Source organism: Misgurnus anguillicaudatus, chromosome 3 (genome assembly GCF_027580225.2).
Source record: "Misgurnus anguillicaudatus chromosome 3, ASM2758022v2, whole genome shotgun sequence".
Lineage (NCBI taxonomy): Eukaryota > Metazoa > Chordata > Actinopteri > Cypriniformes > Cobitidae > Misgurnus > Misgurnus anguillicaudatus.
This window is the reverse complement of record NC_073339.2, coordinates 3,824,979-4,113,336: the sequence shown is the minus strand read 5'-3', so window position 1 is coordinate 4,113,336 and position 288,358 is coordinate 3,824,979. Positions and strand designations below refer to the sequence as shown.

The following is a 288,358-nucleotide window of genomic DNA, read 5'->3' as shown; positions in this document are numbered from 1 at the left end:
CAGGAATTGTATTGATTTATTTTAATTCTTTCAGAAATTATTATTTCCAGTAGATTAGAAGGAGTCTGATATTACCGCAAAATAAGTATGTCATGATATGTACACACTGGTGTTTTGATGTTGAATGGAGCAGGTAGCACATTCACCAGGACTCTCAGATTTATGTCTATCACCTGCCTTAGCAAGTTGCATGATCGTGACTAAAGTAACTATTTTTATGATCGGAGCAAGCATGGGGCGGCCAGACATAAAAATATTAGTTTACCCGGCAACCTCTGACTAAGATCAGAACTGGCAATTTTGTGTCCGTGAGATGTACGCAAACGGCCGGCGTATATCCTGTGCGATATCGGGTCCCTAATGAACGAATAATTAAGACTATGGGAATATATAAATAATCAAACATCTAAATTATGATCAACAGATAATTGGAATAATGCACAAAATTCTTAATATATTAAATTGGAGTCAGATTATAATTTAAACACAGAGATCAAAGAAATTAATTTAATCATGATATGGAATTATTCTTCTAGAAGCGCTGAGGAAGGAACGAACACGAGTCCCCTTCACCCACTCCACTTGCATCCGTCGTTGGGCTTGTGGGTGGTACCTTACAAGGAAGAAACGTGTACGTTTTAAATAAATAATCGTTTGTTGTAAAAGTTTAAATCAAACTTTTAGATCATGAAACTTTAGCCTTGAGTTTACAGACAGGGTATCACAACACATATTGTGAACTCTCATTTGGTCTGTGTAAGTTACAGACATGTTTGTCTTTTTGAAAAGGTTTTGATGATGCCCACTTAAATCACAGTTTTGGCTTTTTTCAACAGACTCTGATGGATAAAAGATGGATATTTTTTCTTGGAGAAGCTAAAACAATGTAACTTTGAGGTTCTGATACCAGCTTTTACAACGTTATTTACAGGTAACATGAAAATGCACTTGTTTTTTATTATTTAAAGTTGTGATGTATGTATTTAATGTTCCAGTGCACTAGGAGGCGCTGTAGGTCTCCCCCGTATGTATGTGATGTTGTCAATGAAGAAGAGAGTTCAGATTTTCTCAGTAAACAGAAAGTGAGTTGACACAGCAATCGTCTCAGTGTGTGATTAATGTTATATAAAGACAAGATATAACATATTGGCGACGAGGATTGGCGAACGCCTGAGCTGTCTGGCTGCTGCACTGTTAGATTGGACATACTGAACTTGTGGAAACAACACCTGACGTAATGGCTGTGTTTATCGGTCATATGGATGCCTTCGAAGAGGCAGCTGAACAGTGGACTACCTACATAGAAAGGTTTGAACACTTTGTGACTGCAAATGATATTGCAGATGAGAAACGCGTCGCGGTGTTGCTGAGTGTCATAGGTTCATCTACATACGGCCTGTTGCGGAGTTTAACCGCACCAGATAAGCCGGGTGCAAAGTCATATGATGACATTGTGACTGTTTTAAAAAACCATTTCTCACCGAAACCGATCGTGATTGCAGAGAGATTTAGGTTTCATAACCGCAGTCAGCACGAAACAGAGACAGTAGCACAGTATGTCGCAGTTCTGAAAAAGCTGAGTGAACACTGTGAATTTGGGACGCATTTGCAAGACGCGCTGCGCGATCGCTTTGTGTGTGGTCTGAAAACGGAGTCCATACAGAAGCGGCTATTGACGGAAGCAGCTCTCACTTTTCAAAAAGCAGTGGAGATTGCAGTGTCTATGGAAACGGCCACGAGGGAATCTCATCAGTTAAGTAACTCTTTAAAAGTGAATGCTCTGTCCTTAAAAGAAAAAGGAGGAAATAAGTGTTACCGTTGTGGAAAAACAAACCATAACGAAAAAGACTGTTATTTCAAAGAGCAACAGTGCCACAATTGTGGTAAAAAAGGTCACATTTCCAGAGTTTGTAGAATTAAAGGGAAACACATGACTGAAGATAACAAGGCCAAGTTAAAGAGGATGAAAAAGGTCCAGCAGAAAAAGAAAGTGCATCAAATGGATGTAAAGGACTCCTCTAGTGACGACACTACAGATACTGAACTGGCGCTGCATGTGATGACTAAAAAGGAGGAATTGTCACACATTTGTCTTAAACCAAAGGTAGAAGGAGAAATTATGGAAATGGAGCTAGACACTGGAGCGGCTGTCTCTCTAATTTCAAGAGAACTTTACAATGCACAATTGGCTCATAAACCACTGCACACAACTGATGTGATCTTGAAAACATATACAGGAGAAGTGGTGTCTCCAGTAGGGGTCATTGAAGTGAAAGTAAAAATGAACAAACAAAAAGCTACATTACCACTTTATGTTGTGGAAGGAAGTGCCCCACCTCTATTTGGCAGAGAGTGGCTCAAGAAAATCAGGTTGAACTGGCGTGAAATTAAGAGTGTGAAAAAGGATGCACTTGAGACAGTGCTATCAAAACACAAAAATGTTTTCAGGAAAGGATTAGGCTTGTTAAAAGGTATCGAAGCCACAGTGTCACTCAAGCCACAGTCTCAGCCACGATTTTGCCAAACACGCAATGTCCCCTATGCTTTGAAGCCAAAGGTTGAGGCTGAGATAAATCGCCTCTTGGAGTTGGGGGTCATCTCCCCTGTGACATGCAGCGATTGGGCCACACCGATTGTGCCAGTTGTAAAAAGGAACGGGGATGTGAGGATTTGTGGAGATTTTAAGGTAACAGTGAATCCTGCCCTTTGTGTTGAGCGTTATCCAATCCCTCGCATAGAGGATCTATTTGCATCATTAGCAGGGGGCAAGCGCTTCACTAAATTAGACCTTTCAAATGCATACCTACAAGTTCCAGTGTCTGAAAGCTCACGTAAGTGCCTTACAATCACCACATCAAAAGGGCTGTTCTGTTATAATCGTTTACCTTTTGGAATTGCTTCGGCACCTGCCATTTTCCAAAGGGCAATGGATCAGATTTTGCAAGGCCTCCCAAATGTTCACTGTTATCTAGATGATATATTAGTGACTGGGTCAGATGATGAGCAACATCTCAAAAATGTGGATGCAGTCCTCAGTCGTTTGGATGAATTTGGGCTATGTGTCCAGCGTGAGAAGTGTGAGTTCTTTAAAGATTCGCTGGAGTACTTGGGGCATAGCATTGATGCTCAGGGCCTACATAAGTCACCTGAAAAGGTCAGGGCAATTATGGATGCACCTGCACCAAAGAACGTCACACAACTTCGTTCATTTCTGGGACTTTTAAACTATTACAGTCGATTTATCCCTAATCTGGCGTCAGTGCTAGCCCCTCTAAATGCTCTACTGTGCAAAGGTAAACAGTGGCTGTGGTCTCAGGAGTGTGAAGATGCATTCGTCAAGGCGAAAAAAGAGTTACTGTCACAAAGTGTGTTGGTGCACTACGACCCACAGCTACCAATTCGACTGGCCTGTGACGCTTCACCATATGGTGTGGGCGCGGTCATCTCACACGTCCTTCCTGATGGACAAGAAAAACCAATTGCCTTTGCATCAAGGACATTAAGTAGGGCAGAGCAAAATTATGCCCAAATTGAAAGAGAGGCACTTGGTATTGTTTTTGGAGTACGAAAATTCTACCAATATCTGTATGGGCGGAAGTTTACATTGTTTACAGATCACCGTCCATTGACAACCATCTTCAGTCCAACAAAAGCCATTCCATCTATGGCTGCAGCTCGTTTACAACGTTGGGCTTTGTTGTTGGCAGCCTATGATTATGACATCCAGTACAAAGATGGTGCACACCACTGCAATGCGGATGGGTTATCACGTTTACCCCTGCCAACTGCATCTCAAGTTAAGTCGGACACAGTGGAGTTACTTCAAGTAAAACAGCTGGAGGCTCTACCTGTACTGTGTGCAGACATTTGTAAAGAGACTAGGGCAGACCCAATTCTGTCTCAGGTTATGGAGATGGTAACAACTGGGCATTTTCCAAATGTCATGGATGCAAATAAGGAGCTTGCACCATATATGCACAGGAAGGATGAGTTAACTACTCAGCAAGGTTGCCTCATGTGGGGTTGGAGGGTTGTCATCCCTCCTAAGCTGAGATCCAGGGTACTGACAGAATTACATACTGGACATCCAGGGGTCGTAAGAATGAAGGCGGTTGCACGTAGTTATGTCTGGTGGCCTGGAATTGACATTCAAGTTGAACAGTTGGTAAAAACCTGTCAGACATGCCTGCAGACACAAAAAGCACCTGGACCCTCACCCTTACACCCATGGAAATGGCCAGAATCACCGTGGCAACGCATACATGTGGACTTTGCAGGTCCATTTGAAGGACACATGTATCTTATAGTGGTGGATGCTCACTCTAAATGGCCTGAGGTGTGTGTGATGAATTCAACTACATCTATTAAGACCATCGAGGTTCTGAGGACACTGTTTAGTCGTTATGGACTCCCAGAAGTACTGGTTAGTGATAATGGACCTCAGTTCACCTCTGAGGAGTTTCAGACATTTCTCAAGGCCAATGGAGTGACACACACACGTTCTGCACCTTTTCACCCAGCTACGAATGGCTTGGCAGAACGCATGGTTCAGACAGTAAAGCGGGCTTTACGATGTTCAAAAGGATCAACTTCCATTCAACAAAGGTTGGACACCTTTCTACTGGCGTACCGAAACACCCCCCACGCCACTACAAAAGAATCACCTGCTTTGTTGTTTTTGAATCGGAGGTTGCGATCTCGTTTTGATCTACTGAAGCCAAATCTTGCCTCTGTGGTCGAAAAAGCCCAAAGCAAATCGTGCCAGCGTCGTCAAGTTCATGCGAAAGAAAGAACATTTGCTGTGGGTGACAGGGTATGTGTTCGTGATTATCGGCGAGGAAAGAAGTGGATGCCTGGTGTGATATCGGCAAAAACAGGACCAGTATCATACACTGTTGATGTGGGACTTTCAGTTCAGTGGAGGCGTCACGTTGATCAGATTCTGGCACGTCAGGATGATGGTGGCCATGGAAATGAGATTGGTCCAGAGACCATTGAAGTCCCTGAGGGGAATCTGTTGGATCAGTGTGAATATCCTATCTCAGGAGAAACATCACATCCTAGTTTTGACCAAATTCCAACTGGATTAGCACAATCTGAAGATTCAGCCATTGGGGACAATGAGGTGGTATTACACACTCCACACAAAGAGACTAAGCGTTATCCTGAACGTACCATCAAACCTCCAGTACGGTTTAGCCCTTAAGGCTTACCGTGATGGTATAAACCAATTCTATTGTGTGCATGTTAACAGTCATGGTGCTGAGTTTAATTTAAAAGAATAAGCACAACACAGTTCATTGAATATTTCTACAGTTAAGATTCTAATGTTTAATCAAGTTCAATATTTTGATGTTACTAAAGTGTTTCATTATACAAGTGAATCTTAGTGCATTTATACCCATGTACATGTGGACATGTAAAAGGAAATGAAAGAAACTATCTTTGTCTATGTCAAGTATATGTAACATTAATACTGGAATGATTACAACAACGCTAAGTGGGGAGGAAAATGTGATGTATGTATTTAATGTTCCAGTGCACTAGGAGGCGCTGTAGGTCTCCCCCGTATGTATGTGATGTTGTCAATGAAGAAGAGAGTTCAGATTTTCTCAGTAAACAGAAAGTGAGTTGACACAGCAATCGTCTCAGTGTGTGATTAATGTTATATAAGACAAGATATAACAAAAGTGATATGTTGATATTACAATGAGGCATATCAAAGCATTTCTTTATTAAGAATCCCTGCTTATTTTGCTGTGAGTATGTCATTTTCAAAAGTGGTATGTAAGGTTGCACGATTAAAGGAATAGTTCACCCAAAAATTATATTAAACTCATGATTTACTCACCCCCAAGCCATTCGAGATGCATATGTCCATCATTTTTTAGACTAACACATTTTGAGATATTATAGATTATATTACAGGGTCCACTCCTTCACGTCCAAAAAATGTGCATTCATCCTTCACAAAAGAAATCCAAATGGCTCCACGATGATAAACAAAGGTCTTCTGAGCGTAATCCACACCGTTTTGTTTGACTTGAAGGAGTGGACCCCATAACTTTACATTTGATTAACTGAAAGATCTAAAACATTTTCTAAAATAACTGAAAATGTGTTAGTCTGAAAAATGATGGACATATGCATCTTGGACGGCTTGGAGGTGAGTAATTCATGGGTTTAATATCCCAATATACATTTTTGGCCCAACTATCTCTTTAATTGTATAAAATTGTCAAACTTGTGAAACTTGGGCACTGCATTTTACAGACAGAATCCTGCAACTTCCCAGCCAAGAACCAGGAGCATCAACAAATCACCTCCAGGTACACTTGGGAATACAATAGTTGTGAGTATTATGACAGTAAAGTTACTCATTTACACTAAACATTAGTCTCTACAGAACCCCATGATGATATTCCAACTCCTGTCTACAAAAGTGGGAAGAAAATCTTAAGTGTACATGTAAGTATTGCACACTTTGCTTTGCAAGCAACCTAAAACATTTAATATTTTGTTGGTGAACTAGCAAGAAGACATGTTTACAAGTAGGAATAGAGTTAAAACGCGGACAAGTAAAATTGTCTTTCACTCGCAACTCTAAAACATTAACTTTAGTGACAAACGTTAAAGGAATAGTCTACTCATTTTCAATATTAAACTAGGAAGCCCAATTTTTTAGATTTTGCAACAACCTGCATACTTGCCCTTATTACTTAATATAGCCAACACTTTATTAGCATATATTATGTAATGAATGAATACAGGGCTGGACATTAACGTCTGTCCCTAAAGTTAATGTTTTAGAGTTGCGAGTGAAAGACAATTTTTCTTGTCCGAGTTTTAACTCTATTCCTACTTGTAAACATGTCTTCTTGCCAGAGGTGTCAAATCCATGTGCCAGGAGTAAAAGTCCTCTCCAGTATTTTGTTCCAATCACCTGGATTTAATTAGCAGTTTTTCAGCAGGAGCTGACCTCCTGACTCGTTGGTGTTTTAAGCCCTCAACGAAGCCTTCAAGGCAGCGCTGCCTGGGGGGCGCTCCCTGTGCCCCGGGCGTTTCAGCCAATCACAGCACTTGTGCTAGATATTGAGCCTTCCGCCAGCTTCAGTAGCGCAGATATGCTAAGATAGGAATGTGACTGTGTTTGAGTCCGGCTCGAACTGTTTCGAGCGTTTGGGTGACGTGTTTTTGCGTTGTCGCATGTCTATGGCACAAGTTTTTTTGTGGCAGTTTCACGTATTGGTTGCTAAATTCTTTTTCCTATTTGCTTGCCATTGTTGCTTGTGATTGGGGTTAGAACAACTTTCTGTTACATAAAATGACATCCTCACCTTAACCCCAACTCCTGGGTTATTCTGTTAAATAAACATATAAACCAATGCTTAAAATGACATCCGCATTTATGCCAAACGCAACTTTATCCTCGCATGAAAACATTCTAAAAATTAGACGAAAGCCACAAATCTAAGCCCCAAGCAACAATGGTAAAAGAGTGGGAAAAACAATTGCGCAACCAATGCATGAAAATGGCACGAAAAAATTGTGCTATGGACATGTAGAAGCGCGGTAACACGTCCCTTGGGCGCTCGAAACATTTCGAGCTGAACTCAAATACAGTCACATTCCTATCTTACCATATCTGCGCTACTCACCTGACCAACGGTGAGCTCATACTGCCAGAAGCTGGCGGAAGGCTCAATATCTAGCACAAGTGCTGTGATTGGCTGAAACGCTCGGGGCACAGGGAGTGCCTTCCAGGCAGCGCTGCCTTGAAGGCTTCGTTGAGGGCTTAAAACACCAACGAGTCAGGAGGTCAGCTCCTGCTGAAAAACTGCTAATTAAATCCAGGTGATTGGAACAAAACACTGGAGAGGACTTTTACTCCTGGCACATGGATTTGACACCTCTGGTGAACTCAAAGTTGACTATAGAAGTCATCGTCACACAAAGTGGCTATTTGATTTTTGAGATAATGCCTCTAGTAATGGAGTTATGAACAGTGTGACAACTTACACAATTACACACAATACAAATAATTATATACAACATATAGTACTGGCATTCAGGCTGTTGGTTAAAAGTCAATTGCCAGTGTGTCTAAATCATCTTCTATAAAGCAGCTCAACTAGTTCTTGCTCCGTTTTTGTGCATGACATAGGGGGCATGATTAATAAAATAAGAGGCATAATGAAATAAAAATAACATTTCCCCTTTCAGTTAACTTTGAGCTTTATAACTTTGCAGATCTTTTTAACATCAAACACACCAAGTATAGTTGAAAAGTGAGAAGAGAAAACATAACATGACTCATTAACATTTGATGTGTTTCTGTAAAACAGGATTGGCTTCTGTAGCTTTCATGAGCTTCAGCACAATGCAGGACCTACTGAAACCAGACTTCTTCAACACATCGGAAGACACAACTAAAACCATGATGTCCACTGTCATCTCAGCTACTCTTCCTAAAACCCCCAACACAACCCTAACCAAGCCAGTCAACTTCACCCTCAAACACATTGGAGTGAGTTACTCTCATTAGCTGTGTTACCATTATAGAGTTGTGCATACCTTTAGCATTATTTTCCCATTGTCGACCAAACCATATTATTGTGAAATGAAGGTGTTTCCATTAAAGAGGCATTTCATAAGACTTTTTATGTTGTAAAATAAATCCTTGGGGTCCCCAGAGTACATATAGATAATTTATTATAGGATGTTAAAATTGCCAGCAAAAATTTGCTGTTTTGAGTGTTTCATTTAAAATGCAAATGAGCTGATGAAATGCAAACACTGATCACCATAATGGTGGTTTGTTAAAATTGAAACTCGATTATTTTTTCTCTCTCTCTCCTTCTCTCTGCACTAAACGACAGTGCCGTGGTTGAATTGTGCAGATTAAAGGGCGGTATTTTTATAATAAGATATCATGACGACATCATAAACGGTGCCAAATTTCAATTACTTCAATTATACATTTTTTATGTGCTTGCAAAGAATGGTTTACAGAAACAAAGTTACTGGGGACCCAATTATACCACTTAAAAGGAATGTTGTGTTCTCGTGAGAAGTTCGTCATGTAGATAACATCAAAATACAGCGAGAGTGACTCGAAAGCATACAGAGCAGTGGACTCCCAAATCATTCTTGGGATTTTGTTGTCATGTGCTTGACGGTTCTTGTGATGCCACACGAGGTCGAACACACATCTTCTGTCTTATCCACCAATCAAACACACCACACCACATTTATGAATGATCATCTGACTTTTACACATGTCACTTTTACACATGACCTGTTAATGCAAAAAAAAAAAATGTTATCATTGAAGTTTTGCAATATATTCCTTTTTCATTTGCCTGAAAAACCACTGCACTCGTGCATTTATTTATTTATTTTTGCAATATATGGGAGTTTATAAGAACAGAGCCTTGTAGAGGTCCAGTGCAGCGTTACTGTAAAATATGACATTGTCTTAACGTTTAAAAATGGTATAATGTAACATTTCTCTAACGTTCAGACAACACAAAAATGTTCTTAGAACGTCAAGAAAACTGGACACTATTTACGTTGGCAAAACATTTTTGGGAACGTTGGGAACTTTCAGGGAATGTTCTTAGAACTTTTTTTCTGGGAGCAATTTACCAATTCGGGACAAATTTACAAAATACTTCTAATGGTAATGTATAGAAATATGTTTGACCATACCCTGTATTATGACAACTTGTTCAATCATTTTGCATGTAAAGACTTATACTATGAACTAATCCCTAAATGTTGTGGGGGGTGAGACTATTTAACAGAGACCCATTATAATAAATTTTTAACAACATGACATAAGCAGAGAATTGCACATAATCATTTGCATGGATGTAACAAAGCATTTGCAACTTGTTCAAAGAATTGAGGAACTGCTTCTTTGATGTGAACAAGTGATACAATGATGTGAGAATTAAACAAATTCTGATCTGAGAAATGTACCAAAGCGACTGAGAAACACTGTAATTGCATTATCAGTTAACTTGTTGGCTCTGTATACAAAAGATGTTGATCCAGGGTAGGAGGACGAGCCGTTGGACTGTAGTCGTTAAGGCTGCTGATGATAGCCCTGACATAGCCCTGACAGTTGCCCTCAATTTTATGTTTGTAGGCTGCTTTTTTCCCCCCTTTATCCAATGTAGGTGCTGATTAATGATTAATAGTGATATCTGTTTTCCATAATTGTCAAAATATTTTTGTTTTTGTGAAGAAATTTGAATCTGAAGGAAATCTTTCCTGTGTGTACTGGAACATCAGTGAGTGGATTGTAGATGGTTGTTCTATTGTACAGACCAACAGCAGCCACACTGTGTGTTTGTGTGTTCATCTGTCAACATTCGCTGTCATCATGCAAACCAGCAGAAGACCAACAAAGGCAAGATAATTTAACATAGGTGGATTTTACCATGTGATGCTCAAGTGTTGTGAAGTGCTTGATTAAGCTTAAAATCCCTCCCCCCAGGATAGGTTGCCTGAGACTTACAGTATATAAATTCTTGTAAAAAAGGGGCATAATAAGTCACTTTACTTATTACTTTACTAGAGTCACTTGAATCACAAGAAAGGTCAGAGTTCTTAAACTTTGAAGCTGTATGTCCATCATGTTGTGAAATACCACAGCGTTATACAAATTTAATCTGACCCAATGCACAGGGGCAAAAGGAAAGCTTATAAAACTGTACAAATGTGGTTGTACGAATTAATTTGATTCAACCACCATGTAAAATACGTACAAATTTCCATGAGATAGCATTGAAAGAAACCTTTTAATGCCTTTAATATAGATAGAGTATAATAGTTAAAGTACTTTTTGTAGCTCAGCATAATTTAAAATGTCTTATATCTGAAGGCCAATCAGACCAATCCAACAAGCTTTTGAAATAAATGCTTTTGTTTGCATTGGATTAATGTGAGCTGGCCTTAAAAGTGTGGAAGTGTTACATTTGGTGACTGTGATCGTGAGGCGTTCAATATTTACTGAAAGTAGAAATGTGCTGATTTACCATTGATGCAAATATAATAAATTATATCTGTACTGAGAAATGTCACAAAGTTTGACTGTTCAATGTGACATATTTTCTCAGGATGATCCTCTGATGGAGTTGTTGAATTTGGTGCTTGTGATCGTGGGTCTGGTGTTTACTAGTTTGGCTCTGTTGACTTTTGCTTTCTGTCGATGGAAACCTGGAGTGAACAATGTAGCTCGAATCAACCTCTGCATCAGTCTGCTGTCTGCTCATCTTCTGTTCTTACTCACACAACAATTCATCAATCTCATAAAACCTCATAAGGTCATATTTTTAAACCACTTTAATTACAGTATACTTACAAACAATACAGTACACTAACATAATAACTCTCTCTTCAGGAGTTGTGTGCTGTGATATCAGGAGCTCTTCACTTCTTCTTTCTCTCCTGCTTTGTGTGGATGTTCATTGAAGCTGTGCTGCTCTTCATCTGTGTGAAGAACCTATCACAGATCAGCTCCAAACAGAGGGCGGTGCTTAACAGTGGATTCTTGATTGTGATTGGATATGTTATTGCTTTTGTTATAGTGGGTGTGTCTGTTGGACTGGTTCCTGAAGGTTATGGCAGTAAACAGTAAGTTTGAAGAGGATTGTTTCTGATGTATGAGCATACAGATGTATGCATCATGTTAATATACTAGTCAACATTTGAAAGTGATCAAAAACGTTTATCAAATTTGTCCCAAGACCAGAATGGGTATAGGGTATTGGTTTTGAGAAACTTTTAGAAAAAGTTTTGATCAACTTCAAATGTTGACTAGTGTTGAATCGTGAACATCTGAAATAGTATTTTTGAACTTCATTGATTGTTTTCCTGTAAACAGATGCTGGATTAATGTGGATAAAGGCTTCATCTGGAGTTTTCTGGGACCTGTTTGCTTCATTCTTGCAGTATGTTTTAGATTATTTTTTAAGACTTGTTCTACAACTAAAAAAGTGATTGTTTCTTTTACTGTGTTTTTTCTACAGATAAACATGATTCTCTTCATCAGTATCATCACCAGTCTGAACTCAGCTCTTAAAAAGCTCAATGCTAAAGTTTCACGGACGAAACAAACCAAGTAACAATCATTGTGTTTAAAACATTTTCAAGAGAGACACATGGAGAGTAAAATATTTCTCTCTCTCTCTTTCTTTCTCTCTCTCTCTCTCTCTCTCTCTCTCTTTCTCTGTGTGTGTGTGTGTGTGTGTGTGTGTAGGATTATGGTTTTTAAAACTCTGGCCCAATCTGTGATTCTTGGTTGTCCCTGGATTCTTGGTTTCTTCACGGATATGAATAAGATGATGGAGATTCTGTTTCTGATCTTAAACTCACAGCAAGGAACCTTCATCTTCCTCATACACTGTGTCCTCAATGATGAGGTGAATTATAACAGACTCATGCTACCATCATATTTTATATCAAGTTCATTTGACTGCAGACACATTGTAAAGAGGATAAACATTAATACTTTTGTTTACAACATAATTTTTCTCATTTGATTTTTATTTAGGTCAGACAGCAGTATGTAAAGTGGATGGGTGTTCTCTCTCCTGGACTCACACCCAGAACCATTAAAAATGCCTCACAGAAAACATTGAGGAGCAGTCTGTCCATATCCAATTAATTAATAGCACATTCTAAATTATTAACTATTAAAAAGGACAGTAAAAGGCCATTGAAGCATAATCAAAGTTTAAAGGAACAGTATGTAGGATTGTGGCCAAAACTGGTATTGCATTTAGAAAACTTGTGGCTAAAACTGGTACTGCAATCACACAACTGGTGGCCAATACACAAAATGACAACATAAACATCAGTTGAGGGCTGCAACTCCACTTTTTAAATTACAATATCTTGACCAGACCACTGTTGATATAAATTTCATACTGTTCCTTTAAGTTTTTGCATGCTATTGCACATTATAATCTCTTTAAATGTTAGTAATGCACGTTATTTTGTTTTAAGCTGTCTTCATATATTTTACATTTATTTAAGAAGTTTCAGTCTTTTTAATATAAATCTTACTTCTATTTTTCTATTACTATTACTATTACTATTACAAAATATATAAACTTGTTTTTTAGTGTTATTATTATTGAGGAGTAAATACAAAACTCAAAGTTCTTTGAATGATAAAGTTGTTTTTTGATTACTTTAGATTTGAATAAATGTTAACTAATAAAAACCTTGTTGAACAGTTTTCAATGAATTTACAAAGCAGAGGCGATTCTAGAGTTAGAGCTTTAGGGGTGCTGAGCACCCAATGAGCTTCGCTGCCACCATTCACATTTTCACACAAACCCCCCAAATATGTCCATTGTAAAATTTTAACATTTTAACGTTGGTTCAACTAAATCCAAAATGAAGGTTTTTTGGAGATCTTTCAGGCATGAAAACGGGTCAGGAGTGAAAAAGGTGAAAAGGATATTACCCCTCTAGGGGGGTCTGGGGGCATGGTCCCCCGTAAGAAAATTTGTAAAATTACATATTTTAAAGCATCAATCTGATTAATTTTGAGATGCATTTTTGCCAAACTTTTTACTTCTGCTTAATGGCGAGCTAGCACTTTTTTGCCATTAATTCCATATTGAAGTCTCAGGACAAAAGGGCTACAGCAGCAGTGCAGGTATGGTTTTATGTAAATATACAGTTTATTGTTTTAAGCCTTTGTTAAAATGACACATCTTCTAATTTATATCTTTTATGCATACAACATATGGTAGGTTTATTAATATATTTTAATTTACAGCTTTTCTTTTAACAGTCCTTTAATTTAACCATTACCTTTACTATATGTCTAAAACAAAACACTTGTGACTCCTGCACTAAGGGTTAAAAACGTTATCCCCTTCATATTACTCTATGTGTGACAAAAAAAATGTATTGTCTAGTTTGATAGTCAGACACAACTGAAAATAACATATATATAAATCTAGGAATGAATAACAATTAATTTAAAAAGCAACAGTTAGTGATTTCACACATAACTTACCGGTACTCGTGGTATACAGTAATATGTTGTTTGTTTTCACTCTGGTCTGGTCCAAACGGCATGTTTCCATGCCGACTGACCAGAAAAGACGCACTTGACGTCGTGTTTACATGACTCCTGATTGTTAAAATGAGTGAGTCTCAAATTAACGATAAACTTTAACAACAGAGACACATGTACTCAACTACACACTGGGGCGCAGTTTATGTTTCACGCTCTAGCGGTTAATAAACAGAACAGCATGCGTCTTGCGGAAGAACATTGTAACCGGTGCTATTTCTCCCAGGCACTGTGCTACTCCGCAGCGCGCGGGTACCCGCCGGACTAAAATACTCCGAAAATAAACACTTATTATAGGTGTACCATGGTGATTCAGTATAAGATAAAAACACAGCTTGAAAGATTGATTCATGATGTACTCGCTCATTATAAACATAACGTAAACATTTTGTAAGATTTGAAAAAACACTATAATGGTTTCTCACCCTGCATGTGTTTTGCGCTGGATGACGGCGATGCAGGAAGAGGATGACACCATTTGCTAAGCAGGGAGGTTTTCTTTTTCATCCTTAACATATACATTTTAAACCACAAACTACGGAGTATGTTTTGTATAATATTTAACCTTATCAAAGACGAACAATTTTTTTTAAAATAAAAAATACTCCAAGTTTTAGGGGTGCTGAGCCCCTTTTTACAAAAAAAACAACAAATATGTCTGAAATTAAATTAAAAAGACATTCGAAAGAGATTAAATGATTAAATGTAGGCATGGTTAAGTGAATGTTAGAGAAATGTTACATTCTGTCATTTTCAAATGTTTTAAATGGCCCATTTCACAAGACTTTTTAAAGATGTAAAATAAATCTTTGGTGTCCTCAGAGTACATACTGTATATGAAAGTTTAGCTCAAAATACCCCACAGATCATTTATGACGACATCTTAAAATTGCCACATTGCAAGCATAAATGTGTCATTTTGGGTGTGTCCTTAAAAATGTAAATGAGTTGATAAAATGCAAACACTGATCGCAATGATGGTGCACGGTTTGTTGGATTTGAAACTCAAATGTTGCAATTATCTTTTCTTTCTCTCTGCACTAAATGCACTAAATGTTTTTTATAATGCTTTTATGTTTTTAAGTTTATTTTTTTAAATGCTTTTGTGAAAATCATGAAAAATCCTGCCGCTGGCTGGCAAATATAAAAACTCTGGTGGGGAAAGGGTTAATATAATTAAAGAGAACCAGTTAAGTCTCAATGGTTTTACTGTAAACTGGATATGTGTGTAAATAAGTTTTAGTTATAATTAAATAAGTAAATAAGTTCAGTTACTGAATGTGAATGTGACGTCAAGCAGAGAGAAAAAAACTGTGTAAGGGTTTAAATTTCCTTATCAGATAACAGCTCTATAACCACACAAACATTTACTTGTATTCGACTGTGTCAGGAGAAGTTCAACTTGCAAGATCATATTTACATGAATACTTCAATTTTATTTATATAGTGCTTTTCACAATTAACATTAAAAAGCAGGAGAAAACAGAAAAAAATCTAGGTTCTAGATTAAGCCAATGTCAGCTGACTCCCTGCCCAGCTAACAGAGAAAAGTTCTAAGAACATTCCCTGAACGTTCCCAACGTTCCCAAAGGTGTCCAATTTTCTTGATGTTCTAAGAACGTTTCTTGTGGTGGTACAGTGGCTCAGTGGGAAGCATTGTTGCCTCACAGCAAGAAGGTTCCCAGTTTGAGCCCTGGCTAGGGCAGGTGGCCTTTCTGTGTGGAGTTTCTGCATGTTCTCCCTGTGTCAGTGTGGGTTTACTCCGGGTACTCTGGTTTCCTCCCACAGGCCAAAAACATGCAAATTAGAGATACCAAATTGTCCCTCCCCAACTTGTGTATGGATTGTCTGTATAAAAAACTTGTGTATGGATTATCTAGTTATTGCTGTGAATATAGCCGTAGATGCTGGAATGGTGTTAAGGAAAAAGAAGAAGGTGGTTTCCTGGTTGCCTGAACGTTAGAGGAATGTTACATTCTACCATTTTCAAAGGTTATGACAATGTCATGTTTATTTCTGAATGTTGGGTAAAAATATTGCTATTGAAAACACAATTTACTGATTGGGGTGGTTTCCTGAACAGGGAATAGCTTAAGCCATGATTAGGCCTTAGTTTCAGATTATGAATATATAAACGGGAAGTGGTCAGTGGCCGCTGGGCAGACATCTGCTGGGCATCACATTGAAGGGAAAGGCCCGTATCAGTGGTGTAATGACCTGTATGGCAGCAGGATCTGGGTCTGTTAGTCTCGGTATCCTCGGGGACCATAGCGGTCGTTCGCATGTAATGCAAGTGTCATACAGTGGTTGAATATCTGCCCAGTTTCGGACATGCTAACTATTGCAGTGTTAGTATATTACCCAGACGAGTTATGTGAATGCTTTGTTCCGGACAAGCTAACTATTGCGGCATAAGAATATTTACTAGACAAATTATGTGAATGCTTTATTAAAGAGATATGTTTTTAGTTTAGACTCAAATTAATCGTCTGTGTCTGATTCTCGAACATTGTTTGGTAAATCATTCCAAATCTTAGGGGCTGAGTAGAAAAAGGATCTATCACCTTTAGACACTTTTGATATTCTCAAAATCATCCAAACAATTGTTTAAACCTTAAGCTATTGCTAGTGCACGCCCAAACACACACACACACACGTCACAAGTAGGGGTGGACCCAGATGTAAATAAGGTCACGCCCCTTTCTCCACCTCGAGGAGATTCCCAAAGCCACCCCAATGACCAGACACACAAGGTAGCATAATTTAAAATGTACTTTATTTAATTTACTTAAAAGAAATAACTAGGGAAGGGAAAAAGGGGGACTTAAAATAACGGCCACTCTAGGCTCTCCTCCTTCACCACCAACTGGGTCTTCACACAGTTCATTCTCTTAGCGTTCATTACTGCTCTCCTTTTCTCCACAGGCAGCCGCTGGACACAAAGACACTGTTAGTTCGGACTTTGAATACCTCTCACCAACTCTGCTGTTTACAGCTCTGGGCACGTATGACTGTCCACAGTTCGTTCTTCTGACGTTCACTTTCGTTCTCTCTTTCTCCACAGGCAGCTGGACACAACAACACGGTTAATTCAGCTTGGATACTTCTCACCTCTCCGCTGTTTACAGCTCTGGGTACGTATGACTGTCCACAGTTCGTTCTCCTGACGTTCACTTTCGTTCTTTCTTTCTCCGCAGGCAGCTTGGATACAACAACACGGTTAATTCAACTTGGATGTTCCTCACCTCTCCGCTGTACGGTGTTCTGATCGTCACTGTACGGGGGCGGGCTTACGACGGCTGACCTGCACAGAAGGGCAAACGGCGATGATTTCCCCAGAAGGCGCCGGGGGCAAAACCCTCTCGGCGAGTTCGCTGGTCAGCAGGGGGGCGAACTGTCACACCGTCTCACCGGGCCGAGCGCTGCCCTATCCTCAAGGCCCGTAGGGCAATCGAATACCGGACAGGGGCGCCCTTTTGTAGAGACCACGGGGCGGCGGGACTCCTTCGCCTCTCACTCTGCCACAAGGGAGAACACACAGGTAAGGTAGCAATACACAGGCCCGTAGTTTTACTCACACACACACTGCCAGCTTTCAAGTCTTCACCGCCACACTCCGAAACTGTCGACACACAGACGGGGGCGGCTTCCAGAGGCCCACACTGTCACTTCATACTCAAACCGCACACAGCGTATAATAGATGATGTTACGACCGTCAGCCTCTCCGACTCTTCCTTAATACAAATGGATGATGCGGGGTACGTCTGACAAGACACACAGCACTTGCACAGCAACCCACAGCAAATACACAGCACCACTTCAACGTGAAAGGTTTTCAATTTACATGGACTCACCCACCAATCTACAGGTGTACACAAAGACACCCGACGTCCTCCACTTCGCTGAGGTCAGATGGGGGCGATGATGATACGGCCGAGGTGTTTAATTCTGCTGCTGTGGCTGCCGAGTCCCAAATATTCCCGCGGCTCTCCCACCACGCTCGATCAGGGGTAGGGCCGCCCTCCTCTTCCTGGAGGTATTCGGTAAATGCACAGGTTAGTGGTTGTACTTCGTTTTAATCTAGAAGTTAATACTCACAGCGGTCCTCTTGGTTAATGTTTTACAAAACTGTTGCGTTTCCTTCTTCCTTGGTTTCTCTAAATGTGTCACGTATGCCGATGTCTTTTTATCCGTAAGATTTTCCTTTAACTCCAGCGTCTTCACCGTAGACTGCAAACGAATGAGAGAGAAATGTAGACAACCACCAATGTCTATCACGAGCACAGCTCCGTTCCTCAGCGCACACTAAACTTGACAACACACTGCTCTCTTCGGGGTGCTCCTTTTTCTCTATCCACGTATCGCCTTCCTTTCGCCCCAGGCAACTCCTGTCTTCTCTCCGCGCGCTCCACGCGCAGCCCGGATCAACAGAGCCTGCCGGCTCTTCAAAAGGTGCGTATCTGCTTTTCTGCCCTAGGCAGAGGAGCTTTCCCCGCGTCGCTGCCTTCTCGTGCCCCACCACCTCTTTGGGTTTCAGCAGACCTATTTATTTCATACGGCCTCCAATTATATTGCGCTGGCTTAATCCCTCTCACCTGCGGCTCGTCAAGCCCTGATTCCGTCATCCTGGAAACCAGGAAGTGAGAAGGTCCGTCCTCGTATGTGGTCCGGTGGGGAAACTTTCCGGGCGGAACCAAAACTTCCCGAACGTTGGTTCCGCCCTTAAAAAAAAGATCGTCACCTTGTGACACACACACACACACACACACACACACACACACACACACACACATTATATACACATACATGGCAGTGATCATCTGTTCCTCTTCCCCCAAATGGTACATTATTTGTGGGCTACTTCAAGCTCCCACCCAGATGAGCTGGTGCTTACTGTGCCATAGCTTTGCCAAAACTGGCCCTAACGGGTCTTAATACAGCTGGGCCACATTTGCTAAATTATATGTGGGCAACTTCAGACACACCCACATGAGACAATGCTTACTGTGCCATATCTTCGCCAAAACTGGCCCAGATATATTTTTAAAGAACTGCCCCACATTTGGTTTATTCCAAGATTAGACAGTGTCTGTTGTGCAGGATTTTTGCAGAAGGTGGCCCATATTTGTTGTTTGATATTTGGGCCATATTTCTGCACGTATTTCTTGGAAGGGACACCTTTGGTTCATATTCAGATGACATATTGCAATGAGCACCGCATCTTTGGCTAAAAAGGCTCACATTTGAGTTGATATATTTGGCCCATTTTTACATGTGAGCCACTTTAGGTTCACATCCATTTTATTCGGGCTATACGAAGGCCAGCAAAGCTGCATCTTTGCCTGAAGTGGCCCACATGCACTTGCTATCTGGGTCTTATAACAAGGTTTGGGGTTATACAAATTATAGGAAAAACAGGAGTTTTATCGGGTATGTGTGCATGTGTGCATTTGAATTTGAAGAGGAAAGAGAGAGAATGTGGGTTTAAATTTCCTCATCAGGTTGATGAACAGATAACTGTGCTTTTTACTTTTGACATAAATGTTTACTCAGTTTATTTAGCTGTTGGTGTTCCTTGAAGACCACCACATGTAAAACTCAGGTAAGATCTTGTTTCTTCTGATAATAAATCTATTAGTGAACTGTCAGCAGCATTAATTTAACATTTTTGTGTATTTACTGGATATTTTTTTCCGTTTCTTTTTTTTTCTGAGAAATTCTTTTTTAACAATATAATGGATAGTCAATGATTGTGATATGCTTTTGAATAATATGAGTAAATCAAACAGTAGTATTAAGAAATGTATAATTGATGACATGCCACTAATTAGTAGTAAATTAATATATATATATATATATATATATATATATATATATATATATATATATATATATATATATATTTCTGTTATGTAAGATAACTAGCGATGAAGAACTTTAATGTGGCCAACAGATTTAGATGTGCATTATTCCTGATAAATTATGCACACATTAGAAATTTTGCCATCCAATTAGAATTCTGCATTCCTGTTGTAGTAGATGTACTGTAAAAGTAAACTTATAACATCAATGTTTCACTAAATCCACTGCCTAAATAGAAGTTCCATTTACAAAAAAATATATTTTTTACCCAATTACTATTTTAATAATAATACAATTTAAGGAGATTTCTCTTATCTCAGTTTATTTTATTTTATCTTTTTGCTGTTTCTTACAGTATTCAGATTGTTTTTGTATCTGTGTCTTCACTCTTGCTGCTGGACTTAAGCACAATGTTTTAGTTTTATTGCTCCGTATGTGTTTAAAAATACCTTATGGATAAGGGCTCTTTCTGTGCAAGAGTTGTCTTTTGTCTCTGAAGAAACTCGACTACTGACTTTGGATGAAATATAAAGATACTGACCTGTCAAAAATGTCATCAACCCCTTTAAAAAGTAAGTGTATTTTATATTTACAGTGGCAAGAAAAATTATGTAAACAAAACTAATAAACCTGGAAGTAACTCTGTGTATGTGTACAGTAAGAACTCTGTGTATGTTTTGAGGATCACTCTGAATCTGATCTCTATCAAAAGTCCTTCACAAAAATGCAATAACCTCAGCTTTTTGCTCAAAAAAATTATATTTTTGAAGAAACCTAACCATATTTGAGAGGTGATAAAAAAATGAAGGTAGGATGAAATGTTTTTTTTTTTTTTTTTGCTTTTAAAGCAGAGGGTCTGTTCTTTCATTTGAAATGTTGTATGTTTATACATAAGAAGACATTTTTTTGGAAGACATTAAAACTTTTGTGAAAATCATAAAATATGCCGGGTGTTTGTAAAAGAGCAAACCCCACTGCTACTGGAAAAATATTTTATGCACTGATGAAACAAAAGTTTAATTGTTCGGAAAGAATACTATGGTGCAAAAAGGGCTTAGCTTACCAACATCAAAAGATTATACCAACAGTGAATTATGGTGGATGGAACATCATGATTTGGGCATGCTTTCCCAGCTAGAAATAAAAAGTTCTAAGAACGTTCCCTGAAAGTTCCCGAATGTTCCCAGAAACATTCTGCCGGCGTTGAAAGCGGCTGGTTTTTTTTGGGTTCTGGGAGCGTTTCTGTTGTCTGGACGTTGGAGTGATGTTGCATTTTGCCATTTTTGGGCGTTGTGACGGTGTCATGTTTTGGTGTTCACGCGGTGTTTGGAACGGCGGCTGTTTGTTGTATTGACTTGTTTGGTTGTTGTGTAGATGATGGAGAATGATTGCATTTTGTTGTTTTGGAAAACATTGTTTCTGAATGTTCAGTAAATATATTGCTGTAGAAAACTCAATTCACGTACTAGGTTTGGATGTTGATGTTTCGTTTTGGGTCACCCTTATTGTGATTCGTGTTTGTTTTAGTTGGTCTCTTGACACTTGACTTTTTGCCTACTAGTTTTTTCCTGGTTGTGTTAACTTTGTGGTAATGCACCACATTTGTTATGAAAAGTTATTAGTGTGTTTCTGTGGTTGTTGGTACATAATGGTAAAGATCATCACATAGTTCATTTACTAATCAAAAGTTTATTTTCTGCCGATAGTGTGTGTTGGATCCAACTCTTTCGCAGCGGTTTGTCATTAAGGAGTTTTAGAAACTTTGGACAAAAAATATCCGCTGTATAGTTGGGATGCCCAAACATCAAGAATCAGACTATGAATCTCAACCATGGTGACAATTAAAATTGTTAAAAAAATCCTTATTTATCCATGCTGCAGTGCATGCTGGGAGTCCTGAATGAGGTTTGTAATTTGTTAATACCCAGCATGCATTGCAGCATGAAGTTTTTCATTTAATTGTCACCATGATTGAGATTCATAGTCTGATTCTTGATGTTTGTGCATCCCAGTTATACAGCAGATATTTTTTGTCCAAAGTTTCTAAAACTCCTTAATGACAAAATGCTGTGAAAGTGCTGGATCTCATTTACATTTTTGACAGAAAATAAAGTTTTGATTAGTAAATGAATTAGGTGATGATCTTTACCATTATGTACCAACAACCACAGAATAACACTATTAACTTGGCAAGTTCATAACAAATGTGGTGCATTAACACAAAGTTAACACAACCAGGAAAAAACTAGCAAGCAAAAAGTCAAGTGTCAAGAGACCAACTAAAACAAACACTAATCACAATAAGGGTGACTTAAAATGAAACATCAACATCTAAACCTAGTACGTGAATTGAGTTTTCTACAGCAATATATTTACTGAACATTCAGAAATAATGTTTTCTAAAATAATAAAATGCAATGTTTCTCTATCATTTATATAACAATCAAACAAGTCAATATAATAAACAGCTGTTGTTTTAAACATTGTGTTAACATTAAAACATGACATTGTCATAACGTTTAAAAATGGTAAAATGTAACATTACTCTAACGTTCAGACAACAGAAACGTTCCTAGAACTTAAAAAAAACTAGCCACTTTTAACGTTGGCAGAATGTTTTTGGGAACATTCGGGAACTTTCAGGGAACGTTCTTAGAACTTTTTATTTCTAGCTGGGTTGCTGCCCTGGACCAATTGCCATAATCAAGCACAGGAAAATCCCCAGTGTTAAATTAACTCTATCAGTGTTAAATCAACACTATTTGGTGTTTATATAATCCACACCAAGATTGGTGTTAAAAAAGACTGGTGTTAAAAATATAACTCTGAATCAGTGTTAAAGTTAATGAGATAATGAAGTGATGATGAAGACATTAATGGTGAACACCTGCTGGTCATTTAAATCAATTACATTTTGGACATTTTCCTGTCTCTAAATTTTTATTTTGATGACTCGTTTTCTGGAGAAAATACTAAAATAATAAAGAAAGACAAATTATTAAATGCAATAGATGAATACTGTTGGGTGTATGCCTCCAAAAGCTTTCACGTTTGCCTCTCTATCAGCATCTCTGTTTGAAAATAAAAAGATAACTTGCAGAGTTATTTTCTAATTGGATAAGTTTAACTTCTAAACAGCTGTCAGAACAAAATACAAGTGCTCAACTATTCCAGCATCCACACACGTGATTTAGTAGACAAATCTTCTTTCTGACGCGATGTCTCACAAGTCAAATAGACATTTATCACAAAATGTAGCACATTAAATCTTAAGTTTGTGTTTGTTATGAGTTCATTTGAAGTCACCATTACTGTGATTAGTGTTTCCTTTAGTTGGGCATTTGTCCCTGGACCTACACTGATCTAACTCTCCTCTTTAAGCAATAGCAACAATGTTTTAGTAAAACCACTTGTTCATTGCTTCACGTAAGGGGAAAACCTTCCAGACATTCTCAGTTTATTTTTATTATATTCTACTCTACAAATCATTGAAACATTTGATCACAAATTAATTATAGAAAAGCTCTATGCAAATGACATTGTATTGAATGAGACTGCCGTAATGCTTTAGTGTTTTTTTTGTTGTTGTTTGTTGTTTTTTGCTTAAGAGAGACTTCATGATTTCTGATACAAATCTCAACAATGGTGACAGTTAATGGTAAGAAAGTTGCTAAATTTTTGTCATGTTGCAATGCATGATGGGATTTATGAATGAGTTTTCTACAATCCTGGTACCCAGCATGCATTGCGGCATGCAGCTTTGTTGTTGATTGTCACCATGATTGTGTTTTATAGGCTGATTGTTGATGTCTCAGTGTGTCTGACTTACACCACAGATTAGATTTGGGTAAACATTATTTAACTCTTCAGGGTATGTGGACTTTTTACAGCACTGTTGGATTTCATGGGAGCCTCACAGGGTTGGCAGAACATAAATTAAACACTTATATTTAGTGATTACTTTATGATATCATTGAATCCCAAGACTTGTACTTTCATACTAATTAACATAGTATGAGTTATAGACTTCATTACTCTCATCTTCATCTGCTTTAACAGATGTGTTTTATAAACACACTGCCACAATTAGCAGAAGAAAACTTACACCAAACCTCAAGACCCAAGTACCCAACTAAAGGAAACACTAATCGGAGCAATGGTGACTTACTTTATTAACCAGATTTACAGCAGTTCTTCAGAAGTTCAACCTATCATCCATGTAACTCTGCAAACAAGTTGTAATTTTAGTTTTCAAACAGAGATGATGATAGTGTTCATTTAACTATGGTGATTTCATCTATTGCATTTAATAATTTGGCTTTCTTCCTCATTTTAGTATTACTTTCTCCAGAAAAAGAGTCAACAAAATAAAAATTTTAAGACAGGAACAATTCCAAAATTTAGTTGACACGGAATGACCAGCAGGTGTTCACCTTTAATGACTCAATCACTTCATTATCTTATTAACTTTAACACTGATTTAGTGTTTTTTTAACACCAATCTTGGTGTGGATTATATAAACACCGAGCAGTGTTAATTTAACACTGGGGATTTTACTGTGAGGGAAAAATGAATTCCCAAGTTTAACAAAATATCCTACAGGATAACAGTTAAAGATAATTGTCATCCTTATTATGCTGCTTATGGCCATCTGCCAAATAGGGGGTCGTAACCTAAATTGGGGTCTTGTCCCATGATAGTTTAACTTTATTCGAGAAAAATGTTCTAAATGATCTCCAGTTCGAGTAAACCAACGGAGTGACTAACATATAGTTTAATTATTTATTATTTTATTTTCCATTTTAAGTTTGATGTTTAAGGTATTCGGGGGTTGAATCTCATTTGGTAACTTTCAAGGTCTTAGTTAGGTCTCATTTAGATAGATCCAGAATTGCTTGCAATTGGTTGCCTTTACATTTCTTTACTTTACATGAATAAATTATTGATTAATGTATTATTAATTGTGTGTTCGTATTTTATTTCAGATGTTATTAAGGCACTGTTGACCATTATCTCGGTTATGCCATGTAAGTGTATATATATATGAGTCTATCTTACAGAGTTTTAAAAAGTTACACTGAAGCAGAGTAAAAAAGCTGCCATCTTTAACTTTTGCCTCTCTATCATTATCTCTGTTTGAAACTTAAAGGGGACATATTATGAGATTTTTTTTAGGATGAAAACTAAGTCTAAAATAGGTCTGAGCAAAAGTGTGCCGTTTTGGGTGTGTCATTTAAAATGCAAATGAGCGGATGAAGTGCAACCACTGATCACAATGATGGTGGTTTGTTGCAATTGAAACTCAATTGTGCTATGAAATATTTTATCTCTCTCTTTCTCTCCCTACTAAATGGTTGTGCTGTGGTTGGATAGTGCAGATAAAGGGGGCGGTATTACCTTATTCTGATATCACAATAAGGGCCAAATTACAATTACCTATTTTTCACATGCTTGCAGAAAATGGTTTACCAAAACCAGAGGTGTCAAATCCATGTGCCAGGAGTAAAAGTCCTCTCCAGTATTTTGTTCCAATCACCTGGATTTAATTAGCAGTTTTTCAGCAGGAGCTGACCTCCTGACTCGTTGGTGTTTTAAGCCCTCAACGAAGCCTTCAAGGCAGCGCTGCCTGGAAGGCACTCCCTGTGCCCCGAGCGTTTCAGCCAATCACAGCACTGGTGCTAGATATTGAGCCTTCCGCCAGCTTCTGGCAGTATGAGCTCACCATTGGTCAGGTGAGTAGCGCAGATATGGTAAGATAGGAATGTGACTGTATTTGAGTTCAGCTCGAAATGTTTTGAGCGTTTAAGGGATGTGTTACTGCGTTTTCACATGTCCATAGCACAATTTTTTCATGCCAGTTTCATGTATTGGTTGCGCAATTGTTTTTCCTATTTGCTTACCATTGTTGCTTGGGGCTTTCGTCTAATTTTTAGAATGTTTTCATGCGAGGATAAAGTTGTGTTTGGCATAAATGCGGATGTCATTTTAAGCATCGGTTTATATGTTTATTTAACAGAATAACCCAGGAGTTGAGGTTAATGTGATGATGTCATTTTATGTAACACAAAATTGTTCTAACCCCAATCACAAGCAACAATGGCAAGCAAATCGGAAAAAGAATTTAGCAACCAATACGTGAAACTGCCACAAAAAAAACTTGTGCCATAGACATGCGACAACGCAATCACACGTCACCTAAACACTCGAAACATTTCGAGCTGGATTCAAACACAGTCACATTCCTATCTTAGCATATCTGCGCTACTCACCTGACCAACGGTGAGCTCATACTGCCAGAAGCTGGCGGAAGGCTCAATATCTAGCACCAGTGCTGTGATTGGCTGAAACGCTCGGGGCACAGGGAGTGCCTTCCAGGCAGCGCTGCCTTGAAGGCTTCGTTGAGGGCTTAAAACACCAACGAGTCAGGAGGTCAGCTCCTGCTGAAAAACTGCTAATTAAATCCAGGTGATTGGAACAAAATACTGGAGAGGACTTTTACTCCTGGCACATGGATTTGACACCTCTGACCAAAACTAAGTTATTGGGTTGATCTTTTTAACATTTTCTAGGTTGATAGAAGCACTGGGGACACAATTATAGCACTTAAACATGGAAAAAGTCTGATTTTCATAATATGTCCCCTTTAAAATTACAACTTGCTTGTAGAGTTACATGGATGATAAGTTTAATCTCTATATAAGAACAGCTGTAATTCTGGTTAATAAAGTGAGTCACCATTGTGCCGATTAGTGTTTCCATTAGTTGGGCACTTGGGTCTTGAAGATTAGAGTTGGCCTGCTTTGGTTCATTGTGTTTATTAAACACATTTGTTGGTCCTCTCCAGTATTTTGTTCCAATTACCTGGATTTGCTAATTAGCACAGTTTTTCAGCAGGAGGTGAGCTCCTGACCTGGGGTGTTTTAAGCCCTCAACTAAGCCTTCAAGGCAGCGCTGCCTGAAAGGCACTCCATGTGCTCCGAGTGTTTCAGCCAATCACAGCAATGGTGCTAGATATCGAGCCTTCTGACAGCTTTTGGCAGTTTGAGCTCACCGTTGGTCAGGTGAGTAGCACAGATATGGTAAGATAGGAATGTGACTGAAATTGAATTTAGTTCAAAATGTTTCGAGCGTTTAAGTGATGTGTTTCCACATGTCTGTGGCACGACTTTCTTTTTCGTGCCAGTTTCACGTATTGGTTACTCAACTGTTTTTCCTATTTTCTTACCATTGTCGATTGGGATTAGGGTTAGAACAACTTTCTCTTACAGAATATTACATTCTCACCCAACTCTAAACCCAACCACAACCGAAAACAGTTTAAAATTCTGACAAATAAACATATAAACCAATGCATAAAATGACATCCACATTTATGCCAAACTCAACTTTATCCTCGTGCGAAAACAGCCGAAAAAAATTAGAGGAAAACCACAAATCTAACCCCAATCCTTAGCGACAATGGATTGAAAAAATGAAAAATGATTGTATAACCATTACGTGAAACTGGCACAAAAAAAAAGTCGTGCCACTGACATATGAAGCCGTGAAAACACGTCACTCAAACACTTGAAAATTTTTGAGCTGAGTTTAAAAACAGTCACATTCCTATCTTACCATATCTGCGCTACTCACCTGACCAACGGTGACTTCTTACTGCCAGAAGCTGGCGGAAGGCTCGATATCTAGCACCAGTGCTGTGATTGGCTGAAACGCCCGGGGCACGTGGAGTGCCTTCCAGGCAGCACTGCCTTGAAGGCTTCATTGGCCCTGTCCCAAATGGCGCACTTCATGTGGACTTTCGGTCTCGTGGTCTTAAATTGCGCGTGCTCGCTTAGTCCACGAGTCCGTAGGGTGTCCCATCTGTCATTTTTACGCTTTGAAGTGTGCTCATCAGCGCCTCCTTTGCCCCCTTGATGCGGTCTTCAGCGAAGCCCGCACTGCAGCAGGCTTCGCACTCTTTACCAACCCAGAAGTCCTTGCGAAAGAGCAATCAGACCAATCAGACGACGGAAGGGAGGAGCTCACACTGACGGGCAACTTCTCTACCTATTTCCGGTGTGACGCTCGAGTCTGTCCCAAAATACGACTCCGTTGCACCCACGTGGACTCGCATTAAGGGTCCCTAAAGTCTGGACTACGTGATGTCATCAAAGTGTGGACTCTGAGGAGGACTACAAGTCCGGAGTGTGCCATTTGGGACAGGACCATTGAGGGCTTAAAACACCAACGAGCCAGGAGCTCACCTCCTGCTGAAAAACTGTGCTAATTAGCAAATCTAGGTGATTGGAACAAAATACTGGAGAGGACTTTTACTCATGGCACATGGATTGTCCGCCTCTGGTTTGGACTCAGGAACGAGTCCGGCTCTATCGTTTTGCGGATGCGGTCCTGTTCCTTACAGCATCCAGTGGCTATCAGGGACTGTTCATGACTCAAAATTTGATATTTGTGACCCGCTCTGGCGAAATGAGTCGGAAGTCGCAACGTTCCGTTTTAAGATATGAGCCGATAATGTGGAAAAACAATGAAATTATCAAAAAAAAATATTTTTAGCTAATATCAAAGAACAGACATTAAAAAATAATCTCCCAAAGTTTCGTAGTCCAAATAATTGAGTAAAGGTGTTTAAATGACTATTAAAGTTGAAACAGTTTTACTAAATTCGCTGGAAATGAACATTGCTTCTCTCAAATCCTCTCCTCACCTCCGAGCATTTCGGGGGATCCCCTGGCCCTGAAACGTCACTCTCTCTCCAAATATGGTGTTACACGTTGTTTTAGAGCCAATCAGAAATCTTCATAAAGGCTGATCATTTGTCAATGGGAAACCCCGGGGCACGCGATTGGTCCAGCCATCCTCCTGTCATACTCACATCACTCTCCTCTCCTATTTAACTCCTTTTTGAATTGGTTACAGTGTTATTGTCAACTAACCTACACAAAGATATGATTACATAGGCAAGCATTATTGTTTTCTTTTTGCTTGTCTCTCTGCCTCTCAATTTCTCTCACACGCGAACGCGCGCGCGCACACACGCGAACACACACACACGTGCGCGGACACACACACACACACACACACACATTGTTTTGTGGGGACATTCCATAGACGTAATGTTCTATTCCCTTCCCCTAACTGAAACCCCAACCATCACAGAAACCTTTCTGTTACTTCACATTTTCAATAAACATCATTCTGTTTGATTTATAAGCTAGTTTCCTGGTTTACTGTAATGGCATTTATATTAATGTCTTTGGTCAAATTAAGCTGTAAAATAAATAGTTTATCCCTTTAAAAATGCTATGGATTTTGAAAGATATCTACAAAAAACGGGCAAAAACTTTAAAGGCGTTTTTCTCAGGTTTTTAGTTAGAAAAAGAGGACAGACAACCTTAATTCAAATGTCTATATCTTTAAAACCATTCAAGGTATGCCTTTGACTGGGATATCATTTGAAAGCTTATGGTCTTCTCTTTTCACTGATACCAAAATCTCAATTTTGAAATTTGGGTCACTGTGACTCATTTTGCTGGATCAGGTCACATTTGTTATAAGATATTTGTGTCTTTGTTTATTAACTACACTTTATCAAACTTTTCAGATGTTAACTCCATCAATACAACAATCACTTTAACAGGTAATGTATCTGAAAGTGTTGTGTTGTCTATGATGGTGTGTAAGGGTTACTGTGAGTTTAATGACTAAGTGCACTCTGAACACGGCTTAACATGATCTTTTTGGCTTATTGCTCACCAGCTACTGTGGTTTGTGGTTTTCTAAAGTTACTATTGTCATGCACACTATAGTCAACTTTTTCACTATTATGTTGCTGTAAAATTATGTTTTATATGATAAACACTAACTAAACTAAAAAAAATAAAGATGTGTTTGACTTGTAGTGCTGTGCAGACAGACAGTACCACGAGAGTGATTTGAGAGCACACAAAGCAGTCTGCAATAATTATCAGACTTGTCAATTTCAACATGCCTTCACGAGTTCACACTTACAAATAAGTTGGTAAGATTAAATTAGTAAACGTATTTGGCGTGCTGTCCGGGGAGAGGGCTCTGAGCTCGGAAATGGGCCCGAACGCAGAGTATCCCCCCCCCCCAGTTTAGGAATTAACCTGGTGAGTGAGAGGTGATGGGGTGGTGGAGGGATTCTGAAGACTGCAGAGGATCTTTGCAGAGTCAAACTGTGACTTATATATGGCTTGCCTTTGTCCTGATTGGGTAGATATGATGATTACTGATTGAGGACATCTGGTGGTACTAGAGTATCTGTTGATTACTGATTATAGACAGCTGAAAGTACTTAAGTGGTTTATTTGACGTGCTCCTCCCGAACTACGTTAATAAAACATCATTTCACGAGTTCACACTTACAAATAAGTTGGTAAGATTAAATTAGTAAACGTATTTGGCGTGCTGTCCGGGGAGAGGGCTCTGAGCTCGGAAATGGGCCCGAACGCAGAGTATCCCCCCAAAAAGCAAAATTAACTTATTCGGACAGCAGCCGGGAACTGTACCCCCCAAAAATAGAAATGATGAGGCTGATGTTGGCTGTGTTTGCTATGCATCCGTTGGGAGTTCAATACTCGCTGCGATTGGAACCGTCTGACGGAAGTTCAATACTCACTGTGATTGTACAGGAAAGCCTCGGTTGAAAATTATGTGGACGGTTTATATTTGGAGGGCTTTTTACGGCCTCCGACGGGAGTTCAATACTCGCTGAAATCAGAGACATCCGACGGGAGTTCAATACTCGCTGCGATCGAACGAGTAAGCCCTCACTGATGATGGGGTGAATGAATTATATTGGGAGGGTCTTGCAGCATCCGACGGGAGTTCAATACTCACTGTGATCGGAACCCGTCCGACGGGAGTTCAATACTCGCTGCGATCGGACGAGTAAGCCCTCACTGATGATAAGGTAGGCAATTTATATCAGGAGGGCTTTGCGGCATCCGACGGGAGTTCAATACTCGCTGCGATCGGAACTCGTCCGACGGGAGTTCAATACTCACTGCGATTGGACGAGTAAGCCCTCACTGATGATGGGGTGAATGAATTATACTGGGAAGGTCTTGCAGCATCCGACGGGAGTTCAATACTCACTGTGATCGGAACCCATCCGACGGTAGTTCAATACTCGCTGCGATCGGACGAGTAAGCACCTCACTGATGATAAGGTAGACAATTTAAATCAGGAGGGCTTTGCGGCATCTGACGGGAGTTCAATACTCGCTGCGATCAGAACCCGTCCGACGGGAGTTCAATACTCGCTGCGATCGGACGGGTGAGACCCCGTTTGCCGATGACGTGGACGATTTGTATTAGAAAGGCTTTGCGGCATCCGACGGGAGTTCAATACTCACTGTGATCGGAACCCATCCGACGGGAGTTCAATACTCACTGCGATCGGATGGGTAAGCCCTCCATTGGCGATGAGGTGGACAATTTATTTGGGAGGGCTTTGCGGCATCCGACGGGAGTTCAATACTCGCTGTGATCGGAACCCGTCCGACGGGAGTTCAATACTCGCTGCGATCGGACAGGTAAGCCATCGCTGATGACGAGGTGTATGTTTGATTATTTTCGATTTGGTGGACTTTGCGGCGTCTGGCAGGACTTCAGTACTCAATGTGATCAGGCGTTTAAGCCCCTGCTGACTATAAGGTGTACATTTAGTACATTTGAAGGCCTAGATGTAGGCCGAAACATGTTGGTGGTATTTTTAGGTTCTATTATGAACTAGCACCTTTATTAAAGCGGTTTTATAATTAAGAAGAGTGCCTTGGTGTCCTTTTGTTATTTTTTGATACATTTGGTTATTTTAGATTTGGAGGGCTTTGCGGCGTCCGACGGGAGTTCAATACTCACTGCGATCGGATGGGTAAGCCCTCCATTGGCGATGAGGTGGACAATTTATTTGGGAGGGCTTTGCGGCATCCGACGGGAGTTCAATACTCGCTGCGATCGGAACCCGTCCGACGGGAGTTCAATACTCGCTGCGATCGGACGGGTAAGCCATCGCTGATGACGAGGTGGATGTTTGGTTATTTTTGATTTGGTGGACTTTTGCGGCGTCTGTCAGGACTTCAGTACTCAATGTGATCAGGCGGTTAAGCCCCTGCTGACTATAAGGTGTACATTTGGTACATTTGAAGGCCTGGATGTAGGCCGAAACATGTTGGTGGTATTTTTAAGTTCCATTATGAACTAGCATCTTTATTAAAGCGGTTTTATAATTAAGAAGAGTGCCTTGGTGTCCTTTTGTTATTTTTGATACATTTGGTTATTTTAGATTTGGAGGGCTTTGCGGCATCCAACGGGAGTTCAATACTCACTGCGATCGGACGGGTAAGCCCTCGCTGATGACAAGATGGATGTTTGGTTATTTTAGATTTGGAGGACTTTTATGGCATTTGACGGGACTTCAGTACTCACTGTGATCGGATGGGTAAGCCCCCGCTGTCGATGAGATGTACATTTGGTTATTTTAGATTTGGAGGGCTTTGCGGCGTCCGACGGGAGTTCGATACACACTGCGATTAGATGGTAAGTCCTTGCTGACAACGAGGTGAATGTTTGGTTATTTTAGATTGGGAGGGCTTTGCGGCGTCCAACGGGAGTTCAATACTCGCTGGGATTGGACGGGTAAGCCCCTGTTGATGTAGACTTGAATACGTTAAGTTATTACCAATTGGGAGGGCTCTAGCACCATTCTAAGAGAGTTCAATACTCCCTGCGATCGTATGGCTAAGCCCCTCCGACAATCGAACGGGTTAGAGTTGGTTTGCTGATAAGAGTTTGGTGCGCTTTTTTGATGTGGAAGCGGTTAGAGCAAGCATCACTACCGCAGCAGTGGAAAAAACTGACCCTCCGTTAGAGCATAGGAAACATCACTGCGGCGGTTGAAAACTAAACTTCTGCGGGAGCAGGGAAAACATAATTGTTGCAGCAGGAAATTTATTGAGTATACAATATAGCTGGCTGTGTGTAAATTTAGTTGCTTTAAGAAATCCTCGTACCTACGTCGATCAGACTTTTGAATTGATGTTGGTTAATAATAATGATAATAATGATATTTATAAATTATAAATGTTTTGTGTACTTGTATAGTTTGTATTGTATGGTATATTGTATTATGTTTTATGGTCAGTGCATGTGGACTAGGGGTGAGCAGCGGAGTTTGTATTTGTATTCGTAACGATCTCAAAATTGTTTGAATCTGAACACAGCAAAATCACCAGCGTCAAATCCACTCCGCCAGCGCACACACGGGCACCACTACTAGGTCTGGTGGCACTCTTATAAACACCAGCAGCATACATCCAACACTGGCGATTCCACTGCGTAATTTTTTTTTTTTTTTTTTTTTTTTTGAAAATGAAATGCAGGACTTGCTTAATGTTAAAAGGGGTTATTAAGAGATAAAGTTTGGAACTTGAGTGGTGTTAAAAAGTTAATAAGATAGATGAAACTTGAAAACGATCTTCCAGGCGCTGAATGAGAGATTCAAAGCATGCATGGACGAGCAAGTGCGCGACCTCAATATATACACACACGCAAGGTTGATAATTGTATATTGTTTTTAAAAGCTATCATGTCCGGTTCTGCTGTAAATCATGGATGGATGAATTTGTGGCTGCAGGTTAAGCATCAAGCCAATGCAGTCTGGGATCGAGATGTTTAATAAATCATCTAAAAGGTAAACGACGTAGGAATTGCAAAGTTGTTAAGGAGAACCCATCAAATGCTTCTAGAAGCATATAAAAAATCTCTGGTATCTTTGCAGGCAAGTAAAAATTCTCTATCCCATGAATCCAGATGACTGAGCATCACTTTTAAATGCACAGGTGATACCTACTTTGCCAGCCGAGCACCAAGACTGATGTTTTTGATCAGGGTTACAACTTGATCAATGTTATAATAGTGAAGAGAAAATCTTGGATAGCGTTTATCAAAAGCCGTGTTTAAGTAACTAAAATATAATCTTTATATGACAGTAAGTTGAATGCGTGTACGTATGACGTTTCCCAGACAGGTACGTTTGCAAGATGTCTGTTAAAGATCTGGAGATCTGGAACACATCTGGTGTGTAAAACATCTTACAAAGGTTTAAGAATGAGCTGCTTTATATGCATTCTAAATTAAAAAACGTCTTGCAGGCATCTTCAACATGTCAACATGACATCCCTCAGGAAACGTCTCAGAGACACGTTGCAAATGAGCAAAAAATCTAAATACGTCTTGCAGATGTAAACGCAGACATCAAATAGACGTCTTCGAGGTGTACCTGCGCCACTAGGGTTAACACCTTGTTACATGTTTTAATGAAAACCCTGTTTAATATAACAGACCACTGGCTGATATTGTGTGATTTTTTTTTTGATTTTTTTTATACATTTTATGTTAATGTTAAATAAACTTACATTTTGCCCGTCAGTCATCTCCTCAGTTTATGCAAAATGGTATCAGCATGGAAGCGTACTGATGTTGAACATTTACTATTCGTTACATGCATGCCCAAGATGTATGGTGGATACAGATTATGAACGGGAATATTGTCTTATTTCAAGTCGGGGTGGCTGTTGAGCAGGTCTGAAAGTGAGTAACTTCTGGATCGTTGCTGTTTGGAGACACAAATGTTTAAAATTATTCAGTCCGAATTGGGGAACGGTTTTAACTTGTTTGCCTTAAAGGGGACATATTATGAAAATCTGACTTTTTCCATGTTTAAGTGCTATAATTGTGTCCCCAGTGCTTCTATCAACCTAGAAAATATTAAAAAGATCAACCCAATAACTTAGTTTTGGTAAACCATTTTCTGCAAGCATGTGAAAAATAGATCATTGTAATTTGGCCCTTATTGTGATGTCAGAATAAGGTAATACCGCCCCCTTTATCTGCACTATCCAACCACAGCACAACCATTTAGTATGGAGAGAAGGAGAGAGATAAAATATTTCACAGCACAATTGAGTTTCGGTTGCGGCGGGCCGCCGTCGTTGTGGTCGGTGGTTGCACTTCGTCCGCTCATTTGCATTTTGGATGACACACCCAAAACGGCACACTTTTGTTCAGACCTATTTTAGACTTAGTTTTCATCTTTAAAAAAATCTCATAATATGTCCCCTTTAAAGAACCAGTTCAAGATAATGATTCGTTCACAAACTAAACAGACATCATTAGTCGTCACAAATAGTATTTTGGGACGGGAGGCTTTCAACGTAGCCGGGTTTAAACTGTGCTCGAGGCCGGGCAATGAATACTGATGGTAAAGCGAAGCTTCGAATCTAATTGCTTCAACAATGATTCACTATTTCTAAGCACTAGAAAAGCCTAGATATGGCACCACCTGCTGGTGAAAACGTCCTACACACTTTTTACAAATTCCACCAAGCAGAGGTAGGCTTTCGCTTGGGGGGCAGGAGAATAGAAGAAGGGAGCTGTGGAAGAGAAGAATATATGGCGTTCGGGCCCTTACCGGTAGCGGAGGCAGCCTCACGCTACAGTGTTCAGTCAGGCCACAGCCAGAGGACAGGATTAGAAGGAGAAACCTGTTCCACTAGCGGAGACAAGCTCACGCTTAGGAATGGCGAATAATGGAAGGAAGCTGAGGAAGGGAAGAATATAGGGCGTCTGGGCCTGTACCGGTAGCGGAGGCAGCCTCACGCTACAGTGTTCGGTTAGGCCACAGCCAGAGTACAGGATTAGAAGGAGAAGCCTGTTCCACTAGCGGAGACATGCTCACGCTTAGGAATGGCGAATAATGGAAGGAGGAAGCTGAGGAAGAGAAGAATATAGGTGGTCCGAGCCTGTACCGGTAGCGGAGGCAGCCTCACGCTACAGTGTTCGGTTAGGCCACAGCCAGAGTACAGGATTAGAAGGAGAAGCCTGTTCCACTAGCGGAGACATGCTCACGCTTTGAAATGGCGAATAATGGAAGAAGGAAGCAAATAGGGTGTCCGGGCCTGTGCCGGTAGCGAAGGCAGCCTCGCTCTACAGTTTCCAGTCGGAACATGATTAGAATGAGAAGGATCCTGGGTCTGAGCCGCTAGCGGAGCCATGCTCACGCTGCGAGGTTGCCATGCGTTGCCGATGGCTGTTGCTGATGATCCATAGCATGATCTGGCCGTGCTGGAGACTGCAACATCTACTCTAGAGCAAGGGTCTAAGCACATTCTATTAATAGACTATTGTAATATTTATTTATTACATATTTTCTATATTAGCTTGGATTGGTTTATGTATGTTAACATTTTAAACAATACTAAAACATATTAACAAGTAAAACAAACATTTTTGAGTAGACTATATCAAAAAGTTGCCCTCCAGATTATTTTATCCATTGTGGTAGCCCTTGCTAACAAAAAGTTTGGAGACCCATGGTCTAGAGCTTCTGAAGACTGCAGAGGATCTTTGCAGAGTCAAACTGTGACTTATATATGGCTTGCCTTTGTCCTGATTGGGTAGATATGATGATTACTGATTGAGGACATCTGGTGGTACTAGAGTATCTGTTGATTACTGATTATAGACAGCTGGAAGTACTTAAGTGGTTTATTTGACGTGCTCCTCCCGAACTACGTTAATAAAACATCATAAAGTGTTTAAGTGTTTAACTGTGTTAGATGTCAACGCTGAAATCCACTTGCATTGGGCAAGTTAGCTAGTGTTTATGTCAAGCCATGATTGTGAATGCTTTACTTCAAGGCTTCCAGCCAGTTTATCATGTAGAACAGGGGTGGGCATCGAGGGCCACAGTCCTGCAGAGTTTAGCTTCAACCTTGATCGAACACACCTGAATTTCATTTCCAAACAGTCCTGAAGACTTCAATTAGATTTTTCAGCTGTGTTTGATTAGGGTTGGAGCTAAACTCTGCAGAGCTGTGGCCCTCAGGACCAAGAGTTGCCCACCCCTGATGTAGAAGAAACCCAGATAGCACAGGTACGTCTGCAAGATGTCTGGTAAAGATCTGGAGGTCTGGAATACATCTGGTGTGTAAAAACATCTTATAAAGGTCTTAGAAAGAGCTGCTTTACATACATTCTAAATCAAAAACGTCTTGCAGACGTCTTCAATATGTCTATATGACATCTTTTAGGAAACGTCTCAGAGACGTATTGCAGATGAGCAAACAATCTAAATAATATGTCTTGCAGATGTAAAAGCAGACATCTAATAGACGTCTTCGAGATGTATGTGTGCTATCAGGGAAGCATATGTTTATATGCCTTAAATCAGAGGTTCTCAACCCTGGCCCCCGAGATCCACCCCCCTGCAGAGCCCAGCTCCAACCCTGACCAAACCCACCTGCTTGCAATTTTCTGGTATTCCTGACCCTGCAAGTAAGCTTACGATGGGCCTGTATGGGCATAGCCCAAGGGCCCCGCACAGGTTCGCCCACCGGCGAAACGTTGGCCCCCCAGCGCCGGCCCTGCATGGGCAGCCCTCACTTAGCCCCCAGGAAGCCCTCACATAGAGAAATCCCCAGAGTTAAATGAACACTGCTGGATGTATATATTGTCCCAATCTTACAGAGTGTTAAAAAGTAACAATGAAGCAGAATTAAAACAGCTGTTATCCCCTTTCTCACCACCTCTGTCTGAAATCTAAAATTGCATTTTGCATCTTATTTGTAGAGTCATTTTCTTACTTTAGGTTTAGATTTTGTTTCATTTAGAGTCACCCTTATTGTGATCGGTGTTTGATTTAGTTGAACTTGACTCTTGACTCTTGCCTTGTTCAGTCTTTTGATTGCTATAACTTTGTGTGTTTAAAACATGTTTGTTATAGCAGCATGCGATCCTTTGGTGGTGGTCAGTTCAGTAAATAAAGTCTGAACATCATCATATAAAAACTTATGTATTAATTTATTGTTTGCACGCTTAACAGAAGGATCTTTCTCTGACAATGTGATACTATAGTGTGAGATTGAGCTCTCTCTTGGCAGTTTGTCTTTCTGAAGAATTTTGAAACACTGACACTTAAAATTGGCTGCTCCACAATGTGGATGCGCAGATATCAAGAATCAGAGTGTGAATCACAATGATGGTGACAATAAAACGAAAAGCTTCATGCTGCAATGCATGCTGGGTATCAACAAATTACAAATCTCATCCAGAACTCCCAGAATGCACTGCGGCATGAATAAATAATGACCTTTTTTTTACCATTTTCTTTGTCACCATTGTTGAGATTCATACTCTGATTCTTGATGTCTGTGCATCTACATTGTGCAATGGTTAATGTTTGTGTGCAAACTATCAAAATCCTTCAGAAAGATAAACTGCTATGAGAGTTCTGGACCTTACACTGTAGTATTTCATTATTAACAGAAAAGGATGCTTCTGATGAGGGGGGAAAACTATATTAATAAATCTGTTCATTAAATGATTATGTTTGACAACGTTTATGTATCAACCATCAATATTCAACTACAATTGCCTTTTCTTTGCTATAACAAAGAAACACACTTAGATATAGCAGTTAGAAAACACTAACAAGCCAACGGTCAAGAGTCAAAGTCCGATTGAAGCAACCACTGATCACAGTAATGGTGACTTTGAATGAAACAGCCAACATCTTAACATAGGTTAGGAAGGTGACTCTACAGGTAAGATGTAGGGTGCAGTTTTATATTTCAGACGGAGATGTTGAGAAAAAGGATAACGGAGCTTTTGGTTCTGCTTCGTTGTTGCTTTTTGGCACTCTGTGGGATGGGACAATGTATACATCCAGCGGTGTTTATTTGACTCTGGGGATTTTTCTGTATGAGGGCTTCCTGGGGGCTAAGTGAGGGCTGCCTGCGCAGGGCCAGCGCTAAAGGGCCAACGTTTTGCCAATGAGCAAACCTGCGCGGGGCCCTTAGACTAGCCCTAAGTGGGCCCATAAAGGGCCATTGTAGGCTTACTTGCAGGGGAAGAACTTGATTACCTTGCTCAGGTGTGTTTGATCAGGGCTGGAGCTAAACTCTGCAGGAAAGTGGATCTCAAGGGCCAGAGTTGAGAACCTCTGCCTTAAATGAAAAAGAAATGCAATGTTTAGTTTAAAAAGCTGTTAATGTACTCCTGTGAAATAAATTAAAGAAGATCATAAATAAAAAAAAACTGTAAATGAAGTGATTCTAAAGTAATGAAGAAAAATGAAGTATTGAGCAAAGACGCCAAAACGTGAAGCGCAAAGAAAATTGAAACGCAAATGGAAACAGCATCGCAAAAACACAGTTGATTGAAACACAGAGTTGTTATAACAGAGTTGCAAATGAAATATTTGGTTTGCGAAATCATTGTTGAATTGCAGAGTGAATTTTGTTTAACAGCAGTCATTGATTGTTGCATTCATTTATATTTTTATTTTTGCTCTGCTTTATTTTTATTTGTGAAATTTAATTTTCCTTTGCAATACTGTATTTATTCTTTCAATGCTTTATTTTCTTTTGCGATTCTTAATCTTAATTGACTCCATAGAAAACAGTGTTTTTATAAAAGTTTATCTCTCTGCAGAACCTTGCAACAACTACACTGTGCTGAACGATTCCAGGAGATCCACCAACTATTATTCTTCCTCCTTCATGTGTGACAACTCTGTCAGTTGGGTCGGCTGGTATCGCCTTTATCTTAATGGCCAGAGCACTCAAATGCCAGAATATTGTGTTGCAGTGAATAGATGTGGTACTCAAATCCCACTGTGGCTAAATGGTGGACACCCAAAACCAGAGGATGGAGAAGTCACCAGAGATGTTTGTGGTCAGGCAGGTAGTTACTGCTGCTATTATGAGTCAAATCCCATTCGAGTCAAAGCCTGCACAGGTGGTTTTTATGTCTATGAGTTTGTTACACCAACTTACAACTGCTCTGCATACTGCGCAGGTAATTCAACTTTATTAAACCCAAAAGTCACAGACCCATCTATGAATGAATGAGCTGATCTTTAGTGTTGAATAGATAATATGAGAGCATTTATATCTGTTTATGAAGTAAAATGATAAAACGGTGTTTAAAATGTATAGTTATACAAGTAGTTCTTGTAGAAAACATGTTCTACTAATAAATGTAAAATCAAAGAAACAGATCATAACAACAAATGAAACATGTAAATGTAGTCTTTAAATCTATTAAAATGCTGAAATCTACTAGACGAGCTGTGTTTTATGCTGTATATGTGCTGCTTGTTAATCAGTACAGCTTTTCTTAGTTATGACTCACAGCGAAGAGAAAAAAAGCTTTAAACTTTTTAAGAAAACAATGTTTTTATTAAACAGATGATATCTCTGCTGACCCCTGCAACAACTACACTGTGTTGAAAGATTTAAGAAGATCCAGCAACTATAAATCCTCCTCTATATGTGACAGAAATGTCAACTGGGTCGGGTGGTATCGGCTTTACCTTAATGGTCAGAACATTCGAATGTCAGAAACATGTGTTGAAAAATATATGTGTGGTAGGCCTACTAACATCCCACTGTGGCTAAGAGGTGGACACCCAAAACCTGAGGATGGATTGGTCACAAGAGATGTCTGTGGTAATTGGGGCAATTACTGCTGCTATTATGAGTCATTTCCCATTCGAGTCAAAGCCTGCACAGGTGGTTATTATGTCTATGAGTTTGTTAAGCCAACTAGATGTGCTGCTTACTGTGCAGGTAATTTCTTTGTCTGTGATTCTTGTGTTTCATTTGTGATTGTTGTGTTTCTGTTCATTTATTGCATTTAATCAAACAATTTCAGATGTTGACAGCGTAAACAAAACCTACATACATATTATACCAGCAATCAACAAACCTGGTAAGATTAATAGTTGTTTGTTGTTTTACATTTTATTTTTCACCATGCAAACTGTGCAATGCATCTTACACCATGGAAGTTTATAATATACAGAACTGAGATTATGCTCATCTTCAAAATTCTGTATATTATTGATTTGTTACATGGCTGTAATTTTTATTGTGTTTATGATTTGTTTCAGGTTTAAATATAACACAGCTTACAAATTGCACAGTAAGTTGGGAGATTTTCTTTACTAGCTAACAACTAGATTATGTAAATTTAAAGAGCAGCATAATTCAGCAATCATGAAGGTGATATGCTTAAAACATCACTGGAATATTCTTTTGTTAAATATGTCAGTTAAAAAGTTTGGTTAAAAGATAAATTCATTTCGCAATAAAGTTGCATGCCAATTTTGCTAATAGTTTAAGTGACAGACATTGTGTTTCATTTATTTTTTCTGACAGTACAATGTTAAAATATTTTTATTGACAAGATGATTAAAGATAATTGAAATATTTGTTATACACAACCTCTCTCCCTAATAAAATTAACTTTACAGGGGCCATGTCACAAGCAGAGGTGTAAAATCCATGTGCCAGGAGTAAAGGTCCTCTCCATTGTTTTGTTCCGATCACCTGGATTTGCTAATTGGCGCAGTTTTTCAGCAGGAGGTGACCTCCTGCCTCGTTGGTGTTTTAAACCCTCAACAAAGCCTTCAAGGCAGCTCTGCCTGGAAGGCATTCCCCGTCCCCCGAGCGTTTCAGCCAATCACAGCACTGGTGCTAGATATCGAGCCTTCCACCAGCTTCTGGCAGTTTGAGCTCACCGTTGGTCAGGTGAGTAGTGCAGATATATCGTAAGATAAGAATGTGACTGTTTTTTAATTCCGCTCGAAATATTTCGAGCGTTTAAATGCGGTGTTACTGCGTTTTCACGTGTCCGTAGCACGAATTTTTTCGTGCTAGTGTAATGTATTGGTTGCGCAATTGTTTTTCATATTTTCTTGCCATTGTCGATTGGGGCTTACATTTGTGGCTTTCGTCTGATTTTTAAAATGTTTTGAGCGAGGATGAAGTTGCGTTTGCCATAAATGCGGAGTCATTTTAAGCATTGGTTTATATGTTTATTTGTCAGAATAACCCAGAAGGTGGGGTTAAGGTGAGGATGTCATTTTATGTAACAGAAAGTTGTTCTAACCCCAATCACAAGCAACAGCGGTAAGAAAATAGAAAAAACAATCGAGCAACCAATACATGAAACTGACACAAAACATTTGTGCCACGGTTACATGAAATCAAGGTAACACGTCCCTTAAACGCTCAAAACACTCCGAGCTGAATTCAAACACAGTCACATTCCTATCTTAGCATATCTGCGCTACTCACCTGACCAACGGTGAGCTCAAACTGCCAGAAGCTGGTGGAAGGCTCAATATCTAGCACCAGTGCTGTGATTGGCTGAAACGCTCCGGGCACAGGGAGTGCCTTCCAGGCAGCGCTGCCTTGAAGGCTTCGTTGAGGGCTTAAAACACCAACGAGTCAGGAGGTCACCTCCTGCTGAAAAAACGGTGCTAATTAGCAAATCCAGGTGATTGGAACAAAATACTGGGGAGGACTTTTACTCCTGGCACATGGATTTTACACCATAAAAATACCATATAGAACAGGGGTGGGCATCGAGGGCCACAGTCCTGCAGAGTTTAGCTTAAACCTTGATCGAACACACCTGAATTTCATTTCCAAACAGTCCTGAAGACTCAATTAGATTTTTCAGCTGTGTTTGATTATGGTTGGAGCTAAACTCTGCAGGGCTGTGGCCCTCAGGACCAGGAGTTGCCCACCTCTGATATAGATAATCTATTATAACATGTTAAAATTGCCACTTTGTAGGTGTGAGCAAAAATGTGTCGCTTTGGGTGTGTTCTTTAAAATGCAATTGAGCTGATGAAATTCAAACACTGATCACAATGATGGTGGTTTGTTGAAACTGAAACTCAATTATTTTCTTTCTCTCTCTTTCTCTCTGCACTAAATGGCTGTGCCGTGGATAGATAGTGTAGATAAAGGGGGTGGTATTATTATAATATGATCTCATTATGACATCATAAGGAGAGCAACATTTCAATGGCCTAATTTTTCACGTGCTTGCAGAGAATGGTTTATCAAAACTAAGTTACTGGGATGATCTTTTTCACATTTTCTAGGTTGATAGAATCACTGGGAACCCAAGTATAGCACTTAAACATGGAAAAATTCATATTTTCATGCCATTGCCCCTTTAAGTGTGTATAATAGAACCTTACCGTGAGTTCACACAAGCCACGTTTGAGGGGTCAAATTTGCGTTGCGAGACCTCCAGCCGCGCATCAACGCATCTTTACATTGACTTAACATTGAAATCACTCGCGCTTGATGCCTTTACCGTGGCTGGTCTGAACTCAGCATTATGGGAACGGAACAAAAAACAGTCCCGTGCAGACCTCTAGTATAAAGTTTTCTGTTCATTTACTTTCACTGATTTTCTAAGACTACGTTTACACGTGGGCAACTATTTTCATAAATGGACATTTCAACCTCTCCGGTTTCAAAAATAACTTTGTGCACACATGTCAGTTCTCAGAAAAGTGTTTATTGACACGTACCCATCTATATAATCCAGGGGTGGGCATCGAGGGCCACAGTCCTGCAGAGTTTAGCTTCAACCTTAATCGAACACACCTGAATGTCATTTCCAAACAGTCCTGAAGACTTCAATTAGATTTTTCAGCTGTGTTTGATTAGGGTTGGAGCTAAACTCTGCAGGGCTGTGGCCCTCAGGACCAGGAGTTTCCCACCCCTGATATAAGCCATCAAGTAGACCTGTTTGTGTCGTGACTCATTCGGATCTTTCACCCGGATCTTTAAATTAACTCATGAGTCGCGAGTCTCTAGTATCATTAACCCGGATCAGTTGAGTCCTACTACAATTCAATGTAAAACCATAGCGCCACCACACACACAAACCTCTTTCAACATTATTAATAAGACTTTGCTCGCTCTACAGATCCACTCATAACCGGCTGATCTGCGCGAGAACTGACCCGAGATTATCACTCAGAGCCGGGAAACATTGCAAACTCGAGAGACCTGCTGATCCGCGCGAGCCGCGAACTGACCTGAGATTCTCACTCGGAGCCGGAAACAATGCGGACTCGAGAGACATGCGGATCTGCTCTGACTCGAGAATCTCTCAACTCGTAACCAGCTGATCCGTAACCGCTGATCCGCGCGAACTGTCTCTCGAATAAGAGCCGGAAGCACTGCAGATTCGCAGATCTGCTGGAAACATTACAGACTCGAGACTCTCCGGCTCGGGGGCTACATAATCAGGACACAGTTTTTTTCTATATTTTCTCTATATTATTTTGCTATTATTATTAGGCTTATTTTTTAAATGGTCAACCATTCATACAAAACCTAAAACCTATAAGCATGTTTTTCAGAAGTGAAAGGCTTTTGTTGTGGATTTGCTTTTGAGGAAACTTCAGTCGCTCTATAGATGCACTGACCGGCTGATTCGCGCAGATCAGCCGGAGCCGGTTAGTGGATCTGTAGAGGGAGTGAAGTCTCATGAGTCCCATGGTCTGCGAGTCTGCATGTTTCTGGCTCTGAGAATCTCGAGTCGCGTGGATCAGCCGGTTACAAGTGGGTGTGTACCGAGTTTTCCTGCAGATTTAGCAATACTGAGTCAAATGATTCAAGTGACTCACACAACCCGGATCATTTTAGTGAGTGACTCACAGTAACCCGGATCCTTAAAAGGAATCGAGTTTGCCAGGCCTACCTTCAAGAGCATGCCAAACCTCTAGGTGGCATGTAACAAGAAGCTCAAGCCCACGTAAGTCAATCAGAATCCTGAAAACAGCAACAAATCACTTCCTGTATCTATTTTTGAACATGGTCGCACTTTTGGCGTAGGTGCGAGCTCTGGCGCATACTGTGACGTTGGCTGGCTAAACACCCGTTTTTCTTAGTTTACATACAACCGTGTAAACGAAGATTTTCCCAATCTCCACTCTTGCCGGAGTTTTTTAGAAAGAATCTGATTCAGAGGCGAGTTCTCCGTGTAAACGAAGGGCGCAAACGAAGGGAAATGTCTCAGTTTTTCAAAATAACCATGTACGTGTAAACAGGGCCTCACTGTCAAAGTCTGGACTTCTTTTCATCATTGAATTATTATATAATCATCATCACCTGTTCACCATTTGTTGAATTGTCAACACCTGTTACTTGTAATCTTCCCTATGTATTTAAAGGGGTCATATTATGAGATTTTTTAAGATGTAAGATAAATCTTTGGTGTCCCCAGAGTGCGTAAGTGAGGTTTTAGCTCAACATATCCCACAAATAATTAAAGGGGCCATTGCATGAAAATGTTAGCATTGCCACTTTGTAGGTGTGAGCAAAAATAGGTCATTGAAATTTGGCTTTCCTTATGATGTTATAAGGATATCTTATTAGAATAATACCGCCCCCTTAATCTGCACTATCCAACCACTGCACTGCCATTTAGTGCAGCAAGAAAGAAAGAGAAAAGAAGGACTTGACAGCACAATTGAGTTTGAATTACAACAAACCACTATCATTGTGATCAGTGTTTGCACTTCATCCGCTCATTTGCATTTTAAAAAACACACCCAAAACGACACATTGTTGCTCAAACCTACAAAGTGGCAATGCTAACATTTTCATGCTATGACCCCTTTAATTACAGCATGTTAAAATTGCAAATTTGTAGGCCTGAGCAAAATTGAGCCATTTTTGGGTGTGACATTTAAAATGCAAATGAGCGGATGAAGTCCAAATACTGATCACAATGATGGTGATTTGTTGTAACTGAAACTCAATTGTGCTGTCAAGTGCTTCTTTTCTCCCTCTTTCTCGCTGCACTAAATGGCAGTGCAGTGGTTGGATAGTGCAGATTAAGGGGGCGGTATTATTCTAATAAGACATCCTTAAGGGCGATTTATAGTCGTGCGTAGGTCCCACGGCGCAGCAGCGACGGCGCAGGTTCCGCGTCGGTTTTCATTTATACATGTGCGTCGCCGTCCGCGTCGACGTGCAAACACACGCGAAACCGCTGGATGGCAGTAATCACGCGTGTAACCACAGTAGCAGCAGAAGTCGTCACAGAAGAAGAAGCTAAGCAAGTAAACCCACAAACGAAGAAGAAATAGCAACTTGTTGTGTATAATTTGAGAAGACCAGCAATGATGGAAGTAAATAAACAGCGACTTATGTTTCAGTTTGAGTTTAATCACTCCTCAACTTGGCTCATCTTTGTTTTCACCGTCTCAAACGGAAATACCTATGACGCAGTTTTTTTACCTGACGGGAGGGGTTCTGGTGGACCAATCACAGCGCTTACGGTCCGCGTAGAGCCGACGCGCTGTTAGAAATTTTGTGAGGTGCGCGTCAGGCTACGCAGAGCTACGCACAGGCTACGGATAGCATACGCCGTAGCTACGCCGTAGGACCTACGCACGACTATAAATCGCCCTTTATGACATCGTAATGAAAGCCAAATTTCAATGACCTATTTTTGCTCACACCTACAAAGTGGCAATGCGTGGTTGAATAGTGCAGATAAAGGGGGTGGTATTATTATAATTCGCCTTGCTACCTATCTCACAAAACAGGCGAAATCTGAACGACCTAATTTTTCACATGCTTGCACTAAATGGCTTACCCAAACAAAGTTACTGGGTTGATCTTTATTACATTTTCTAGGTTGATAGAAGCACTGGGGACCCAATTATAGCACTTAAACATGGAAAAAGTCTGATTTTAATGCTATGTCCCCTGTGTTTTCACTTTGCCTCTGTCTGATCTCGTCTATGTTACATGTGAGTTTTGCCAGTGTGCCTGTTCCTTTGTTGTGTTATATTATAAAAATGTATAGTTTATTCTAATCCTTGTCTCCATCATCCTTCTCCAGTCACAGTTTCTCTGTATAAACGTGGCTTTATGAATAGGGTTATATCACCGCCTGCTGGTGTGGCATGCTCTTGACAGCACGTGATCACGTGTTTTTGCGTGTTCATGTAGGCAGAGATTTCTTTTAAACTGAGCATGTGTGGAGGTTTTTTTTTTAAACCGTAGGAGGAAAAACTCTGGTTATAGGGATCCCCGTGTCCGTGTGGACTAGGCCTTGGTCAACTGTTATGTTCTTGTCCACAGGGGACTTCGTGTGTACAGAATCTCCTGGACCAGATAGAGAATATTACAGTTCTCAATTTAACAGTAAGTCTATCGAAGACAAAATATATTTTTTTATTGATGCAACAAATATTTGAAGAGTTTCGTTGCAAAACGAAATAATTATTATTATGTTATCATGTTATTATTTTGTTTTATGGTGCTACTTAGCTGTATTTTTTAAGTTATGAAGGTTTAAATCAAAACAAACCAACTGCAGTTGCATTGAAATTAATTGGAATGCACAACCAAAAAACGAGATTTCTGAACAATTAAAAATCAGTGGTTATCTCGTTTTGCAACGAAACTCTTGTTAATGGCATCTTTTTGCAACCTTAGCCCTTTCCCACTAAACATGAGACGTCCGCTCGACGTGCAGAATATGTCTATATTAGGTCGGTTGGTCCAGGCCCTTATCTGTACGTCTATACAACGTGCAGATCTGGTACAGTATCTGGACGTCTGACTATGACCCCTCTTGGATGTCAGGTAGACGTCCAAAAGGGGTTCGGGAAATCAATACAAAAATATTTTATACAAATGTGGTAAATGAGTTCTGAGTCAAAAAACATAAACATCACGTGTATTTTTGTAGAAAAATTTTGTTAAGCTGATAAAATAATGTAATCTTTATATATGAATGTGTGTTCAAAAACATAGCACCGCTCATAGATAAAGTTCCACCTTAAATGCTGTCTCTCTCTCTCTCTCTCTCTCTCTCTCTCTCTCTCTCTCTTTAATTAACAGAGATGTATATGCTGACGTTTTATTGAAAATCCCCTGTCACCATAATGACGATCAGTGACTCCTTTAGCTGGGCAGCTTGACTCTTTGAGTTTTCATAGTAGTGTTTGGTCGTTGTAAGAGTGTTTGCTAAAGCATGTTAATTGCTGCAAAGAAAATTTGTTATGAACAAAACTCACATGTGGATCTTACAACTTCATTCAAAGTTTACCAAGAGTAATACCACATATGTAAAGTCTGTAAATTCATTTTGTAAACCATGAAGTATTGTCTCAATTTCTCAATTGATTTGAGGTGTCACATCCAACTTATTATTGAGGTTCATACCACCACTGGGAAGCGCTTATATACAATTAAAAGTCCAGATTTCGTTGTCACATATGCAGACATCAAGAATCAGCCCATGAATCACAACAGTGGTGACACTCTCTGGACTCATGAGTTTTATAATATGCTGGTGCAATGCATTGCAACATTTAGAAATCTCACCATCGTTGTGATTCATGAGCTGATTCTTGATGTCTGCATCTGTGTCAAAAAAATCTAGACTTTAGATTTTTGATTACAGCCACGAGGTTTCATTTTCAGTTACAGTAGGCAGCAGTATGCACCGAAGTATGTTGATTGCAGCTCCAAACAAAACTGAGACAGAGGTTTACTTCTAAACTAAATTTATGATGCCTTATCTGTGTTGTTAGTTCAGTTATGTTATATTATATCATCACTTCTGACCATCAATGTAATTAATGTGAAGCTACAAGTAAGTTGCATTGGTAACAAACACTCGGTGTAATAATAATGTGTTTTAAAACACACCATCATCAAGCACACACACTATAATAAAAAAACAAAGAGTCAAACTACCCAACTAAAGGAAACACTGATCACCATGATGGTGACAAAACATGTTCAATAAAACATCAGAATCTTGTAAATTCTCAAAAACGAGCAGGTAGAAATGACAAAAAATAGAGTGAATTTGGTTTGTTTAGTCAGTATGGTCCTACTTCAAAACAATGCTTTGTTAAAACAACTTTTTGTAATGGTGATGACATTGTTTTAGAGAATGTACATGTAACAATTATCCAGTGAGAGCAAGTGTGGGAGGAAGAGTGAAGTTCACATCACTTCACTTCAATTATTGAATGATAGAGCGAGAGAGAGAGAGAGAGAGAGAGAGAGAGAGAGAGAGAAAGAGAGAGAGATAGAGAGAGCGCAAGAGAGAGAGAGAGAGAGAGAGAGAGAGAGAGAGAGAGAGAGAGAGAGAGAGAGAGAGAGAGAGAGAGAGAGAGAGAGAGAGAGAGAGCAAGATTGCAGACGCAGATATTTGAGGTGGAACTGGTATATTTGGGAATTATCTATAAGCAAAAAATTTTAACATTTATTCATATATAAAGATTATATATACACATATAATGTTTAAAAAGGCCACATTTTAAATAGTTTTACTTTGCGTGGATGTTCAGAACAGGTCATAAAAAGACGTCATAAAAACTTTCATTCTGGCTCCTCATGGGACGTCGAAATGACGTCTTTTTATGACGCTTTGCTCAGTGGGTTCCTTATTTACCGAATTAGGATGTAACCAAACTTTTGGACATGGTCTTCATTACTTCAGAGAAGATAAACTCATCATCCAGTGACCCAAAGAAACAAGCTTCAGATGTGTTAAAAGTCAGTGAGAAGCTCGTGTCAATGTTGGTGAAGCCAACAAACACCTATGACAATGTCAGTTTCACTTGTGATACTGTAGGTAAGAAAGACACAACTATTACTGAAACAATATATAATCTAACTGAAGTAATGTGCTCATGAAATAACCTTTGATGTTTTTGATGAAATACAAATCAGTGTGTTTCTTTAAAAATCAGAGGCACAAGTCTTTATGGTTGGACCGCATGTCACCTTAAATAAAATCCCTCAGCTCAACACAACAAATGCTTCTATAGACATTGATCTCATTGGGATCTCCAAGAACAACCTTAATACAGGTATGCAAAAAATCTAGTTGTCATTTAAAAAATCTGTACACAGCCAATAACTATTATTACATCACATTGTCAGAAAGCAGATGCATATGGTTTCAGTTCATCTGTAAAAATAAAATTAGTTAATTGTATTCATAAGAGCTGTAAAAGGGATAGTTCACCCAAAAATAAAAATAACTCAGTACTTTAGCCTCGCAAATAATTGCTAAAAGGCACAGGAAACTTGACCAGTGAGTGCCATGACTTCCCTAAACACTCTAAATTCTGCTGGGTTATTTTCAACCCAATGCTCATCATCATCATCATTTAGTTTATTTGAGCATCTAATTACATAAAAATCGACATAATAACAAATTTTATTACAATACAAGTAAGAAAAAAAGAAGGAACAAAAAAGGGAGAGAAAAAAATAGGAATGATGCTCAAAAAGGGTAGGTAGAAGCTTAAGCTTATTAACACCTACCCCCTTTTATACCATTCAGTCGCAATTGCATATATTAACCGATAAAACAGTCACCACATGTTTATGCTATCCTGTTCCAGTGACTGTACAATCAACAATATTTGCACACAACCCTTCTATTAAGACAGAAAAAAAATCTTCAATAAGTACAAGAAAGAAAAACTTACTGGGTAAATATTTGGACAGAACACATGTTGGGTTATAAATAAACCTATGCTGTGTTTAATTATTAACCCAACATGTGTTCTGTCCAATATTACCCAGCATTGGGTTAAAAATAACCCAGCAGAATAAGTATTTGATACACTGCCAATGTTCAAGTTTTCCTACTTACAGAGAATGGAGAGATCTGCAATTTTCATCGTAGGTACACCTCAACTGTGAGACAGAATCTATAAAAAAATTCCAGAAAATCACATTGCATGGTTTTTAATAATGACTTTCCATTTTATTGCATACAATAAGTATTTGATCACCTATCATGAATTGGGTGCGCAAGCGCTTGGGCAGAAGTTTGATACCGCGACTCCGCCTCTGGCTTCACGGACAATTCCTTCTGCGCATGCCTTGGCTCCAAACTGACGTTTTTACGTAACGTGCTGGCGGCGAACATGGTCGGACATATTTGGCTGCAATTCATTCCAATGGAGGGAGGCGACGTTGTGTCGTCCATCTTTTTTTACAGTCTATAAGCAGCCATCAGCAGAAACATTATTCAGCACCTCCTGTATATGTCTGGAATGTAGTGGGGTGGGGGTGTCTGTCTATCCCGCATTTCACTCTGTGAAATATGTTTACAATACACCTGCAATGTTTAGACTCACTTTGCAATAAAAACATCAAAGAAATGGGGTTATCTTTCTGTGTCTCTGTAACACAGAATCAGCTGCTGTGGCTTTCATGAGCTACAACACAATGGAGGACCTACTGAAACCAGACTTCTTCATCACATCAGATAACACAAATAAAACAATGATGTCCACTGTCATCTCAGCTACTCTTCCTAAAACCACCAACACAACCCTCACTAAACCAGTTAACTTCACCCTCAAACACACCAAAGTGAGTTACTCTTACACAGGAAAATCTCCAGTGTTAAACAGGCATGAAAACGGGTCAGGGGTGAAAAAGGTGAGAAGGGCGCTCGAGGGGCGATGTGGCCTCTGATGGGGCCGCGAGGTGGGAGGACCCCCCCAGAATAAATATTATGGGCTCATTAGGGAACATGCTGTAACTTAACTTATTTTTTCTTCAGGCATGTGAATGGCCAAGGACAAAAAAGAAGGAAGGAACTCAACATCCCTCCACGTGCGCAGAAACAAAATTCCCACCATTACATACATGACCATTATTTCAATTATTTAATTCTGACGGACAATTTAGATTTAAAATGTAAACATTTGACTAGTAACACAAACCATATTTAATTAAATGGGTTGATAAATGTGGAAAGCTGTAACAAGTAAAATTCCCTTACTATTTTACATCTGCAATAATTTAATTTGCCATAATCAGACCATCAGTCACAAGGCCATACAATTTTAAGTTGGTTTTGCAATAGGGTGGACCTGAAGGCCTACATGTAATTTAAAAATACCTAATTTTACAACATAGTACTGGTTAAATGAATTACATTATGTTTTTTGAGTCATGGGTTGAATAATTTTCAGATCAGCAAAAAAGTGATGTGGGAAAATAAAATAACAACAAATCAATACATTACAAGCATATAAAATAGAAAAGAACAAAGTTACAAATAAAGTAAGATCCAATAATTATTGATTAGGTAGAAAAACAGTATCAAATTAACATAACACCGTTTTCATACTTTAAATTAAATATAATTCATCTTTTTAAAGCTATAGAAGTGATTTTCTTTTTGTCTTATGTAGATTGATTAACAGTGACACAAACATAAGCATTTCTTATGAGACGAACTGTCCCTTTAACAACGGAGAAGCGATCTATACATTGACACATGATCAACTTCTCACTTATAATAAACGACTGTTTTTATGAGAATACTTGCAGAGACTGTGGTATTACAATAAAGATTGTGCGTATATCTCCTGTCAAGCCCAAAAAAATATGCGTTTGCGTGATTTTTGAGTTTGTGCGCGTATGCGCACTGAAAACAGTTCACTTTAGCATCTTTGTCGCTCAAATAGTCTAAAATCGCTTAAATGTTACTTTAAACGGTAAACTTTCTTATTAACTGTATTAGTAACAGTATGTTCTTATTACAACAGTTCATGCAATATTTTGCAGTTTCACCATATTTACATTTAAGTACTTACAGCCGTAGACCAATGTGACTTACCAGCGAGGAGTACGTCCCTAATTCGTTCCAATCCATTCCAACAAAAATATTTTAAGTCACTTTGCAGTGTCAGTCTGTGTAGATATGTTGTTTTAATTGATTGACGCATTAGTTTTACAGCGTTTGGTGTTGACTTTACGTCCGGAAGGCAGTCGCTCTACGCATCTTCAACAAGCCTGTATGACGAAGAACACAGAAATGCGGATGACATCACAGTAGCGCGAGAGCCGTTCGAAAGCAGACTTCCTTATGGCTTCTCGGTTCACTCTCGTGATACTTTTATGTCACCTGCCTGCCTGTCGGCTTTTGCAGCGCAGCATGAACTCAAACATATCTAATGTCTGGGATACATGTTTGGATGACGGCGAAGGGCGCGTCTTCAAACAACGCGCGCATACCCCCCCTCCTCCCCAAAAAATGTTTTCTCATCGAATCTACATGATTCACGTGGGTCACCTTTTTTGGATTCAAAACGGCGAATTTCGCCGAAAGGTGAGGGATTTTCATGCCTGGTTAAATTAACTCTACCAGTGTTAAATCAACACTATTTGGTGTTTATACAATCCACACCAAGATCAGTGTTAAAGGGCCCATGGCATACAAAGGTTAGAATTGCTACTTTGTACAAATGTGTCGTTTTGGGTGTGTCCTTTAAAATACAAATGAGCGGATGAAATGCAAACACTGATCGCAATGATGGTGGTTTGTTGTAATTGAAACTCAATTGTGCTGTCAAGTCCTTCTTTTCTCTCTCTTTCTCTGCACTAAATGGCTGTGCTGTGGTTGGATAGTGCAAATTAAGGGGGCGGTGTTATTATAATAAGAGCTCCTTATGACATCATAAAGAGGGCCAAATTTCAATGACCTATTTTTTGCTCGCACCTACAAAGTAGCAATGCTAACCTCTGTATGCCATGGGCCCTTTAAAAAAGACTGGTGTTAAAAATATAGCTCTGAATCAGTGTTAAAGTTAATGAGATAATGAAGTGATAATTAAGACATTAATGGTGAACACCTGCTGGTCATTCAAATCAATTATATTTTGGACATTTTCCTGTCTCTGAATTTTTATTTTGATGACTCGTTTTCTGGAAAAAATACTAAAACAATAAAGAAAGACAAATTATTAAATGCAATAGATGAATACTGTTGGGTGTATGCCTCCAAAAGCTGCAATCTTTCACGTTTGCCTCTCTATCAGCATCTCTGTTTGAAAAATAAAATGAAAACTTGCAGAGTTATTTTCTAAATGAAGAAGTTTAACTTCTAAACAGCTGTCAGAACAAAATACAAGTGCTCAACTATTCCAGCATCCACACGCGTGATTTAGTAGACAAATCTTCTTTCTGACATGATGTCTCACAAGTCAAATAGACATTTATCACAAAATTTAGCACATTTAATCTTAAGTTTGTGTTTGTTATGAGTTAATTTGAAGTCACCATTACTGTGATTAGTGTTTCCTTTAGTTAGGCACTTGTCCCTTGACCTTCACAGTTCTAACTCTCCTCTTTTAACAATAGCAACAGTGTTTTAGTAAGACCATGAGTTCATTGCATCATGTAGAGGAAAACCCTTCCAGACCAGAATGTTTAATGTTATTATATTCTACTCTACAAATCATTGAAACATTTGATCACAAGTTAATTATGAATAAACAGGCATATAAAAAAGCTCTATGCAAATGACAATGTAATGAATGAAACTGCCGTAATTCTTTAGTGTTTTTTTTTTTTGTTGTTGTTTTTGGCTTAAGAGAGACTTCATGATTTCTGATACAAATCTCAACGATGGTGACAGTTAATGGTAAGAAAGTTGTTAAAATTTTGTCATGTTGCAATGCATGATGGGAGTTATGAATGACATTTCTACAATCCTGGTACCCAGCATGCATTGCGGCATGAAGCTTTGTTGTTGATTGTCACCATGATTGTGTTTTATAGGCTGATTGTTGATGTCTCAGTGTGTCTGACTTGCACTACAGATTAGATTTGGGTAAACAATATTTAACTCTTCAGGGTATGTGGACTTTTACAGCACTGTTGGATTTAATGGGAGCCTCATGGGGTTGGTAGAGCATAAGTTAAACACTTATATTCAGTGATTACTTTCTTATGATATCGTTGATTCCCAGGACTTATACTTTCATAATAATTAACATAGTAACCGTTATAGACTTCATTTCTCTTATATTCCTCTGCTTTAAGAGATGTGTTTTATAAACACACTGCCACAATTAGCAGAAGAAAACTAACACTACATTTCAAGACCCAAGTACCCAACTAAAGGAAACACTAATCGGAGCAATGGTGACTTACTTTATTAACCAGATTTACATCAGTTCTTTAGAGGTTAAACCTATCATCCATGTAACTCTGCAAGCAATTTGTAATTTTAGTTTTCAAACAGAGATGATGATAGTGTTCATTTAACTATGGGGATTTCATCTATTGCATTTAATAATTTGGCTTTCTTCCTCATTTTAGTATAACTTTCTCCAGAAAAAGAGTCAACAAAATAAAAATTTTAAGACAGGAACAATTCCAAAATTTAGTTGACACGGAATGACCAGCAGGTGTTCACCTTTAATGACTCAATCACTTCATTATCTTATTAACTTTAACACTGATTTAGTGTTTTTTTAACACCAATCTTGGTGTGGATTATATAAACACCGAGCAGTGTTAATTTAACACTGGGGATTTTACTGTGTAAATGTCTCTTTATTTCCAATATAAGCACTGATAAATAACTTTGAATAACTTGAATTTTTTTTATTTTATGAAGGAGTTTCTATCTGGAGGAAATCTTTTCTGTGTGTACTGGAACATCAGTGAGTGGATTGTAGATGGTTGCTCTGTTGTAAAGACCAACAGCAGCCACACTGTGTGTTCATGTCGTCATCTGTCAACATTTGCTCTTATCATGGAAACCAGCGGCAGCACATCAGAGGAAAGACCACTTGTGAGATTTATTTTTAACGTCTAACTAATATTATAATACTGCACAAACTGCTCTCCAACTCTGTTTGTTTGTGCACCAGTTAGACAGTCTTTAAAAAAACAGAAAAGGCCAATAAAGAGAGAGAAAAAGAAACGCCAGTCCATGCAAATAAAAAATACATATTTTATTTTTAATGTCTCTCAGGATGATGTTCCTCTGATGGAGTTGTTGAATGTGGTGTTTGTGATCGTGGGTCTGGTGTTTACTAGTTTGGCTGTGTTGACTTTTTCTTTCTGTCGATGGAAACCTGGAGTGAACAATGTAGCTCGAATCAACCTCTGCATCAGTCTGCTGTGTGCTCATCTTCTGTTCTTACTCACACAACAATTCATCAATCTCATAAAACCTCAAAGGGTGAGAATTATTCATATTCATGACATCCAGCATCTTTAAATGTGAGCTGTAGCTGACTGCAGTCTCTCTGTGTAATGATGTGTTTACACCAACCGCGGTAGAGGAGTGAAGTGCAAGTGATTTCAATGTTAAGTCAATGTGAAGACGCGTTGACGCGCGTCAGGAGGTCCCGCGGCGCGGAAGAGGCGTTTTTCGCCTCATTCGCTTTTTGTGCATTTTGCGGTTCACGCGAATTTGCGGCTGACGCCCGAGTTGAAAATTTGAACTTTGGCGGAATTTCGCACCGTGTTAACCAATCAGGAGCCTGCTTGCTGCTGTCGTGGCAGCCCCGCCAAGAGTCACTCACTCAACCAACGCTTGATATTATCCGTAAGCAGTCACCCGAAGCTATACGACACAAGTTCTTATTTCTATAGAGCAGACAGCAATTAAAAGGACCTCGCTTGGAAGAGTGTCAGTGACGACATTGGGCAACCTGGTAAGTTGTAATACACACTTCACTTTTGAGTCACGTGACGTTTATCGACCATCCCAGCTAGAAATAAAAAGTTCTAAGAACGTTCCCTGAAAGTTCCCGAATGTTCCCAAAAACATTCTGCCAACGTTAAAAGCGGCTAGTTTTTTTTAAGTTCTAGGAACGTTTCTGTTGTCTGAACGTTAGAGTAATGTTACATTTTACCATTTTAAAAGTTATGACAATGTCATGTTTTAATGTTTACACAATGTTTAAAACAACAACTGTTTATTATATTGATTTGTTTAATTGTTATGTAAATGATAGAGAAACATTGCATTTTATTATTTTATAAAACATTATTTCTGTATGCAGCAAATACATTGCTGCAGAAAACTCAATTCACTTACTAGGTTTAGATGTTGATGTTTGTTTCATTTTAAGTCACCCTTATTGTGATTAGTGTTTGTTTTAGTTGGTCTCTTGACACTTGACTTTTTGCTTGCTAGTTTTTTCCTGGTTGTGTTAACTTTGTGTTAATGCACCACATTTGTTATGAACATGCCAAGTTAATAGTGTTATTCTGTGGTTGTTGGTACATAATGGTTAAGATCATCACCTAATTCATTTACTAATCAAAACTTTATTTTCTGTCAAAAATGTAAATGAGATCCAGTACCTTCACAGCATTTTGTCATTAAGGAGTTTTAGAAACTTTGGACAACAAATATCTGCTGTCTAACTGGGATGCACAAACATCAAGAATCAGACTATGAATCTCAATCATGGTGACAACCAAATGAAAAACTTCATGCTGCAATGAATGCTGGGTATTAACAAATTACAAACCTCATTCAGGACTCCCAGCATGCACCGCAGCATGGATAAATAAGGATTTTTTTTAACAATTTTAATTGTCACCATGGTTGAGATTCATAGTCTGATTCTTGATGTTTGGGCATCCCAATTATACAGCAGATATTTTTGTCCAAAGTTTCTAAAACTCCTTAATGACAAACTGCTGTGAAAGAGTTGGATCTACTATACATTATTGGCAGAAAATAAACTTTTGATTAGTAAATGAACAAGGTGATGATCTTTACCATTATGTACCAACAACCACAGAAATACACTTATAACTTTTCATAACAAATGTGGTGCATTACCACAAAGTTAACACAACCAGGAAAAAACTAGTAGGCAAAAAGTCAAGTGTCAAGAGACCAACTAAAACAAGCACGAATCACAATAAGGGTGACTTAAAATGAAACATTAACATCTAAACCTAGTAAGTGAATTGAGTTTTCTACAGCAATATATTTATTGAACATTCAGAAATAATGTTTTATAAAATAATAAAATGCAATGTTTCTCTATCATTTATATAACAATTAAACAAGTCAATATAATAAACAGTTGTTGTTTTAAACATTGTGTGAACATTAAAACATGACATTGTCATAACGTTTAAAAATGGTAAAATGTAACATTACTCTAACGTTCAGACAACAGAAACGTTCCTAGAACTTAAAAAACTAGCCGCTTTTAACGTTGGCAGAATGTTTTTGGGGGCATTCGGGGGCTTTCGGGGAGCGTTCTTGGAGCTTTTTATTTCTGGCTGGGATCGTCGTTTATTTTCCCCCTATAGTAAGGTTACCAAATACAAGCTGTTAACTCTCGATAAATGCACAATCAACATCAGTCATCTTGCAAACAGACAACCGCATAGCACTTGCCCCTCCCACAAGAAGCAGATTTTGCCTCTGACGCGCGTCAAATGCTTACTTTTTCCACGCGTCTACTCCGCTCTACAAGCGCAAATGCATTCAAACTGTTCAAATGGCAAACTAGGCGCTGTAAACAAGATTTTGACGCCTGAAACGCGGTTGGTGTAAACTCAGCATTAGAATGATTTGTTATTTAATAATCTGTCAATCTCTTCAGGTGTGGTGTGCTGTGATATCAGGAGCTCTTCACTTCTTCTTTCTCTCCTGCTTTGTGTGGATGTTCATTGAAGCTGCGCTGCTCTTCATCTGTGTGAAGAACCTATCACAGATCAGCTTCAAACTTAAGGCGGTGCTTAGCCGCAGACTCTTGATTGTGATTGGATATGTGATTGCTTTTGTTATAGTGGGCGTGTCTGTGGCATTTGTTCCTGAAGGCTATGGCAGTGAAAAGTAAGTTTGAAAATGTATAATATACAGTGTAAGTGTCCTTAGTGACCTATATATAACCCCTACCCCCTATATTATCTAAGAGTAGAATTAAACTGGTGTAACAAGGGAGGGGTTTCTGGGGACTCTTAAGGTTCTTTCAAGAATAAGAAACGATGAAGAAATTATATAAATTATAAATGTATTGAAAAATACTTAAAATAAAACATGTGGGGACGGTTTCCCGGACCAGGATTGGGTTGATCCAGGACTAGGCCTTAGTTTAACTAGCAAATATAACTAGTTTTAACAAACATGCCTTACTAAAAACATTACCCGAGTGCATTTTCAGGTAAAACAAAGGGCACTGATGTATTTTAAAGGGGTCATATGATGAAAATGTTGGCATTGCCGCTTTGTAGGTGTGAGCAAAAACAGGTCATTGAAATTTGGCTTTCATTATGATGTCATAAGGATATCTTATTAGAATAATACCGCCTCCTTAATCTGAACTCTGAAAGAGAGAGAAAAGAAGGACTTGACAGCACAATTGAGTTTGAATTACAACAAACCACCATCATTGTGATCAGTGTTTGCACTTTATCCGCTCATTTGCATTTTAAAAAACACACCCAAAACGACACATTTTTGGACTTGACAGCACAATAGAGTTTCAATTACAATAAACCCCCATCATTGTGATCAGTGTTTGCACTTCATCCGCTCATTTGCATTTTAAAAAACACACCCAAAACGACACATTTTTGCTCAAACCTACAAAGTGGCAATGCTAACATTTTCATCATATGACCCCTTTAAGATATGTAAGTGCAAGTTGTTTTCAGTTTGGAGAGCTCTTAAAAGTGTTTAAGTCTAGCAGTAGTCTAATCCGTGTCCGGGAAACCGCCCAATAACATTCAGTAGTGTTGTAGTCGAGCCCAAGCCGAGATCGACTCGAGTCCGGGTCAATCACGCTGTGTTAATTGAATTAATTGATTTCACCTGCAGTGTGTTAAAGTAACATTGAAGCAGTGTTAGAGTCAATTGGATACTAAAGTGAACATTTAAGTGATGATTTTTTAATTATTGAAGACACCTGATAATGAGCAGAATCCTGAAGGAAAGAGAAACACAAGAACTAAAACTGACGTCCACACACTGCCTTTGATAAAATCAACTCAAAAGACATTAAATCTCTCTTATTACCAAACAAGCTGTTCTTATTTCTGTCAGCTGTCTAAATTTGTCAGATTTTTTTTAAATTAGAGTTTAAGATGTTGATGTTTTATTGAAAATGTTTGGTCACCCTAATTGTGATCAGCGTTTCCTTTAGTTGGACAGTTTGACTCTTTGTTCTTGGATGCTGTCTTTGTAATAACACACATATCTTTGTAAAGAAAGTTAGAAATAAAAATACTATCATAGCGTGTAAAAGAAAAATCTGTTAATTTGTTAATTGTGTCTCTTATTAAAAGGCTTTATTGGGTTATAGTTGTTACAATAAGAAAAAAATCCTCAAAATCAATTTAAAAAATCAGGTGTTTATAAATTTCATTTTTTAAGAAATTGGGGGATTTTATTTCAACGCACATCCAGATATCAAGAATCCGCACATAAATCACAATCATGGTGACATAATTCATGTTGCAGTGCCTTCTGGGACCCACTCCAATATAAACTCATGACTCCCATCATGCATTGCAACATGAATTATGTCACCATGATTGTGATTCATGTGCCGATTCTTGATATCTGGCTGTGTGTTAGAAATAATACCCAATATATAAAAAAAGAAATTTTAAAAAACCTGATTTTTTTCATTCTGATGATTTTTATTTGTTCTAATAGACAAACTAAAACAAATACATGCTTTAAATAAAAGCCAAAATGAACAAAGAATTTTTCTCTTACATAAGCTATGATAGCTTTTGTTTCTAACTTTTTTGCAACAATTGATAGTGATGGGAGAAATGAAGCTTTTCGAAGCTTCGAAGCAATTGGTTCAATTTGCAATTGGCAAAATTGATTCAGTTTCAGCAGTTCGAAACACCACACACGCTGGCGACCCCTACTGGTCAAAATAGTGTAAAAGCAGATATGTCCAAACATTTTACACGTTTTTAACAAAATAATAGCAAGATTTGTATTAAAGTATGTTGAAAAAATTATTTAACTTAATTAAGACATAAAAAAAGCCTTCAAGGAAGTGCTGCCTGGAAGGCACTCTACGCCCCCGAGCGTTTCAGCCAATCACAGCACTGGTGCTTGATATCGAGCCTTCCGCCAGCTTCTGGAAGTTCGAGCTCACCGTTGGTCAGGTGAGTAGTGCAGATATTGTAAGATAGGAATGTGACTGTATTTGAAGTCAGCTCAAAATGTTTCCAGTCTTTAAGTGACGTGTTTCCGCGTTTTCCGTGTCTGTGACACAACTGTCTTTTTTGTGCCAGTTTCACGTATTGGTTGCTCAATTGTTTTTTCTTTATTTTAAACCCTTGTTGCTTGGGATTGGCATAAATGCAAATGTCATTTTAAGCTTTGATTTATGTTTTTGTTGAATATAAATACAGTCACATTCCTATCTTAATTCAATTCAATTCAATTCAATTTATTTATATAGCGCTTTTCACAATACTCAATTGTTTCAAAGCAGCTTTACATTAATAGAAGCAGTAAAAGCACAGAAAAATGACAGATAGCACAACATAATACACAATAGCATAAGCTGTTAAATTTGCTGAGGCTATGACTCGACATTATGAACGAGCGTATTACTAATGTAACGTCTAGGAGAAGAAGCTAAATTAAGCCCAAGCAGGCTACCTCCCCGGGGTAAAAAACCCCCTAGGAGAAAAAAAACAAAAACCCCGGGTTGTTGAGCCGAGGAAAAAAAAATAAAAAGTCCTAGGAGGGAAAAACCCTTGGGAGATATATATGTATATAAACACATATAAACGGATAAGGAGATTAAGCGGAGATTAAGCGGAGATTAAGCGGGGTTTAAGCGGGTTCTGCCGGTGGTCGTTGGTCAGGCATCAGCTGGGCATCACAGTGATGGACGACCAGTAGATCATAGGTGAGTCGACTTTCACATCTACCGGAACTGGGTCTGTTTGTCCCATTGTCCTCAGGGTCGAGGACAGGACAGGGAGAGAAAAACAAAATCATATTAGCGTAGGGGCCGTTCACATGTAATGCAAGTGTCACACAGTGATGTGGTTTAATCAGCTTAGTTTCAGACAGACTAACTATTGCGGCATAATTATATTATCCACAGTTGAGGATTTTGCAAATTGGGGGCCCACTGCGACGGTATATATGGTAACTAAGGGTCACCTTCTGATTTTTAAGAGAAAGAGAAAATGAAACCTGTCGACCCGTTTGACTAAGGCCTGTAACCCCACTGTCGTCGTTAATGCAGGTTCAGTGGCAAACGGGTCTATATTGCATGCTATTTACAAGATCATGAGAAAACGCCAACATCGCAACCTGACCATACGTGCCAACCCGTTTGACTAAGGCTGGAGGCCCCACTGTCGTCGTTAATGCAGGTTCAGTGGCAAACGGGTCTGTATGGCATACTATTCACAAGACACAAAAAAGCGCCAAAATCGCAACCCGACCATACGTGCCAACCCGTTTGACTAAGGCTGGAAGCCCCACTGTCGTCGTTAATGCAGGTTCAGTGGCAAACGGGTCTGTATGGCATAGTATTCGCAATATAAAGAAAGCGCCAAAAGCCCAACCCAACCGTACGTGCCAACCCGTTTGACTAAGGCCGGATGCCCCACTGTCGTCGTTAATGCAGGTTCAGTGGCAAACGGGTTTGTATGGCATACTATTCACAAGAACACGAAAGTTCCAAAATCGCAATCCGACTATACGTTAAGATAAGGTTTTTATTTATTTATTTGGTTGGTCTGTTTTATGACCGCGAGTGCTTTGTTCGGTACAAATAACTATTTCGAGTTAAGTACTTTTACTAGACAAATTATGCGAATGCTTTGTTGAAGAGAAAAGTTTTAAGTCTAGATTTAAAATTATCGACTGTGTCTGATTCTCGGACATCGGTTGGTAAATCATTCCAGAGCTTAGGGGCTAAGTAGGAAAATGACCTTCCACTTTTAGACACTTTTGATAGTCTAGGGATAATCAAGAGACCAGAATTTTGTGACCGTAGTGTGCGTGATGGATTGTATTCTGATAGTAATTCTCTAAGGTATGAGGGTGCTAGGCCATTTAAAGCTTTGTAGGTGAGTAGTGATATTTTAAATTGTATGCGATATTTAACTGGTAGCCAGTGTAAAGATGCCAGAATTGGGCTTATGTGGTCGTACTTTTTAGATCGAGTAAGTACCCTTGCGGAAGCGTTTTGAACTAGCTGAAGCTTGTTTACTTGATTTGCATGGCATCCCCCGAGTAGCGAGTTACAATAGTCTATTCTAGAGGTCATAAAAGCATGGATAAGCTTCTCTGCGTCAGATGTAGACAGTATATGGCGTATTTTCGAGATATTTCTAAGGTGGAAGAAAGCTGTACGGCAGACGTTGGCGATATGACTATCGAAGGATAAGTTGCTGTCGAACATCACACCTAAGTTCCTTACCGTGGAAGATGGCACCACAGTGCAGCCATCTATGTGCAACGTGTGATCTGACATATTATGTTTGTAGCGATTCGGTTCAATAATAAGTATCTCTGTCTTATTGGAGTTCAGCTTAAGAAAGTTATGTGCCATCCAGTCACTAACATCGCTAAGGCAGTCTGTTAGCTTAGAAAACGTGTGTGTTTCGCTGGGATGTGAGGAGATGTAAAGCTGGGTATCATCCGCATAGCAGTGAAAACTTATGTTATGTTTCCTGATAATGTCTCCTAGAGGTAACATGTATAACGAGAACAGGATAGGACCTAAAACCGATCCCTGCGGTACACCGTATTTAACCAGGGAGTGATATGACTCTTCCTCGTTTACATAAACAAAGTGATAGCGATTGGTTAGATACGACCTAAACCATGCTAGCGCCTGACCACTGATACCAACATAGTTTTCTAGTCTATTGAGTAAGATTGTATGATCTATTGTGTCAAAGGCTGCACTAAGGTCTAATAATATAAGAATTGAGATTTCACCACGATCGGATGTTAATAGGAGGTCATTTGTAACTCTAAGCAACGCTGTCTCTGTGCTATGGTGGGGCCTGAATCCTGATTGGAACTTTTCATATGTACTATTATTTGTCAAAAATGTGCGTAACTGGCTTGCCACTACCTTTTCTAATATTTTCGAAAGAAAAGGGAGATTTGAGATTGGTCTAAAGTTATTAAGCTCTCCCTGATCAAGCTGTGGTTTTTTAATCAGCGGTTTAATAACTGCTAGTTTGAAAGATGTTGGAACGTATCCTATTTCTAGCGATGAGTTAAAGATATTTAGAACCGGGGTTGACACTACAGGAAATACCTCTTTAAGTAGTTTTGTGGGAACGGGGTCTAATATACAGGACGATGATTTGGATGACGTTACTAGTTTAGAGAGCTCTTCTATTGTAGTAGGTTTAAATGAATCAAGATGTTCGTGTGGTAGTCTAGTGTTAAGTGAACTAACGGGTAGAGTGGTGGCTGCCTGTGTAGCTACGATGTTTTCCCTTATAGCCGTAATTTTGTTAGAATAGAAGTTCATGAAGTCGTTACTATTGTGTTGGAGTTTACTATTGGTTTCTGTTTGTTCTTTGTTTCTAGTCAGTTTTGCAACGGTGCTAAAGAGGAAACGAGGGTTATTATGATTCTCATTTATAAGCTTGCTAAGATAGGTAGATCTGGCGGTTTTAATAGCCTGTCTGTAGTGTTTAACACTATCTTTCCATGCTGCACGCCATACTTCTAATTTTGTGCTTCTATAATTTCTTTCCATTTTCCTAGTTGCCTTTTTAAGAGCTGCGGTGTGATGATCATACCATGGAGCTGGCGGCTTTTCTTTGATTCTCTTTTTTCGAATGGGAGCAACGGCATCCAATGTGTTAGAACAGACATTGTTTAGGTTTTCTATTACAATATCTAGATCATCACAGTTATCTGCATGTTTAATTTGGGACAGGTCTGGAAGAGTGCTAATAAAGCTATCTTTAGTGGTGGAAATTATTGTTCTGGCTAATCTGTAGCATGTTGTGGATTGAGTGATCCTATCTAGAAGTACAGTGTATGACACAAGGTAATGGTCAGAAACTGCATCACTCTGAGGTGATATTTTGATGTCATTAATATTAAGCCCGAGTGACAGAATTAAGTCTAATGTGTGCTTACGAGTATGCGTTGGCCCTGTCACATTTTGTCTAATATTGAGAGAATTTAGAACATCCATAAACGCACGTCCTAATGCATCTTTATGGTTATCCACATGAATATTAAAATCACCAACGATAAGAGCTTTATCTACAGTGACTACAAGCTCAGACAGAAAATCTGCTATTTCTTTAAGGAAATCTGCATGGTGGCCCGGAGGTCTATAGATTGTAGCTAAGGCAAAAGAGAGCTGTTTGTGGTTACGATCAGTTATTTCCATATTTAACAACATTAGTTCAAATGATTTAAATTTTAGTTCAGATTTTTGGTTTACTTTAAAAATTTTGTTGTATATTGTAGCTACACCACCCCCTCTCCCCTTTAACCTAGGTTCGTGTTTATAATAATAGTCTTGTGGGGTGGATTCGTTTAAACTAATGTAGTCGTCTGCTTTAAGCCAGGTTTCTGTTAAACAGAGTGCATCTAAGTTTTGGTCATTAATTATTTAATTAACAATAGGTTCTTTATTGGTAAGCGATCTAATGTTAAGAAGGCCGAATTTTAACATTCGAGGTTCATCTTGTAATGTATTGTTTTCTAATTTTATGTTGGTCAAATTTGTACGTGATGTGGCAAGCGGTGCTCTGTATTTGCTTGTTCGGGGAACAGATACAGTTGAAATGTGTTGATATTCTGGTAAGATCGACTCGAAGTTCTGGGATATATGTGATCTAGACATATCATGCCAGCTAACAGACGGACAGTTAAGCTGATCCGTCTGTTTCCTGACCTGGGCCCTGGATAGTCATACTATATCAGAATTAAGAATATTAATCAGATTTCTGGTGAGTATAGCACTTCCTTCTGATGTCGGATGAAGGCCATCTCGGGTTAGGAGAAATGGTCTACCCCAGAAATGCTTCCAATTGTCTATAAACCCTACATTATGCTGAGGGCACCACTTTGACATCCAGCCATTGAGAGACACTAATCTACTATGTGTTTCATCTCCCCGGTAGGCGGGGAGGGGACCAGAGCATATTACATTGTCTGACATTGTTTTTGCAATTTCACACATCTCCTTAATATTATCTTTGGTGATTTCCGACTGTCGGAGTCTGGTGTCATTTGTTCCGGCGTGAATAACAATCTTAGAAAACTTCCGTTTAGCATTAGCCAGCACTTTAAGTTTGGATCTAATGTCAGACGTTCTGGCTCCCGGTATACAGTCGACTAGGGTGTTTGGTGCCTCAATGTTAGTGTTCCTGAGTATAGAATCTCCAATGACCAGGGCACTTTTAACAGGTGTTTCAGCTAGTGTATTCCTTAGGGGATCGAATCTGTTAGAAAGTACCGTAACGTTATGGGTCTTAGATGGACGCCGTATATGACTATGCCGCCTGACAGTCACCCAGTTAGACCGCCGACTTGACTCTGATGTCGGAACCGAGCCATGTGTATTATGATAAACACTATGCGCGCTCGATACAGTATTTATAATGTTTACATTAGCATCTGATGTCGGAACACTATGTGCGCTCGATACATTGTTTGTAATGTTTACATTAGCATCTGATGTCGGAACCGAGCCATTAGTCTTTTCGCTCGATACAGTATTTACAACAGTAACATTAGCGGTTTTGCTATCCTCAACTAGCGTTCGGATGCGCGATTCTAGTTCAGCAACCTTCTCAGTTAATCTTAATACTTCAATACACTTAGTGCATGTAAACCCATCTATGCTAACGGCAGAAGCTAAACTATACATGTAGCAAGTAGTACATGTTACAATAACAAGCGGAGTCTTACCGCTTTCATGCTGGGCGATGGCGTCTTTGTTTACCCGAACGCGCTCCGCGGAGCTGCATCGCGTTGGGGGTTTGGTTGTGGTACGCCTCAGTCGCCTGCGAACGTCTGGGTCCAGGGTGATGTTGGGCATGCTGAATCTGCGAAGGCCGGGCAGCGGCTCCTCCACAGCTTCCCGATCGCTTTCATGTTGGGCAATGGCGTCTCCGTTCACTCGCTTACGGTCCGTAAAGCTGCATCGCGTGGAGCACTCGTTTGTCGCATTCCTCGGTCGCTTGTGGACGTCCGGAGACATGGTGAAGTGGGCGCTGTAGCTCGCGTTGGATCTGCTCAAACCGATCAACTCCTTCGCAGCTTCCCGCTCAGGCGAGGACAGGTCAGAAAAGCATATATCAGATGAATCCGCCATTAGATCGGAAAATGCTAGCTTCAGTCGGCAGCGTTTGTGGAAGCTAGCGGGCTATATGCTAACACTGTGGGTGTTTATTAGTGATAAATAGTTTCACGTGGTAGTACTGCTCAATAATCCTCACGGTAAAGTATTCCTAGGTAAAACTTACCATATCTGCGCTACTCACTGGACCAATGGTGAGCTCAAACTGCCAGAAGCAGGCAGAAGGTTCGATATCTAGCACCAGTGCTGTGATTGGCTGAAACGCTCGGGGCACAGGGAGTGTCTTCCAGGCAGTGCTGCCTAGAATGCTTCATTGAGGGCTTAAAACACCAATAAGTCAGGAGGTCACCTCCTGCTGAAAAACTGTGCTAATTAGCAAATCCAGGTGATTGGAACAAAATACTGGAGAGGACTTTTACTCATGGCACATGGATTACCCACCTATGGTAAAAAGGATATGTATTTACCAGAGGCGGACAATCCATGTGTCTCTGTGACTTTGTAGGTTTGAGCAAAAATGTGTCGTTTTGTGTGTGTCTTTTAAAATGCAAATGAGCTGATGAAGTGCAAACACTGATCACAATGATGGTGGTTTGATGCAATTCAAACTCAATTGTGCTGTGAATTATTTTTTCTCTCTTTCTTTCTCTTTGCACTAAATGGCAGTGCTGTGGTTGGATAGTGTACATTAAGGGGGCGGTATTATTCTAATAAGACATCATAAGGAAAGCCAAATTTCAATGACCTATTTTTGCTCACACCTACAGAGTGGCAATGCTAACATTTTCACGACATGACCCCTTTAAGAGAAGTCCCGCACACTAACAACTTCCAAATAAATACAATGAGTTTTATTGCAACGTTTTGATCATTTGATCTTCTTCAGGCATCAAACCATATAAAAACTCCATTGTATTTAAACTATACACATGACCAATCATAGAATAAAAGTATACACATTTAAATATTTCACAAAAGTAATAATAAGCCATAAGTCTCAAGTAGTTGTGATCCAAATGTCAAGTTAAAATCACAAAAAAATGAGGTTTGTGTTGAAAATATACAATTAATATGCAATAGGGGTTATGTAACAAAAAACTTTCTATCACCAGATGACCTTGAAATATGAAAACTAGATTCTGAAAGCTTTCCAGTGATATATATAGTTTATCAGGATGTTTTGGGTTTAGAGTAAAGGTTTAGTGTTATAAATATGTAAAAACAAATTGGGCCTATGTGTGGGCCCGTGACCTTTTAGAAACTGACTCTCACTACGTCATTTTTTTTCCCAAAATGGTGATGATATATGAAAACTACATTCTTTTCCCAATACAGAGCTTTCCATTGATATGTAGTTTTTCATGATAAGATAAAAATGCACATGCAAAACACTCAAGTAAACAGAGGCGTCTGGCTGGCGGGACATTGAAATTTAGCAGGATATAAATGTTTTGCAGCACACTCTCTTCATAAATGAATCAATTACTCACCCTACATAATTTATTTTATAAAACACTGTTGAAATGTCTATTCTAGAGGCTTAGACCTTTCCAACAATATATAGTTTGTCATGATAGATTAATGGGGACATGTCAGAATATTTTTTTAAGATGTAAAGTAAATCTTTGGTTTTCCCAAAGCACATATGTGAAGCTTTAGCTCAAAATACCACATAGGTAATTTATTATAGCATGTTAAAATTGTTACTCTGTAGATGTGTGCAAAAATGTGCTGTTTTGGGTGTGTCCTTTGAATTTCATCATTTACATTTTAAATACTGATCACAATGATGGTGGTTTGTTGAAATTGATAATCAGTTGTGCTGTTAATTATTTTCTCTCTCTTTTTCTTTCTGCACTAAATGGCAGTGCTGTGGTTGAATAGTGCAGATTAAGGAGAGCCTAATTTCAATGACCTAATTTTTCACGTGCTTGCAAAGAATGGTTAACTATAACTAAGTTACTGGGTTGATCTATTTCACATTTTCTAGTTTGATAGAAACACTGGGGACAGAGTTTAGAAAATGTGAAAAATATCAACCCAGTAACTTTGTTTGGGTAAACTATTTACTGCAAGCATGTGAAAAATTTGGTTGTTTAGAATTGTCCTGCTTTGTGAGGTAAGTAGCAAAGCGAATTACAATAATACCACCCCCTTTATCTAACCACAGCACTGCCATTTTAGCAGAGGTGTCAAATCCATGTGCCAGGAGTAAAAGTCCTCTCCAGTATTTTGTTCCAATCACCTGGATTTAATTAGCAGTTTTTCAGCAGGAGCTGACCTCCTGACTCGTTGGTGTTTTAAGCCCTCAACGAAGCCTTCAAGGCAGCGCTGTCTGGAAGGCACTCCCTGTGCCCTGAGCGTTTCGGCCAATCACGGCACTGGTGCTGGATGTTGGGCCTTCGACCAGCTTCTGGCGGTTTGGGCTCGCCGTTGGTCGGGTGAGTGGCGCAGATATGGTGGGATGGGAATGTGACTGTGTTTGAATTTAGCTCGAAATGTTTCGAGCGTTTAAGTGACGTGTTTCTGCGTTGTCACATGTCTATGGCACAAGTTTTTTGTGGCAGTTTCACGTATTGGTTGCTAAATTATTTTTCCTATTTGCTTGCCATTGTTGTTTGTGATTGGGGTTAGAACAACTTTCTGTTACATAAAAATGACATCCTCACCTTAACCCCAACTCCAACACATAAACCAATGCTTAAAATGACATCCGCATTTATGCCAAACGCAACTTTATCCTCGCATGAAAACATTCTAAAAATTAGACGAAAGCAACAAATCTAAGCCCCAAGCAACAATGGTAAATAAATAGGAAAAACAATTGCGCAACCAATACATGAAACTGGCACGAAAAAAATTGTGCTATGGACATGTGAAAACGCAGTAACACATCCCTTAAACGCTCAAAACATTTCGAGCTGAACTCAAATACAGTCACATTCCTATCTTAGCATATCTGCGCTACTCACCTGACCAACGGTGAGCTCAAACTGCCAGTAGCTGGCGGAAGGCTCAATATCTAGCACCAGTGCTGTGATTGGCTGAAACGCTCAGGGGACGGGGAGTGCCTTCCAGGCAGCGCTGCCTTGAAGGCTTCGTTGACGGCTTAAAACACCAACGAGTCAGGAGGTCACCTCCTGCTGAAAAACTGCTAATTAAATCCAGGTGATTGGAACAAAATACTGGAGAGGACTTTTACTCCTGGCACATGGATTTGACACCTCTGCATTTTAGTGCAGAGAGAAAGAAAAAATAATTGACAGCACAATTGAGTTTCAAGTGCAACAAACCACCATTATTGTGATCTGTGTTTGCATTTCATCCGCTCATTTGCATTTTCAATGACACACCCAAAAACGGCACACTTTTGCTCAGGCCTACAAAGTGGCAATTTTACCATGCTTTAATAAATTATCTGTGGGGTATTTTGAGCTAAAACTTAATTTACGCACTCTGGGGAAACCAAATATTTATTTTACATCTTAAAAAAATCTCTTAATATGACCCTTTTAAACATTGAAAAAGTCAGATTTTCATGCCATGGCCCCTTTAAAATTTACATCAACAATTCCCACATAGCAATTTTGTTCCGGCCCAGCTCCAGCCCACACAACCAGTTTTCCTCGGCCCACATACAACGAAGAATGATGGGCCTACAATGGCCCAGTTCTGGATTACAGACAATAGCCCATAACTGGCCCAGACCTGGTCCAGAACAGGCCCTACAAACCAGCCTACGATGGCCCTTGCATGGGCAGCCCTCACTTAGCCCCCAGGAAGCCCTCATGCAGTAAAATCCCCAGAGCTAAATAAACACTGCTGGATGTATATATTGTCCCAATCTTACAGAGTGTTAAAAAGTAACACTGAAGCAGAATTAAAAGCTCTGTTATCCTCTCTCTCACTATCTCTGTCTGAAACCTAAAATTACATTTTACATCTTACTTCTAGAGTCATTTTCATACTTTAGGTTTAGATTTTGTTCCATTTAAAGTCACCCTTATTGTGATCAGTGTTTGTTTATTAGGCTCGTTCATTGGCTACACTGCTGTCTGGTAGCAACAGCAGATTTTAGCTGCAATTCCAATCGAACACAGGAGCAGGGTTGGAGACACTTGGTTTAGCCAATAATTTATTCACTGAAATGTAATGATTTTTATATTAATTATATTTTTGATGGTGCAATTTCAACAGGAAACACCTGAAATAGTATTTTAATATTTCATTTGGTGTTTTTTTGTAAACAGATGCTGGATTAAACGGGAGAAAGACTTCATCTGGAGTTTTCTGGGACCTGTTTGCTTCATTATTGGAGTAGGTTTAATTTTCCAGATTTTATCTACTACTGTTAAAGAAAGTGATAATTTGTTTGCTATGTTTTCTGCAGGTAAACACGATTCTCTTCATCAGTATCATCATCAGTCTGATGTTAACTCTCACAAAGCTGAAAGCTGAAGTTTCATGGATGAAACAAACCAAGTAACAATCATTGTGTTTAAAACATTTTAAAGAGAGAACCACATGAACATAAAAGAAATACATGGATATTATCTCTCTCTCTCTCTCTCTTTCTCTCTTTCTCTCTCTCTCTCTCTCTCTCTCTCTCTCTCTCTCTCTCTCTCTCTCTCTCTCTCTCTCTCTCTCTCTCACTGCAGGATTACCTTTTTTAAAACTCTGGCCCAGTTTGTGATTTTTGGTTGTCCATGGATTCTAGGATTTTTCATTAACAACAATCAGATGATGGAGATTATCTTCCTGATCCTGAACTCACAGCAAGGAACCTTCATCTTCATCATCCACTGTGTGCTCAATCATGAGGTAAATCTACTTTCATAGCACATTAAATTTATTCAAAGAGCATAAGAGCATTTGTGAATTTGTTTTCAACATCATTCTGCTCTTTGTTCAGGTCAGACAGCAGTATGTGAAGTGGATGACAGCTGCTTTCCCTGACACTAAAACCCATAAGGATAGATTTTTTAGATTTTTTTAGTCTAATTTCTGTAAATATTACAGCTAAAGATGTTATATAGTCTTTATAGGTGTTAGTACTTTAGATTCAAATCTAATATTTATCTCTGTTTAACTATTGAAATGTTTAGTTTCAGCAAGATTTTCTTTATAAATTGTTTTGTAAATTAGAAGCACATATCAAAGTGTCAAAATTATTACAGTAAGATACCACTAAAGCATGAATCAATGTTTTAGATTTTTTTGGCAATATACTAGCCTGGGTGCCAGCCGATCTTAGCCCCGCCCACCACGATTTGAAATACGGGGAAGAATTGAGTATGACAACGTCAGGCAATATACAGTAACATAACTTAAAATGTTAGTGATGAATATGTTATATTTTCAAAGATTTCATTAATATATTGTAGTTTTATTTCACAACTGTCAATCATTTTAATATAAATCATACTTTTATTTATTTGTTACTATTTGATATAGAATAATAATGATTTTGTAAAGGGTTAAAAGGTAATTCTAAATGTTACATTTGGTTTTGGAAATAAGTGCATAAATTGAAATAAATAAAGTTATTAAACTGCACAATATTTTTGCCAGAATCACAAAATGTACCACTGTAAGGGATCTCAGGTTTCGGAAGGAGAATAAAACTGCAATCATTCCCGGGTTTCGGACACAATATGTCTGAGAGCGTTGCTAGAGTACGAATATATTGTATTGCAATATGGAGCGATTAAGTATTAACCATAAATCAAAACTAAACAACAGATTTGTAAATGAAAAGGTTTAATTACAGTACTGACTTAAAGTTACAGTTGAAATGGTTACACTATAAATGCATGAAATGGTAAATAATACAAACAATTAACTGTTTACAATGTATGTGAGCTATTACCTGATAAGATAGAGAACAGAGAAAGAAAGTTTAGAAGAAAGAGATTCACACTTGAGAACTGAAATCTAGGCCTAATGGCCCGAACCCCAGAACTTAGGTGAAGAAAGAAAGGAAAGGGGAAAAGGCAAATGCAAAGGCAAAAGCTAAAATGCAAAAGCAAAAAGCCCAAATGCAAAAGCCCAGAGCTCATAAAAACATTGACCTTTATCTTCTATCTCTTGACCATGTGACTAAACCTAACTTGATACTTTCAAATTGACCAATCAGAAGATCACCTTTAACCCCCACTGTACTTGACCAAACCCAACATAATACATTCAAACTGACCAATCCGAAGACCACCTTTAACCCCCACTGTAACGTCTGTGACAATAGTCTTTGATCACTATCAGCACAGGAGGTTTTGACAAGTTGTAACCAAGTATTAAATTCCTATATTTTTAATCTTACACCACTTTAAGGCAATGAGGAAGACTTACTGATTATTACTGGAGTGCCATTATTATAAAAGTGATATTATTCATTACAGTCAGAGGTGTCAAATCCATGTGCCAGGAGTAAAAGTCCTCTCCAGTATTTTGTTCCAATCACCTGGATTTAATTAGCAGTTTTTCAGCAGGAGCTGACCTCCTGACTCGTTGGTGTTTTAAGCCCTCAACGAAGCCTTCAAGGCAGCGCTGCCTGGAAGGCACTCCCTGTGCCCCGAGCGTTTCAGCCAATCACATCACTGGTGCTAGATATTGAGCCTTCCGCCAGCTTCTGGCAGTATGAGCTCACCGTTGGTCAGGTGAGTAGCGCAGATATGCTAAGATAGGAATGTGACTGTGTTTGAATCCAGCTCGAACTGTTTCGAGCGTTTAAGTGACGTGTTTTTGCGTTGTCACATGTCTATGGCACAAGTTTTTTGTGGCAGTTTCACGTAAAAAAAATTGTGCTATGGATATGTGAAAACGCAGTAACACATCCCTTAAACACTCAAAACATTTAGAGCTGAACTCAAATACAGTCACATTCCTATCTTACCATATCTGCGCTACTCACCTGACCAACGGTGAGCTCATACTGCCAGAAGCTGGCGGAAGGCTCAATATCTAGCACCAGTGCTGTGATTGGCTGAAACGCTCGGGGCACAGGGAGTGCCTTCCAGGCAGCGCTGCCGTGAAGACTTCGTTGAGGGCTTAAAACACCAACGAGTCAGGAGGTCAGCTCCTGCTGAAAAACTGCTAATTAAAGGGGACATATTATGAGATTTTTTTTAAGATGTAAACTAAGTCTTAAACTAGGTCTGAGCAAAAGTGTGCCGTTTTGGGTGTGTCATTTAAAATGCAAATGAGCGGATGAAGTGCAAACACTGATCACAATGATGGTGGTTTGTTGCAATTGAAACTCAATTGTGCTGTGAAATATTTTATCTCTCTCTTTCTCTCCATACTAAATGGTTGTGCTGTGGTTGGATAGTGCAGATAAAGGGGGCGGTATTACCTTATTCTGACATCACAATAAGGGCAAATTACAATGACCTATTTTTTCACATGCTTGCAGAAAATGGTTTACCAAAACTAAGTTATTGGGTTCATCTTTTTAACATTTTCTAGGTTGATAGAAGCACTGGGGACACAATTATAGCACTTAAACATGGAAAAAGTCAGATTTTCATAATATGTCCCCTTTAAATCCAGGTGATTGGAACAAAATACTGGAGAGGACTTTTATTCCTGGCACATGGATTTGACACCTCTGTTCTTTTCTCCCTCTTACTCTGCACTAAATGGCAGTGCTGTGGTTGGATAGTGCAGATAAAGGGGCGGTAATATTGTAATTCGCCTTGCTACCTACCTCACAAAACAGGCGAATTCTGAACAACCTAATTTTTCACATTCTTTGCAGAAAATGGCTTACCCAAACAAAGTTACTGGGTAGATCTTTATCAAATTTTCTAGATTGATAGAAGCACTGGGAACCCAATTATAGCACTTAAAACTGGAAAAAGTCTGATTTTCACGCTATGACCCCTTTAAAGTTTATTAAGTGTGCTTGCAAAAAGCCCAATTATTGTTCTTCATAAGTTTTCTTATTATTATAATTATTCCGCCCGAATTTCTGGCCAGCTCCTGCGACTAGGACGTTTGACACAGAGACCCGTTCGGGCAGTGCCGGTGTTAGTTGCTTGAGGAGATGACGTCACGGATCCATGTCGTTCTTTCCAGGCCCGGATTGGCTATAGGGAGAACCGGAAGGATTCCCGGTGGGCCGGTCTGGTTTTTTTTTTGGCCACGAGGGCAGGTGTTGTCATGCCACCGGGATGATGACACGTATTTGCGGGTGAGAGATGTCCCCGCCGCTTTCTGCACATGTTGATTGTGTCCCGAGTCCCGACCACTTATTGGAAGAATTCTTGCATTAGGGTTCATTGACATCTAAAACGCATGGGAAACGCAGGACGTGCCGCTGTCTTCTGGTTTTCAAAGCGCTTACTTGAACACGAGTTTTGTTTCAGACGCGTCTATATTGAGTGCGCTTGCGGGCCGCGCGTCTATATTTAAAATAAACTTGAGCGTGTCTTAATACAAACGGGCTGGCCTCTAAAAGGAAAAGAAATTACAAAACGTACTTTTTTATCCAAGTCATAGATGAATTCTTTATGAATAGTCATTATTCATCGTTTATTGCAAGAGGAACAAAAATCTATTTGATGCAAAACTCATTAGTTTATTTGAAAAAAGTAGTTTCAAAAGTATATCCATGATGTTTTCTTTTTTTTAACACAATGTAGGCCTACGTTATTTAGCAACAGACATGATCTAAGTACTAAAAAAAAGATACAGATTTTTTCCATTTGTTTCCAATGCATACTTGATAAATCTTGCTTGTGTATTGTATATCAGGGGTTTCCAAACGTTATCAACCCAACAGTTAATCTCAAGACTCACACATTTTTAGAAATAGAAATATAGAGGAAAACACAAACACGTTTGTTTCCTTTAGTTTTTTAAATAAGTTTACTTAAAGGGGACATATTATGAGATTTTTTTTAAGATGAAAACTAAGTCTAAACTAGGTCTGAGCAAAAGTGTGCCGTTTTGGGTGTGTCATTTAAAATGCAAATGAGCGGATGAAGTGCAACCACTGATCACAATGATGGTGGTTTGTTGCAATTGAAACTCAATTGTGTTGTGAAATATTTTATCTCTCTCTTTCTCTCCCTACTAAATGTTTGTGCTGTGGTTGGATAGTGCAGATAAAGGGGGCGGTATTACCTTATTCTGACATCACAATAAGGGCCAAATTACAATGACCTATTTTTCACATGCTTGCAGAAAATGGTTTACCAAAACTAAGTTATTGGGTTGATCTTTTTAACATTTTCTAGGTTGATAGAAGCACTGGGGACACAATTATAGCACTTAAACATGGAAAAAGTCAGATTTTCATAATATGTCCCCTTTAAGTAATATTATGGTCTTATGGTAGGGCTGCATGATTATGGCAAAAATTATAATTGTTTACTGCATTTGCACGGAATATGAAATTATATATTTGAAAAATACAGTGAATTGCAAGGCTGCAGAGAACAGTGCACTACTGCAGACTTATACTACTGAGGGTTTAAAGATATTATTTTAATAGTCAGTCGTGAACTAAAGTGGGCCGGTCTAAGGCATGAAACTCCAGGGCTGAAAATGAGTCCCACTCCGGCCTGGTTCTTCCGCCATTTTGGATTGAACAGAAAACCCAAAAAAAAGATTCACGGGTCACAAATTTTGTCCGAACTTCACAAAATTGGACGTACATGATCCTTGGACCAAGCCTCAAACAGCCTAAATCCTTTAAACTTGGGTCTCCAATGTGAGGATGCACAACATCAAAAGAAAAAAATCATTCTGAAGTTGTTTATATCTCAGGAACGCTTTCACTTATAGAAACCAAACTTTGTACATGAACATGGGACTCCAATGTGAGGATGCCAACATCAAAAAATAAATAAAAATACAGTCTAAAATTTTTACGCCACCAAACAGGAAGTTCTTCATATCTCAGGAACGTTTTCACGTATTGAAACCAAACTGTGTACATGAACTTGGCACTCCAATGTGCACAAGATAAAAAAACAAATTCGGCAGCACCAGAGCAAGCACACTTTCGCAGTTCCTCCCGAAATGCATTTTCTAGTTCAACAAGCAAAATAAACAACACATTGATTACATAGGAAACCAAAACTTTTGTTATTTTCGATTAGGTATTTGTTCAAGAGTTCAGTTTCAGCAACTAGTCAGACCATTAAACAAACAGAAACTGGAAGGAAAGTTCTGACCAAGCGTGTAATCGCGTCACTGCACGTGCATCCGATGAAACCGTCTATACATCATGGCAACATTGTATAGTTTTCTGTTATATTTGTGTTACAGAACAATGTCACACGCATGTTAATGAGACAGAGCAATTTTAAGAGTAGAATGAAGTTCCTCAATTCAGGGGTTGTGTATAGGACAAATAACAGACGTTGTGCATAAGATATAATGCAAGTTTTGAAGGAAGTTTTGTCTGTAACATGGGTCTCATCATTAATGCTCTGCATGTTTGTTAAAAAAGTTTGTAAAAAGTCCTCAAGAGCTCATATATTAAGGTACTGAATTTATACTTTAGTCATAGTCACAAACAGTTCATCTGTACAATGCTCCTGTAGAGAGGAAATGTCATGGAAAACTCATGGAAACAGTGAGTTGATTGATAAAACAGGTTCCTTATCAGATATCTCGCCTGCCTGTTCCTTCTTGGGTTTGTTGGAAACCTGTGTTGTATTTCTTCATTTGAATATTCAAAACTAGATTCTTGGGAACTTGTATAGACACTGAACTCATCAAGAGCTTTTGCAAAATAAATAAAAACAAAAGAGAGTAGTGCTGAATGCATCTTTACATTCATAACATTGTATTTTTTCGTAGATACATCATGCATTTATTCATTAAGCAGACACTCCAAATGAGGAACATCATAAGCAATTTTTCAAAACAGCAAGTTTTGTTGCACAAACTCTAAAAATGCTGGATTAATGCTGAAAAAACAGTTTGCATAATGTGATGCAGGCGCAATATAAGACGCTTTTGTAAGAAGATGAATGCGGAGGTTGTGCTCATGCATTAAACGCATAACTTCTCTCCAGATCTTGGAAGTGTATATTTATTTTATTTCATAAGAAAATCTTTTTATTTTATTTAAGTTGAATAGTATTTTTTGGACTTCCTGCTTCGCTACTGTTCGGACGCTTTTGCTTACTGCTCCGCGCTTTGCTCTATCGCTTTTTATATTTTATCTTATAATTTTAACTTCAGCAAATCAGCAAATCAGCATAGTGCTCAAACAACAAAGCTTGGCATCAACGTTAAACTTTCGGGACTGGAGGATTACAAAAAAGTGGCATTTTTCATCTGTCTAGCCTCCCACCGCCATCAGCTTACATTCCAGAAGGAAAAACACAGCTGCCTTCATTCAAAAGGATAAGAAAAAGGAATGCCTCATCAACAATCTACTTGCTGCACAAACTGCCACAGACTTTTACAAAGGATTGCTGTTCTTGAAACAAAGTTACTTACAGGACTACAAAACCAGACGGAACACACAACAGAGCTTCGTCATCATGGACGCCCTCAGCATACAGCCGGTGAGTCCCATGAATCTAATGATCAACACACCAATCAATGGTACAAACAGGGAGCAAGACCCAAAATCACTAGAGAAATCAGACTGTCACGAGCATCACATTTTGCTGCAGTAGCTTCCTCTACCCCAGATACAGCTATGACAAGGATTGCAAACACTGACTTTCTACCACCACCTATACATCTTGAGAACAGATTTGAAATATTAATGAATATGAGTGAGGAATCCCCAAATGTGATAAATGTGATTGAACACCGATCTAATCAGCCAGCAGCTGATGCTAACCGCCGCTCAAGATCGAGCACACAGCGGCACTCAGCGCAGAGCGCATCCGAGCCCAGAACTCTGATATTGGGCGACTCACTTATCAGAAACATTAACAACAGGGACTCAACTACATGCTGCCTTCCACAAGCAACTGTTTCTGATGTAAACAATGAACTTCAGAACATTCTGATGAAACATAAGACTGTAAATCGAGTTGTCATTCATGTGGGGAAGAATGATATTCACAAAGAGCAATCTGAACTCCTTAAGAGGGTTTTCAACAAACTTTTTGAAACACTCAGAACAGTGAAAGTTCAGCCGTTCATCAGTGGACCACTTCCAGCAAGAGGAACAAATAGGTTTTCACGGTTGCTTGGACTTAATACATGGCTGCAAAAAACCTGCAACATAAAGGGACTGAACTTTATCAACAACTTCAATCTTTTCTGGAGTCAGAGACAACTATTTAAACAGGATGGCATCCACCCAAACAGACTGGGTGCAAGAGTGCTAAAGGACAATATCTATTTCTCCCTTCATCATCCTTCAGCAGTGTGTGCCAATCCACTCAACCTGAATGGCACACACACACCTGGACAGAGTATGAATGACCTCAGGTCTTCTCTTCAGCACCTAAATGGACATGACGTCGACATATCCCACAAGGACAGAGATAACACCACGCAGCCACAACAACCACTGCTCATGGACACAATCTCAGCTGAGTCATGCCCACAGAGCTCACCACAGTCAGACTGTGTCAGATTAGAACTGCTCCAAGATTCAGCACCCAAGGACGACTTTCTGGAAAAAACCAGGGAAACCAGGACTACATATCACAGCCTCCGGTCACATCAGAGAAACAGGACTCCTCCTCACTAGATATGTCATTCCTCTCTCCAGCATCCCCGCTTTTGACCTTCTCCGGAAAAATGGAGGAACTGGTTTATGCTGGAACTAAACTATCCCACTCTATTGCTGCGAGCCCCCAGCTTTCGACCAGAAAACGACAAGCCCCACAACCACCAAAACCAGTGGGCCCAGCTCCCCCTCCTCGTCCTGTGAGAGCTCTTCGGTCTCAGACACAACGCCAAGACACACACCCTCCTCCATCTGCTGTAGGTGAACCAAAAACAACTGATAACGGCTCTCAGTGATGTGTGTCGAGTTTCTGCTATGAAAATACTAATACTTTCAATTGTATACATAAAAAGCAGGAACTCAGTGTACCTATATCTTTCTCTATTTCTGTTCTAGTACATGATAGAAAGCCTAAGGCTGTATCAAACCGTGTGGCAAATCAATCTAATCTGCTGCCTGTGATATATCAAACTAAGATCTCTGTTAGGGAAAAAATTAGTACTGTTAAGTTAGCACTTTTAAACATCTGTTCACTTAAAAATAAATCACTTCTAGTCAGCGACTTAATAACCACAAACAACCTGGATTTTATGTTTCTAAATGAAACATGGCTAGAAGAAAGCTACAGTGCAACAGTCCTTAATGAAACAGCCCCTCCTAACTTTACTTATATGAATGTCTGCAGAAATGCTAGGCGAGGGGGAGGTGTAGCTTCTCTTTTTAAAGATGTCTATCAATGTAAGCAAGTGTCATTTGGGAATTACCCGTCTTTTGAATATCTAGGTATTGTGTTGAAAGGTACCCCACGCATTCTACTGATCATTATTTACAGGCCCCCAAAATACTCTCCAGCATTTGTTGAGGACTTTACAGAACTGTTATCAATGATTTCCTCAGAGTTTGACTGTTTTGCTCTTGCTGGAGATTTTAACATTCACATAGATAAGCCAGACAGTATTATGGCAAAAGATGTCACAGCTGTTTTAAATACTTTTGATCTGACTCAACATGTACATGGACCCACACACAATTGTGGACACACTCTAGATTTAATTATCAGTAAGGGTTTAAACATCTCATCAATTGTTATTAAGGATGTAGCACTGTCTGATCATTTCTGTATTTTCTTTGATATATTAATCTCTCCTACTATTAAAACTAAATCTGTGTCTGTCAAAAAGAGATGCTTAAATGAGAACACCAGTGTGCTATTTATGAAGGCTATATCTTTAACACCAAGCATATCTGCAGACTCTGTTGATTTTCTCCTTGATTCCTTTAATTCTAAAGTTAAGAGTGCAATCGATGATATTGCTCCTGTGAAAGTCAGGAAGAAGAATGGCAGGCAAAAATCACCTTGGAGAAACTCAACAGAGGTGCAGAATATGAAGAGACAATGCAGAAAAGCTGAGCGCATGTGGCGGAAGACAAAACTTGTAGTCCATTATCATATCTATAAAGACAGCCTTCGTGCTTTCAGTGTGGAACTAGGCAAAGCTAGACAGACTTTCTTTTCAAATATTATAAACAACAACATAAATAACACACGCACTCTTTTTGCTACTATAGAGAGACTAACAACCCCCCCAAGTCACATTCCAAGTGAAATGCTCTCAGACAGCAAATGTAGTGAGTTTGCTAACTTCTTCTCTGAGAAAATCAATAATATCAGAAAGGTGATCAGTACATCCTTGAGCTGCGCAGGGGTCGGACAAGTCAGATCACAACATCAGAAAGAAACAGTACAGCATCTTAAAACATCAACCTGCGCCCTTGACACAATCCCAACATCTTTTTTCAAAAGTGTCTTTAACTGTTTAGAACCAGATCTCCTAGAAGTGGTAAATTCATCACTTATCTCTGGGACTTTTCCAAAGTCCCTTAAAACTGCAGTTGTTAAGCCCCTCCTGAAAAAGAGCAACCTAGATAACACTGTATTGAGCAACTACAGACCAATCTCAAATCTTCCTTTCATAGGCAAGATCATTGAAAAAGTTGTTTTCAATCAGCTGAACAAATTCTTAATTTCTAATGGTTACTTTGACATTTTTCAATCTGGTTTCAGACCACACCACAGTACAGAGACAGCGCTCATAAAGATAATAAATGATATTCGCCTCAATACAGACACAGGCAAACTATCAGTGCTGGTGCTACTCGACCTCAGTGCTGCTTTTGACACTGTCGATCACAACATACTTCTTGACAGGCTGGAAAACTGGGTCGGGCTTTCTGGGATGGTCCTAAAATGGTTCAGGTCATACTTAGAAGGGAGAGGTTATTATGTAAGTATAGGTGGCCATAAATCTGAGTGGACATCCATGACATGCGGAGTCCCGCAAGGCTCAATTCTAGCGCCACTCCTGTTCAACCTGTATATGCTCCCACTAAGCCAAATAATGAGAGATAACCAAATTGCCTATCACAGTTATGCAGATGACACTCAGATCTACTTAGCTCTATCCCCTAATGACTATAGCCCCATTGACTCCCTGTGCAAATGCATTGATGAAGTTAACAGTTGGATGTGCCAAAACTTTCTTCAGTTAAACAAAGAGAAAACTGAAGTCTTTGCGTTTGTAAACAAAGATGAAGTTCTCAAGTTGAATGAATACCTTGACGCTAGGGGTCAAACAACTAAAAATCAAGTCAGGAATCTTGGTGTGATTCTGGAGTCTGACCTTAGTTTCAGTAGTCATGTCAAAGCAATAACTAAATCAGCATACTATCATCTCAAAAATATCGCAAGAATTAGATGCTTTGTTTCCAGACAAGACTTAGAGAAACTTGTGCATGCTTTTATCACCAGCAGGGTGGATTATTGTAATGGCCTCCTCACTGGCCTTCCCAAAAAGACCATTAGACAGCTCCAGCTCATTCAGAACGCTGCTGCCAGGATTCTGAGCAGAACCAGAAAATATGAACATATCACACCAGTCCTCAGGTCTCTACACTGGCTACCAGTTACATTTAGGATTGATTTTAAAGTATTATTAATGGTATATAAATCACTCAATGGACTAGGACCTCAATACATTGTTGATATGCTCATTGAATATAAACCCAACAGGTCACTCAGATCATTAGGATCACATCAGCTAGAAATACCAAGGGTTCACTCAAAGCAAGGAGAGTCAGCTTTTAGCTATTATGCCAGTCGCAGCTGGAACCAGCTTCCAGAAGAGATCAGATGTGCTCCAACAGTAGTCACATTCAAATCCAGACTCAAAACACATCTGTTTAGCTATGCATTTACTGAATGAGCACTATGCTGCGTCCGAACTTTATATGCACTATTTTAATTATTTTTATTTCTCTTGTTTTTATTCTTATTTTTATTTTTAAAAGTTTTAAACTTGTATTCCTGCTTTATTCTTTTTCATACATTTAAACAGTTTTTATTAAAATCACATTTATTTTCTTTTAATTGATATTTAAAATTCATGTATATTTGATTTTTGGTTTTCTCATTTCTATGTAAAGCACTTTGAATGACCTCTGTGTATGAAATGTGCTATACAAATAAACTTGCCTTGCCTTGCCTTGCCTTGCCTATTTATTTTTTATTTATTTTCTCTAAAATGTGTATGTTACAGTTGTGTTTGTTGCACTTATTTTTTTTTTTTTTTTTCTAAATTATTATTAAACACCTTTTCTCAAAGTTTAATGTGGTTTGTAATGTATTTATTGACTGTGTGTTTTGCCAACAATGAAAATCGCCTAGGGGGTTAAATGGCAGGAAACAGATAGCATGCAAACCATTGAAACAATGTTAAAACAGTTGATTTGTCAACGTTTACTGCATTGAATCAATATCAGGTTTGCACCCTCCATTAATATTAAAAAAATATTGAGATTTCAACAAATCACCATTATTAAGATCAGTGTTTGCTTTAGTTGGGTCCTTGACTCTTGTTATTCACTAAGTTAAATCTTTCTTTTCTTGTTTTTAGTGTTTGTATCTGTTTATGTAGAAACACATGTGCAAGAGAATATAAAGATGTGTTTCAAAGTTAAGTTGAAACTGGTTGCTTTTTGTGAAGAAGTCAAGATTATATAAAATTAAGCTGCTTTACATGATTATGTTGATCCATTTTTGAAATGTATAATTGTTTTGGTTTGTAAATACACTGTGACAAGACAAACAGAAAAATTGCTGACACATTCAGACATCATTACTCATCCTACAAATCTCAACATTGGTGACAATCATCAAACAAATTCATATAAAACGATCAACTGCAATGCGTGCTGGGAGTTATAAATTAGTTTAGTACTACGATGATACCCAGCATGCATTGCAGCATGAACCTTTTTTTTGTTGATCGTCACCATTGATGAGATTCATAGACCGATTCATGATGTCAGAGATAGATTCGGTAGTTTAACTTTTTAAATGTGTTTTTGTAATCCCCAATATAACAGACCTGACACTGTTTCCAACTAGTACTGTAAAATATTTTTTTGCATAACCTTAACAGTGTTTCAGTAATATCATTTAGGGATATCTACAAGATTTAAACTACTTGATATCATTAGATCTTTGCTTTCTTTGCAATAGCAGATGTATTTTAAAACACTGCTTCAGCAGCCAAAGAAAACTTATCATTAAAACACAAGAGTAAAGGGCCCAACTAAAGCAAACACTAATCACGATAATGGTGATTTGTTGAAATTTCAATATTTTTTCAATATTAATGGAGGGTGCAAACCTGATTTTGATTAATTGGTATTAACATTGAGAAATCAACGATTTTTAACATTGTTTCAATGGTTGCATGCTATCTGGGAGTGTACATGTGTGCCTTTGAGTATGAAGAGAACAGAATGTGGGTGTAAATTTCCTCATCATGTTTTGATACACAGATAACTGTACTGTAAACACTCTTGACACAACAAATATTTACTCATTTTTTGTCCGATTAATGTTGGGTGAAGACCACCAGATTTAAACTCAGGTAAGATTTTGTTTCTCCTGATAATAAATGTAATGATGAACTACCTGCAGCATTTACACACTGAAAAAAACAAACTTTTTGGTGTAGAAAAATAAAATAGATTAACCCTCATTTTCTACATTAATATTAACATTTATTGAGAACTAGATTTTCCTAAGTAAAATGCTAATAAATATGCATTTATTTTATGTACAAAATTAACTATGTGGGAATAGTAAATTTAAATCATATTTAAGTGTAGAAGTTTTTATTAAGTGCAACATATTAAGCAATGTTGTTAAAGTGAAACAGCTGTAGTGCAACAGAACTACAGTACTGTATGTATCAATACAAATATCATGGATATTAATACAAAATAATTATTATAGGGTGTTCAGTATTCTGTATACTGTTTTTGACCCTAATATAGTATATTTTCAGTATCTAAGAATTTTACTATACAGTTGACTGCAGTAAATTATATAGTAAATTAGTCTTTTTTCAGGTGGGTTAATTTAGAAAGGGGTTTTTTTTTTAATTAGCATAGGAATTAAACAATGTAAAGCAGAAAGTATCTTTGCCTTGTCATTGCTTTTCTTTCTCTGCTTTTCTCTTTTTCTTTTCAGCTTCTAAAAGGTATCGTTTTGATGCTATAGTTTGCCAAAGCCTATCACCGCAACCTAACTAAAATAAGTATTGTTTTTATCATTATTGAAAGATGTAACGTAAACATTGTTTTGTTATACGATACTACATTACCCATAATCCAAAACGTTTCATTTCCAAGCATGCACAATGAGACACACCTCCGCAAGCAGCATCACGTCATTAACATTATGCAAATTAGCCCACTCTGTTCTTATTTTGTAATGTTTTATGTCTTTACTTACACTAAGGTTTTGTATTTATTATCATTTTAATAATTTTTTGGGGGGGAATTCACCCTGTTGTGCGTGCTGCCTGCTGATTGTGTTCGTGAGATTTGTGCAATGACAAAATTATTTTTATGCATGGAGGACCCTTGTTTTGTCATGAGGCCCCAGGCAATCACCTATTGCCTGTTGGATGGGCCAGCCCTTCACTGGGGCGTAAGGTTCCTTGCTCTATGTATAGCCCCCATTTGTCCATTTTAGTTTTCTACATGATAAATAGATAATAGTGATGGGAAGTCCGACTCTTTTTTTGTGAATCAGTTCTTTTGGACAGTTTGTTTCAAAGAACTGGTTCAAAAAACTGATTCACCAGTTCTTTAACGTACTTTACGTAATGACGTCATTCACATCTAATTCTGGAGGGTTAAATACATTAAAAAAATGTTCAAGTAAAGTCGTGTATGGTTGATTATTATTTTTTAGTTGTCAAACTAAAGCACATTCAAAAACTTTTAACATAAATCATGATCAAGCTCATAACAACTTAAAATATAATCTGCACATACACACCCACCTAAAAAATACATTTTAGTCAAAACGCTGTTTAATATAATTAGCTGTACCATGCATATTTCCCGTAAGTTTTATAGTAATATTAAATAAACTTACTTTATGTCTGTCAATCATTTCAGTTAATGTAGGCTATAGTATAAGAACAGCAACTCACTGATGTCCGTACTGTTTGGCTCACACATGCTCAGTATCCACAGTGCTTTGATTAATTCTTCAGACGCGTCTGATAGAAACTGTTTTCAAATCAGTGAACTGGTGACTCCATGAATGCATCAACCTGTTCCTGACTCAAAATTCGCGGTATCGTGCTTTTCAGTAACACAACGGCTCATCAAGTCGGACGCGTCCGATAGAAACCATTCTTGATTCGTGTATTCAGTGTGACTCTGGAATACCAGTATGTTTGCTGCGCATGCTCAGTATCAACAAAGTTCACCATGTCTCAGTTCAGTCAGTGATACTGTTGGGGAGAGCTTCTACGAGTTTAGATACAGATTACTCTCTCATTTAGAATCGGAATGACTGTCGAGCACATCTGAAAATGAGTAACTTGTGGATCATTGCTGTCTTGAGACACAAACTTTTTAAACGATTCAGTCCGATTAGGTGTACTGATTCAACTCATTCACTGAAAAGAACCGCTTCAAAAGAACGATTCTTTCACGAACTGGACATCACTATAGATAACTTTTAAAGGGGTCATAGCGTGAAAATGCAACTTTTTTCATGTTTAAGTGCTATAATTGGGTTCCCAGTGCTTCTATCAATCTGGAAAATGTGATAAAGATCAACTCAGTAACTTTGTTTGGGTAAGCCATTTTCTGCAAGCACGTGAAAAATTAGGTCCTTCAGATTTCGCCTGTTTTGTGAGGTAGGTAGCAAGGCGAATTACTCATTTTCAGATGTGCTCGATAGTTTAGCAAAACTTAGTTACTGGGTTGATCTTTTTCACATTTTCTAGGTTGATAGAAGCAGTGGGGACCCAACTATAGCACTTAAACATGGAAGTCAGTATTTTAAATGGCTCTAATGCTACGTTTTTTTTTCTTTTGTCTCTAAAGAAACTCAACCCCTAATTTTGGATAAAATATAAAGATACTGGTCTGTCTAAAATGTCATCCACCTTCATTAAAAGTAAGTTTATTTTTTTCTGTCATAATCTGCAATCTTTAAAAGTAGTCAGTCAACTTATACTAATCAAAAAATATGCAGCACGAAGTTAAAACAACTTGGTATTGCAAGTCAATTCAACCTATTTTAAGTTTTGGCTTAAAAAGTTGACATAATTTATAAATTCAAGTTACAATTGTTTAACTTATTTTTATAAATTAAAGTAACATAAAAATATGTGTTGATTTGACAAAAATGCTGCAAATTCTTCATTGTGTAACTTGTTACAAAATAAATCTTACCTCTTTACACACTACACCCCTGAATTTATTCTCTACATTATATGAACATGGGGTTAAATTTTCCCCAATGCGGGGCCAAGGCCAGCAATAGCAAAAAGCCAAACCTAGCAAATTGATGGAAATAATAAGCCATCGTTTTAGAGTGCGTTTATCATTACTAATTACATTTTAATAATTTTTTATCATAATCAAAATCGCAATACAACTAATTTATATGTATTCCCAGATAGCATGCAACCATTGAAACAATGTTAAAAATCGTTGATTTGTCAATGTTAATATCATTGAATCAATATCACGTTTGCACCCATCATTAATATTGAAAAATATTGAAATTTTAACAAATCACCATTATTAGTGTTTTGCAGTTGATCGTTTTATCTGAATTTGTTTGATGATTGTCACCATTGTTGAGATTTGTAGGATGAGTAAGGATGTCTGAATGTGTCAGCATGTTTTCTGCTGATCTCTGTGTATTTATAAACAAGAACAATTTTAAGGGTCAAAAATGGATTAACATAATCATGTAACACAGCTTAATTTTATATCATCTTGATATCTTCACAAAAAGCAATCATTTTCAATTTAACTTTGGAACACATCTTTATTTTCCAATGCACATGCACTTCTACGTGGGGTGGTGAGAGAGACCTGTGTTCGAATCCACTGTGACACACCATTGCAAGTCACTTAACCCTAGTTGCAATTGTAAGTTGCTTTGGATAAAAGCATCAGCTAAATGAATAAATATAATTATGAAAAAATATACATAAACACATACAAAGACTAACAAAAGAAAGATTTAACTTAGTCAATGACCAAACTAAATCAAACACTGATCACAATAATTGTGGTTTGTTGAAATTTCTATATTTTTTCAATATTAATTGAGGGTGCAAACCTGATATTGATTCAATGCAGTTAACATTGACAAATCAACTGTTTTAACATGGTCAATGGTTGCTTGCTATCTGGGTTGAGACTCAATGCATTTTTCAAATTATTTTTATATAATTATTGATTACAAAAAAGCATTAATTTGATATAAATCAATTCTTAATTTACATGTATATATTATTAATGTTTGTTTGTATTTAATTTCAGATGTTTTTAAAGCTCTGTTGACCATCGTCTCTGTTATGCCATGTAAGTGAAACCAGATTTTGATTGTTTTAGTCTAGAGACACTTTTGTTATAATATAAAGAGAAACACAATAAAGTCAATGCTATCACATATACAGTAATCAGTAAACATTACTCTATATCTCATTTTAGTTTTTATTATGGTACAGTTAAGTATGGAATAATTATTGCATAAAACAATCAGGTAGACATTAAAATATATGTATAAAGAAAACTACCATCTTTACTTATCACAAACCAGTTAACTTTAATATGTCTCCAAAGGCATTTGCTGAGAATTAACAGAGCTTTAGCTTTAGTTATATTACATCTAAAAGTTATGTTAAGTACTCACTACAGTTTTCAGTCTTGTAGAATTCAGCCAATCAGATGAAGTGTTTCCAGTTCTTTTGTGCTTTATGCATCAGACATTCAGCCTGTGCATGGGCATGGCTGAGAGAATAACTACCTCATAATAATAAATGACCAACCAAACTGTCTTTTTTCGGTGAACCATGACAAACTCAGCACTAGTACGTCATGGAGTAACCTGCTATCTCCACTAAAAAAGTCTAGTGTGACCGCGCCTTGAGCTGTGGATTGCAATTCGCAATCTCAACGTTAGATTCTACTAAAAATCTCACACGGGACCTTTAAATGGATAGTTCACTTAAAAATTCTGCCATCATTTACTAAACCTCAGGATGTTACAAACCTGTATAAATGTATGTGTTTTGCTGAACACAATGAAAGATATTTATAATCAAGCATGAAACCACCATTGATTTCCATATGAGGAAAGAAAAATACTTTTTTGCACACGTCAGAACAAAGAAATGTATATAGGTTGGTAACAACATGAGGGTGAGTAAATGATGACAGAATTTTTCAATCCCTTTTTATTACTATAAATACTTTTTAACAGTGTTTTAATGTACAGTAACAAAAGTAGTTCAAACCACCTGATACCTGTATTGTCAGAATAACAACAACATGACTCGCATGAATGTTTTAAATCTATAACAGTTTTTTTATTCACTTTGGTGCTATTTTCACAAGTAAGGTGACTCTTAGTACAAAAATCAAAACTAATCACACTTGTAAAGCAGCTATTCATTCTTTCAAAACCTGATGTAATGCTTTCAGTAAGTTGCACGTTTTCACTCCACATAATCATTATTTCAAACACAAGATTATTGTAATATGTAATGAGAACATTTGGTTTAATCACTGAAACACAACAGTATGATCCCAGCTAGCAGAAAAAAGTTCTAAGAACGTTCCCTGAAAGTTCCCAAGGTTCCCAAAAACATTCTGCCAATGTTAAAAGTGTCCAGTTTTCTTTAACTTCTAAGAACGTTTCTGGGTTGTCTGAACGTTAGAGGAATGTTACATTTTACCATTATTAAACGCTATGACAATGTCATGTTTTAAAGGGGACATATTATGAAAATCTGTCTTTTTCCATGTTTAAGTGCTATAATTGTGTCCCCAGTGCTTTTATCAACCTAGAAAATGTGAAAAAGATCAACCCAGTAACTTAGTTTTGGTAAACCATTCTCTGCAAGCATGTGAAAAAATAGGTAATTGTAATTTGGCTCCTATTGTGATGTCAGAATAAGGTAATACCGCCCCCTTTATCTGCACTATCCAACCACAGCACAACCATTTAGTGCAAAGAGAAAGAGAGAAAATAATTCACAGCACAATTGAGTTTCAATTGCAACAAACCACCATCATTGTGATCAATGTTTGCACTTCATCCGCTCATTTGCATTTTAAATGACACACCCAAAACGGCACACTTTTGCTCAGACCTAGATTAAGACTTAGTTTACATCTTAAAAAAAATCTCATTATATGTCCCCTTTAATGTTCACACAATGTTTAAAACAACAACTGTTTATTATATTGACTTGTTTAATTGTTATAAATGATAGAGAAACATTGCATTTTATTATTTTATAAAACATTATTTCTGAATGTTCAGTAAATATATTGCTGTAGAAAACACAATTCACTTGTTATGTTTAGATGTTGATGTTTGTTTCATTTATAGGCACCATTATTGTGATTAGTGTTTGTTTTATTTGGACTCTTTACCCTTGACTTTTTGCTTGCTAGTTTTTATTCTGGTTAGACAATACACTTACATTACCCAACATTTACATGATCTATAATTTCCAAAATATCCATCCTATGTGTGATTAAGTGAAGGATCAATGAAGACATCCTTTACAATCATTTGGGCAAATTAGTTTTTATTTTTCAGAAATAATTGTATACTTTCTATAATGTAACTAAATGAGAACAAAACATAACATTTACTGCACACATTACATTAATTTGGATCAAGCCTGTCTTAAGCATTTGTCTGTAGATTTTCGTCCACCTCTTTGACCTCTCTGTTGGTGCCCATGCCCACCTCTCTGACGGATCCCTTGGCCATAAGCTCTTCTTATTCATATCTGTCCTGCTTCATGTTGAAAGAAATTTGGTGTTTACACCCCCACTTTTACAGTATATCTACTGTAATGACCAGTTGTGGTTACCACTATGTAAAATCAATTAGCAATAAAGAGTATTTATCATGTGTTGGTATCAAAATGTATAAGTTCGTACAAACACACATTTTATTTCTGTAGTTCTCAAAATCCATATACTGTATATTGCTGAAATGAAAATATATAGGTTTACCAAATGGTTCAGTGATTAACCATTAAGATCAGTTGGATTTAGTGCTGGTATTTACGCAAATCAGATGACAAGCACATCAAAAGAATTGTGAGCATTGCATTGTGAAAGACAATTACTTCATATGAAAGGTATTTCTTTGATGACACAATGATTAAGTGTGGTGAAAAAGTGAATGTATAATTTTGTGTGTTGTGCTAAGTCAATTGAACATGTGATTACATGTTTGGAAAAAACTGACTTTTTGATTATCTGCTTTGAGTTTTGTACTAACAGTTGTGAGGTTTTACAACATAATTGTGAAAATAGAAAAAAAACTGTAAAACACCTCCATCCACTAGAGGAGCTCTTTTGTTTTAACTTTTCATGACAGATAATATCTCTGCTGACCCCTGCTACAACTACACTGCGCTGGATGAACTAAGAAGATCCACCAACTATTACTCTTACCCCCCAATATGTGACACCTCTGTCAGTTGGGTCGGCTGGTATCGGCTTTTCCATCATAGTTTGAACGTTCGAATGCCAGAATCATGTGTTACGATACATAGGTGTGATGCTGACATCCCACTGTGGCTAAGTGGTGGACACCCAACCCAAGTCGATGGAGTGGTCACCAGAGATGCTTGTGGTCACTGGAACAATACCTGCTGCTATAACCGGTCACCCATTAGAGTCAAAGCCTGCACGGGGGGTTATTATGTCTATGAGTTTGTTACTCCAACTGTATGCAATAGCGCATACTGTACAGGTAAATAAATTAAATAAATTTGATTTAAAACTGTCTGTTTGTACATTTGATATTTGTGTTTTTGTTAATTAACTACAATTTATCAAATCTTGCAGATGTTACGAGTGTAAACTCCACCAACACAACTGTCCTGTCAGCGATCAGCCCAACTGGTAAAGTATAGTGTTATCTATGGTGTTGTGTGAGTGTTACAGGCAGATGAATGAATAAATGCTTTCTGGATATTTTTTATGTTAGGAATACAAAAAATACAAAAATACAAAAAAAAGAGAGATTTAATGTCTTTTGAGTTGATTTTATCAGGTGTCTTCAATAATCAAAAAAATCACCACTTAAATTATCACTTAAGTATCCAATTGACGCTTTTTACACCTGGTCACTTCATGCCTTTTCTCTGATAGCTATCCAATCGTAAAAAGAACAGGTGTAAATGCCCTCCGAAACGTTTTCGAGACGGATTTAAATCCAATCGCTCAACGTCATAAACGTCATCTTAAGTTTTTTAAGGCGGAGTAATAAATAGTGTATTTGCATTTTTGGCAGGGGTAAAAGATCAGATTCATATCCGTTTTGCCAAGACGCATTTATGTGGCCAAACGTAAATGGAACAGTTTAAACAAATCAGATACCTATCCGATCAGAGAAAACACATGAAGTGACCAGGTGTAAAAAGGCCCAAACACTGCTAAAATGTTACTTGAGTCGGACTCGGCTTAGACTCGACTACAACCCTGGTTATGTTTTTTTTCAACAGATAGTCTCTTTGCTGATCCCTGCGACAACTACACTGTGTTGGATGATCCAAGAAGATCCATCAATTATTTCCCCTCCATGTGTGACCTAAATGTCAACTGGGTTGGCTGGTATCGGCTTTTCTATTATAACCAGAGCTTTCAAATGCCAGAAACATGTGTTGCAACGGATAGATGTGGCACTCAAATCCCACTGTGGTTAAGTGGTGGACACCCAAAACCTGAGGATGGAGTTGTCCTCAGAGATGTTTGTGGTTACTGGAACAATAACTGCTGCTATTATCAGTCTTATCCCATTAGAGTCAAAGCCTGCACAGGCGGTTATTATGTCTATGAGTTTGTTACAACCAAATACAACTGTTCTGCATACTGTGCAGGTAACTATATTACATCCATGTTGGCTGTACGCTGCAAGCACAATACAAAACATAATACACAGCAGTGAGTACGTTTACGTGCACAGAATAAGCAGATAACTATCAAAAATTTGCTTATTATAAAAAACTGTTTTCATGCGTTTACATGCAAATCAATAAACCACCTATGCAGACAATTGCGTTTAAATGGGACTTGGAGATTGTCAGGTTTCTCGCAGGTAGTGACGTCATAGCATAATAGTCTATTAAAAAGCTAACGGCATATCTGTCTTAAGCTATATTGTTTTATCTTTTTCCTGTCTCCGGAACCTGTAAATATAAAATCAGTTCTTATTTTCGCAGTTTCTCTACCAACTGCTTTAGTAGAGCAGAGACTTTTATGCGTTACTTTGTGCATACTTCTGCGTCTGACGTTTAGCTTTCACATGAGGAGACATGCGCACATGGACAAAACCGTGAGAAAGCCGGTTAAGGTGTTTACAGGCCACTCGAAATCAGGGTAATGAGCAAAAAACTACCTCTGCCGATTGTTTTTTGCTTACGCCGTTTATGTAAACTGTAGACTGTGCATGTAAATGCACTCACTGACAATTGCCCGTGGTGGCCATCATATAAATTTGCTCATGTACCTTAATATTCATGATTTGTCATAAGTGTGAATAAAATGTATTATTGTGTTCATAGCTTCAGGTTTAAATCAAACACTGCTTGAAAATTACAGGGTAAGTTCACAAAATGTTCTCCTAGCTAACTGTAGGTTTAGTTCTTTAAATATAATGTGCTTGAAAGCAACAACTAAAGGAATAAGCCCCGCGAAGCAGTGGGTTACCAGTGCATTTTATAACAGCTAAGGGGTGTTGTTAAAACCCCCTTAGCTGTTATAAAATGCACTGTAACACCACTGCTTCACGGAGCTTATTGCTTTGATAAAAAGGTTACTACATATGCATAGCAGGATTTAATATAATAAAACACAAAAAAGTTGTAATTGTAATAGTACAAATATTACTCTTCCGCCAAACAAAGTAGTTCCTCAGAATCAAGTGTAGCTGCAACAGAGCGCAGTTCCCAACCAACTCAGACGCAGCAAAGACACAATGAAAATATGATTAAAGACTGTGGTGTTTATTTTCATAAATCAACATTCATCTAATATTAATATTATATATTAACATTTATATTGTGCAACTTTTGAAATGATGATCAAATATGCTTGGAAGCATGCTTAACTCTTTACCTGTCAGCGGTAAAAAGTTGCCACCCAGTTTTAGTTTAATGCCTTACAGAAAAATTATCTTCTTTAAATAAACATAAAATATCAAATGAAAGAACAGACCCTCTGCTAAAAAACAGTTTTATCCTACCTTAATTTGTTCTCTTATCACCTCTCAAATTTTCAGCAGAGATAATTCCATTTTGGTGAAGAACTTTTGTAAGAGATCAGATTCAGAGCCTGATCAAAACTTACACGGTGTTTTTAGTGTTGAGTGAATGCGTCAGTGGTTAAGTTGGGTAAGATCGCCACCCAGTGGATAATAGCAGAAATATGAATTTGAGGTAGAAACTCCTCAGGGAACGTTTTCTCTTTATTGACGAGATGACTAAACAATATGTTTTGCCATTTGCCATCTGGATATCACCATTAATTGTGCAATTGTAGACAAATTAAAAATATGATTAATGACTTTATTTTTGTTTATTTTCATAAATCACTATGCAGCCACAGTGGCGCAGTGATACTTATGTAATGTGGTCTGAACCGTGGAGTTACCGGGGTATTTTATCACGGATTAGAACGCATTTCAACCAATCAAAATGAAGAACCAGAACTGCCTGTTTTATTAAATACATTTTACAATGTCTTTGAGAAACATTACAAGAAAAATGCTAACCCTGTTCAACAAATACTGTCCTCACATTAGTGCCACAACCATATAGACTGTGATGATAATGTCTGTGCTACACAACCAAAATCCATTAATATGCTGTTATATTCTTATCCACAGGGAACTTCATTGTTACAGAATCTTCTTGACCAAATACAGAATATTACAGTTCTCCCTTTACCAGTAAGTCTACATGAGAAACACGACTAAATTAAATAATTAAATTCTTTTGGAAATATTGCCATTTGTTTATTTTTTCTTACTGCATTAGGATGTGATAGCACTTTTGGACTTGGTGTTTAATACTTCAGAGAAGATGACCTCATCCTTAGGTGACCAGAAGGAACTGGCGTCATATGTTATAAAAGCCAGCGAGAAGCTTGTCTCCATGTTATTGACTCCAACAAACACCTATGACAATATCAGTTTTACTATTGAGTCTTTAGGTAAGAGAGACAGATATGATTCAGACTATATATAATTTCACTAAAATTTTGAGAATGTGAAAAATATCCTTTGATGTTTTAGATGAGATAAAAGTTGTCAAATTAACGTGTTTTTTTTTATAAACCAGAAACACAAATCTTCATGGTTGGACCAAATGCCACCCTAGATAAAATCCCTCAGCTCATCACAAGACATGCTTTAATGGACATTGATCTTATTGGGATCGCCAAGAACAACTATAAAAAAGGTATGCAAAAGAATGACAATGAGTGCGTTTACATGCACAGTCTTACGCCGATTATGCTTAATAAACTGATAACACGTGGGGTCATGTAAACGCGTAAAACAGTTTTCCTTTATCGGGTAAAGCCCATAAACGGCGCAAGCAAAAAAAAAAAAACGGTTGGCACAGGTAGTTTTTTTGCTCATTACGCCGGTTTCGCGAGGCATGTAAACACCTTAACCGGCTTTCTCACGGTTTTGTCTATGCACAGTAAAAAATACTTTGCTGCCTTAAAATTTTTTGTTAAATCAACTCAGATTTACAAGTCATGTCAACAGAGATGAGTTGTCACAACTTATAAAATATAGTTGAGAAAGTCAACTTAATTTTATAAGCTATAACAACTCACCTGTAGTTATAACAACTCTTCTCTAGGTACGATAAATAATAGTAAGTTGAAATTACTTGTAAATCCGAGTTGATTCAACAAAAAATTTTAAGGCAGCAAAGTATTTTTACAGTGTGTGCGCATGTCACTGCGTATGAAAGACATTTGGCCAATTTGCAAACCTGAAGGGCCCTAAGGCTAGACCTAAGTGGGCCCATAAGGGGCCATCGTAGGCTTGCTTGCAGGGATATGATTGGGTGAACTCAACATGGGGGCTCATTGGCTTCACGATGATTACTAACCCTGTGTACTTGATAATGTCAATGAAATGGGAATGTCCTGTGTCTCTGTTGCAGGATCAGTGGCTTTCATGAGCTACACCACAATGGAGGACCTACTGAAACCAGACTTCTTCAACACATCAGATGACACAGTTAAAACCATGATGTCCACTGTCATCTCTGCTACTCTTCCTCAAACCACCAACACAACCCTCACCAAACCAGTCAACTTCACCCTCAAACACATCAGAGTGAGTTACTCTCATTGACTTAATTATCCGAAATATCGCAACTATCCTGCCAATAGAAAGTGACAAGAAGCCCTACAAGCAAGCCTACGATGGGCCTTTATGCAGGGGTCCGCTTAGGGCTAACCTTAGGGCCCCGCGCAGGTTTGCTCATTGGAAAAACGTTGGCCCCTTAGCGCTGGCCCTGCACGGACAGCCCTCACACAGAAAAATAAACACTGCTGGATGTATATATTGTCCCAATCTTACAGAGTGTTAAAAAGTAACACTGAAGCAGAATTAAGAGCTTTGTTATCCTCTTTCTCATCATCTCCCTCATCAACCTAAAACTGCATTTTACATCTTACTTGTAGAGTCATTTTCTTACCTTAGGTTTAGATGTTGGCCATTATTGTGATCAGTGTTTGTTTTATTTGAACTTGACTTTTGTTTCTTAGCTTGTTCAGTTTTTTTCTGTTAAATCTTTGTTTGTTTAAAGGGGCAATGTCACAAGACTTTTTTAAGATGTAAAATAAATCTTTGGTGCTTCCAGAGCACACATGTAAAGTTTTAGCTCAAAATACCATACAAATAATTTACATTTAACATGTTAAAAGTGTCACTTTGCAGGCAGGGGCGGACTGGCCATCTGGCAGACCGGGCAGTTTCCCGGTGGGCCGACGTACTTTTTGGGCCGATCCATCTCATACTATTTTTGTCTGAGCAGCCCAGTTAGCGTCTTTTTTTTCCTAGACAGACCGGCCCACTGACATTTAAGCAGCAGCCCATTGGTTATTTTTTTTAAACGACATTAAGCTGGCCCAATGACGGACCAGCCCAGTCATCGTCCTTTTTTTACCCTAAATAGACCAGCCCACTCACATTTAAGCAGCAGCCAATTGGTTATTTTTTTAATGACATAAAGCTGGCCCAATCACCGCTTTGGTCTCTGTGCAAGCGAGCGTGCAACGTCGGTCAGTTCACGTGTCAAAATAGAGAGAGAGAGATGGAGAAAAAACTCAAGGGAGGTGCAGAAAAACTGCGCGACAAAAAGAAACAGACTCTTCAGGCAGACGCTGGAAAATAACACAACTGTTTTCTTCAACTCGCGTCGCTGGTGATGATGATGATGATGATGGTGGCGCGTGGCACTGGCAGCACCAGCACGCAAAATGTCAGTGAGGAGAGGGAGAGAGAGACGAGGGAGAAGTGAGTTGCGGTAAGCAGAACTGCTTTCAAAACACAAGTTTAGATAGATACCCCTAGATAAAACCAAGTCAAAAACACACAATTATGGTGATAAAGCTGCAACAAAATAATTGCACTCTTTGCTCTGTGACTACAACCCAGTCAATATTTCACGACACTTGACCATTCGTCAACATGTGACGCAGAGGGTATACCTTTCGCGTCATTTTTTGACGAACTGGGGACTTCAATACTATTACGTCCGTTGCATTCTCTTCTCCTATTTTCTTACCATTTTCGCGTCGGTTTAGGGTTAGATTTACATAATGACATCCCTACCCAAACCTAACTCTAACCCCAACGCCAGGTGACAACTGTTTCTAACCCCAACGCCAGGTGACAACTGTTTAATTTCGCGTACACTGTTTAATTTCGCGTACACTGTTTAATTTTGCGTAATCTAACCCTTAACCGACGCGAGAATGGTAAGAAAATAGGAGAAGAGAATGCAACGGACGTAATAGTATTGAAGTCCCCAGTTCGTCAAAAAATGACGCGAAAGGTATACCCTCCGCGTCACGTGTTGACGGGTGGTCAAGTGTCGTCAAATATTGACGACATGGGGTGAGACTGTGTTAGTGACTACGAGAGTGTATCTGATTCGTAGATTTTTCGTTGATTGTCTGTTTCAAAACGTGTCATTTCTCTTCAAGCAAAATCAAACAATCCAGGACATCTGCTTACAGACAAAATATATGTTTATTGTATATAACAACACAATTGACAGATAATGTTAAAAAGCTCTATTACTGTAATCACACAAGTTTAGTTCAGTGAATGTAGTAGTGAATACTTTCCTGTAAGTACTGCAAGTAATAATCAGTTTTTAATATTACTGTAAGCAGCACTTGTATTTTGTTAAAAGTCAGCAATTCAATGGCAAATTTTGCCAATTGCACCATCTCTGGTGTCCTGTTCTTCATCATAGGGTACTCTTCATCTGCCTCTCAGACTGTTTACAATCCACACAATTGGTAAAGAATACCATTAGAAAAAAGCGTGTACAATTTTGAGTTGTTGTGTTTGCTTGATGACAACTGAGTTGTAGTTGTGTTCATCTTTAGCAGCCTGCCTGTGTTTAGCATTTATAAAACAAGTTCATTGCAGTGTAAAATGTGTGTTTTACTCAGAAGTTTGTTTAGACTTTAGCCAAAAGAGTGCATGACGAATGTGTTTAGGCCGCTATGAATTTGGTTCAGAGATTGGGGTTTAGTGTTTTAGCAATTCAGAAAAACTGTAATCAACATATAATATGACAGTTAATCAGATAGGAACATTTTTGTTGTGTTCATTATTTATTATAGGCTACGGTGTGTAGTGAATAGTGTTTTTAGGACCTAACAAAAATGTTTACAAATGTTTGAAGGATGAAGCTTGTTTAAGGATTCATGTGGATTATACAGTTTTACTGCATTAATAAATAACACGTTCTAGAAGTGTTTGTTGTGTCAACTCTCACTCTTTTCTACCTGCTATTAATTGGGCTTAGTGCTTTTATGGAATTGGAGTTGCTATTGCTTAAAGGCGTGCAAAGATGGGTGGTATTTGTAAATATATGTAGTGTGGGCCGGTTTGGGCCAAAATGCCAGGGCCGAATTTTTGTCCCAGTCCAGCCCTGTTTGTAGGTGTTTCCTTTAAAATGCAAATGAGTGGATGAAGTGCAAACACTGATTACAATGATGGTGGTTTGTTGTAATTCAAACTCAATTGTGCTGTGAATTATTTTCTCTCTCTTTCTCACTGCACTAAATGGCAGTGCTGTGGTTGGATAGTGCAGATTAAGGGGGCGGTATTATTATAATAAGAACTCCTTATGACATCATAAGGAGAGCCAAATTGTAACGACCTATTTTTTCATGTGCTTGTAGAGAATGGTTTAAGACATGTTTGTTATGGCAGAGAAAAGACAATAGTGCAACTCTTTGATGGTGATTTGTACATAATGTCAAACATCATCATAAATAAAACTTTTGGAAAAGATTATTTTCATGTTTGCTCACTCATCTGAAGTATAATTTTCTGTTAAAGGAGCCATGGCATGAAAATGTTAGGTCATTGAAATTTGGCTCTCCTTATGATGTCATAAGGAGATCTTATTATAATAATACCGCACCTTAATCTGCACTATCCAACCACAGCACAGCCATTTAGTGCAGAGAGAAAGAGAGAGAGAAAAAATTATTGACAGCACAACTGTGTTTCAATTGTAAAAAAAAACATCATTGTGATCAATGTTTGAATTTCATCAGCTCATTTGCATTTTAAAGCACACACAAAATGGCACAATTTTGTTCACACCTACAAAGTGGCAATTTTAACATGCTATAATACATTATCTATATGGTATTTTGAGCTGAAACTTCATATATGTGCTCTGGGGACACCAAAGATTTATTTGACATCTTAAAAATTATTGTGACATGTTCCTTTTAAAGTATTTTCTGAATGTTTTTCTTCATGTAAAGGAGTTTGTATCTGGAGGAAATCTTTCCTGTGTGTACTGGAACATCAGTGAGTGGATTGTAGATGGTTGTTCTGTTGTAAAGACCAACAGCAGCTTTACTGTGTGTTCATGTCTTCATCTGTCAACATTTGCTCTCATCATGCAAACCAGCAGAATATCAACAAAGGTAAGAGAACTAAACAAGGGTGAAATTTATACATTGGGATGCTCACAAGTTATACTAACCCTCAAAGCATCGTAAACATTTTTGTTACAAATGACAACAAAGCAGTTTTATTATTTTGACATGGTATTTCTTCCAAATGCAGAGAAGAAAACTCAAATAATTTATAAAATACCACTGTTGTCATTTCACTTAATGTAGTTTTAGACGTTGTTTAAGTGAGAATGTAGATCAATTTAAAATAGTAAATTGATTAATAAAAATAAGATTTGATCTTGAGCCAAACATCAAAACCACCCAGGTCCTGCACAATATTTTTCCAGAGTAAGTGCTAATTGCTTTCCTTGTTGGAAAATGCTATTTACACTTGCTCCGCCCACCAGTGTCTGATTGGACCACAAGTTTAAAAAGACATGTGATAATCAATGATCTTTTCTCAATCCGAAGGCTGCAGCCTCCGGAGGTCTCATTTGCAGGCTGCAAATGTCATTAAGCCTGGTTTATTCAAAGGGGCCATGTCACAAGACTTTTTTAAGATGTAAAATAAATCTTTAGTATTCCCAGAGTACACATGTTTTAACTCAAAATCCCATACAGAAAATTTATTATAGCATGTTAAAATTGTCACTTTGTAGATGCAAGCAAAAACTTGCCGGGTGTGTTCTTTAAAATGCAAATGAGCTGATGAAATGCAAACACTGATCACAATGAGGGTGGTTTGTTGTAAGAGAATGTTTTACCAAAACTAAGTTACTGGGTTGATCTTTTTCACAATTTATAGGTTGATAGAAGCACTGGGGTCTTAATTATAGCACTTAAACATAGAAAAAGTCAGATTTTCATGCCATGACCCCTTTGAATAAACTGAGCATTACATTTGCAAGTTATAAGTATATTAGGGAGTGATTATGACACAGGCACAAATTACTTTAGTGATTTTTACATGGGCAACAACTGGGTGGTATGCCATACACAGGACACCAGAAGTTTCACCTTAAGTGTGTGTGTGTGTGTGTGTGTGTGTGTGTGTGTGTGTGTGTGTGTGTGTGTGTGTGTGTGTGTGTGTGTGTGTGTGTGTGTGTGTGTGTGTGTGTGTGTGAGAGAGTGTGTGTGTTTGTGTGTGTGTGTGTGTGTGTGTGTGTCAGATGACCCCTCCCTCCTCTACTTCGGGGCACCAGCTGTATATATAATCCACTCCCAGATGGGTGTTTAAAACAGTGTTTCCCAATCCTGGTCCTCGAGGCCCCCCTGCCAGAAAGTTTTAGATGTCTCCTTATTTAAAACACCTGATTCAACTCATCAGCCTCCTTCAAAAATGGTAAACATGTCCCTCTAACGAGCTGTTGAGTTAAATCAGGTGTGTTAAATAAGGAGACATTTAAAACTTTCTGGCAGGGGGGGCTCGAGGACCAGGATTGGGAACCACTGGTTTAAAAAATCTGGTGTTAAAAGTTAATGAGCTAATGAAGTGACTATTAAGACATTAATGGTGAACACCTGCTGGTCATTCTGTGTCAAATCAACTACATTTTAGAATTTTCCCTGTTTAATTATTTATTTTGATGACTATTTTTCTGGAAAAAGTAATAATAAAATAATGCAGAAAGACAAAATATTTAAATGTAATGATAAAATCCCCACAGTTAAATAAACACTATCATCATCTCTGTTTAAAAACTAATATTACAACTTGCTTGCAGAGTTACATGGATGATAAGTTTAACCAGGGTTGTTGTCGAGTCCAAGCCGAGTCCCACTCGAGTCCGCATCAATCACGCTGTGTTAATTTAATTGATTTCACCTGCAGTGTGTTAAAGTAACGTTGTAACGTTAGTGCTGCATATTATTATGACCGGCTTTTATTTTAATAGGCTGTATTTACTATAACTTCCGGGTCGCGTGGCCAACCTGTCTTTCTTTTGATGTGGATCTTCAACGGAGAAATGAAAAAAGGAATTTCCAAAACACAAAATCGGACCATTATTTGAATTTGGTTTAGTCGTTTTTTGTTTTTGGATTCAGAGACCAAAAACGGAAGAACGGCTCTTTTTTTAGCGGTTTGTGTTTTTTTGTTTGAAACGGCAAACAAATAACGTGTGGTTTCTCGTTATTTTGTTTTTTTTGTTTAAATGAAAAAACAAACTATCAAAATGTACACGGACCAAACAGGCTGTTCTTATTTCTGTCAGCTGTCTACATTTGTCTGATTTTTAAAAAAATAACAGAGTTTAAGATGGTGATGTTTTATTGAAAATGTTTGGTCACCATTATTGTGATCAGCGTTTCCTTTAGTTTGACAGTTTGACTCTTTGTTCCAAGTTGTTGTTTTTGTTAGTGATGGTAGTTTATAAAGCACTGCTTCACGAGGCTTCGAAGCGTTTGCAAATCTTTTGTTTCGAATCAGTGGTTTGGAACGTGTTTCAAACTGGCCCAAGTCTTGTGATTTTAGCAAACGAGGCTTAATTATGTCATTACTGTTTCGAAACGTTTCGAAAATTGGATGGTTCACCACTAGGGGGAGTTGGTCACATGACCAGTGTCTTACATGTTTAGGTGAACTCTGGTCAGTTTTATTATGCAAGTTCATAAAACATTTATCCTTCTAGTGATGGGATTTATGGCTCTTTGAGGGGATCCGGATCTTGGCGATCTGTTCCTTTCAAAGAGCCGTTCAAAAGAACTGCAAAATACAGTCCAATTACTACTGTATACTTTGCAAATAGGACATCTGGGGCACGCAGGTTTTTTTTACTCTGGAGTACTCACGTGAAGTATGCGCGCACAACTATCATCATGTGCGCCCCTCCCCCTATAACTGTTCTGTCTCGCGGAGGAGCTAATTTGTGTGCATCTGTGTGAAACACGCATAGGAAAAAAGAACGACAGAAAGACCTCCAGCCGCGACTCGGCTCCCATCGTTCATGTTTATGAGCCGTTCAAAAGAATCGGTTCGTTCGCGAACGTCACAACTCTATATCCTTCTGACTAATAACACTGCCATTTTGTCTACTTTTTTTATAGACAGATTTAATGACAAAAATGTGCATAATTAAAAGGGTAGTTAGTTTTAATGATTTGTTTGCCCTAATTAAAACTAAAAACACACAATACACTTTTAACTTTGTCTTAATTAAGTTAAATATATTTTTTAAATATTTTAATAAAAATCGTATTATTTTTTGTAAAAAAGTGTAAAATGTTTGGACACATCTGCTTTTACACTATTTTGACCAGCAGGGGTCGATAGCGTGTGTGGTGTTTCGAACTGCTTCGAAAAACTTTTCGAAAAGCTTTGTTTCTCCCATCACTAGTTTTTGTAAAAACACATCAATATTTGCAAAGAAAGTTAGAAATAAAACGCTTTCATAGCTTACGTAGAAGAAAAATCCTTTGTTACTTTTGCCTTTTATTAAAATGCTTTAATTGTTTATAGTTTTTTCTATAAGAATAAAAAAAATCCTCAAAATGAAAAAATCAGGTGTTTATAAATCTCATTTTTTTAAACATTGGGGAAATTTTTCGAACTCACAGCCAGATACCAAGAATCGGCACATGAATCACAATCATGGTGACATAATTCATGTTGCAATGCATGGTGGGAGTCACAAGTTTTATATTACAATGGGTCCCAGAAAGCATTGCAACATAAATTATGTCACCATGATTGTGATTCATGTGCCGTTTCATGATATCTGGCTGTGCATTGGAAAACATTTCCCCAATGTTTAAAAAATGAGATTTATAAACGCCTGTTTTTTTTTATTCTTCATTTTGGTGATTTTTAAAAAAAAAATTATGTGTTTTTACAAAGACAACGACTTAGATAGTGATGGGCAGAGCGAGGCTTCGTGAAACACTGAAACAGTTGAATCAATTTTGTAGAGGCTTCGAACCATTGATCGAAACCGCCTCCACGGTGAAACCTAGTGGTCATTTGAACCTATTGCCAAATTGTATCCCACATGTTGATTGATTGATTGACACAAGTGATCAGGTGGGAGAGTGGATAGTGTTCTCAACTATCATGCAAAACCTCTCAAAATCGAACCCCGGGAAATGCATTACTATTACCGTCGTCACAATGAAGTTACATATTTTTTTTGTTGTTGTTTTAACATCTGTTTGACAACTACATGAGCTTTTAGGCTCATCATTTTCAATAACTATAAGCTGGTCTATTTAATAAATAAATTGAATAGAGATAAATACTAGGGGTGGAACGGTACACAGAAGTCCCGGTTCGGTTCGTACCTCGGTTCAGGCGCCACGGTTCGATTCACTTTCGGTACAATGGAGGGAAAAGCAAAACAAAAATGAAGGCATTTTTTTTTAGTACTTAAGATAATCTTAAAAACATAGGTGTCCTTATCAGTGTTATTTTGAGATGTCATGAATATGCACTGAAATGCATTTAACATACTATCTCGTATTTCAAAAATGTATACCACTTTAAGAAATCTTGTACTCATCTTTCATACAAATATGGGTTCAAATGTATTACAAGTGTTACCTAAATACATTTTAAAATTAAATTTTGGCCTTATTTCATATTAATGTACTAAAGAACAAAAAATAGGCTTGTAGTATGAATTAATAGGTGTGTACGACTTCACGAGGCGCTGCAAGAAACGACAAGTGGATGACGTCAGAGTAACGCGAGAGCGATTTGAAATCAGCCTCCTCCGCAAGATTTCTCGCGGTACTCTGACGCTGACTGCGCTGCGTAAAGTTGAGCACGCATAAAAAACTGAAAGCAGCTGAACTCGACAGAACTGCCCTGCGTATGCCTGTTGTATATAGCAGGACAATTTATCTCCTACTTCTCAGCGTGAGAAATATAAAGTGTGGCGTTTGAACTGACTGAAATGCGTGTTTGTCAAGGTGAATGCGTGAGACTTGAGAGCCCTGTAATAGATGTATTTCCACTCACATACCTAACAACTGCTGAACAACGCCGACGCAAAGTCCTCTTCTTTTCCACCACTCTCTCGCCTGTACTACTGTAACTGACTAGAAAACTGAAGTTTTGCCAAACTTGCGATCTTAAAGAGGCTGGCGGAGGGGGCGCTAACTCTTGTGGAACACCACTTGCCATACTCGCTGTCGGCTGCTCACTCACTGACTGGACCGGCGTCGACGTGACAAAAAACTGCAGAGTGCCAGAGAATGTAGACGGTCTCTGAAAGAGCGCATACATAGGCGGAGCTCGGCTGCATCGGCGCCAATCAGAGCTTCAGAGCTAAAGCGGGGCAACAGATTAGCTGTCCATAAAGAACCCGCGTATCTAACAGTAGTTCCGCATTACATTAATTATTTTGCACGCAAGTTTTTTTATTTTCATACCGTGTATTCTCCGTTTAAATTCATGCACCGAACCGCGACCCCCGTACCGATTCGGTTAGAAACGAATACATGTATTGTTCCACCCCTAATAAATACCACATAAACAATAAGAAATCAATAAAATATATCAAGCCACCATGTCACATATAAATATCTGCTGTGTGTGGAAGGACTTAGCCTACTTCTTTTTTTACAGATAACGTTAATTTCTCCAGACTTTGAAAAACTCCTCTCACAAAAACCCACAAGGTCAATATGCGTTTATTTCACTTTTATATGTGCGTAATAGCACATATAAAATGGCGTAATTTTATATATAATTTTATATATTTTATGGCGTAATAGCACTTTTGGGAGTACTTCGACTCGCCTGAAAAGTCCGCTCCCCTTCTCCCTCTCATAATGGGAGAGGGAGGGTGTTACTGCGCCGAGTCGAAGTACTCCCAAAAGTGCTATTACGCCATAAAATATAGTTCCTCTTTTAAATCAGCTTAGAAAAGCGCTACGTTTTATTTTGTACCACCAAACTTGCTCGTATAACTACTCGTCTTAAATAGGAAAAACGTTGATGTGTTTGGTCACTTCTAACTTTATCTATAAATGGTAGCATTGAATGAATGGGGCTAACCTACATGCTATCGAAGCGTCGCAGCGCGCTCCAGCGCTTACGTGCACGCACACAGATGATAGAGGGATGTATCAACAATTCTTAGTTAAGGTAATAACATATTTTAATATTGAAAATGAGTAGACTATTCCTTTAAGGAATTTACGATCGGCTTGGATTCGGATGGTGTGAAGGAGTTTCAATCAAAACGTCCTCTCCGTTCCCGCTTTGACACTGAGTTCGGCTATAAAAGATGTTGGTCAGTTGTCTTATCTGATCGAACTGGACGGGCAGGGCTTAAATTTTCCCAATAATAATTGCAATAAATATAGACTCTGTCTTGTTTTTCTCAGACTGTCAAGAGGGTAAAACCCCACAGCAGTCTGTTTCAATGTACTGCCCAGTTTGTTTAGGAATGTAAGGCAGATCAATTCTTACACCTGCAATGATTAGAAATTCTGTACTGAGAAATGTAACTGTTTGATTTGATATATTTTCACAGGATGATGATCAGCTGGTGAATCTTTTGAATTTGGTGTTTGTTATCGTGGGTCTGGTGTTTACTAGTTTGGCTCTGTTGACTTTTGCTTTCTGTCGATGGAAACCTGGAGTGAACAATGTAGCTCGAATCAACCTCTGCATCAGTCTGCTGTCTGCTCATCTTCTGTTCTTACTCACACAACAATTCCTGGATCTCATTAAACCTCACAAAGTGAGAATTTTTCATGACATACAGCATCTTTAAATGTGAGCTATAACTGACTGCAGTCTATCTGTGTAAGAATGATTTATTATTTAATAATCTGTCAATCTCATCAGGTGGTGTGTGCTGTGATATCAGGCGTTCTTCACTTCTTCTATCTCTCCTGCTTTGTGTGGATGTTCATTGAAGCTGTGCTGCTCTTCATCTGTGTGAAGAACCTATCACAGATCAGCTCCAGACAGAGGGTGGGGCTTAGGAGCAGATTCTTGATTGGATATATAATTGCTCTGGTTATAGTAGGCGTGTCTGCTGGAGTGGCTCCTGATGGTTATGGCAGTAAAGAGTACGTTTGAAGATTTATATATTTGTTATATGTTCAGACATCTGTATCAAAATTACCCACACAATTAAAACATACAGATTCTTTTATTCTTTACAAGACTTGAAATGTTCATTGAAACATTTAGTGTTTTCTGTAAACAGATGCTGGATTAAAAAGGAAAGAGGCTTCATCTGGAGTTTTCTGGGACCTGTTTGCGTTATTCTTGCAGTATGTTTTAGTTTCAGACCATTGGACTTGTTTAATATAAGGAAAAAAAACATCATTTCTTAGCTGTGTGTTTTTTCTGCAGATAAACACGATTCTCTTCATCAGTATTATCATTAGTCTGAGAGCAACTCTCACAAAGCTGAACACTGAAGTTTCACGGACGAAACAAACCAAGTAAATATCATCGTGTAAATGGGACGTTTCACAAGACTTTTTTAAAGGGTCATGAAACCCAACTGTTTCAGCTCCAGTCTACCTCACTATAATTTAGAAAAATGCAACTTGGGGCGGCACAGTGGCTCAGTGGGTAGCACTGTTGCCTCACAGCAAGAAGGTTACTGGTTTGACTCCCAGTTAGGGCAGGTGGCCTTTCTGTTTGGAGTTTCTGCATGTTCTCCCTGTATCGGTGTGGGTTTAATCCGGGTACTCCGGTTTCCTCCCACGGGCCAAAAACACGCAAGTTAGGCAAATTGGAGATACCAAATTGTCCCTCCCCCAACTTGTGTATGAATCAACTTGTCTGAATAAAACTTGTGTATGGATTACTTGGTTCTCGCCATGAATATAGCCGTAGATGCTGGAATGGTGTTAAGGAAGAAGAAAATGCAACTTAAATGATCTAAGGGGCAGAAAGAAATATGATTGGTTGGCAAAAATGACCAATGAAAGTGCTCAACCGGAGCCTTCAAGGCAGCTTCTGCAGTGAAGCAGTTCGAGCTCACCGTTGGTCAGGTGAGTAGCGCAGATATGGTTAGATAGGATGTGACTGTTTTTGAATTCAGCTCAAAATGTCTTGAGCGTTAAATTATGTTATTCCGTGTTTTCATGTGTCCGTGGCACGTATTGGTTACTCAATTGTTTTTCCTATTTTCTTACCATTGTCGCTTGGGTTAGAATGATTTACATAAAGTGACATCCTAACCCAACTCTAACACCAATTGAAAACAGTTTAAAAATCTGATGTTCATAAACCAATGCTTAAAATGACATTCGCATTTATGCCAAACCCAACTTTATCCTCAGACAAAAAACACAAATCTAACCTCAAACCCAAGCAACAATGGTTTGAAAAAAGAAAAAAATTGTGCCACAGACACATGAAACATGGAAAACATTACTTAAACGCTCAAAACATTTCAAGATGATTTCAAAATCAGTCACATTCCTATCTAGCTACTCACCTGACCAACGGTGAGCTTGACCTGCTTCACTGCAGAAGCTGCCTTGGAGACTCCAGTTGAGGGCTTAAAACACCAACGAGCACATTCATTGGTCATTTTTGTGAACCAATCATATTTCTTTCTGTCCCTGAGATCATGTTTAAGTAAAATTCCTATCTGAACTGGTTTGTGACGTTGACACGATGGGCCCTACTTTAACGATCTAAGCGCATTGTCTAAAGTGCACAGCGCAACGTCTAAATGGGTGTGTCCTTATCCACTTTTGCTATTTAAACGACGGGAAAAATGGTTTGTGCGCCGAGCGCATGGTCGAAAAGGGTTGGTCCTATTGTAATGAGAGTATTTTGGGCGTAACGTGGAATAAACCAATGAGAGTCTCAGCTCTCATCCCCTTTAAAAGCCTGTTGCGCTGGCGCTATGTCTAATTCCTATTTAGATGACGGGCTTTGTAAACTGAAAAACTAAGCGGAGGAAGAAGATCCCCAGTTTAAGATTAATGTTAAATAATTGTGTTGTTTTTCACTTGTATTGAAATTGTTCTTTTTTATTAAAACCTTTAAAATCGTTTTCTTTTAGTCATGGAAGTAAAAAAGCAGGCTTTTAATTGCTTTAAATGTATGGCTATCCAATATCATCAAAAAATAATTTACAAGTATGTAAGATAAGGTTTGTACTCTAAAAATACTTTATTTGTAACAAACAGGAGATAAAGAAACGGCTCTCCGCACGTTTCAGCACTTTGGACAGCGTTTTTTTAGCAAAGAGTTCTTTTTAGCATTACTTAAAAATGTTTCTCATCTAACCATATCCACAGGTACAGAGTCATCATTTACAATAAATCCGTGAGGTAGCATTAAAAAAAAAACATTTAAAAACAGATGCATTTGTTTAAAGCAAAGCATTTATTTACTTACCAGTCTACACCCAGCTAACAGAAACAAGTTCTAAGAACGTTCCCTGAAAGTTCTTTACGTTCCCAAAAACGTTCTGCCAACGTTAAAAGTGTCCAGTTTTCTTGACGTTCTAAGAACGTTTTTGTGTTGTCTCAACGTTAGAGGAATGTTACATTTTACCATTTTTAAACGTTATGACAATGTCATGTTTTAATGTTCACACAATGTTTAAAACAACAACTGTTTATTATATTGACTTGTTTAATTGTTATGTAAATGATAGAGAAACATTGCATTTTATTATATTTATTTTTTATATTTATATTATTTTATTATATTTATTATATATTATATATTTATTATATATTATATATCTATTATATATAAGTTTAGATGTTGATGTTTTGTTTCATTTTAAGTCACCATTATTGTGATTAGTGTTCGTTTTAGTTGGGCTCTTGAGCCTTGTCTTTGGCTTGCTAGTTTTTTCCCTGGTTGTATTAACTTTTTGTTAATACACCACATTGGTTCTGGTTGTATTAACTTTTTGTTAATACACCACATTTGTTAAGAACATGTTAAGTTAGTAGTGTAATTCTGTGGTGTGGTGGTTGGTACATAATGGTAAAAAATCATCCCTAATTAAATTACTAATCAAAAGTTTATTTTCTGTCAATAATGTAAATGAGATCCAGTGCTTTCACAGCAGTTTGTCATTAAGGAGTTTTAGAAACTTTAGACAAAAAATATCTGCTGTATAACTGGGATGCACAAACATCAAGAATCAGACTATGAATCTCAACCATGGTGACAATTAAATGAAAAACTTCATGCTGCAATGCATGCTGGGTATTAACAAATTACAAATCTCATTCAGGACTCCCAGCATGCACTGCAGCATGGATAAATAATGATTTTTTTCCAAATTTCTTTGTCACCATGGTTGAGATTCATAGTCTGATTCTTGATGTTTGTGCGTCCCAATTATACAGCAGATATTTTTTGTCCAAAGTTTCTTAAACTCCTTAATGACAAACTGCTGTGAAAGTGCTGGATCTCGTTTGCATTGTTGACAGAAAGTAAGCTTTACTTAATTGGGGATGATTTTTTTCCTTTGTGTGCCGGCCACCACACCACAGAATTACACTAACAACTTAACATGTTCATAACAAATGTGGTGTATTAACAAAAAGTTAATACAACCAGAACAAATGTGGTGTATTAACAAAAAGTTAATACAACCAGGGAAAAAACTAGCAAGCAAAAGACAAGGCTCAAGAGCCCAACTAAAACGAACACTAATCACAATAATGGTGACTTAAAATGAAACAAAACATCAACATCTAAACTTATATATAATAGATATATAATATATAATAAATATATAATATATAATAAATATAATAAAATAATATAAATATAAAAAATAAATATAATAAAATGCAATGTTTCTCTATCATTTACATAACAATTAAACAAGTCAATATAATAAACAGTTGTTGTTTTAAACATTGTGTGAACATTAAAACATGACATTGTCATAACGTTTAAAAATGGTAAAATGTAACATTCCTCTAACGTTGAGACAACACAAAAACGTTCTTAGAACGTCAAGTAAACTGGACACTTTTAACGTTGGCAGAACGTTTTTGGGAACGTAAAGAACTTTCAGGGAACGTTCTTAGAACTTTTTCCTGTTAGCTGGGCAGGTGAAGCAGCTCTTTGCGCCTTCTAACGTCTCATAATTAGTCCTCATTTATGTCCAAGAGACTCAACTTTTACATTCAATCCTTTAATCTTTCATATTTAAAAGCGTTTTTGTGCTGCTGCACATTCATGTACTTTGTGATAAGCAAAACCCGCGTTGTCCTCCCTTTTATAGGCGCATATTACTAATGCGCTCTTTAAATAACATAAAACATATTGCGCCATTGACTTTAGACTTTAGACCAGGTTTTTGTTGGTCAATAGCGTAGTCTATTTTAGTTGCCTCAAAATAGCAACGCACCAACAATGCTCCTGAACACACCTCGTTTTCAGACCAGAACGCCCATGGGCGCAAAAGGGGGCGCAAATGCATTTGCTATTTAAACAACGTGGCGCTAAACATGAAAATTATAATTGCGCAGGGTGGAAACTAGCAAAAGACACTTGCGTCGCGCGTTGCACTGCATTGCGCCGCATTGCGCTGGGTGTAAGATAAAGCACTTCATATGTGAAGTTTTAGCTCAAAATACCACATAGATAATTAATTATAGCATGTTAAAATTGACACTTTGTAGGTGTGAGCAAAAATGTGAGGTTTCGGGTGTGTCCTTTAAAATGCAAATGAGCTGATGAAATTCAAACACTGATCACAACTGTCAATTATTTTGTCTCTCTATTTCTCTCTCGCACTAAATGGCAGTGCTGTGGTTGGATAGTGCAGATTAAGGGGCGGTATTATTATAATAAGATCCCCTTCTGACATCATAACGGGAGCTAATTCTTCACGTGCTTGCAGAGAATGGTTTACCAAAACTAAAAGTTACTGAGTTTTTCTTTTTCACATTTTCTAGGTTGACTTAGGACTGGGACCCAATTATAGCACTTAAACATAGAAAAGTCAGATTTTCATGATGTGTTCCCTTTAAATACATGTGCTCACCATGCATCTTTTAGCGATGTCGCCATAGTTCTTTGTTTTTCTCACTTTTGTCCATCTCTTCCGTTTGTTGATCAACCCTTTTGGTCTATCTTTTTGAGTGCTTTGTCTAGTTCATCTCTCTCTATCTTTTCACAAAAGAATACATTTATTAAATAATGTTAACTTGACTGACTACTTCATTTCCTGAAACAACATACACAAATTCATTTTGCTTCTCTCATTTCATTCCTGTTTAGGTCAGACAGCAGTATATGAAGTGGATGAGTGCTCTTTTTCCAAAGCCTTAAACCTAAAACCATCAAACATGCCCCCAGAAATAACTAAGGACCAGACTGTTCGCATTCATGAGAACATACTGAAGATCCATTAGTAGATTTTTTATTTATTACGTGAAAAAAGTCACTATAGCAGAATCTGTGTTTTTTTTATATATCTCATTTCTAATTTTTCTCATTCTCATTTTTAAATGTATGATCTCTTGATGTCCTATTGAATATTTAGAATAAGTCTTTATTAGCTGTTTGTTTGGGGAGTTATATGTATTGCTTTTATGTATATGGTGTATGGTTACATATATTAGATTGCACATGTGGAAAAAATCTTTGAGTACATTTAATATACTGTACAGGACTCAATTATATCAGATTTTTGTTTGAAATTTTTTTATAATTTTGAATTTGAGAAGGGAAATGAAAGAGACTGGGGGGTTTTTATTTACCATGTTTCCTCATTATGCCGATTAAGTTCGCTATAACACAATAGGAGGTTTGTGAAATCTATGTAATATGTAAAACAGCCTCTCTTGCTCTTCAACAGTTCCTTTTTTAGGCTCTTAAAAAAACACACACACACACACAACAAACATTAACAATCAATTTGAATTTGACTTGAAACAGATCTAAGTGTAAATACTTCTTTTTTCAAAGAGTTTGAATTTACTGACATTTAGTTTAGTGGTTGCTCTTTGGATTAGTTTGGATTATGGTTTCCAATTGCCAATATAAACCAAACATTAAAATAATTATTGACCGATTAATAAATATGTGTGATTATTGACCAAAGGGGAAAAACATTAAATGCAAAATCTAAAAAAAAAAAACTGAGTACCACAGAATAAAATAAATCTGAATAAATGCCACAAAAAATAATAACACAGGTTTTGTAAATCAGTAAAATGAGAGAACTGATCAGGGGTCAAAAAAGGAACTGAACATTTAAATGAGTAAAAGCAAAAAAGAAAAGAAGTTACATTTTCTCAACGGACTGATAATCAGATAACAACTCTATAAATACTTGCTTGTGTTCAGTCGTGTCAGGTAAAGATCATTAAATGTAACTTACTTCAGGTAAGAATTATTTTGTCTCTCTCTTTCTCTCTCGCACTAAATGGCAGTGCTGTGGTTGGATAGTGCAGATTAAGAGGCGGTATTATTATAATAAGATCCCCTTCTGACATCATAACAGGAGCTTAATTTAAATGGCCTAATTCTTCACGTGCTTGCAGAGAATGGTTTACCAAAACTAAAAGTTACTGAGTTTTTCTTTTTCACATTTTCTAGGTTGATTTAGGACTGGGACCCAATTATAGCACTTAAACATGGAAAAGTCAGATTTTCATGATGTGTTCCCTTTAAATACATGTGCTCACCATGCATCTTGTAGCGATGTCACCATAGTGATTTGTTTTTTTCACTTTTGTCCATCTCTTCCATTTGTTGATCAACCATTTTGGTCTATCTTTTTGAGTGCTTTGTCCAGTTCATCTCTCTCTATCTCTTCACAAAAGAATACATTTATTAAATAATGTTAACTTGACTGACTACTTCATTTCCTGAAACACCACACATACACAAATTCATTTTGCTTCTTTCATTTCATTCCTGTTTAGGTCAGACAAGTGGATGAGTGCTCTTTTTCCAAAGCCTTAAACCTAAAACCATCAAATATGCCCCCAGAAATAACTAAAAACCAGACTGTTCGCATTCATGAGAACATACTGAAGATCCAGTTGTAAATTTATACTATAGCAGAATCAATGTTTTTTTTTTCTTTATCTCATTTCTAATTTTTCTCATTCTTATTTTAAAATGTATGATCTCTTGATGTCCTATTGAATATTTAGAATACGTTTTTTTATCAGTGGTTTGTTTGGAAAGTTATATGTATTGCTTTTATATGTTTATGTATATGGTGTATAGTTACATATATTAGATTGCACATGTGAAAAAAATCTTTGAGTACATTAACTATACTGTACATGACTCAATTATATCAGATTTTTGTATGAAATTTTTTTATAATTTTGAATTTGAGAAGGGAAATGAAAGAGACTGGGGGGGTTTATTTACCATGTTTCCTCATTATGCCGATGTTAAGTTCACTATAACACAATGGGAGGTTAGTGAAATCTGTAATATGTAAAACAGCCTCTCTTGCTCTTCAACAGTTCCTTTTTAGGCTCTTAAAATAAAACACACAACAAACATTAACAATCAATTTGAATTTGACTTGAATCAGATATAAGTGATAATACTTTTGTTTTCAAAGTTTGAATTCACTGACATTTAGTTTAGTGGTTGCTTTTTGGATTAGTTTGGATTATGGTTTCCAATTGCCAATATAAACAAAACATTAAAATAATTCTTGACCAATTAATAAATGACCAAAAGGGGAAAACATGCATAAATACATATTAAATGCAAAATCAAAAATAAAACTGAGTACCACAGAATAAAATAAATCTGAATACATGCCACACAAAAAAAATTCTCCTCGTTTTGTAAATCAGTAAAATGAGAGAACTAATCAGGGGTCAAAAAAGGAACTGAACATTTAAATGAGTAAAAGCAAAAAAGAAAATAAGTTACATTTTCTCAACGGACTGATAATCAGATAACACCTCTATAAATACTTGCTTGTGTTCAGTCGTGTCAGGTGAAGATCGTTTTATGTATTGTAACTTACTACAGGTAAGATCACCTTTACATTAATACTTAAGATAACATTTGGTTGTTGTTTTGATTTTGATGTTTTGCTTGTGATATACATGAGTAGCTGTTTTTAATGATATTTTGTTATGAAAGTTTATATTTTTTCACCATAATTTTATAGTAATTACTTGGCAAAAAGATTGCCAGTATATTACTGTTATTTTTTTAATTTTCACATTAAGCCTTTTAGCACCACAGCAAAATCGTCAGTGTCAAAAAAGAAAGAAAAAAACTACTGCTGTTTACAAACAGAATCAATGAACGAATAATGGACAAGAACAGAATAACTAACCTATACAGTCAAACAGCCTTCATTGAATATTAACTCTTAAGAACAGATTAAATAAAACATTAAATATATCAAAATCTCAGCAGATGATAATGAAATAATTCCACCATCAGAATTACCATCTTCTGTTATTACAAACACATTTGACTTTATTTGTGTCATAAGACATTTTTATTGAGAATTAACAGAGGTTTCAAACAACGCATTTCAGATTTTTACAGAATGGAATTTCAGAAATCTTTGACACTGGCCACATCTATAACACAATATATTCACATGGCCCACGCAAACACTTATCACCATAATGGTGGTTTGATGAAATATTTTTTCAACATTTAAATGAAGGGTGCAAACCAGGGTTATTATCATAAATGAAAACTATCATGAAAACTGAAACTATTAGTGAAAAAACATTTTCGTTAACTGAAATAAAATAAAAACGAAGGTTTCAAAAAAACAAACAAAAAAACTAAACTAAACTACAACTATAATGTGGACCTGCAAAACGAAACTAAACTAAATCAAATTTAGGAAAACATAACTTGCGTTTTCGTTTTTTAAATGTTATTGGATCAGCAGTTGAGCACAGATTTTTTCATTGCTACGGTTAGTTTATTAAGACAACCTGCCTTCTGCTGTCAAACCCTTAAAATAACTGAAGGTGGCTTAATTATTTCAGTGTACTATACATCCCGAAGCATTTAAACGTGGCTGAAAACGCCGACCGCTTGCCTGGCAGTGTTTGCAGACGCTTTTTGGTTGCTATGATACAGAATGTCCGCTTAACTAATCTGATATTATTATATGCTTTTGCGGATAATCAACAATTGGTTTAGTCAACAAATAATTATATTATGTTAGTACAACGATGTCTTCTGGTACAGAAATGGACACTCATAGACAGAACATTAAACTTTGCATTGATTTTCAGTTGTTGTGCACAGACATAAGTTTGTACAAGTAGGATGTGCTGATTCACTCAACATTCTGCTGGGTTATTTTTAACTCAATGTTGGCTAAATATTAGACAGAACACATGTTGGGTTATAAATAAACATATGCTGGGTTGTTTCAACTAATGTTTGGGTTAACAACAACCCAGCATAGGTTTATTTTATTACCAAACATGTATATTTATATTTGTATATTATATTTACCCAGTATAAATAACCCAACAGAATTTAGAGTGTTGGGTTAGTGTGGTATTTGTCCCGTCCTTCCTCCACTTTGATTGGAAGGACTAAATAAAAACGAACCTTATTTTAAAAAATCCTCTTATTCTCCTCTTATTTTCAACATTTCCAGATTTGGCAAGATGTATGTAAACTTTTGACCACCACAACCATGATATTACGCTAAAGACTAAAACTATACTAAAACTAAATAAAAACTAAATGTAATGATTTAAAAAAAAATAAAAAAAATAAAAACTATTTATGCACCACCAAGAACAACTAAAACTAAACTGAACACATTACAAAACTAAATAAAAATAAAAACTAATATTTTTTAAACTATAATAACCCTGGTACAAACATGATATTGATTGAATTTTTAACATTGATTTAATGGTTTTTGTCTTGTCCCTTGCGATCTGGGACAGCTCTAATGCAACATTTATTTATTTTATCTTTAGACCTCTACAACCTCTGAATATAACATTTACAACTGATCTATCAAAAATGCATCCACCCTTCTTAAATGGGTCATATTATCAGTTTTTCTAAGATGTAAAATAAATCTTTGGTGTCCCCATAGTACACATGTGAAGTTTAAGCTCAAAATACCCCACAGACAATTTATTATAGCATGTTAAAACTGCCACTTTGTAGGCCTGAGCAAAAATGTGCCTTTTTTGGTGTGTCCTTTAAAATGAAAATGAGCTGATGAAATGCAACACTGATCACCATAATGGTGGTTTGTTGAAATTGAAACTCAATTGTGCTGTCAATTTTTTTCTCTATCTTTCTCTCTGCACTAAATGGCAGTGCTGTGGTTTGATAGTGCAGATTAATGGGCGGTATTATTGTAAGAAGACTTGCGGCCTATCACAAAACAGGCCAAATTTGAACAACTTAATTTTTTACATGCTTGCAGAGAATGGTTTACCAAAAAAACTAAGTTACAAAGTTGTTCTTTTTCACATTTTCTAGGTTGACAGAAGCACTGGGGACCCAATTATAGCACTTAAACATGGAAATAAACAGATTTTCATGCTATGACCTCTTTAAGAGTAAGTTTGTTTTCTTGTCATGACTTTTAAGAGTAGTTACATTTTGCAATTAATTCTAAAATATAAAACATACTGTACACAAATATTTAGTTTGAGAAATGTATGTATAGATCAAGGCTGGGTTATAATTTACATAATTTCATTTACTATGAAATATGAATGATCATTTCAAATCAGTGAGTAGATAAACCTTGTTTTAAAACCAATGCTGATATGTAGTTTTTTTTCTAATTGTTATTGCAAATTTTTTATGATAAATATTAAACTCAAAATGTCAAAAAATATAGTAAGTGTGACCTTTTGTTGCCTTTATTCATTAATATAGTTATTTATAAAAAGTATTAATTCATTTTGTTTATGATTGATTAATTGTGTGTTTGTTTTTGATTTCAGATATTATAATGGCTTTATTGAGCATCATCTCTGTCATGCCATGTAAGTGTACACCGCCAAATCCCCGGTGTTAAATTAACACCGGCTCGGTGGTTATATGGGTCCCACCAGCAGGGTGTTAAAAGTAACACCGAAGCAGTGTTAGAGTTAATTAGATAATTAAGCAATCATTTGAGTGATTATTTCATTATTGAAGACACCTGATGATAATGAGCAGAACTACATCTACAACTTCCAGTCACTGCCTTAAGCCCGGAATACACTGCACGATAATTGGCTGTCCCAGACGAAAGATTGCCATCGTAAAACTATCGTCGCGATTTCTGTTATCGTGGCTCTCCATCGGTGGTCCTATGTCGTACAGTGAGAGAGGTTCAAAGACGGCTGTTTTCCCGGTCTTGTGCCCAAAGATAGCCTACGATAGTTTTCTGACGGTGTCAGAAAATTCGGCATGATCACCGCACAGTGTGTTTGCTGCTACGACCTGCGCACTGGTATTTGTTTACCACGAGGGCATGCTGGTGACGTTGCGCAACGTGTGATGCAGCCGCCGAAGCTTCCGTGTCATCATCGTACAGTCTACATGCCTGTCGTACCCGAGTTTAAACGATACATGTCGCACAGTGTGATAAGGTAATGATCTTATAAGTGGACAAAAATCGTGCAGTGTATTCCGGGCTTTAGATAAAATCAACTGAAAAGACATCACTCTTATTACAAACCAGACTGACTTTTGTCTACTTTGAAATTGTTTGGTCACCATTATGGTGATCAGTGGTTCCTTTAGTTGGGCAGTTTGACTCTTGTTTTCCTTTTGATGTCTTTGCAACAGTGTTTACTGAACACATTATTTGTTGTAAAGGTTGTTAAAGCAAAGTTTATAAAGTTTTTATAACAGAGATTGTAGATTGAAGTAAATTGTTTACACAGTCAAAAAATTCAGTATTCATGGAAAATTAAATGTTGATCAAATATATATTCTCTATTGGTTTTAACTTACAGAGCTTTTTAAATTTTATTGTTAATAACAATACTTGCCGGAAAGTTTATATTGTGCCTCATGTGCAGATATCATGAATCACCCCATTAATCGCAACAAGGGTGACATAATTTATGTTGCGATCCATGATGGGAGTCATGAGTTTTATACTATGGTGGATCCCAGCATGCTTTGCGGCATTATGTTTGTCACCATGATTCCGATTGGTGGGGTGGTTCATGATATCTGCACGTGAGGCAAAAGAGAATTTCCGGCAGGTGTTTAACAATAAAATTTGAGAAGCTTGATCCGAGGAAAGTTATGTTACTGAAGTCCAATAGAGAATATATATTTGATCAACATTTAATTTTCTATGAACACTGAATTTTTTGACTGTGTAAACAACTTACTTAAATCTATAATCACTGTTATACAAACTATATAAACTTTGCTTTAACAACCTTTACAACAAATAATGTGTTCAGTAAACACTGTTGCAAAGACATCAAAAAGAAAACACGAGTCAACCCACCCAACTAAAGGAACCACAGATCACCATAATGGTGACCAAACAATTTCAAAGTAGACAAAAGTCAGTCTGGTTTGTAATAAGAGAGATGTCTTTTCAGTTGATTTTATCTAAGGCAGTGACTGGAAGTTGTAGTTGTAGTTCTGCTCATTATCATCAGGTGTCTTCAATAACAGGCCCGGATTGGCCATAGGGAGAACCGGGAGGATTCCCGGTGGGCCGGTCTGTTTTTTTTGGCCACGAGGGCCGGTGTTGTCATGCCACCGGGATGACGCGTATTTGCGGGTGAGAGATGTCCCCGCCGCTTTATGCACAAGTTGATTGTGTCCCGAGTCCCGACCACTTATTGGAAGAATTCTTGCATTAGGGTGCATTGACATCTAAAACGCATGGGAAACGCAGGACGTGCCGATGTCTTCTGGTTTTCAAAGCGCGTACTTGAACACGAGTTTTGTTTCAGACGCGTCTATAGTGAGTGCGCTTGCCGGCCGCGCGTCTATATTTAAAATAAACTTGAGCGCGTCTTTTGAGTGCGCTTGCCGGCCGCGCGTCTATTATATTTTAAATAAACTTGAGCGCGTCTTTTGAGTGCGCTTGCCGGCCGCGCGTCTATATTTTAAATAAACTTGAGCGCGTCTTTTGAGTGCGCTTGCCGGCCGCGCGTCTATATTTTAAATAAACTTGAGCGCGTCTTTTGAGTGCCCTTGCCGGCCGCGCGTCTATATTTTAAATAAACTTGAGCGCGTCTTTTGAGTGCGCTTGCCGGCCGCGCGTCTGTTATATTTTAAATAAACTTGAGCGCGTCTTAATGCAAACGTGCTGGCCTCTAAACGTATTTTTTTTATCCAAGTCATAGATGAATTCTCTATGAATAGTCATTATTCATTGTTTATTGCAAGAGGAACAAAAATCTATTTGATGCAAAACTCATTAGTTTCAAAAGTATATCCATGATGTTTTCTTTTTTTTAACACAATGTAGGCCTACGTTATTTAGCAATAGACATGATCTAAGTACTAAAAAAAAGATACAGATTATTTCCATTTGTTTCCAATGCATACTTGATAAATCTTGCTTGTGTATTGTATATCAGGGGTTTCCAAACGTTATCAACCCAACAGTTAATCTCAAGACTCACCATTTTTTAGAAATAGAAATATAGAGGAAAATACAAACACATTTGTTTCCTTTAGTTTTTGAATAAGTTTACTTTAGTAATATATGGTCTTATGGTAGGGCTGCATAATTATGGCAAAAATTATAATTGTTTACTGCATTTGCACGGAATATGAAATTATATATTTGAAAAATACAGTGAATTGCAAGGCTGCAGAGAACAGTGCACTACTGCAGACTTATACTACTGAGGGTTTAAAGATATTATTTTAATAGTCAGTCGTGAACTAAAGTGGGCCGGTCTAAGGCATGAAACTCCAGGGCTGAAAATGAGTCCCACTCCGGCCCTGTTCAATAATGAAATAATCACTCAAATGATTGCTTAATTATCTAATTAACTCTAACACTGCTTCAGTGTTACTTTTAACACCCTGCTGGTGGTACCCATATAAACACCGAGCCGGTGTTAATTTAACACCAGGGATTTTGCAGTGTAAATCAGATGTGTTTCTTTGTCAATGTGTCAGCAGTCAGGGTTGGGCAAAGATACATTTCAAAATAAAATACCAAATACGTTAGTTTTAAGTGTATCAAAATAAACTACAAAATACAGCAGCTACAAAATGTACCAAAATAAACTACTTTTGAAAATACAAAAAAAATACTTTTACAAGGGAGCATTACATTTCTTCGCAAACATTCCATTAGTTGGACTATTTAATCTATTGCTTCACCATTACATTGACTCTGAATGAGTCCTTATAAAATCTGACATATGCAACCAGTAACGAAGGGCCAACTTTGCATTAGCAAAAATTTGTTTCTAACTAATTAATTAATTATTTGATTGTTATCATGAATATAATAATATATTGTGTGTCAGGCAGTCATTCATGCAATGGTATGCAAACCAAACGATTTAGCCTCGGCTAAACAAACACCAAAACTTAACATGAACTGTTAAAGATTATAGCAAATTGATGAAAAGCTGGCAGCCTGCACGTTTCTTACCTTGACAACCATCTTTCACATGGATCAATTTTCTGGTCTGGGGCTGGGCAAAATTCTCAGTACGCATCGCATTTCTATGATGTCATCATGTAGACTATTTTAGAAATACAAAAATACAAAACACCATGGGCGCAGGAAGTGGGGGTGCTGCAGGTGCTGCAGCACCCCCAGGTGGCAAAGATTTAAAACTGCAATGACCATAAAATGATAGCTTATAAATATCTCTGATTGTTGTTTGTTACTGTTCCAAGACATTTTGTATGTCATGTTTGGGCAGTGTGATGAAGAGAGAATTATTAATTTAGTAATTTTAAAATGATTTAATTTATTTCAGTGTGTATTAGCCAAGCACGCACACTCACAACCACATAGAACGAATTACTATCTGTAGCCTATCTATCAGCTTCGCAATGTCTCATGTTTCAGAAGAGAATTTTTGTATTTTTCAATAACACAGCCCAAAAGTGCCGAGGACTAGCGTTATTTCTCCAAATGACTCCTTATCCTGCATATCAGAAAACGGTAATCTTTTCAAAAACTATTTAAAATTATAGCCAAATTGTTCCGCGGTGTTAAACGCACATGTAAATGTAACAGAACATTTAAAGTAAACATTTAAAGTAAAAAAGATTGAATTAAATTATTAAAACGACATGAAAGGAACTAAATTGTAAAGCCTCGATGTACAATAAGGAACATGCGCATTTAAGAGTGGTGGGTATTTAAAAAAATAATATAAATTATTCCCATGCATCGATTTTAATGTTAAACATCTATAAATCCAAATTAATACATATGGAATATATTCCAACAATTTAGGATATGATGTTTGAATTTTAAAGTCGAAAAATATCTTATTTTTGCACCGCTGTGCAGGAGGCATGGCAAACCGAAACAAAACTTAAGACAAAAATATTACATTTACGTTTAAAAAATAGAATTAAATGAAACCCGTGAATTGAAAGGTCCACTTATTGCCTTAACTCGAGTGATGTCTATAAACTTTCCGTGTTAAAATGTATAAATATTAAAACTTAAAAAAGCAAAGGAAAGCAAAGGCGGCGTAGGCTACTGGCATGAGTGAGAATGTATATATTCCTCCGACTTTCCTCCAAACTTGCCTAAAGTTAATTCTCCTGTTTTTCTTTTTTTCTTTACATCTTCAAAACTCCATGTTGCACTTAAGCTTCATCATACAGAACAGCAGACCCGTGCGTGATGGGTGCCAGAGGAGACTCCGCACATGACTCGCGTTGCATTTTGTAACTTTTACAAATCATTTTGTAATTTGGGTACCTTTTTGGACACATTTGTTACTTTGGCCTAAATATAGTCTATATATAATATTTCTGATTATATGGCATAGTTTTCTCCCCACCCAATGAGGCTAATAAAGTAATGATAAAAAATATGCTTAATCAACGGCCCGGCTAGAGGATAGTAACAGAAAATAACAACCCTGGCAGAGAATCTAAACTCTACTATGTTGCAATAGGCTATATAGTTTGTATATATGCACCGTCAGCTCAGCTGTACATTATGGATGGGAGGTGCGAGTGAGTTTTTAAAAGAAAACATAGGTAGAGTGGTTTGCAGAATAAAAAGCTTGTGGACAACTTTAGAATTCTATAACTCTATATATAATTGCATTTATAAAATGGTTACTTCATATGCATAGCAGGGTTTCACAAAATAAAACACAAATAAGTTGTAATTATATTAGTACAAATATTACTCTTCCGCCAAACAAAGTAGTTTCTCAGTATCAAGTGAGCAATTCTCAAGCAACACAGACGCAGCAAAGACACAATGAAAATATGATTAAAGACTGTGGTGTTTATTCTTATAAATCAACATTCATCTAAAATATACATTAACATTAATATTGTGCAACTGTTGACGTGATGATCAAATATGCTTGGAAGCATGCTTAACTCTTTCCCCGTCAGCATTTTTTTTAAGTTGCCACCCAGTTTTATTTTAATGCCTTACAGAAATATTATCTTCTTTCAATAAACATAAAATATCCAACAACAACAACAAAAAAAAGTTTTATCCTACCTTCATTTGTTCTCTTATCACCTCTGAATTTTTCAGCTAAGAGCGGAGATAATTCAATTTTTGTGAAGAACTTTTGTAAGAGATCAGATTTAGAGCCATCAAAACTTACATGTCACGCTAAATCCACCACAACGCTGTTGTGTTGAGTGAATGCGTCAGTGTTTAAGTTGGGTAAGATTGCCATCTAGTGGATAATAGCGGATATATCAATTTAAGACAAAAACAACAGAACGTTTTCTCTTTATTGACGAAATGACTCAACAATATTTATTGACAATTATCTGAATATCGCCATAATTGTGCAAAAGTAGAAAAATAAGAAAATGATTAAAGACTGTGGTGTTTATTTTCATAAATCAGTACGCCACAACAGTGGCGCAGTGATACTTGTGATGCGGTCTGAACCGTGGGTTTACCGGGGTATTTTATCACGGCTTAGAACGCGTTTCAACCAATCAGAATGAAGAACCAGAACGAGCTGTTTTATAATATGGAATTAAAAACCTTTGACAACTGTCACCCTTTTTGCTTGCTTACTGGAGACTGCTGACATCATCTTAACTTGAACTTTCTTTAATACATTATATGATATTATTACTTATTACACGGCTGTCTGGAATGCTTGATTCTGATTGGTCAGTTGAGACATTTGCAGGTTCGTTCTTTTCGAATAATAACCGCTCCAAAATAATAACGCATAGCCGGACTACTTGCACGAGTAATATCGCTCCGCGCCAATAAAGATCAATAAAGATTACTGTCTGTCTGGCGCCATCTTGTGACAAACACTCGACAACCACGACAAGACACAGACAGCTTACTGAGACTGAACTTGACAAAATAGAGCATGACAGCTACGAAGCACACAAACAAAAAAATACAGAATGGGGATTAAAACTTCTCAAAGAGAAAAAATGGAGACAAGTATGAAGCAGAGGATCTTTATAAGGTATTACGATCATTTTATGCATCTGTGCAAAGTTTCGCGGAAGGATAAAAATGTTAATTTAAAACAAATATGCCAATAAAATGTTTCAAAATCATATTAATGTCCAGTTTTTTTTCTTATGTGGCAAGTAGCCGTGTAATAAGCGGGATAATGTAGAGGCAGCCGGTAGTTATTGGGAAATAAGCCCCTTCAGTGTGATACAAGACCCTCCGCTTCGCGTCGGGTCCTGATCACACTGTCGGGGCTTATTTCCCAATAACTACCGGCTGCCTCTACATTATCCCTTACTTAATGCACTATTGAGATCAAAATAACAACAACAATGAAAAACAACTGATTGTTCATATGTGAAATGTGAATCTACTATGTACTGCCATCCGCTAGATGAGCTATGTTTTAATTGTACTGTGTATTGTTTTATGACGCAGATAGTTGACTGTAGTGATGGGAGAAACAACTTTTACATGTTTTCCTAAAATAATGTTTTCATTGAACAGATGAGCTCTCTGCTGATCCCTGCAACAACTACACTGTGCTGGATGATTCAAGAAGATCCATCAATTATTATTCTTCCTCCTTCATGTGTGACAGAGATGTCAGTTGGGTCGGCTGGTATCGACTTTACCTTAATGGCCAGAGTGCTCAAATGCCAGAAACATGTGTTGAAAAAAATATGTGTGGTACTGCATATCCACTTTGGCTTAGGGGTGGACACCCAAAACCTGAGGATGGAGTGGTCACCAGAGATGTTTGTGGTCACTATAATTATTACTGCTGCTTTTATCAGTCATTTCCCATAAGAGTCAAAGCTTGCACGGGTGGTTATTATGTCTATGAGTTTGTTAAACCAACTAAATGCAGTATGGCATACTGTGCAGGTAATTATATTTGAATCTGATTATTTGTACATTTGTGATAACATGTTTGAGTCTCTGTTTTTAACTTCTATTCATGAAATGTTTCAGATGTTAGCAGTGTTAACTCCAACACAATGATCAACTCTACTGGTAATGTAAAGTGTTGTGTTGTCTATAGCGATGTAAAAGGTTTAGAGGCAGTATAATGATAATAAATATTCTGCATAGAAAGAAAGTTAACCAGGATTTACTATATTGTTTTCCAGTTGAGTATCATGCATGTTTTCTTATCTTCTCTTAGTAATGAGATAAACAAGGTTTTGCATTTTTTTCAGAAAACAGTGTTTTTATTGAGCAGATAATCTCTTTGCAGATCCCTGCAAAAACTACACTGTGCTGAATGATTCAAGAAGATCCACCAACTATTATTCTTCCTCCACCATGTGTGACAGAGATGTCAGTTGGGTCGGCTGGTATCGGCTTTACCTTGACGGCCAGAGTACTCAAATGCCAGAAACATGTGTTGCAGTGAATAGATGTGGTACTAATATTCCACTGTGGCTAAGTGGTGGACACCCAAAACCTGAGGATGGAGTGGTCACCAGAGATGTTTGTGGCCACTCGAACAGTTTCTGCTGCTTTTTACAGTCAAATCCAATCAGAGTCAAAGCCTGCACAGGCGGTTATTATGTCTATGAGCTTGTTACACCAACTGTATGCAATAGCGCATACTGTGCAGGTAAATGATTTAAATCTGTCCCCAAAAACCATATACTCACATCTGAACATTAATCTGTAGTACTGATCAGAGGTGTCAAATCCATGTGCCAGGAGTAAAAGTCCTCTCCAGTATTTTGTTCCAATCACCTGGATTTAATTAGCAGTTTTTCAGCAGGAGCTGACCTCCTGACTCGTTGGTGTTTTAAGCCCTCAACGAAGCCTTCAAGGCAGCGCTGCCTGGAAGGCACTCCCTGTGCCCCGAGCGTTTCAGCCAATCACAGCACTGGTGCTAGATATTGAGCCTTCCGCCAGCTTCTGGCAGTATGAGCTCACCGTTGGTCAGGTGAGTAGCGCAGATATGCTAAGATAGGAATGTGACGGTGTTTGAATCCAGCTCGAAATGTTTCGAGCGTTTAAGTGATGTGTTTCTGCGTTGTCACATGTCTATGGCACAAGTTTTTTTGTGGCAGTTTCACGTATTGGTTGCTAAATTCTTTTTCCTATTTGCTTGCCATTGTTGCTTGTGATTGGGGTTAGAACAACTTTCTGTTACATAAAATGACATCCTCACCTTAACCCCAACTCCTGGGTTATTCTGTTAAATAAACATATAAACCAATGCTTTACAATGACATCCGCATTTATGCCTAACGCAACTTTATCCTCGCATGAAAACATTCTAAAAATTAGACGAAAGCCACAAATCTAAGCCCCAAGCAACAATGGTAAAAGATAGGAAGAACAATTGCGCGACCAGTCCATGAAACTGGCACGAAAAGAATTGTGCTATGGACATGTGGGGACACAGTAACACATCCCTTAAATGCTCAAAACATTTCGAGCTGAACTCAAATACAGTCACATTCCTATCTTACCATATCTGCGCTACTCACCTGACCAACGGTGAGCTCATACTGCCAGAAGCTGGCGGAAGGCTCAATATCTAGCACCAGTGCTGTGATTGGCTGAAACGCTCGGGGCACGTGGAGTGCCTTCCAGGCAGCGCTGCCTTGAAGGCTTCGTTGAGGGCTTAAAACACCAACGAGTCAGGAGATCAGCTCCTGCTGAAAAACTGCTAATTAAATCCAGGTGATTGGAACAAAATACTGGAGAGGACTTTTACTCCTGGCACATGGATTTGACACCTCTGGTACTGATTAGATGCCATTTTTATGAGTGAATTTTTATGTTATAAAGTAAAATCAGGGAAATATGCAGAGGTGGGTAATCCATGTGCCATGAGTAAAAGTCCTCTCCAGTATTTTGTTCCAATCACCTGGATCTGCTAATTAGCACAGTTTTTCAGCAGGAGGTGACCTCTGGACTCGTTGGTGTTTTAAGCCCTCAACGAAGCCTTCAAGGCAGCGCTGCCTGGAAGTCACTCCACGCCCCCGAGCGTTTCAGCCAATCACAGCACTGGTGCTAGATATCGAGCCTTCCGCCAGCTTCTGGCAGTTTGAGCTCACCGTTGGTCAGGTGAGTAGCACAGATATGGTAGGATAGGAATGTGACAACATTTGAAATCAACTCAAAATGTTTTGTCCATTTAAATGATGTGTTTTCACGTTTTCACATGTGCTTAGCACGACAGTCTTTTTTGTGCCAGTTTCACGTATTGTTACCTCTATTGTTTTTCCTTTTTTCAATCACCTTTTTGCTTAGGATTGGCGTTGGATTTGTGTTTTTTGTCTGTTTTTTAAACAGTTTTCACGCGAGGAAAAAGTTGGGTTTGGCATAAATGTGGATGTCATTTTAAGCATTGGTTTGTATTTTTATTTGTCAGAATTTTAAACTGTTTTTATTTGAGGTTAGAGTTGGGTCAGGATGTCATTTTATGTAACAGAAAGTAGTTTTTACCCCAATCCCAAGCTAGTGATGGTCGTTTTCGAAGCACTGCTTCATGAGGCTTCGAAACATTTACAAATCTTTTGTTTCGAATCATTGGTTCGGAGCTTGTTTAAAACTGGCCCAAGTCACGTGATTTTAGCAAACGAGGCTTCATTACGTCATAAATGTTTCGAAAATCCGATGGTTCACCACTAGGGGGAGTTGACTACATGACCAGTGTCTTATATGTTTAGGTGAACTCGGGTCAGTTTTATTATGAAAGTTCATAAAACATTTATCATTCTGACTAATAACACTGCCATTTTGTCTACTTTTTGTTTATAGACAGATTTAATGACAAAAATGTGCAGGGTATTAAAAGGGTAGTTAGTTTTAATGATTTGTTTGCCCTAAATAAAACTAAAAACACATATAAGACTTTTAACTATGTCTTAATTAAGTTAAATAATTTTTTTTACATATTTTAATCAAAATCTTGCTATTATTTTGTAAAAAAAGTGTAAAATGTTTGGACATATCTGCTTTTACACTATTTTGACCAGCAGGGGTCGCCACCGTGTGTGGTGTTTCGAACTGCTTTGAAAAACTGAATAAATTTTCGAATCAATTGATTCGAAGCTTCGAAAAGCTTCGTTTCTCCCATCACTATCCCAAGCAACAATGGTAAGAAAATTGAGAAAACAATTGAGTAAACAATACGTGAAACTGGCAAGAAAAAGAAAGTCGTGCCACGAAAATGTGGAAACACATCACTTAAACAATTGAAACATTTGAGCTGAATATAAATACAGTCAGATTCCTATCTTACCATATCTGCACTACTCACCTGACCAACGGTGAGCTCATACTGCCAGAAGCTGGCGGAAGGCTCGATATCTAGCACCAGTGCTGTGATTGGCTGAAACACTCGGGCGTGGAGTTTCTTCCAGGCAGCGCTGCCTTGAAGGCTTCGTTGAGGGCTTAAACATTAGCGAGCCAAGAGCTCACCTCCTGCTGAAAAACTGTGCTAATTAGCAAATCCAGGTGATTGGAACAAAAGACTGGAGAGGACTTTTACTCATGGCATATATGGATTACCCACCTCTGTAAATATGTTAAAGTCAATCTATTGCAGTGGTTCTTAACGGTAATTCTGAAGGCCAACTGCTCTGCACATTTTGTATGGCTGCGTCTGAAAACTCTAAGCTGCTGCCTTCTGAGGCAGCTTTCCAAGGCAGGAAGGCATAAAGGCATGTCCGAATTCAATGTTTGGTCTACTTCCTGTATCCTGAGATACCTATGCGTGGGCGTACAATAAGAATGTGATTGGTCGAGCCTGGGCGAGTTCGGAAAAATAAAATGGCGGCCAAGGAAGCGACTGGAGCACAAATTTAGTGTAAATGAAGGTATATTTTCACTTTTTACAACTTTTAATTGCATTTCTAGCGAGAAATTAGTATTTTAGTTTTCAAATTGTGATTAGTTAAGGCGCTTTCTGTTTATATTTCAAACACGCTGCCTTTGAAATGTGTCCGAAAGTCTTTCTCTGAGCTGCCTTCATGCCTCCGAAGTCATTTCCTCATGAGGCAGCAAGGCAACGAGTCACTGCCTTGAGTTTTCGGACGCAGCCTATGTCTCCCCCATTTAACACACCTGATTCAAATCATCAGCTCATTAGAAGAGATCTCCATGAACTGAACTGAGTCTGTCAGATAAAAGAGACATACAAAATGTGCAGAGCAGCGGGCCTCCAGGAATGGAGTTGAAAAACACTGATCTATTGAACACAGGCATCCACTAGGGGCACTGTGTTTTATTTTTTGTACCAGTAATTGTTAAATAAATCTTTCTTCAGATAGTTAAAAAAAATGATACCTATTTTTTTATTCCTGCCATGTTTTCATTGAACAGATTCTGACCCATGCTCTAACTACCTTGTGCTGGATGATCCAAGAAGATCCACTAGCTATCCTAACACCTCCCTCTTTGACGCCTCTGTCAGTTGGGTCGGCTGGTATCGGCTTTACCTTAAAAACCAGAGTGCTCAAATGCCAGAATCATGTGTTGCAATGTTTAGATGTGGTAATGAAATCCCACTTTGGTTAAGTGGTGGACACCCAAAACCTGAGGATGGAGTGGTCACCAGAGATGTTTGTGGTCACTCTGACAATTACTGCTGCTTTTTTCAGTCATATCCCATTAGAGTCAAAGCCTGCACAGGTGGTTATTATGTCTATGAGTTTTTTAGACCAACTTTATGGGATAGTGCATACTGTGCAGGTAATTATCGGACCGTATGTTTGCATAATTCTAATGTATAAGCTCTATTTGTGATGTCTGTCTCTGTCATTAATTCAATTTAATTATGAATTTTTCAGAAGTCAGCAACATAAACAAAACCACCCCAACTGGTAATGTAAAATGCTGTTAATTGGTTTATATGTTGAATTAATAGGAACACCGCCAGTCTTAACTAACATGCTAATTGCATAATGAAATGTATTTTTTTTTAATATACAAAACTGTCATCTTTTAAAAAACTTTGATGTACTTGGATTCTTATGATTTGTTACATGTGGCTACTGTGTTTATGAATTGTTTCAGGTTTAAATATAACACAGCTTACAAATCCCTCGGTAAGTTGCCAAAATGTACTGCCAGCTAACAACTAGATATAAATTTTAATCTAAAGTGCAATGCAGATATAAAATATAATGTGCGCTTTATGTATTAAAGGAATAGTTCACCCAAAAATGAAAACTCTGTCATCATTTACTCAATCTCATGTTGTTACAAACCTCAATAAATTTCTTTGTTCTGATGAACAGGAAGGAAGATGTTTTGAGAAATGTTTTTAACCAAACATTTCATGGACCCCATTTACTTTCATAGTATTCTTTTTTCCTAATATGGAAGAAACTTGGTTACAAACATTTCTCAAAATATCTTCCTTCCTGTTCATCAGAACAACGAAATTTATACAGGTTTGTAACAACAAGATGGTGAGTAAATTATGACAGAATTTTCATTGTTGGGTGAACTATTCCTTTAAAGCAGGGGTCACCAAACTTTTTTCTCTGGGGGCCACATTATCGTTCCTGGCTGTGATGGGGGGCCAGGTCAGCCATATAACATAGAATTGTATGACCCAGACCAAAATGATTACCAGCAGGCCTCATTGTGTAGTAGAGATTACTAGCCTGGCACAGCCAAAGTCCCCATCAGTAAAAGGCTTTTCATGGGTAGCTAGTAGGTGAGCTACCTTATAGCTAGTTCGGACAGCAGCCTGGTTTACCTGAGTTTGGCGAAGGAATACATTCTGTTGTGCAGCCGGTCTGCCTTTCATCCTCCGAATCCTGTCTTCTCTTGCTTTCCCTCGCTAGATAGCATACACTTTGTGGGGGGTTTCATGATGATGACACAGATTATATTCTTTGAAAACTGCCACACTTTTTTTTACATATAATACAAACTGCACGGTCCTTACACTGAACAAAAAAATAATCGTTGGTCCACTGTTCTTTGTAATCTTGAGAATGTCGGGTGACAAAACCTCTGTAAATATAGTAAATTTGATAAATAAATATTATTTTTTTACTTAAAAAAATCAACAAAATACCAGATGCGACGTGTTATTACTTTCCAAAAAACAATTACAAAAATAAAATTGTCTCATAGGGCCAGTTCAAGTAATGGGGTGCAGAGGGGCTGGGGGGGCCGGTCAAAGGGGGGTTAGGTTTGGTGACCCATGCTTTAAAGAGTAACTAAACCCCTGGTCAGATCCTGACTCCACCTACTGGCAATATTTGAAAATTGCAAGAAAAGTATCAGACCCCAATGGAGATTAAGGGGATGAACTGAGCTTGTACTAAGGGTGTGGTGAGATTGAGCCTGCTTATAGGGTTGTACCGCTTACATCACACAGTACCGCAACATCCAACAGAAAAATTCAACTCCAGTAGCCACCGTTCAACCTGAAGAGGACAGCACTCAAGACGTTTTTACACCATATATTGTAGCATTGAAACACTTTATTACCCGGACTATGTCAGACTTTGTACTTCCGCTAAATTTCATTACGCTTCTGTACTAAGTCTGAGATATTTCCCATTCTAACCGTTTTCCTCCGGCTTCAAAACATATTGCCCAATCAACAAACAGAGGGTGGGCTTAGAGCCGTGACACAGACGCTTAGCTCCGAATGTAAGGTTGTAGTTTACAGCAGACATGGTGGAGGCACAGAAAGCTATTCGCTCTGTTGTGGAGAACTTAAGCCAAAACAAGAAGAGTGTTTGTTAAACATTTTAAATAGATATTATGTTGTTGCCCAACTCCCGACAGGTTTTGGGAAAAGTTTAATTTATCAACTACCGATCGTCGGCGAGAAACTGTGTTCAGCATAGCTTGGTATGCACAATGATCGAAAAATCATGGAGGGGAATTTCATTGTTGACAGTTCATGGTGGAGGACGCGTGGGCAAACATTCTTTGGTGACGTTCATGATTAACCAGAAAGTAAGGAAGGAAGATTTAATTTGCATATGGTTAGGACTGTCTGGTGGAAGAGTTTTTGAGTTTGGTAGGAGTCACTTAAACCTTAGTGGAAAGACACAGTAAGTACCGTGTTCAACTAGCTCTGGCCCAATTTACTTTACATAATCTGCAAAAGTCGTTCACAGCCATGTTCACTCTGGTATTTCGCTTGATGGCTTTGTTTTCACACCATGGGCCCTATTTTAACTATCTAAGCGCATTGTCTAAAGCGCACAGCGCACGTGTCCGAATCCACTTTTGCTAATGTAACGACGGGAAAAATGGTTTGTGCGCCGAGTCCATGGTCGAAAAGGGTTGGTCCTATTGTAATGGGAGTATTTTGGGCGTAACGTGCAGTAAACCAATGAGAGTTACTGTATGTAAAAGTTATGTATTCAATTTGACTTAACGCGACGCCGCGAAATGAAAAATGAGATAAAGAATTTACAAACGGCTCTCTGCGCGTTTCAGCACTTTGGACAGCGTTTTTTTAAGCATTACTTAAAAATATTTCTCATCTCACCATATCCGCAGGTACAGAGTCATCATATACAATAAATCCGTGAGGTAGCATTTAAAAAAACATTTAAAAACAGATGCATTTGTTTAAAGCAAAGCATTTATTTACTTACCAGGCTGCAGGTGAAGCAGCTCTTTGCGCCTTCTAACGTCTCATAATTAGTCCTCATTTATATCCAAGAGACTCAATAATAATCTTTTACATTCAATCCTTTAATCTTTCATATTTAAAAGCATTTTTGTGCTGCTGCACATTTATGTACTTTGTGATAAGCAAACCCGCGTTGTCCTCCCGTTTATAGGCACATATTACTAATGCGCTCTTTAAATAACATAAAACACATTGCGCCATTGACTTTAGACTTTAGACCAGGTTTTTGTTGGTCAATGGCGTAGTCTATTTTAGTTGCCTCAAAATAGCAACGCGCCAACAATGCGCCTCGTTTTCAGACCAGAAAGCCCATGGGCGCAAAAGGGGGCGCAAATGCATTTGCTATTTAAACAACGTGGCGCTAAACGTGAAAATTAGGGTGGAAACTAGCAAAAGACACTTGCGCCGCGCATTGCGCCGGGTGTAAGATAGAGCCCCATATGTGTGTTTTACACCGGAAATGAGATGTGGCTGAGTCGGCGCATAACGCACGTCATAACCAAACGTTATGTGATTGGCTTACATTTACACCAATGATTTTAAACTTCAGACAAGCCCATCCCATGAGAAGGAAAACGATTGTCAATTATGCCCAAACAAGTTGGTTTAGAGTTTAGTTACTCTTTAACCTAATAAATTATACAAATGAATTATTTTTGAAAACTATATATAGAGAATACTAACAAATGCAGCCTTCATGATACCACAACTACCAGACCATTAGGATGATGTCATGCTAACTTTAGTGGCTGTAATAAAATTTATTGGGGAAAAAAAATCTGCTGAATTCCTTTTTAAGCAAAGATGATGAATTATATCTCTACTGATAAAATGTCACAAGTTTGATATTTTTTTCAGGATGATCAGCAGAGGGATCTGTTGAATGTGTTTGTGATCGTGGGTCTGGCGTTTACTAGTTTGGCTCTGTTGACTTTTGCTTTCTGTCGCTGGAAACCTGGAGTGAACAATGTAGCTCAAATCAACCTCTGCATCAGTCTGCTGTCTGCTCATCTTCTGTTCTTACTCACACAACAATTCATCAAACTCATAAAACCTCACAAGGTGAGAAGGTTAAACCATTTTTATCACATTATAAAACATCCTTAGTTTAACTAAAAACATTCTTCTTCATTGTTTAAACTCTCTCTCTGTCTCTCTCTCTCTCTCTCTCTCTCTCTCTCTCTAGGAGTTGTGTGCTGTGATATCAGGCGTTCTTCACTTCTTCTTTCTCTCCTACTTTGTGTGGATGTTCATTGAAGCTGTGCTGCTCTTCATCTGTGTGAAGAACCTATCACAGATCAGCTCCAGATGGAGGGCGATGCTTAGCAGTAGATTCTTGATTGTGATTGGATATGTGATTCCTTTCATTATAGTAAGAGTGTCTGTTGGACTGCTTTCTGAAGGCTATGGCAGTGAACAGTATGTTGGAAGATTTACATTATACATTTGTCATATGAGCAGACACCTGTATTAAAATGACATATACAATTAAAATATGCAGTATCTGTCATTCTGTTCATTTTCCCTGTATTATTTCTACAAATAGTATTACTGAATATTTCATTGAGTGTTTTTCTGTAAACAGATGCTGGATAAAAGTGGAAAGAGGCTTCATCTGGAGTTTTCTGGGACCTGTTTGCTTCATTATTGCAGTATGTTTTGGTGTTAGTTGATTTTCACATAGTATTTCAATCAAAGAAATTGACATTTGACTGTTTTTTTTCTGCAGATAAACACGATTCTCTTCATCAGTATCATCATCAGTCTGCACTTAACTCTCAAAAAGCTCAACACTGAAGTTTCACACATGAGACAAACCAAGTAAATATCATTTTTAAGACAGAAACACATATGGACAGTTTAGAAACACATGAATAATTTTTCTTTCTCTCTGCAGGATTACGGTTTTTAAAACTCTGGCTCAGTTTGTGATTTTTGGTTGTCCTTGGATTCTGGGTCCCTTCATTGACAGCAAAGTGGTGAAGATTCTCTTCCTGATCCTGAACTCACAGCAAGGAACCTTCATCTTTCTGGTCTACTGTGTTCTTAATAATGAGGTGAATCATCATTTACTAAATCACATACTGCCATCATATCACACATGCAGTTTATTTAAATACAGTATTAAGAGAATATAAACATTAATGCATTTGTTGTTCTCTCCTCTCCTCACTTTAATGATCAGGTCAGACAGCAGTATGTGAAGTGGTTAAGAAATCTCTTTTCTGGACTCAAACCCAGAACCATCAAAAGGGGCTCCAACAACACTGCGGACTAGATCAAATTAATGACTTATTCATTCAGTTTTTAGATTTTATATAACAAGCTCTTATTAAATGTCAGCTGTCAGTACTTATAACTGTCAGTACTTCTTTCTGGGTGAATGTCATGTTTTGAATTTTAATGTTTTAAATGCTTTAAGAAATATGCTATGCAAAATATGAGATATGTTGGTATTTTGCGACGGTGAAAAAAAAGTGGTGCAATGATAGATAAAATAGATTTTCTAGTCTTTCACCTTATTGATAAAATTATTTTTTTTCTTTCATATTAAAGGAACAGTATGTAAGAAATGTATATCAATTAATCATAAAATGGCCCTGATATGTCACTAGACATTAAGAAATCATTTTCATTTCAAATACTTGTATCACTCACAACAGTGGTGTGGCCAGGATAGTGTCATTTAAAAAGTGGAGTTGCAGCCCTCAACTGATGTGTATGTTGTCATTTTGTGTATTGGCCACCAGTTGTGTGATTGCAGTACCAGTTTTAGCCACAAGTTTTGTGATTGCAATACCAGTTTTGGCCACAATCTTACATACTGTTCCTTTAACTTTATTCTCAATCGTCTGTTTGATGATGCTTTGTTTTATTTTGACGATTAATCATTAAATGGTTTAAAGACTGTTGAGACTGTTGTTGTTGAGTAGTTCCCAAATGTAAAGTAAAATGCTATGCAAATGTTCTCTATACTATCACGCACAACCAAAAATAAATATTCTATTTGTAAAAAAAAAGAGATATTACCAATGAGAAAAAAAACATTTAAAGGTGGAATTTGTAAGCTATTTGCAGTAAAATATCCAAAAACCACTAGGCCAGTGTTATATACTTTGTCCAACTGATTACTATCAATATCTCTAATGTTTTCAACTACTTGTTAATCATGAGAAAATTGCCATTCTAAACAGTCACACGGGTCAGTGCAGTCTGGTTGTATCAGCAAAGACAATTATATCGATCACAAGATTAGTGTGTAGACTATAATCAGTGCATCTTCCCACAGACGATATAATGCACATCAAGAGGTATTGTACTGCAACATAACATAATGCAAAGGTCATTTTTAGACACCTACTAATAGAGTTTGGTCATAATTTTGCATCATAACCTCACAATGAGATTTGTACTGTTAATAGATTATTTGAAAAATCATTCATACTTGAACACTTAATTCTGTGCTGTGTTAACACACCATCCAATTTGGACTAATACTGTAACATCTAACACAATTTCGTTTTGAACATTACATATAACCTTAATGAAATAAAACGATGTCATCAAACGCAACATTTATAAGACTTGATGACCTTATCTGTCAACGCGATTTCTCGTTCGCGTCTGATTGATGGCCATCAGCGGTTGAGTTTAAGACTACAAATCCCATAACTCCAAGCTGCGTCAGAGCATCATTAATCTATGTCATTTGTTATTATTATTGTTTTGGCGCCATCTAGTGGCAAATTCTATGTATTCCACCTTTAAGCAGCAGAAACAGATCTGATACAGGTGTGGTAAATAACAGAGACAGTTAAAATTGTAGTTTGTTCTTCAGCTAAATTTCTTTAAGAGAATGATCTTAGGATGTTAATTTAAAATATTTATTTAACTGTAAACTTACAGAATTGTCCTTTATATCTACAGCTACACTGGTCATGTTTTACACTTCAGGAGTTCAGCAGTAAAATACTATTTTAAATCAGTTCAGTTTAAAACAAGTTAAACTGTTTTTATCAGCATTTTTAAACTTAAAATGTTTTTTTTATGTGCTAATGACTGTACACCTTTAAAACACATTTGTCATCTATCTTAAATTCACAAACATTTATTTTGTAATACAATATACAATTAACACCTTAAAAAACACAGTAATACAAACCCCCAATGTTACAATAGCAGCAAAAAAGCACTGTCAGTTACTAAACAGCTGGAATATTCTGTGTAAATAGTGTTATCTATTTGTACAACAATACAGCCATCCAGTGGCTGTACAGTTATATTGTGGCCACATGCAGGGAAAATGTTGCTTTATAACTAAAATTTGACAAATAAGCTTATTTATATAAAAATAAGCTATTATCAGATAGACAGGTACGTCCTGCACATCAAAAAAGATTTTAGCAATTTGTCAACATTAAATCACCAATTACAGCACACTCAAAATTGCTGGGTTATTTTTACCTTCATGACGGGTAAATATTGGACATATTGGGTTTTAACCCAACTGCTGTGTTATTATAACCTATGGTTGCATAACAACAACCCAACATTGGATATTTTTTAACCCAGCATGTGTTCTGTCCAATATTTACCCAGCATGGGTTAAAATAAAAAAATGTAGAGTGAGAGAACAAAACTTACAAAACAACCATGTAATCTTTTAAACAAAAATGAAGCCGCAAGATTACCAGTTGAAACATTTTATTTGAAAAAAAATCTATTCTCACTGGTGTTGGTGTGACCTCCTGCTCGAGATGATGATTCACATACAAAACGAGAGACTCAGATGAGGAAGAACCCAAGCAGTGTGCACACAGTATTAACTTAACAACTATAAATGATGTCATTTTGGGGCCATCACTATACAGTATCTGTTAATCACTTTTATATACATCAAACGGCTCCATTAGAACTCCCTTTGGTGTCTTAGAAATCATTAGTGCTCAAGAAACCTTGGCCAACAGGCCACAGCTGGAACATGTGTGGACTTTCTGCTGGTCCAGACCCAAAGGAAACTTGGGTTTACAATGTACACAGGCAAATCCAGCTATATTTGATCAGATGTTTTTTCATTGGCAGTACGTTGCAAAATAATCATGCACCTAAGGGTCAACCTTATTCGGGTGACCTCACATTTTTAGCCTTTAGTAACAGAAGAATTTCTAGTGGTGTTGTTATAAACAGAGTTCAAGAAGCTGGCAAAACACTTGCGATCGTGTCCTTGGCACTTTGACTCAGTCTTTCAGGGAACTTAACCTCGTATTCCACAATCAGGTGCCCACGGCGATCTGGGGATTTTGGAAGGGGAAGACCTTCTCCGTTGATACGGTGTTTCATCCCAGGCCGAACAATGTCCTTAGTTGTTATGGGGACCTTGCGGCCATCTAATGTTGGAACGTTAACGGTGCAGCCACAGAGTGCCTAGGGAAGAATAGAGGAGATAACATGAAATAAATAAGAAACAAAAAGTGATGAACAGTAGGTGTTTGAAACAAATTTTCAGGACTCTCTTTTACCTCTTTCAGTGTAATTTTTGCTGGGTAAATGATGTCTGATCCATCTCGCTTGTACACGGAATGTGGTTTATCCTTCACCACAAATACAATATCTGCAGGGATATTTGTTGGCGTCTCGTCGCCTTCCTTGGGGAAAGTAATCTTGGTACCTTCTTTCCACCCCTTCTTTACTTCCACCGTAAGAATTTTGTCCTCGGAACGTGTCGTTCTTCCATCTGGGTTGAGGCGTGTGCGTGAGATCTTCATCTTCTTTGTGCAGCCAGTGAAGACTTCCTCAAGGCTCACCCTTAAGTCATGGGTCACCGGAGGGTCCTGCTTTTTCCCCAGTTTACCGCCATGAGCGTGCGTGTTAAAGGACCGTGGAAAACCGCCCATGCCACCCATCCCAAAACTAGCAAAAGGATCGTCTGTTTCCATGTCCTCACCGATGCCACCATTGCGGCCGAAAAAGTGCTCGAAAGGGTTTTGTCCTCCAAAAAATTCTGAGAACATTGCATGAGGATCACCTTGGAATGTGTAGGTGAAATTACCACCATTTCCTCCTCCACCTCCAGGGACACCTCCTTTGAGCCCTGTACATGAACAGAAAGAGTACAAATTTTAAATTTCACTAAGATCTTTATACAAAAAAATACATTTGGTTAAATTTGGTTATTTTACTTTTTTAACCATATTCATAAAAACTGTTGCACGTTACCAGGACATTAACTATAAAGTAATAATTATTTTTATTTACTTGATCGTTTGCTATTTCAGGCCCTGATTGCACCTGATCTACTGCCTTGTTAAAATAATATGTATAACATAATATTTATTTATTAAATACAAAACCAGTTCATGTTTTTTTCTGTTAGCATATGACCTAAACAAAAGATAAGCACAACACAAGCACGATGTGTTTACAATATTTAACAATTATGTTAAAGGGGCCATAGTGTGAAAATCGGACTTTTTCCATGTTTAAATGCTATAATTTGGTGCTTCTATCAACCTTAAAAATGTGAAGAAAAAAAATCAACCCAGTAACTTAGTTTTGGTAAACCATTCTATGCAAGCATGTGAAAAAAATAGATCATTCAAATTTTGCCTGTTTTGTGACGTAAAAATGAGACAAAAAATAATATTTGACGGCACGGTTGAGTTTTAATTTCAACAAACCACCATCATGGTGATCAGTGTTTGCATTTCATCAGCTCATTTGCATTTTAAAGGACATCCAAAATTGTCTCATTGTGGCATTTTTAACATGTTATAATAAATTATATGTGGGGTATTTTGAGCTAAAACTTTACATATGCACTCTTGGGAGACCAAATAATTATATTTCTTTTTTTTTTAATCTTTACATTTTCTTTTATGTATCTTCATATATTCTTGACAGCTTTATATTGTTGTTACATTTTATGTATTGTACACACTGGCTATTTTGCCTACAATGCCATGTTATTTTGTATATGTTTTTCGATAATAATAAAAAATATGAGGTGTTTACAACTTTTATTCTTCCAGTTGACAGCGCGCCCCTAAGCCTCTTTCTACCACGTGACCGATGAATCTTCCAGCAAGATCAAGCATGCACAGCTCAAGTAGCCAATCAGACTACAACATAAATCATGTCTACTTTGCGTCAGTTAACTTACAAAACTAAACTTTAATAACTAGGGCAGGGCGTGTTTTCTCGCGACACTAGAGTGTTTATGTAGATACTGTATTTGACAATATTTTGAATATGACTGTTTAACACAGTTAATAAAGTCTTAAAAGAAATTGAGTTTAGCCTACTCACCTTCTTCGCCAAATTTGTCATAGATGTCCTTCTTTTTCGGGTCACTCAACACGTCGTAGGCTTCCGCGATCTCCTTGAACTTATCCTCAGCGCCAGGCGACTTGTTTTTGTCCGGGTGGTATTTGAGCGCTTGTTTGCGATAAGCTTTTTTGATCTCGTCCTCAGAAGCGCCCTTCTGAATCCCCAAAACACTGTAATAATCCTTTCCCATTTTCACCATTTAGCTTTTTCAAACGAAGATAACGATTTCCAAAAAAAAAAAAAAAAACGTATTTAGTCCAGTCCTTGCGTTTAAAAACAAATACTCAGAAAGCGTTTGCAGAACTCTCTTACGTGTTTGTTGCGCCGTCAGCTTGCCGTTCTGATCTCGCTGGGTTGCCACCCTATTTGAAGTCCTGTCGAAAGATCGAGAAACTTCTCCACAGCTTCCGAACCACGTGAACGCGCTACTCCACCTCAAACTACTGCATGCCATACATGAAACCAAAAGTAATAACAAAAAGTGTGTCTTAAAAAAACGAATAAAAATGATGACAGAAAACTATACACAAATGTGTACGTGTGAATGTAGGACGGTTGCATAAACCATGTACAGTTCTGACCGAGTGACCTACAAACAATCCAAGGCATCCAGTCATTACAGCATGATGACATACAATACGATACTTCTGGAAGTCATGTTCATACTTAAAATGTTCACTCAAATTGTTAAAATTATTAACTTATATCATCTGTAATGGAACATCTTGTAATGAGGAAAAAAAAGAATAAAATTAATTAAAAAAATAAGACATATGTTTATTAAAACCACAACATCCCTGCTAAATATATAAACCATGATAGAAATTATATATTTGTTATAAAGAAAACTGTACTGGCTTTACTATAATGGTCTTTGGGGGTCTCTAGTGGTAATATTTTTTATGTTATGTCACAAAACAACACTACATAAGAAAAGTTTGTAAAGGTTTAAACAGCGAATGTTTCATAATGGCGTGAATGCTCAGTAACATTTAGTTAAACGTGTTCTGGATCATGTGTCTTACCTAATCTAACCACCAGGTAGCGCTCGCTCGTGATGTTGGTTCAGCGCTAGACAGACCCCGATTGGTCGAGGGTCCAAAAAGGCGGGTCTGATGCGCTTCACCAATCACAGGACCGAGCGCACGTCTCCGTATTTGCTGGAAAAACTGCCTATTGGCTGTGCGGCATCTTACGTTAAAATTGATTGGACTTCGTGCTTGTCTATCATCTTGTTGAGATAAAGAATTTAAACTGCAAAAATGAAGCATTACGAGGTAAGGTATTATAGCTGGTTTTTAGACTTGCCCAAATAATTAGGCGTCGGGACACGCTATTGTGATGCGTTTACGACTGTGTAATGATTAGGCCGCGTGAGAAATGAATGAATTTAATGCATTTTAAAGATATTAATGGGGTTAGAGATTAGGCAACACGCCACTGTCATTCTCAGCGTGACAAGTGCCTCGGCCTAGTCCACAGCCTTGCATTTAAAATGAAGTTTTATTGATCACGCGATAAACACAGGCATTTGTAGCATTATATTGGATGCAGAACAGGGATGGTTGTGGTCTGGAGTATGCTGGCATCTTAGCAGATTAGTGACATTGAAACAGCCCTAAGTAGGCGACACACAATCACTGCTTGTTGTTGTTACATGTATAACAAAAGACTAGATTGCAGCACAATACGACTGTGATTGTTCCTCGAATATTTGTCCTAAATGTGAAATAAACCTACAAAACGTGATGTAATTTCGCAACCTTGTGTGGTTTGAATCTTGTAAGTTACGTTACCTGTATGAAACCTTAATTGTTGGTTTCAGTCTTTCAACAAAGTCTGTTATATCTTTTCCGATCAAAAATAAAGTTTTGTGTTTACAGTTCTTGGGTTTTTGTTCATGAAGTCGGCGTTTGTTTGGGACTTTGGTCGATCTGAAATCAGATTCAGACACTGCGGCTCTCCTCCCCGCACCCGGAAGTTGCTGATTATTCCCGCCTGAATTAACTGCCAGCGCGCTTCAGATCTTACCAATTGTTAGTAAAACGTCGTTTAAGTATTGTTTTACACAATTGTATCATTTGTTGCTTAAAATTATCATTTTAACACGCTTCTCTATTCTTTTTAAAAGAAGATGAACGTGGATGATGTCATATGACGTCCACTAGAGGGAGCTAGAAGATTTTGCAAGTCTCGTGCAATCTGAGACAATATTCAGTGTGATATGAAAGTAAATATTACGAATAAGAAAAAAATTGATATAACGAGGAAACTACACAATAACATTAAACCCTTACAAAAATTATGGTTTAACAATTACAATTTGGGGATTTACTACAAAAAAAGTTAATAGTAAGTCTTACAACAATAACCATTTTTTAACATTGGTATGTATTTATAGTAAAACTATGGTAATAGAAAATATAATAAACAGATAACACAAGTTCACTTAATAAAACCATATTTAGTTTACCAAAAATAAATCAATGAAATAGACGCTGTGTCAGTCCCTCACTCACCTGCTTTTCTAAGGTAGGCTAAAACACGTTGATATTTGCTGTCTCCTGGATGCTGTTTTGTATTTTATTGACTTTAAACTTTGTTTTTCGTCAGTAAAACTCATAACATTACATTAGTTGTGTTGCTTGCAGCTGTCTGAGCTGTTTTTTTTTTCTATGGCAGTGGTCATCTGCTCATGTTATTAATAGTAAACCTCCACCTACCACCCCCCAATAAACAGTGCTGCTTTACTGCATCCGGGTATTTTTCATCACAATAATTTGAATTAATAATTAATAAATAACTATATGCACAATATTTTTTGTGTGTATTGATTATTATTAGCAAAACCATGTTTTTTATTTTACCTGTAGTAAAACCATTGTACATTCTTTGCAAGGGTGTAGCTGGTTAAACTGGATTGACAGGCTGGTTTTGGACACTTTTTCCACTTATAGTTGATCAGACTGGAAGACCAGCAAATCCTTCAGCCAAAAACAGTTATCTGCAGGTTGGGAGGACCAGCTAAGACCAGACCACCTTAGGCTGGTTTTACCTTTTTGTTTTGCATTGAAATATTTCTAATACTAATATAAGCCGTTTAGACATTATGTCTATTATATTGTGTGTCTATATTTATTACCTATGTCTGGCTAATATGTATTTGTGTAAATGTAGATGATCTCATCTTGAGGAGTAGATAACAGCGACTTTAAGTATGTATAATATGGCAACAAAAATATTTAAATCTACTTGTGTAATCAGTTATTTAATAAAAATGAAAAAATTCAATAACATTTGGGTTGGTGATGTTTTGGGCATACAAAATATCATAAAGTGTAAAAGCCATTAAGTCAGAAGAAGGTTCTCAATGATAGATTTAAGTTAGCTTAAATTAATTTAAATGATAGATTTAAACTTGGATTTAAATATATAACATTTCAAATGTAGGTGCAAAAGTGAACAAAGAGTGTTTAATGTGTCTATGTGTTTGTTTATTTGTTTGCACATGTATGGTGGGGCGGTGGGGCTATTGACCAAATGTAGTCGAGAGCAGGAGGGCGAGAAAGGGCAGGGTTGAGTTATAGAGCGAGAGATTTATTTCCACAGCTGACAGTGAAGCTCCAGTCCCATACTCGATTTAGAGCTGTGCTTTGAGAGGGGCTAAGAAAGGGACTGACAGTTTAAAAAGTGGAGAAATAAACAGATAAAATGGACACTTTGGCTTTAGAGGCGACACTGCCCAAAAAGGCCCAGAATGGAGCCGTGCCAGCGTTGCCCCCACCGCCCACCCCTGCCAAACGCAAACCTGCTAAAAAAACTAAGAAAGCTGTTGTCTTTTTTGAGGTGGAGATTCTGGACGCCAAGACGAAGGACAAGCTCTGCTTCCTGGACAAGGTAAGAAACACATTTATCTTTTATTGGTGTAGTTGATAATAAATGTCTTGCGGCGTAACAGGCTGTACCTCATCAAAACTAACTTTTACAATACCTGTTACATGCAGTTACTTGAGCTGGTATTACTTCACAGATTACAGCGAATATTTGCACTCTTTAAGCGACTATTTAAGTAAAGATACACTACTTGAAATATACACTTTTTCCTGTAAATACATATAATAGATATTGAATAATACAGTTCACAATCTCATCCCCTGTACAATTCTCAGCTGTACAGTAGAGCTATCTATAGAAAATGTCATGGCCTTCTGAAATGAACTCAGGCTTGTGGTGTACTCTTGCATATCTGGCTATATGCTAGCTAGAAATCTTACTGTAATGGTTGTAGTTAGGTGGCGTCTGAATGAGGGCTCTAAAAGGTCAGGAGTAACGTTACGGGATTATCGAGGATTGCGCGAGTACTTCCTTGGATTAACTGTGGTGATTCCCGGTGATGTCATTGCACATGTGTCGTGATGTCAGAGAGTAACATTTAATGATGTCATTCATTTATGCCAAGCCGAACTAACGATTTACGAATTTAAGAATTACAGACTAAATTTATTCTTTTACTTCTGATGATTATAAAAAGTTTTATTTTGCCATTTTCAGATAGATTTACAGATGTAATTTAAAAGTACTGTTTTTTGTCATAATCACATACTACTGTATTTTCAAGGTGCTACAAAGAAGACAATATAACTAGTGTAAAAACTGTATGTTAAAAGGCATACATGATGGTATGCATACATCTTCAGTTCCTTACAGGATGTTAAGTGTGGTATATATCAGATTTGAGCTTTTTTTAATACAGCATGGATTACCGTTTGCTTTAAGACTCTTGTGGAAATGAAAGATTAAACATCTCTAGATGTGTTTAACTCCCAGATCTTTTGTGAAGTGGTTAGTTGACTGTTTGTGTGCGCCTGCATGTTTTACGTGTCACAGAACAGCAGCTGAACTAAAAATCACATTGCCTGGGGATTGTAGCTATAGCGGCTAAATTTAGCTCACACAATAACACACACGGACACACACACAAATAATGTTGTTTACAGGGACTCCCCATGATAACTAATCTACAAACTTCATATTCCTTCCTCTAACCCAGTGGTTTTTAAGTGTTTCGGCATCCGCCCCTCTATGTGTTAAGGGTTTATATTCATTTGCACCCCCCCCCAAAAAAAAAAAAATCATGACAAAACAATCTCAAACTTAGAATTTGAATGAAACAAAATATTATAGGGATGCACCGATATGGAAATTTTGGCCGATACCGATAACTCTTTAAATTTGGGGGTCGATAACCGATATCTATAGGCCGATAAATATTCATATTATTTTTACAATGAAAAACTCGCAGACATCGGACATCTTGTCTTTGCGGTAGACTAGCATACTCTTCTTAAGCCCGCAACACGTGTCATCTTCGTGCTATGTCACAGAAAGCACCAATCAAAGCTCCACATGGCCAGCAATGAGCAAGTGAAGTGGTTCAACAAACCAAAATAATCCATCATTTATCGGCTTTCATTTATCGGCCTAATTTTGCTATTAGACCAATAACCGATAATATTAAAAATAAGCAGTTATCGGCCGATAACGATATGTCGGCCGATATATCGTGCATCCCTAAAATATTAAATGATACAATGTAGCGCTGTTGGTTAATTGACTTATTTTTCTGATGTTTAATTACATAGAATTGATGATGCATTAATATTTTTTAAATTAAATATTATAACCCCCACCAGTTTGAGAACCACTGCTCTAACCCAACCCCTAAACCTTACACTCCTAGAAAACATTTGCCTTTTTTAAATAAAAAATAATTTTAAATATTAATTTAATATTCATTCAAATATAAATATTTAATTTGTAAAAAAATACCAATTAGTATGTTTTTTTTTAAGCTATTTGGTTTTACAAGAGTCCATGTTTATATTGTTATACATATACCTGATTGCAAACATACACAGAGTTTGTATTGGTGTTTATGTGTTTGTTTGTTTGATTGGCAGGTCGAGCCCAATGCTACAATCTGGGAAATCAAGTCTATGTTCCACAAGAGTCGTAAGTATAAACCAATCTGATATTTAAACATTTATATATTTTTGTCATTTTAACTTAAATGGTCAAAAAATGTTATGTTACAAATTTGGCATAATTTACATATATTTGTGGATAACAACGTTTTTGTCGCCTTGGATAAAAGTGTCTGGCTGCTGAATGAATAAATGTTTTGTTCTGTTTTGGTCATTGGATAAATTTTGTGTGTTTCAGACCCACAGTGGTATCCGGCCCGGCAGTCCATTCGTTTGGATCCCAGTACGTACTGACCTTTAGTTTAAGTTTGCACTGATGTTCTTTGGACTTTGTGATTGGACCTTAGATTTGAATCTGGGGGTGTTTAGGGGTGATAGCATATATCAGCATATTTAATGTTTATATATTGCATTGTTACTTCATTAAATTTATCATCTACATTCTCAGTGAACATCCCATTTGCATTTATTAGACAATTGTGTTGGAAATCTTATTCTTTCTGTCTACATAATTTCTCTTAAAGGGACAGTTCACCCAAAAAATAAAAATTCTGTCATTATTTTTGCCCCCTTATATTGTTGTAAACCCAAATGAGTTTCTTTATTCTGTTTAACACAAAAGAATATATTTTGATAAATGATGTTGACGGTACCCACTGTCTTATGAATTTTGCAATTGTTTGGTCACAGTATTAAAAACATGTATTAAATATGAATGGTAGAAGCAGTTTTAGCAAATTTTTGGTGTGATGTTGGATTTTTGTGGATAAGATCTTATATATCATTGACTTTTGTTTGCTAATGTGTTATTGGTTTATCGCGCAGAGGGGAAATCGCTGAAGGATGAAGATGTGCTTCAGCACCTTCCTGTAGGAACGACAGCAACTTTCTACTTCAGAGACCTGGGAGCTCAGATCAGCTGGGTCACAGTAAGACACTGAAATGTTTGAATACTGATTTTTTGTATTAATTTTTTCCACAATATAGACTTGTAGTTAATGTATGTCAAGAACTAAAATATCTTAAAGGTGCCATAGAATGTAAGAATGTGTATTTATCTAGGCATAGATGAATAATAAGAGTTCTGTACATGGTAATGATATATCGTGAGCCTCAAACATGATTGTTTCCTCCTCCTCATGTAAACGTTGTGCATGCAAAAGACCGCTGGAAAATAGACCAATCTCAACAACATCGACTGTGACTTTACGTTGACGTTACATTGTTGTGATGTTTTATTAAATTACACATAAAATTAAGTGCAATGTTGTTACAATGCTAATAACAAAGTTGTAATTGCTGAGTTAGCGCTACATGCTAATTAATGCTATATAAGATTAAGGTTTAAACTTACTATAAGCATTATTTTTAGAGATTTAAAAATATTTTCTATAGAATTATTTAAATTTTTTATATTATCATTATAAAAAATATATAATTACCGCAACATGATCTTACCTTAAATATATGCATTTATAAACTCATGTTTCGGTAATGAGAACTAAAAAGTTGTCTAGGTACTACGACAAACTACATTTTTACTTTTATCTGCTTACCTGGTAGCCATCTTGAGTGTCACAGTCAATTATGTCCCTTCAACAAATGTTTTTATTTTATGTTAGTTCCTTGAGGGCTTAAACAATGATTGAAAATTGTTGCGGAGGATGAGAAAATGCGTCTTGGACACATTTATATTCCTTATTATTGTCTCTATGTTTACCAACAATCACCAAATACCACATGTTTCTTTACTGTAAATGTTTATAGTATAACATGCACTGAAGCTTTTTATTTTTTTATTTTTTTAATTATAAATATTTCCATTTCAAAGGACCAAAATCCGGACACATTGCGGTGTTGAAAAATTTCCCCTTAAATGTGGAAAAAAACAAAATTGGTTTGTATGATGTCATCTGAAATCATGTGCAAAATAGAACATGAAGAGATGTTTGTAACTCTTCAGTTTCTTATTTTGATACTCTTAGGGTGCATGCACACCAAAGGATGCCAAACAGTGGCGGCTGGTGACTTCTTTTTCTGAGGGTGCACGATGCGAAGTTCGTCACAACATGTATGTAGCCCGTCATGTGTGTGGTACATAATTTCAAAATATGTGTTCTGCGCTTTGAGAGATCGTGTGTGCATCACGTGTCCTGCCAAAATTAAGTGCCTGCTGCAGACGATCGTGTTTGCCAGATACTTGCATAATCTCATGCGTAATCAAAGTTTTCTGTTAAGGGAGTGTCTTGCGTGTATTTTGTGAACGTGAGCATCTCTTTTATCGTAAACGGTTTTGATGCATGTGCAGCGGGAACTTGTTTTGACAAAACACGTGATGCACACAGGATCTCTCGACACGCAGGACACATATTTTGGAAAAGGGAACCACACATGATACTTCGAACACTTATTTTGAATTTGCGCCCCTCGGATGAGGAGTCAAGAGCCGCCGCTGATGCCAAATGCCAGCTGTTTTTCAGCTGAGTGCCAGCTTTCTTTAGCTGAGTCTTTGGTAGCTCTGATACTTTAGCTGTGAGCCGGTTGGTTGCTGTGGTAATGTCCCGCCCCTCCTCCACTGTGATAGGACAGCCGTGTGAGATCTGACATTGATGAGCGGAGCTTTTCACCCAAAGTTGGATATTTTTCAACTCTTGGTGCTGAGCGCAGACCGCCGTTTTTTTATTAAGCGCGGAAGAAAACCGCTAGCTTCTGGCTTATTTGAAAAATGCTGAGATTCCATTGGAAACAATTGAAAACATGCGCCGACCGCAGGCGTAAAAGCTTTGGTGTGCACACCCCCTTTTTTATCAAAATGTTTCATGACACATTATAAGTCTAATTTTGTGAGAATCACCCGTTAGTGTTTTGGCTAAAATTCTACTATTGACGTTACAGTTATGTTTTGCAGGTCCATACTGGAAAAAAATAAACATGAACTTACTACTTAGAAACACCCATTAACAATCTCCAAACAATTGATTACTCCTCAAAATCTGTATCTTTGTCTGATCCAGGCTCAAACAATATAAGGTTTGATATCTACAAGGACCTTCCATGTAGATATGAGAAAAAAAAATATTATTCTGTATCAATGCATTCTTTGGCACCTTTAAATCTAATTCAAACTAGGTTAAATGAATAGTTCAGCCAAAAGTTGACGAACACTATCAGAGTTCTATTAAAAAATGTCCTGGCTGTTCCAAGATTAATAATGGTAGTAAATGGTGCTTCTGATTTGAAGCCCAAAAGTCCAGTATAGCTATAGTCATGTTGTGTGTGTCCACACTTTTGGTTTGTACCATATTTGTGCAAAAGATTGAGTCATCCTGCACACGCTTTGTTTTATATGTAAGACACTGTGAGGATTAAAGAGTGCTATATTTGTGCTTTGATATGACCTACAATGCTATGATAATCCTCTGCAGAGATTAGTTGTTTTGTTTGTGCCAGTTTAACATCATAACTCCAGGGGCCTGTACCATTAAGCTGGTTTAGTTGGCAAGTCGGGAAGTTTAGGATGACTTTCTGGGGGTTCAGCACCACATGGCTAACCGGGAGCAGGTTATGTTCTGCATCAGAGATCTCACTCCATAATTCAACCAATCAGCTTTGAGCCAAGTAACACTTGAGAGATGCCAATAATTCACATTACGAGTTGAGATTTTTTCTAATTGTATTTACACACTTATTATAGTAAAAGTATAGTAAACATGTTTTTTGGTAGGTTGATTACCATTTGTGGTTTCCTGATCGGGGCTTTTCTTCCTTGTCCAGACTAAAATTCATGTTTGAGCTGCCTTAATTTAAAAACATCTTGTACATCTTAACATATATCAGTGCCTCTGTTTTGTTAGTATGCACACCTGTGTTTTTGTGTGTAAAACTACTTAAATGTCCTAATATAACTTAGGCTTAGTCTTGAATTAATCTAAACCCTGTCTGGGAATCCGCCTCTATATGTTTACTATAAAAATATAATTGTTAAACTATGGTTACTACAGTAAGACCCTGGTAAATTAGTGGTTACTAACACTTATTTCTACTAAATAAAAGCTCAAAATTCATAACTTTATTTTCATATTTAAATGTTAATAAAATGTGTTTTTGAAACGCATACATCATTTTTTTCTATAGTATTATGCATATTTGTTTTACATGCGTATTAGCTCAATTATCATAATCTGTCAGAAAAGTTGATAAGCTGCTTCATTGTACCAACAAAACCTGATCGCATTGGTTTGGTTTTGTCAAGTCGAAACTAATCCTGTTACCCTGAGTTTAAAAAAGTCTTGTTAAATGTTTTTTTTTACAAATTTTAATGTCAAATAAATCTTTGGTGTCCCCAGAGTACATATGTGAAGTTTTTTAAATGCAAATGAGCTGATCTAAGGACTGGGGACCTAATTATGGCACTTAAACATGGAAAATTCAGATTTTCATAATATGTCCCCTTTAAATATCTTCATGGTACCGACCCCTTGGCCCTGTATTGTGCTTGTTTTTGTTTTGCTGTGTGTTAATTTGTCTTGCTGAACTGTGATCCATTCAGTCCCTGACACATTATCTCTCCAAGTGACGGGGATATTTTTAACCTCTGCGCACATCTATGAACGTTTCCTACAGCAGAGGCTGTAAATGGTGTATGTGCACCGCTTATAACACTCTTTATTTTTCTTTTTCTCTCTCTCTCAGGTGTTTCTGACTGAGTATGCCGGCCCGCTCTTGATTTATTTGATGTTTTACTTCAGAGTTCCATTTATTTATGCACCTAAATATGACTTCACTACCAGCAAACATTGGGTTGTACAGTAAGTGTCTGCAGCAATCCGTTTCTTGGTTTTGATCAAACACACCTGCTTATAAGACATCCAGATTCATATCTTAAATATGTTTCCCTTCAAATCAAAGTCTGTAATGTCGTGATCAATCCATTTTGATAAGCTGAAAACTACAAGAACTAATGCGTACACTGTAAAAAAAAATTCTGTTGAAATTTGCAGCTGGGTTGCCGGTAACTTACTGTAGATTTAAATTTAAGTTATTACTGGCAACATTTTGTTCAAAATTATATGAACATTAAACATTTACAAGTCTTTGTCTTTACAGAGTAAAACTAGAAAAACAGCATCAAGCAAAACATTCTGGGAAACAAAATCTGAAGCAAAAAACAGAAAAGGTTTGATGATGATTTCTGGTTCCCAGAATGCTTTGCATGAGGGTGTTATTGTATAGTTTTATTCTGTAAAGATAAAGACTTGTTAATATTTAAAATTTATTTAACTTTGAACAAACTTTTGCCAGTAAATAACATAAATTTAAATCTACGGTAATTTACCGGCAACCCAGCTGCAATAACATTGTATTTTCTAAGGATTTTTTTACAGTGTAATTGTTTTGTTTTTGCAGTTTGGCGTGTATGTGTCACTCTTTCCACTACGTTAAGAGACTTCTAGAAACATTGTTTGTTCATCGCTTCTCCCACGGGACGATGCCTCTCCGCAACATCTTCAAGGTGATTTAACCGTGGAGACACACACACAAATACATACATGTGTACTCCTGTAGATATAGAGGTATAGATTCAATTAAAGAGCTCGGATGCAAAACTCTCAGACATGTTTCATTTGGCATGAGACTCTTAATGGATTCTGCCAACAATCCAGTATTTCTGAATGTCCTAAGGCGGGTAAAATTAAAGTTTGATGAACATATAATGCGTGCCAAAAGCATTCGGTTAATATCATTATCTCATATTTGACAGAGGTAGCGTTTAGCGAATTTTGCACCTGAGCTCCTTAATTTGTAACACAGAGATTGGGTATTTATGTTTAAGTTATTATAATTATATAGATTTCCATGTTAATACATCCAGAAAAAGAAAAATAAGTTTGGTAGATATACTTTTTTAACATTTTATTATTAATCTTATTTGAATTTTAAAATTATAATTTCATTATTATTTGAATAATCTGATCTTATAAATATTCAAGACTGTACAGAGCTTTAGTTTAGATGTTTGGTTTCATGTTAATATTTTGCTAGCAAATGCCCGCAAGCACAAACATGCAAGATTTTTTTTAGCAGACATTACATCATCATGTGGTAATATGGCTAATAATACAAATACAATATTTGACTCCATGTTTGTTTAATGCAACAATATATTCCTAAACAGCTTTTGCATATTGTGGAGCTTATGCAGTTCAATATCATATGGTAATATTATTAAAGAAATTGTACAATTAAAGGGATAGTTCCCCTAAAAATTTAAGGTTTTTCATTATTTTCTTACCCTTATGTCATTTGAACCCCCTATGTCTTTTGTTATTCTTCAGAACTCAATCACAGATTTTTTTTAAAGTGTTGTTGAGGGTTTTAAGCCTCAAAATGAGCCAAAAAATATTAAATAAATAACTCCACTGGACTATAATATATTTTAAGTGTCCTGAAGACTTTTACTTTCTTGTTGTGGATATTGCTATCGTTTTAGTTGTTACACATTATTTAAAAGTGTCTAATAAAAAAGCCTAATAACTAATGAGATGTGTGTTACAGAACTGCACATATTACTGGGGATTTGCTGCTTGGATGGCTTATTACATCAACCACCCGCTGTACACGCCGCCAAGTGAGTAAATAATACCCACACCAATCTGACCAATCAAACAACAAAAGTGATTTATCTGTTATCAGCAGTTAATGTCTGTCTGGTAATGTCATGACATTTATTCATGAGGTCTACATGTTTAGTGTACTTGTCATTGACCTGACATGGGTTGATCCCTGGGCGCTGTAGTGATAGCAGCCCACTGCTCTGTGTGTGTGTGTGTGTGTGTGTGTGTGTGTGTGTTCACTACTCACTTTTGAGTATACAGTCATGTCACTTTTTTATGTATTATAATGTCTGTTGCTGTCTGTGTTGCAGTTTACGGAGAACAGCAGATCAGACTGGCCATCATTGTTTTCCTGGTAGGCGTAATCTTTATGTTGAATCTCTGTGTTGTGGAATGTTTGTCATTTTATATAACCGCTAAAACTGATCCCAGGTCAGAGCTCAGGACTAACATTTTCTTTATGATCAGTTTTGTCAGATTGGAAACTTTTCCATCCATATTGCCCTGAGAAATCTCCGGCCACCAGGTAGAGTTTCCAACTAAAATTTCTTCTCAAGTGTTTCGGCAGTTGCGGTTATTTATAACGTTTTTCTCTTTTGCAGGATCTAAGACGAGGAAGATCCCGTATCCGACTAAAAACCCCTTCACCTGGGTCTTCCTGCTCGTCTCCTGTCCTAATTACACTTACGAGGTCAGGACGACCCAGCGGTCCACATTCGCACAAGAGACATTCAATTTACTTCCATTATATTTCTAAAGTGCTTTGTTGCAGAGAAGCTTTGTAGAAAACATTTTAACTCAAAGAAAACAGGAGAAAAAAAGAAATCATAAAAAATCACAATACAATTATGAGCACAGATATTGAATCTCTAAACTTGAGTTTTAAGATATTTTAGTCCTTAAAAATGTCACATAGTTTGATCGGATTAACTTTTTGTTAGACAAACTTCAATAGTGTTATTTTGTCAGGTATTGACTGTATTTTCTCTCTGTTTCGGTGTGTGTTAAACAGCTGGGTTCGTGGCTGGGCTTCACTTTGATGACTCAGTGTCTGCCTGTGGCGTTTTTCACCCTGGTGGGCTTCATCCAGATGACCGTGTGGGCAAAAGGAAAGCACCGCAGCTACCTGAAGGAGTTTCGCGACTATCCGAAGCTCCGCTCTCCGATCCTGCCCTTCGTTCTTTAGGACAGAATCAGTATTCGTCTCGGCTTTTAATCCCGTCTGCATCTCCCATGTCTCTTTTATAGTATCCCATGCCCCTTTTCCAAACTTTATCCATTTGCTTGCTTCCACAAAACTCCACCCCCTTTTTACATGCATCTTTCTTACAGTCTCCAAGCACCAAACATCTTGCATATCTCTGTCGGATCACTTAGAATGGACTCTGATCCGGAACTGAAACTCTCTAACAGGTTATCGAAGACTTCATGCTAATGACTCCATGTGGCCCTCTATGTATGAGATGATGTCTGGTTGAACCTCACTAACACTGTCAAGAACATGTCTGGGTTATATTTCACCCCAACATCAAAATAAATGACATCTTGTGTTACATAAAGAAAATTAAGCCTATTTGTTTTTGCTTTGTGAGTGGAGAAAAGTTGAGAAAAAAACTATTTACATTTGTGAGGTACACTTAAAAAATGCTGGGTTACTTTCAACCCTGCGTTGGGTCAAAAAGATATAAATCGCTGGGTTAAATTAACCCAAAAATGTTTAAATTTGACCCAACAATAGGTTAAAACAACCCAGCATCGGTTAAATTACAACCCAGCAGGTCGGGTAGTTGTGTCTAGAAGGTATATGGCTACAGCCAAACATTTTACAGGATTTAGGCTGTAGCTATATCCTATCTAGCCAAAACTGCTTTTTTGTCCTAATCCTACCCCCAAACCATCATTTCACGTGATTTGGCACTAGCTGTATCCCCTCTTACCAGAACTAGGTTGGCCCATTTTTTTAAAGTGTACTTTTTGAAGAATTCATAGTATTTGCTGTTTTCTATAGGGTGAATTTAATGTACATTACTGTACTACAGTAAGTTTTCTCATTAAAATTGAATGAAGTTGGTTATAGAGAAGATATTGAAGTTTGCTGCATCTGTTTGATTGATTGCTCTGATGCGACTTTAGTAAAGTTATGCTTTTTTCCTCATTGTGAAACTGTTAACCATCAAAACAAGACCACTGACTGTATTCAACACTGTAGAGTGTTCTTCTAACATGCCATACTGTATTACATGACACTAAAGGTAATAACACTGCAGATGTCAGACTGATCTCACTGATACTTTGTTGACCTAAAATTTATATTAAACAAAATAAAACAACTGTCTTGTGGTTTGTACGCACTCAAATATAAATATGCTGTACAGTTTGGGTCACATGTAATGTTTTTAATTATCATGTCATGTATTCAGCTAGAACATACATGCAACTTTTATAAAATATTGGATAAATGGTTTGGATTATCACCCTTATTTGTGACCCTGGACAACAAAACCAATTATAAGTTGCACAGCTAAATTTTTAGAAATAGCCCACAATACAATAAAAATTTAATGGGTCAAAATGATAATTTTTATGACAAAAATTAATAGGATTTTAAGTTAATTTTCCATTAAGGTATTTTGTACATTTTCTACACTGCAAAAAAATCTTTTATTAAATCAAGTCAGATTTACTAGTCATGTCAATTTACTATTATATATATCTTGACAAGAGATGAGTTGACTTTATTCAACTATATTTTATAAGTTATAACAACTCCTCTCTAGCCAAGACAAATAATAGTTTATTAAAAGTTGAAATTACTTTTGGGCAGTTTCCCGGACAGGGATTACCTTAATCCAGGACTAGGCTTTAGATTAATTAGGAAATATAACTAGTTTTAACAAACATGCTTTACTTATTGCCTTACTTACATGTCAGTGCAAGTTGTTTTCAGACAGCTCTTAAAAATGTTTTAGTCTAGGACTAGTCTAATCCCTGTCCGGGAAACCGCCCCTTTGAGTTCTGAGTTTATTCAACAAAAAATTAAGCCAGCAAAGATTTTTTACAGTGTACCGTAAGTATATAAAAATCTATTTATCATTAGTAATACCTGTTGCTAAGGACATATTTTTAAAGACAATTTTCTCAATATTTGAATTTTTTTGCACTCCCAGATTTCAGATTTTCACATAGTTGTATCTCGACCAATATTATATCCTTAAAAAAACCTGCATCAATGAAAAGCTTATTTATTAAGCTTTCAGATGTTGTATAAAACCCAATTTAAAAAAATTGACTGGTTTTGTGGTAAAATTTAAATGAACCTGATACAAGTTCTCATGAGATACTCTTTATTGTTGAGAGAGCTATTTATATACACAGCAGAAACAGGAAGAAAGTGATGGGGTGAAAGGGAGGATTGAATCTTTATGCTGCCTGTGCCTCGAGCCTCTTCTTCCTCAGGTTGAGTCGTCTCTCTCGCTCGTACTCTTTCATCCTCATCACATAGCTGCAGAGAAACATAAAGATCTCTAAGAACAGCAGGAAAAACCACACATACATTCGCAAACAAGAAACAAACCCTAAACAAGTAAAAAGAGGCAAAAGGAAGGAAGCTTGCAATGCCTGTCTAACATAATTTTTTTTGCCTTACTGTGACAGCAAAAGCCTCAAACAGTTATAGTTTAGCATTTGTATCATCAAATCAGATTTGTTTATGTTCTAGTCAGCTTTAAAATGGTTTAAATGTAATGGCACCCCAAGAACATAAGCAAATGAAAAAATACACTGCTGCTCAAAACTAAGCTTTCAGAGAAAGCAACAAACTGCTGAATTGACTAAACCTCTTATACACTGACTGCAGTCATAACAATGCAACCACTGGTGCTGTCTACAACAAACATAAGCACAGGTGAAAAGGCTGCATTTGTGCTAGCATTGTAATTAAAGTGCACCCATTTCATTGCTAAGAAAAAAAACTTTATTTTGTGCATTTGCTATATCATACAATGTGTTTGCGTGGTTTATGGTTAAAAAACACATTATTTTCGAGATACCGTATATTTTTGTAGCTCCAGATTTCGCTCTCTTCCTGAAACACACAGATTTGAAAATCTCTGTGTCCCTGATTGGCCAGCTAACCTGTACATCGTGATTGGCCTGAATACTTCTGACGTCAGCCGGAAATGTGACGCTCCTTACCATGTTTGAAAGATTTGGTCACAATACAATGCTAACAGGAGTTAATTTACAGGCTTAATTAGGCTTAATTAGTCTGAAGCGGGAGTAATTATGATAATGTCGGTCTTGTCTACATCACCAATCCCTGGAAGTAAACTGTTGCCTACAATCCATGTGTTTGTTGTAGTCCAAGAAAAGAGATTTCCGTTGGAGACAGTAGTCCCTTTCACACATACAGTCTTTACTGGTAATTTACTGGTAAATTGCAGTTAACATATCATGTGTGAACAGAACCTTTCCGGTAAATCAGTGCTCCCAATTTACCAGTAAGACAGGTTGTAAGATTACCAGTAATTTACCGGTAAGCGCTATGTGTGAATGAAAAATATAGCATTACCGGCATTTAGAACAGACGACGTCAGACCGTGCTGACAGATCGGGCCAATCAGAACGTTTTTTATACAGGTGAAGTGTTTACCCCCGAACTGTTTACGGATGTTTCCACACACATGCTGCTTAAAAGTCGAGCACACCTGAAGTTAACATCCACATTTCTTCACCAAAGTTGTTTAAAACAGCTTACCGTCTGCCATATTGCCGACGTCCTTAGCACACCATCTGTGAAGCCTAATGTGCAAACGCAGGTTGACGCCGCCTCACGCAATTTGATTGGTCACAAGCAACTTCGCGACTGTTTGCCACAGATGTGAAAACAACAAAATACGGTGGATATTAAGTCATAACCCGACGTTTACAAATACGACACGGAGCTCGCCGGCCGCGCGCCACAGGTAACTTTCGCTTTCTTTCCGAGTTTACCGGTATTTTGATACTGATGTGTGAATGATGTCTTAAAAGACGGAACGTCACTGCATGTGTGAACAGCACATTTTTTTATTTACTGGTAAATTCATTCTGGTAAATTCACAGTAATTTAACAGAATTACTGTGTGAAAGAGACTAGTAACTCGTGTCATCGTTTACTTTGGGGTTTGTACCTTTTGCATATCGTTAACATGTACTAATAAACACTTACACACCAAAGGAAATGTCAAATCGTGAATCAGACAATAGGTGCTCTTTAAAGATAAAAACAGAAATGCATTTCTTACTCCTGATGTTGACAGTAGTCCCAGTCATGTCTCTCGTGCTTGCAGGCAAGAAAATTTGGGAAGTTGTCCCTCTTGCACTTCATGAGTTTGAGGAGGTGATGGGCACAGTAATCCCGCTGCTCCACCGGGACCATCGCAAGATTCATCTGCTCCTGCGTGGCCACCATAACTAATAACATAAAAACAACTCAAGTGAACATGGACTCATAATAATAATCACTGATCTTGAATTGAGTAGTCAGAAAGACTGTGACATGGTAATTTGACAGATGTGATAGGGTTAGGCTTAGTTAGTCTAGCAAAAACTGAAAATGTTGTCATTCCAAATCCTAATGAGGTTTGAATATTTATTTTATAATTACCGTCATGTATTAGTAAGACACGGTTCTACTTTTATTGTTTTAATCTTGTCGAATAAAAAATAAATATGGTTTATTAAAATGTTATAGTAAACGTGTAAAGTAACCATATTCAAATAGCATTCCTGTATGGAGACCATGATGAGTTTGCGCTTACTGTGGTTTAAATACAAATACAGTTCAAATTAAATAATTATGGGTAACTTTACTCCAGTTAAACCCGTTGTTAATTTTCGTAAGGGGTCTTAAAGTTCACGGTCAATCCGAGCTCCAATAACTAGCCACGCTTTACACGCAAATTATCTGTGAGGAACTGCTAGAAGCTTTGATAATATTTATAATTCGAGGATACATGTGTTTTTAAACGGGGTAATGTCACCTCTCTCCTTCCGCTCCGCGAAGCCCAGCTGTGGGTCATATGCAGAAGGCTTCGTCGGGTCTGGCGTCGTGTCCGTCTCCGTGATATAACTTCGCACAAGATGAGACCCCATTCTGGCAACAGTAAATCAAGACCGACTGCACAACTGACCGTTCAATCGTTACGCGTAATAACAACCCGTTTACAATGCAACTAAATTCTTATCACTGCCATTCGGTCACCTCCAGACTCAGAGGCTTCCGGTCTGCGCAGGAAGTAAATACGTACGGCGAGTAACACGCTCCTGAATGTCCCTGACATTAATTATTTAGTTCCGCCTTGAGAGGTCCCATATAAATCTCTCTAAAAAAATACAATACTATATGTTGACGCATACAGCATTTCTTCTACACAAACCTTATTTTAATTATGAACAAACTGTTTAATTAACTTTAAAAAAATCTGAAATATTAGTTTCAGCGTTTGGTTCAGAAGTGCGCGCGTCAACTGCCAAACAAATTTGACACATACGGACCTTGACGACCAGCCAAACGGTCTAGTTAGTATGTTTAACCAAATAACTGCTTCTGAGTGCCTGTTAATACGCAGTATTATAAGTATCACCGACAATATCGTATTGTTTAATGTTTACTGACAGATTGAAATGGTGACTGAATGATTCGACCTGGCAAAATGAGTTTGTGGTAAGAATATTGACATCTAATGTGTACATTTAAATAGAGTTTTCTGCCTAAATTAGCTAAATAATATTGATGTTAAATTGAGACTGAAGAATGCCAAAGAAATTCATTTTCTTTATGATGTATAAGATTTAATTTGCTTGAGAAAGGGACTCCTCTTAGTGTTGCCATAGAAACTTTATTAAAATTGCTTTATAAGTATCAGACACACATTCACATCAACACATGTATTCAACAACACCAGCAAAGTGTGAATAATATATAGGCATTAAATGTTATATTTCTGTCACAAAATTGTAAAATCTCTGTCAGAATACAAAACAACACAGAGACCGTTTCTCACTATTTAAAAAAATCCAAATGTGCAAATTCCAGTGGTAAATCGATTCAATCTCTCACACATCACAGGTTTGGGTCTGGTAGAAGAACTTTGCTCTTGATTACTGATAGAGATCATCATCTCCATCCTCCCTGAATTGACCTCCAGAGCCTTGGCCTGACCCCTGACCTCCACCTGACTGAGGTGCTGTGGGAAACCTGTGGGCGAGTGAAGAACAGAAGCAGGTAAAGGCCGTACTTCACAGAATGAGGTAAATGAGTAGTTTGTTGTGTGCACCTAAAGTTACCTAAAGTTGCCAAATCCACGGCTCTGCTGCAAAGTCTGAGCGAACATCTCATACTTGCGTATGTCATTGTCACTGACTGACCGACGAGCAAATCTCATGGCTTCTTCAAAATGATCCTTCCTGATCTCAGGCACTGGGTCATAATCATCATCCTGATGGGGAGAAATGCACAGGTGTGAACTCAGTGAGATGCATCTCTGTTTTAGTATAGCTGAATTAGGGATGCATAACGATTAATCGCGATTAATCTATAGCGGAATATTTTATTTACAACATATATGTGTGTGAACTGTGTATAATAATTATGTATATATAAATATGGACACATGCATGTATAATTATATAAATATAAATTATGCATTAATATACAAATGTATAAACACATGCAAACATTTCTTAAATATATGCATGCAGGTGTGCATTTATACAAAGTTATTATGCACAGTTCACACACATATATGGTGTAAAAACTTTTATTCCGCCTGATTAATCACAATTAATCGTTATGCATCCCTAGACTGAATAATACAATATTTATAAGAAAATATTAACAAGCTAATTTGTATTAAACTATATTATACCCCCATAATATTCCTAGTCCAAATAAATTTTTTGGAACAGTCCACCACCCTTTAGGTAATCAGAACTTTATCATACACAGAGATTTCATTCAACACTTTTTCATACACAGATTATTGAAAATACACAAATAATGTATCTGGGATTTCACCTGGGATAGTTTAATTTTGGTTCATTCACACTGCCAGTGATTTTACACACATAAAGAAGGATTTTTTGCAGCCTCTTAAGTTTGCTTATTATCTGTGATTTCTCTCTTGATAAACTATGATCATGCATTTTTTTTCCAAATATGAACGCCAACTACTGCAACAAACACAATTCCACAGGATGAATTCCTAAAAATGTTTTTGCAATGTTACTAGATCCCCATTCCAGGAGTGATCTTGGGATCATTTCCAGGACTTGTTTGCGTTCACACAAGCATTCTGGTAATTTTATGTAATCAGCGTGCTGTTTGGAAGGCAGCATTGACACTGCGTGTGTGATGTGAATCAATTCAGATTTTTTTCTCTTACGGGGCACAGATCGGATATGACCCACGAAGGTGTAAGCCGGAAAAAAACTGATTGATTCCAATATTCACAGATTGGTTTTTGGCCCCATTCATATGTGGAAATCAATGTTGCGCTAGTTCAAAATATGTAATATTTTACTCATTACTAGTAATTCCTTTCAAATGTTATATTATTACTTATTACTCCCGACCAACAGTAATCAGTTACACTACTAGTTACATTACTTTTCCAGTACACAACAAAAAACAACTACTGCAGGCTGTGAATCCTTGAAAATTACAGATAAATTACTGGCTCAAACTAATTTTTAATCCATTTCTGTAATTTAATAATGCAGTAACATACTAAAATCGACAACAGCACTCAAGGAGGTAAACCAACCAAACATGTTGACAGAACGAAAAAGAGCTAGTACTACTTGTTACTAGGGAATGTAATATTATTACTAGTAATTAGTTACTGCCCAACACTGGTGGAAATAAATCGGAAATGAATCTAATACATGCATTCACAATGCAAGCGGACAGATCGGATATTCCCATGTCAAATCGTGTCATAGGTCATTGAAAAAAACGGATTAGCCACTGAGGTCAGCTCAGGTGGACAACACTTGGGATCACATGACTCGTCATAGCAGCACAATGGAGGCCGACGGCTCCACTTAGTGGAGTAATGTTGAAGTTTCATGTCTTTTTTACAGACATAAAGCTGTATAATCTTGTATTTAAACATAGAAAAATAATTTTGTCTGCGTCCATTGCATACTGTGATGTTTTACTTGCTTATATGATTTAAGTTGTTCTAGGTCAGTATGTCTACCTTAATTTTTTTCCATGCGTTTAGTCTAAGTGCTGATATCAGATATAAATCCCTTTTAAAAGATGATGTAAGCAGGTCTGTCAGTAAAATCGGATAAGGGCAATAAATCAGAATTCTGCATCAAGAATTTTTTTCCTGTACACACAGCTTAACAACACAGAGCAGTGACTTTACACACATACACACACTGACCATAGCAGTTTCTTTCCCGGCTTGCCGCTGTCTTTCAACACGGATCTCTGCCTCTATAGCTTCTCTTATGGCAAGTTTACAGGCTCTCTGACAGATCTCAGTCAAGTCTGCTCCTGAGAAGCCCTCTGTTATCCGAGACAGATATGCCAGGTCTACATCCTGAAAGCACATGCACACATATTTAGTGGGTTGAGTTTTGTGTGGAGATTCATGTGTGTGTGTATCAACACCAGACAGTCAGCATTTTTATTTTAACAAGCTAGGCAATATCATTATTATATCATCATAATTGCAGACGATTCGTCTGTGATTATGAACGTGATATTGCCTAGTTTGTCTGTGAACTACAGCTCTTTCTAGTAAATGCGCTCCATCTGAAGGCAGGTGATGACGATTTACTAAAAATAATAGAACCGGCTTTACTGACGAGATGCGCAAGATAATTGCATGCAATTAATTGTGCAGCCCTAGTCATTCAGTATGTTTGATCATAAGTGCTCTGACAGGTTTTAAAATGTTCGTTCGACATTTTAACCCATGAGTTTGTAAATCTATTTGATCAATTTATCAAGGAAACCAATTGATAAGAGTCATTTATCACATTTAATTTTGACGCATTTGTGTCACAATGTTTTAGATGTAACAGCATCTAAATAGCACGTGGTATACATACAATATACAAGTGTAGTGGTGTGTGTGCGCATGTGTGAATGACCTTAGCGATAGGGGACTTGCGGAGGTTGGCTCTTAGGATGGCACTGCGGGAGAGCATGTCAGGGAGAGGGATATAAATCAACTGATCCAATCGACCAGGTCTCAGGATGGCAGGATCAATGATATCAGGCCTGAAAGAGACACAGAGGAGATGTCCTACATATCCCATAGTCATTTACCCACCGCTCTCATTTACAGTAGCTTTTTTACCTGTTGGTGGCACCAATGATAAAGACATTCTTCTTGTTGCTCATCCCATCCATTTCTGTCAGAATCTGGTTAATGACCCTGTCGGCCGCACCCCCTGCATCTCCAGCACCGCCCCCTCGTGCTTTAGCAATGGAGTCCAGCTCATCAAAAAACAGAATGCAGGGGGCAGCCTGTCGCGCCTTATCACAAGTAACAGAGAATAAATGGATTGTCTGGTTTCACAAGTAAATGGGATTGAAAGGGTTTGTGTTCAATACTTCATTTGGAGTGCGTCAGAAACGCAAAAAATACATAACATGTGATGTATCCTACTTGCTCACCTTATCAAACACGTCTCTGACGTTTGCCTCTGATTCGCCAAACCACATGGTGAGCATCTCTGGGCCTGCGGTCAACAAAAGACTTGGAATGAATTACAGACACACACTTGTTTCCAGCATGTCCTTTTTGTGACTTTGCTCTTTCACACACATACCTTTAATAGACACAAAGTTTGCCTGGCACTCGTTGGCAATGGCTTTAGCTAGTAGGGTTTTTCCACAACCCGGCGGGCCATAAAACAGAACACCGCGAGACGGAGTCATTCCAAACTTCAGAAACTTGTCAGGATACTCTACCGGATACTACCGGAAAGAAAAAGAGATTTAAATAGTGCATGGCCATTTCATCATGCCTGTTTTTGTTGGTGAATACGTGTTTTTGAGGGTTTTACCTGCACAAGCTCCTGTAACTCTCTCTTCACCTCCTCCAGTCCTCCAATGTCCTCCCAGTTTACCTGAGGAACCTCCGCTAGAGTCTCCCTCAGAGCCGAAGGGTTACTCTGACTCAAAGCCCACTTGAAACAGAGAGAGAGAGTAAAACCCCATTCACACAGACCTTTGGTCCCAGAAAATTCCCGTAAAATTGCCAGACAAGCGTCTGTGTGAACAAAAAGCCGAAAGAATGCCGTAATGGGCGTAGTGAGGGCGCGCGCATCATCACAACAAAAGTTATGGTTCAGCTCCTTAAAACGAGAGATAACATGCATATAAACATTCACCATGAGAAATGTTGCCAACTAGATTGACGCAGTAATCAGGAAATGATAAATGAGACGCATAAACAATGATGCACGTGCCGTAGTGTGGACGCACGTGTCATGGCAAAAAGTTGGTTCAACTTTAAAATGAGGGATTTACAACATTCACAACGAGAAATGTCAGCAAACTGGACTGAAGCAGATATCATGTAAGTTAGCTCATTACTTACTGCGTTGAAACGGAGATCATTTAGCAGCATAAAAGAATATCGCGTCACGTGCTCATTTGAGCTATAATAAACGAAAATACCCACGCGTCATCCCAACAAGATATATCGTTCAGCTCCTCAAAATGCGGGTTTTAAATGCATATAAGCAATCACGATGAGAAATGTCTGAAAACTGTTTTAAAGCAGAGATCAGGGAGCTCGTCAAATATCCACTCTGAAGCTGAGATCATTCACCAGCATTAGAACGGTGCGTCACGTGTTCCTTTGTTATCTTATCATAAACAAAAATGCACACGAGTGGTTCTTGGAGGGAGAAATAATATATAATATGCAAACTTCAGACGCTGCGTAGAAGAGAGGGCGGAACATTCAATAGGTCACGTGTCTTTCCGGGACCATCACATGCCGGGTAAACTTGGCAGTGTGAATGAAAAAAAAATCTAACTATTCCGGAAAAATCCAGGATGCCTATCCCGTGTATTTTACGGAATTTATGTGTGAAAAGAGACAAGCCTGTGAGACTTTTTTCCTTAAAACTGTATTCAAGACACAATAAAAGCCTATAAAGAGATGCCATACAGAAAAAAAAGTTCTCGGCAGTCTCAGTGCCCAAACAACATTTTTTTAAAAGGATAAAGTTATTAGTAATGTCTTTGTGTTTAGATTTTACAAGATAACAAAATCTGTAATCAAAAATAAATATTTAATATTAGAGGCGGAGTCCACAATGTTTGAAAAACGCTTTGGAAAAGGGGACGGGCCGACTACCAAAACACACTTATAGCCAATCAGCAGTAAGGAGCGTGTCTACTAACCAACATCCTTGCGTTGGTTGCGTATGTGTGGGTCGGGTCTATCAACAGAAGGTCCAGATTTTATTGGGGTAGAGGCGTGTTTGTTTAGGTGATTTCAAATATCAACATTGGCTTTCAAACATCATGGACTCCGCCTTTAATTTCTTCCAAAACATACTCAATGTCTTAAAGAGTGGCGGCAAGTCACTCATTTTTGAGGGCGCACAATGCGAAGCTCATCAAAACATGTATATAGCATGTCATGTGTGTGGCTTCTTTATGTCAAAATGTGTTTGGGGCATCATGTGAACCTATATGCATCAACCATCCTCTCAAAATACATGCCTGCTGCAGACGCTCACTTAATCTCATGTGTAATCACAGTTTATTGTTAAGTTAGTGTCTTGCGAGTATTTTGTGAACATGAGCGTCTCTTTTATCATAAACCCTTTCGAAGCATCTGCAGCAGGCACATATTTTGACATGATGCACATAGGTTCACATGAAGCGACAAACACATATTTTGACATGACGAGCCACACATGACACTCTGAACACATATTTTGAAATGTAAAACTCTGATATCATATAAAATACAAAAATAATATAAAAATCAAACATAACCAAAGAGCATTTGAAAATCAAAGCTTCACTGTAATTTGTGGAAAATGTAACTAAAAGTAAACTACCTGACCAAAATGTATTTTTTTTCCAAAGGAAGAAACATTTGAGACACTGTAGGCTAAATAAAACATAACCAAGATCTCTTATAAGTCTCTTTCTATATAACACTGTGTCCTAACTAAAGGTGACACAATTTGATTTCAGCAATTTGTCTGTCCATACTGAACGCAATGGCACGCATAAATAAAGATGCATCCCTGTGCCTTTTATGGCTTTGCTTGTGCAACTTGGGGGATTTGTTATATATTTCTGCTTTTAAAAATCCAATCCAGAGGTTTTCTGGAAAGATCTAGGCTGTTTCTCAATATGCGTTCTTCAGCGATCTTGTGTTCTCGCTCTATGTCATCATTAACCATCGAAGTTCAATTCCAATTCTCAAGAATTCGCATGAAAATACCCGGATGTGTTCTTGTTATTGAGGATGCATCAAGTGCAGACTTGTGTGCTGAAATCACTTTACGCCCTAGAAGTCAGTGCGGCAAAACAATGGTGGAGGTCAGGTGACCAATAGGAAGATTGCACACATCTCAATCCTCACAAGTGTGTTCTGTGTTCTTGCAACCTTCTGAGTTCATTCTTTCAAGGTCGCCTGGCAAGATCGATCCCCACGAGAACGCAAGTCTGTTCTTTGCGTTCTTGGAATTGAGAAACAGCCCTAGTTTAGCTCTAGCCTTGATCAAACACACCTGAGCAAGCTAATCAAGGTCTTTAGGAATACCAGAAAATTGCAGGCAGGTGAGTTTAGCTGCGGTCACAATAGACTTTGACTATGCGAGTATTTGTCAGACGTTGCTGCGGGGAGCAGCTCATCAATATCATCTTTGGCTTCGTCTGTGCTTTTCTGTAGAGAGAAAGGTCACACACTGACATACCGGTTTAGTACCGGTCACAATGCTTCACGTGTCTGTTGTGGGTAGATGTGACTGAGAGGTCGTGAACAGATGTAAACACTCAGGAGAAGTTGGATGAGTTTGAGAAGATGGGATTTTTTATTTATTTACCCCAAATTAGGCCAAATAAAGGCAATAAAAATCATCAACATTAAAGAAGAAAGTAAATTGACATGAGAGTCAAAACAAAACAAAACAATCAAAATTTATAATTTTCAGCTGCTTAGAAACAGAGCTTAATAAGAAATAACATTTGAGAGCCTACATCAGACTTATGTCTTCACCTCTCCTTCCTTTTCCAAGACTGACACTGTTCGACTATTTATAGACCTGAAACACACCTCTGAAATACCAACACACCATACAATACAGGGGTGGCTCAGGTGAGCAAACAATAAAAGCTTAACAACAGCCAAAATACTAAATATACAAACCTAGAAAATTGCAGACCATTATTAATATAATGCAAGCTCATATTTGGCAAAGCCACAATATATTATTTACAGCTAATAAATTAAATTAAATGAATAAATCAAACTCTGGGTCACTTCCTGTTGACCCAGAAGTTATAGCGTAATTTCAAGCTATTTGAACCTGCCCATTGCAGCAAACTTCCCTTTAAACAGACCAAACGGGATATGCTGGTAAGACACAATGATGGTACCTTGAAACTCTGTTACCTTTTAAACTAAATAAACAGACACATAATTAATAAAAACATGTGTTGTGCAGTTATTGTGATCAGCTTTTGTTGTGAAGTGAATGGCCTGATTCGAACAGTAAGAGATGTGTAAATGGCTGTAGCTATAGCATATAAATCACCGTAGTGTTAGATGTCAAAAATGTGCACACAAAAGCTACGGGATAAATGAGTGTATTGATGAATGGCTGTAATTAACAAATGATTAGAAACAGTATGATGGTTAACGAAATACATAAACACACTATACCAACATATAAAGGTAACATACTCAGTCTTTACCTTATGGTAGGTAGCGCTCCGCTACCGTGACGGTAGCTATGCGCTCTGTCACACACCCCCCCCCTTAAGAGAGAGCGTCCAGATCTAGTTCATGACGCGAAAGAAAGTCAGCAATGAGATTGTCCTTTCCAGCCCTATACTTCACCGTAAACCTGTATGGCTGTAAGGATAGATGCCATCGGGTTATTCTAGAGTTAAAATCACGCATGCGGTGTAGCCACTGCAAGGGCCTGTGGTCTGTCTCCAAAACAAAGTCTTTGCCAACTAGGTAATATTTTAAAGTGCCCAGAGCCCACTTGATGGCAAGACACTCTTTTTCGATGGTGGAGTACCGTGTCTCGCGAGGGAACAGCTTGCGGCTCACAAACTGTATTGGCCTTTTGTCCTCCCCCTCACCCTGCAACAACACTGCTCCTAGGCCAATGCCCGAAGCATCGGTTTGCACAGTGAAGGGCAAGGAAAAGTCAGGACTCTGCAACACTGGTTCGTGGCACATACTTTCCTTTAGGTCATGGAATGCTGCCTCACACTCAGCAGTCCAGACCACCTTGTTGGGGCTGGTCTTGCGAGTGAGGTCTGACAGGGGAGCTGCTCGGCTCGAAAAGTTAGGGATAAAACGCCGATACCATCCGATCAACCCCAGGAAAGATCTCACCCCTCTCTTGGTTGCAGGCGGCTGGGAGTTGCGTATGGCGTCCACCTTGCTGACCTGAGGACGTATTGTGCCACTACCTAAGACGTATCCCAGGTAGCACACTTCAGACCGGGCAAGCTGGCATTTGCTGGCATTCACTACCAGCCCGGCCTGCCGAATCCTTCGAAAGACATCACTGAGGTGTTGAAGGTGTTCTTCCCATGATGAACTGTGGATGATGACATCATCAATATAAGCCGCGGCATAGTCCTCAGCTCCCCTCAGCACCTCATCCATGAGACGCTGAAATGTTGCTGCTGCCCCATGTAGGCCAAAGGGCATGACCTTAAAATGGAACAAGCCAGATGGGGCTTTAAAGGCAGTCAGTTTCTGTGCTTGGGGGGTGAGTGGCACTTGCCAGTAGCCCTTACACAAGTCTAAGGTGCTGAGGAACTCAGCCTTACCCAGGCGCTCCACCAGCTCGTCCACACGGGGCATAGGATATGGGTCAAAAGCGGAGATTGTGTTCAGCTTTGAGAAGTCGACGCAGAAGCGAAGCCCCCCATCCTTTTTTGGCACCAGGACCACGGGACTACACCACTCACTGTGTGATGTCTCGATCACCCCCATCTCAAGCATTGCCAATACCTCCTGTTTCAATGCGGGGATCAATCGCGCTGGAACTCTGGTGGTGGTCTGCCTAATGGGGCCTGGAGAAATCAGCCGGATGTCATGGGTGATGACGTCAGTTCGCCCCGGCTGGTCTTGGAACAGGCCTCTTGGGATGATTTCCATCAGGTCCTCCTGTTGCTCAGATGTCAAGTGTGTAATGGAGGGGTAGGTTGACTTGCCGCCCGCAGTAGGAAAGTACTGCTCCGACGGCTCTTCTTCCTCTTCCACGGTCCGTGCCCACAGCTGATCTTGTATAGTAGATGGTCGGTCAATCCATTGCTTTAAGAGGTTCACATGGAAGATCTGTTTGGAGCGACGTCTGTCTGGTATTGAAATTTCATAAGTAACTTCACCAACCTTGCGAAGTACCGTGTAAGGGCCTTGCCACTTCGCCAGCAGACTGCTTTCTGATGATGGCAACAGCAGTAGCACTTTCTGTCCGGACTTGAAGCTGCGACTGCGTGCTGTCTTGTCATACCACGTTTTCTGCCTCGTTTGAGCCTGGGCCAAGTGTTGATGGGCCATGGAGCTCAGCTGGTCCAGCTTCTCCCGCATCTTCAGGACATAACTCGCAATGTTGATTGGCTGGTGAGGAGCGTCCCCCTCCCAACCCTCTCGGAGGATGTCGAGTGGGCCTCTCACCTCCCGTCCGTACAAGAGTTCGAAGGGAGAGAACCCGGTGGATGCTTGTGGTACTTCTCTATAGGAAAACAACAGGTAAGGAAGCCACTGGTCCCAGTCTGCTCCTGACTCAGATACAAACTTCCGCAGCATCGACTTCAGTGTCTGATTGAACCTTTCCACCATGCCATCGGTCTGCGGGTGGTAGGGTGTGGTCTTAATACCCTGAATCCCTAACAGGGAGTATATCTGCTTCAATGCCTTGCTTGTGAAATTACTTCCCTGATCGGTTAAAATTTCTTTGGGAACACCCACACGGGAAAAAAGTTGAATTAAACTATTGGCCACTTGCCTTGCCTTAGTATTTCTGAGGGGGAATGCCTCTGGGTAACGCGTTGCGTAATCACAAATTACCAAGATATAGCGGTGCCCTGTCCTACTCCTCTCTAAGGGACCAACTACATCCATGGCAATACGACTAAATGGTGTGTCAATAATTGGGAGGCTGACGAGGGGAGCTTTTAAGCCTCTTTTGGAGCGAGCAGACAACTGGCACTCGGAACATGATCTACAGTACTCAGCTATGTCCTTGTTGAAACCTGGCCAATAAAATCTTTGCAGGATTCTCTTCTATGTCTTCTCCCTGCCTAGATGTCCTGACCACGGAATGCTGTGCCCTAGGTGTAACACTTTGGCTCTAAGATTCTCAGGAACCACTAACTGCTCTGTGTTTGCACTCACTCGATAAAGTTTCTCATTATTGACAACAAAACATATGTCACCCTCCCTCATGGCTTCTTTAGCCTCCTCATCGGTCTTAACCGAGGAAAAGCAAGAGCTAAGTGTGGGGTCTTCCTGTTGAAGCTTCTTGAAGTCTTCACAAAGAACTTCATTGCCATCTAATTGTGGGAAGGACAGACTTTCCCGCATTTTGGTACCTGACACCTTTGCTCTGCGCCTTTCTGCCTTGGACTTTTTAGGTTTGTTATCAGAACAACCCTCAAATGGTAAGTCTGACCAACCATCAGTGTCTGGTTTGTCTCTGGCTTGTGCTCTAGTTGTAACATAAGCACTGACTGTGTTAACACTTTGCAATAGCTCTGTAAGAACTGGTACATCCTGGCCTAAAATGACTGGGTAAGGGCATTTATCCAAAATCCCCATGGTTAATAAGTATTTTTGGCCATTAATCTCAATGAGAACCTCACTGGTCTGGTGCTCAGATTCATCGCCATGGATACAGCGGACCCTCACTTTGCCCACAGTCTGAAAATCAGACTTTAAACAAGATTTGAGAATGAATGATTGACTACTCCCTGAGTCAACTAAAGCCTGAACTACTTTTCCTTTTATCTTCACAGGGACAGTAACATCCGAAGTAGTACAAGGTAAGTGTTTGCTAGGGCCAGGTAAATAACATAGTCTTGAATCAGACACTTTCTTCAGTGTACAATTGGGCCTAATGTGACCTTGCTGGCCACAACCATGACATATAGGTACTCTTGGTGTTTCTGCTGGAGTGGGGTTAACACTGGGGCTTTTGGGGTTGTTAGAGGACCTAAACATACGACCACTACCCCCCGCAGACCTACCAGAGGATGTCTTCTCCGGCTCTCGCTGGGCTACTTGGTATGGTCTTCTCCAGTCCTGCTGTTGTATACCCAGGTGATAGCCTTTTCTGGGTTGCCTAGCGGTCATGAATGTCTCCACCAGGTCTGCAGCTTGTGCCGATGAGACTGGGGTACGTTCTCTCACCCACACCTGAAGCTCAGGGTACAACATGTCCAGAAACTGCTCCAGCACGATTTGGTCACACACCTGCTCTTTGGTCAACCTGTCTGGAACTAGCCACTTTTCCATCAGGTCCTTTAGCCGGGCTTGAAGTTCTTTCGCCGTCTCGCCCTCCTTGATGAGCTTGGAGCGGAAACGTTGGCGGTAAGTCTCTGCACTGATATTAAACTTGTTGAGAATGGCTTGCTTCACTTTCATGTAATCCTGACTGTCTTCTAAACACATGGCTACGTAGGCAGATCTGGCCTTACCATTTAACAAGGGAACGAGGTATAATGTCTCATGGGGCCACTGACTTGCTGCTGCGAGCCTTTCAAAGGTGGTTAAATAGTGCTCAATATCTTCATCCTCTTCATATGGGGACATCTTAGGAGGTTTCCACCCCCGCTGGAGGTTTAGTGGTGCAGCAAGGCCGAGAGTGGTGGAGTTGAGGGAGCTCTGTATCCTGGGTGCTGGGTGTTGACCTGGATGTGGCTGAGGAGTTGGTACATCCAGAAAAGGCATGTTGTGTAGATCAAAAGTTGTCAAAGGGCGAGAGCCAGGTGAATCTATCTGCTGTAGTACGTTGAGTGGCTGTCTCGACGCCTGCATTGATGCTGGATCGCCTCTCACCAGTTGCTGTAGTTGCATAAATTGGTGCTCCATACCTTTCCATCTGCGCTCTTGCCGGAGCGCCTCTGCCTCTATCTGGTCCTGCTGACGGCGCTGAGACTCCACCATCGTTCTCACCATCTTCTCCAAGCGGTCTGTTCTGTCTTCGACCACAGGAGTGAGATGTTTAGATGACTCTGTGGATTTGGGCCTGGTCCCCATAGTTGAACCATCTCTAGGGGGTGCCATACCTCTGCCTTGACTGTCCATCTTGACTCACTGAGTGCTGCTCGGACACTGTTTACCCGGAAACCGCTGCCACCAAATGTTGTGGGTAGATGTGACTGAGAGGTCGTGAACAGATGTAAACACTCAGGAGAAGTTGGATGAGTTTGAGAAGATGGGATTTTTTATTTATTTACCCCAAATTAGGCCAAATAAAGGCAATAAAAATCATCAACATTAAAGAAGAAAGTAAATTGACATGAGAGTCAAAACAAAACAATCAAAATTTATAATTTTCAGCTGCTTAGAAACAGAGCTTAATAAGAAATAACATTTGAGAGCCTACATCAGACTTATGTCTTCACCTCTCCTTCCTTTTCCAAGACTGACACTGTTCGACTATTTATAGACCTGAAACACACCTCTGAAATTGGCACATACCAACACATAATACAATACAGGGGTGCCTCAGGTGAGCAAACAATAAAACCTTAACAACAGCCAAAATACTAAATATACAAAGCTAGAAAATTGCAGACCATTATTTTTATAATGCAAGCTCATATTTGGCAAAGCCACAATATATATTTACAGCTAATAAATTAAATTAAATGAATAAATCAAACTCTGGGTCACTTCCTGTTGACCCAGAAGTTATAGCGTAATTTCAAGCTATTTGAACCTGCCCATTGCAGCAAACTTCCCTTTAAACAGACCAAACGGGATATGCTGGTAAGACACAATGATGGTACCTTGAAACTCTGTTACCTTTTAAACTAAATAAACAGACACATAATTAATAAAAACATGTGTTGTGCAGTTATTGTGATCAGCTATTGTTGTGAAGTGAATGGCATGATTCGAACAGTAAGAGATGTGTAAATGGCTGTAGCTATAGCATATAAATCACCGTAGTGTTAGATGTCAAAAATGTGCACACAAAAGCTACGGGATAAATGAGTGTATTGATGAATGGCTGTAATTAACAAATGATTAGAAACAGTATCATGGTTAACGAAATACATAAACACACTATACCAACATATAAAGGTAACATACTCAGTCTTTACCTTATGGTAGGTAGCGCTCCGCTACCGTGACGGTAGCTATGCGCTCTGTCACAGTGTCACGAATTTGCAGGTCAAAGTTCATCAGATGTGTACTTTGCTACGCAATGACATAAGAAATATCGTCGGTCAAGCTTGCATTTCCAGTCTGACGCATTCACTTGCGTATAAATGGAAGTCAATGGGACGAAAAGTTTAGTGTGACCGCGGCTTTACTGTGCTTTCGCACCGCCACCGACGAGAGCGTCAATAAAAGCTCTGGCTGCCCTACCAGCGCCGCTATAGAAAAGGTGTAGTGGACGCTCTCAAACGGAGATTTCCGACTGGTTGCCGTCGAGCATTTCCACCTTCTGCTGAACCGCGTCATAGGTCATTACCATAAAGTTGAGCTGATTTCAACTCTCCTCGACGCTCACACCGTATATGACGCACCACTGCTTGACTGAGCTCGTCGCCGTATCTCATTGAAAATTAATGACTTCCGGCCACTTTGACGCTCTCGCCGATGGCGGTGTGAAAGCACAGTTAGAGCTAAACTCTGTAGGAAAATGGATCTCAAGGGTCAGAATCGAAAACCTCTGATCTAATCAATCTCTCTGCATTGAATGAGATCTCTGTAGGTGAGGCTTTCATTCGCGACATCACAGAAAAATAACGCATTCCACTGTCGCTGCACCTCATTGCGACAGGTTAGGACAAAAACTCTGATTAACAATTTTTCTGTAGATGTATGAGATTTTAAAGGTTGAACAGAATATGTCTGTGAATATTGACCCTGACCTTGAAGTCATCCATGGTGACGGCGAGTGAGTTGAGAAGGTCTGCATCAATACTGTCATCTTCCAGATCAATTAGGATCATCTTTTTGCGGATGGCCTGAAGTGCTGCCTCTGAACACAGGGCTGCCATATCTGCTCCCACATGCCCATGTGTTTCATTGGCGATCTGCCATACACAAAACCACAAAGACAGACAGATGATTCATAAATCATCTGACACAGATTATCCTCTCCACATTTGATTGCTCTCACTCTTACCTTTTCCAGATCCACATCGTCTGACAGCTTCATGTTTTTGGTATGAATCTGTAAAATCTCCAGCCTGCCCGTGGAGTCAGGGATGCCAATGTCAATCTCACGATCAAATCGACCTGCACAGAGGGGCCACTTTAAGCCTTTACAACTTTACAACCTTTACAACAAGAATACGGTATGATTTTTCACACTGAGGATGCCAAGCTGCTATACTGTTGATAGACATTCGTACTTGACTACAGGTTCAAATCTCTTTAAATTAGAATTTTGTGTCTTTTGTGTGTAATTGTAGTATGCCCGCACCAAAACGGCGAAGTGCAGGGTCAATAGTGTTGGGTCGGTTTGTGGCTGCCATGACGACAACATGAGCACGCTGCTTCAGACCATCCATCAGGGTGAGCAGCTGAGAGACGATCCTTCGCTCAACCTCCCCGTGAGTCTACAGACAATGACGTCAAATCTTCAAACCAATAGCACATAACAGAGTAACAGAGACAATTTCTTTATTTCTTACCTTCTCTCGTTTTGGAGCAATTGCATCCAATTCGTCAATGAAGATGATTGCAGGGGCATTTTTTTCGGCCTCCTCGAAGGCCTTTCGTAGGTTGCTCTCAGATTCTCCTGCCAGCTTACTCATGATTTCCGGCCCTGCAGTCCAAAGATAAATCATCAGAGGAGCTAATGGACAGAAAAGACAGCATCAAAGAGTTACACAATTTGATTTAATGATACAACATAATCTGCTTGTTTTCCCCGAGAAGAAAACCTTTGTGTGTGATTGCACCATATGATAGTTGCCTTTTATAGTATAAGCTTTGACGTACTGTCAAAGACTACTTTTACAAAAACAGTAGTTTTCGAATTTTGCTTTTAAGTGTAAGTACCATTGATGAGAAAGAAGAAAGCTCCCGTTTCGTTAGCAACAGCACGAGCCACCAGAGTCTTGCCTGTGCCGGGCGGGCCGTACAGCAGAATTCCCCTCGGAGGCTGTAGATTGATGGTTTGTGGGTAAATATACATGCGACTGATTTCTTCACGTATAAATAATAAATTGATGGATGGATAAGATAATAGACATTGAAATGATTGATTCTTACCTTCACTCCAATGGCTTTGAACAGGCCGGGGTGCCTGAGTGGCAGCTCCACCATCTCTTTAATCTGAGCCAGCTGTTTACGACAACCCCCGATGTCATCATACCCAATGTCATTAAGACTCTCCTCCTCATCCTGACATCATCAAAATTACATAACACACCATGTGACATCATCAACAGCGTCTGTAAGCACTGGAATGGAGAAACTGTAGCAGTATGAAGAAAAGAGCAGAGCAATCATTTACAAACCTCTCGTTTGATCGGCTCTCCGTCACAGTGGACAATGGTATCTGGGGCAACAATGCAGTGCGGTGTGGGGTCTGTTTCTATCACCTTAAACTCCACTGCCCTCATTCCTCCTCTAACCAAGAAAATGTCATCTAAGGAAAGAGATTAACATTTTTACAATCACATTTGACTACGTTAAAAAAATAGGATCTGATGAACAGCAAGTGAGTATCAGACTATTCTGCGTAATCCTTATCTGTTGCGGTACTGCACTGTATTTAAAATTATTTGCTGTGGTCAAATAACAGAAGGTCCAAACTAAATTTAATGTATGTCTCATTTGCTAAGTATTATGTTACTGTATATGAAGATGCAAAAGCCTCTAAACTGTCAAAAATGAGATAATGATTTTCAACGAATGCTTTTGAAACGTATTATACGTTCATCAAATAGTTTTGCTTCAAATCAGCTCAAACTCGGCCTCAGGCCATTTAGAGATATCTGCTTGTTGGCAGAAATCTTTAAATGCCACAACTTTTTTTAGCAAAGTCCTCTAAGTGCACAGAAGATGAATTGAATGAATAATGGCGCATGTATATCAAGGTGCAAGACTTTTTTTACCCAGTTAAGCCCAGAGTAAAGCTAACATACACATGGTCAAATGCACAGCCTTGCAGAGTATAGTTTATTTGACTCGTACATGTACACAGACGTTCAAAATGTAGCTACATCTGGGCTACATACTACGTTCTCAAGGGATGCACGATATATCGGCCGACATATCGTTATCGGCCGATAACTGCTTATTTTTAATATTATCGGTTATCGGTCTGATAGCAAAATTAGGCCGATGAATGAAAGCCGATAAATTATGGATTATTTTGGTTTGTTGAACCACTTCACTTGCTCATTGCTGACCATGTGGAGTTTTGATTGGTGCTTTCTGTGACATAGCACGAAGATGACACGTGTTGCGGGCTTAAGAAGAGTATGTTAGTCTAGCGCAAAGACAAGATGTCCGCGGTCTGCAAGTTTTTCATTGTGAAAATAATATGAATATTCATCGGCCTATAGATATCGGTTATCGGGCCTAAATTTAAAGGGTTATCGGTATCGGGCAAAATTTCGATATCGGTGCATCCCTAACGTTCTCCTGTACGAGGGGTTTAAAAAATCTGGCTGTACACGTGCAGTATGTGCGCACTATTCTGATAATGAAAATTGCGTCACACACATGTGTGTACACAGACCCTTGCGTACCAGTAAAAAGTGGACCATACTTTATTCTTTCCAAAATTCAATGCCTGGCAGATTACATGTTTGTTTTATTGGTTTTCCAAAAATTCTAATCATTAACACAACATTTTCACTAATCTTCACATAAATCTAATCCTTACCCCAGCTGTTCCAAAAATCTCAACCTAAATCCCGATAGAAGCCCACATCCCAGCAATGGTTAACGTCATACTTAACCCAAATGCAACATCTGAACATGTTATTGTTGACTTTAAGATGGATATTCAGTGCTCCCTCATTTGTCGCTTTGAAAAAACGAATCTGCTAAATTAATTAATATAAACGCAGCTCTGTTCTTCACAAACACATTAACTAAGCATATGTACCTTTATGAACAGGCCGGTAGGCCTCCAGGAAATAAGGCTTTAGAAAAACCTCAAACAGGTTGCCAGTCAGTCCTTCAATGGTGTCATCAATGGGTAGAACATGGATGCGCTTCCCATATTTAACATCTGGACAGGCGTGGATACTATACAGACACACACATACACACATGCATGTACTGTGGCAGTCTTTCACAGACAGACCATGCTTCAATTCTGTTTTTGTACTTGTGCTTATATATGAGTCAACAACAACTTAAAGGAACATTATGTAGGATTGTGGCCAAAACTGGTATTGCAATCACAAAACTTGTGGCTAAAACTGGTACTGCAATCACACAACTGGTGGCCAATACACAAACATGACAACATAAACATCAGTTGAGGGCTGCAAATCCACTTTTTAAATGACAATATCCTGGCCAGACCACTGTTGTCAGTGATATAAGTATTTGAAATGAAAATGATTTCTTAATGTTTAGTGACGTATCAGGGCATTTTATGATTAATTGATATCAATTTCTTACATACTGTTCCTTTAATGATCCAAAATGTGCTAAAAGTGATTTTTATGGCATACGGAAAATGTCTATAACTTGATGAATTTCACTGAATTAGATGTCATGATTTTTTTGCCTGTCAAATATTCATAACAATGGTTATACCAGTACAATGACATTATTGGAAAAGGGTCTGTGTCTACATAGGGGCTACATTTGGCAAAGTTTCACAAGGACTTACAACAATAAAAAAAGGATTGTCATAATGTCGATGCATACTGATGACATCACCAAGACGCACACGCAGATTGTTTCGGGTGACCCGGTTCATGCGCACACGTTCAATGGCACACGTGTCATCTGTGAGAACTATGCAGACTGTCTGCCTTCGCTTCCGACCACGTAACACCACAGTGTCTCCACGAAACAACTGCAGCTCCTCCATTTTAGCCTTTAACACACAAGCATGTTCATGTATGTGCACAAAATTGTGTGGTTTGTTTACTGTCTACTCAACTTTCACAGACCTGTGAAAGGCACACGATGCTGTTGTCCTCATTGGCAGCTTCATCCACTATGAGTCGATTCGGTCGAATCTTCTGTTTCAGAATAGCGGTGGAGTAATCCTCAGGCTTTGGACTGTTTAAAACACAAAAAATTATTAAAGCAACACTAAAGAACTCTGGCTCTTTGCTCCCCCTACAGGTTAGAAGCGTAATTGTTCATTACCACTGTCGTAAATACTGCAGCATAGCTGGCTCTGATTGGATTGTAGGTCTGCCGTAAAGCAAGTTTTTGTAGTTTTCACTCGAACTGCAGGACCACTACCCGACGGTTGGAAACTTCTTTAGTGCGGTTTTGGCCGATAGAGGGCTGCAAAGCGAATGTGAAAGTGCCATTCACCCTGTTTTGTGTGGATAAACCACTGAAACTTTTTTGGAAACGTTATTTTAAGGTAAAAAAACTCTTTGGTGTTGCTTTAAAGTCGCCATGAAAATAAAATGAAAATCTGTAATTTGTTTTGGAATATTGTGGGGTTATTTTTTTACAAATGACTTATCTGTGAGCTTCATTGTTTTTAAAAAATATATGTGCTCTCATAATCTAGAATCAAAAACGCAAATCTCCTCCCCTCCTCAAAACGATCTCTCTTTACTTCTGGTCATATGGTATGGCAGGTGGGCAGGGTCTGGGAGAAGATCGCCGTGATTAGCAATTAGCAACACAACCCCATTTCAAATTATCCAATCAGATCTCATTGGACAAATTCAAATCCAGCCCTGCCTTATTTCATTTCAGAAGCCGTTTTACTCGGATATACATCACTACGTGGAAAATAAGGTAATCGCTACTTCTGTTTCACAGTGACTTTATCACAGTGAATTATAATCATATACATTGAGGATGGCTCGATTATGGGGCATCTTCATTTTTGCCTGAACTATACCTTTAAAGGAACACGCCAACATTTTGGAACTTTAGCTTATTCACCATATCCCCCAGAGTTAGATAAGTCCATATATACCTTTTTCATTTCCATGCGTCTCGTAACTCTGTCTGATGCACCAACGCTAGCTTAGCTTAGCACAAAGACTGGAAGTAAATGGCTCCAGCTAGCATACTGCTCCCAATAAGTGACAAAATAATGCAAACATTTTCCAAACATTTATATGTTGTGATTTGTATAGTCACACCGTGTACAAATAACAAGGTCATGACACATCCATCTTTTAACAGTATACTGGGAACTATATTCTCAGAAGACGAATCACTGCTACTTGGGCGTAACTCTGGGGGATATGGTGAATAAGCTAAAATCCCAAAATGTCGGTGTGTTCCTTTAAATGCACCCCAGCACCACCTAACTACAAAATTGAAACAGATTGTATCTGTACCATTACAAGAAAAGCTATATAAACCCTAAACTAAACTAATGTCAGCCGTCTCCCAGTAAGCAAGCAAGCCAAACACACACACAGACACACACATGGCTGTTTGGTCTCCTGTTTCTTCATGTGACGCTGGTCTGTTTTTAGAGCGAAGTTATGTCTACTGCAAAGATCAAACTACCAGACAAACACACACACAAACAAACATATTTATCAATGTTTATGTTATTGATTTTAAACCTTACAAATAAGAATTAGATACAATCACGTAACACAATGAATCAGCATTAAAATGATTAACTTTTGCCCAGTACTAGGCTTACTTTAAGCTGTTTATTTAAAGAAATGCAAACTCAAACCAAAATTCTGGTTATGGTTAAATAGCCGCTTATACTCACTCTCCAGAAGCTCCTGATGTGGGCATTGTAAGGCAGGTAGAGGTTTTGGCTATAAAACTAACTTGTTTTGGGTTTCAAACAGGTAGAAGCCTTCTCTGTTTTGGAAGTCAGGAGTTTCTCGGTCAAGTCCGCAGTCTTTCGTCTCAGTTCAGTGCAGTGCGTTACGCAGTGTCACTGCACGCTTCATGCCAAGATAATTGTGTTTGTGTGTCTCCCTCTGCTTCACACTCAGCCTCTGAAATTCATCCTACCACATGTTAACATTATGACACAATAATCTGCGCACATGTGCAGAAGAACTGAGCCATTTCAGGGCTCAATGCAAAGATTTTTTTAAACTGACCAGTCGGGCCAGTGGTTCAGGTTTTCACTTGCCCTGCCAAGATTTTCACTGGCCCCAATAAAAAAATTCAGTGTCTTTCACAACTTTAAAAATAATAATTAAAAAGTCAAATATAATTGTATACATACAACAGACATGTTCCGAACGAAAAAAAAGGCTCCCAACTTTTCTGCTTTACCTGTAAACTAACAGCAAAATATTGCATTGTTTCTTTTGTCGTGTTTTACCCAAGACAAGTAAATGTTTGTTTCCAAGATGTTAAATTATTTATATTGATGAAAATATATTTTAGTGACTGAGAGTGATGCACTGGCCCAATCGGGCAAGTGACAATACTTTTTACTGGCCCTAACATGTCTCTCGCTTGCCCCGGGCCACCGGACAGTCCTTTGTTGAGCCCTGCATTTCATTTTTTTGTATTGCGATGAACTGATTGTGTTTGTCCTCTTGGTCATTGTCATTCCATCCATTATCCCATCCAACTCATTACAGACATTTGTGACCCTGGACCACAAAACCAAAACAAGTTTTTTTAAAATTGACATTTATGCATCATGTAAAAGCCGAATAAAAGCTTTCCATTGATGTATGGTTTGTTAGGATATGGCCATATTTGGTCAATATACAACTAATTGGAAATCTGGAATCTGAGGGTGCTAATGATAAATAAATTTTTACGATAGGAAATTTACTAATGTATTCATGCAACATGATCTTTATTTAATATCCTAATGATTTTTGGCATAAAACATTTTGACCCATAAATTGTATTGCTACAAATATACCCGTGCAACTTACGACTGGTTTTGTAGTCCAAGATCACACAAAATACAGAGATTTAAAACCATACATTATGCATAAGGTCTTTTGGAATGTCCTTTGGAATGCATTTATTCAAAAAGCATTTTGTATTCTCATTACAAAACACTGGGTAAACTTGACATAAAGAAACAATTCAATTACAGAACAAAGTTTCTTAAATAATGAAACTAACTGCGCTGAAATAAACAATCAATAACTTGCAAATATTCAGCATAAATATTTGGATAATGTGTTATTCATCTGTAGCTGCTTATGAGTCATTCACAGCATCTACTGTCATCGAGGTGGATGCTGGTGTAATGTTTATTTTTGTAAAATATCTTGATTGTTGTATTGTAGGTAACGCTGGCTTTTACGACTGGATCCCATGTTTTGGTATCCACGCTGCCCTCTGCCATCAAACAAAAAGTCATCTTTCCTTAAAATGTATTAATTGCTTTGCTTCTGAATGACGAACCAACTTTGTTTGCTTAAGTTTAAGAAACTTTTTACAATCCAGTTTCCTTTTTATTTGGAATGATGTCATAAGTAAAAGATGTGGCGAATATTGGTTCAGGTTGTCCAAAGCCCCGTTCAGACCACCAGTGACTAGCAGTAGCAGAGTGACATGATCTTATTAATTTCAACGAGAGCTTGGCGACTTTCTGCCACAAAAAAGTTAAAGTGACCACCAGCGACAGGAAGTGGGCACGAAAAAGTTTTTGCAAATCATGAACGATTTTCAGGAACGACTACCATTTCTTGTCAGTTATTGCAGTGGGGACAGCCTGATCTCACGAGAATTCGTACGTAGTGGCATGGTGGCTAATTAAGTATGAATTCGTACGAAGTGAATCAAACAAAAACACAATTATCATAAAAACAACAAGAATGAAACTCGACCCTTAACACCTAAGGGTTACAAAAATGTACGAATTTATAAAATTAGCCACCTCGTAAAATACGTACGAACTGCAATGAGATAGCGTTGCTGGACAATATTTGTTTTAGAAACAGAATTAGTAACGTCTCCTAAAGACCTCATTAAAAGATGCGGACGACACGCAGCAAGAAAGTCGCTGCCGCTCTGAACGAGGCTTAAGTCGTAGGAAAACATAAATGTACATAAAAACATAATGTAAATAAAACCACCATGTAAGACGTTTCTACAATCAGTGTAGAAATGATAATACATTGTATTTGAGGGATTAGGTCACTGTAGCAAAATGTTCAAGCATGAAATGTGTTGAAAGAAATGGCAAGCTTGATAAACAATGCCGTCTATAGTTTGACTGTAGCCATGAAATTATGTTGCGTAAAAACTACAAAATAAATTGAATCAAACAAGTACCTCTGCACATTTTAGTAATGGAACATCATTACAAAAGAAAAGACAATAAAACACAAACAAACATACAAACAAATAAATAGATCCAGACAGATAGGAATTTAAGGTGTCAGTCAAACCTAACGTTTCTATAATCCAATATTCGATCGACCTATTGCACAGTGCAATTTAAACCCATCCAGGGATTCTTCACAATGTAAATGAACTGGCCTTTAAAGATAAACAACAATAACCTCCTAGAAACGGTAACAGTCCAATTTATGAGATCCATTTTAAGTCCACATGGTGCTGCTTCATGAATAAACAGATATGACAATAAAGCTAAAGGCTTTAGACAGCAATGTCTTTTATGTTATAAAGATGTTTGAGATTTCCTTCAAGACATATCCCCGTGCATCTGTGGACATACATTATAAACCTGCTGGTGAAGGAATTCAATCTTTGCAACTTCACCTTAAAATGTACACATAGCTGCCGATGGCAGAACGCTATGGATGGCAAATCTACGATTAAAGGAGTAACTTGCAGGCTTTAAAGGGATTTCCTCTGTGAGACAGGACAACTTGATTGTGTGCAAAAGATCTGCATTAGCATACAGTCTCTGTTGAGTTTCTTTATGACAATGGTGCAGGACACAAGAACACTGGGAACGTTGGATGTTTAAGAAGTAAAGTTCAGGGAGGAAATAGTCCAGTCTGTATTTGAGGTACGACAAGGGTTACAGTGTCACTGCAACAAGTTTGAGGAACAAGTTCACGATGAAGATGAGGATTCATTATCCAATCAGAATTGTCCTCTTAAAATGTAACAAGACAACCAGCTTGTTCTCCGCTGGTGGAAAAGTAACAAATTGTGTTACATAACATTCATCTGTAACATGAAAAATTCATTTGGAGGTCACAAAAATCCATTCTGCCCTCTGCTGGACTAATGAGATCAAATCCAGTTGATGAAATGAAAGTTCACTGTCCGAGCAGCTGCTTTTCTATCCCAATCCTTTATCCACCATTTTGTTTTGTTCATTTCAGTCACGTTTTTGCGTGTTAATGTACATTTTTTTAGGAGTGCTGCATGTGTGCGTGCAACTGTGTGTAAAAGAAGTGGGATTTCTGGAATGTTCTTAGTATTCAGCAGCAGACAAATCCTCATTAGTAATTGTGCAAGTGAAAGTTTTAAGCATGACCGTGTACACATCTGGAATCTGTTATGAGTGAATATCGTTCGATATTAGTAGCTCATTCATCACAGACAATGGCTAACATACATGTGTGCCTATCAGCAAAAAGCTTCATCATCTTGGAAGTGGGTCTTCTGGAGAATTTTTACGTGACGTTCGTAGATCTTCAGGGCGGGACCAAGCCTGATTGACAGGCCTGTTAGCACATCGCTCCTCTGCATTAGGAGAAGAGATTTCCCATCAATTTCCTGTCAGAAACAAATAATCCGTTAACACTAGAAAGACAAATTCCCTGGCTATTATCAATTCACTGGAATATTATCTCTACATAAGTTTTGGATTGCTGGGCCCGTACCGAACCTGCATGCGCTATGAACATAGTGGTTAACAACGTCCCGAGGTGCATGAAGATAATAAAATGGAGCAGTATTCTTCTTTTCCAAAGTCCAGTACAATAAAAAGCTGTTCAAGCGTTATGTAGTCGAGTTTTGTACCTGTGTCCTGAAGGCAAGCGCCTGCTCGGGGAATCCAGCCGCAGTGAAGTAGCTGGCTACATCTGCCACCGTCCAATCAATGGGATTCACACCACCTGTCTCCAACTTCACAAAGCCTCCTCTGACACAGCACAAAACAAAGAAATGAAGACAACCAGGTCTGTTTTCCAAAAAAGAAAACTCAAGCAAAAATCCATGTTGATAAAGCAGCAGCCAACATTTATCTTTCACTTCTCCTTCAGAACAATACGTTTGCTTGTTTCTCATTTCTTTCACTCCACTTCACGTCTAGTGATTCTACTGGAAGGCTTTTTGGTGTTTTACAGACTTCCAAACAAAATCAAATTTCTTTCTCTTCCGTTATATTGTACTCACATTCCTTCATTTATCCCTCGTTCTTCAGCTGCTCCTGGGGAGGCAGAAGGAGTCAGCAGACATGATGACGCTCCCACTTCCAGCTTACAGCCCGAGGAACACACAACTAGATAAAACACAAACATACCGATGTTATAACAATACACAACTACAAACAAGTGCGAAAGCATATAAACCATGATCACACAAAGAATAACAAAACAGACAATAAAAGGCACGTACAAAGGCATAAGAAAAATGCAATAAAAAACAGAATAATGCAAATTTAGCTCATCACAACCATAATAAAACTAACACACACATGGTAAATATATTAAAACAAATTATTCATAAGCCCTCACTTAAACCAACGTAATACACAATCACATAGGGACATGAGCAAAAAAGCAAACACTTACAGTTTCGTATAGCTATTGATGATGGAGCCTTAACAGTCTCTGGCATTACAATTGCATGATCCTAAAAAAAATACAAAGAGATAAACTTATAGAAAACAAGTGTTAAAGGGATAATTCACTGAAAATGTGTCATCATTTACTCACCCTTAAGTTGTTCCAAATTTTCAAATCCTAGCTGAATACAAAAGAAAATATTTTCCTCTGGGGCACCATAGACTTCCATAGGAAGAAAAATAATACTATGGATGTGAATGGTGCCCCAGATTTCAGAATGAATATATTTTGAAAAATGTTAATAACGTAACAGATCTGGTGCAACATTCACTTCCATAGTATTATTTTTTTCTTCCTATGGAAGTCAATGGTGCCCCAGATCTGCTTGGTACAAACATTCATCCAAATAGCCCATCTTCCTTTGTATTTACCAGAATAGAAAAATGCATACAAGTTTGGAACAACATAGGGGTTTGATGATGAAAATTGAGAATTTTAATTATTTGGTGAACCATCCTTTAAGGAGACATGACAAAATTAGCAAAATCTTCTAAGCCAAATAAGTTTCCAAAAAAGCTGCGCTGTTGGTTGACATTGGGCTGCTCATAAAAACAAAGCAATATTTAGCAAATGCTAAGCGCCACAGTGATTCATTTCTTCAGGAAGTTAACCTATGATTGGCTTAGACAGTTTTCTCTGAGATTGGAGAAAATCAGAAACAACACACACTTCCCCTTTTGAGGTTTTGAGTCAATTGTGTGTACTGCTTGAAGTTACCTCTGTGTTAGGATGTAGTTGATCAGGTGTAGCTGAACTGCTCTCAATATCAGCATCCTCAGGCTCAGCAGACACTGTCTGCTCTGAAATAGACAGGTTTTATTGGTATCATTAAATGTACATTTAGCAAACAGTTTTATCCAAAGCGACACAAGGATTAGGAAACAATAAAGCGATTGGTAATATACAAGGATACAAATAAAATTAGTGCTTTTTCCAAGTTTCTAGTTTTCGTATTTTCCAAATAATACCTGTAGAGATTTTTTTTAAGAAGAGATAGAAGAGCATTCAACGTCCATTTGTCATTACTTTATTGTCATATTTTTGTGATACAGACATCTGTCCCCATCTACTGCACATTTCTTTTGGTCTGCACTAAAAACCTACAAATCCCACATCACATACATGTATATTTTTTGATCTGAACTTCAGGGCCAGGATAATGTTTAACTTTAAGTGATTGAAATTATTGTTGCATATCTTGAAGGATAGTATTTAACAACTGCGCTAATCTGTAATACATTTTTTACTTAAATCTACCACATTAAGTAACAAAAATCAAAAGTGCCGGACAAAAAAATGTAATTACTTTTGCTGTAACGCCACCTGGCTCAAGTCATATTCAAAGCACTTTGCCGGCCAAAGTCTGTTTTCATAATCCACCATCCATATGTGGTTTTAAATGGAGTTAAAACTGGATTTTGTGATATGCATGGCAAAAAAGGAAAAGTTGGATTAATTTAAAAAATACTTCAATTGGTAACTCAGAAAAGGTAAACTTTTAAAACTTAAATATTTAAGTGTTACCAAGTAGATCCAACTTGCAACTTTTTAAAGTGCAGATTGAATAATCAGAAGATAGGTGTGAAGGACACACATTTATTCCTGCATTATTCCTTTGATATTTATGTTGTCTAAAATGATTGCTCCAGTGGTAGAGCATTGTGTTAGCAGCGCAAAAGTCTTGGGTTCGAAACCAGGGAACAAATCTGAATTTAAAAACCCAGGCCATGAGCAAAAATGTTTTATGCATACAATGTTATGGGGCCATTAAGAGTGATAGATGGTCCAGACTTGAATTTGAGCAATCTTATCAAAATCTAAGATTATAAACCTTTACGACACCTTTATAAGGTTTCATTTGTAATGCTTTATGATTATTATGAGAAAAAAATATATTGTGTCTGTGGCTAAGGTTTTTGTTATTGTGCACTGCAGTAACCACTGCAGTTTGTGACCTGTTATTTACCACAAATATGCTAATGTACCTGGCGGCATGCAAGCAACAACACTTTATTTATATTGCTATTGTCTCTAGTGTTTGAATAAAACAAAGTCTGTCTGCAAGATTTTTGGACATTGCAGTTATTTTTTTTTTTTTTGACAAGTCTGTTGAAAACCATCTAACTATGTAAAGAATCAATTTATATAGTAAACTGAAGCTGAAGCTATGGCAAAACAAACAGTTGCAGCGAGTACCTTCACTTCCACCCACGTCTACTTCCTGTTGGGAGCATTGGTTTGATGACTCTAGCAGTGAAGATGGTTGGGATTTCCCCTCAGACGTCACGGTTGATATGCTGCCATTATCAGTCTCGACCTCCATGTCAGTTGAGATTGGGTCAGAGCAAGCTTTGACACCTGTCAGACCCCCATCAGTGATGGCTTTGGGAACATCCTCTGCTGTTCCTACTAAATCTGCCTCTTTTCCATCCTCTTCACATTCTGTCTCCATTTGTTCTTCCTCCTTTACCTCTTCCTGCAAAGCAGGAATGCAGACACACTTGGAAAAACATTTCAAAATGCTCTTCACAGACTTTTAACCAACACTAGACATTATAAAGCATTACTGGAGTGCTTTATTTTTAAAGTAACTCTCGGTTGTGACAGACATTGGAGAACATCACATTAAGGCTGCTGAAAATGTGCGGGAAAGTAGTGATTATTGACGCCTCCGCAATGGGAAAGGGCCAAACACTGTAGCGTCGTTAAGGTGCGCGCATCTCAAACCAGCGTCCATGGTTTGCAGGATTGACACACGAATTGTCGACGACATATCTAAAACTGCTATTTTTTTCATGCCAACAATTTCCACTAGTTAGATAACAACGATGTGGCATAATTCAGAGGTAGCCTAACTGCAAGTGAGCGGGACAGCGCACGATAAATCTGATATACGCTGCGCACCTAACAAAGCCAAACACGATGACAACATGTTAAACTGTCTGGATGAACTGCGCGGAACGAAACTAAGAGGCTTTGACGCGTCACGCATCGAATTTCCGCCATAGCGACTGTTTTCACCTCGCATGACCGAAGTATCGCACGAAAACTGCGCGCTCTGTGCGCTGAGAAGACAGACGCGAGCCTCGAGTACCCCCTCCCTTTTGCATTTTCCGTGCGCGTCTAACTTAACAGACACCGCCTAGTGAAAAATATCCAGCACAACTTTAACGCCAAAATGACCGCAAATTCCACTAATACTGACTTCATGTTGACTACGCTGATATCTGTGGTTCGGTCACGCACCGGCCGCGTCTGCATGTCGACGAGCGCGCTTGTGTGCGTTGAGTGTCTAGAGCAGATGAACAAGAGAAGCGAGGATGTCTAGCTCGCACGCACGCACGCGAACAGGGGCAGGCGGGCGCTGCCGAGCGCGAGTCCGCACCTTTTGTGCTGAGACGCTGAAGTGAAATATGGCACGCAGACAGTTGCGCGTCAAACGCAACCCGCAATTGAGTTGTCGCTCCCCCATCGTTTGCACACAATATGTTCTCGAAACAAGCACAAAAACGCAGACACACACAAGGGAAACAGTTTGGATGTGTTGGCGCACACTTGTGCGCGAGAAAAGAGCGGAAATCAGATGGTGTGGGGCTGATTTCGTCCTGCGCTCTTTTCTTTCGCTTTTTCTCAATGAGTGTTTATTAATTCACACGAAGGCGAGGTGTAGCTAACACCGCGCACGACGTGTCGGAAATATTAAGTTACCTTTTTCGCGAGGTGTCTGTCCTGCAGTGCGCTTTTCAGGAGTCGCGCGGACGGCTTGGCCGCCCCCATCCCCCTCGCGAGAAGAGTGATGTGGCCGAGGCGCGTTCTGCGGAGGCGACCCCTCTCGATCTCGCGCTCCAGCACCACTCGGACGCGGTTGCGGGTCAGCTTTTCCCCGGGCACCCCGCTTTGCGTGCTGAGGTAGCCGAGTATTTCTTTAAGTCCCAGTGGCGCGTGGCCCCGTGTTGCGACGGAGCCCCGGTGTCTCTCGGACATACTTCGGACCGCGGCAACCAGTCTGTCGCCTAGATCGATACTCTTCTCCTCCGGAGACTCCGAGCAGCTCGCCCCGGACCCCTTTGCCCCCACCTTGAGTTTGGGTTTTGGGGGCGAGGGGAGCTTGTTTCTCGGAGGCGTACTGATGACGGCCGAACTGGCGCTCGAGCAAGTTTTCTGTTCCTTTTCATTACTGCTCCCCTCCTCGTGGGCAACACCGAGCGCGTTTTCTCCTTCGGCCCGTCTGCTCGCACTTGAAGCATCGCTCGAAACGTTCGCTCCGTGATCGCTGCGAAGAGCGGAGCCGTTAACCCCCGCCTGAGTGATTAATCTGTTGTCTTTCGATGCACTTGCCTTGACGCTCCCGACGGAGCAGCCCGTTGCGCCACAACTAACAAAACTGTTTCCGCTAGGTACTGGCGAAACATTTTCTCCCTTTTCACGAGCGGAGAGGGAGGTTTGGGGCACGGGGTCAGAACACGGGCTCTCGGGCTCTCTGTCTTCGCACTCCTCCTGGTCCGTGAGACTGTGCGCACTGTCGCCGTTATTATTGAAATTGGCGTGTTTGGTTTGTTCAGCCACAGACTCGCCGCTGTTTTGCTCGATCCGTTTTCTGCATTTTCTTTGCACTTTAGCGGCGTTGCGATACGAAATCGAGCCTTTGTAGCTAACTTTGAGCACAGTTTGTTCCTGGATCAGTTTTTCCAGTTCAGCCCTGGTTTGGTCCGGGTCTGACCCGTGTCTCCTTCGGACCATTCGGCAAATCCTCTCCAGGTCCGGTCGAGCTTTTCTCGAGCGCAGGGAGTCGATGGTTTCCAAGATCCATTCTCGGTATTTTGGCTCCGACATGTTGCGGTACCGGTTCGGTCAGCTTTGGCCGAGCGCCTCTCTCGTCTCCGAAGTGACGCTGTGAAGGGCTGCGATCCGCTCCAAGCCCGGCTGTGAATGAAGCGGAAGCCTCGCTCTACGCCTGCGTTTACCCACTATGTGCGCTTAAGGTGGACTGTTCGCAACGAGAAGCCTCCGCTACGGCTCTGCGCTGATGCGCGCGGGATATTTAAGGTGGTATTGTGGAGTTACGCATTGTGCGCACCTTTTCGACGGGCCTTTGTTCACGCGCACGCTGCAATCCTTCACACAAAATGCGGCTTATCTTTTATATACCTCGTCTGTATTATTGTCAGCAACGTTTAAAACAACTCTGTGTTTACTAGCTAAGTGACAGACGACTCAGCAGCATATCCAAGTGAATATTTTGAGTTCAATTTTGTGTTTGAAACTCCTCACGTCGCTGTTAGCTCTTCACTGGTGTTTGGGGTGAAAAAATGTACATAATAAAATGTAATGGCGTCTCAAATATTACATAGGCTTTATAAGCTATAACACTTAGGAAAGTGAACCATGGTTTTATTACCAAAAATACCTTTTACTAGAAATGTGTTCATTTTTTACACATTGTTTTGTATTTGACACATTATGTGTTATTTTGTGTTGATTTTGAAATAGATAAATAATAATAAGAAATAAATAAACAATGTGAAATAAATAAAAGGGACAACACATGTTTTGTTAAAACAAGACAAAATGTGTTGTTTCAATAATAACACAGAGATGTGTCTAGTTAGGGACAACGCAATAAATGTGTTGTCCAGTAACCACAGTTTAAGTATTTTTTATCCATACCGAGGAAAAACAATAGAGCAAATCGTCTTATACTATTATGAGTGAAACATGCTTTTATAAATCAATGTGTAATCAATAGGCAAAAAAACTAGTTTACTGCATGTTTACTATAATTAATTAATGGTTAATAATGATAAGAACATGGGTGGGAAAAACAAAACAAACCAAAACCGGATTTTTTTTTACGGAATTACCTAAATTAAACGACAAAATTAAAGTAATTATAGTTTGTACTCAGCAAAGCATGTCAACTGTAAATGTTTGACAAATAGCACTTCAATCCTGAAAAATATAGGAACGTACATTTTTTTTTACTTAAAATTTATTTAATATTTAAAGCTCCTTATAAGAAGTTGTTGAGTGGTAAAATCAGCGCAAACTGGATAATGAAAACATATAATCTTAATTGTAAAAAATGCTGTAGTTATGCAGCTGTTAGCCAGTAACTTACTGTAGATTTCAATTTGTGTTATTTTCTGGCAACAAGTTTGTTCAAAGTTAAATTAAAATAAAATATTAACAAGCCTTTGCAATTACAGAATAAAACCGTAATCAGTCCCCCAGAAAAACGTGATTATGCGATCGCATGATTTAACGCATAATCAGCCAAAGTCTGCATACTTATGTGGGGGCTGCATTTTTTAAATACGCCACACTTTCGCATGCAGCACAAATTGCAGATTTCCATGCACAAAATATGTGCGGCTTGCATGATTTTATAATCCCCACATTTTCACATATCACATATATCTTAACAGAAAATTGAAAAATGTTGCATTTACTCCATGTCCCCTGTTGCCATGGGAACGTTATGAAGTGATGTGAAAAGTTGCAAACAGTTTTTGCAAGTTCTTGCAATTTCATTGCATAAATATGCTGCATATTCCATTGCATTTTTTAATGAAACGTGCCGCAAGACCAAGGATTTTTGCCTGCAACAATCACAAAAAAAAAAACACTCTGGAAGGACTGTATAATATAAAGCCTCATGCAAAGCATTCTGGGAACCAGAAATCAACCCTTTTCATTTTTTTCAGATTTTGGTTCCCAGAATGCTTTGCATGAGGCTGTTATTTTAGTTTTATTTCGTTAAGATTAAGACTTGTTAATGTTTAATGTGTATTTAACTTTAAATAAACTGTTGCCAGTAAATACCTTTAAATCTACAGTAAGTTACTGGCAAACAGCTGCCAGTAATACTGTAATTTCTACAGATTTTTTACAGTGTTGTATTATGAATACAAATTATCTTTACAATATCTGTTTTTGCAGAAAGCCAGGGAATGGTTAAATATCCTGGCACTGTGGCGGATCTGTAATTGTACAGGCAGCCATCTCACGACAGTCATTTAAATGTCTTTAAGAAACATAAACCTATAACCTATTTTTTATTTTATTTTATAAGAAACATAAACCTATCAGATGTATCTTATGCAAACATTCCCATGCTAACATTTCAGCATTGTTTCATCTTGAATTTGAGAGGTTACCCATCATCTCTCCATTTTTTTTTACGGAGAAGCTGAAGGGTGGCTGATGTTAGTATTATGCAAGGTATTTCTAGTATTACACAGAAAAGGGACATAAAACCAGTTTGGTATTTATAGTAATACTTTATTGGAATGATTCTTGTGGTGCAAAATATCACAATTGACTTGAACCATGTCCTCAGGAGTAAGTACTGGTATCCACTGAGTTCTTCTCCAGCTTTGGAGATTTTTGTAGCCTAGAGAGTTAAAGACTTGCGTGTAAGACATTCTCACCCAAAAAGGAGCAAGATGCACTGCGCCCATTCAGAGAGAAGACTTTACCTATTTAAAAATGCAGAAATGGAAGGGGGGATGGCGAAATTAAAGAGCAAGGCGGCTGCGAGTCGACCGCAAGGCTTCCCAGTGTGAAATGCGCACGAAGCGTGTGCAGTTTTGTCAGCTATCGTAAATGTAACCCGCCGACAACCGTAACAATTATAGTTATAACAATACTAAATGAAACTAAACAAAAACATTCATTCCCTCTTATGCACGTGTCAGTCTACGCACAGCAGCCTTTCGGGCTCATGCTATCTGTCAGCTAATCAATAAAACAACCGATGAGTCAAAATATTGACACTTGTAGGATTTCATGGCACATTTCATAGGTGAAAGTTCAAAGTTCATCAGTGAATATTTTACAGAGAGTGGTGGACCTACAGCCAAAAGGAGGAAATAAAACGTAAAGAGGTGCTCGTATCATGAAATCATGGCTTCATTTCTCTTTGCCACTTTCACTTTGTCGTCCCTTCAGTGCATTGTTAAGAATAAAAGAAACACATGACAGTATACAGGACCAAAAATATTTCGGTTATTACACAGGAAACTTTTTTTTGTCTTTTTAACGGTGACCTAGTGGATATCTTGACTCATCAAGATCTCTGTATAGACAATCACTATCCCATGTCTCTTTGTGCAGTAACAATAATTCCAGTCCACTGGCCAACATTTATACATCCTATCAATCCATCATGATTAATATCACATGAACAGAAGTTAAAAAAATGAGAAAATTACAAACATGATTAAAATAGAGGAGATGATAAAGGCCTCACTGTTTATCCCTGGAGGTCTTCTCTGCACTTCCGCTGCTTTCTCTGCTGTTTATCAGGAGGAAGGATCGTTTAAAGATTCATGCACTTTCTCTCTCTCTCCACCTATATTATTTCTCTCTCTCTCCTTCTGACTGTTTTTATCACCTCTTCCTCTAAAACTCGGCAAATTCTTTCCCACACTTCTCTGTGAATGACACGCGGATCTCTTCTTCCTCGTAGTCATCAAAGTTGCTGGTATCCCCTGGACCTCTGCATTTAGGCACAAATGGGGCCTCCACCTAATAAAACAAAAGCACAAAACTTAATATTGGTCCTACCTTTACGTTAATGGTATTAAGTTTCATAATATGTGCTTGAAAAGCACGTTCACATGATAACAATAACGTTAATGATACCGATAACTATATTAGCAGCCACACCACCGGATAATAACCATAACTTTAACTTTCAGCAAATCATTTCTCTTCAATGGCATTAACTAATATTGCATATTTCCTGTAATAAAAATGTTTGTAATTGTTTCACTTGTTATTAAATGAATAAATATGATGTTCTTGTTGCGTTTACAGTGGCTATAACCAGCAGATGTCCTCATTGCGCTGCGTTTCGTGCATCTCAGCGAAACTAGTTTCTGTAATCTTATGTCTTATGTTTAGTCAGTGTATTAGAATAAAAACATTATGAAGTCAACTTCACTGCAACTGCACTGGACAAGTATTTTTATGTAATGGACCTCAGCTTCTCCACAGTGTCATCATTTCAAATGCACGTGCACTTTAGATTCAAGTAGATTTGATTGGCTGTCATTGGTTTATTGTTCATCAGTTGAAAAAAATGCTCATAAAATTATCTCAACGAAATAGTTCCTTATATCTTTATCATTCTAGTTGTGGTGCATGCTATAGACCTTTTGCGTGTTTGCAAACAGGGATGACGTTTTTTGTGGGCGGAGCCCAACTGGTGGCAGAAAGTGACACCTCCACAATAGGGGTCTGAAGTGTTTTAGCGTTAAACTGTGATTTTTAAGGATCCGGTGTTCTGTAGAAGTCTGTTTCCCCTATATGTCTCTTAAGTGTAATGTTTCTTATAACGTTTTCACCAAGTTACGTTTATTTTTTAAATAAATTAAACATTTAAATGGCTTGGCTACTGATATGTGTGCATGTTATTAATGTATATGTATTGTTCTTTATTGGTAAATCAATTATTTTTACAGTATGAATCGCTTAAGTATTATAAGAGCAATACTATCATGTATTCTGTATAATATAATTTATAAAATATATCATCATTTCCTGTTTTCAATATCTTCCTTATATTTTTAGCCTACGCGTTTGTCCTAAAACTATTATGTTTACATACAAATTAATTTGTATAGGCCTGTTTATATATTATTAACACTTTACATCGTGTGTGTGTGTGTGTGTGTGTGCGCCATGTTTATATATTTATAAGTAAACATCATAATTTAGAACTAAGACATAGGCTAAGAGAGAAGGTAAAAATAAGTAATAGAAAAGGAAAAAAAATATGAACACTTTAATAAATGGTAATATTATTGACATTATGAACTCAATCAAATATTTAATCTTTCTAAATAAATTATAAACGTTAACGTGACAAAAACGCTATAAGAGACACATAGAGGGAACAGACTTCGACAGAACACCGGATATCTTCTCTAATTATTTTCTATTCAAATTATTAAAAGATTTTCAGATGATTTCATCACTCCAGCCTGTCCGGTTGAGGGCTTACTGCAACCATAACACCTACGTTTATCTTCAAATGGTGTCTTCGACGACGATATACAATAAAAATGAGAATCATCTATTTTGGCATTCCTATTCTGACACTCAACAGCACAAGAAGACATTTTCTAGTGAGTTATATTGTTAGTTTCACTCGTGTCTCATTCATTTCAACTGTTTTTCTTCCACCACATTGCACACGTGACGCAAAAGTCTATTTTTTTTTAAATAAAACATTTTTTAAAACTATATTTTTATAGCTATAATGTGAACGGTCCTTTAACCCGGCATTGTCTGAAGAAAGGCACAAAAGACGGTACCCTTTACAAAGGTCCATTTAAGTACAGATATGTACCTCTGAGGTACCAATATCTATCTGTGAGTGACAAATGTTTACTTTTTGAAAGGGTATGTCCCAGTGACCACTTTTGTTCCCTTTATCTGACAGTGCAGCTGTCTCTTTAATAGCCGTGGCAAGCTAGAGTGGACTTTAGTCGCTTGGTTTCTGTTTCTTGTGCACAAAGATGTAAAATCTGACTCTTCCAAAATCTCACTTTACAAAACTATAAATAAAAATGGATGCAATTGTGTCAGACATTTTCGACTTCAGGCATCATACAAAGGTCGTTTAAGTCAAACCAGGCATTTTGTCTCATGAGAGAAAAGTCCCAGTTTGACTTTTGTACTTGTTGCATTACACCTGGTTAGGGTTAGCACTGTGTTAAAACTGTGTTTCTCACCCGTCGTTGGTAAATGGCTATCCAGTCAGTAGTGGAGAACCACTTGTGTCCTTTGATGTCATTAACTCCATTTTTAAGGTTGCCGTAGCGTTTTGTCAGGTCCACCTGCAGCAGGTTTCTCAGCAGGTCCTTCAGGTCAGAACTGAAGTGCGATGGGAATCGTACCTGTGGAAGACCACGGTAACTTGTGACAAAGTCGGTATACTCAGTAAATAAAGCCAGAAGATCTGTACCAATACAAAAATGGATTGACTAACAAAGTAACAATAGTAAATAAAAGGGCTGGACGATGCATCCCGTTTTCCATTAAAAATGACCGATTCTGAATCGCAAGACTCCGATTCTGTGTTTCATGCGCAGCTTGTGCGTGTGCTATGGGTCTTTGATCAGAAGATCAAATCTATCGAGTCTGATTCGTTTATAACGTGCATTCGTTAAACAAAATCATTCACAATATTCTTTATTATCATGAAAATACCTGAAACAATGTGAAGAACAGCGATGTAAATATGCTTATAGACATTTCCTGGAATAGCGTTTGTAATGCTACTACTTCGGTGGCACAAATGGAGTTTCTGTACGAGACCGCCCTCTGGCTTTTGGATGTGGCGGCATTTCACCGTAATTCATTAAAATGAATTCATTCAGAAAATGCGCATTTGCAAGATTAATCGTCCCAGCCTTAATAATAAAGTATACATTTGATAACCATGTGTGGTCCCTGAAAAGCAAATCTAGACCTTGGCATTGCTGGTGCCATTTCAACTGATTGTGACCCCGCCTGTGAAAACACAGCTAGTCGCATAATCTAAAGCCCGGAGTATTGTCTGTTTTCGTACATATAGAAAATGCAATGCATCTCGTGGGCTACATTCTCCTGTACGCACATACACATTTAAAAAATGCGGGGATGCACGTACAGTACACGTGCATTCTTCTAATGATGAAACTTGGGGAACATAAAAATTGGACCATACTGACTTTATAATGAGTAGTGCGTCAAAGGTGTCATGACCATAAAAAATGACAAAACTATACAATTGGTGATTATTGCTGTAAATGACATTAAAGGGGTAATAGCGTGAAAATCTGACTTTTTTCATGTTTAAGTGCTATAATCGGTACTTCTAATAACCTAGTAAACATAAAAAAATATCAACCCAGTAACTCTCTTTGGGTAAGCCATTTTCTACAAGCATGTGAAAAATTAAGTCGTTCAGATTTCGCCTGTTTCGTGAGGTAGGCAGCAAGGCCAATTACAATAATACCGTGATGGTGGTTTGTTGAAACTGAAACTCAATTGTGCTGTCAATTATTTTTTTCTTTCTCTGAGCACTAAATGGCAGTGCCATGGTTGGGTAGTTCAGATTAAGGGGTGGTATTATGGTAATTGGCCTACATCACAAAACAGGCAAAATCTGAATTACCTATTTCTTCACATGCTTGCAGACAATGGTTTACCAAAAAAATAAGTTCCTGGGTTGATCTTTTTCATGTTTTAAAGGTTGATAGAAGCACTGGAGACCCAATTATGCCACTTAAACATGGAAAAACCTTTTTCAAAGTTTTTTTTTATAACATGAAAGACACTTAAAATTTATGATTTTCTTGACACTACACTTTATTATTCTATATACCTGAACTAAAAGAGCTTTGATTGTCTCTGTTTTCACTTAAGGCACAGAAACACATGGTGTGAAAACAAACCAAAATATTAAATCGCATGAGTGACAATCGGGTCAGTGCAGGGCAAGGCATAAATATTGCGACTTTAGCCCGGTTCTTTTATTGGTACAGATATTTTTTCGTGTTATCTCCAACATTTCAGGAACAGCTTATTTGTTTTGTAGTTCAACGTCTGACAAGATAACCACCCTATTTTATATAAATTTTATAGCCACTTTTTTGCATGCACATTAACAAGAATGTTCCTATAAATTTGTAGAGTTTTACTGAAAGCGGGGTAATCTCAGGTCTTTCTCAGTCAATATTAAAGATATCAAGGTGATTTTTTTTTCACCAAACGTTCTTTACTTATAAAATGATATAAAATTATTTTATAAAAAAACATTGAACCAGAGAGCTCACCTTTCCTGAGACTATCTTTTCATAGATCTGAATGGGTTGATCTGCAAAAAATGGAGGGTAACCGGCAGCCATCTCGTACATCAGCACACCAAGAGCCCACCAGTCCACAGCCTTATTATAACCCTGCGAGAAGAATCATGTGAGATTCATTTTCATTTTAGAAAAGCGCTCAGTGTAGACACTGTGTTAGCACCCCGAGTCTTCAGAGAAATTGGGACAGCATGGCTTACCTTGCTGAGGATAATCTCTGGAGCGAGGTACTCAGGTGTGCCACACAACGTCCACGTGCGACCCTTGACTCGCTTGGCAAAACCAAAATCTGTCACCTGAAACAAAGTTGGTGCGAATGACGCTGTTAGATATCTGCACCACAAATACGAAAACAGGTGATGTATGCAATACATATTTCTGGATGTAATGATCATAAAAGCCACGAGGGGGCAGTATAGGTAAGATTATGGGGCATAATGAGCTATATGAGACTGACTATGTGCTTCACATTTTATTTACTATTTTTTTTGTAGATGCTTTTTAAAAGACAACAGCTGCGTTCACAGTGCAGTTAAATGTGGCCCATATTTGATTTTTTTCCTTCATATGACGTTTTTGAATGACAACAAAAAATTCACACCGAATACAAATCACACTGAATTTTTAATATCAACCTGGGTCAAAAGGGAATACCACTTATCAACTTTTTTGCAACTCATGTGCATCAGTAAACAGTTAGGTATAAAAAGTCTGGATATTCATGGTAATTGTTTACTTGGTTTATTCTTCTTGTAAAACTAATTTATATATTGCACTTCATGAGATATTACATAAAAATATGATAAAACAAAAATATTGTAAATTCACCATCACTCACTGTGAGACTTGCTTTGAACAGTGACAAAAACACTTAACGTATTAGGAAAAAAACAAGAGATTAAATCAAATTATATTGGTATATAAGATGCTCGTTCAAGATTAATGTATGATTAAGCACTACATGCTTGTGTATGTGTATATCTAAACCATATGTAACTCTTTTATGCATTAGCATGTGTGTGTTACCTGGATATAGCCCTGCTGATCTATGAGGAGGTTCTCTGGTTTAAGGTCTCTGTAGATCAGGTCAAGCGCATGCAGATATTCAAATGTCAAAACTATTTGTGAAGCATAGAACCGTGCATGAGGTTCACTGCATGAGAGAATATACAGAGAGAAACAATGAGAAGATACTTCTAAGAAAAGTTCTTACACATTTATAAAGCAAGTGTTTTATACAAAATATATCCACAAAAAGCCACAAAATATCTAAACAATAATAAATCTGATAACAAAACATCAAACTCACTGCCATATTTGCCAAGTTTTATGCTGCGTACACACCAAATGCGAAGCACCACTTTCCTCGCTCTAGATTACTCGCGGGATTTAACTTCGTGTCATGCAAATTTTTTGCTTGATTTAAATATTTTTAATTTGCACAAAGTTGCACTTGAGGTGAATAGGACGTTTTCACTGCAATCATCCCGCCCGAATTACATCATTAGCATGGCCCCGTGCGAGTTCGCTTCTATTCGCATCTTTCCATTGACTTTGTATGTAATCTACTTGCGCAAATACGTTGAATTCGCGTTTGGTGTGTACGCCCCATTAAAAAGCTTACTTGCTTTTTAAGTTAGATTTTTTCCGCATTTTAGAGTAATAGTAAACTCATTAAATATATGCCATTATAAAACAACTGTAACTACACTCTTAAAAGTAATGTGTTAAAATTATACATCTTGTGTTAAGGTAAGGACAACACATCTAATGTATTGTCCTTAACTTAACACATTTCTGGTGTTATATCTTGTGTTGTCCCTTTTATTTGTTTGAACACACAATCAACACGAAATGACACATGTGTTAAATAACACATAATGTGTTAAATAGTTTAACACAACACAATGTGTTAAAATGACCACATCTTTTATTTGAGTGTATATTTTATATAGTTTAATATAACTTCTTCAGTGTGATCACCCTTTGCCTACACTGTAAAAAAACTTTGCTGCCATATTTTTTTGTTAAATCAACAGAAATTAGTTGTCACAATTGATAAAATATAGTTGAGAAAAGTCAACTTAAATGTATAAGTTATAACAACTCACCTGTAGTAATAAAAACTAATCTCTAGTCAAAATAAAAAATAGTAAGTTGAAATGACTTGTAAATCCGAGTTGATTCAACAAAAAAATTTAAGGCAGCAAAGTATTTTTACAGTGTAGAATTTGCCTAGAATTCGCCATTTTATTAAAAAATTCTTGACGTTTTGCCCACCCTAAGATACTTTATAAACAGTACTGAAGTTCTCATTTACTCTGAGCTCTAATAGACTGCTTTTTCTTCATTATTCAGTCCAATTCATACATATGTTTTACATAAAATGTGTTGCCACAAACATTTTTACCCCAACAAAAGTTAATTAAAATATTTAAACATATTTCAGGTTGGACTAGCTTGTTAAAGTTGATTTATGTTGTATATTAAGGGGAAACTGCCTTAACCCTTAAGAATCTAAAGCAAAAATAGGTTGTTTTCACCCTTTTTTAATTGTCAAATTGTTAATTATTTCAGAAATAATATGGCTTTTAATTACAATTATTGATTATAACTGTGTGTTGTGAGTTTGTAAATAGACTTTATAATAGACAAAAAAAAAATGTTTAGAAATAATAATAAAAAACAGTGATCAAAAAGTCTATACTTTAGACTTGAAAAATATACTGTAGTACATATAAGTCATTTTAGTTTTATTGATGTACAAAGTTTTCATTTGGGAGGCTTTTTTAACACCATTCTCTTTTTTACATCGTTCACTATGTGTGGTGCTCTTTTCTAACCTAATGGCCCTTTTTCTTGCATAGCACCCCACGGGTTGGATTGTGTCAGCTCACTTTTGGGGGCTTTTCCACTGGGTACAGTACGTAGTACCCAATACTTTTTTTAGTACCACCTTGGTTGGGGTTCCAAGTGATCTAAGCTGACAGTAAAATGTGACGGAAAAACACTGTAGATCACTGATTGGTCTGAGAGAATCGTCACTACCAACTTCATCGCTAAATGCAAGATTAGCTTTACCTTTGTGCGTGCGCTGTCCCGAGCAAACCTGTTGTAATCTGTGCTTTGTTGCAAGTCCCAAACTCCCTTGTAGCGATGAAAAACATCCACAGGCTGAGAATCAGGAAAGCAAGTGTTTTCCAGGCTTGTGGTAGAACATTTGCGATGCGAATGTCCGCATGCACTGCATTTTTGCAACTTAAATGAGGCTCAGTGGAGCGCCACGGGTGTTTGTACAAAAACTGTCATGTAAGACAGAGGTAATGATTAACGTGATATGCAAACATTTATTATTATTTTTACATACAATTTTGAGTTTGGGATGGACGGGGAAATAAATTAATTTATGGGAAACGATGCTCCCTCTATTGCTTGCTCACACTTTTTGTATGATCTCACAGCAGTAGACAGCACAAGTATAATGACACGCCTATATTAACACCCACTCTGAAGTGATACTAAACTCAATGTAAAAGCTAACCGAGCAAAAGTAAAGTGAGGGGACACGACCTGACCCATGGGGTAGTATGCAATGGAAAAGCTCCATAATATACTCCAAAACTCGCTTTTCAAATCACCACTTCCCCTCTCCACGAAAACAGAAAGCAAGAAATTTTAGTAATAAACAATATATCATCAAAAAGCAATTGGGATTTTTTGATAACGCAAATAGTTAAAGATTTATTAAAATTAAAAGGAATATTCCATTCTCTTAAAAGAAAAATCCAGACAATCCACTCACCACCACGTCAACCAAAATGTTGATGTCTTTCTTTGTTCAGTCGAAAAGAAATTATGTTTTTTAAGGAAAACATTGCAGGATTTTTTTCATTTTAATGGACTTTAATGGACACCAACACTTAACACTCAACACGCAACAGTTTTTTCAACGGAGTTTCAAAGGACCACAAATGATCCCAAACGAGGCACAAGGGTCCCATCTAGGAAAACGATTGTCATTTTTGACAATAAAAATAACAAATACAGTTTTAAACCAAAATTTCTCGTCTAGATCCAGTCCTGAAAGCGCCAGTGTGACCTCACGCAATAAGTCATGACGTCAAGAGGTCACAGAGGACGAACGCGAAACTCCGCCCCAGTGTTTACAAGTGCGTTAAAAGAGGACCGTTCCGACGTTGTTGTATGTCGAATGATACTAATTAATGTCTTTGTGTCAGTTTATTGTTTACAATGGTCCGCAAATGTGCATTTTATATATGTAACACGTGACCTCCCTACGTCACTACGCGTTTACGTTAGTTCGCGCTGGACCGGACCTAGACAAAAAGTTGTGGTTTAAAAGTGCATATTTGTTATTTTTATTGTCAAAAACGACAATCGTTTCGCCAGGTAAGACCTTTATGCCTCATTTGGGATCGTTTATAGTCCTTTGAAAAAAAACTGTTACGTGTTTAGTTACGTGTTGGTGTCCATTAAAGTCCATTAAAATGAGAAAAATCCCGCAATGCCTTCCTCAAAAAACACAACCTCTTCTCGACCGAACAAAGAAAGACATCAACATCCCGGACGACATGGTGGTGAGCAAACCATCTGGATTTTTCTTTTAAGAAAATGGACTATTCCTTTAATTGAGCTTGGCAGAATATGTCGGGGATGACACATATGGTTTAATAGGGTTAAAGTTAAAAAAAAGACAGGCACGATGACTGATAAACATTTTGTCAATACAGTCTTATTCATAACATGCTCCAAATCTTATATCTTAATTTATAAGTACAATGTTTTTATTTTATGAAGTCTATAAAACTCCATATATTTATATGTAGATGTAAAGGCCTTATATACACGTTTTATTTTGTAATTGCACTTTATCTTTGCCCATCTGTGACTAATAAAGTGCATTGTATTTTAAGATGTAAATATATTTCACTGAACCTGCCGATTCTACGCAGGTGTGAAAACATCTCTCCTCCCTGGACGTACTGCATCACCATGTAGAGATTAGTATTATCCTAAAAGCAAACACACACAATTACATTCATTACGGTTCAGTGTCCTTGCGCATCAGCCGGACGTTATTGTTGAACACCGAATTTACCTTGAAGGAGTATTCAAGCCGAACTAAGAAAGGGAAGCTGACGGCCTGTAGTATCCTCTTCTCGTTCAGAGTGTGTTCGATTTGCTTCAGTTTCACCACCTTCTGGAGAAAATGACCAGAGGTTTTACAAGATTGTCTCGTCATGATGTCATCACTTACGCATTAGCCCCGCCTACCTTCTGTTTGTTGAGAATCTTCATGGCGTAGTGCTGCGCGGTCTCTCTGTGTCTGACCAACATCACACGGCCAAATGAACCTGTGCCCAGAGTTTTCAACCGGTCAAAGTCCTCCAAACATGCTGTATTCTGAAAGAAAGACACAGGGGCAATTTTACACATTTAACAGACAGATTTCTTAAAATACATCAAATGTTATTAACAATACTTTAAATAATGATTGCTGAACTGCAGAATCAACTGCTGTCCCAAGCAATCGATTTCTTGTAGAGACTCAATTCTTGGAAACAACTCCACCTTCCTTCTTCATATCAAATCAATATTTCACATCGATTCATTTGCTTATTGGGTACATAGCCATATGAAACACATACAGGGCCCCATATTTTATGATAATGACCAAATAATTGTACATTATCCTTACTAATCATGTAACAATTGTATGGTAAATTACTGTAAATAAAACTTGAGACCTGCATCTGACACCTGCATACTTTGCATTTATAGCATGTTAGTTAAAATACACTATGCTCAGACATACAATAAGGATGGTTCAGACCCAGTGTGAATAATGCGAGCCAGTTGACAGAACGTCACAAAAGTATATAAATTGCATGTGTTTTAAGGCCTTGCCAATTTAAACATTCAAGCAAAGAAGATGCCTAATAATAGGGCGTAGGCCTACACACCAAATGTGAATTCAACGAATAGATTTAATATAAAGTCAACGCAAAGACACGAATATACTTATATATTCACGCAGGGCGATGCAAATGATGCAAAATGTTTTTATTTATTTATTTATTACAAGGACAATGCATATTATTTAATGTTTAGGTCAATATGCCAGAGTCACCCTAAAAAAAGATAAAAGTATATATTTAAACTAGGGATGCTCCGATCAGGATTTTTGCAGCCGATGCCGATCACCGATTTGTAATCTTCGTGATCGGCCGATACCGATTCCGATACCGATTTTTTTAAAGCTGATATGCAAGCTCTTTGATGACTGTAACTGTTACAATCTTTCTAAATAAAATAATACCACGGATGTTGCCTTTGTTATATTACTTACAGTAATTAGGTATATTATTCTTTTAATAGAGACTCAAATAAATAAGCACAACAAATATTTATTCTGCAAAGAGAAATTTAATATGGTTTAAAAAGGCTTATGTCTCCTAAAAGAACTGAAAATAAAACACTTCACAGACTTTACTGTATTAATTAAATATACACGCATTCGTATGAAGTATAAAAATTCTTTAGTCAAGAGCAGAGAGTGATTTTATTGAGAGATGAATTAGGTTACTGCAGCTTTAAGACGTGAGAGAGAGAGATCGCTCTTTTCACGTGCACTGATGACCGGCTGCTGTGTGTGTGGGCGGCGGATAAACGCAGACAAGCAGCTGTGAGGAAAATAAAAGTTTAAACGCTCAAAACTTTAAGACGCATGCAAATAAGAAACTTTTGGCATGAGGATGCAATTGTCCGTGATAGATATGTGTTGTATACGATGTGAAGACGTCTCACGCTGTTTACCGGAGCGCGTCATCATAGAAAATACGCATATCTCTGTAAAGGCAAAGAGAGATATACAAATCTGCACGCTGCACATGAGCAACAGGTTTTAAAAATGCTTGCGCTACGTAAAAATGTCTTTAATTGCAGCCGCATTCAGGATCCTTTTGATGACAAAAGTAAACAGAAAGATCGGTTTATGAGATCGGCAGATATAGCGAGCACCGATCGAGTCATTTAATGCCATTATCGGCCGATACCGATCGGCGGCCGATCGATCGGAGCATCCCTAATTTAAACAACAATAAAGCTATTCATTTAATAAAAGTACTATTAAGCTAAGATTGATTAAAAACAAATCAGTGCGAATGACGCAAATTGTGCGGTGCGATTGACGCGAAAACATGCGATATTAAATGTTCAACTCAAGTGAAAAATTCACATGACAGGAAGTTAAATCTCGCAAGTAATCTAGAGCAAGGAACGCAATGCTTCTCGTTTGTTGTGTACACAGCATAAGAGATGTCAATGCATTACTCAAGCTCTGTTTTTGCGTGTCACAAGCTGTTCGAGCAAGGTTTGTGTGCGAAATGAATGCAATGCCAGTCATCTCACCTGTGCAGGACTCTCCCATTTCCTGAGGAAATCTTCTTTGGCAAAGGCCAGAAACTCTTTGACTGTGGAAAGAGACAAATACACACACATAGATTACACATTACAGACAAATTAAATCAAACATATTAAATAAACAAATGTAACAAGGTGGACCTGATTGTAAGAGATTATGACAGATGACCATAGATACAAATCTAGCTTGAGGAACAATTGAAAGATAATCAAACAACAAGAAAACAATGAAGGGAAAGAACTAACCAGTCTTTAGATATTTTGTTCACTTTTGCACTCATAAACACCAAGCTCTGACGTCTTTACGATAAATGTTTTGAAAAATCCTGGGATATGGACACTTTTAACCCCTAGGTTGAGCATACTTGAAAATGTGAAAGGAAGTAACATGCTGCATTTAGCTCTGTTAGTGTCTGAGGGAAACCGATACCCAAGCAGTTATTTGAAAACAGGTCGCATGCCATACTTGGTTAATCAGTGTAAATATGCAAACGGTTTAACCTGGGCTTTACAAATGTACAGTGTGAGAAATCTGAGCACCCACCACGCAGAAGCGATGCACGGTTTTGGATTTTTGGATGCACTTGGCCAAACTGACTTTTTCAAAAAAAAGAGAAAAGATTTTGGATAATTGTATTAACTATAGTGATGCCTCATAACAATCCAGCTAACAAACAGATAATAACAGCTATATTTGATATCCGGTTTCATTTAAGAGGACTACTAGGCTACTTGACTTAAGATAAAGAAACGCGTGTGTCAATGCACATGATCTCCGATGGTAGAGATACATTAAAGTACGATCACAGGCAGTGGAGTATCACACAGAACTTGCGTTTCATTTGAACACAGTGGTCACAATCACGTTTTGCTGTGTAGCGCTGTGGTAACCACTGCAGCGAGATTGCATACCTATAATCAAAATATCTTTTTGATTAAGAAAAGATAATATCTTTATTTCTGTAAATTATTTCTGAGAAATGTTTCATGTCCGGCTGATACGATAATTGATTTATAATAATATTGGTGCATCGACAATATCTTGCATCCCTAGCACCCAGCACTAGTTGAGTCGATGACAAGTGGACATGTTCAAAAAATGATAGATAAAAACAATATGGCAATGGAGGGCATTTCACATTTTTCTAAAAAATTATTGGTTAATTATTGCAGTCTCACCTCCATCTGACATGTATGTGTTCAGTAGCACAAACCCCTCATCTCAGGCAACCATCTCAAGCAAATCCACGCAAGGACTCCCAACACAACTTACTGTAAGACAGTACTGGTAGTACACATTCTCAATTCATCCTTATGTGTAGCGTCTGTACCACTGTATGCTGATGGACAATCAGTCTTTTCAATTCTGTGCCTAAGCTATGCCTTTTACTTTGTTCACAATGAGAGTTCAAATCTGATTTTTGTGCAGTCCGAAGCATCTAAAGTTTGCAGGACTTTAAATACGTCATGTACAGCATCTTTACGGGATGTGTGTGAATGCACGCACACAGATTCTGGTAAATCAATGGCAGTGCGAATGAACACAAAAACAAACGATCCCGGACAAATCTTTTCTGACACCAACTTCTTACTGGTGTCTTTGTCTTTACAGAGTCAGAGTAAAATAACAGCATCAAGCAAAGCATTCTGGGAAACAAAATCTGAAGCAAAAAAACAGAAAAAGGTTGACGATGATTTCTGGTTCCCAGAATGCTTTGCATGAGGCTGTTATTTTATATATTTATTCTGTAAAGATAAAGACTTGTTAATATTTAACTTTGAACAAACTCTTGCCAGTAAATAACATACATTTAAATCTACGGTAAGTTACCGGCAACCAGCTGCAAGTAACGCTGTAATTTCTATGGAATTTTTTAGGGATGCACGATATATCGGCCGACATATCGTTATCGGCCGATAACTGCTTATTTTTAATATTATCGGTTATCGGTCTGATAGCAAAATTAGGCCGATAAATGAAAGCCGATAAATGATGGATTATTTTGGTTTGTTGAACCACTTCACTTGCTCATTGCTGGCCATGTGAAGTTTTGATTGGTGCTTTCTGTGACATAGCACGAAGATGACACGTGTTGCGGGCTTAAGAAGAGTATGCTAGTCTAGCGCAAAGACAAGATGTCCGCAGTCTGGGAGTTTTTCATTGTGAAAATAATATGAATATTTATCGGCCTATATATATATCGGTTATCGCCCCCCCAAATATAAAGAGTTATCGGTATCGGCCAAAATTTCCATATCGGTGCATCCCTAGAATTTTTTTACAGTGTACTCTGGTAAATGTTGCTATCATTGTTACAGGGTCTATAATTATAGTACAGAAATTATTTACCATCTTTAGGGTGTGTAAGACATTTTAGTGCACTTATTTCACTGCTTAAAAACAAGGTTATTTTGTGTATTTTGTATAATACAATGTGTTCGTGTGAGTTATGGTTAAAAAAACATTATTTTTCACATACCATACATTTTTATAGCTCCAGATTCCACTCTCTTCCTGAAATGCACGGATTTGAAAAGCTCTGTGTTCCTGATTGACCAGCTAATCTGTACGTTGTGATTGGCCTGAATACTTCTGACGTCAGCCAGAAACGTGACGCTCCTTACCATGTTTGAAAGATTCGGTTGCTATCAGGAGTTAACTTACAGGCTGGAATTATAATAATGTCGGTCTTGTCTACATCACCAATCCCAGGAAGTAAACTGTTGCCTACAATCCGTGTTTGTTGAACTCGTGTCATCGTTTACTTATGTATGTACCTTTTACATATCATTAACATGTACTAATACACATTTACACACCGAAGGAAATGTTAAAAAGTGAATCGGACAATATGTGCTCTTTATAACCAACAAGGAGAAACTCTTCTGTCAATGGCTTAAATGGACACGGTCATCACTAAGCAACTATTTCAAAATAGCCACATATCACAAGACTACTCATATTTTGGTCTAGCAGTGCCCAGGATTGTATATTAACCCTTGCTTTACAAATGTACAATGTGAATTCCTAAATATAATCGATTAATAGTTGAAACATGAAACAAAACAACCATGGATTGTGTTAACCCAATATAAAAATGACTTAATAGGCTTAAGTGTAAAAAAACACAACAGACAGATGCTATATGGCAGTGGTTTCCAACATGGTGCACGCACACAGTCTGTGAGTTGCCCGCCAAAGCACATTCTATTTATAGCCTCAATTTTCATATCTTTATATAAGCTTGGCTTTCTTTATGCATGTTGACATTTTAAACAATGACAAAACATTAACAAGTAAAACAAAAAAAGTTTGAAGTAGACTATATAAAAAATGTAGCCCCCTAGTTTTAGCCATTGCTTACAAAAAGGTTGGAGACCCCTGCTATTATGGGCACAACCATTAATGTAGACAAACCCCCTACTACCCCCCAACTATATGCATATTCCTCTATTTCATATTTACATTTCAAGAATGCATACAGTATTATATTGTTTTGGTGCCAGATGGGCCACACTTCATGCCAGCTGTCAAAAACTAAACGGCATTCGTATCAATGACCAAATATTGAGCTTACCACTAACCAATATTGAATTATAAATGGCAAACTGGATACCCCTGGGTTAAATTGTATGCCAGGTAAACAGTTTCAGTGTGAAAGTCCAATAATACACATATACTAGCATGCTATGGTGATTGGGTTCTTCCTGTTTACCTCATACACCTTAAACACACATCTTTCTGTACATCCAGCAAACATAAACACACTAACCTCTATGTGTCAAACACCCCTGACATACAACAAGACAGGGTGCAACACAAACACACACCAAATCCCCCAAAACAAGCGCTTGCCTTATTAAAGCATCAACACAGTGTTTGCGACCCAGATCGCCATGACAGCATCAGCAGCAGCATCTTTACACCAAGCGCGTTCCCGAGCTCCGATCAGCGTCTGATCGTAACGACCATGTCGATGACTAAACAGAATCACGGACGAGCGTGAAAACACTCACCGCTTTCCATCTCGTTGCCCCGTTTGGCGGCCGGCGTGTTGCCCATGACTCTGGGCCTATCAGGCGCTGGGGAACCGCAGGTACGGAAGGATGCTGCCGTGTCTGCCGCGCCTCTCACGGTCCGTCCGAGCGAATGCGGTTTGCCGATCGGCGTCGAATGCGAAAACAGAGGACGTCGAGTCCGAATTTTTCCGGCGATCCCTTATGAATGCACCAGCAGCAGCAGCATCCGCGTTTAAAGGGCGGACGGGCCGCCAGCATCAAACCGGATTCGGGCGTTCCTGGCCTGCCTGGCTATCCGCCGCCCGCACGAGGCCCCGCGGTCCTCGCTCTCCTCCCCTCGGGGATCTACCGTGAGCGGCGCTCGCGGGAACAGGTGCCGTGCCGGGGGGAAACCGTGGCGGTAAAAACACGGAGCGAGTGCGGGCTCAATGAGAGATCATCGCTCATGCAGCTGCGCTTCCCGTAGCCATCGACGGAGACTCCGCCTCCTCTCAGGGCCCGCCCATCGCCTCACCCCATTGGTTGGATAGACGGACAGATGTGTGGAATGATTGACAGCTTTAAATGTCCTTTTTAAGAAAATTATTATATAACTATTTCATTGATCAGACTTAAGTTTGCATTAAAGTGGATGTTTTGGGAAGTAAATAAATATAAGTATAAGTATAAATATAAGTATAAAATATAAGTTCATATGGTTGTCATGGAGATTAAAGTGAAATGATTTATTTTCTACATATTTATCCTAACGGTAGTGTATACTAAGTAAAGCTAAATTTACTAGGAAACCATTTATCATTTATTTTATTTAATGTAGTAACAACAACAACATCCCCCACACACACAGTAATTTATTGAACTTTTCAGTTTTTTCTAATTATTTGATCTATTCCATATATAGAAAATGCACTCTCGGAATAAAAAGGTACAAAGTTGTCACTGTGGTGGTATTTGTACCTTTTATGTACCGTTATGTACCTCATGTGTACCTTTGAGGTACCAATATGCACCTTGTCGGTACACTTTTTTTTTAAAGTACCGCCCCAATGACTTTTGTACCTTCTTAAGAGTGTATATACTATAACATTTAATATAGTAAACACTAGCAAAAGTCTTAGATACTATCATATTTCGAAAATTACTATGGCAAAAACTATACTATATAATACATGCTATAATTATACTTTGGCTGTAGTAAATACTATAGCATAAGCATACTATATTATTTTATGTGTATTGTGTGCTTCGGAAAGTGTACAATTTGTGTTGGAGTTTAGTGTTCAGGTTGATGACCCGAACACAAGTCATCCACATTTTGACGCTCCTTGGTGAGCACTCAGGGTGGGACCGTCACTGTGGGCATATCTCCATCAGAGGACATAAAAAGAGGGGTGGAAAATGAAACTATGGCATGAGAGCAGAGGGGTGACGGTGGGATAAAAGGACAAGTAGTTGTCTGATGTGATGTGGGGATCAAAGGTGGAGCAACCAAAAGTGCCATCTCTAATACCTGTTGCTTAGCAACATCATAAAAGACACACACAGGGTGTGTGTGTTTAAAAGAGCTGGAGGATGGAGATGAAACCAAAGCGAGTTTTACAAAGAGAAAAGTTAACATTTATTAAATCTTTAAAAAAAGACTTAAACAAACATCACATCAAAGTAGCTGTGAACCAGCGTAAAAACCGAACATACAGGTTAAAAAAACACTCAAACAAAAATAACAATCTTTTACTATGTGATCACAATAATCCCTGTATCCTATTTAGAAGTACAGATTAAATTGTGATGAGTCCCAGATGTCATCTCCTAGTAAATATATCCCAAAAACTTTAAGTCTAAACCATTATGGGGTCATTTCACGAAAACACGTCAAATTTAAACACAGGCCACTATAAAAGGAAAATAAAATGTCACCCTAAGAAAATATAGCCTATTATTATTATTAGGAATCTAAGAATTTTAACACCAAGATTTTAATGACAATTGAGTAAATTTTCTGCTTACCGCTGAACTTGAGTTTTTTTTTAATGGCAATTCTCAGACATTTACTACTGTATTACAATAAACATTTACCATAATACAATCATTTGTACTTTAACAATCATTTAATTTTCATTACATTTATGATTATAGTTGAAGAACAAGTCCTTAAAATGCAAAAAATCTCATCTTGAACAGCCCTAAAAACAGGCTTCATTTTCTTTACGCAAAATATAGTTTAAGTCAAAAACTGAACATGTTTTCTAAGATTCTGGTCTCACACAGGACAGTTTTGAAGAAAGCCATCCATGTCAGCCACTTCTTAAGGTGGGGCCCTCTTGTGTCCAGAACAGGGAAGGCAAGAGGATGCTTGTGAAGTCCCACAACTACTTTCACAAGGTTTAGATGTGATATCAAGGCAGTAAGTGCCAAAATACTGAGGTAAGTACTGTGTCCAGTTACACTCGTCCCAACAGCTGTATTGCCAAATACCTTTTTAGGGCAACTGTAAGAGCATTTCGAGGTATAAATAAAAAAATATCACTTAATATGCATAACCAAAAAGAGTTTGAGTTCTATAAGCAGTCCATAGAGTTGTCAGGCATGAGTCCTAGAGGCGGGGCTTTTCCAGGCATGGTGGTGGGTGGTAGCATGCTGTTGGGGGCGGGATCTACATTTTCTGAATCTTCCATCTTGTCCATCGTTGCTTCCCAATTAATGTGGAATCGGGTCACACGAGGGTTAGACGCCAAGATGTTCCTCTGCAGCTGCGAATTAACACAAAGAAATAAAAAAATGTACATGTAAGAAAAAGTTTTGTACTTATGCAACATTAAGAAAAACTAATGTATTAAACGTGAACAGCGTTTATATATCCTATTCATCAAGCCGTTTAATAACCTCTCAGTTTGTAACAAAATTAATGGAAATGTTGTATTCTGTAAAAACATGTAAGCTGGCAGTGACCCAGAATGAATGAATTACAAACACAGACACCAGACAATACAGCAGCCACCTGCATCTTTGATCTGGCCTGCATTACTGCATTTAAACAACTATAGAGATCTATCACTGAAATATAACAATGTGCAGTGTTAATACCGTTTCTATTTAGATTTTGCTTTTAATAACTCTGTTACCCTATTACAATTTACCTGCAATTAACATTAAATAAAACTAAGGTCAACTGTATCTAGGCCTGTCCCGATGATTACTTAATCAACTTATCACACGATTAAAAAACATGACCTGGATATATTGCCATAGTGTTTACATGTGTTTGTTTGCATAAAAATTAATGTCATTAGCATTTTAGCCGATCGTGATTGCCTCTGCAGACCTGCCAACCTTGGAAAAAATTTTTTGAGTGCAGTAGCATCAGCCGAAAGGACAGAACACAGGTTTTTAACATATAATTTAAAACAAGCACACACATCTCTCAGAAACTTTCAAGGTAACATACTGCACTCACTTTTTTACGATCCTGCCATAATCTGCTTTAAAAATAATTATAAATGTGAATAAAATCATGTGTAACAAAATTTGCCATACTTGGTGATTAATAACATTATTAATGTTAAATTCTGTATTCTCCAATGTTTAGCATGTCTGAACAAACAGTGTTAATTGGTGATATTCCTGTTAAATAGTGGGTGATAGTTCACCCAAAAATGACATTCTGTTATCATTTACTTACCCTCATATTATGCCTAACCATAATGATTTCTTTCTTGGGTGAAACACAGAAGAAATTATTTTGACAAAAATGGTTGTTTTCCCTGACTAGGAAAAAATACAATGGAGAGCATTGTGGACCAGACACTGTTTGGTTACCAACACTATTCAAAATAACTTGTGTTCCACAAAATAAAGAAACTCATAAAGGTTTGGACAGTCTGTTCTGTTATGTAAACTATGACTGAATTAAATTTTTTAAGTTAACTGTCCCTTTAAGACAGTATTTTAGAGTTAACACTGCTTTAAATTTAACTGTGATAGTACTGCTGTTTACTGTATGTCTGTCTTTAATTTATGGTAGCTTTGTTTACAGTACAGTACGGCGTAGGCACCTATCACGTGAGTGCTCGAGACATGAGATATTCTCCACGTATAAAACTTTATTTGATGTGGTTTGTATATGACGTTTTATTGTATTGACAATTATGAAGAGCGCGTTATTGCAGAGCGCATTTAATCCGCTTCACTCGGATGTCAGGTGGATTTCACTTCATTGAGAGTGAACTTTCCGTTTTTATTTGGATGCTCTCCCCTATGGTAAAATAATAGTACTTTTTCGTAAGCGCTCAATTATAAATTATGCTAATTTACAAATCAGAAGTAATTTTAGCGCATCTTGCGGTCAAGTGCACGTTATGAAACAGACCCCACGAGACTGTCATCTTTATAGGATTAAGCTAAATCATTATTTCAACTTCGCACATCCACCCTGACCAGTTTACCTTAGGGGGGTCAGATGTCTTGACTCTCCGTTGAAAAAAAATGTCAGAAACTGCGGGTGGAGAAAGGAGATCACGCTGGATTTTGTGATTCTGTCGATAGCAGACTCTTGTTACTGATTCTATGTGGCGGATGAGCGCAGTGCTATGGTTAGACATATTTTTCTTTTTTCTGTTGCTTGTTTTGAGTACTTCGCTGCGTCCCAAACCGCATACTTCCATACTATATAGTAGGCGAAAAGAATACTTCACGTACTCTTTGCCTACTATATAGTATGTAAGTAATTCGAAATAGCAATGTTGTGCTGAATGATTCATGTAAATAATGTAGCACCAAACTAACGGAGAGGTTCTCTTGGCAAACATGATAAAAAGGCTTTTCCTGTATGCAACTTAGACCTGTACATATTTAATTTGATCATGATGGCAACGAGATGCGGTTTATCGCGATTACAATGTGACCTGTAAATTTTTGCCTGGAGCTGAAGCTTTTCATCAACCTTTTCAACAACAAAATTATTAATATAACCCTCCAATGTATAGTTAAGGCCCTTTTGGTGACTTTGAGATGATATATATCTTTCTTTCTCCAAAAATCATTAATTGCCCCCTGTGAAATATCTCCTACTTTGCCTGTCACCAAGTACTGATTGCTTGTCCAATGGACAAAGTGGAGGGGGCGTGGCTTAGCCATAGGTCAATTGTATCACTTAAAAATATTTACTGATGTCACTGTGTAGCTTTTTTAATATTTCATGGTCGTATATATGCACTTAATCATTGCTGTTTATGACTATGTGTTCTTACATTGATACAAATATATTGTTTAGTCTAAACAGTGGTAAATATGGAAGACTTACTGCATTTACTATAACAGATCATGTTTATTAGTCTCACCTGTGTATAGTTCGGTTTTACTGGTGGGTTTTCCCGTAGCTCAGGGTCTGTATACTCATTGTTTACATAGTAGCCAATCCGAATGAATTCTTGTCCACGGTAGGTGCATGTGATTAGCACAACGGTCACACCCACTGCGTCGCTCTCTGGGATCAGTCCTGTATTTGGAGCATCAGCCTGTGTAAAGAGCAGGCATTTAGTTTCTATAAATGACCCATTCGATTTTATAAACAAATTAATTGACATTTTTATACAACTTGCTTTGATGTTAATTCGTAATGTTTTGTATTTGCACTTAGTTTTGAAATATAAAAGGCCAGATAATAAGTATATACGTATTCCTAGCAGCCTATCCTGGTGTGTCCATATTTGTGAACTTTATTGCACAAGAACATACTTAGTTGTAAATGTACTTTCTCAATTTATCTCTAGATGGCAGCATTGTGTCATTAATTTAAGTTCCCAAAATCTTACCCTGGAGGGCCAGAGCATTACAGAGGCTGTGTCCGAAAACTCTAAATTGCTGCCTTCTGAGTCAGCTTCCCAAGGCAGGAAGGCATCAAGGCATGTCCGAATTCAATGTTAGGTTTACTTCCTGTCTCCTGAGATACATATGCATGGGCGTACATTAAGAATGTGATTGGTCGAGCCTGGTCGAGTTCGAAAAAATAAAATGGCGGCCAAGGACGCGAATGGAGCACAAATTTAGTGTAAATAAATGTAGATTTTCACTTTTTAGACCTTTTAATTGCATTTCTAGCGCAAAATTAGTATTTTAGTTTTCAAATATGTGATTAGTTATCACAAAGGCGCTCTCTGTTTATATTTCAAACACGCTGCCTTTGAAGTGTGTCTGAAAGCCTTTCTCTGAGCTGCCTTCATGGTCCGAAGTCATTTCCTCATGAGGCAGCGAGGCAACGAGTCACTGCCTTGAGTTTTCGGACGCAGCCAGAGTTTAGCTCCAACCCTGATCAAACACACCTGAGCAAGCAAATCAAGCCCTGTGTCCCAAACCGCCTACTTCTATACTATATAGTATGTAAAAAGCACTACTTCCCCTACTATATAGTATGGAAGTAGGTGGTTTGGGACACAGGGGGTTTTCATGATCACTAGAAAATCACAGCTGGGTAAGTTTGATCAGGGTTGGACCCAAACTATGTAGTGCTCCGGCCCTCCGGGGTAAGATCTGGGGAACCCTACTGCATTAAATCTAGAAAAAGATCTTCCGGATCAGAACCGCAAGCACACCTGAAATACAAACATGTGTCTGCCTGCAGGAACCGGGCCGACCAGAACTGAGTCCAAAGTCTGGTCATACTCCTCACTTTCTGCAGAGCCCACATAGATGATCTTCCACTCAAGATCTGAGAACGGGACAGAAACAGAGTTATAAGCAGAAAATTATAAAAGACGTCTCATGTTAGAGTGCATATCATAACTCAAGTAAACTTAAATTATTTTTATTTTTGTCCTTATATGCATCTTAACATTAACAGTGATTAATCAAAACTCAACAAAACGAGGTGTCATTAAACAGCTTTTTGCTCATACATGAAACAAAAAACATTACTGCTGAATAAAATTATAATATACAAATACAAAATGTGCTTTACATGCATTTGTACATGCTCCCACGTGAACATTTTCGCTCATACACTGTTTCTACAAAATAATTCACAACATTTCCTCACTGTACGATGTCACCAAAATCCGACCAATCAGGAAAGCCATAGAAACCATGATCCCGCCCATATCTACTTATTTGCCAATCAGGAGAAGAGGCGCATCCCCGCTGTGTCACCGATCTCCCCGCCGGCGCCAAAATGTTAAACGCCTCAGTTTTAACAATAGTGACAAAACCCGCGCTTTCATCATTATTGTTTGTATAGTACTATTTTTTATAAAGACGGCGTACGTAAACCATCACTAAAGCTGTTCGCTTGACCAAGAAATCGCAGTTTATGTGTAAACTGGCTTTAATTTAGGATTCCTCTCACCTTCAGGTAGGTCCTCCATACACTCAAATGTGATCTCGAACTGAAACGGGTTTCCAAAACGACTCGGATTATCCAAAACAGCCACATTTAGCACCTGTACTTTGGCCATGATTCGTCACAGGGTTGGATCAACAGAATCGGCCTCGTGTGTTTATATTAGAGAAGCTCCAAAATCCTGCGTAAAACTCGTAAATCTGAACTAGATCCAAATGAAAGAGTCAAATTCCGGTAATGATTCTCTATTTTAGCAGTGTTTGTTTTCAGGAGGTTAGTTCAGACGTTTACACAGATCAGATTGTGGCCGCATATCCATTTTAGTTATTGCAGTTCGACGCGTCTTGTCATTTCATAGCAGGTGATAGATGAACAGTTGCGCAAATTAAAGAGTGAAAGTAAAATCCGTCTTCCCTGCAAAATCCTTAACATAAACCTCTTTGAAAACAGCAAAGACTGTCGGCAGCAACAACTGCTGTGAATAGGGCTGAAGTGCCTCTTGTTCTTCTGCTTCTGTTGTGTTTAATGGCGGTTGGCAAACCAGGTTTTGGTGCATTTCCGCCATCTACTGGGATGGAGTGTGAATACCAAGGAGGTGGAGTAGGGGGAGGCTGCAGACCTGGAGCCGGTAGATCTACGCCCTGGCAGTTTTACGCCCCTGACAGTTTTACGCCCCTGTTGTTCCTCGTGCGTCCAGTAGGGGGAGGCTGTATATTAGTATATGAGCCTAGTCATATCAAAACAGCAGACCGTATGACAGCAGCAGACCTTCTTGAAGCGATACGAATTGAGGTATGTTAAATAATCTGCTAAAGTTATTGTTGTTGATTGTTTTATGATACATTCATTATTTATAAACGATTGATGCGATATACTGCCATTAATTATAAGTAACCATTTATTTTTTTATTAGTGAGCGAGAGCACTTTGATAGCAGGATAAAAAACATTCAAAGAAGAGTGGCTAACCATACAGGAGTCATTTTGTGAACCACAATATATTGTCTCTTTCTTTTAAATGACCCTTGGAATGTTAGAAAAGTTACATTGTGTTTGTCTTCATAAAATCCTATGTAGGACATGTTTTGTAGCTGTAGGACGACCTATTGTGAATTGTACAGCATTTAGGATCCATATGATTACACAGTACTTTATGTCTAATGGCCTAAATATGGTTAGTATCTAAATGTAACTTAATATAAATTCACAACATCATATATCAGTCAGTCTCTTGTAAATAAAAACAGTGTTAGAATCTAATTCTAAGCAGGTCTAGAGGTATGAAGTTTTCGTTGAATCTGTAGTAAAGAGACGAGGTCTGAGGTGAGCAGCAGAGAGTTCTGATATATATCAGGGGCCATGAAAGACACTGACACCGAGATGCAGTTCAAACATAGACCAAAGTTTATTAGACAGGCTTCAGCTTATATAGTGTACAGAAAGGAAGCACTGGTCACCTGATAAACATTTGATAATGTCTAGAAGAATCATGTGGGCAGTTATTGAGCAAACATGTCTGGAGAACAATCACATGATTGGTCCCTTCACAGGAACGTCTGGATACGGATACATAAATAATAATGCTTAGACAGTTGTATTGTGTAAACGGGGAAAGGGAGATTAGAACAGGGAAGTCTGGTCGTACTTCATGACCTGGACTGACCAGCCCATGTCTAGCTTTTGTGCATAGTCAAGGGAAAATGTCACAACTCAATCTCAACTTAGTAAATGCAAGATAAATGAACCGTATCATTGCTTCATTAATCATCCGAAAATAACAATAAAGAAATAAACAAGGTTCTATGAAAATATATCAAAAAGGTAAATGTGGGGTGTGAGGGAACAACATTTAAATTCTGACAATGGCCCCTTTGAGACACGTCAGTGGATCACATCTGATCCCACACACCCATATCAAAAGAAAAATTCCCTTGTGTTTGAAAATAAAATTTTGCATCACAGGTCGTTTGGGTCCACCTTCTATACATCGAGTTATCACTAATCCATTTACTCCAGATACATTATTTATGACATATAACAGGGTTATGGGTCCACATCTGGAAAGCACTGGTTTCATATACTTTAAGAAAATACTTTTCCTAATTGCAGAAATCAAATAGTTACAATTAGTTTATTAAATAGCAATTTCCTAAATAACCCTTATTTTCAAGAAACCAATACCTTTATTATTATTATTTTTTTCTATAGACTTTCAGATCACTATCATTCAAAATAAACATATACCACAGCATATGATCTATGATCGCTTTTGCAGGGCCAGTTGTGTGATGTGTTCGTTGTCTTCCAATATTCTTTGCTCTGCTTCCACAATGTGCTCGCTGAAGATGATGAAAGCTTTGGTCACAATACATGGTTCGAATCCTCTCGGCAGTGGAGCTTCCATCAAGATATCTCACTCGTTGTTCTCCGTTGTTTTCCATTACTAGTAGTCGTTGTTTGGGTTCGTCTCTGGTGTCCTGATCCGTGGCAGAGTGGTGCTTCAACCCTGAGGCGTGAATCCACTGTAGCTGGTTGTCAATCAGAACTCCCATCTTTGTCACAGCCATCACCTTGTCTGGGCCGAGGTATTTTGGCTCTCATACCCTCGTGGGCTTCAGGCTCCTATTTAGAACAACCTGTCCTGGAGCAAAAATGTAAGTTGGTTTTTCTGAGGGGAGAGACAAAGAAAATTAGCACAGATAGAGTTCAATTTCTCAATTATGGACACCACATAGTCTTCTTGTATCACCTCCAGTCACCTGGGGAAGAAATGCCTGCGCGGCCTTTGACCCACAGGGTGGGGAATGGCCTACCCATTAGTATTTCAAATGAAGACAATTGTTTGGTTGAAGATGGAGTCATTCTTATTTCGTATAATAAAGCAGGTAGCAAATCTACCCATTTCTTTCCGTTTCTAACGCAGCTTTGGTTATCCTATGTTTAATTTTCACGTTTAATATTAAAATGCCAATCAATAGACAGCGCTTTAGCAAAGAGCTAGTTACTTTAGACACAAAAGGTGTCTCGTCGTCGGATTCAATTGTTTTCGGTATGCTAAAACGAGGAATAATTTTCAATTGTCAAAATTTTAACTACAGTTTGCGCATCCTCTTTGTGATAAAAAAGATATTTCATAATTTCCAATCGGCAGTATGCGAATGAAGTCAATCTGATCATGTTAATCACTTGCACAGCCATAGCAAGGTCTGTTTTGACATCATACTCAAATAGTCATTTAATGTGAGCTTGAGCTGCTTCCTTGGCAGCCTCATCTGCTCTTCTTGTTTCCCACAGCCTAGTCATCATTTCCTGATCCATGATCTTTTACTTTCACTATTGCCATTTCAGACGGTAGCTGTACTGCTTTTGTCAACCGTCCTACCAAATATGAATGAGCTATAAGCTTACCATCTGTTGTCTTGAAATCTCGGGCTTCCCATGTTTTTAAAATTTGTGGTACAGATATTTAGAGTCGCGTAGATTGTGGCTTTTTTCTTTCTTTCATTAGCTCACAAACTCGTATTAGAGTTACCAATTCTGCAGCTTATGCTGAGTTGTAATTTAGAGCAAAGGGTTCAATAACCTCACCAGTATCTGACACCACAGCATAACCACACAGGTAGACACCGTCCGATGGCTTTGTATATGAGCCATCCACATAGATCTGACCCCCCCATCTAGGGGCGATTCCATTAAATCGGCCCTAGAGGAACAGGAAGTAGTCAATCCAACAATGCAATCATGTTTTAGATCGTGCTCAGTCATGTCTACCAGTCCCAAAACTGTGGAATTAATGGTAGAAGTGGGCTGGATCGTTACATTTTTGGTTGCCAACAGCGTAGTCTCATACCCATATCGCCTCTGTGCCGTCCTGTGTTGTGTAAAAATGCACCAACTTGATGTGATGTGTAGAGTCATTGACTGTGACAGCACCGTTCTCTCAGCCACCTGTACAAACAGAACATCAGCAGCCACTGCATAAAGACATTTTAGGCATACCTGTTACTACATTATCTAGTTTTCTAGACAGATATGCCACTGGCCTATAAGTGCAACCTTGTTGTTGCCAAAGGATACCCAGAGCCACACCCTTCGCCTCTCACGCATGCAGGTGAAAAGTCCTTGCATAGTTCGGATGGCCCAGAGTTGGGGCCGTAGTAATGGCGTGTTTCAGTGCCATGAAATGAGTCTCTGCTTCATCAGTCCAGCATATCAGTGATGCAGGCGATGCCTTGTGATCAATCGTGCTCCGCAAATGTCCGTCATGGGCAGCACACTCAGGTTTCCATGAGCGACAACAGTTTATTAACCCCAGAAAACTTTGGAGCTGTTACACAGTTTGTGGGAATTTCATCTTCCGGATCAGTTCAACCTGATCTGTGGAGGTTTTTTCAAAGACCTGGCATTAAGACGTGACCAAGGTACGAGAACTTTTGCTTGACCCACTGGAGCTTTTCTTTTGATGCTTTGAAACCAGCGTCCACCAAAATATTGCAGACGATAATGGAGGCTTTCTCACAGTTCTTTTCAGTCAGGGCAGAGACCATGATGTCATCGGCATACAGCAGACAGCAAACCCGAAAATAGGAAGTTGATCTTTTTTTTTTTCAATGTCTTTTTTCCACTGCAGCGGAGAGGACGGATGGTGAGTCAACATACCCTTCTTAGTTCTTGCGCCCCCTATCCTATAAGGCTAGCAGTGGCTGTGTGTCTGGATGCACTGGAACAGAGAAACAAAAGCAGCACACAAATCAATGACAGAAATACTTATGTGTGCATGATATAAAATTTATAACAGTCGGCACATCTGGAACAATCAGAGACAGAGGAATTATCAGTTTATTGAGTGCTCTTAAATCTTGTGTAAGACATTATGTCTTTCCATCAGCATTCACCACCGGGTTAATCGGTGTGTTTTATGGCGAGTAGGTATGAGGACACCCTGTTAAACAAAATGGTGAATAATAGGTTTAATGCCATCTTCCTTTTCTTTTGACAAAGGATATTGTTTGATGTACACAGGTTTAAGTTTAACTTTGTATGGTTTCATATCAATGAAACCTGTATCATTGTTTGACTGAGTTCATAGGCATGGGTTAATCAAGGTGTCTACATCATGTGGTATGCGGGCGGCTACTGGGTCTTGGTCGGCCTTCTCACTTCCTCCCCCCATAGGCAGAGGATCACTGTATGTCTGTAAACATGACATAAAAGAGAAAACAACATGAGAATCATGAAATTCCATTTTTAACTTATGCATAATGTCTCGCCCGAGCAAATTAAGACAAACATCTGGTATGATTTGAAATTTGTGAAGAAAAAATGGTTTGACACCTGGAGCTCTTACCTCCAGAGGTGGTGTAATGGGTCAGAACATTTCATTGTGTTTTGTTATGCCAGTTTGTCTGGTAATTACTGTCAGATAGTTTCTGATGCACTTGCTTTGGCTGTTGCATTGACTGTCTACGTGGTGGCGCCCTTGGAATAAAATTGCACCCCCTTTTGAACGACAGTCACATTTCATGTGGCCCCTTTGTCCACATAATAACACATTATATCAAATCTCAGTTTCCTTTCCGGTGCTTAAGCAAGCTTTTTCCCGTTCGATGAGACTTGCACTGAAAACATAGCATGTTCACCAGATGCATCAGACTCACAAATCAGTCTATTCACATTCATATTCAACAGATTTCACTTACCGGTACCTACGATTCATATTGTTCAACAGCATATTTGTAACAGCGCACTCAGACTTTGTCAATCGGTAATCTAGAATAAACTCATAATACTTTAAAACCTGTGCAAAATTCAGAGGCAGTTTCATTTGGCTTTATCTTTCCGTTTAATGCAAATGATAAATACTGGCAAATGCCAAACCGTTTATCTAGAAAAACGCGCAGCTGATCAAAAAAGCATATCATGATATTCATGATCTTCCCGTGTGAGTGGATTGCGAGAGGCTGCAGTCCCCTCACCTCCAGTCACATGGTTTTCCCGAATCAGACAGCGGCACGTATCAGTTATGTTTTTTTTTTTTTTTTTTTTTTTTACATCGCTCTCCAATTTTCAACAAAATAGCACAAATCTGCCCCTGTGACGTGTGCATACCTCTTGTGAGATTGCAAAACATTCACGTATTTTACAGCAATTTGTGGGGACGATAAACTTCGGCTGGTACTATTCGACATAAAATATGGCAGCGCATCTTGCGTTGGGGGTTTTCAATGCAAAGTTATTATATTACTAACCGCTAAGTGACGTACAGTTCAACATAAAAACCTTTGTATACATTTTGTATACATAAATTCATCAGGCTTTTGCCTGGCCGTGGCAGAATCACCCATCTTCAACACAATGTAAACAAATAATAGCAGCAATAACAAGCAAACAGCAATAAGCACAAATAAGCAATTGACAAACACCCGGGTTTTCTGTGCTCCTCTACTCAGCCTCAATACATTTACGTATCGTTTCGTTCTTTAGAAGTTATATATTAGTTTGGCAAATTATTTGAAATTTGCAAAAATCCAGTTTTCATAAAATGTCATAAATGTTATTCATATAGTTTTAATAAATTTCTTTGATAGTGGGCAATGCTCGTTTTATATTCAATTCAACGTTTCGTTGATGATTACTCAACAATAATGAATAACAATAACACCGCGATCTCAAATATACAGCGAGCTCTAACTGTATACTTGACCTCGCTCCGTACGCAGTCAATGCTGCATGTGCTGGTAATCTCGATTACCGCACCCGTGAAATTTAATTGACAAGAAATCACTCGTTGTCAATTTATTTCTTTCTTTTACTCGTGAGCGACTATCACTTCGTTACTAGCAATTAATTCGTAAATCAATTAGCCAACGGTGGCGATTTTTGGGCCACCTGCCCCACGTGGGCCGAGTGAAAATGACCGATCTTGTCTCGAGCACAAGATATGGGTCCTACTGGGACTCTACAGGGGTAAGCGCTGTATTTCAAATTTATTAGAAATATCACGACACTTACCCCTTTCTGTAGGTCCTCCCCGATCTGCGGTGTTCAAATTTCGGTCTCCGGTTCTGTCGGGAGGAGGCTCACCCCCCTGTCGCCGGACGAGCCCACAACTGTTAGAATCTAATTCTAAGCAGGTCTAGAGGTATGAAGTTTTCGTTGAATCTGTAGTAAAGAGACGAGGTCTGAGGTGAGCAGCAGAGAGTTCTGATATATATCAGGGGCCATGAAAGACACTGACACCGAGATGCAGTTCAAACATAGACCAAAGTTTATTAGACAGGCTTCAGCTTATATAGTGTACAGAAAGGAAGCACTGGTCACCTGATAAACATTTGATAATGTCTAGAAGAATCATGTGGGCAGTTATTGAGCAAACATGTCTGGAGAACAATCACATGATTGGTCCCTTCACAGGAACGTCTGGATACGGATACATAAATAATAATGCTTAGACAGTTGTATTGTGTAAACGGGGAAAGGGAGATTAGAACAGGGAAGTCTGGTCGTACTTCATGACCTGGACTGACCAGCCCATGTCTAGCTTTTGTGCATAGTCAAGGGAAAATGTCACAACTCAATCTCAACTTAGTAAATGCAAGATAAATGAACCGTATCATTGCTTCATTAATCATCCGAATATAACAATAAAGAAATATACAAGGTTCTATGAAAATATATCAAATAGGTAAATGTGGGGTGTGGGGGAACAACAATTAAATTCTGACAAACAGTTTATAAATAAATAGTTAAGTGTGACGTCATCATGCGCCGCTTCCGGGTCCAATCGATTTCAAATGCCACAGGAAAACATGCTAATATACACTTGTATCATAATACAAAACTATTAAAACCCATGATCCTTATTTTTTATCTCCAATAATAAAAACCAAGATGACCAGACCTGGACTATATGGATTTTTTTACTGTCTGTGGTTCCGTAGTGTGCAGACTGCAGTTTTCCTTTAAATGTGTAATATTAATAAATAGTGCTCATAAACGGTTGTTTAAATAGATAGTATTGTGGTAGTATTTCCCTCTCTCCCTACTGGACGCATGAGGAGCAACAGGGGCGCAAAACTGCTAGGGGCGTAGATCTACTGGCTCGAGGTCTGCAGCCTCCTCATATAGGAGAGGTGGGAAAGGCAAATCTTCCAGTAAAAAAATTAATAATTAAAAACCTTAAATTCTGTTTATAAAACGTGTATCTCTCATATACTTGGATAATATTGGGTAAATCTTTGTTTTTTCTTGTGCACTCTGGAATAAATCTTTAATTGCTAAATTAACACTTAATCCTTTTAGTTCTTCCACAAATTGAGCTCTTTCTTTATAGCTCAGTGAACAAGCACCTGTTCAGACACTGAAGAACGAACTCCCAAGGACGAGATGATGCGAGACTGGTTATATTGCAAATGGAACAGCAGAGTACTTGAGGTCGTCATTCAGTCTAACCAATATGTGCAGTCTTGGGCTGGCTTTTTATTATTTTAATGTAGTTTAACGAAATATATACAATGCAAAAACCCTGTTTTTGTTTTGAAAATGTGAAATATGTGGTTAAGGCAGCATGTGCATACGCCGATTAGCTATTTATCACAAAATGAAGTATGATTTAAAACACAACTATTTATTTATTTAATACTACAAAACTTTGTACAATATGAAATAGACACAATAAAAAATCCAGTTAAAGTAAAGCACAGTAATTTACTACAGTTAAAATTATATAAAAATATGTGATTTAAGTTATGAAACTTAAGTTTAGCATCAGTTAAAAGGATAATAATAAATAACAGACTTCATAATGAATAATTAATAGAAATAAATTGATGAGACAAAAAAATGCCAGTTAGATATATCCAAAGGCAATATTTTATGTTTGACCATCAGACACCGGAGGGCAAGCACCTGCACTGAGACTAGGGGTGTAACGGTACGTGTATTCGCACTGGACCGTTTCGGTTCAGGGCTTTCGGCACGGTGCACACCATTATACATATACATATTACACATTGTTATACATTTTCATTATACACATTTTATCTTAAAATGCACTTTTACTTGTGTTGCCAATATTACATTATACAACAGGAATTATAGCAGTAAACATTATATATAAAGTAATTTAGCTGACATCGTTTAAAAAAGCATCGATCAGATACTGATGTAAATGCATAAGCATTGATCCAATAATAATGGTTTAAATGTAAATAAAAGCATTTTTTGATTATCAAAACATTGATTCTCACAGATTCTCACAAATCCATTTTCTTGTGTGTGCGCATGGAACATCATTCCAGTTGTTTAGGATTTCAGGTTTTGCACCCTGGATTTCAACACAGTCCTCATTTCCACCGTAGCTATTCGGTTCACCTTGGCTCCAAAACCTGAAAGCGTGTAATCAGATTATTCAGATGCTGAACAGTATATACTAGTAATGATCTGAAAAGGAACATTTTACATACACTTGGTCAAAAACAATATCAAGAACTATGAGATGTTTGGTTAGTCTTTCACAGTCAAGGGTGTGAAAACAGCAGAAGATGCTTTATTAATCAGCCAGTATCTAAGAAAATTCTTGTACATGAACTGTTTTAAATGTTACACACAATATGAAAACCGTGGTTTAACATGCACACATTAACATTTTCTCCATGGAAAAATTTCTGTCATTCTACTTATTCAAGTAGTGCCAACATTTTAAATTGTTGGATAATGCCGTAGAAGAACAGTTTTAACTAAATTAAAGGCATTATTTAGGCATTACCCTAAATAAAGTGTTGTATACTAATTCAGAATAGCAGAAGTATAATTGAAACAAAAATAGTTTGCTTACTTTTTATTATCCAGTGTTGTATTATCCACCCATTTCATATTTCCTTCATCTGCTATGTCAGACAAACCAATCCACATGTCCTCTTTAGTGATTGAAGATATGTATCTCTGTGTATGTATATAAAACAGATAATATGTATGATTCATCTCATTCTTTGCCTCACTCTTACAGACTTAAACTCTACCTGTTCTTCTTCAGTGTTGATAATGACCAGATCTTGACCACGATCCTTGCAGAACTGCCTGCTTTTAGACCAACTCTTCTCCTCACTGGATATGAAATATATGTACACCCCTTTCAACACACAAAAACACAGATCTCAAATACACGTATCCTTTATGAAATATTTTGAAAAAAGAAACCAACACGCCAGTTGTACAAACCTGATTTCTTCATTAGTGCATCGTTCAAATTCTTGACTTTGGTCTCTAACTCCAGTTTTTTCTGACTCATAGAGTTCAGAGTTTTCTTTAACTCTTCTTTTTCACTAGTCAAATTTTTGTAATTGGTCTCTAACTCCAGTTTCTCCTGACTCATAGAGTTAAGGGTTTTCTTTAGCTCTTCTTTTTCACCAGTCAGATGTTTGTAATTGGTCTCTAACTCCAGTTTCTTCTGTCCCGTAGAGTTAAATCTGTTCTGTAGTTCTTTTCTTTCATCAGTCAGTTTACTGTAATTCATCTTCAGGCTGCTCAGAGTTTCATTGTATTCTTCAGCCATGTTCCTGTATCTCATCTTCATCAGGTCTCTCTCTGTTGAGACTTTAATGTGCTGCAGCAGCTGCACTATGATGGCAACCAGCAGTAAAACACAGATGAGCCCGAGTAACACTGTAATTATCACGAACCATCTGCTTCTTCCTGTTAGAGATGAGAAAAACAACACAAAATTACAATTAAATAATATTTCCATATTATCAGAAATTAAGTTTCAAATAAATTATCATTAGATTTGTAACCATTGCTTAAATTTTAATGACATGTTCTTACTTGTGTTTAGAGCTTCAGTCCGGTTCTGATTTTGTGTCTGAGGTCCAGATGTGTTCACGTTAACATTTTTTGGAATATTTTCATAAATGGCCTCTATTTCCATTGTTTGCTCTGTATAATCAGAGATGATCTGCTGTCTTTGAATAATCTTTGAGTGCTGTGTATTATAGTGTCAACTTTTATCAGAATGTGGTTTCATAACTCAGATAAACTAGTGACCTTTTACTGTATAGAGAACTCACATCTATCTCGCATACAGTCAGTCAAGTGTCAACTTATTTTTTTTACACTGATACTGAAATGACCAGCAGAAACTTGGTTTGTGAATCTCATATTGAGTAATGGCATCGAAAACATAACATATGCTGGTGTCCCCCATGCTCTTTGTCTTCTCCAACGTTATGTCATCCATCGTTGACCTCTTGTAAAAAGCATGTTGATTGTTCACAACTACAAAAGCCATATCAAATGTTTTCTAACAACAAATATCTTTATATATGTCCAGATCTTCTACTGATCTGTTGCAAACAACACTGGAATCTAGCGAATCCTTATTTCTATCACTTTTGAGGAAAGACTCTGAGTATTAAGACTCTGCTAACTGCACTTATCTCTAAATCTGTTGTTTTTTTTAAATATGGGTGACATTTTACACACTGTTTGAAAAACCCAGTTTGATGCATGCAGATGGTTAGAAATACAAGCCTGTTAGATACAGTGTATACTAGAGCCCGACCGATATGCGTTTTTTCGGGCCGATGCCGATACAGATATTAGGGAGTAAAAAAAGACCGATAACGATATATCGGCCGATATTCTTTATGTGTACATTATAGTTCAGTATATACTACAGTATATTATACTAAAGTACTGTACATAGAATACACTATATACTTTAACATAATATACTATGAATAAATACAATGCAATGCAATGATCACTCACAAATGTGGTGATCACTCACAAATGTGGTGATCCAACACTTATATTGATGTGACAAAGATATGTACTATAGGCAAGAAGTTAACAATAAACTTTATTATCCAAAATTAGTTGGATATCAGTGCACTAAACAGTAAACTTGACTTATTATAAATAACTTTAAAACACAAAGAGAACAAAATACATAAAACTTGCATCATTTGCAGTTTTGACGAGAATAACGTTATAAAGAGAAACTTATGAAGTCATTGATTAATATTAGCTTTACAGTAAGTTGTGTACTTCACAAATTAGTTAGCCACTCACAGTTACGAAGACAATGCTTGACGGAGCACATACTAATGTACGCTATGTTTAATGTTGTGCTTGTGCACAACGTTTTTATAACACAAACCCAGGGTTCCGTGCAAACTTTAAACTTTAATAAAACTAAAGCGTCTTCGCTCCGCCTCTTTTATTTAGCAAGGGTGTAGAGTTGCGCGAGTTTATTGAATCAATTGCTCTGAAATGAGCGTGTTAACTAACAACACAAGCAGCAGTAATCTCATATAGTGTTATATAAGTGCACAGCTGCGCGTAGTTAAAACGTGTCATTTCTCCGTCTCGCGTCATTTCTCCCGCTTGCGTTTTAACTCGCAAGTCGACAAAGAGACGGATTAAAAACACCAAATGTAAGCGGGAATGCGTCTCTCTTGTCCATTTATAATCCAATCGACCAAAGCGCGTCTTAATACCAGGTGTAAAAATGTTGTGAAGAAGACACTGCGTGACTGCAGCCACCTGAACTGAGAGACTGACTGACTGAAGTGAAGGGGGTGGGGGATTGGCTGGTGTCACTACAGTGAGTGATCTGGGTCGCCATTAGCAACCAGTATGGCGCACTCGGCTGGACAAACAAGTACTTACATCTTTCAAATGCATTTAATGTGTTCTGTAACAAACGTTCATATCGGCGCATATCTGCGGCTTATACGCCGATACAGATATATCTGCGACATGCTCATATCGGCCGATAAAATCGGCAAAACGATTAATCGGTCGGGCTCTAGTGTATACTTTAAGCAGAGTTTTGATTCACACATTATGCGTGATAACTTTTCTTGTCAGCTGTCTTTTGTTCCTTCACAAGTTCTGCATTTATGCACTTGGTAGGTGTCCAATTCAAGGCAACTTGCACTGAATTCGGGGTTTACACTTTTCCTAAGAAATCTAACCTATGATTTCCCAGCTAGAAGAAAAAAGTTCTAAGAACGTTCCCTGAAAGTTCCCAAGGTTCCCAAAACCGTCTGGCCAACGTAAAAAGTGTCCAGTTTTCTTTAAAGGAGACATATTATGAAATTCAGACTTTTTCCATGTTTAAGTGCTATAATTGTGTCCCCAGTGCTTCTATAAACCTAGAAAATGTTAAAAAGATCAACCCAATAACTTAGTTTTGGTAAACCATTTTCTGCAAGCATGTGAAAAATAGGTCATTGTAATTTGGCCCTTATTGTGATGTCAGAATAAGGTAATACTGCCCACTTTATCTGCACTATCCAACCACAGCACAACCATTTAGTAGGGAGAGAAAGAGAGAGATAAAATATTTCACAGCACAATTGAGTTTCAATTGCAACAAACCACCATCATTGTGATCAGTGGTTGCACTTCATCCGCTCATTTGCATTTTAAATGACACACCCAAAACGGCACACTTTTGCTCAGACCTATTTTAGACTTAGTTTTCATCTTAAAAAAAAATCTCATAATATGTCCCCTTTAAGTTCTAAGAACGTTTCTGGGTTGTCTGAACGTTAGAGGAATGTTACATTTTACCATTTTTAAACGTTATGACAATGTCATGTTTTAATGTTCACACAATGTTTAAAACAACAACTGTTTATTGACTTGTTTGATTGTTATGTAAATGATAGGGAAACATTGCATTTTATTATTTTATAAAACACTTTCTGAATGTTCAGTAAATATATTGCTGTAGAAAACACAATTCACTTATTAGGTTTAGATGTTGATGATGTTTTGTTTCATTTTAAGTCACCCTTGTTGTGATTAGTGTTTGTTTTAGTTGGACTCTTGACCCTTGACTTTTTGATTGCTATTTTTTTCCTTGGTTGTGTTAACTTTGTGTTACAGTTTTTCTCAATTGCTAAAACACTAAACTCTATTGGCTGAACCAAATGCTCAGTTGCCTGAACCCACTGATTGAATCAGTCACTCTTTTGGCAAAACCATGAGCACTTTTCACCTGTTTAGCTCCAACTTGCCAACACATTTTCATTGTAATGCACCCGTGCTGCATAATAGTGAGCACAGGTGACAAAAGTCAAACACAATTAAAGCACAAGTGTCACCACTTGAACACAACAACTCAAAATTGATCACACTTGTGTCTAATGATATGAGGGAACATATACACAGCAAAATCCCGGGAGTTAAATTAACACTGCTCAGTGTTTATATAGGTTGTGTTTATATAACACCGGAGAGAGTTAAAAGCTACAATCTGTGACTTTATTCTCTCTGTCACCATCTCTGTTTGAGGGCTGGAGTTGCATTTTACATCTAACTTGTGGAGTTATTTTCTTAACTTAGAATTAGATGTTGGCTGTTTCATTTAAAGTCACCATTATTGTGATCAGTGGTTGTTTTAGTTGGACTTGACTCTTGACTGTTGGCTTGTTAGTTTTTTCTATCTGCTGTATTGTAGTGTTATTAAAACAAATTGTTATAGCAAAGAAAAAGCAATTGTATAATTGAATATTGATGGTTAGTATGTAATGTCAAACATAAACGTTTAAATGAACAGCTTTATTAATATAAATTTAATCACTCATCAAAAGCATATTTCTCTGTTAATAATGAAATACTACAGTTTAAGCTCCAGAACTCTCATAGCAGTTTGTTATTCTGAAGGATTTTGATAGTGTGCACATAAACATTAACCGCTGAACAATGTAGATACAAAGACATCATGAATCAGAGTATGAATCTCAACAAGGGTGACAAAGAAAATGGTAAAAAGTTCATTATTTATTCATGCCCCAGTGCATTCTGGGAGTCCTGGATGAGATTTGTAATTTGTTGATACCCAGCATGCATTGCAGCATGAAGCTTTTCATTCTATTGTCACCATCATTGTGATTCATACTCTGATTCTTGATGTTTAAGTGTCTACATAACACACCAGTTAATTCTAAGTGTCAGTGTTTAAAATTATTCAGAATTAAAAACTTATGAGAGAGCTGTATATCATACTACAGCAACATATTATTGAGAGAAATAAATACTTCTAATAAGAAATCACTGAAGAAATCATTTTTGAAGAGAGTGTTATTTGAAAGTGTATCCTAACAACCATTATTAACATAGAAATGCACTATTGTCTCCTCTTTGGCCACAACAAACATGTTTTAAACCCATGTAATTATAACAGCCAATAAAGCTGAAAAGCTAAGACTAACTCAAGAGTCCAATTAAAACAACCACTGATCACAATAATGGTGACTTTAAATGAAACAGCCAACATCTAATCCTAAGTTAAGAAAATATCTCTACAAGTAAGATCTAAAATGCATTTTCAGTTTTTAAACAGAGATGGTGATAGAGAGGATAAAGTCACAGATTGCAGCTTTTAACTCTCTCCGGTGTTACTTTTTTAACACTCTGGAGAGTGGACCTATATAAACACTGAGCAGTGTTAATTTAACTCTCGGGATTTTGCAGTGTATATACCTGGCACCTTAACCAATAGACCTCTGCTGATACAAAATGTAATAAAAATATGTTATGAATTGCGGAATATGAAAGCACTCTATGGTGCATCTGACCAATCAGAACACTCCAGAGAGCTGTTTATTCTTACCGTACAAAAAACAATGATCAACACAGTGATTACAGTTTGCCATTTTTATTCAAATAGAAAGCTTTAAAAAACGCAACATCAATCAGAAACAGATAGAGAGAGAATATAGGGGTATTTTGAGCTAAAACTTCACATTTGCACTCTAGGGACCCCAAAGACTTATTTTACATATTTAATGCATCTCATAATATGACCACTTTAAAATTTAAAGGGGACATATTATGAAAATCTGACTTTTTCCATGTTTAAGTGCTATAATTGTGTCCCCAGTGCTTCTATCAATCTAGAAAATGTTAAAAAGATCAACCCAATAACTTAGTTTTGGTAAACCATTTTCTGCAAGCATGTGAAAAATAGGTCATTGTAATTTGGCCCCTATTGTGATGTCAGAATAAGGTAATACCGCCCACTTTATCTGCACTATCCAACCACAGCACAAACATTTAGTATGGAGAGAAAGAGAGAGATAAAATATTTCACAGCACAATTGAGTTTCAATTGCAACAAACCACCATCATTGTGATCAGTGGTTGCACTTCATCCGCTCATTTGCATTTTAAATGACACACCCAAAACGCCACACTTTTGCTCAGACCTATTTTAGACTTAGTTTACATCTTAAAAAAATCTCATAATATGTCCCCTTTAAGTAAAAGCATTTTGATTTTTAAAAACATTGATTTTCACAGATTCTCACAAATCCATATTCTTGTCAGTGAGCATGGAATATCATTCCAGTTGTTTAGGGAAGATTCTGCAGGATTCCTTATTACAACACAGTCCTCATGTCCATATTGGTCATTCGGCTCACCTTGGCCCCAAAAACTGAAAGTGTGTAAATAGATTATTCAGATGCTGAACAGTATATACTGTCTATATTTGATTGTCTGAACAGAAACATTTAAGATACACTTAACAAAAATAATAACAAGAACCATGAGATGTTACAGTCAAAGGTGTGGAAACAGGCTTTATTAATCAGCCATATAATATATTTATTTAGAATAACAGAAGTATAATTCAAGAAAAATTAGTTTGCTTACCCTTTATCCAGTGGTGTATTATCCACCCATTTCATCTTTCTTTCCTCTGCTATGTCAGACAAACCAATCCACACGTCCTCCTTGGTGATTGAAAAAACGTATCTCTGTGTGTGTGTATATATAAAACAAGTGATATGATTCTTAGGGTTTACCGCACTCTTACTCATTTATACAAACTCTACCTGCTCTTCTTCAGTGTTGATAATGACCAGATCTTGACCACGATCCCTGCAGAACTGCCTGCTGTCAGACCAACTCTTCTTCTCACTGGATATGAAATACATGTACGACCCTTTCAACAAACAAAAAACACACAGATCTCAAATACACTTATCTTTTATGGAAAAAAAGAAACCAACACGCCAGTTATACACACCTGATTTCTTCATTTGTGCATCGTTCAAATTCTTGACTTTAGTCTCCAACTCCAGTTTCTTCTGGCTCATAGAGTTCAGGCTTTTCGTTAGCTCTTCTTTCTCGCCAGTCAAACGTTTGTTATCGGTCTCCAACTCCAGTTTCTTCTGACTCAAAGAGCTAAGGGTTTTCTTTAGCTCTTCTTTCTCAACAGTCAGTTGACTGTAATTCATCTTCAGATTGTTCAAAGTTTTATTGTAGCCTTCAGCGTTGTTCATGTAGCTCAGGTTTCTCTTTGCTGTGAGATGGAGCACTAAAATGCCAACCACCAGTAAAACACAGATGAGCCCAAGAAACACTGTGATCAACACGAAGCATCTATTTCTACCTGCCAAAGAGAACACCCACACAAATTTAGAAGTCCAAATCATCAGAAATTATGTTCAAACTCAAGTATATTCAAAAATCTTCTTTACAAATCCAAAGCAGGAAAAGGACAGAATGAGATTTCACTAACTGCAGTTTTGAGCTTCAGTCCGGTTCTGACTCTGTGTCCAAGGTCCAGATGTGTCCCTAAGAGGATTTTCTTCAACATTTTCATAAATGGTTTTTACTTCCATTATTTGCTCAGTATGTTTAGTGATGATCTAAGTACTGTGTTTTATATAGTGTCAACCTTTAACAGGAAGTGGTTTTAAGAACTGACCTTACTGCTAGTGTATTTTGTACACTTATTCTTGTGGGAAATACATTTCTTAATTCAACAAAAATATCTTGACAAGGTTTCCAGGTGCCAAAAGATTCATCTTTATTGTTCAAACAACTAAACTCAGATGTCCAAAACATCTAAACTCTCAACTTCTGATTCCCCACTTTAAACCATGATTTCATTGTCAGGTGACATCCCAGCTAGAAATAAAAAGTTCTAAGAACGTTCCCTGAAAGTTCCCAATGTTCCCAAAAACATTCTGCCAACGTTAAAAGCGTCCAGTTTTTTTAAGTTCTAGGAACGTTTCTGTTGTCTGAACGTTAGAGTAATGTTACATTTTACCATTTTTAAACATTATGACAATGTCATGTTTTAATGTTCACACAATGTTTAATACAACAGCTGTTTATTATATTGACTTGTTTAATTGGACTCTTGACACTTGACTTTTTGCTTGCTAGTTTTTTCCTGGTTGTGTTAACTTTGTGTTAATGCGCCACATTTGTTATGAAAGTTAATAGTGTTATTCTGTGGTTGTTGGTACATAATGGTAAAGAATCATCCCCTAATTAATTTACTAATCAAAAGTTTATTTTCTGTCAATAATGTAAATGAGATCCAGCACTTTCACAGCAGTTTGTCATTAAGGAGTTTAAGAAACTTTGGACAAAAATGTCTGCTGTATATTTGGGATGCACAAACATAAAGAATCACAGTATCAAACCCAACCATGGTGACAATTTAATGAAAAACTTCAAGATGCAATGCATGATGGGAATTAACAAATTACAAATCTTATTCAGGACTCCCAGCATGCACTGCGGCATGGATAAATAAGGATTTTTTTAACAATTTTGTTTGTCACCATGGTTGAGATCCATAGTCTGATTATTGATGTTTGTGCGTCATAATTATAAATTTGATATTTCTTGTTCAAAGCCTCTAAAACTCCCCACCGACAAACCGCTGTGAAATAGCTGGATATAACATACATTATTGGCAGAAAATAAACTTTTGATTAATAAGTTAATTAGGTGATGATCTTTACCATTATGTACCAACAACCACAGAATTACATTATTAACTTTGCATGTTCATAACAAATGTGGTACATTAACACAAAGTTAACACAACCAGGGAATTAGCAAGCAAAAAGTCAAGTGTCAAGAGTCCAACTAAAACAAACACGAATCACAATAATTGTGACTTAAAATGAAAAAAAAACATCAACATCTAAACCTAATAAGTGAATTGTGTTTTCTACAGCAATATATTTACTGAACATTCAGAAATAATGTTTTATAAAATAATAATAAAATGCAATGTTTCTCTATCATTTACATAACAATTAAACAAGTCAATATAATAAACAGCTGTTGTTTTAAACATTGTGTGAACATTAAAACATGACATTGTCATAACGTTTAAAAATGGTAAAATGTAACATTACTCTAACGTTCAGACAACGAAACGTTCCTAGAACTTAAAAAAAAACTGGACACTTTTAACGTTGGCAGAATGTTTTTGGGAACATTGGGAACTTTCAGAGAACGTTCTTAGAACTTTTGATTTCTAGCTGGGATAGGGCATTTTCACATATGAGTGTGAATGTTCCTGGCATTATTAGCAATGGGCATGTACAAGAGGATCTGAAACACATTTTTTTTCACTCACCTTTTTTTACTATTTTTGTGTTATCAAGCACAGCAGAGAAAGCGATATCTGCACATATGTTCTTTGAAATGCAGAATTCATCAGTTATCATGGTAATCGTGGCTTGTGGAGACTATCTGTGTCATTGGCTAAAACAAACGCACAGGTTGTTTCCTGGATGAGTGAGCACCCAAGTCTGAGGTGCTTTCACATGAACTGCACCACGGTTCCGAATCAACCTAGGTCAGACCACCTCCTTCAGGTAGTCTCGGGTTCAGTACTCTGGTGCGCTCTCGGCTCAGCATGATAGCTTTCTCATTACAAGTTTTTCATGTGAACTGTCTGTTTCGAATTAAACTGCCAATGTGAAAGCCCCCTCACACTCTTTAATCCTTGGCAAGCTCTCATAGGGCCTGCGACCATTATTTATTAATGTCCCATTATCTGCTTTAACTGTGGTAAGAACACAGCTAGACTATTTTAAAAAATAGTACAAAAACACCACATAATATAAAAGTATAAAAAAGTACATGCAGGTTATTCTAAACATGTGAAAAGGTGTGCTGTATATTATGTTTTCTCAAAATTGTAATACATGGCTTGAGGATTGTTAATCTGTGAATACTTAAATATATAAAAGTGAGCCATATGAATACGAAGTAATACCATATTATTTACAAGGAATGGGATCCAAAACACAACATGCTGTGATTTTAGCAACTGGTGTTCTGTTTTTTTTTTTTTTGCTTTTATACAAAGCACTGCATTTAAGGTATACATATCAGATCTTTTAACCCAAACTGAATCCATGATCTTGCAAGCATCATCCTTCTACCATTTGAGCTCAGATTAGTTCAGTAAAATTTTGGCTGCACAAGATTACAGTTAGTTACCCTGTAACATTTGAGCCAAAACCAGTTCACTGAACAAAATTATAAACGCAACACTTTTGTTTTTCAATTTTTTATTAGCTGAACTCAAAGATCTAAGACTTTTTCTATGAACACAAAAAGCCTATTTCTCTTGTTCACAAATCTGTCTAAATCTGTGTTAGTGAGCACTTCTCCTTTGCCAAGATAATTAATCTACCTCACAGGTGTGGCATATTATGATGCTGATTATACAGCATGATTATTACAAAGCTGTGCCTTAGGCTGGCCACAGTAAAAGACCACTCTAAAATGTGCAGTTTTACTGTATTGGGGGGTCTGGGGTGATTCAAAAATCAATCAGGACCCGGTGTGTCCATCATTTGCCTCACGTAGGGCAACAAATCTCATTCGCATAGAGTTAATCTGGTTGTTGATTGTGGCCTGTTGATCCACTCCTCTTCAATGGCTGTGCAAAGTTGCTGGATATTGTCAGAAACTGGAACATGCTGTAACATACGCTGATCCAAAGCATCCCAAACATGCTCAATGGGTGACATGTCCGGTGAGTATGCTGGCCATACAAGAACTGGGATGTTTTTAGCTTCCAGGAATTGTGTACAGATCCTTGCAACATGGGGCTGTACATTATCATGCTGCAACATGAGGTGATGGTTGTGGATGAATCAGTGATTTTATATCTTACTTGTAGAGTCATTTTCATATTTTAGGTTTAAATTTTGTTCCATTTAAAGTCACCCTTATTGTGATTAGTGTTTGTTTTAGTTGAACTTGACTCTTGACTCTTCCCTTATTTTGTTTTTGACTGCTTTAACTCTGTGTCTTAAGACATGTTGTTTACAGCAGGGAAAAGACAATAGAGCAAGCCTTTGATGGTGGCTAGCACTGTTAATAAAGTCTAAACATCATCATCTAGGAAACACATGTATTAATTTAATGTTTGAAGAATTATCAGAAGAATCTTTCTCTGACAATAAAGTGATGCTACAGTATGAAATCCAGCTCTCCAAGAACAGTTTGTTATTCTGAAGAATTTTTAAACACTGACACTTAAAATTAACCGGTTTGTGATGTAGACACACAAACATCAAGAATCAGAGTATGAATCACAATGATGGTGACAATAAAATGAAAAACTTCATGCTGCAATGCATGCTGGGTATCAACAAATTACAAATCTCATCCAAGACTCCCATCATGCACTGCAGCATGGATAAATAATCAACTTTTTACTATTTTCTTTGTCACCATGGTTGAGATTCATACTCTGATTCTTGATGTCTTTACTTTAAGTCTCAGGTCACTATGAGTTTTCAAAAAGTTACGCACATTTTGAAATGTTATAATATGATGTAATGTGCTGAATATGATAGCTCTTGATGATTCGGTTGATAAATCACAGCACTATACTCCAGAGAGCTGTTTTAATTATTACAGTACAAGAAACGCAATGATTAGCAGTTGTGATTACAGTTTGTCTTTTTTTTCAAATAGAAAGCAGACTTTTCGAGTATAATGAAAGTGTTATAAACTGACACAAAGCAGAAGAGTTGTAAAGAGTTACACTGTGCCACTAGGGGCAAGCTAAAACTCTCTGGTCCGAAAGATAGGGCTGCTCGACTCTGTGGTTGTTTTGTGTCTTTACTTAAAACTAGAACAGAGTATTCAATTTCAGTCTATTCTTCACGCACAGCTATCATACCCCTTCAGAAATGAAAATATCTCTACCTTTTCCTTTATACACATTTTGTCTTAACATGCATTTTTACGTCATTACATTATACAACATGAATAGCATTAAAACAGATTATATATAAACTATCGTTTTAAAGGACAGAGGCATCTATCAGAAACTAGTGTAAATGCAATATATATGATCTTATGTATAATCATTTTTTTACTTCACAAATCCATTTTCTTGACTCCGAGCACTGAAGATTATTCCAGTTGTTTAGGATATGTTTTGAAGGACTCATTTCAACACAGTACTCATTCCTAAGGTTGTAATTTGGCTCACCTTGGTCCCAAAACCTGAAGAGTGTGTAATCAGATTATTCAGATGCTGAACATTATATAGTGATGCACTATAAAACAGCAGATGAAGAAGCATTCTCAAAGCATTGAGAATGGCGCAAATTGAGCATTGCCGTGGGAAACTAGTAGTGACGTGATTACAGGAAGCAAGCGGAGTCGCAGAAGCCTATGGAACGCCCTCCCATGACACGAATTTCTTCACGAATGTCTTGATGACTAGAATTTCACATGCGGCTTTACGCTCGAATGAAGCGAGTAAACTCAAAATGTTCAAGCTGCAAACTAGATGCGGTTGACGTGAATTTGACGCCTCAAACGCGGCTGGTGTGAACCCACGGTTGGAAGGTTTCTGTTAAAAACATTTAATTCATCAATAATCTAATATGTGTTCATTTTCTGTCGTAGTTTCTTTAAAATTAAGTTTTATTTGAGTGTTTTTAATAATAATAAAAAAAAATCAATATGATGTATATGCCCCACCCCTTCGATTGCCCCGCCCCCGTTAATCGAGTAATCATTTTTCAGACCTATGGATTAATCGAAAAATGAAAAATTGCACATCTCTACCACAGACATATTGTTTTGACTCTGGCTTAAGAGTTATTCCCTTTGTTTTTGTTTATTGTTTGTTTACTAGGTTTTGTTTTTACAAAGTTTAAAAAGTTTTAAAAAGTGACATGGCACCTTTAAAAAGAGGAAGAGGCTTTATTAATCTGTTTGTATATAAGACGCGTGATTTTTTTCCCCAAACCAGTTCAGATAGGAGTTTTACTTAAACATGAGCTCAGGGGCAGAAAGAAATTTGATTGGTTCACAAAAATTACCAATGAAAGTCCTCAACCGGAGCCTTCAAGGCAGCTTCTGCAGTGAAGCAGTTCGAGCTCACAGTTGGTCAGGTGAGTAGCGCAGATGGTTAGATAGGAATGTGACTGGTTTTTAAGTTACGTGTTTCCACGTGTCCGTGGCACGACTTTCATTTTTGTGCCAGTTTCACGTGTTGGTTACTCAATTGTTTTTCCTATTTTCTTACCGTTGTCGCTTGGGATTGGGGTTAGAACAACTTTCTGTTACATAAAATGACATCCTCACCCTAACCCAACTCTAACCCCAACATCAAGTGAAAACAGTTTAAATTTCTGACAAATAAACGTATAAACCACTGCCATTCTAACCCAGACCCAACTTCATCCTCACGCGAAAACAGTTTAAAAATAAAAAAAACCACAAATCTAACCCCAATCGACAATGGTTTAAAAAAAGGAAAAAAAATAAGTAACCAACACATGAATCTGGCACAAAAATGAACGTCGCGCCACGGACACGTGAAAACGCGGAAACACGCAATTCAAACGCTCTAAACATCTCGAGCTGAACTCAAAACCAGTCACATTCCTATCTAACCATCTGCGCTATTCACCTGACCAACGGTGAGCTCGAACTGCTTCACTGCAGAAGCTGCCTTGAAGGCTCCGGTTGAGGACTTTCATTGGTAATTTTTGTGAACCAATCAAATTTCTTTCTGCCCCTGAGCTCATGTTTAAGTAAAACTCCTATCTGAACTGGTTTGGGGAAAAAAATCAAGCATATAAGACAGTGGTTCTCAGCCCTGGCCCTTGAGATCCATTTCCCTGCAAAGTTTATGATCAAACTTATGGTATTCCTGAAGACCTTGATTAGCTTGCTCACGTGCGCTTGATTAAGACTGGAGCTAAACTCCAGGGATTGTAGGAAAGTGGATCTCTAGAGCCACAGTTGAGAACTCTTAATCTAAAGCCCGCAATACACTGCGCGATTTTTGTCCTCTTATTAGATCATTACCTTATCACACTGCTCGACATGTACCGTTTAAACTCGGGTACAAGAGGCATGTAGACTGTACGATGATGACATGGAAGCTTCAGCGGCAGCGTCACACGTTGCGCAACGTCACCAGCATGCGCTCGTGGTAAACAAATACTGGCGCGCAGGTCGTAGCAGCAAACACACCGTGCGGTGATCATGCCGAATTTCGGACACTGTCAGAAAACTATCGTAGGCTATCTTTGGACGCAAGACCGGGAAAACGGCCGTCTTTGAACCTCTCTCACTGTACGGCATAGGACAACCAATGAAGAGCCACGATCACAGAAATCGCGACGATAGTTTCACGATGGCAATCTTTCGTCTGGGACAGCCAATAATCGTGCAGTGTATCCCGGGCTTAAGACTGGGCTATTCAAATCTTACACCACAGAGTTTAGCTCCACCCTGATCAAACACACATGAGCAAGCTAATCAAGAGGTGTGTTCGAGATCATCCGGCGCTGCGCAGACCGATCGGCGAGGTTTGCCGCTTGCAGTCGAGGGAGGAACTGAAGACGGAGCCGTCAAGCCGGACACCTGCTGCTTGCCGTAGTGACGTGTGCGCCGTGTTTCCTTGTTTGTAATCGCAAATGAAGTGAATTAGATGCTGAATTTGATAAAAACAAACCTTTTAATAAAAAGTTGCAACCAGAAACATTTTATATCGAATATTTTAATTGCTGCTTATACTGTATACCCGAAAATAACGGGAAACAAGCCTATATTATTCAAATACCAATAGAGTTTGTTATTTTCATTTTTATTTTATTACACGACACAATATAACATATTTAAGGATATTAAAGTGTTTTTTCCTGTTTTAAAACATGAATTTATAATGTTTATTAGTGAAACTAAAGGTTGGATTAAACTTGAAACGCACGTGATCGTTGTCATCAATGAGGCGACCAATCAAGTAAAGCTGTTACGTCATCACAACTCCGGGCAGCCGCTCTGGAGAAGCTGCACCGGCTGAGCTAGCCGGCTACTCTCGAAACGCTCTCGCGGTACTTAAAAACCATATGACACAGTCACGTGCCTGCAGCGCCAGCTGAAGTCGGACAAAAGTACTAACCAAAATGCACTGCTTCAAGTCAGCCGCCGATCGGTCTGCGCAGCGCCGCATGAAGTCGAACACACCTATGGTCTTCATGATCATAAGACAATCACAGGTGGTTAATTAGGGTTAGAGCTAAACTCTGTAGTGCTCGGCCCTCTAAGGTAAGATTTGAATAGCCCTGATCTAAGACATCTACTCTAAAGCAGTGTTTCCCAACCCTGGTCCTCGGGCACCCCCTTCCAGAAAGTTTTTGATGTCTCCTTATTTAAAACACCTGATTTGACTCATCAGCCTCCTTCTAAAATGGTAAAGATGTGTCCCTAACAAGCTGATGAGTCGAATCAGGTGTGTTAAATAAGGAGACATTTAAAACTTTCTGGAAGGGGGTGCCCGAGGACCAGGGTTGGGAAACACTGCTCTAAAGCTTACACATGAAACATGTTAAAGGTTTGCTTTTGTTCCAAGGCTCAGATTTTACTTGCTCAAGTGTCCTTTTCACATTTCGGCAGCTAAAATTTTGGTGCATCCCTATTTTGTAATTTGAAAACAATGAAAGAAAAGTCATGTACTGAGGGGTTGTTTGCTCACCCTTTGTTCAGTGTTGTATTATCCACCCATGTCATGATTCTTGCTATGTCAGACAAGCCAATCCACACACTGTCCGTGGCGATTGAAGATATGTATCTCTGTGTGTGTGTATATAAAACAGGTAATATGATTCTCATTCTTTACCATACTATTACTCATTTATAAAAAAACTCTACCTGCTCATATTCACTGTTGATAATGACCAGATCTCCACAAATATCCTTACAAAACTGCCTGCTGTCAAACCAGCTCCTCTTCTCACTGGATATGTAGTACCAGCTTGACCCTTACCAAACACAGAAACACACGGATCTTAAATACACTTGCCTTTTAAAAAACTGAAATAGGAAAAACAAACCAACACACCAATTTCTACAAAACCGGATGAAGAAATACTCTGCCTTAGTGCATCACTCAAAACGTTGACCTGCTTCTCAAATTCCTCTTTATTCTGATGTAGAGAAGAGCTAATGTTTTTCTGTTGCTCTTCTATCTCAGTCATGTCTCTCTCTAATGTCAAATGGAAATACAGCACCAGTATGATGGCAGCCACCAGTAAAACACAGATGAGACCAATAAACCCAGCAACCATCGCAAACCATCTGCTTCTTCCTGTTAAAAAAATACCATGATAAAATTTAAATACACATCATAAAAATGGACACAAACAACTACAACATCAAGAATGCAATAGCTTCTGAAAAATATTTTAAGCAAAAACCACCCACATAGCAATGTTGTTTCAGCCGAGCTCCGGCCCACACAACCAGTTTTCCTCGGCCCACATACAACGAAGAATGACGGCCCTTCAATGGCCCAGTTCTGGATTACAGACAATAGCACATAACTGGCCCAGACCTGGGCCAAAACAGGCCCTACAAACAAGCCTACGATGGCCCTTGCATGGGCAGCCCTCACTTAGCCCCCAGGAAGCCCTCATGCAGCAAAATCCCCAGAGTTAAATAAACACTGCTGGATGTATATATTGTCCCATCTTACAGAGTGTTAAAAAGTAACACTGAAGCAGAATTAAAAGCTTTGTTATCCTCTCTCTCACCATCTCTGTCTGAAACATACAATTGCATTTTACATCTTACTTGTACTTTGTAGAGTCATTTTCATACATTAGGTTTAGATTTTGTTCCATTTAAAGTCCCCCTTATTGTGATTAGTGTTTGTTTTAGTTGAACTTGACTCTTGACTCTTACCCTATTTAGTTTTTTTACTGCTTTAACTCTGTGTCTTAAGACATGTTGTTTACAGTAGGGAAAAGACAATAGAGCAAGCCTTTGATGGTGGCTAGCACTGTTAATAAAGTCTAAACATCATCATCTAGAAAACGTATGTATTAATTTAATGTTTGAACAATTATCAGAAGAATCTTTCTCTGACAATAAAGTGATACTACAGTATGAAATCCAGCTCTCTCATAGCAGTTTGTTACTCTGAAGAATTTTGAAACACTGACACTTAAAATTAACCGGTTTGTGATGTAGACACACAAACATCAAGAATCAGAGTATGAATCACAATGATGGTGACAATAAAATGAAAAACTTTATGCTGCAATGCATGCCGGGTATCAACAAATTACAAATCTCATTCATGACTCCCATCATGCACTGCAGCATGGATAAATGATTAACTTTTTACTATTTTCTTTGTCACCATGGTTGAGATTCATACTCTGATTCTTGATGTTTGTGTGTCTACATAACAAACCAGTGAATTTTAAGTGTCAGTGTTTCAAAATTCTTCAGAATAACAAACTGCTATGAGAGAGCTAGATCTCATACTGTAGTAACACTTTATTGTCAGAGAAAGATGCTTCTGATAAGTTTTCAAACATTAAATTAATGCATACGTTTACTAGTTGACGATGTTTAGACTTTATTAACAGTGCTAACCACCATCAAAGCATTGCTCTATTGTCTTTTCCCTGCTGCAAACAACATGTCTTAGCAACACAAAGTTAAAGCAGTCAAAAAACTAAATAAGGGAAGAGTCAAGAGTCAAGTCCAACTAAAACAAACACTGATCACAATAAGGATGACTTTAAGTGGAACAAAATCTAAACCTCAAGTATGAAAATGACTCTACAAGTAAGATGTAAAAAGCAATTTTAGGTTTCAGACAGAGATGGACAGAGACAGAGATACTTTTTAACACTCTGTAAGATTCGGACATCCAGCAGGATTTTGCTGCATAAGGACTTCCTGGGGGCTAAGTGAGGGCTGCCTATGCAAGGGCCATCGTAGGCTTGTTTGTAGGGCCTGTTCTGGCCCAGGTCTGGGCCAGTTATATGCTATTGTCTGTAATCCAGAACTGGGCCATTGTAGGGCCGTCATTCTTCGTTGTATGCGGGCCGAGGAAAATTGGTTGTGTGGGCCGGAGCTGGGCCGGAACAACATTGCTATGTGGGATATGCATAAACACTGATCGATCAGTCATAACATTATGACCACCTGCCTAATATTGTGTAGGTCCCCCTTTTGCCACCAAAACAGCACTGACCTGTCAAGGCATGGACTCCACTAGACCTCAGCAGGTGTGCTGTGGTATCTGGCAGCAAGAAGTTAGCAGCAGATCCTTTAAAGAGGTCATATTACGAAAATATTTTTAAAGAGCCCATGGCATACAGAGGTTAGCATTGCTACTTTGTAGGTGTGAGCAAAAAATAGGTCATTGAAATTTGGCCCTCTTTATGATGTCATAAAGAGCTCTTATTATAATAATACCGCCCCCTTAATCTGCACTATCCAACCACAGCACTGCCATTTAGTACAGAGAGAAAGAGAGAGAAAAGAAGGACTTGACAGCACAATTGAGTTTCAATTACAACAAACCACCATCATTGTGATCAGTGTTTGCACTTTATCCGCTCATTTGCATTTTAAAGGACACACCCAAAATGACACATTTTTGCCATGGGCCCTTTGAGATGTAAAATAATATTTGGTGTCCCCAGACTACTTATGTGAAGTTTTAGCTTAAAATACCCTGCAGATAATTTATCATAGCATGTTAAAATTCTCACTTTGTAGGTCTGAGCAAAATTGTGCCATTTTTGGGTGTGTCCTTTAAAATGCAAATGAGCTGATGAAATGCAAACACTGATCACAATGATGGTGTTTTTTTGCAACTCATTTGTGCTGAAAATGTATTTTTTCTCTGTCTGTGATTTGATATTCCAGTTTAAGGGGCAGTATTATTGTAATTGGCCTTCCTACCTACTTCACAAATCTGAACTACCTATTTTTTTACATGCTTGCAGAGAATGGTTTACCAAAACTAAGTTAGTGGGTTGTTCTTTTTCAACTTTTCTAGGTTGCTAGAAGCACTGGGGACCCAATTATAGCACTTAAGCATGAAAAAAAATCTGATTTCCACACTATGACTCCTTAAAGATGGTGGGGAGTGTTAATATTCCCTTGTGTGCCTTTAGTGACTAAATGGGCTGTGTCTACTTTACTAGGTCTGTGATGAAATGAGATCATTCAGTTGCAAACCAATGACAAAATCAGCTGTCATGACTTGTCCAATCACGCAATCAAAGCAGTTTGCAAGAACCGACAGACGGAATTTATCAAAGTACCCTGAGAATGATTAAAGAGATCATATTAATTCGAATTTCGTCTCGTGGTACTTTGACATCATCCGGCTGTCGGTTCTTGCGGCACTGCATGAAGTGGAACAAGCCTAACGCCAGTGGAGGGTGTCTACACAGAGAGAGATATCACCTCACCACTCACCCTAGTGAAAGTGTGGGGGAGCGCAAGGGCTGATAAAAAAATAGATACATCTTGCTTAATTAATTGAAATTAAAACACAAGGAAGGGTGGTGGCAAAGAAAATTAACAAATTAACAGGAAGTAGGGGGGAGACCAACTGGGAATTCTTACAAGGTGGTGCTATTGAGCCCAAGTATGGGGAAGTCAGGATAACAGAGATTAAGACTGAAAAAATTATACTTTGGATAAACAAAAAAAAAATGCTTTAATTTGTTACAGCTAAATTTATTCGTTTTTGATTTGGTTGAAACTTAAAATTTTAATTTAATATCAATCAAAATAGTTCTTCAGCCCAAGATAAAAAATTACATTGAAACAAAGTTAAAAAAAAATTCATGGAGACTAAATCATAATTTTTACTTTGGTAAAAATTGTCCTTTCTCTAATTTCTTATAGACTGTCTCTTTTTCTGGAAAAAGTAATAATAAAATGATGAAGAAAGTCACAATATTAAATGCAATAGATAAATAAAAACTGATGGGTGTATATATATGACTCCATCTTACAGAGTGTTAAAAAGTAACAATGAAGCAGAGTTAAAAGCTGCAATCTTTCACTTTTTTCTATCACCACTTCGGTTTGAAACCTAAAATTCCAACTATATACAACTATATACTACAGCTTGGAGCCATGGGTGTTTTGTTTAAATTGCTAGATTAAAAGGGAAATTTTGTTATGATATTATAATGCAATATTAAATCAGATCCAACAGTCATGGCCCCAGCCAGATGCTACATGAGTAAGCAAATCCTAAATTAATAAATAATTTTTTTAGATGACAATGTTTGACATTATGTACAAACCACCAAAGAGTTGTATTGTAGAAACTAACAAGCTAATAGGCGGGTAAAGTCTAACTAAAACAAACACTGATTACCATAATAGAGACTTTAAATGAAACAACCAAATCTAGTATAAAGTTACAGATTTCAGCTTTTAATTCTGCTTCAGTGTTTGTAACACTCTTTAAAGGGGACATCAGACTTTTTCCATGTTTAAGTGCTATAATTGGGCCCCAGTGCTTCTATCAACATAGAAAACGTGAAAAAGATCAACCCAGTAACTTTGTTTGGGTAAGACATTCTTTGCAAGCATGTGACAAATTAGTTCGTTCAGATTTTGCCTGTTTTGTGAGGTAGGTAGCAAGGCCAATTACAACAATATTGCCCCCCTTAATCTGCGCTATCCTACCACAGCACTCCATTTAGTGCAGAGAGAGAGAGAGAGAGAGAAATAATTGACAGCACAATTGAGTTTCAATTGCAACAAACTACCAACTACTTAAAAAATTGCAGTGTTCATTTATTTCTGGGGATTTTGGTGTGTAGGTGCTTTTGGCATTGGATAGGGGTTAGCATGGGCACCCTGACCGGTCTGCCCCATACGCGACAAACTGCGATGCACTGTGTGATGCGCTGCAACACCTTTTTATCAGAACCAGCATTCACTTTATGAGCAATTTCAGCTACAGTAGCTCGTCTGTTGGATCGGACCATACAAGCCAGCCTTCGCTTTGTTGCCCATGACCATGTCGCTGATTCACCCCTTTTCCTTCCTTGGACCACTTTTGATAGGTATGAACCACTGCAGACCGGGAATACCCCACATGAGATGCAGTTGTGGAGATGCTCTGACCCAGTCGTCTAACCATCACAATTTGGCCCTTGTCAATGTTTTCCCATTTTTCCTGGTTCTAACACATCAACTTTGAGGACAAAATGCTCACTTGGTGTCTAATATATCCTACCCACTGACCAGTGCCAGGATAATGAAATTATGAAGGTTATTTACTTCACCTGGCAGTGGTCATAATGTTATGGCTGATCTGTGTATTTCCTATAAATAACTCATTGCAAACCAGATATAACTGAAACAACAGATTCTTAAATATTACTCAAATTTTCATCTTACTGTAACGAACTCCTTCATTCTGGATGAAATTCATCCAGAGTTTCTGGGTGTCATCTGTGTTTGTATTGGTGGAAATGTCTTCTTTGCTCAGATCTCTCAGGTTAATGGAGTTGCTGTCAATCCCACATTCACTGTTACAATAGATGTTCTCTTGCTCCATCATTTATGTGTGTCTTCACAGTTCAGCTTTGATCTTTGAGACTGAGAATGATGGGTTTTTATAAGACACTTCTACAACAATTTATTAACAGTAGGCTACTGCTGACCTGCAAAATAAAAGATCAAATGTTTGATTAACAAATTGACAAAGCACTTACTGGGCAGAATGGCTCTTCAAATGACGGAAGAAATTGGAGGTTGTTGTCTGGCTGCCCGTGATTTTAATGTTGCATGTCTTGCGACGCACTGTTCGTCTTTTGCCATCTTGTTGAAGCCAAAAGTGATGACCCTCTGTACCCTTCCGGCTGACATGTTGATATCTGATCTAAGTGGGCATGGTGTGCGTAAGGTACGAGAGGGCATGACTGATGATATTGTCGTGATTCAGTCATGCCAACGCCATTCTCAGCCTACGCTCCAGTTGGGATCAACTTAATTTTTTTAAAATAATTTATATATTTTATATTCAAACTGAAAACATGATGTGATTAACACTCAAATTATTCAAGTCATCGTGCCTCAAATCCCGAGTCTTTAACTGCCAAGTCGAATCAAGTCTTAAGTATTCATTTTTTTGTCAAGTCACATGTCACAAAAATAGCGACTTGAGTCTAACTAAAACAAACACCGATCACCATAATGGTGACTTTAAATTAAACAAAGCCACATCTAAACCTACATTAATAAATAACTCTACAAGTAAGATGTAAAATGCAATTTTAAGTTTCAGAGATGGTGATAGAGAGGATAAAGTCACAGATTGTGGCTTTTAACCCTGCTTTTGTAGAGTGGACCTATATAAACACTAAGCAGTGTTAATTTTATTTTGGGAATTTTGCAGTGTGTATGTTCCAGTTTAGTTACATCAACTTGATTTTTAGGGTTGACACAACATGTAAAACATTTAAAAATTATTTGTTGATTCAATTTAATAAGAAGTTTACATTTTAAGACATCAGTTAATGGTTAAATAGTTAAGGGTTTTTAAAATGTATACACATTTATTTACTGAGGTTGTATTTGAGTTAACAGTTTATCTTGAGATAACTAATTTTATCTTATGTCTTATTATAAATAACATGTCACAAATTTAACATTAGATTTATACATGTTTATAACATATAATCATTAGATTTATTATCAGGATAAATTTTATCTTACCGTTAAGATCTTAGGTCTTTACGCAACATCAACCGGACAATAACTGAGTAAACATTTGTGTGTCAATTGTGTTTACAGTACAGTTATCTGTTCATCAGTCTAATGAGGAAATTTACATACACATTTGGTCTCAAATTCAAATGCACACACATTGGCATATATTGTGTAGGAGGACTTTCCATAGACATGATGGTTTCTATTCATACTTATGTATGGATTAACCAGTTCTTGCCATGAATATATCCATAGATGTTGGAATGCAGAGAGAATAAAAAAGAATACATTCAAAATATTATTTAGACCAGAAAATAAAGAGAGACAGACAGCTTAAGCGCTGTAATATTCCCTCATTAAGATCCTTTGTTAAAAGTCAGCCTTTGTTATTTTTATCTTGGTAAAAGACCTCAAAATCAAAAGACAACACCTCAACTTTGTGAACAGTATAACTATCTTGCATACTGTGCATTAGACTGTGTTAGGAAATGTGCATATGATGAAGAAATAAATACATGTGCTAAGATACTAGATGAAATTTAATTGTATAAATACATCATTGTTTTCATTGAAACATTTACATGTTTTGGATAAAATATAAATATAAATCTTCCAACTCAAATTCTGTAACATTTCTCAAGATAAACATGAAGTAAGCCTTTGTGATTCTATTTCTAGTAAATAAACTAGTGAAATAAAATATGTTTCAATTTGTTTTGGAGTTTAAACTCTAAATCAAAACAAATTTGCCTCTTAGCTTTACATACAAAAACACTTTCTTTAGAAAATAGTAAAAAAATTATTTGTTAAAGTGGTTTGACTATTGTAGTTTACACTTTGAATGCCAAAATGTATTTATTTTGCATCTTTAATAAATTTATTTAGCAAAATTTTGCATTTTGTTGTGCGTGTTCTAGAGCACCATACGTTTTCCATATTCAAATCAAGAAAAATAATAAGCCTTTAATTCTATGCATGATGTTTTCCAGCTAACACAACAAGGAACATGTAGGAGAAATGTTTGATAAAGATCAGGTGTTATGAAAGAACTCACTGTTGTCACATTGTTTACCACATTCCCTTAACTTCTTACTTGGCATGTACTGTAATATTCAAAGCCCCCTTTATCTGCACTACCACAGCACTATCATTTATTTCAGAGAGAAAGAGGGAGAAAAGAAGGACTTGACAGCACAATCGAGTTTCAATTACAACAAACCACCATCATTTCTTTAAGTGAAAGATGCATAAAAGAGCAAATTCTCACATATCCATATTTTCTGCACTGAGCAAGGGTGATCATTCCAGTTGCTTTCAGGTGGTAAAGAAAACAATATTTCAATACAGTCTTCACCTCTTCCAAGGCTATTCGGTTCACCTTGCAACCAAAACCTGAATAACATGTAATCAGTGAGTTCTTACACAGACATAAAGGCCTATGACAAAAAGAGGTAAAAAGTATAAAATACATTCACAGTGGTTTTCTGTAATACTTTCAGCAGTGCTTTAAGTGGCCCAAAAGAGGTGCCGGTACTCTAATTTTTTTTTTTTTTTTTTGCTGACTCGACTCCTATATTGAAGGGGTTTTATATTCAGCAGTCAACAGACGACCATGTAAAAAATAATAAATCCTTTTTTAAATTTGTGGATTTGCTTGAGCTAGAAATAGCTACTGAACATAAATAAAATGTGCAAAAGGATTTTGAAAAAATACCATTATAAAGAGCTACTGTAGAAAGAGCTTTTGAACATAAATAAAATGTGCAAAAGGTAGATATGTAAGTAAAATTTTCAGCATGGTTAAATGCTAAAACTAGTTGTTCAGATAGAAAGAGCGTGAAAAAAAACTTTAAAATGACACCAAAACCATGTCTATGGGGTCAATAATAACAAAATACTGGCCATTTGAAACTCTAAAGTAATTTATTTTGTCCCATTGTTTTACATTTTGCGGATGGTAAAACTACTGTGCACGTCGTTCAAATTCATTGAAATTTCGTTTACTTGTAGTTTAGCAATTAAACTAAATGTATATTATAATTTCAAGAATGTTTTCTGCACATCGCCTGAGGAAATCCGCAGTTGCGTCGAGGGGAACCAAACTGAAAGCCGCGACAGCGGAGATTATCACGTACCTACAAGGCTTGCGTCTGACCTGCAGCTATCATTCTGGCTTGGTGGAATGTCAGCGAGTCCTCTGATTCTGACCTTGTTCTTTTACTACTCAGAGTCTAAAACAAGGAGGGCATATTACGTGTTCATTGTATTTTCATTTTAACCGAGCAGCTATGGTTGCGCGTTTCACACACAAACACACACCTCTCCAGAGCACGTTGACACTGACTGACGGACGCATGCGCTTTTAACTTGTAAACGCAAGGGTGTATGGGTAATGTAGTCTCTGCTCTCGGTGGGACGAATTAGGAAGCGTACATTAAGGGCGCTCTGAAAAGCAGCAGCGCAGCCAAAGGATTAAATTAAACCTCTGATTTTTAAACAGATGTGCAAATGAGCGTTCCAGTACGCTAAAAGCACGTTCTGGGCGCACGTAGAGGTGGTGGTACGCTCAAGAGCTATTTTTAGAAGTGGCGGTACTGAGTACCGGGGCGTTCCGGCCCACTTAAAGCACTGACTTTCAGTCCCTCACCCTCTTTTCAGTGGCGTCTCATCCACCCATTTCAGTACTCCTTCATGCTGTGCATAAGACAATCCAATCCATACACGTTCTTTGATGATTGAAGAAATGAACCTCTGCGTATATAAACACCAAAACTGTTCTGTCATTCTTTAAAGTCCATGGCTGTTTATTTTAACACCCCCCCCCCCCCATATGGCGATGGCTCTTAATTTTTTTTGTTTTACTAGCTATCAAATTAAATAAAACAATATAATATAATATAACTTGTGTTTGCTTCTTTTTACAAGCAAACAAAATATGATTTAATTTAAAGGGGACATATTATGAGATTTGTTTTAAGATGTAAACTAAGTCTAAAATAGGTCTGAGCAAAAGTGTGCCGTTTTGGGTGTGTCATTTAAAATGCAAATGAGCGGATGAAGTGCAACCACTGATCACAATGATGGTGGTTTGTTGCAATTGAAACTCAATTGTGCTGTGAAATATTTTATCTCTCTCTTTCTCTCCCTACTAAATGGTTGTGCTGTGGTTGGATAGTGCAGATAAAGGGGGCGGTATTACCTTATTCTGACATCACAATAAGGGCCAAATTACAATGACTTATTTTTCACATGCTTGCAGAAAATGGTTTACCAAAACTAAGTTATTGGGTTGATCTTTTTAACATTTTCTAGGTTGATAGAAGCACTGGGGACACAATTATAGCACTTAAACATGGAAAAAGTCTGATTTTCATAATATGTCCCCTTTAAAATGTTTTAAACACAACACTGCCCACTGAGCAATGCGTCTTAAAAAGACGTCATTTCGACGTCCCATGAGGAGCCAGAATGAAAGTTTTTATGACGTCTTTTTATGACCTGTTCTGAACATCCAATATTGATGTCAAGGGGACCTCCACGCAAAGTAAAACTATTTAAAATGTGGCCATTTTAGACATTATATTTGTATATATAATCTTTATATATGAATGAATGTTAGAGAGATATTGCTTATAGATAGTTCCCAAATATACCAGTTCCACCTTAAATATCTGCTTCTGCAATCTTGCTCTCTCTCTCTCTCTCTCTTTTGCTCTCTCTCTCTTTCTTACTCTCTCTCTCTCTCTCTCTCTCTCTCTCTATCGTTCAATAATTGAAGTGAAGTGACGTGAACTTCACTCTTCCTCCCACGCTTGCTCTCGCTGGATAATTGTTACATGTACATTCTCTAAAACAATGTCATCACCATTACAATTCAATTCAATTCAATTCAATTTTATTTATATAGCGCTTTTCACAATTTGGTAATTGTATCAAAGCAGCTTTACATAATAGATGCAGTGAAAAGCACAGAAAATCGACAGATAGCACAATATAATAAACAATAGCACAAGCAGTTAAATTTGCTACGGCTATAAATCAACATTATAAACAAACGTATTACTAATGTAACGTATAGAAGTTAAGCCCAAAAAGGCTGCCTCCCCGGGTTGAAAAACCCCCTAGGAGAAAAAAAACCCGGAATTTTAGCCGGGGAAGTAAAAAAAGTCATAGGAGGAAAAAACCCTTGGGAGGTATATATATATATATATATATATATATATATATACACATTGAAACGGAAGGAGATTGAGCGGAGATTAAGCGGAGATTAAGCGGGTTCTGCCGGTGGTCTTTGGTCAGGCATCAGCTGGACATCACGTTGAAGAACAGCTAGTAGATCAGTTGTGTGCCGACTTTCACATGTACCGGAACTGGATCTGTTTGTCTCATCCTCGGGATCAAGGAAGAGACAGGGAGAGAGACACAAAATCTTATTAGCGTAGGGGCCGTTCAGTAATGTGGTTTTAGTCAGCTTGGTTCCGGACAGGCTAACTATTGCTGGTTAAGTGTATTACATATAGTTAATGATTTTAGAAACGGAAACAGAACTCGTTTGACTAAGGCCAGAGGCCCCACTGCCGTCGTTAATGCTAACGTACAGTGGCAAACGGTTCTGTATGACATACTATTTTAAGGTCATGGGAAAAGGCCAAAATTGCAAGCCGGCCATATTTGGCAGTTAAGACTCAGTCGAAAACCAATTCAAAGTTTCAGCATATTACTAAAGAGTATTAATGAGATTTACCATGCTTTGAAGTGTTGACGAAAAAAAAAAAGGTTTTAATTTATTCATTAATTAATTTATTTATTAGGTTGTACAAGCTAGCTATTAGGAGATAAGTACCATTGTTAAAACAACTATTTGAAAGCCTTGTTAAAGAGAAAAGTTTTAAGTCTAGATTTAAAGTTGTCTCTGATTTTCGGACGTCGGTTGGTAAATCATTCCATAGCTTAGGGGCTAAGTAGGAAAAGGATCTGCCACCTTTAGACACTTTTGATATTTTAGGGATAATTAAGAGGCCAGAATTTTGTGACCGCAATGCACTTTACAAAAAGTTGTTTTAACAAAGCATTGTTTTGAAGTAGGACCATACTGACTAAACAAACCAAATTTACTTACTCGATTCTGAGAATTTACAAGATTCTGATGTTTTATTGAACATGTTTTGTCACCCTCATGGTGATCGGTGTTTCCTTTGGTTGGGTAGTTTGACTCTTTGTTTTTATATTGTAGTGTGTGCTTGATGATGGTGTTTTTTAAAACACATTATTATTGCACCAAGTGTTTGTTATCAATGGAACTTACTTGTGGCTTCACATTAATTACATTGATGGTCAGAAGTGGTGATATAATATAACTGAACTAAAAGCACAAATAAAACATTATAAATTTTGTTTAAAATTAAACTTCTATCTCAGTTTTGTTTGGAGCTGCAGTGCATGCTGCTGCCTACAATAACGGAAAATGAAACCTCGGGGCTGTAATCAAAAATCTAAAGTACACACATGCAGACATCAAGAATCAGCCCATGAATCACAACGATGGTGAGTTTTCTAAGTGTTGCAATGCATTGCACCAGCGTATTATAAAAACTCATGAGTCCAGAGAGTGTCACCACCGTTGTGATTCATGGGCTGACTCTTGATGTCTGCACATGTGACAACAATATCTGGTCTTATAATTTTATTAGTGCTTCCCAGTGGTGGTATGAACCTAAATTATAAGTTGGATGTGACACCTCAAAACAACTGAGAAATGGAGACAGTACTACATGGTTTACAAAATGAATTTACAGACTTTACATATGTGGTTTTACTATTGGTTAACTTTCAGTGAAGTTGTAAGATCCACGTGAGTTTTGATTACAACAAATTTTCTTTGCAACAAATAACATGCTTTAGCAAACACTCTTACAAAAACCAAACACCACTATGAAAAGTCAAAGAGTCAAACCACCCAACCAAAGGAACCACCGATCGTCACCATGGCGACAAAACATCTTCAACAAGCATATACAGCTCTGTTAATTAAAGAGAGAGAGAGAGAGAGAGAGAGAGAGCATTTAAGGTGGAACTTTATCTATGAGCAGTGCTATGTTTTTGAACACTCATTCATATATAAAGATTACATTATTTTAACAGCTTAACAAAATATTCTACAAAAATACACGTGATGTTTATGTTTTTTGACTCAGAACTCATAGACCACATTTGTATAAATTTTTTTAGTTTTGATTTCCCGAACCCCTTTTGGACGTCTACCTGACGTCCAAGAGGGGTCATAGTCAGACGTCCAGATACTGTACCAGATCTGCACGTTGTATAGACATACAGATAAGGGCCTGGACCAACCGACCTAATATAGACATGATCTGCACGTCGAGCGGACGTCTCATGTTTGGTGGGTGAGATCACAACTTATCACCAAAATATAGAATGTACTTGAACTCTACCTGTTCTTCTTCAGTGTTGATAATGACCAGATCTGAACCACGATCTCTGCAGAACTGCCTGCTGTCAGACCAGCTCTTCCGTTCACTGGATATTTAGTACCAGCTGGATCCTTTCCGCACAGAAACATATGAACGATATGGAGATACGCATTACATTTCATAATGCTCTTTATACTTTTAATTAACAGCAGTTATTAATAATTAAAAATACAAATAACCTCTTTGAAGATTCCACTTCTTCAGCTGGGCATCTAACTCCAGTTGCTCCTCTCTCATAGAGCTAATGTTTTTCTGAAGCTCTTCTTTCTCACCTGTCAAAAGTTTGTTGTTGGTCTCTAACTCCAGTTTCTCCTCTCTCACAAAGTTAAATCTGTTCTGTAGTTCTTCTCTTTCATCGGTCAGTTGACTGTAATTCATCTTCAGGCTGCTCAGAGCTTCACTGTATTCTATGTTCATGTAGCTCATCTTCATCAGGTCTCTCTCTGTGGAGAGTTTATTGTGCTGCGCTATGATGGCAACCAGCAGTAAAACACAGCTGAGCCCGAGAAACACTGTGATCATCACAAACCATCTGCTTCTTCTACCTGTTAAAAGAGATAAACAAACACACAAGATCAACTCAATATTATAACAATTATAACTAAATACAGTATTAAAACATGAAAATGTACAATGTAAACAATTTCTGTAGACATTACAGTATTACTGGGTATTACTGGCAACTAGCTGCCAGTAACTTACTGTAGATTTTACATTTATGTTATTTACTAGCAACAGTTTGTTTAAAGTTAAATGAACATAAAACATTTTCAGTCTTTATCTTCTACAGTAAGTGTGGGATTTGATTTTATTTTATTAGTCGTGCTGTTTATAATCTTAATTCATGTGTATTATTAAAACAATGATTTCTGTGCTGAGTACAAGAGAGCTGTCTGTGTGTGGAGGGTTATTGGGGGGAGGTAGCTTGAGTGAAGGAATTTCCAGCTGGTGGCCGAGCAAAGAGATAAGGAGATAAGAGCAAAGCTTTAAGGAGAAAACAAAGAAGTGCATGCTTTTGATATTAGTTCACTGGCAATCATTCATTTCCAGATTGTTACATGTAGAGGTGTTTGGATTTATACAATTACATGTTGCTATGAATATTAATGTGTTAAAATATATAAATGATTATGCCTTTGTGCCCATGACTAATGTAGAAGATTGCCCTGTAATAAGACATTGACATGTAGGGATGAAATGCTCGAGGGCACAAAGTGGCTGATGTGTGTGTGGGAGCCAGGGGGGCTGTAAAAAGCCCTAAGGGAAAACATACTGAACAGATGTTTTTTTAATGATGATAAAAGTGTTTGCTTAGAAGTAGTATTGCAGTAAAAGATTTAATATGTGTTTATCTATCTAAAGAAGTTAATGTGTGCCTTATTCATATAACCAATTTTACGAATAATGAAATTATGTCATGATATTGAAATGTGTTCTACATAATAATCACTTTTATCTTACAGTTTGTTTTTTATGAATAAATGAATGTTTTATTAATGATTTGTTTTTAAGAAAGCATTATAAAATGCTATGTGAAGTCAATCATATGTAAAGTGGAAAAGTACTGGGGGGAGAAGTAACAAACTGCAGGACTCTCAAAGTTGGGGGAGAGCAGTTGTTTTTTCCTTTGTCTGTGTGTTTATCTTTGCCTATTAGGCTAAAACTGGGTGTGGTGAGGGAGTCAGATTCACGAGGAAAAGCAGCCTTTGTGGGTGGAGATTCTAAGAAGAAGATCGACGTCACATACTCTATAAATAGTTGTTTTCCCAAATGCTGGGGGTTGTTGCTTGCCTATTGTGGCCTTGAAACAACCCGGCGCGCTGTAAACTTTTTCATATCTGATCAATAAATATTCAATTTAGATATTTGTATCTTTCCTCCAATTATGAACATGCAGATGGACGCAATAAAGTCCAACAATTGGTGATCCCCGACGTTGTTGGAGGGAAAAGAAGATTAAGAGAAGTTTCGAATTGCTTAAGATTGAGTAAGGGAGGGCTCCATTTCAACACAAAAGACCGGTCTTCTAAAACAAAGGTAAGCAGAAGCCTGTTTCATCAAATTCTGCTATTGGACATATACCAAATTAATTGTGTTGATAAGGAGATCCAAACTGAAAGTAATAAATAATTGAATAAAAGATCAGATTGAAAAACTTTAAAAAAAAATAAGGTTAATAGAAAGAGAGAGATGGGTTGAATGGTCCCTCGGGTTTTAGTCCCGTAAAGGTAAATTGTGGTTGGAGTCCATTAATGTATTAGACATTATAAAGTACCAATAGGGTTGAATGGTCCCTTGGGTGAAATCCCCATAAAGGTAAATTGTGGTTGGAGTCCATTAATGTATTAGACATTATAAAGTACCAATAGGGTTGAATGGTCCCTTGGGTGAAAATCCCATAAAGGTAAATTGTGGTTGGAGTCCATTAATGTATTAGACATTATAAAGTACCAATAGGGTTGAATGGTCCCTTGGGTGAAAATCCCATAAAGGTAAAATTGTGGTTGGAGTCCATTAATGTATTAGACATTATAAATTTATTAGTTTGGGTTAGAGGCCCTTAATGTATTAGACATTATAAAGTAATACGTTTGGTTAAAGGCCATCGAGTTAGAGTCTCGTAAATTTATTATTTTTTTGGGTTAAAGTCCCTCGGATGAAAGTTCCGTAAATTCTTTGTTTATCGTTTAATTTGCCTGGGTTGAGTTGTTCAAATTGATTTGTTGGTTTGAGTTGTCCAATTTGAGTTTTTGTGATTAATCGTGTTGGTGAAATTTTGATGTATTGTTTTGAAATATTGCTGTGAAGTTGTTACTTTATGAAAATTGCATGAAAAATGGCTGAATTTCAGAAAGAATGTGATGAATATGGTTGTTCACCAGTATATGTGCAATGGCAAAAAGTGGTTAAACTTATGATGGCCCAGACAGACCCAAAAGATGTTAAGAAAAGACAAAAAGAGGTTGAATTGGGCTGGAAAATATTGAGAGATGAGAATTGTTGGGAACCAGAAGAGAAAAAAAGGGTTCCATTAGCGCCGATTGTTTTTGCTATGGAACAAAGAATTGTGAACAAAATCAATGAAGTGAAGGGTAAAGGTAAATGGTATGGAAAAATAAGGATTAAACAATTGTTGTGTTGAGAATTAGAAAATAAAATAATTGGAGTTCAAATGAGGAAACATTTGATGTGGCATTGTGTGAGGAGAAATACAATTAAATAAAAATATAAACTAATGAAAGATAAGAGGAGATAATTAACAGACAAAGAAATGCTCAAAGGGAGAAGGAGAGACAGAGAGAGAGAGAGAGAGAAAGGGAGGGAGAAGGTCCACTCCCATAGCTCGAGGGAATTGTGAGATTAAGCTAAATCTAGCAGGAAGACAGAAGTAAAGCCTTGAAAAGAAAAAACAACAAATTAGAGAAAAAAGTAGAGACCAAGTTATTAAAGGTGGAAATAAAGAGAAAAATAAAAAGGACAGGAAAATTATTAAAAGGTGAATGACATAGATAAATTATACAAAGATAAATTATTACAAAATGAAGAGGAGTCTTCATCTGATGATTGAAGGTGGTCACAAGATAAATTTTATTTTAAATTGAAAGGCAATATTTTGCAATGGGTTAACTTAAACTTTGAAAGGCTGAAAGCTCTGATCCTTTGACATTCAAGAAAGTGAATAAAAGCTGGCAAGAAACAGACAATGAAAAACTGTGTGTGACATCAAAGTGTTGGAGTTGCAAAGAGAGGATTAACTCATAAACTGGATTGTGGACAAATCCTAAATGAATGGGATTATATGAAGCAGTGATGGGGGCACTGCACAATGTTCTGAAAAAAGACTGAGTGGAGTCCAGAAAGACTAACACAGACAATAATGTTCTTGGAGGCATGAGAAACTGGAAAACACTTCACTGGACACTGAACTTTTTCATCTTCATATGAGCCTTTGAGTGAAAAAGGGGAAAGAGTAAAACAGCCGTTCAATGTTTAAGTAAAGACCTTGATATAATAGGGACACAGACAATCTTTATGAGAAAATCAGCTAGACAAATTTAAAAGCTGATCAAGAACTTTGTTGTTAGGTGTGACTACCTGTTCTGAAATCAAATCAGACTCCTATTAATCTGACACGAAGAAATGAATGATTGAACTTGGTATCTACAGAGGAAGTTAGAACTCCAATGATGGTACTAACCAAAAAAGCAAATATAAATGCCAAAGAACAGCCATGCCAGAAACGAAATTAAAATAAATAAAAAACAAAGAGAACACTATAGAACACTATAAAAGGTAAACAAGAAAAGCTGTGAGAATAGAAAAACAACTGATTATTGTAACAAACTTTGTATTTAAGGAAATTGCCAGCCCAGACATCATATATGTGCATGAAGGTGTTCACATGGCAGATCTAATCACTGAGGGTGAGCCATATAACTGCATACCATTGACTGAAAAAAAAAGCAAACAAATTGAGAGATGGCTTGTTCGCGGTACCACTGACAACTCCCCCACCGGTAATCACGTTATTTATGGATGGCTTTGTTTTAGAGCATCAGATGGTATGCTAAAGGCAGGGTTTGCTGTGGTTGACCAGGTTGAGGGTGATTTTGTGACTAGAGTAAGTGGTAAATTGGAGGGTAAGCAGTCAGCACAGACAGCTGAAATGATAGCTGTTATCAAAACCTTGCACTACACTGGTGAAGAGAGGGTGATTATTTATAGTGACTATGGATATGTGATTGGTGCAGTATATATGGAACTGCCATATGGCAGATAGGTGGGTTAGAAACCAGGAAAGGCCGGCCTATAACACATGCTAGCGAAGCCTGACACATACTACAGGCTGTGAAGGAACCTAATGAAGTGGCTGTTGTCAACTGCCTAATAAGCCACTTATATCCCCAACCATGGTTTCCCAAGACAAAGTTAGATCTGACAAACTGACAAACACGCACTGGAATTGACATATAGTTTTGGGGCTGCTTATCACCCCAATGCCAGAGCAAAGCTGAAATAATGAACCTGACTTTGACATTAAAACTTGACTTGACAAAATCTGTGCACAGACAAAAATAACATGGCTTGACGCTTTGCCAATTGCATTAATGTCTATTTGCTCTTCTGTTAACAGGATTTCTGGTTTCACACCATTTTAATTGCTTACAGGTCGAGAGTTTCCAGGTCCAAGGAACGCCTTGGTGTAGGATCCAATCCTGCCACTAACTCATACTGTTTATTTTTACAAACTAACTGCTATGATTAAACATTTTTCCTGCCAGGCTACACGACACCGGGACAAAGACCAAGCTGTGACAAATGATGATTGAGTGAAAGTGAAGGTGTTCAGACGGTCCAGGCCACCGAGATAAAAGCAAGAACCTAACATTGTGTCCAGCTACAGGGCAAAGGCGACACCTGGTTCCATCTCTCCTCTTGTGTTCCTTGTGATCCTCTTTTTAGGTCTCTAACAGACAAAGGTGTGGACCTGAGGATTCAGGTCCAAGAGAGGGAGAGTGTTGAAAGTGAAAGTGAAAGTGAATCAGCTGGAATACAGAGAGAACAAACAGGAAGTGAAACATCAGGGGTAACACTCACACAACACCAACAACAAAGTCAACAAACACTCTGTAAAATTGTGCATAATAAAGCTGACATTTTTTCCTAGCCCAGGAACAGAACCTTTAGCACACTGCACAGATTGTGCCTACGGAGCAGGTATAGCCGTACAATTCAAAGCGAAGTACGGTACACAAAAGGTTGTAAGACAGAACAAACACACAGGTGAATGTGCAGTTACTCATGAGGACGACGGCAGATTGATTTTTCATTTAATAACCAAATAAAACTGTACTGATTTACCAACATATGAGAATTTTACCAACAGCCTCAGATGCATGAGAGATTGGTGTAAAAAAAAAAAAGGAATAACAAGTGTATCTACGCCCCGACTGGGGTGTGGGTTAGATAAATTGGATTTCCATAAGGTAGTGGAGATCCTGACAGAAGTGATTGTAAACGTCATATAAGTGTATGTTTTTTCCATCGTTTCACTTCTTTTGCTATACTCTTACCTGTTATTAAGTTTCAATTTAAGAGTGTTTTTTGAATTAAGCCAATAGGCATAAGTGTATTTTTCCACAGAGATGAAGCTATATGGAGATTGGAAGGTTCTATGGGCCCTAGGGGTTAATACTGCAATTATAATCACCATAATATTTAGCATAAACAATGGAGGTAATCTGAAAATTGACATAAGGTCCAAGACAACACCACAAGATCAGTGCTTAAAGAGATTTGGGGAATTGAATTGAATTACACAAAAAATTCAACGACGTCATACACCTTTGATTTATGCAGTATGATAGATTGTGGAGGGCAATAGTAACCTCCATAGTAGTGTCCATTGGTGTATTCGTGGCTATCCTGGTGACCTGTGGATGTTGTTGCATTCCCTGTCTTAGATCCCTGTGCAACAGATTAATAGTATCTGCAATAGAGAAAAAAGAGAACAATCCACCCCCATGTAGCATGCCCCTATTAGGCTTACAGAACCTGGATGAGGAGGAATAAGAAAATGTGTGACCTCTTTCAGAGGTCAAGAGAGGGAATTGTGGGATTTTATTTTATTTTATTAGTCGTGCTGTTTATAATCTTAATTCATGTGTATTATTAAAACAATGATTTCTGTGCTGAGTACAAGAGAGCTGTCTGTGTGTGGAGGGTTATTGGGGGGAGGTAGCTTGAGTGAAGGAATTTCCAGCTGGTGGCCGAGCAAAGAGATAAGGAGATAAGAGCAAAGCTTTAAGGAGAAAACAAAGAAGTGCATGCTTTTGATATTAGTTCACTGGCAATCATTCATTTCCAGATTGTTACATGTAGAGGTGTTTGGATTTATACAATTACATGTTGCTATGAATATTAATGTGTTAAAATATATAAATGATTATGCCTTTGTGCCCATGACTAATGTAGAAGATTGCCCTGTAATAAGACATTGACATGTAGGGATGAAATGCTCGAGGGCACAAAGTGGCTGATGTGTGTGTGGGAGCCAGGGGGGCTGTAAAAAGCCCTAAGGGAAAACATACTGAACAGATGTTTTTTAATGATGATAAAAGTGTTTGCTTAGAAGTAGTATTGCAGTAAAAGATTTAATATGTGTTTATCTATCTAAAGAAGTTAATGTGTGCCTTATTCATATAACCAATTTTACGAATAATGAAATTATGTCATGATATTGAAATGTGTTCTACATAATAATCACTTTTATCTTACAGTTTGTTTTTTATGAATAAATGAATGTTTTATTAATGATTTGTTTTTAAGAAAGCATTATAAAATGCTATGTGAAGTCAATCATATGTAAAGTGGAAAAGTACTGGGGGGAGAAGAAACAAACTGCAGGACTCTCAAAGTTGGGGGAGAGCAGTTGTTTTTTCCTTTGTCTGTGTGTTTATCTTTGCCTATTAGGCTAAAACTGGGTGTGGTGAGGGAGTCAGATTCACGAGGAAAAGCAGCCTTTGTGGGTGGAGATTCTAAGAAGAAGATCGACGTCACATACTCTATAAATAGTTGTTTTCCCAAATGCTGGGGGTTGTTGCTTGCCTATTGTGGCCTTGAAACAACCCGGCGCGCTGTAAACTTTTTCATATCTGATCAATAAATATTCAATTTAGATATTTGTGTCTTTCCTCCAATTATGAACATGCAGATGGACGCCTTAAAGTCCAACATAAGTTACTGGCAACCAGCTGCATAATTACAGCAATTTGTTTACAGTGTATGATTAAAACATTATTATAACAGTAGATATTACTAATAAATATGTGCCAACAATGTTTTTTTTTTATGAAATTTTCATCTTACTGTAAATGACTGCTTGATTCTGGATGAAACTCATGCAAGTGTTTCTGGTTGTCATCTGCGTTTCGATCGGTGGAAATATCTCTCAGGTTAATAGAGTTGCTGTCATTCTTGTGTTCGGTGTTGTAACAGATGTTCTCTGACTCCATCATTCATGTGTGTCTTCAAAGTTTAGCTGTGATCTTTAGCATGTGAAGTGATGCGTTTTATAAGACACTTCTCCAACAATTTACATACAGTATTGCTGACCTTCAAAAAACTAAACCACATGTTTGATTAAAATCGTTAAAGGAAAATCCCAGGTTTAATAAAGTTCAGTTCAATCTGGAGCTTTTGTACCATAATGTTAATCTTTTACCACTAAAATTATTTTAATTAATTGGTTGTTACGGCATATTACAAAAATTAAAATTTTAAGGTACAATAGCTGTAATTTGGGTTCCTTTAATGGTCAAATTTTTATGGTGGCCTAATGATGCACAACATAATAAAAAAATTAAAAGGCAATGTAAATTCAAAACACAACAAAATGAAGGCACAATACAACGAAAGGAACCAAAACACAACTAAATAAACCACAACACAATAAAATAAACCACAACACAATGAAATAAAGTTAGGGTTCGGGTTACAAGCCACAATGGAAATGCCCACGACCCCTTGGGGGGGGGGCTTGGGCGCTTTCGGCATAAAAACGTGTCACCACGCATATTAGAAAGGTCGCGCTCTGTTAGTATTGTTTTGTTGCATAAAGTATTTAAATCATCTTGATGGAGGATGAAAAATATGTAATGGAATAAAACATTAAGTGTGCTAAACAGGGCAAATGGAATGTCAACGATAAACAACTTTACAGTAGGTCTACATGGACAAATAAAAGATTGGAGTGAAAGAAAGCATTGATTCAAATGAGTGGATTTACACATTCTCGTTTTGAAATAAGTTCTGTGTGAATTCAAATGCTGAAAATTCCTAGACCTGCACCAAACAACACAAAAAAAGGCTGGATTTATTTAAAAATATAGTGCATCATTTTTGCGTCCATTATTTAGGTATGGAATTTCAAGCATTTTATGCAGTTGCTTTAAATTTCAAGTAAAACTTACTTTAAAAAAGTGAATGCAAAAGTTATGCATATTTTAAAGTAAATCCAGTGTATTATTTTTTGCAGTGAAGTTGATGTTACATCTAACATCTGTTAAGGCCCAAACTTTGAAAGCACGGTCATACAGTACTTGCAAAGGTACACTGAAAAAAATGATTAATTGAATTGAATTTTTTAAGGTAAGTGGTTGCAATCAATTTATTTAAGCTATAACAAAAAAGCTTAGTAAAGTAAAATACAATATTAAACTTTTGTTTAAATGTAGCTTAAATAAATTGATTGCAACCACTTACCTTAAAAAAATTGATTAACTCTTTCACACCAGCATTTTTCATAATTTTCACAAAAGTTTAATGCCTTCCAGAAAATGCTCCTTTTTAAATATATAAACATACAATATATGAATTAAAAGAACAGACCCTTTGCTTTCAAACAAAAAATCTGTTTCATCCTACCTTCATGTGTTCTGTTTTTATCACCTCTCAAATATGTGTAGGTTTCAGCAAAAACACAAAATTTTGAGCAAAAAGCTGAGATAATTCCATTTTTGTGAAGGACTTTTGATAGAGATCAGATGCAGAGCGATCTTTAAAACATACACAGACATACAGCTGTTTGCCCTAGGGCAATACTTCCGGTTTTTATAAGTTGCGGAATTGCAGATTGACGAGATAACTCGTCAATGGCGGGGAAAAAGTTAAATTCAATGAATCATTTTTTTTCAGTGTAAGGTGGCATGCTTGCTCCTTTTGTTTTCATTATTAAAGGGGCCATAGAGACAGAGCGCCGTTATGCAAATTTGAAAACCACGCCCACCGGGGGGGAAATCAATCCAACCGCCTCCATTGAGTTTGTATTGCGAGAAGCCACCTCCTTGTCATTTCTGGCTTATAACAAAAAACTGAATAATGCCTAAAAGCTGCTGTGTGACAATATGTACAGCTAACAAGCCAAAGAACACAGAAATAAGCTCCTACAAGCCGTCGAGCCGCAAAACCCAGCCTTCAAGGAGAACAAAGTGGATCGCCGACCACGCCTCCCCCCAGTGGACGCAGCTCCACCAACAGAAGCACCACGAAAAGTTGCCTGTATCCATTTTTGTGTCTTTAAACGCTCGTTTTTTGGGGTCGACAGCTTATAAAAACTTATTTACAGATTAAACTTAAAAACAGAATAATACCTAAAAGCTGCTGTGTGACAAGGTGTACATCTAACACGCCAAAAAAATAAATAAATCATTTTTTATAAGCTGTCGACTTCAAAAAACGAGCGTCTAGACACAGAAATGGAAACAGGCAACCCCCCACAGTACCCCCACTAGTAAAACTGCGTCCACCAGGGGGAAACGCAGTCGGCGACCCACTTTATTCTCCTTAAAGGCTTTAAAAACTTATTTCTGTGTTCTTTGGCTTGTTAGCTGTACATATTGTCCCAAAGCAGCTTTTAGGCATTATTCAGTTTTTTGTTATAAGCCAGAAATGACAAGGAGGCGGCCTTTTGCAATACAAAGTCAATGGAGACTGTTGGATTGCTTTCCCCCCCGGTGGGCGTGGTTTTCAGGTTGTGACGCGCTGCGCTCTGTCTCTATGGCATAAAAATCTGACTTTTTCGATGTTTAGGTGCTATAATTGGGTCCCCAGTGCTTCTATCAACCTAGAAAATGTGAAAAAGATCAACCCAATAAGAGAATAATTGACAGCACAATTGAGTTTCAATTGCAACAAACCATCATCATTTTGATCAGTGTTTTCACTTCATCAGCTCATTTGCATTTTAAAGGACACACCCAAAACATCACATATTTGCTCGTGCCTACAAAGTGTCAATTTTAACATGTTATAATAAATTATCTATATGGTATTTTGAGCTAAAACTTCACATGTGTATTCTGGGGACACCAAATATTTATTTGACATCTTAAAAAAAATATTGTGACATGGCCCCTTTAAACCAAAACCAAACCACAAAATTACTTTCAGAATAGCTCTGTGAACAATGAGGGGAGGTTTCTCGAACTGGACTAATTTTAGGTGTCAAACTGAGATGGTGATAGAGAGGCAAAAGTGAAAGATTGCAGCTTTTGACTCTGCTTCAGTGTTTCTTTTCGACTCTCTGTAAGATGGAGTCATATATACACCCAGCAGTGTTTATTTATCTATTGCATTTAATATTTTACCTTTCTTAATCATTTTATTATTACTTTCTCCAGAAAAAGAGTCAAAAGTAAGTCACTACTTATGTTCAAAGTGAAATTATACTGAAGTCATTTGGTATTGATAGACCACACTCGTGAGTTATTGATCACAGCAAAATATATCTCTGTTTAAAACACTATCTTTTGAAATTAAAATTTTCTGAAAAATTGTACTTTTAACCATGCTTTCCCCTACCTTTTATTCTGGCAGTGAGTAAAGAATGACAAGATTAATTTTCGTTGTAGGTGCTTCACTTTAACGCATATTATGGATACAAACCAAAGCTTTTTTTTTCATTGTGTTTATATTGTGTACATTTACATTTAATTCTGATTAAACAGTATGATTAATAAATGAGAACCGTCACAATAACATTATGCTAAAAATGCTGTAGATCAATCTAAACTTCTAGGGGCAGTTTCCCAGACAGGGTTTAGATTAATCCAGGACTAGGCATTTATTAGGACATTTAAGTCGTTTTTATGCCTGTATGCCTGTGGTTATTTATCCCTGCACACCGTGTGTCTCCTTTATTTAACACTGTGATTCAATCTCATTTTTTTATTTTTTATTTTGTGCAGAAATGTATTAAGCGTGAGTGAGATAAAGAAGACAAACTGAAGGCCGGGTGCTGTGGATGATCAGAACCATCAGTGAACTTTGAAAGTACAAACTTCCCTTTCCATAAGCCACAATACACTTCTCTTTATATCATTGCTAAAACTGCTGACATAAACTTAAAACAAAGTGTAATGATCCTTTGGAAATTCTGAGTAAGGTTACTTTGAGATATTTTATTTCAAAAAGTCCATCTGAAAGTTACACAAACTTTTCAATAAATTAATAATTCATTAGAGAAACAGTGTGAGGGTACACTGTAAAAAATTTCCCTGTAAAAAAACGGTATTATGCTGGAAGCTGTGGTTGCCAGCATTGCACTGTTAATTTACAGCGGGATACTGTTATTAGGAAAAACAGCATGATACTGTTTTGTTACCTACAGCAGTCAACTGTTATTTTAACAGCATGGTACTGTTTGTGTTATCTACAGCGGTTCTGCCTCTGTTAAATACACACTGTAAAAAATTTCCCTGTAAAAAAACGGTATTATGCTGGAAGCTGTGGTTGCCAGCATTGCACTGTTAATTTACAGCGGGATACTGTTATTAGGAAAAACAGCATGATACTATTTTGTTACCTACAGCAGTCAACTGTTATTTTAACAGCATGGTACTGTTTGTGTTATCTACAGCGGTTCTGCCTCTGTTAAATACAGTTCTACTTCCGTTAATTTACAGCTCCCCTATTTTAACAGTATGCTAATGTTATAATGCCCTGAAAGCAACTCATTTCATTTAGGAAACCAATAGCAGGATCCATTCAAGTTTATAAATAGATATATTTACATGGTGGTGTTAGTATTGTGAACTTAATTCATTTGAGTCCACTGAAAACAAATATTACTTCTAAAATTGAACTCCAAACATTTAAACTTTCACACAAATCTCATGTAGTTCATCACAAGTAAACTACACAGTTACTGCTTTAAAATAAAACAACAGGCAGCATAACATCGATGATTTACTGCCCATCCTTGACCTAAACAACCACACTACTCTTCAGCACAATGGTAACCCAAAAACTGAGACAAATCCTAACAAAACAGAACATTAAACACTAAGACGTATCTCACATTATCATCTTGTGTAAATCCCCTGATCAGTTTTTAAGTTCACATGATTTAAAGGGGACATATTATGAGATTTTTTTTTAAGATGAAAACTAAGTCTAAAATAGGTCTGAGCAAAAGTGTGCCGTTTTGGGTGTGTCATTTAAAATGCAAATGAGCGGATGAAGTGCAACCACTGATCACAATGATGGTGGTTTGTTGCAATTGAAACTCAATTGTGCTGTGAAATATTTTATCTCTCTCTTTCTCTCCCTACTAAATGGTTGTGCTGTGGTTGGATAGTGCAGATAAAGGGGGCGGTATTACCTTATTCTGACATCACAATAAGGGCCAAATTACAATGACCTATTTTTCACATGCTTGCAGAAAATGGTTTACCAAAACTAAGTTATTGGGTTGATCTTTTTAACATTTTCTAGGTTGATAGAAGCACTGGGGACACAATTATAGCACTTAAACATGGAAAAAGTCTGATTTTCATAATATGTCCCCTTTAAAAAACAAAATACAAGGACTTTTCTCTAATGTCTGTGTGAAATTAACATATTTCTGTATGCAAATTTGACTGTTAGGTTTTCTGTTTCTAACAGCACATTCTGTTAAATAACAGTAATCAACTGGAAGCTTGGTTGCCAGCAAGATACTGTTTTTTTACGGTCTCCTTCGGACTGTTAAAAAACATTAGCATTCTGTGTTTTTATATCTTACACATTTAACCCTTTAACCCCCATCGCAAAATCCTTGGTGTCAAAGAACACTGCTTAATGTGTCCACACTACAAAGAGTAAAAGAAACAGAGCCAATGTTGAAGTTAATGAGATAATGAAGTGATGATTAAGTGATTAATGATGAACAGCTGCTTTTAACAAACGCAATCACTGAATGAAAGATGAACAAGAACCGAATTAAGGAGAAAACAAGCAGAAACTCAACTTACAGACTTAGATGAGACTCAAACTTACTCAGATTTCCTAAGATCTCACAGGAAGATCATCAAACAACTCCACAAACAGCATTGCCATCTTAACTTATTACAAACCAGTATGATTTTATTTTAAATGTACATTAGCTCTTACTGAGAAGTAAATCATAAGGTGTGGTTTCCTGGACAGGGATTATCTTAAACCAGGAATAGTTTAATTAGAAAATATAACTAGTTTTAACAAACATGCCTAACATTACTTCTGTGCATTTTCAGGCAAAACAAAGGGCATTGATGTATTTTAAGATATGTCAGTGCAAGTTGTTTTGAGTTTGGACAGCTGTAGTCTAATAGTCTGATCCCTAAATAATAGTTACCATTCTCGTGATCAGCGGTTGCTTTAGTAGGACTCTTGATCCTTGGGTTTGCCCTTTGGTGTTATATTTATTCAGGCCTTTTCAATGTGATTTGAAAGACATTGAATATGGCAAAAAAGTATAAGTAGAGTATTATCACTGACTAATGACCATTATGGTGTTAGTGTCATGAGTTAAAAGTAATTTACTGACTTTATACAGAAGCTCATAAGTGGTTAGATGGGTGGCAACCCTTTATAGTAGTCTTATAATGTGACAGAAACTGAGTATTGAGGTAGCCAGAGGAATCTTAAAAACATTGGGAATAAATGAAATAAAAACAATATGCAAACTACACACACAGACATCAAGAATCAGTCTATGAATCTCAACAATGGTGACTATCAAATGAAAAGCTTCATGCTGCAATGCATGCTGGGTATCAGCATAGTACAAAACTCATTCATGACTCCCAGCATGCATTGCAGCATGAATAAATTATGCAGATGAACTGTTTTCCCATTTTCTTTTGTCACCCTAGTTGAGAGTCATGGGCTGATTCTTGATGTCTGTGTGTGTCAGCTGAGGGCTAGGGTTTCACGTTCACCAAAGTCCATATGAATACAATTCTGTCAAGATATCAAATTACTGTAATAATAGTTGTAATGATTCTGATTCAAATATGTAAATACTCGATCATAAACATCCCTAAGTACTATTAATTGTTATGTTTAAGCTTCTTAAGGCTGGCGAGAGAAACTACTGATCAATAATCAGACACCCAACCTTATGAGACTCTATCATCTCTTGGTTTTCTTTGGCATAACAAACATGCATCATAAAGACACAGTTATAGCTACCAGACTGAACACCAAGTCAAGAGCCCAACTGATGAAAACAGTGATCACCATAATGGTGACTTTAAAGAAAATGCTTGTAAAGTCTAGTAAACACATGTTTGTTCTCAGTAAGAACTGTTGTAGATGTATAACAGAAATAAAGTCAAAGTGGTTTGTAAGTGAGGATGGTGGTAATGGTGTTTGTGTAAATGTTTAATTCTCCTCTGGTGATATATGGAGATGTTTAATGTTTTGTGTTATTTTTAGTTGATGTTCATCTAAGTCTTTGTGTCTGTAAATGTTTCTGCTCATGTCTTCTCTTTTTTTGTTTATGTTTTCTTTAGTGATTCTGTTTGTTGGCAGCAGGTGTCCATCATTAATGCTTCAGTTTCTGAACTCATTGACTTGATTTCAGGTGGATCATTAGGAAACTAATGTAGGGAATAGTGAATGAGGGTGTAGGGTGTGATTTGGGACGCAGTCTTAAACGGTGGACTCTCAGGGCTGTAAATTCACATTATTCTGAGAACTGATTTTTTACAGAATGCAGAATTTAACAGTATACTTCTGTTTTTGTTAAAAAACAGAATTATACTGTTAAATTTGGCTGTTTTTTAACAGCAATTTTTTACAGTGTAGATGTAAAGACGGCTGATCTGAACCTGACTAGAGTTAATAAACTTTGCAGACGTCCCAACATGAAAAGCATCTTTAACAAACAAAAGATGTTTAAAACAATACTGGGTTTATCCAGTTGTTGCACTTTTTGATCTTTAAAACAGTCTGCATGTAAAGCATAACACCACTGTGGTAACGTGTATTGTTATCAACTGTAAACTGTAAAAAAAAATTAAGTATAATCAAATTACATTTATAAGTCATTTTAACTTACTATTTTAAATGTTTGCAATTTTTAAATAATATGCACTATCCAACCATGAAACCACTATTTAGTGCAAGAAAAAAAAGAGAGAGTGAAAACATTTGACAACACAATTTAGAGTTTTAATTTCAACAATCCACCATTATGGTGATAATGGTGGATAAATTCCTCTTTAATGGAAGTCAGGAGTCGAGATGTTTATCAGTTAGTTGACAAGTAATCAGTGATTGTATATGTTTATTTTGTCTAAAAGAATAAAATTTCCATTTAGTTCCCAAACACTTTTAATTTTACTCTAAAGTGGATAATCAAAATAATGTGATACAGTTATTGAGCTGCCAATGTTTTAAAAGAAACATAAATCAGAAACGGAAGTGAATGCAACAACGACTTTATAGCTGCTTGAAATCAAAAGAAGGAAGAACCCTATTTCTCACAAATCCATTTTCTTGTGTTTGTGCATGGAAGATCATTCCAGTTGTTTAGGACAGGTTTTGAAGGATTCAGTTCAACACAGTCTTCCCTTCCAAAGTAATTATTTGGCTCGTTTTCAACCCAAAACCTAAACAGCGTGTACAGCATATACAGATCAGCATAACAGAATCATTACTGCAATTGCAAAGTAAATAAGCATGTACACAGTGACTGTTTTCTTACCCTTTAATCAGTGGTGTATTATCCACCCATTTCATCTTTCCTTCCTCTGCTATGTCAGACAAACCAATCCATACTATGTCTGTGGCGATTGAAGATATGTATCTCTGTGTGTGTATAAAACCAGTAATATGTATGATTTTTCTCATTCTCTATTACACTCATACTCACTCACATAAACTCTACCTGTTCTTCTTCAGTGTTGATAATAATCAGATCTCCACCCCGATCCCTGCAGAACTGCCTGCTTTCAGACCAACTCTTCTCCTCACTGGATATGTAGTACCAGCTTGACCCTGACCAAACACAGATCCAAAACCTTATTTTTTAATAAATGACAAAAGAAGGGAAAACACTCCAAACCAATTTATTTCAACACACCTGATTTCTTCATTAGTGCATAATTCAAATTCTCAACTTTGGTCTCCAACTCCAGTTTCTCCTGACTCATAGAGTTAAATCTGATCTGTAGTTCTTCTGTTTTATCGGTCAGTTGACTGCAATTCATCTTCAGACTGTTCAGAGTTTCATTATATTCTTTAAATATGTCCATGTAGCTCATCTTCATCAGGTCTCTCTCTGATGTGAGATGGATATACAGCACTATAAGGGCGGCCACCAGAAGAACACATATGAGCCCAAGTAACACCGTGATCGGAACAAACCATCTGCTTCTTCCTGTATAAGAGGACAAAAACAAAGACAAATTGACAAACTTCAAATTATACAAAGTAAAGTTTTAAATCAAGTAAATTGCTAAATTGTCTTGCACAAGAATAGAGAAAAGATCAAAGTAGTATTTACAGTAACATTCAACCCTTCCTCTTACCTCGGTTCTGAGCTCCAGTCCGGTTCTGACTCGATGTTCGAGATTCAGATGTGTTCCTGTTAGCATTTTTGTGTTGAATATTTTCATAAAAGGCTTCAAATGCCATTATTTGCTCAGCATGTCCAGAGATCTGTGGTTTTCAAAATAATGTGCACTGTGATTATATATAGTGTAACTTTTAACAGGATGTGGCATCATTAACCTACATACGGTATTGTGGAGTGTGCAGTGCATGTAGTCAACCTAAAGATTATTTACACTGTTCCTAAAATGACCAGTTTAGACCAGCAGGAAGCTGATTATTTTGATGAATCTTATGTTGGGGACTGGCGTCTCAAACACAAAATATTCAGTTGACTAGCCATTCTTATTATTTAATGTTGACATCTGGGCATCAAAGATGTTCTCAAATAAAAGTTATTAAAGATCTTCGAACCCGCCGCTTGTATATTACTATAATGTATGTTGCATCGCGGTGTGTTAAAGGATTCACCAGTATGCATGTTATTATGTTTTTATGGTACTTTTACTCAGGCATCAGCATGAAGCCGTGTTTAGACTGGTAATCGGGCCCCATTTGGCGTCTCTCCAGTAGGGCACTTTAAACCGTTGTATATGAACGGTGTGATGGGATGATGTTCCTTCATAGCGTCAGCAAACTGATGCAATGCGAAGTGAACCGTATTCAAAGGGAAGGTTTAGGTTACTCACGTAACCATGGTTCCCTGAAATAACGGGAACAAGCATTGCATTGCTGGCCGTGCTATACATTTGTCGCAGGGAACTTTTTTCGGCTTCGCACTTCAGTCGAATAAGATGTGAAAATGGCGTTCTAATCCGTGTAATATGGAGCATATGCCCTGCCCTATCGCGGGTTCGAACACCATTGGTCTGTAATTTTAACAGACGTTAAACAATAGGCTTCAGTCACGGAGTACACAGGAGTTTCCCCCATAGCGACAGCAAACTGATGCAATGCTTGTTCCCATTACCTCAGGGAACCATGGTTACGTGAGTAACCTAAACGTTCTTTATGCCTGCACACTTTTTGTGTCCTTTATTTAACACACTGATTCAATCTCATTTGTTGGTGTTTTTTTATTTTTTGCTGAAATTTATGAAGCATGAGTGAGATAAAGAAGACAAACTGAAGGCTGGGTGCTGTGGATGATCAGGACCATCAGTTAACTTTGAAAGTACAAACTTCCCTTTTCCATAAGCCACAATACACTTCTCTTTATATCATTGCTAAAACTGCTGACATAAACTTAAAACAAAGTGTAATGATTCTTTGGAAATTTTGAGTAAGGTTACTTTGAGATATTTTATTTCAAAAAGCCAATCTGCAAGTAACACAAACTTATTCACAATCAATAGATTAATAATTCATTTGATATATAAACAGGGTGAGGGCAGATGTGCAGATGGCTGATCTGAACCTGTGTTAGTAAACTTCAAAGACATCCCAACATGAAAATCATTTTTAACCAGAGGTGGGCAATCCATGTGCCAAGAGCAAAAGTCCTCTCCAGAATTCCGTTCCAATCACCTGGACCTGCCCACCAGCACAGTCTTTCAGCAGGAGGCGACCTCCCCGCTCCCTGGTGTTTAAAACCCTCAACAAAGCCCCCAAGGCAGCACTGCCTGGAAGGCAATCCCCATGCCCAGAGCGCCCCAGCCAACCACAGCACCGGTGCCAGACATCGAGCCCTCCGCCAGCCTGTGGCAGCCCGAGCTCACCGCTGGCCAGATGAGCAGCGCAGACACCGCAAGACAGGAATGAGACTGTTTTAGAATTCAGCTCGAAACGTTCCGAGCACCCAAGTGACGCGCCTGCACGTGTCCGTGGCATGACTTTCTTTTTTGTGCCAGTTTCACGTATTGGTTATTCAATTGTTTTTCCTGTTTTCTTACCATTGTTGCTTGGGATTGGGGTTAGAACAACTTTGTTACATAAAATGACATCCTCAGCCTAACCCAACTCTAACCCCAACTCAAAAACAATTAAAATTTCTAACAAATAAACGTATAAACAATGCCATTCTAACCCAAACCCAACTTTATCCTCGCGCGAAAACAGTATAAAAATGTGCTGAAAACCACAAATCTAACCTCAATCCCAATCGACAACGGTTTGAAAAAAGGAAAAAAAATTGAACAACCAATACGTGAAACTGGCACGAAAAAGAAAGTCGTGCCACGGACACGCGAAAACGCGCCACTCAAATGCTCGAAACGCCCCGAGCCGAACTCACAAACAGTCACACTCCCATCCCACCACATCTGCGCCACTCATCCGACCAACGGCGAGCCCGAACCGCCAGAAGCCGGCGGAATGCCCGACATCCAGCACCAGTGCTGTGATTGGCTGAAACGCTCCGGGCACGGGGACCGCCCTCCAGGCAGTGCCGCCCCGCAGGCTTCGCCGAGGCCCCCAAACACCAGGGAGCCAGGAGGTCACCCCCCGCCGAAAAACCGCGCCAACCAGCAAATCCAGGCGATCGGAACAAAACCCTGGAGAGGACCTCCACTCCCGGCACGTGGATTACCCACCTCTGTTTTTAACTAACAAAAGGATGTTTTAAACCAGAGGTGGACAATCCACGCGCCATGAGCAAAAGTCCTCACCAGCATCCCGCTCCAATCACCTGGATTTGCCAACCAGCGCGGCCCTTCAGCAGGAGGTGAGCTCCCGGCTCGTTGGTGTTTTAAGCCCTCAACAAAGCAGCCCTGTCTGAAAGGCACCCCACGCGCCCCGAGCGCCCCAGCCAATCACAACCAACACATGAAACTGGCACAAAAAAGAAAGTTGTTTCACAGACACGTGGAAACATGTCACTTAAATGCTTAAAACATTTGGAGCTAAATTCAAATTCAGTCACATTCCTATCTTACCATATCTGCGCTACTCACCTGACCAACGGTGAGCTCGAACTGCCAGAAGCTAGCAGAAGGCTCGATATCTTGCACCAGTGCTGTGATTGGCTGAAACGCTCAGGGGACGTGGAGTGCCTTCCAGGCAGCGCTGCCTTGAAGGCTTCGTTGGAGCCAGAGGGTCACCTCCTGCTGAAAAACTGTGCTAATTAGCAAATCGAGGTGATTGGAACAAAATACTGGAGAGGACTTTTACTCATGGCACATGGATTGTCCACCAACAAGACTGAGTTTATCCAGTTGTTGCACTTTTTGATCCTTGAAACAGTCTGCATTTACAGCATTACACCACTGTGATGGCGGTGTATTGTTATCAACTGTAAACAGTACAATGTTTAAGTATAATCAAATAAAATTTATAAGTCATTTTAACTTACTATTTTAAATGTTAAATGTATTTTTAAATAATATGCACTATCCAACTATGAAACCACCATTTGGTGCAAGGAAAGAGAGAGAGAGAGAGAGAGAGAGAGAGAGAGAGAGAGAGAGAGAGAGAGAGAGAGAACGAGAGAACAATTGACAGCACAATTTAGAGTTTTAATTTCAACAATAAATGAATGAAGGATAAATGTCCTCTTTGATGGAAGTCAAGAGTCGAGGTGTTTATCAGTTTGTTTGTCTTAATCTGGAAAATAATTAAACTTCCTTCAAGTTCCCAAACAATTTTACACTTTTAATTTTACTCTAAAGTAGATAATCAAGTTATTAAGCTGCCACTGTTTTAAAAGAAACATAAATCAGAAACTGAAGTGAATGCAACAACAACTTCATAATAACTGCTTAAAATCACAACAAAAGAAAGAAGAACCCTATTTATCACAAATCCATTTTCTTGTGTCTGTGCATGGAAGGTCATTCCAGTTGTTTAGGACAGGTTTTGTAGGATTCAGATCAACACAGTCTTCACTTCCAGAGAAATCATTTGGCTCGTTTTCAACCCAAAACCTAAACAGCATGTACAGCATAAACAGATCAGAATAACAGAATCATTACTGCATTGCAAAGTAAATACGCATGTACACAGTGACTGTTTTCTTACCCTTTAATCAGTGGTGTATTATCCACCCATTTCATCTTTCCTTCCTCTGCTATGTCAGACAAACCAATCCACACTACGTCTTTGGCGATTGAAGATATGTATATCTGTGTGTGTAAAACAAATAATTCTGTATGTATAATTTTTTCATTCTGTAATACACTCATATTCACTCACATAAACTCTACCTGCTCCTCTTCAGTGTTGATTATGATCAGATCTCCACCACTATCCCTGCAGAACTGCCTGCTATCAGACCAACTCTTCTTCTCAGTGGATATGTACACTTAAAAAAATGAAACTTTGGATCAACTTGAAAAAATTGCTGTATATGGATCAACTTAAAAAAATTGCTGTAATTTGTTACAGCTAAACCTACCAGCCTTTCCCAAACTATATTTTTGATTTGGTTAAAACCTTTTTAATTTAAAGGGGACATATTATGAGATTTTTTTTAAGATGAAAACTTAGTCTAAAATAGGTCTGAGCAAAAGTGTGCTGTTTTGGGTGTGTAATTTAAAATGCAAATGAGCGGATGAAGTGCAACCACTGATCACAATGATGGTGGTTTGTTGCAATTGAAACTCAATTGTGCTGTGAAATATTTTATCTCTCTCTTTCTCTCCATACTAAATGGTTGTGCTGTGGTTGGATAGTGCAGATAAAGGGGGCGGTATTACCTTATTCTGACATCACAATAAGGGCCAAATTACAATGACCTATTTTTCACATGCTTGCAGAAAATGGTTTACCAAAACTAAGTTATTGGGTTGATCTTTTTAACATTTTCTAGGTTGATAGAAGCACTGGGGACACAATTATAGCACTTAAACATGGAAAAAGTCAGATTTTCATAATATGTCCCCTTTAATATCCATCAAAAAAAATTTCAGCCCAAGATAAAAAAACTACATTGAAACAAAGTTAAAATATTGTTTTTCATGGAGACCAAATCATTACTTTTACTTTGGTAAAAAAAACTGTCTCTAATTTCTTATAGAGTGGCTCTTTTTCTGGAAAAAGTAATAATAAAATGATGAAGAAAGTCATAATATTAAATGCAATAGATAAATGAACACTGCCGTGTGTAAACATGAATCCATCTTACACTTTTAAATAGAGTCAAAAGCAGCAATCTATCACTTTTGCGTCTCTATCAGCATCTCTGTTTGAAAATTACAACTTGCTTGCAGAGTTACATGGATGATAAGTTTAACTTCTAAAGAACGGCTGTAAATCTGGTTAATAAAGTTAGTCACCACTGTGTCGATTAGTGTTTCCTTTAGTTGGGCACTTGGGTCTTGAAGTTAAGCAATGTTTTTTTTCTGTTATATATGACAGTGTATTTCTAAATCACATTTGTTAGAGCAGAAGATAATGTAAAAGATGAAGTCTGAAGCTGTTGATTTATAGTTGTTAATTATTGTGATTCAATCATCTCAAGCAAAAAAGAGTCACTGAATATAAGTCATTTTATGTTCTGTCAATCCTGTTGTGCTTCTGTACTGTAACTATGCTGTAAATATCCATAAAGGCTGAAGAGTTGTTTTTTTCACATAAATCTAATCCGTGGTGTTTATCTAACACACTGAGACATCAACAATCAGACTATGAAACGCAACAATGGTGACAATCAACAACGAAGCATCATCCCACAATGCATGCTGGGTACCAGGATTGTAGAAAACTCATTTATAACTCCCATAATGCATTGTGCCATGATAAAATTGTGCAACTTTCTTACCATTTACTGTCACCATTGTTGAGATTTGTATCGGAAGTGTTGATGTCTTTCTGATGCAAAAAAAAAAAACGAAAGAGTTGCAACAGTCTTTTTCAAAACTGTGTCATTACCATGGACCGTTACTTTTCATACTTTATCTCTTTAATGTTCCTTTACCATTTCACGTTTTAATTTTAGGCAGCCTTATATCGTCGCTGTCCGATGAAACTCACGTATGTTCATTTTGCCGATTTTGAGATTTTTCGACAGATTGAATGTCCAGGTTCATTTCCATATACAGTATGCGTCACATACCTAAATAGCCAATGAAAACTTGTGAAATCATTTCATCTGATTTTCACGTGCCCGTTTGGTGTCAAAGCTGTCAATCACGCCGCATATCTTCCGCCTGTGAAGCATCTCGCCGGTCTCGTAAAGTTTCATCGAACCTCAGCACTGGATATAGCCGAATAAACATGACAATGACTTTCCTTCGATGTAAACGTTTCCCCCGGACGCCAGACTAACATCTAAGAGTGACTTAATTATGGTAGGACTGTGCAAACAAAGTATTTGTCTAGCATTGGTGATATACGCTGGGGATTTCCCCACCACTTTTTGAAAGCATTTGGTTAAAATGTTCTGAAAAATCGAGCGATGCTTAAGACTGGTTTTGTGGTCTAGTGTCACATATGTTGTGTTGTATGCTTATGGTGTGTTTTCTTGTACATATGTAATGAAATTCATTGTAATCCTTTATTAAACGCGCTGCTGTTTTCTACGGTATGGTGCTTTGGCATTGTTCGGTTGAGCTGGTGTTGCAGGGACTGTTACATGTGTGATGTGTGCATTCGACATTGTTGAGGGTTTATAAATTTATGCTGAGTATTTTCTTGTTGTTGACTGGCCTACGCTATGCCCATTTTTGATGCGCGTTATTCAATATTTTTCCCGTTCTGCAGTAATGTTTTTATAAGATCTTTTGTCCCCACCACTTTTCAACACAAACTGACGCCCCTGTTGTGTAGCATTACCATGTCAGTGTATTGATTCATTGTCCCTTAATGGTTTGCAAGAGACATTTAATACACTTATAATTAATATTAAATAAAGTAAGCGTATTTAACCAAGACGTAGGCTATTTAATAAACTGAGCGTATTCATCTGTCAATACGAAACGCGACTTGGCCATTCTAATTAACTCTTTCACCGCCAGCATTTTTTTTAAAAGTTGCCAGCCAGCGCCAGCGTTTTTCATGATTTTCACCAAAGTTTAATGCCTTCCAGAAAATTTTCTTCTTCAGATATATAAACATACAATATACCAAATGAAAGAACAGACCCTCTGCTTTTAAACAAAAAAAAAACCTTTCATCCTACCTTGAGTAGTTCTTTTGTAATCAGCTTTTGAATATGGGTAGGTTTCTGCAAAAACACCACATTTTGAGCAAAAAGCAGAGATAATTCCATTTTTGTGACGGACTTTTCATAGAGATCCCATTCAGAGCGATCTTTAAAACAGACACGGACATGCAGCAGCTTGTCAGAGGGCAATACTTCCGGGTTGTATAAGTTGCGGAAGTGCGGATAAAAGCGGTATTGCGGAAAGACGGAAAATCTCGTCATTGGCGGGGAAGCGTTTTCTCTTAATTGACGAGATATCTCGTCAATGGCGGGGAAAGAGTTAATGATCGGAAGAACGCGTATCGATCAAAGTTACTGTAAAATATGCACATTTTTAAGTTTCAACCAAATCAAAAATCTAGTTCGGGAAAAACCCACAAATTTAGCTGTAACAAATTACAGCTATCTTTCTAAGTTGATCCAAAGTTTCATTTTTTTCAGTGTACCCAACTAGAATAAAAAAAAAAAAAAAAAAACGGTAGAGAAATGACAGAAATAAAGTCAGTCTGGTTTTCTGTTCCTACTTCAAAACATTGTAGTTGATTATAACAGAGATTAAACTGTTTTAGTTTAACAGAGATGAGGCACATTTAACAATTACTTGGTGTACACAGACAGAGAAATATAAAGAGAACTTTATCTATGAACAGTGCTATGTTTTTAAACACTCATTCATATATAAAAATAACATTATTTTAACAGCTTAACAAATTTTTCTACAAAATACACGTGATGTTTATGTTTTTTGACTCAGAACTCATAGACCACATTTGTATAAAATGTTTTGGATTGATTTCCCAAACCCCTTTTGGACGTCTAACTGATGTCCAAGAGGGGTCATAGTCAGACGTCCAGATACTGTACCAAATCTGCAAGTTGTATAGACGTACAGATAAGGTCCTGGACCAACTGACCCAATATAAACATGATCTGTATGTTGGGCAGATGTCTTATATTTGCTGGGTTATTTTTAATAAATGACAAAAGAATAGAAAAAACTTCAACACACTGATTTCTTCATTAGTGCATCATTCAAATTCTTGACTTTGGTCTCTAACTCCAGTTTCTTTTGACTCATAAAGTTAAATCTGTTCTGTAGTTCTTCTCTCTCTTTGGTCAGTTGACTGTAATTCATCATCAGGCCGTTCAGAGTTTCATTATATTCTTTAGATATGTCCATGTAGCTCATCTTCATCAGGTCTCTCTCTGATGTGAGATGGATATTCAGCACTATAAGGGCGGCCACCAGAAGAACACAGATGAGACCAAGTAACACCGTGATCGGCACAAACCATCTGCTTCTTCCTGTTAAAGAGGACAAAAACAAAGACAAAATGACACACTTTAAATTATGAGAAGTAAAGTTTTAAATCAAGTAAATTGCTAAATTGTCTTGCACAAGAATAGAGAAAATATCAAAGTAGTATTTGCAGTAACATTTCGTCAAATCTGAGTGACATGCAACACAAGTTGAGTTTCAACATTCAACCCTTCCTCTTACTGTACCTCGGTTCTGACTCGATGTTCGAGGTTCAGATTTGCTCCTGTTAGCATTTCTGTGTTGAATATTTTCATAAAAGGCTTCTAATGCCATTATTTGCTCAGTGTGTCCAGAGATGATCTGTGGTTTTCAAAATAATGTGCACTGTGATTATATAAAGGGAAGAGTGGGGACAGTTGCAACATGTGGCAGTTGCAACATTGCTTGGTTTTTATTCTGCACTTACTAAATCAGACGAAAACAGCCACATGTGCCAATTCCTTCCACACAAAACACATTTCAAGGTAAAACAATATTTTTTTATGATCAGAGTTTTTGTCACAGAGCCTGAACAGTTTATACAAGGAATTAATATAATTTTAATCTGTGTTTTCTCAGTTTCTAACTGGTATAGCTATCATATGTCTAAGATATTCTGTTAAGCTAGCATAGCAAGTTTTATCATGGCTGTCAGTGTAGGGGCAATGTCTCAACACAGTGACTGAGGTAAAAGCTCATCATCATAACATAACAAACAGTAATATTATGCATTAATAAAGAATCCTTCCAGTATCTTCTCCTTTTTTAAACTAAATAGATTTTAATTTAAAAATCAGATTAGGCCATAATGTAGCCCACTAGTTTTGTATTTTCAGTATGTCACTAGAGAAAAAGCCTGTGACAGATAGAAGGGTGTCCCTCTACCTCTTCTCAGATCAGCAGAAAATATACAAATACATACAGTTCAGTTCTCTCTGTTTTATGAAATTTCAGTCTCTCGATTTAAAAAAAAAATTGTAAAAATGTGAGAATAATTAATTTAAATCTTGATTATTAAAATGTTGCTGGTGTTACATTTGTAATGTGTTACTTTAACCTGCTGTGCACAAAAAATATAAAGTGCAAGCATTAAGTTAAAGACTGATTTTATTACATTTTAATAAATGTTGCAACTGTCCCTTTGAAGTGTCCCTTCCGGAGGTCTCGCTGCGCCAATGAAGCTATGTTTATACTCGGCGCATCCGCACAGGCGCGTTGGTGTGCGTGGCAACAATGCTGTCAACGCGGAGTGGGCGGTTGAGACCCCATTTCACGTGGAGGTGTGCACAGCTTTTTTTGTTACTGTGCGCACAGCTCCGCATCCGAAAATGACTGAACTCCAGGCGATTCTGTCTGAGCAGGCAAGCCTGTGACGTATTTCTTTGATCAATCCAAGCAAAACAATGCATATATTTAGGCTATCTAACACTCTGGAAGTAAAGTATGGAAACTTTGCAGTTTAAAACACAAATTCTTTTACATGATTGGCTTATATTTGCATTGAATGAACCACTGGACGAGGAATAAAATACAAACCTTAAAATGTCTGTACTGTTTGTTTAGTAAAAATGTTAATGAAATGATAATGTTTAATAAAGACATATTTAAGAGATTGTTGTTTTATTCATGTTCTCATATTTATATATCAAGCTCTGATGTTACAAGCACCAGGGTTGTTCCAGCGAACGATTTCTATTCTCTTCTTTGTGCATTTGGTGAGACGTGCGCGCGATCCGCGGAGGCTTGCGTTGCAGACCAAAGCGTGAGTATAAACAAAGGTTAAGGGGTTTAGCGCGGCACGGTAGACGCGGAAAACAGTTTGGAAAAACGCGCTGCTTTGTGTTTGTTTAAGATTCATTTGAAGTCACCATTATTGTAATTAGTGTTTCCTTTAGTTAGGCATTTGTCCTTGTGACCTTCATTGACCTAACTCTCCTCTTTTAGCAATTGCAACAGTGCTTTATCAAGACCACTTGTTTATTGCTAGAGGGAGTAGGAAAAACTATCATGTGATCTATTGATTGCTTGTATGTCATGCATATAATTTAATATGCATAAAATTTTATAAATATTTTATGAACATAAAATGATAAAAGAACAATAAAGATATAAAGCACAAAAAGTGATGCTCAGTTGAAAAAAAGACACTGCTTTGAACAAGACTGCTGTAATGCTTTAGTTAGTTTCTTTTTTTTGCTTCAGAGAGACATCAACACTTTGGATACAAATCTCAACGATGGTGACAGTAAATGGTAAGAAAGTTGCACAATTTTGTCATGTCACAATGCATGATGGGAGTTATGAATAAGTTTTCTACAATCCTGGTACCCAGCATGCATTGTAGCATGAAGCTTTGTTGTTGAATGTCACCATTGTTGCGTTTCATAGGCGGATTAAAGTGTCTGTAAAGACTACGGAGAATGTACTGTAAATTTACAGTATTTTAAAGGAATTAAAGGAAATGTCTATAAACATAATGGAAATAGTACTGGTAATCTATTTTACAGATTTTTTTACAGTGTAGCATTTAAATTAGACAGTTCTGAGCTGTAAAATAGATGGTACCGAACCGTCATTTGTACAACATAAACCTTTACAATAAATAGTTTTGAGCTGTAAAAATGGTAATGAACCATAAATATTACAATGTTAACCCTTGAATTTGACAGATATAAACTCTTTTAGCAACATAAACATGTTAAATAGACAGTTAAAAACTGTAAAAAAACATTTAAAATTTGTAAAATATACAGTACAATGGGTGCAATCCCGTAAAACCAATAACATTGCTACCGTATTTTTGACGGTAAAGATCTGGCAACCACAGCTGCCGGTTTTCTACCGTAAAATGTACGGTTTATTTTTAACAGTGTGCGTTAACCAATCAGAAGCTTGCTTTAGTAGTGACGTGATTACAGAAAGCGAGCAGAGTCGCAGAAGCCCCTCCCATGACGCGAATTTCCCCGTGAATGTCTCGATGACTAGAATTTCACACGCAGCATTCACGCACAAATGAAGTGAGTACACTCAAACTGTTCAAGCGCCATACTAGGCGCTGTAGACGCAATTTTGACGCCTCAAACGTTGCTGGTGTAAACGCAGCATTATGCAAATAGTCTCTGAGAAACTTATCGAAATGCAAAAAGTGTTGCAACTGTCCCCACTCTCCCCTAACAGGATGTGGCATCATTAACCTACATGCAGTATTTTGGAGTCTGTAGTGCACATGTAGTCAATCTACAGATTATTTACACTGTTCCTAAAATGACCACTTTAGACCAGCAGGAAGCTGATTATTTTGATGAATCCGATGTTGGGGACTGGCATCCCAAACACAAAATATTCTGTTGACTAGCTAAGCTCTTTATTTTTTTTCTAATGTTGACATCTGGGCACCAAGGATGTTCTCAAATAAAAGTTTTTCAAGATCTTCATCTCTAGCCAGGTCATCTGATGAAATAAAAACTCTTCATCACCTGAATATAAGTACTAAGACTTTTCTAAAGTGCACTTATGTCTGTATGCACTTGCCTTTACTAAGAAATGGGCATTGTTTTACATCTAGAAAGTTTGACGCATGAAAAGGAAAAAAGTGGATACACTGCTTGTTTTAACAAGGCTCACAGTTGGTTAACACATTATGCTTAAGAATTCTTTTAATCTTGTTTCCCAGCAAACTTTAAAGCAGTGGTCTTAAACTCCATTTGCGGTCAGTCCTCCCCCTCTTTGTGGCCTGCCCTCCCCTTTTCAGCCCACATCGCTGTCAAGAATATAAAATAATCCAGCCATCAGAATGACTTTTATTAACTCAGTTTCATATTCGTTAGGTGACTTTTTGAATGGTTTTCTATGGGCACTGAGGGCATGCTGTTAATCCGGACCAAACACCACACGTTTTTGCAGTAGCGAATCTGACGTCAGTCTTGTTTTTTTCCATTGTCCGATAGAATGAGTGGAGAGACGGTCTCTTTCATTGTGGTGACTGTTTATATCACCATGCGTTCAGTTAATCTGGTCGGGACTTTGAAGTGTTCGTCCAGAGAAGATCCATTACGGTACATTCACACAGGACAGAAGTGTTAACGCTTTTCATGTTCTTTTAATGGGTGACGTCATGTTTGCCAAACTGCATTGTGGATCCGTCAACGTAGCACCACTGCCGTTGCTCGCGCCAGAAGTTGAAAATGTCTCAACTTTTCAAGCGCCAAAGCGTTCGTCAGCCAGTCAGATGGCTTTATGCAAATAACCTAGTGTGAGCCAGCCAATTACATTTATCCAAGGCCGGAGCGTGTGATTGGCTGTTGGCCACGCTTCAGACAAGCCTTCCATTAAGCATTAACGCTTTCACCCCGTGTGAATGTACCGTACTCTGCCAAGTTACTCATAGGGAAGGAGACCAGGAGATGTAATGCACACATTGAACTACGAATGACCAAAACAGACATCAGGTGCCCATGATAGGAAAAGGGGAGTGATGAGGAGAAAAAAAGATATGGATGAAGCTCACTCATCTCAATATAAGTATAGTATATAGTATATATATATATATATCATTATGTTGCTTGCTATGCAGTTACACATAAGGTCAGTATCCTAATATTAATTTTTACAGAGATGGAACATAACCAAGTCCCAATGTTAAAATAGCTCTGCGGCCCTTTGACGAGATGTCAATCTTAGAAATGGCCCCAAGCCAGTTTGGTTTGAGACGCCTGCTTTAAAGTAAAGCCACATGAATTGACCATGTGTTTCTCATGTAATCACGTGGGTTTCACGTGAATTCTTCAGTCAGTCTCTGCTACACCATTATGCAGAATAAAAGCATGAATAACCGACTATTTGTAGAGACAAAGGCTGCGTCCAAAAAACCACACTTGCGGTCTTTGCACTTGACCACTTGACTACTTACATGATGTATTTCCTGTATTTTGCCCAAGTGTTCTAGTGGGTGTAAAAATGTCAATCCAGGCAATGGCAGCAATTCGCAAACGTATTCATTTTTTCATTTAGGCTACTTACAGTATAATAAGTTTTTCTTTAAATAAAATGAACATATAAACAAATGAATAAATAAAAAACTAAATAAACATTTAATGATTATTATCTACTTACCTGAAACTTTCAGAAGCAGAATTCTTTGCATCTGTAAAAAACTCTTTGTTTTGGGCATGCAGCTTTATTAAAGTTGAATAATTGTTTATTCAGTAGTCCCTGAATAAACGACATCATTAATGTTGTTTCTAATTATGTGATAAAAGCAGTTGCAGATATTTTACAAAATACATGCTGGCATCAATGAAATGTGCAACACTTTTCATTTAATTACCAACATAATATTGTCACTGTCCTTCCGAAAGCTTGTATGTCCAAATTCACTCTTTTTTAAGAAACATAATAAACACTGTATTTTTTAATGATTACACACTGTGTTGTCTAAGTTGATAAGCACTTTAATACTTTTTATTGATGGAATATTTGCAAAACCCACTGACAAACATAAAGAGTGACCAATCATAATAAGCTATAACAAAAAATGCAATTCACAAAATATGGAGATTCAAGATTTGTAATATCTATTTATTAACTTACAATTAAAAGTTTTTGCAAAATCTTGCGAGGTTTGGGCAAAGGTCTGACAATTGACATCCAGAACATAATGCATAATGGGATACGTTTAGCCTTGAATACCGCTTCGAATCGGTAGTGTGGGTTTAGTGTGTGTTTAAGGGGTCATATTATGATATATTTTTAAGATGTAAAATAAATCTTTGATGTCCCCAGAGAGTGTGTATGAAGTTTTAGCTCACAGATACTCCACAGATAATTTATTATAGCATGTTAAAATCGCAAATTTGTAGGCCTGAGCAAAATTGTGGCGTTCTTGGGTGTGTCCTTTAAAATGCAAATGAGCGGATGAAATGCAAACACTGA

At 37.8% G+C, this 288,358-nt stretch overlaps 14 protein-coding genes and 4 long non-coding RNA genes across 23 annotated transcripts; 6 read left to right on the top strand and 12 right to left on the bottom strand.

Moving 5' to 3' along the window:
- Positions 1 to 8,240: 8,240 nt before the first annotated feature.
- Positions 8,241 to 13,016, top strand: LOC129445241 (adhesion G protein-coupled receptor E3). Its single transcript, XM_073860138.1, has 8 exons — positions 8,241 to 8,527; positions 10,253 to 10,417; positions 11,127 to 11,333; positions 11,411 to 11,643; positions 11,894 to 11,960; positions 12,039 to 12,130; positions 12,269 to 12,431; positions 12,563 to 13,016. Exons 1-8 carry the CDS (start codon positions 8,327 to 8,329, stop codon positions 12,674 to 12,676), a joined length of 1,242 nt encoding a protein of 413 aa, XP_073716239.1. The 5' UTR covers positions 8,241 to 8,326; the 3' UTR covers positions 12,677 to 13,016.
- Positions 13,017 to 49,328: 36,312 nt separating this feature from the next.
- LOC129445240 (adhesion G protein-coupled receptor E3-like) lies at positions 49,329 to 72,149 on the top strand. The gene is made up of 10 exons (XM_073860074.1): positions 49,329 to 49,482; positions 49,601 to 49,720; positions 51,061 to 51,311; positions 55,288 to 55,464; positions 55,648 to 55,857; positions 58,256 to 58,488; positions 71,188 to 71,254; positions 71,328 to 71,419; positions 71,596 to 71,758; positions 71,850 to 72,149. Exons 1-10 carry the CDS (start codon positions 49,329 to 49,331, stop codon positions 71,931 to 71,933), a joined length of 1,551 nt encoding a protein of 516 aa, XP_073716175.1. The 3' UTR covers positions 71,934 to 72,149.
- On the bottom strand, positions 61,060 to 67,018 carry LOC141356587 (uncharacterized). The gene has a single exon (XM_073860136.1). It carries the CDS (start codon positions 66,950 to 66,952, stop codon positions 65,543 to 65,545), a length of 1,410 nt encoding a protein of 469 aa, XP_073716237.1. The 5' UTR covers positions 66,953 to 67,018; the 3' UTR covers positions 61,060 to 65,542.
- Positions 72,150 to 84,478: 12,329 nt separating the features above from the next.
- LOC141356651 (uncharacterized) lies at positions 84,479 to 88,536 on the top strand. Its single transcript, XR_012363119.1, has 3 exons — positions 84,479 to 84,550; positions 87,036 to 87,108; positions 88,491 to 88,536. It is a non-coding gene; the product is annotated as an uncharacterized lncRNA (long non-coding RNA).
- A 6,709-nt stretch (positions 88,537 to 95,245) lies between these two features.
- On the top strand, positions 95,246 to 136,324 carry LOC129445238 (adhesion G protein-coupled receptor E3-like). Its single transcript, XM_073860167.1, has 10 exons — positions 95,246 to 95,414; positions 95,543 to 95,662; positions 96,383 to 96,558; positions 100,248 to 100,412; positions 106,862 to 107,071; positions 134,677 to 134,909; positions 135,076 to 135,142; positions 135,220 to 135,311; positions 135,388 to 135,547; positions 135,676 to 136,324. Exons 1-10 carry the CDS (start codon positions 95,285 to 95,287, stop codon positions 135,766 to 135,768), a joined length of 1,446 nt encoding a protein of 481 aa, XP_073716268.1. The 5' UTR covers positions 95,246 to 95,284; the 3' UTR covers positions 135,769 to 136,324.
- Positions 136,325 to 137,579: 1,255 nt separating this feature from the next.
- On the bottom strand, positions 137,580 to 142,754 carry dnajb1b (DnaJ heat shock protein family (Hsp40) member B1b). Of its 3 annotated transcripts, none has more exons than XM_055204146.2 (4): positions 142,613 to 142,754; positions 140,796 to 141,259; positions 139,010 to 139,581; positions 137,580 to 138,914 (listed from the first exon to the last, which is right to left on the bottom strand). In XM_055204146.2, the coding sequence occupies exons 2-4, from the start codon at positions 141,013 to 141,015 to the stop codon at positions 138,681 to 138,683; spliced, it is 1,026 nt and encodes a 341-aa protein (XP_055060121.1). In that variant the 5' UTR covers positions 141,016 to 141,259; positions 142,613 to 142,754; the 3' UTR covers positions 137,580 to 138,680. The 3 variants fall into 3 exon arrangements, with proteins under 3 accessions (XP_055060121.1, XP_055060122.1, XP_055060120.1); XM_055204147.2 differs by lacking the exon at positions 142,613 to 142,754 and having other exon boundaries at positions 140,796 to 141,019; positions 141,129 to 141,387; XM_055204145.2 differs by lacking the exon at positions 142,613 to 142,754 and having other exon boundaries at positions 140,796 to 141,385.
- Positions 141,991 to 155,744, top strand: tecrb (trans-2,3-enoyl-CoA reductase b). Of its 2 annotated transcripts, XM_073860163.1 has the most exons (12): positions 141,991 to 142,093; positions 144,663 to 144,713; positions 146,777 to 146,828; positions 147,039 to 147,083; positions 147,626 to 147,729; positions 151,493 to 151,608; positions 152,207 to 152,312; positions 153,356 to 153,428; positions 153,726 to 153,769; positions 153,883 to 153,940; positions 154,017 to 154,105; positions 154,427 to 155,744. In XM_073860163.1, exons 1-12 carry the CDS (start codon positions 142,079 to 142,081, stop codon positions 154,598 to 154,600), a joined length of 927 nt encoding a protein of 308 aa, XP_073716264.1. In that variant the 5' UTR covers positions 141,991 to 142,078; the 3' UTR covers positions 154,601 to 155,744. The 2 variants fall into 2 exon arrangements, with proteins under 2 accessions (XP_073716264.1, XP_073716263.1); XM_073860162.1 differs by lacking the exon at positions 141,991 to 142,093 and having other exon boundaries at positions 144,396 to 144,713.
- A 997-nt stretch (positions 155,745 to 156,741) lies between these two features.
- Positions 156,742 to 159,706, bottom strand: ndufb7 (NADH:ubiquinone oxidoreductase subunit B7). Its single transcript, XM_073860164.1, has 3 exons — positions 159,438 to 159,706; positions 158,700 to 158,868; positions 156,742 to 156,916 (listed from the first exon to the last, which is right to left on the bottom strand). The coding sequence occupies exons 1-3, from the start codon at positions 159,547 to 159,549 to the stop codon at positions 156,835 to 156,837; spliced, it is 363 nt and encodes a 120-aa protein (XP_073716265.1). The 5' UTR covers positions 159,550 to 159,706; the 3' UTR covers positions 156,742 to 156,834.
- Positions 159,707 to 160,275: 569 nt separating this feature from the next.
- Positions 160,276 to 180,949, bottom strand: LOC129443884 (transitional endoplasmic reticulum ATPase). The gene is made up of 19 exons (XM_073860142.1): positions 180,739 to 180,949; positions 178,979 to 179,090; positions 178,732 to 178,902; positions 177,955 to 178,099; positions 176,354 to 176,484; positions 176,106 to 176,237; positions 175,893 to 175,995; positions 175,523 to 175,656; positions 175,312 to 175,447; positions 175,012 to 175,124; positions 174,755 to 174,919; positions 164,488 to 164,610; positions 164,251 to 164,398; positions 164,096 to 164,160; positions 163,776 to 163,954; positions 163,567 to 163,696; positions 162,852 to 163,010; positions 160,744 to 160,895; positions 160,276 to 160,654 (listed from the first exon to the last, which is right to left on the bottom strand). Exons 1-19 carry the CDS (start codon positions 180,762 to 180,764, stop codon positions 160,558 to 160,560), a joined length of 2,421 nt encoding a protein of 806 aa, XP_073716243.1. The 5' UTR covers positions 180,765 to 180,949; the 3' UTR covers positions 160,276 to 160,557.
- Positions 180,950 to 181,939: 990 nt separating this feature from the next.
- Positions 181,940 to 190,936, bottom strand: samd1b (sterile alpha motif domain containing 1b). Its single transcript, XM_055204134.2, has 7 exons — positions 189,437 to 190,936; positions 187,925 to 188,204; positions 186,446 to 186,528; positions 185,675 to 185,735; positions 185,277 to 185,382; positions 184,902 to 185,022; positions 181,940 to 184,655 (listed from the first exon to the last, which is right to left on the bottom strand). The coding sequence occupies exons 1-7, from the start codon at positions 190,559 to 190,561 to the stop codon at positions 184,506 to 184,508; spliced, it is 1,926 nt and encodes a 641-aa protein (XP_055060109.2). The 5' UTR covers positions 190,562 to 190,936; the 3' UTR covers positions 181,940 to 184,505.
- A 2,052-nt stretch (positions 190,937 to 192,988) lies between these two features.
- prkacab (protein kinase, cAMP-dependent, catalytic, alpha, genome duplicate b) lies at positions 192,989 to 210,573 on the bottom strand. The gene is made up of 10 exons (XM_073860161.1): positions 210,049 to 210,573; positions 206,020 to 206,081; positions 203,884 to 204,012; positions 203,708 to 203,806; positions 203,542 to 203,621; positions 199,615 to 199,744; positions 198,789 to 198,884; positions 198,559 to 198,681; positions 196,471 to 196,635; positions 192,989 to 194,257 (listed from the first exon to the last, which is right to left on the bottom strand). Exons 1-10 carry the CDS (start codon positions 210,092 to 210,094, stop codon positions 194,132 to 194,134), a joined length of 1,056 nt encoding a protein of 351 aa, XP_073716262.1. The 5' UTR covers positions 210,095 to 210,573; the 3' UTR covers positions 192,989 to 194,131.
- Positions 210,574 to 211,645: 1,072 nt separating this feature from the next.
- Positions 211,646 to 217,873, bottom strand: asf1bb (anti-silencing function 1Bb histone chaperone). Its single transcript, XM_055204137.2, has 4 exons — positions 217,388 to 217,873; positions 216,639 to 216,754; positions 215,388 to 215,564; positions 211,646 to 212,801 (listed from the first exon to the last, which is right to left on the bottom strand). The coding sequence occupies exons 1-4, from the start codon at positions 217,494 to 217,496 to the stop codon at positions 212,610 to 212,612; spliced, it is 594 nt and encodes a 197-aa protein (XP_055060112.2). The 5' UTR covers positions 217,497 to 217,873; the 3' UTR covers positions 211,646 to 212,609.
- A 180-nt stretch (positions 217,874 to 218,053) lies between these two features.
- LOC141357166 (uncharacterized) lies at positions 218,054 to 228,412 on the top strand. The gene is made up of 2 exons (XR_012363652.1): positions 218,054 to 218,173; positions 227,387 to 228,412. It is a non-coding gene; the product is annotated as an uncharacterized lncRNA (long non-coding RNA).
- LOC129444493 (uncharacterized) lies at positions 218,762 to 225,103 on the bottom strand. Its single transcript, XR_008644469.2, has 2 exons — positions 222,728 to 225,103; positions 218,762 to 222,574 (listed from the first exon to the last, which is right to left on the bottom strand). It is a non-coding gene; the product is annotated as an uncharacterized lncRNA (long non-coding RNA).
- On the bottom strand, positions 226,585 to 227,528 carry LOC141357155 (uncharacterized). The gene is made up of 3 exons (XR_012363641.1): positions 227,400 to 227,528; positions 227,216 to 227,322; positions 226,585 to 226,766 (listed from the first exon to the last, which is right to left on the bottom strand). It is a non-coding gene; the product is annotated as an uncharacterized lncRNA (long non-coding RNA).
- A 10,307-nt stretch (positions 228,413 to 238,719) lies between the features above and the next one.
- On the bottom strand, positions 238,720 to 250,576 carry LOC129445406 (uncharacterized). Of its 2 annotated transcripts, XM_055206614.2 has the most exons (6): positions 250,201 to 250,576; positions 248,881 to 249,146; positions 243,545 to 243,790; positions 243,355 to 243,464; positions 243,179 to 243,276; positions 238,720 to 239,685 (listed from the first exon to the last, which is right to left on the bottom strand). In XM_055206614.2, exons 2-6 carry the CDS (start codon positions 249,041 to 249,043, stop codon positions 239,544 to 239,546), a joined length of 759 nt encoding a protein of 252 aa, XP_055062589.2. In that variant the 5' UTR covers positions 249,044 to 249,146; positions 250,201 to 250,576; the 3' UTR covers positions 238,720 to 239,543. The 2 variants fall into 2 exon arrangements, with proteins under 2 accessions (XP_055062589.2, XP_055062590.2); XM_055206615.2 differs by lacking the exon at positions 250,201 to 250,576 and having other exon boundaries at positions 248,881 to 249,921.
- Positions 250,577 to 272,299: 21,723 nt separating this feature from the next.
- LOC129443881 (uncharacterized) lies at positions 272,300 to 275,171 on the bottom strand. Its single transcript, XM_055204131.2, has 5 exons — positions 274,028 to 275,171; positions 273,580 to 273,876; positions 273,385 to 273,494; positions 273,202 to 273,305; positions 272,300 to 273,106 (listed from the first exon to the last, which is right to left on the bottom strand). Exons 1-5 carry the CDS (start codon positions 274,131 to 274,133, stop codon positions 272,971 to 272,973), a joined length of 753 nt encoding a protein of 250 aa, XP_055060106.2. The 5' UTR covers positions 274,134 to 275,171; the 3' UTR covers positions 272,300 to 272,970.
- A 154-nt stretch (positions 275,172 to 275,325) lies between these two features.
- Positions 275,326 to 282,820, bottom strand: LOC129443880 (C-type lectin domain family 4 member E). Of its 2 annotated transcripts, XM_073860134.1 has the most exons (6): positions 282,634 to 282,820; positions 282,139 to 282,432; positions 281,104 to 281,151; positions 278,189 to 278,286; positions 278,004 to 278,107; positions 275,326 to 277,909 (listed from the first exon to the last, which is right to left on the bottom strand). In XM_073860134.1, the coding sequence occupies exons 1-6, from the start codon at positions 282,719 to 282,721 to the stop codon at positions 277,774 to 277,776; spliced, it is 768 nt and encodes a 255-aa protein (XP_073716235.1). In that variant the 5' UTR covers positions 282,722 to 282,820; the 3' UTR covers positions 275,326 to 277,773. The 2 variants fall into 2 exon arrangements, with proteins under 2 accessions (XP_073716235.1, XP_073716236.1); XM_073860135.1 differs by lacking the exon at positions 281,104 to 281,151 and having other exon boundaries at positions 278,189 to 278,288; positions 282,138 to 282,432; positions 282,634 to 282,813.
- Positions 282,821 to 288,358: the final 5,538 nt, after the last annotated feature.

Bases quoted from the DNA above. Each gene is read 5' to 3' on its own strand.
- LOC129445406 (XM_055206614.2), bottom strand. From the start codon at position 249,043: ATGATGGAGCAAGAGAACATCTATTGTAACAGTGAATGTGGGATTGAC. The intron at 243,791-248,880 runs GTAAGATGAAAA...TTTTTTTAACAG, and splicing joins GAATGAAGGAGTTCGTTACA to GAAGAAGCAGATGGTTTGCG. The intron at 243,277-243,354 runs GTAGAGTTTTTT...ACACACACACAG, and splicing joins TCAACAGTGAATATGAGCAG to AGATACATATCTTCAATCGC.
- LOC129443881 (XM_055204131.2), bottom strand. From the start codon at position 274,133: ATGGCATTTGAAGCCTTTTATGAAAATATTCAACACAAAAATGCTAAC. The intron at 273,495-273,579 runs GTGTGTTGAAAT...GTGTTTGGTCAG, and splicing joins TGCACTAATGAAGAAATCAG to GGTCAAGCTGGTACTACATA. The intron at 273,306-273,384 runs GTAGAGTTTATG...ATACACACACAG, and splicing joins TCAACACTGAAGAAGAACAG to AGATACATATCTTCAATCGC.
- dnajb1b (XM_055204146.2), bottom strand. From the start codon at position 141,015: ATGGTGAAAATGGGAAAGGATTATTACAGTGTTTTGGGGATTCAGAAG. The intron at 139,582-140,795 runs GTGAGTAGGCTA...GTTCATGTACAG, and splicing joins TGACAAATTTGGCGAAGAAG to GGCTCAAAGGAGGTGTCCCT. The intron at 138,915-139,009 runs GTAAAAGAGAGT...ATTCTTCCCTAG, and splicing joins CAAAAATTACACTGAAAGAG to GCACTCTGTGGCTGCACCGT.
- LOC129445241 (XM_073860138.1), top strand. From the start codon at position 8,327: ATGTGTTTCTGTAAAACAGGATTGGCTTCTGTAGCTTTCATGAGCTTC. The intron at 11,644-11,893 runs GTAAGTTTGAAG...TCCTGTAAACAG, and splicing joins GAAGGTTATGGCAGTAAACA to ATGCTGGATTAATGTGGATA. The intron at 11,961-12,038 runs GTATGTTTTAGA...TTTTTTCTACAG, and splicing joins CTGTTTGCTTCATTCTTGCA to ATAAACATGATTCTCTTCAT.
- samd1b (XM_055204134.2), bottom strand. From the start codon at position 190,561: ATGTCGGAGCCAAAATACCGAGAATGGATCTTGGAAACCATCGACTCC. The intron at 185,736-186,445 runs GTAACTTCAAGC...TATTTTTTTTAG, and splicing joins AACTACATCCTAACACAGAG to GATCATGCAATTGTAATGCC. The intron at 184,656-184,901 runs GTACAAAACTCG...TGTTTCTGACAG, and splicing joins CGCTTGCCTTCAGGACACAG to GAAATTGATGGGAAATCTCT.
- LOC141356587 (XM_073860136.1), bottom strand. From the start codon at position 66,952: ATGGCGGATTCATCTGATATATGCTTTTCTGACCTGTCCTCGCCTGAG.
- LOC129443884 (XM_073860142.1), bottom strand. From the start codon at position 180,764: ATGCCCACATCAGGAGCTTCTGGAGA. The intron at 175,657-175,892 runs GTACTTACACTT...TTTGGACTGCAG, and splicing joins TTTCTTCTTTCTCATCAATG to GGCCGGAAATCATGAGTAAG. The intron at 163,011-163,566 runs GTCATTCACACA...ATGTGCTTTCAG, and splicing joins GCAAGTCCCCTATCGCTAAG to GATGTAGACCTGGCATATCT.
- prkacab (XM_073860161.1), bottom strand. From the start codon at position 210,094: ATGGGCAACACGCCGGCCGCCAAACGGGGCAACGAGATGGAAAGCG. The intron at 198,885-199,614 runs GTAACACACACA...ACTTTGTTTCAG, and splicing joins ATCAGCAGGGCTATATCCAG to GTGACAGATTTTGGTTTTGC. The intron at 194,258-196,470 runs GTGAGAAACACA...TTGTTTTATTAG, and splicing joins TAGCCATTTACCAACGACGG to GTGGAGGCCCCATTTGTGCC.
- tecrb (XM_073860162.1), top strand. From the start codon at position 144,528: ATGGACACTTTGGCTTTAGAGGCGACACTGCCCAAAAAGGCCCAGAAT. The intron at 146,829-147,038 runs GTAAGTATAAAC...TGTGTGTTTCAG, and splicing joins GTCTATGTTCCACAAGAGTC to ACCCACAGTGGTATCCGGCC. The intron at 153,941-154,016 runs GTAGAGTTTCCA...TCTCTTTTGCAG, and splicing joins GAGAAATCTCCGGCCACCAG to GATCTAAGACGAGGAAGATC.
- LOC129445238 (XM_073860167.1), top strand. From the start codon at position 95,285: ATGACCTCATCCTTAGGTGACCAGAAGGAACTGGCGTCATATGTTATA. The intron at 100,413-106,861 runs GTAAGAGAACTA...ATATTTTCACAG, and splicing joins CCAGCAGAATATCAACAAAG to GATGATGATCAGCTGGTGAA. The intron at 107,072-134,676 runs GTGAGAATTTTT...CTCTCTCTCTAG, and splicing joins ATCTCATTAAACCTCACAAA to GAGTTGTGTGCTGTGATATC.
- asf1bb (XM_055204137.2), bottom strand. From the start codon at position 217,496: ATGGCCAAAGTACAGGTGCTAAATGTGGCTGTTTTGGATAATCCGAGT. The intron at 215,565-216,638 runs GTGTGCTTGCGG...CTCTTTACACAG, and splicing joins GACACATGTTTGTATTTCAG to GCTGATGCTCCAAATACAGG. The intron at 212,802-215,387 runs GTGAGACTAATA...GTTAATTCGCAG, and splicing joins TAAAACCGAACTATACACAG to CTGCAGAGGAACATCTTGGC.
- LOC129443880 (XM_073860134.1), bottom strand. From the start codon at position 282,721: ATGGCATTAGAAGCCTTTTATGAAAATATTCAACACAGAAATGCTAAC. The intron at 282,433-282,633 runs GTACAGTAAGAG...CCTCTTTAACAG, and splicing joins AACATCGAGTCAGAACCGAG to GAAGAAGCAGATGGTTTGTG. The intron at 278,108-278,188 runs GTAGAGTTTATG...TTACACACACAG, and splicing joins TCAACACTGAAGAGGAGCAG to ATATACATATCTTCAATCGC.
- ndufb7 (XM_073860164.1), bottom strand. From the start codon at position 159,549: ATGGGGTCTCATCTTGTGCGAAGTTATATCACGGAGACGGACACGACG. The intron at 158,869-159,437 runs GTGACATTACCC...TTATGTTATTAG, and splicing joins CGCGGAGCGGAAGGAGAGAG to TTATGGTGGCCACGCAGGAG. The intron at 156,917-158,699 runs GTAAGAAATGCA...GTTTCTCTGCAG, and splicing joins GACTACTGTCAACATCAGGA to CTATGTGATGAGGATGAAAG.
- LOC129445240 (XM_073860074.1), top strand. From the start codon at position 49,329: ATGGTCTTCATTACTTCAGAGAAGATAAACTCATCATCCAGTGACCCA. The intron at 49,721-51,060 runs GTATGCAAAAAA...TCTGTAACACAG, and splicing joins CAAGAACAACCTTAATACAG to AATCAGCTGCTGTGGCTTTC. The intron at 58,489-71,187 runs GTAAGTTTGAAA...TTTTGTAAACAG, and splicing joins GAAGGCTATGGCAGTGAAAA to ATGCTGGATTAAACGGGAGA.